Here is a 211,000-nt window from a genome sequence, read left to right as displayed (position 1 = left end):
TTTAACTAAAACTCTAAGCTATGACTCTAAGCTAAAACTCTAAATTCTGAAATGTAACTAAACTAAACTTCAACTCTAACTGAAACGCTAAGCTAAGACTCTAAGGTAAAACTCTAAACTCTTAACTAAAACTAAACTAAACTAGATATCTAACAAAAACTCTAAGCTAAGATTCTCAGCTAAAACTATAAACTCTTAACTATTTTCAACTCTAGCTAAAACTCTAAGCTAAGACTCTAAGCTAAAACTCTAAAATCTGACCCAAAACTAAACTAAACTTCAACTCTAACTAAAACTCTAAGCTAAGACTCAAAGCTAAAACTCCAAACTCTTAACTATATCTAAACTAAACTTCATCTCTAACTAAATTCTAAGCTAGGACTCTAGGCTAAAACTCTCAACTCTTAACTATAACCAAACTAAACTTCAACTCTAACTAAAACTCTAAGCTAAGACTCTGAGCTAAAACTCTAAACTCTTAACTATAACTAAACTTCAACTCTAACTAAAACTCTAAGCTAAGACTCTAAGGTTCAACTTTAAACTCTTAAGTATAGCTAAGCTAAACTAGAACCCTAACTTAAGCTCTTAGCCAAGACTTTAGGCTAAAACTCTAAACTCTTAACTAAACTAAACTAGAACTCTAACTAAAACTCTAAGCTAAGACTCTAGGCTAAAACTCCAATCTCTTAACTATAACTTAACTAAACTTCAACTCTAACTATAACTCTAAACTAAGACTCTAAGCTAAAACTATAAACTCTTTACTAAAACTAAACTAAACTAAAACTCTAAAAAAAACTCTAAGATAAGATTATAGTCTAAAACTATAAACTCTTAACTATAACTAAAATAAACTTCAACTCTAACTAAAGCTCTAAGCTAAGACTCTAAGCTAAAACTCTAAACTCTTAACTAAAACTTAACTAAACTACAACTCTTACTAAAACTCTAAGCTAAGACTCTAAGCTAAAACTCTAAACTCTTAACTAAAACTAAACTAAACTAGAACTTCAACAACAACTCTAAGTTAAGACTCACAGCTAAAAACTCTAAACTCTTAACTAAAACTAAACTAGAACTCTAACAGATTTATGACTCTAAGCTAAAACTCTAAATTCTGAACTGTAACTAAACTAAACTTCAACTCTAACTGAAACGCTAAGCTAAGACTCTAAGGTAAAACTCTAAACTCTTAACTAAAACTAAACTAAACTAGATATCTAACAAAAACTCTAAGCTAAGATTCTCAGCTAAAACTATAAACTCTTAACTATTTTCAACTCTAGCTAAAACTCTAAGCTAAGACTCTAAGCTAAAACTCTAAAATCTGACCCAAAACTAAACTAAACTTCAACTCTAACTAAAACTCTAAGCTAAGACTCAAAGCTAAAACTCCAAACTCTTAACTATAGCTAAACTAAACTTCATCTCTAACTAAATTCTAAGCTAGGACTCTAGGCTAAAACTCTCAACTCTTAACTATAACCAAACTAAACTTCAACTCTAACTAAAACTCTAAGCTAAGACTCTGAGATAAAACTCTAAACTCTTAACTATAACTAAAGTTCAACTCTAACTAAAACTCTAAGCTAAGACTCTAAGCTTAAACTCTAAACTCTTAACTAAAACTAAACTAAACGAGAACTCTAACAAAAGCTCTAAGCTATGACTCTAGGCTAAAACTCTAAACTCTTAACTAAAGTAAACTAGAACTGTAACAAAAACTCTAAGCTAAGAGTATAGGCTATAACTCCAAACTCTTAAATATTGCTAATCTAATCTTGAAATTTAACGAAAAATATTAACTAAGACTCCAAGCTAAAACTCTAAACTCTTTATTATCACTAAAGTAAACTGAAACTCTAAAAAAAACTCTAAGCTAAGATTCTAGGCTAAAACTCTAAACTCTTAACTATAACTAAAATAAACTTCAACTCTAACTGAAGCTCTAAGCTAAGATTCTAGGCTAAAACTCTAAACTCTTAACTAAAACTTAACTAAACTACAACTTTACTAAAACTCTAAGCTATGACTCTAAGCTAAAACTCTAAATTCTTAACTAGAACTAAACTAGCTTCAACTCTAACTAAAACTCTAAGCTAAGACTCTAAGGTAAAACTCTAAACTAAACCTAAACTAAACTAGAACTCTAACAAAAACTCTTAGCTAAGACTCTAAGCTAAAAACTCTAAACTCTTAACTAAAACTAAACTAAACTAGAACTCTAACAAAAACTCTAAGCTAAGACTCTAAGCTAAAACTCTAAACTCTTAACTAAAACTAAAGTAAACTTCAACTTTAACTAAAACTCTAAGCTAAGACTCTAAGGTAAAACTTCAAACTCTTAACTATAACTAAACTAAACTAGAACTCTAACAAAAACTCTAAGCTAAGACTCTAAGCTAAAACTCTAAACTCTTAACTAAAACTAAACTAAACTAGAACTTCAACAAAAACTCTAAACTATGACTCTAAGCTAAGACTCTAGGCTAAAACTCTAAAATCTTAACTAAAACTAAACTAAACTAGAACTTCAACAAAAACTCTAAGCTAAGACTCTAAGCTAAAACTCCAAGCTAAAACTCTAAACTCTTAACTAAAACTAAACTAAACTTCAACTCTAACTAAAACTCTAAGCTAAGACTCTACGCTAAAACTCTAAACTCTTAACTAAAACTAAACTAAACTAGAACTTCAACAACGACTCTAAGTTAAGACTCTAAGCTAAAAACTCTAAACTCTTAACTGAAACTAAACTAAACTAGAACTCTAACAAAAACTCTAAGCTAAACCTCTAAACTCTTAACTAAAACTAAAGTAAACTTCAACTCTAACAAAAACTCTAAGCTAAGACTCTAAGGTAAACCTCCAAACCCTTAACTATAACTAAACTAAACTAGAACTCTGACTAAAACTTTAAGATAAGACTCTAAGGTAAAACTCTAAACTGTTAACTAAAACTAAAGTAAACTAGAACTTCTGCAAAAACTCTAAGCTAAGACTCTAAGCTAAAATTCCAAATTTTTAACTATAGCTAAAGTAAACTTCAATTCTAACTATAACTCTAAGCTAACACTCTGAGCTAAAACTCTGAACTCTTCACAAAAACTAAACTAAACTAAAACTCTAACAAAAACTCTAAGCCAAGACTCTAAGCTAAAACTCTAAACTCTTAACTATAACTAAACTAAACTTCAACTCTAACTAAGACTCTAAGCCTAAGACTCTAGGCTAAAACTCTAAACTCTTAACTAAAACTAAACTAAACTAGAACTCTAACAAAAACTTTAAACTAAGACTCTAAGGTAAAACTTTAAACTCTTAACTACAACTAAACTAAACTTCAACTCTAAATATAATTAAGCTAAGACTCTAGGCTAAAACTCTATTCCAATGGGTTAAAGAAAAAACCGGAAAATGTTGGATAATTTCTAGTTTAAAAAACTCAGTCAGAAAAAAACTTTAAAAAAAATCAAAAAAGGGAGGGAGGAAGGGGAGGGGCTCGGGGAGCCTTTGGGGGCTCAGGGGGTCTTTGGAGGGCCTGGGGGTCTTTGGGGGCTCAGGGAGCCTTTGGGGTCCTGGGGGTCATTTGGGGCTCGGGGGCCTTTGGGGGCCTGGGGGGCATTAGGGGGCTCGGGGGCCTTTGGGGGCCCGGGAGGCCCTTTGGTGTTGGAATAGGGGGGGGCCTTTTGGGTTGGGGTAGGGGACCTTACAACACTGTTCAAATGGAGCTTGTGTATTATAACAACCACAGAGTTTCACTTCAAATCATCTTCTAAATCATCTTCTAAAATCATCTTCTAAAATCTCTCAAACGTTTTCGCACAAATAATCAACTAAAGTTTCTCAAACGATTTCGCCCAAATAATCCCCTGAACGTAATTTCTGCGTGTTCCTCTGTTTCGGCATCACTGAGCTGTCACATTTGAAATTCCTAGGAAACCCTTTCCCGCGTAAAATATATTCAATCTGTGTTCATCTCGAAGGTGTTCCCAGCTACACTATTATAGATTTGATAGAATATCAATTTCTCTCTGACCTAAAGATCAGAGTAGCCATATTTAAAAATAAAATATCAATTTATCTCTGTCACTAAAAATCAGAGAAGCCATATTTAAAAATAGAATTTCTATATCTTTAGAGTCACATACAATTCCTAGGAACAAGTGATGTCATTTCTAATTCCGATGGCTTCGATGGAATATTAAAGAATTTATCACTAAGTCTAAAGAGCAGAGAAGCCATATTTAAAAATAGAATTTCTATCTCTTTAGAGTCTCGCATAATTCCTAGGAAACAAGTGATGTCATTTCTAATTCCGTTAGTGGATCAATAATTCCCATTAGATACAATAAATAAATTCTCCTTTCATAGATAAATAATTCCCCTTAGAACCAACAAATAAATTACCCTTTCTTGGATCGATAATTCGCCTTAGAAACAACAAATTAATTCCCCTTTCTTGAATCAATAATTCCCCTCGATTATGCTAATAAATTTCTCTGAAATCTGTCCCCTTTCGTAGATCAATAACATTGTCTATGTAGATAGGCTACCGTTAGACTCAATTGTAGATGGAAGCAGTGGTGTGGGACGGGAACTCACAATAGCTTCCTATTTACAGTTGATTCCTCAGGAAAATAAAAATTAAAAGTGAGTGACTCAAATTTTACTGCAGCAATCACTATGTTTTGCTTACCACCACTATGTTACCTTACAAAAATAACTATACTAAAAAGTGATAAAGCATCGAATAGTTTCAAAAAATTCTAAACAAAAACAAGAAAAAACTCCTTAAACATAAGCTCCATTCGTTAGTACTGTAAATTATAAATCATTATTACCTGTGACCATTATACTCCTAATATCCGCTTCGTCCAATTCAGAGATTGCCTCATATGTGCTTTCTTTCGTCTGATTCTGCGTAATAACTAATCCATATAATTCAAGATTAAGCTCAAGGTCTTCCCGTTTTATATTTTGGTTTACATCATCAGGTGTAAGGTCTTCTTTGAGCTCACCACCTGCTAGGGCTAAAACTCGGTATCCTTGATTCGTGTAAAATTTTAGTGTATCATTGAACGACCTGGGAACAAAAAAAAAAAAAAAAAAAAAAAAAATCAGACGAACTAAAAAAAAACCTGTTTAGGCAAATCATTTATTTAGCCTTCAAGTCCAAAAGCAATAGTGGTGTACAATATACCATTTGTCCTTATGTATGACTGCAGTCCATAAGAACCGTTATTATAGAATATTAATCCAATAAAACAAACGGTCCATGACCATGTCTAGAAAAAAAAATCCGAAAAAATAGTCCATGCTTGGATAAATAAGCTTTCTCCATTTATGAAGGGAACCAAAATAAGAAAAGGATAATTTGGTTGAATACAAAAATAATTTTATTTTCACAAGTATTACAAGAAACAAAAACATACCAAAAAAAAATTATTTTTCAAAGTTTCAAAATATTGATAAAGAATAAAATTTTTCAGCTTAAAGTGGCTCTTACACCAAAATAAAATACGTCAAACTAAGTCTGACGCATAATATTTTTTTGGCTGAAAAAAGAAGAAAGAAAAGGTTTTTAGCTTGATAACTTGCAATATGAGATAGGAAAGGAAAAGAAGAAAAGGAAAAAACAATGATAACTTACTGAAAAACGAATCACAAAGCTCGTAAATTTTTTCAGGTGCTCCTTTTACAATTACGGATAGATTTTTGGCTCCTTTTCTTTTAAAAACTACAGATGTTCTTTGAAGAAACGATTCAAAAGGAAACTGCTTCAGTATAGCAATTCTTTCCGTCGCTTCTGACGGAGGTGCGACAATTATAAGTGGTTTAAACCCATAAGTTGACTCATCCGAGGATACTGATGGCAGTAGCTCCTAACATAGTAAAACAGAAATTGGGTAAATTGTAAGACAGAAGTGATCAAATATAGTTATGTGTAGTATATACAGAAAATATAACAGAGTATAATATAGTATAACAGAAGTAATATAGAATACTTCAAAACAAAGGCTGGATAGTTATCCATATTTTTCCCGGAGATCAGATTTACACAGAGTGGAATAGAGGACATTTATTTAATGTTTTGTTAGTTTCGGGAAGCTTAAAATTGTAACGAGTTTAGAAAAGCGTCCATAGATCAGACTAATAGACCTAATTCTATCTGTTCAATGATGCTGCCATCTATTATATTACCGCCTAACGTTTATGTGCTGAGTAACTATACGGATAAGTAGAACAAATTCGTAGAACACAATGCATTCAGACAAAACGCAAAAAGTTTCCATCTAAGGTTTATACATTGAATAATTAAACGGTTGAATCAAATACCGTGTCAACCACGCTGGCATCAGCCAAAAATCATACGCAAAATTTATAAACGCAAAACAACAAAACTGTTAAGTCAATTGATGTGAAAACGTATTTCCATCAGTCAAGCTGTGAGGGGTTTTTTCATCCTCAAATTCATAATTTCCTGACCTTTCAACAACATTGAACAAAATGGCTATCTCAAACTTTTGATTGAATGTGTTCGAGAAAATGGTGGGCATGAGAGGGAAGTTTGTTGCCCTCCAGTCACTTTGGACTATTCACAGAGGGCACTAGCCCTTTCAATATTCAATCAAATGATTCCTTTTTTGAAGTATCTACAACAAAAAACTTTTTAAAAAAACTTTATATACCCCCAAGGCATAACTTACAACCCTTGCCCTGAGTAGGGAGGCCCTATCGACTCCGATCAGTACATAAGTTATGCATATTTTTATGGTTTTTCTCACTGAGGATGTTTTTTCATGGTTGTTCTCACTTTCATGGATGTCAACAACAACAATTCATAGAGCAAAGGCGGAGGGCAAGACTTCTTGGGGACATGGCCACCTATCGAAGGCTCAATGGATTGCGGAACAGACTTATTCACCGAAACCGAACTCAGTTTGTTGCAAGGAAAGCCGATGAAATGGAACTAGCAGCAAAAAAGAAAGACATGGGTAGCCTGTTCAAGCACCTCCGCAATCTCACAGAAAATAAAACACCAGCATTAGGACCCGTCCTATCCAGGGATGGGACACTTCTCTCTGATGAGGCTTCTTGTCTCGAGCGGTGGAAGGACCACTTCTGCTCACTCCTGAACAACACTAGCCCGTCTATGCCTCCTACTGATAGTCCTTGCCAACCTGGCAGTCCAAGATCCGAAACAGATACTCCTCCAAACGAGCCTTTCAGCCCATCAGAAATTGGAAATGCAGTAAAAAGGCTCAAGAACAATAAAGCTGCCGGTATCTGTGGCCTGAGTGCGGAGCTGCTAATATATGCAGGTCCTGTTATGCTCCTGTTTCTCCACACCCTGTTCTCTACAATCTGGCAAACCAAGATAATTCCCGAAGATTTGCGGAAGGGTGTAATTATCCCTTTTTGGAAGAGGACAGGTTCTAGAAGCGACTGCTTGAACTACCGTGGAATAACCCTACTGTCTGTCCCGGGAAAACTTTTCTCAATGGTCCTGCTAGATCGATGTCGAAACATCATTCGTAAAATCCGGCGACCGGAGCAAGCTGGTTTCACTTCTGACCGTTCAACCATTGAGCAGATTTTTACGACCTGACAAATCATAGAAAAAGTCACGGAGCTCTGACACTAAGCTTTTTTTTACCTTCGTCGACTTCCACGCTGCGTTTGACTCAGTGGACCAAGAAGTTCTTTGGCGGATTCTAGAATCGACAGGTCTCCCTGTGAAATACTACAGACTATTCAAAGCTCTATACTATGGGACGGAGAGCTGTGTTCAAGTGAACGGCCGCCGCAGCCCGTTCTTCCAAATCACGACAGGAGTGCGCCAAGGATGTGCAGTGGCCCCAGAGCTCTTCAATGTCATCATAGACTGCGTTATGACAAGGACTACTTCACGTCTCAGCTTGGGACTCAAGTTTGGAGATCGTGTCATTACAGATGCTGATTTTACCGATGACTTGGCCATTCTGACGGACTCCATGAAGCAGTTGCTGGAAGCGCTTTGAATCTTACGAGAAGAGACTGCAAAAGTAGGACTGCAGATAAACTGGACTAAAACGAAAATTATGGCCATTGACCCATCCTCTCCTGCTGCCAATCCTTCAGTTAGCCTGGATAGCACCACTAGCATCGAAGTTGTCCAAAGGTTCACCTACCTGGGCTCCATAATTTCTTCAGATGGCTCGCTTCTTTCTGAACTACAAGCGAGAATATCCAAATTGTCTTCCGCCATGGGCAGAATGAACCGTCACCTCTGGCGAAAACCAAACATCAGTCGCACAACGAAGCTGCGGATTTTCAACGCCCTCGTCGGCTCTGTGATGCTCTATGGAGCTGAGACGTGGCAAGCTTCAGCCGCAACCCTCAAGGCAATTGATGTCTCTCAGTCGAAGAGCCTGAGGAGGATCGAAGGTCTACGATGGTTCGACTTTGTCAGCAATGAGAAGCTGCTGCAGCTCACCAAGCAGTCTCGGTTTTCGACCCAAGCAGCCGAGCGAACACTACGATGGTTCGGACCCCTACTTCGAATGCCTCAACACATACCTGCGAAAACAATTCATGACTTCGACCCTGTCAAAGCCGGTTGGAAGCGACCTCGCGGCCGACCGAAGAAACGATGGTCTGACAGCCTGTCCGAGTTCCTGGCGATGGCAAATATCAGGTTGAGCGATGTGCGAACGCTTGCCATGGACCGAAGTGGATGGAGGAGGCAGACGTCACTCTCTACACCGAGCAGCGCCTGGCAGGAGACATAAGTCAAAGTAAGTCAAATTTGGAATACTATGATAACAAGGGGACATCATCAGGTAAGGAAATTTCAATATTGAAATATTCTTATCCGAGAGTTGAAAATAAAGACAGGACAAGATAACTGATTTACACAATTACTCCAGGGGACCAGATAAATTTGAAAGAAGAAACGAAAATGGTAAATCATCTAAGGGCTTGCTAACTCCTATTAAGAGATACATATTATTTTTTTATTGGTGCGGTTCTCGACTGTGTTCGGTATAATACACAAATACCATTTGAATAGTGTTATAAGGTCCCCTACCCCAACCTCAAAAACCCCCCGGGGCCCCAAAGGCACCCCGGACCCCAAAGGCCCTCTGGGCTCCCAAAGTGCCACCCAGGCCCCAAAGAGCCTCCTCCCCTCCCTCAACCCCCCACCCCCACCCCTCTTCCCCTCCCCCTTCTCCCCTTCCTCCCCCTCCCTTTTCCCTCGTGTACTCCCTCTCCCCTCCTCCCCCTCCCCTCTTCCCCTCCTCCCCCTCCACTCCCTTCCCCTCCCCCATTTTTTTTAATACTTTTTTTTTATTTTTTTTAACATAGTATTTTTTCAACTTTTTTTACATCTCGTCATGGTTTACCTTCTCACTGTTACATTCTCTTGATGTTTCAGAGTTCATTTTGGATTTCTTTCGTTGAAATGTAAGAGTTGGAATATTTCAGTAGTGTTTGGCTGTGGTTTACCTTGTCACTGTTACATTCTCTTGATGTTTCAAAGTTCATTTTGGAGTTTTTTTTTTTGAAATGTAAGAGTTGGAATATTTCCGTAGTGTTTTGTCGTAGTTTACCTTGTCACTGTTACTTTCTCTTGATTTTTCAAAGTTCATTTTAGATATTTTTTGTCCTTGAAATGTAAGAGTTGGGATATTTCAGTAGTGTTTTCTCGTAGTTTGCCGTGTCACTGTTACATTCTGAAGATGTTTCAAAGCTCATTTTGGATGTTTTTCGTTGAAATGTAAGAGTTGGAATATTTCAGTAGTGTTTTCTCTTTGTTTACCTTGTCACTGTTACATTCTCTTGATGTTTCAAAGTTCTTTTTGGATTTTTTCATTGAAATGCAAGAGTTGGATTAGTAGAGTTTTGTCGTGGTTTACCATATCACTGTTACATTCTCTTAATTATTCAAAGTTCATTTTGGACTTTTTTCGTTGAAATGTAAGAGTTAGAATATTTCAGTAGTGTTTTGTCTTGGTTTACCATATCACTGTTACATTCTCTTGATGTTTCAAAGTTCATTTTTGACATTTTTTGGTGAAATGTAAGAGTTGGAATATTTCAGTAGGGTTTCGTCGGGGTTTACCTTGTCACTTTTACATTCTATTGATGTTTCTAAGTTCATTTTGGATTTATTTTTTCTTTGAAATGTAAGAGTTGGAATATTTCACTAGTGTTTTGTCGTGTTTTACCTTGTCACTATTATATTCTCTTGATGTTTCAAAGCTCATTTTGGATTTTTTCGTTGAAATGTACGAGTTGGAATATTTCAGTACTAATACTGAAATAATCCAACTCTTGCATTTACGATAAAAATCAAAAATGAACTTTGAAACATGAAGAGAATGTACCAGTGACAAGGTAAACCACGATAAAAAAAACTACTGAAATATTACAACTCTTGCATTTCAACATAAAAAAAAATCCAAAATGAACTTTGAAACGTCAAGAGAATGTAAGAGTGACATGGTAAACCACGACAAAACTCTAGTAATCCAACTCTTGCATTTCAACGCAAAAGATCCTAAATGAACTTTGAAACATCAATAGAATGTAACAGTGACATGGTAAACCACGAGAAAACACTACTGAAAAAATTCAAACTCTTACATTTCAACAAAAAAAAATCCAAATGAACTTTGAAACGTCAAGAGAATGTGACAGTGACATGGTAAACCACGAGAAAACACTACTGAAATAATCCAACTCTTGCATTTCAACGAAAAAGATCCTAAATGAACTTTGAAACATCAATAGAATGTATCAGTGACATGGTAAACCACGAGAAAACACTACTGAAATATTCCAACTCTTGCATTTCAACTAAAAAGATCCTAAATGAACTTTGAAACATCAATAGAATGTAACAGTGACATGGTAAACCACGAGAAAACACTACTGAAATAATCCAACCCTTTTATTTCAACAAAAAAAAATCCAAAATGAACTTTGAAACGTCAAGAGAATGTGACAGTGACATGGTAAACCACGACAAAATACTACTGAAATAATCAAACTCTTACATTTCAAGGAAAAAAAATATCTAAAATGAACTTTGGAACATCAAGAGAATGTACCAGTGACAAGGTAAACCCCGACAAAACAATACTGAAATATTCCAACTCTTGCATATCAACGAAAAAAAAATCCAAAATTAACTTTGAAACATCAAGGGAATGTAACAGTGACATGGTAAACCACGACAAAACACTATTGAAAAAATCCAACTCTTGCAATTCAACAAATAAATCAAAAATGAACTTTGAAACATCAAGAGAATGTAACAGTGACATGGTAAACCACGAGAAAACACTAATGAAATAATCCAACTCTTGCATTTCATCGAAAAAGATCCAAAATGAACTTTGAAACATCAAGAGAATGTGACAGTGACATGGTAAACCACGACGAAACACTACTGAAATAATCCAACTCTTACATTTCAACGAAAAAATCCAAAATGAACTTTGAAAAACTTCAAGAGAATGTAACAGTGACAAGGTCAACCACGAGAAAACACTACTGAAATAATCCAACTCTTGCATTTCAACGAAAAAGATCCTAAATGAACTTTGAAACATCTTCAGAATGTAACAGTGACAAGGTAAACAACGAGAAAATACTACTTAAATATTCCAACTCTTACTTTTCAAGGAAAAAAAATATCTAAAATGAACTTTGGAACATCAAGAGAATGTACCAGTGACAAGGTAAACCCCGACAAAACACTACTGAAATATTCCAACTCTTACATTTCAACAAAAAAAAAATCCAAAATGAACTTTGAAACATCAAGATAATTTACCAGTGATAAGGTAAACCACGACAAAAAAACTACTGAAATATTCCAACTCTTACATTTCAACAAAAAAAAATCCAAAATGAACTTTGAAACGTCAAGAGAATGTGACAGTGACATGGTAAACCACGAGAAAACACTACTGAAAAAATTCAAACTCTTACATTTCAACAAAAAAAAATCCAAATGAACTTTGAAACTTCAAGAGAATGTGACAGTGACATGGTAAACCACGAGAAAACACTACTGAAATAATCCAACTCTTGCATTTCAACTAAAAAGATCCTAAATGAACTTTGAAACATCAATAGAATGTATCAGTGACATGGTAAACCACGAGAAAACACTACTGAAATATTCCAACTCTTGCATTTCAACGAAAAAGATCCTAAATGAACTTTGAAACATCAATAGAATGTAACAGTGACATGGTAAACCACGAGAAAACACTACTGAAATAATCCAACCCTTTTATTTCAACAAAAAAAAATCCAAAATGAACTTTGAAACGTCAAGAGAATGTGACAGTGACATGGTAAACCACGACAAAATACTACTGAAATAATCAAACTCTTACATTTCAAGGAAAAAAATATCTAAAATGAACTTTGGAACATCAAGAGAATGTACCAGTGACAAGGTAAACCCCGACAAAACAATACTGAAATATTCCAACTCTTGCATTTCAACGAAAAAATCCAAAATTAACTTTGAAACATCAAGAGAATGTAACAGTGACATGGTAAACCACGACAAAACACTACTGAAATAATCCAACTCTTACATTTCAACGAAAAAATACAAAATGAACTTTGAAACATCAAGAGAATGTAACAGTGACAAGGTAAACCACGAGAAAACACTACTGAAATAATCCAACTCTTGCATTTCATCGAAAAAGATCCAAAATGAACTTTGAAACATCAAGAGAATGTGACAGTGACATGGTAAACCGCGACGAAACACTACTGAAATAATCCAACTCTTACATTTCAACGAAAAAATCCAAAATGAACTTTGAAACATCAAGAGAATGTAACAGTGACAAGGTCAACCACGAGAAAACACTACTGAAATAATCCAACTCTTGCATTTCAACGAAAAAGATCCTAAATGAACTTTGAAACATCTTCAGAATGTAACAGTGACAAGGTAAACAACGAGAAAATACTACTTAAATATTCCAACTCTTACATTTCAAGGAAAAAAATATCTAAAATGAACTTTGGAACATCAAGAGAATGTACCAGTGACAAGGTAAACCCCGACAAAACACTACTGAAATATTCCAACTCTTACATTTCAACAAAAAAAAATTCAAAATGAACTTTGAAACATCAAGATAATTTACCAGTGATAAGGTAAACCACGACAAAAAAACTACTGAAATATTCCAACTCTTACATTTCAACAAAAAAAAATCCAAAATGAACTTTGAAACGTCAAGAGAATGTGACAGTGACATGGTAAACCACGAGAAAACACTACTGAAAAAATTCAAACTCTTACATTTCAACAAAAAAAAATCCAAATGAACTTTGAAACGTCAAGAGAATGTGACAGTGACATGGTAAACCACGAGAAAATACTACTGAAATAATCCAACTCTTGCATTTCAACTAAAAAGAACCTAAATGAACTTTGAAACATCAAGAGAATGTATCAGTGACATGGTAAACCACGAGAAAACACTACTGAAATATTCCAACTCTTGCATTTCAACGAAAAAGATCCTAAATGAACTTTGAAACATCAATAGAATGTAACAGTGACATGGTAAACCACGAGAAAACACTACTGAAATAATCCAACCCTTTTATTTCAACAAAAAAAAATCCAAAATGAACTTTGAAACGTCAAGAGAATGTGACAGTGACATGGTAAACCACGACAAAATACTACTGAAATAATCAAACTCTTACATTTCAAGGAAAAAAAATATCTAAAATGAACTTTGGAACATCAAGAGAATGTACCAGTGACAAGGTAAACCCCGACAAAACAATACTGAAATTTTCCAACTCTTGCATTTCAACGAAAAAATCCAAAATCAACTTTGAAACGCCAAGAAAGTGTGGCAGTGACAAGGTAAACCAGGACGAACCCCTATTGAAATAATCCAACTCTTACATTTCAATGAGAAAAATCCAAAATGAACTTTGAAACATCAAGAGAATGTTACAGTGACAAGGTAAACCACGAAGAAACACTACTGAAATATTCCAACTCTTTCATTTCATCGAAAAAGATCCAAAATGAACTTTGAAACATCAAGAGAATGTGACAGTGACATGGTAAACCACGACGAAACACTACTGAAATAATCCAACTCTTACATTTCAACGAAAAAATCCAAATAGAACTTTGAAACTTCAAGAGAATGTAACAGTGACAAGGTAAACCACGAGAAAACACTACTGAAATAATCCAACTCTTGCATTTCAACGAAAAAGATCCTAAATGAACTTTGAAACATCTTCAGAATGTAACAGTGACAAGGTAAACAACGAGAAAATACTACTTAAATATTCCAACTCTTACATTTCAAGGAAAAAAAATATCTAAAATGAACTTTGGAACATCAAGAGAATGTACCAGTGACAAGGTAAACCCCGACAAAACACTACTGAAATATTCCAACTCTTAAATTTCAACAAAAAAAAAATCCAAAATGAACTTTGAAACATCAAGATAATTTACCAGTGATAAGGTAAACCACGACAAAAAAACTACTGAAATATTCCAACTCTTACATTTCAACAAAAAAAAAATCCAAACTGAACTTTGAAACATCAAGCGAATGTAGCAGTGAAATGGTAAACCACGACAAAACACTACTGAAATATTCCAACTCTTGCATTTCAATGAAAGAAATCCAAAATGAACTGAAACATCAAGAGAATGTAATAGTGACTAGGTAAACCATAACGAGATGTAAAAAAAAGTTGAAAAAAATACTATGTTAAAAAAAATTCAAAAGAAGTATTAAAAAAATGGGGGAGGGGAAGGGAGGGGAGGGGAGGGGAGGGGGAGGGGGAGGGGAGGGAGGGGGAGAGGGAGGATGGGAGGGGAGGGAGGGAGAAAGGGTAGGAGGGAGGAGGGGAGGGGATGATGCTCTTTGGGCCTGGGGGGCCCGGGGGGCCTTTGGGGTTGGGATAGGTGACCTTATTACACTATTCAAATGGTAGTTGTGTATTATACCGAAGACAGTCGAGAACCGCCCCAATAAAAAATAATATGTATCTCTTAATAGGAGTTAGCATTCCCCTAAGATGGTTTACCATTTTCGTTTCTACTTTCAAATTGATCTTGTCTCATGGAGAAATTGTGTCAATCAGTTATCAGGTGCCTTTGGGGCCCCGGGGGCCTTTGGGGTTGGGATAGGGGACCTTATAACACTATTCAAACGGTAGTTGTATATAATACCGAACACAGTCGAGAACCGCCCCAATAAAAAATAATATGTATCTCTTAATAGGAGTTAGCATTCCCTCAAATGGTTTACCATTTTCGTTTCTACTTTCAATTTTATCTTGTCTCATGGATAAATTTTGTCAATCAGTTATCTTTTCCTGTCTGTATTTTCAACTCTCGGATAAGAATATTCCGACGTTCACATTTCCTTGTCTGATGATGTCACCTTCTTATCATAGTATTCCAACCGGATGTTGACATCCAAGAAACATCCAGCAATTGTTGTTGACATCCATGAAAGTGAGAAAAACCATGAAAAAAAACCTCAGTGAGAAAAACCATGAAAACATGCATAAATTATGTACTGATCGGAGTCAATAGGACCTCCCTACTGCCCGGAGGGTTATGGGGGGGGTTTAATCTGCAAAGACATAGATTCGAGGACTTTAAACTACGTTGAAAAAAAGGGTTATTTAAAATTTTAATTTGATGCTTTTGGGGAAATGGTGAGCGTGAGAGGGGGGTTAGTTATCCTTCAATCACTATCGACTATTAAAAAGGACACTAACAATTTCAATATCCATACGAATGAGCCGTTTTTGAAGTTTGTACAACAACACTTTCCATAAAAACCTTATATGACCCCAGGACATAACTTACAACTCTTAACCTGAGGGCTGTGGGTGGCTTTCCATCCTCAAGACCTAATATCCAGAACTTTCAAATACGTTGAAAAAAATGGCTATCTCAAAATTTTGATAGGACAAATTTGAAAAAAGGGTGGGCATGAGAGGAGGGTTAGTTGCCCTCCAATCACTTTCTGATATAAAAAGGCACTAGCTCTTTCAATTTCTAATCGAATGAGCCTTTTTTGAAGTTTCTACAATAACGGTTTCTCTAAAAATCCAAATATACCCCCAGGGCATAACTCACAGCCCTTACCCTGAAGGCTTGAGGGGTGGGTGGCGTTTGTCATCTTCAAAGACCTGTTTTCAAGAACTTTCAATACGTTGATAAAAATGGATATCTCAAAATTGTTATTGGATGTACCAATCACTTCCTGATATAAAAAAGACACTAGCTCTTTCAATTTCCAGTCAAGTGAGCCCCTTTTAATGTTTCTACAACAACGGCTTTTGCAACAACCTAATATGCCCCCAGGGCATAACTTACAACCCTTACCCTGAAGACTGGGGGGGTGTTGGGGTTGTCATCCTCAAAGACCTAATTTCCAGAGCTTTTACTTATTTTGAAAAAAGTAGTTATTTAAAATTCTGATTGGACGTGTTTGGGGAAATGGTGGGCGGGAGAGGGGGGTTAGTTGGGGGGTCATCTGCAAAGACATAGATTCAAGGACTTTAAACTGCGTTGAAAAATATGACTATCTAAATATTTCGATTCTATGTGTTTGGGGAAATAGTGTGCGTGAGAGGAGGGTTAGTTACCCTTCAATCACTATCGACTATTAAGAAGGGCACTAGTCATTTCAATATCCAAGCGAATGAGCCCTTTTTGATGTTTCTACAACAACCCTTTCTATAAAAACCTTATATGACCCTAGGCCATAACTTACAACCCCTACCCTGAGGGTTGTGGGTGGGTCGTAATCCTCAAAGACCTAATTGCCAGAACTTTCAACTACGTTGAAAAAAAATGGCTATCTCAAAATTTTGATTTTAAGTATTTGTGAAAACGGTGGGCGTAAAAGGAGTGTTAGTTGCCCTCCAATCACTTTCTGATATAAAAAAGGCACTAGCTCTTTCAATTTCTAATCGAATGGAACCTTTTTGAAGTTTCTAGAACAATAATTTCTATAAAATTCCTAATGTACCCCAGGGCATAACTCACAGCCCTTACCCTGAAGGCCTGGGGGGTGGGTGGCGTTTGTCATCTTCAAAGATCTATTTTCAAGAACTTTCAATACGCTGAGAAAAATGGATATTCAAAATTTTGATTAGATGTATTTGAGAAAATGATGGAGGTGAGAAGAGGATTAGTTGCCCTCCAATCACTTCCTGATATAAAAAAGGCACTAGCTCTTTCAATTTCCAGTCAAATGATCCCCTTTTATAGTTTCTACAACAACGGTTTCTGCAAAAATCTAAGATGCCCCCAGGGTATAACTTGCAACCCTTACCCTGAGGACTGGGGGGGTTGTTATCCTCAAAGGCCTAATTTTCAGAGCTTTTAACTACGTTGCAAAAAATGGCTATTTCAAATTCTGACTGGACGTGTTTGGGGAAATGGTGGGCGTGAGAGGGGGGTTAGTTGCCCTTCCATTGCTTTGGAATTTTAAAAGGGCACTAGCCCTATTAATTTCAAATTGAATGAGCTCTTTTTGAAGTTTCTACGGAAACGCTAACTATAAAAACTTTATATGCCCCGGAGCATATGTTACAACCCTTGCCCTGAGGGGTGCGGGTGGTTTGTCGTCCTCAAAGACAAAACTTCCAGAACTTTCAACTACTTTGAACAAAAAGGCTATCTCAAAATTTTGATAGGATTTATTTGGGGGAATGGTGGGCGTGAGGGGGGTTAGTTGCCCTTTAATCACTTTCGACTATTAAAAAGGGCACTAGTCCCTTCAATTTCCAATCGATGAGCCCTTTTTGAAGTTTCTACAACAACGCTTTCTATAAAAACCTTATATGCCCCCAAGGCATGACTTACATTCCTTGTCTTGAGGGCTGTGGGGGGGGGGTGGTTGTCATCCTCAAAGACATAATTTACAGAATTTTCAACTGCGTTGAAAAAAATGGCTATCTTAAAATTTTTATTGGATGTGTTTGGGGAAATGGTTTGCCAGAGAGAGGGGCTAGTTACCCTCCAATTACTTTCTACTATTAACAAGAGCATTAGCCCTTTCAATTTCCAAACTAAAGAGCCCTTTCTGAAGTTCATAGGACAACCCTTTATATAAAAACCTTATTTTTATTATTATTATTAATATTATCATTATTATTATTATTATTATTATTATTTTATTACCCATTATTAAACATACAAAATGTTGTAAATGGAGTACAAGAAAAGAAACAAAAGTTACATCAAATAACAACAAAATATCCGAAGAAAACTCAACAACAGAAAAAGAAGATTAAGAACATTCCTACGACAAACAAAAAAGACAAATTGAAGTTATTGCAACATATAAGGAAGAGAGGCTTGGTTCAAACGCCTTTGCAAATGGAACACGGTGACTCAGTACAGCAATAAACGGGTCGGCTATACAGTACTTCAAAGATATATTTGAATTCCTCATCCAAACTGGAAGACGAAGCAGATACTTGCCATATCTGTAGAAAATAGACCGAATATTGTGGCGATCAGACAAAGTAAATATTTTCCAAAACAGAGATAGGGCTATGACATGTGCCAAAACAAAAGCGTTATACACTCTTGCAAGTAGAGAACGGTTAAAGTAGCACTTCATATAAACGAGAATTCCAAAAGCTCTGCGCGTCTAGACAGCAAGCAGCAAAACAAGGCAATGGTGAGTTTCTTTAAGACCGCTACAAATTGGAAGGCCGAGGTACATAATCTTAGACGAAGACTTAATCGTATAAATACCGAAAATAACATCAACTGGTACACTATCTTTAACGTGGCTATTAAATACGAGAACTTCACTCTTCTGGGGATTGAAAGAAAGACCTATATTACCATACTCCTTACTCAAAACACGGAAAGTCTCTTAGATGCCTATAAGTGTTCTACTCGCGTTCAAAATGTCGTCGGCATAATCGATCAGCGAAACATTGAGACCTCTAAAGATACATGTAGACTGAACCGGTTCTTGCGATGAAATAATACTACTATTGAAAAGCGGTGGTGAAGTAAGTGCTCCTTGGCGTATTCCCTTCTGTACGGGTATAAGACTAGAAGATAGGGTTAAAGCATTAACACAAGGTACATTTACACGCGCTTTTAAATTACTATACATATTCCTCAGTGCGCGTATAATAGACTTATCCACGCCACATTTCCGGGCCGACAACAATATCTGAGGGTACACATCGGAGTCAAACGCGCGGTCGACATCATGACCGGCAAAATACAAAGTCTCATTTGAATCATCGGCGTCAATCAACAAATTAGCAATCAAATAATGCGCGTGTTCTCTACTCATTCTCTTCTTGAAACCAAATTGGTTATCCGGCGTGTTACATATATCCCTAAGCCTATTTACAACAAGCAATTCAAATAACTTGCACAGTATAGGTGCGACAGTTATCGGGCGGTAAGAAGAACACTGTCCCCCGTCTTTTCCCTTCTTTAATACAAGAATAATTACCCCCGTGCAGAATAGGTCTGGAACAACCCCAGCATTAAAAATCATTTGGTACAGGAGACAAAGGTGCTCGACAAGGTTCTGACTTCCCGCTTGCAGATGCAATCCGCACAGGTTATCTACCCCCCTCGACAACTTCTTCTTCCGTTTCAAGAGTGCCTCACTGACTGACGAATTAGAAACAACAAAACCAACTTCCCGTTCACATTCCGCAAGACTCACATAGAGCTCAATAGAAAATTTATTTTCCAGATCAGTATTAGGTGATGAGAACTCATGCGTAAAATATTTAACCCACTCACTCTCACTGGGTAGAACATCAACTGATTCTTTACGTTTCTTCTTTTTAGGAATTTCCACGTGCGATCGGGTTCTTGCTTTATATATTTACTATCACATTCAATAATCTTAGCACAATGTATAGCGAGAGTTTTTGCAAATCTTCGCATAGCATACAAACGAATAGAATTCACTATTCCATGCCTTGATTAGCCGTTATCTATCGACACGCGTAACTAGAATATCTCGTTCACACACGCATCTATAATATCCAAATTTTCGGACCAGTTGGGTGATTCCAAGCCAATATAAACACGACAAATCGGTACTGCAGCCATATCCGCACACTGCAAGGCATGAACTATTTCGCTACAGTATATATTGATCAGTACTTGTTTATCACTTGCTGCAACTGAAGAAGATTTATGAAGTAGATTGTAAGGGACGCGAATTCTTGCTAAAATATCGTCACATACCTTCTGGTATAAAGGGGTATTAATTTTATCCCACATAACTTTCTGATGCCATTTTCTTCCACTGGGTAGATCAGGGTTGTAGTCCGAAGATGTACTAGGTGGGAAAACATAACTAACTGATAAGTGGTCAGATGCGCTGATAGACGTATCCACATGTGACTGGCAAAGGGGGACTGGTTGATGAGAACAAATTATAAAATCAAGAGATGAAGTTGCCCCAGAGTTATGCACATACGTGAAATCGAGATCATTTTCTATTATATTTAGACCAGCGCATGTAGTCGAGAGTACTTGGGATCTAGGGCTTTCCGGATTCAACAAATCACAATTCATATCTCCGGCAACAATGTACGACAAATCTTGGGTGCGACAATTTGCAATAGCGTTTGCTAATTTCCGACAAGCTCAAACGAACTTGGAATCTGATTTAGATGATTTGTTGTCCATAGGCATATAAACTGAGAAGATTATTGTCCGTTCAATCTTAATCGCAATAAAATTATCGGATACTTGGATAACTGTCATGCGTAAGGACTTTGAAGCAAGGATTGCGATACCACCTGAGGGCCTGCCTCTCCCACTCGATTTCGCACCAACAGCAAAAAGATCGATTGAATCACCGATATTTAAAAGTTCAGTCCCTTCTTTAATCTGGAAATGTTCCTGGAGACATACAATGTTATGATTACGAATTAGGTTTTCGAGGATAGGCAGTTTGTTGATTATATTTCCGTTAATGTTCCAAGTAATCAGTCTTAATTCGCGATTCATTTCTTAACTGCAAGTAACTTTTGCGCTTCCGGACAGCTGAAACTGTAACAAGGGTGCTTGTCCGAACCACAGAGTGCACATTTGATCGGTTTGCTGCAAGGGTTGTCCTTAGTGCTACTGTGGTTATCCCCACATCTATTATCCCCACATCTAAATATGTCCATATATCTCCAGGGCGTAACTTACAACCCTTACCCTGAGGACTGTCAGGGGGGGGATTGGAATCATGAAAGACCTAATTTCCAGAACTTTCCACTATGATGAACAAAATAATAATAATAATAACATATTGAAAACCCGTCGTATACAATAAATGTACAATGACAGAGTATACAAAAATTCGAAAAGATGAAAGAAAAAGAAAACATACTAAAAGGTAGCAAAAAAAGCAACAAATTATCAAATATTATACAAGACAGTACTAAAAAAGAAAACAAAAAGATAACATCGTCAAGGATTACAGCAGAAATAAAACAACAACTTCTTCAAAAATAGCAGCAAGGACAACAACTTCTGAAAGGAAAAAAAAAGGGAAACAAGAGGGAAAATTAAACAAGCAAACTTGCCCACTCCTGCTTTAGAATTGCTGGTTTTGTTTTTTTGCCGGCTAATAAGTGTCTCAACAGCTAGATTTGGGTCCGCTAGATTATATCTTCGAGTCAGAAAACTATTTTTTGCCCAAGGTGGCAATTTTAGTAGGTACTTGGCGAAACGAAAAAATAAAGAGTAGATTTTAGACTTTTCACGGTTTGCCAATAATTTCCAGAAAGGGGTCACATATAATATATGTGGCAGAGCGGTAGCGTTGTAAATACTTGCCAGTAATGGACGGTTAAATCTCACAGTGGATTTAACGATCAAAGCATAGGAGCTGGAAATTCGCCGTTCAAGATGTGAGATCAGGAGGGAGCGGGTATGCTGTAATAAGGTACCTATTGACAACCCTAGATATACTATTTTATCAACTGGTTTTACTGAGCAATCACCTAGAGTGACATTAGTAGGAGGGTCATTCTTCCAATTGTAAAGCAAGACTTCCGACTTTTGGGAGTTAAATCTCAGACCGACTTTCTCGTAATTGGACTGCAGACATGAGAAAATTTCTGAAAGGCGGTTAAGCGTCCGGCTGAGATTCAGCGTGTCATCAGCATAGCATACTAGGGAGATGTCAATGGAACTGAGAATGCATGATGAAGGACAGCTGTTTTAAGGCTCAATAATGTAGTTGTTGAAGAAATTGGGGGATAAAACTGCCCCCTGACGGGCACCTTTACGGACTGGTATCAAAGCTGACTGTGCGGCTGGCGGAAGGCCTTTATCGGGAGGGAGCTTGAGTCGCACGCGAAGACGAGAGTAAAGATCACGGAAAGCCCGAATGATATTCGAGTTCACTCCTCTTTTAGCTGAGTTTAGCAACATAAGCGTATGAATCAATGAATAAAACACTCCCTGCAGGTCTAAGACACCGATCGCCAGGCTTTCTCCTGATTTGTTGGCATCCAGGAGTGCATATGCAACGACATGGAGCGCTTCAGCACAACCAATACCGCGTTGGAAACTGAATTGTCTTGGTGGACTGAAACACAGTTTCTCAAACACATCTACGGATAAAAGTTCAAATAACTTACGAATAAAAGTAGCAATCGTGATTGGACGGAAAGAGGAGCATTGCATGGTATTTTTTCCTTTTGTAGGAACTGGCGTAAGATGTCCAATTGAGAAAGTGGTTGGGACAATACCCTGAATGAGGATAATTTGCATCAGGAGAGTTAAGTGACTAATGAGAGCGGAACCACCACTTTTTAGATGAAGTGCGCTGATCTCATCAATCACGAAAGATTGTTTAGGTTTTAGGCGAGAGATGGCCTTGCATACAGCTCCCCCTGTTACAACATAATCACCCTGAGGACAACTATCGAAGATGTCGTCCAACTCAGCTTCATATCTTTCGTTGAGGGCTGGGTCAGGAGGCAAAAATTATGACCCATAGTAAGCGTACCATTCAGAATCTGGGATAGCAGATGCGGACAAAGACTCATCGCTTTTAGAGGACAGAAAACGCCAAAGGAGAGAAGGATTAAATTTGGCCCTTGTAGATTCGATATCAATCATCTTTTTTCTGTGAGCTTGTAGCTCCTTCGCGAATTTTCTTTTTGTGAGCAGGTGGATTGAATTGACTACCCCCGAACGGGGTCGTCCACAAGAAATCCAAAGTTGAAGCCAAAATTTAGACTTAGAATGGGTATCCACTAAATCTGGATTTTCATACCAGCCAGGAAGGGTAGGATGACGGGGCTTACTTAGAGGGACGGCAGCTTTTTCAGCACAGCGAAGGGTATGGCCAATTTCTGCGCAATAAATATCGACTGCTAGTTGTGTTTCCTCCTTTGAAAGAGAAGTTAATCTAGAGAGAAGATGGAAAGGGACACGGATCCTACTAAGGACTCTGGTGGCTTCTTCTTGAAATAAAACAGGGTTGTTTTTACGCCCATCACGGCGAGACCTAGGAGGTGTTTTCGAAGTTGTTTGCACGTAAAAGACCTAGATAAGAGCGGTTCATCCAAATCGCAATTGAAGTCACCAATTAATATGCATTGAAAACTTAAAGATCTAATACGGTTAATACACTGACCGAGTTTATAACTAGAAAAAGTAAAGGCACGCTCCAAACGCTCATCATGGTAATTTTTAGGCAAATATGCATAAATAAAAACACAGCCCTCAACACGAATCGCTAGAAAATTATCTTTGACTTCCAAATACACTAGATCTTAGAGTCGAACGAACGAAAGTGGCAATACCACCGGAGGGTCGCCCTTTTCCACTTAGCTGCTTCGCTGAAACTGAATAAACCGATTCTGAACTATTAAAACTAAGAATACTTTTACTGCGTCTTGTGACGAAATGTTCTTGTAAGCCGACAACTTTATTTTGCTCAAATACAACTTCTAAGATAGGAATTTTATTCGCGAACGAGCCATTTTTGCTCCACGATAAACATTTAACTGCAGAAGCTTCAGATGTCATTTCTTTTGTAGATTACTGTTTGAAGGACATTTTACACTGTAACACGTGTGACTGCCGATTTTGCATTCAACGCAGAATGTCGGCTGTCTACATGGTTCATCTCGCGTAAAAACGATGTTCATTTGAGGCACATCTAGAGCATAAGGGTTCAGCCATACACTGGGAAGCGAGGAGACAGATTTTGTGACAGTTATAGCATCCTCTTGGCAAGAACTTAAACGGATCAGCAGGTAGACGCTCGTAGCCGATAATCACCGAAACACTCAGAAATTGTTGGAGCTCACTGATAGTGTCAAAATACACTTTGAAAGAACGGGATTTTCCGCATTGTTCAGTCTTCGTACTATTAGGGATTAGACTTTTTAGTCCTTCACAGTTTATATCCTCAGGGACATTTCGAAGCACAGCTATGTGCAGGGGCAGGGGTTCTCATACAGAAATTTTGAGATCGGGCTTGGAAGATTTCGCTTTCTCAACGATTTTCGTTGCTGCAGCTTTCGACCTGACCACAAGCTTCCATTCGTTTGCAGATTTGCGAAGTCACTAATGCCATTTGCATTTTCACAGAAACTGTCTATGAAAGCTTTCCGGTCATTTGGGTCATTGAGTTCTTTGGGGGGATTTTTCTAGACAACACAATAGGAAGGATCTTTGGGCTTGGATATTTCAGGTGCGCTACAACTGCTTGTAAAAATATTGACGGCTGGAGCGGACTGGGTAGCTAAGAAACTATCAAGCTTCCGTACGAGTTCATTTACTTTGGCAGTAACTGATGCATTTACTGCATCTCCGATAACTGGAACCGAGCAGGGGTTAAAGATGACAAATTTTGGCATGCTGACACTATTTTTCGCAGCTGCTACTAGAAGTTTGCACATTTCAATGATATTGTCTTCATCTTTGGAGTAGGTGAGAAGATAACTCGTAATATTCAACTCAGTATAAAAGATTCGCTTTGCATTTATAACATCTTCGTGCGCATAGACAGCGACACTAGCTTTTATGATACAGTCCAATTTTATTCCGTCTGTAAGTGCTCTTATAACACAATTCAGTAACGGGTTCAAAATGATTTTTTCACTTTCAGCCATCGTAGGTCCAAGCGTAATCAAAACTCAATGTAAAGTCGCAAAAACAAAAACTTACCCGCAAGGGGGCTTTTTTAAGACCCCCCACTTTCCAATAAAAGCCTTCTAATTATCCAAATGAAATAATCCAATCCAAATGAAATAGTAAAAATAGTTCAATCACACAGCCTGACAGTCAATATAACCAAAAAACGTTTTTTTTCAACAGATAATCCTCTCAGAAAGTAAGAGGTGTTAACTGCATGAATGCTTGACCTTGACTGTGCTGACCTTGACTGTTCTGAAATGACCTTGACTGTGATGAAATGGCTATCTCAAAATTTTGATTGGATGTGTTTGCTGAAATAGTGGGCGTGAGAGGGGGGCTAGTTGCCCTCCAATCACTTTCGACTATTAAAAAGGGCCCTAGCTTTTTCAATTGCTAATCGAATGAGCCCTTTTTGAAGTTTTTACGGCAACGCTATCTATAAAAACCTAATTTTCCGCCAGGGCATAACTTACACCCCTTGCCTTGAAGGGTATGGGAGGTTTGTTATCCTTAAAGACATCATTTCCAGCACTTTCAACTACGTTAACAAAATTGTTATCTCAAAGTTTTGATTGGATATGTTTGGGGAAATGGTGGGCGTGACAGGAGGGTTAGTTGCCCTCCAATCGCTTTCAACTATTAAAAAAGGCACTAGCCCCTTCAATTTCCAATCAAATGAGCCCTTTTTGAAGTTTCTACAACAGCGCTTTCTATAAAAACCCTATTTGCCCCCAGGGCATAAGTTACAGCCCTTGCCTTGAGGGCTGTGGGGAGAGGGGGGTTGTCATCCTCAAAGACATAATATAATACAGAATTTTCCACTAAGTTGAAAAAAATGGCTATCTCAAAATTTTGATTGGATGTGTTTTGGGAAATGGTTTGCCTGAGAGGGGGGCTAGTTACCCTTCAATTACTTTCTACTATTAACAAGAGCATTAGCCCTTTCATTTTCCAAACGAAAGAACCCTTTTTGAAGTTCCTAGGACAACCCTTTATATAAAAACCTTATAGGCCTCCAGGGCGTAATTTACAACTCTTACCTTGAGGACTGTGAGAGGAGGGGGGTAATCTTGAAAGACCTAATTTCCAGAATTTTCAACTACGATTAACAAAATGGTTATCTGAAAATTTTGATTGGATGTGTATGGTGAAATGGCGGGCTTGAGAGGGGGGCTAGTTGTCCTCCAAACCCTTTCGACTATTTAAAAGGGCCCTAGCTCTTTCAATTTCCAATCGAATGAGCCCTTTTTGAAGTTTTTACGACAACGCTATCTATAAAAACCTAATTTGCCTTCAGGGCAAAACTTATACCCCTTGCTTTGAGGGATATGGGAGTTTTGTCATCCTCAAAGACATAATTTCCAGAACTTTCAACTACGTTAACAAAATGGCTATCTCAAAGTTTTAATTGGATGTGTTTGGGGAAATCGTGGGCCTGAGAGGGAGGTTAGTTGCCCTTAAATTACTTTCGACTGTTAAAAAGGGCACTAGCCCTTTCAATTTCCAATCGAGTGAGTCTTTTTTTAAGTTTTTACGACAACGCTTTCTATAAGAACCTTATATCCCCAGGGCATAATTTACAACCCTTACCTTGAGGGCTGTGGGGGGAGTGTCCTCCTCAAAGACATAATTTCCAGAACTTTCAACTACGTTGAACAAAATGGCTATCTGAAAATTTTGATTTGATGTGTTTAGGTAATTGGTGGGCCTGGAAGGGGTGTTAGTCGCCTTCTTATTACTTTTGGCTATTAAAAAGGGCACTAGCCATTCCAATTTCCAATCGAATGAACCCTTTTTGAAGTTTCTACGACAACTCCTTCGCTACGAAGTGCCCTTGTCTAAAAGAAACCAAAAGAATAATAATACACGGGTGAATAATACTATATTTATATCAGAGCAAAACTTAGAAGGGGCTGAACCCCCACCCAAAAAATGGATTCCTTTCTAAATTAGCTTGAAAATCTGAAGAAAACCAGGTTTGGGATTAAAGCCATTTTTATATTGTTCTATCAATAGAACCAATATATTCGGTGCTTGGGAAATTTAGATGCTTTTTTATATGATAGTTTATGTGCTTTTTTATTACCCATAAATATGTTTAGCCAAACCATGGTCTTGAAAAGCAGGCACGCTCTAAGGGGGATATTTAGCCCCCCCCCCCCAATGTCCGTACGTTTCTTGAATTTTTCAGCTTTCACACAATACATTTTTCACTATTGTTAAGAAACTAGAATAAAAGAGACTGAATAAGGGATGGGCTATAAAACCTCGTGTAGAGTGAACCGCATAACTGTTTTCGGATAATCAAAGCTGAACAATTTTAGATTTTGGGTCTTGTTTTCGGTTTCTGAACCCAAATTTCAGATATACGACAAACCTTTATAACCGTTCTGCTTTTCACTTGTACACAAGGATTACCTCTGACGTTTTTTTTTTTTTTTGTTTAATTTCTATTCTAATATAGGCTATAACTTTATCTAAGATAGAAAACATTCTTCACATTTATTTTTAAAACAGCATAACTGCACACAAAATAAGAGATGGGGTATATTTCATCCCCACCCCATCTAAAAAGCTCATTGCGTCAGAAAACTCTGGCTTTTAACTTGGATCATTCGAACCTATATTTGAAGTATATTTCCATTTTGTGTATACTTTTAAAATTTTAGTATGTGTTTAAGCTTTTTGTTATTATACCTCCCATGTAAAGCCATGCTCCCAAGAACTGGACCCTGTTGAAAAGATTTCCTTGACAACATTTGGGGTTTTAGGAACCAGCAAATGGGGCCGTAGATCTTTGTGTTTAGTGTCATATGAGATTGGTATAAAATTTTTAATAAAAAGACAATTTATTTTCAACTGGCAGTAAGAAGCAACATTAAAACTTAAAACGAACAGAAATTACTACGTATATAGAGAATGCCCCCTCCTCAACACCTCGCTCTTTACGCTAAAGTTTTTTATTACTATTAAATAAGCCTCTTATTTTTCAAATTAAACGACCCTTGTGTTTCAGGAGTCTTTCTTAGAGAATTGGGACAAAATTCAAATCTGTTCATAATTGTAAGGTTAATAACAATTAATAACTAATGAAGAATTTCAGGCTATCTATCTTTTCCATTTTTGAGTCTATTTACCTATGAGCAAACTTATTATTACATATATATTATTTATCTTTCCTTATTATTTCTGTTATTTATTCATCATTTATTATTATTATTATTTATCTATAAGCAAGTCTATGAGCAAACTTAATCTCTTCTGCTAGACTATTTATTCTAGCAATATCAAGCTAAAATTCTTTCCTTCATAAAATTCTAGACAAGCTACTTTTCGCTATCTTGGAAGTTGGTTAGGCTTAGAAAATAAAACTTTCAGTAATGAATCCAGAGCTAAAACTAGAGTTTGGAAAGGTATTACCAAGCTACTATGCTAACCCTCTTCTCATATGTATGTCTTAGAAATTTGCCTACTTGACAGGTCTACCTATTGGAATTAAGACAAAACAGTATTATGTATTAATTTTCAGTTTCTTTTTTTCTGGTTCTAATTCTGAAAATACAGTACATGTTATTGGAGTAAAATTTTAAGTCATACCGACGATTTTTTTTCTGAATTTAGGAAATGTATTTCCAGATCTTTGCAACTTCTTAATTTGGGACTGCGCAAAGTTGTGAGGCTGAAAGTACTAATTTTGTACTTCATTTAAGCATAAGATCTATTTTGCAAGATTTAAATTTTATAAATAATGATTTTTTAAAGTTCATCAAAGGTTAGTGTCCTCAAGAGGGAGAAGGAGAGGAGATAGGCACTTCAAAAACCTTGCCGGGACATAATTTAGTCTATAGATATATTCGTGGAAGTTTCATTTTCCTATCCTAGCTACTTTCTAAGATAGCAAAAAGTAGCTTGTCTGGGATTTTACCCTTCTCTTCATCTTCTTTTAATCTACAGTGGAAGGGGTAAACGGATTCGTTAAGTATCCAGTATCCGAGCTTAAAATGTTAAAGTGGGTATGAAGTCTGATTGTTTGGATTGGTTAAGTGTAAATTTTTACAACTATTTTTATCTTATGAAATGAAGAAACATCGGGAATTCAGTTTTGCGGCGAAATATGCAGTTGTGCGTTGGTTGGTAGCTTCGGGCGCCAAATTTAAAAAAGGAAACGTGGGTGAAATATCAGCAAAAAAAAATCTAAAAATATATAGCAACAAACAGCTTCAGAAGTCGTAGCTTTCCTTTGAAGGTGCAGCTGTTTATGGGAATTATTAGATTTTGATTGAATTCTTATAGGAAAAAATCTTGCTAGGTTTAACTGATTATTTTCAACTACTTTTTTTTTCTTATTCAACATGGCAACACCGACAAAAATATAACACTGTTCTAAACCGTTCATAATCTTGAAACAACCGAACGAAAAATATTAGAAAATTGTGATTTCCAGGTTTGAACAGACCTTATGTAAGTCCTTAGAATCTTAAATTGGTTGAAATGTACCTTATATAAAGACATGCCTTTGTAATAAGGACATATCCTTCTAAAATGATTATCCGGTTCAATTCTGCTTAATGATTTGAGTTGATGGATTATTTGTTTTATTATTTTTAGGATTTAAGTGACAATTGAAGTAAAAACTCCTTACCCATTTGGAAGCTTCAAAAAGAGTAATATCTGCAGCATTGCCTTGAAGGACACCATGGTTTTTCACCACGCAATGACATACTGCCATTGCAGTAATGATATCAGAGTTTCTATCCATTTTGTTCAAATCAGAAATGGGAGAGCAGCTGCATCCATCAACAACTGGTAAAACGCCAGAAATGACTATTTCACTTTCGGTCAGGGTACCAGTCTATAAATTCAACATTTTTTTCTCATTAATATAGAAGAAATAAAATATTTATCTGAAAACATAATAGGAATGAAATAAAGTAGATAATTTTGGAGACCACATTGCCTTTCGATGACGATAAATAAAAGTTCAAATAGGGATAAAATCCTTCAAATAGATAGTGATGATGATAACAGTGATAGAAATTCACATAAATACAAGTAAAACTACCATTTTTACTACTGATGATGGTCACTGCTTATGTGACCGAAATATCTGGTATTTTTGTGAATTTCTATCACTGTTATCATCATCAATGTCTATTAAAAGGATTTTATCCCTATTTGAACTTTTATTTATTGGAATTAAATTAAAATATTGGTACATCAACAACACAGCATTGAGGAACCCCATTATTCGTGATCATGTTAGTGACTCAGATGAACTAGCATCTACACTCAGATGCTGTAGATGAAGTTTCAAGAGAAGGACAATTTGGTTTTGGGAAGGGGAGAGAAAGCTTTGACCAAATTGTCACTCTTACATTAATAATGAATAAGTATCTGGATCACCAGATCCCTTTAGTTTTGATTAGCTTAAAGATAATTTTTTCTCATTAATATAGAAGGAATAAAATATGTATATAAAAATATAATAGTTATGAAATGAAAAACTGATACATTAACAGCACGGCATTGAAGAGCCCTATTATTTCCTTATTAATAGATATGAATCTGGATCAAAATATGAATCTGGAAATAAAATAGAAACAAAGTAAAAAAGAGGTACATCCACAACACGGCACTGAGGAACTCCATTGGTCGTGATCGTGCAATGATCATGGTAAGACTCGAATGAGCTTCACTTACAGCTGCAGAAACAAATAGACAGGGTCTCAGGTTGAAAGTATTTTTGTTAGGGGATTTTAATGCCTGGCTGGTAGAAATAGGGATAAATGGTATGCTAGCCGAGATAAATTTGGTGTAGGGAAAGAAAATAGTAATGATTATAGAAAAGTCCATTTAAAATATATAAGAACATATATTGATTAATAGAAATTACATCAAATATTGTATTAAATAAAATAAATTAGTTTATATATAACTAAATATATTAAGTACTTAATTAAATATTGGATTAAACTAGATTAGATTAAAATTGAACAGTTATGAAAATAAAAAAATAAAGATTGCCACCAAGGTTCTTAGAAGAAACCTTAATGGACATTCCATTGAAATTTCTTAATCCCAAAATAATAGGAGATTTTTTGGGCATTTGTCTTCTTCCTTTAAAAATTGTAGTTTTTTTGCAAGGCATCTCGTTCCAAAACTCCTCAAAATTCAAATGAAACTGAAACGTGGGTAAAACTTTGGCTAAAAGTATATGGTACCAAATCTTTCCTACTAACTATCATAGGCAGCGTAATAGCGCTGCCTAAGTAGAGAACCATGTTGGCATGGTTTAAAATATATCATTTTTGTTTCTTTTTTTTTTCTTTTAGACCTGGGCACTTCGTATCGACAGAGTTGTCATAAAAACATAAAAAAGGGCTCATTCGATTGGAAATTCAAAGGACTAGCACCCTTTTTAATAGTTGAAAGTGATTAGAGGGGAAATAACCCCCCTCTCAGGCCCACTTTTCCCCAAAAACATCCAATGAAAATTTTGAACTAGCCATTTTGTTCAACGTAATTGAAATTTTTGGAAATTAGGTCTTTGAGGATGAAAACACCCCCCCCCCACAGCCCCACGGCAAGGATTGTAAGCTATGTCCTGCTGGCATATAAGATTTTTATAGAAAGAATTGATATAGAAACTTAAAAAAGGGCTCATTTGATTAAAAATTGAAATCTCTAGTGCTCTTTTTAACAATTGAAAGTGATTGGAGGGCAATTAACCCCCTTCTCCAGCCCACCATTTACCCAAATCCATCCAATCAAAATTTTGAGATAGCCATTTTGTTCAACATAGTTGACAGTTTTGGAAATTAGGTCTTTAAGGATTATAATATCCTCACAGCAAGGGTTGTAAGTTATACCTTGAGGGCATATAAGGTTTATATTGAAATGGTTGTCGTAGAAACTTCAAAAAGGGCTCATTCAATTGGAAATTGAAAGGGCTAGTGCCGTTTTTAACATTTGAAAGTGATTTTAGGGCAACTAACCCCCTTCTCAAGCCCACCATTTCCCAAAACAAATCCGATCAAAATTTTCAGATAGCCATTTTGTACAACATAGTTGAAAGTCTTGGAAATTAGGTCTTTAAGGATCACATCAATCTCAGAGCCCTCAGGGCAAAGATTGCAAGTTATGCCCTGGGAGAATATAAGGTTCTTAAAGAAACCGTTGTCGTAGAAACTTCAAAAAGGGCTCATTTGATTGGAAACTGAAAGGGCTAGTGCCCTTTTTAAAGGACAAAAGTGATTGAAGGGCAATTTTCCCCTTTCTCACGCCCACCATTTCCCCAAACACATCCAATCAAAATTTTGAGATAACTATTTTGTTCAACGTAGTTGAAAGTTCTGTAAATTATGTCTTTGAGCATAACAAACTCCCCACACCCCTCAGGGTAAGGGTTGTAAGTTACCCCCTGGGGGCATATAAGGTTTTTATAGAATGAGTTTTCGTAAAAACGTCAAAAAGGGCTTATTCAATTGGAAATAGAAAGGGCTAGTGTCCTTTTCAATAGTCGAAAGGGATTGGAGGGCAACAAACCCCTCTCTCACGCTCATTGTTTCCCCAAACACATCCCATAAAAATTTTGATATAGCCATTTTTTTCAACGTGGTTAAAAATTATGGAAATTAGGTCTTTGAGCATAACAAACTCCCCACGACCCTCAGAGTAAGGATTGTAAATTATGCCCTGCGGGCATATAAGGTTTTTTATAGAAAGGATTGTCGTAGAAACTTCCAAAAGGGCTTAATCAATTGGAAATTGAAAGGGCTAGTTCTCTTTTTTAATAGTAGAAAGTGATTGGAGGGCAACTGCCCCCCCCACGCCTCTCACGCCCACCATTTCCCCGGACACATCCAATCAAAATTTTGAGACAGCCATTTTGTTCAACGTAGTTGAAAGTTCTGGAAACTATGTCTTTGAGGATGCTACCCCCTCCCCCCATGCAGCCCTCAGGGCAAGGGTTGTAAGTTATACCCTAGGGACATACACGGTTTTTATAGAAAGTGTTGTTGTAGAAACTTCAAAAAGGGCTCATTCGATTGAAAATTGAAAGAACTAGTTCCCTTGTTAATAGTCAAAAGTGATTGGAGGGAAACTAACCCCCCTCTCACACCCACTATTTCCCCAAACACATATAATAAAAATTTTATGATGGCTATTTTGTTCTACGTTGCTGAAAGTTCTGAAAATTGTGTCTTTGACGATGACAAAACCCCCAAACCCCCAGGCAAGGGTTATAAGTTTTGCAGTCGGGGCATATGAGGTACTTATAGATAATGATGTCGTAGAAAATTGAAAAGGGCTCATTCGGCTGGAAATTGAAAGGGCTATTGCCCTTTTTAATAGTCGAAACTGATTGAACGGCAACAAACCCCACTCTCGCGCCCACAATTTCCCCAAACACATCCAACCAAAATTTTGAGATAGCCATTTTGTTCAACGTAGTTGAAAGTTCTAGAAATTATATCTTTGAGGATGATAACCACCCCCCCCCAACAGCCCTCAGGGCAAGGGTTTTAAGTTATGCCCTGGGGGCATATACGGTTTTATAGATAGTGTTGTCGTAGAAACTGCAAAAAGGGCTCATTCAATTGAAAATTGAGTGGCTAGTAGCCTTTTTAATAGTCGAAAGTGATCGATGGGCAACTATTCCTTCCCCCTCCCTTACGCCTACCATTTCCCCAAAACACATCTTATCAAAATTTTTAGGTAGCCATTTTGTTCAACAACTTCCAACAAGTTGAAAGTTCTGGAAATTAAGTCTTTGAGTATGACAACCACCCCCCCCCCCCACACTCAGGAAAAGGGTCATAAGTTTTGCCCTTGGGGCATATAATGTTTTTATAGAAAGTTTTGTCCTAGAGGCTTCAAGAAGGGGTCATTCGATTGGAAATTGAGAACACTGGTGCCTTTTTTATTAGTAGAAAGTGATCAGAAAGCAATTTATGGAAATTATGTCTTTGAGGATAACAAAACCCCCCAGCCCTCAGGGTAAGGGCTGTAAGTTATGCCCTGGGGACATACAAGGTTTTATAGAAGGCGTGGTCATATAAACTTCGGATGGGGATCATTGGATTGGTAATCAGACGCTCTAGTGCTTTTTTAAGAGTTAAAGTTATCGAAGGGCAGCTCCCCCCCCCCCCTCCCACACACACAAACATGTCGTATTGCCCCGAAATGCATCTAATAGAAATTTTGAGATAGCCATTATATCCAAAATAGCCTAAATACCATATAACAAGGTCTTTGGAGTTGAAACAAACCCCAGAAATTAGGGGCAAGGGTTGTAAGCTATGCCTAGGGGGTATTTAAGGTTTTTATGGAAGGGATGGTTGTTTAACTTCAGAAGAGGCTCAGTGTTTCTCCCTGAAAAAGATTATGTCTATATAAAACGAACAGAAATTAATTAAAAAAAACTTTTTTAACCAAAAAGTTTTGAAAAAAAGTAAGGAACTGCAGTAAGCCAGAATGAGTCAATATAAGATAAACTCATCTACCACGCGTGAATCTACAACAAATCAGTACAAGCAAATAAATGAAATCCAAAGCAAACAGAAATTAAAATAAATAAGAGAATCAAACTCAAAACGAGCAGAAATTAATATGAGTAGGGTTCTAAACCCCAAGCTTTCTATAAGCCAGAATATAATATGTACTTTACTGAAAAAAATTTTTTCAAATGTTTTCACTTTTATAACTTTAAGAAATCAAAAATCAATTAAGATTTTAAGGAATGAATATCAGCATATGTATATTAAACTGACAATGCACACTTTTTTCAGTAAAATTCATTTAATTTTCTTCAGTAAAGTAATCAACAGACTGTTATTATAAATAATTAGTTTTTATTTTATTTTCACGGTTCAAGGTGGCAAAACTGATTTAAAAAAAACGTGAAATTGCCCTATAAAGTTCATAACCTTGAAATAATCAAAATCATAGAAAACCGCGGTTCTTATGCACGAATAGACATGGGTCTATTCAGATATTAAACAAAAAAACGAGTTTTTCAACTGAAAGTAAAGAGCAACATTAAAACTTAAACGATCAAAATCATTACGTATATGAGGGGGGGAGGTCAATCCCTCGTCAATACCTCGCTTTTTACGCTAAAGTTCAAATTTTCTCTCAATTCTTTAAGAATGTCTCCTGAATCACAAAGACTGTTTAATTAGAATAAATAGCTCTTTTAAATTACTAAAAAAATTTATCGTAAAGAGCGAGGTATTGACGTGTTGGCGATCACCTCATATACGCAATAATTTCTGCTCGTTTTTAGTTTTAATGTTGCTTCTTACTTTCAGTTAAAAAAACTAGTTTTTTTTTGTTTAACTTCCGATCGTTTTTTAAATAATGATCGGAAATCAGACTCTCCCTACATGGAAAATGACCTTCCCCCCTTAAAATTCCTCCATAGAAAGATCCTCCTACGGAACACCCCACCTGATACCCCCCATTAGAAAAACCCCCCAGAGAACGTCTGTATACTTCCCAATAACCACTACTATATGTAAACAATGGGCAAAGTTCATAACTTGCAGCCCTTTCCCTGGGGACTGTGAGGGGTTAAGTCATCCTCAGGGACATACTTAATAGGTTCTTCGACTAGGCTGAACAAAATGGCTGTCTCAGAATTTCGATCGGCTGACTTTGGGGGAAAATGAGCTTGGGAGGGCCGCTAGCTACCTTCCAATATTTTTGATCATTTAAAAAGGGCACTAGTAATTTTAATTTCCGATCGAATAAGCCCTCTTCAGATCTTCTACGATTACTGTTTCGATATGATTGCCCCTGGGAAAAAAAGAATAAATAAACGCGCATCCGTGATCTTTCTTCTGGCAAAAATGCAAAATTCCATATTTTTGTATATAGATTCTTGAAACCTCTAAGGTAGGGTTCTCTGGTATGCTGAAACTGACGGGGCGATTTTTATTAAGACCACTTGATTTTTCAGAGTGTGTTTCCCCCCTTTTCAAAAATTGGGCAAGTTTTCTCAGGCTCGAGACTTTTGATGGGTACCATTAAATTTGATGAACTTTATAGCTTGAATAAACATCGAAATTTGATTCTGCTGATGTATCTATTTTTATCAAGACACTGTTTCTTAGAGTTTCGGTTACTATTAAGATGTGTCGTTCCATACTTACAGTTCGTTACCACGAACTCTTTAATGAGTCTAAAGGGCAAGAGTTATTTTTCGTTGATATTCTTGGCACTTGAATGATTCTTTAGCTACATTGGTTACCCAGTTTGTAGCGAATATTTACATTATCCGATGTATAAAGCTATATATCTTCTCATTATAAAGTGCTGGTATATAACTAAATAATAACTTTGGTTCTTATACTCCAGGATGCTCAAGTATCAAACAGTTCGTGGTAACAAATTGTAAGTAAGGAGCGATGCAGCTCAATATTGACCAAAACTCTAAGAAATAGAGTCTTGATAAAAATAGATACTGCAAAAGAATCAAATTTTGACCTTTATTCAAAATATAAAATTCATCAAGTTTAATGTTACCTATCAAAAGTTACGAGCCTGAGCTAATTTACCGAATTTTTGAAAAAGGTGTGGAAAAACACCCCCGAAACATCAGGTGATCATAATGAAAATCATACTATCAGGTTTAGCATATCAGAGAACCATATTGTAGAAGTTTTGAGCTCGAATACAAAAAAAATGTGGAATTTTGCATTTTTTGCCAGAAGAAAGATAACGGACGCCTTTGTTTTTTGTTTTCCCAGGGGTGATTGTATCGAACCGTTAATCCTACTAGATCGGGAGATGGCTTATTTGATCAGAAATCAAAATTTGTGGCGTCCTATTTAAATTACCAAAAATATTGGAGGGCCGCTAACCCCTCTCCCACGCCCCTTTTTTCCCCAAAGTCATCTGATCAAAATTGTGACATAACTATTTTGTTCAACTTAGTCGACAGATCTAATAACTATGTCTTTGAGGATGACTCAGCCTCCCAGAGCCTCCGGGGGAGTGGTGCAAGCTATAAACTTTGCCCATTGTTTGCATATAGTTTTCGCAAATTATACATATATTTTTTCCAGAGGGGGGAGTTTTCCGGTGGGAAGAGTTATATGGGAGGATGTTGCCACGGAGGAGCTTTTCGTGGGGTAAGGGAATGTTCCATGGAGAGGAAGCCGAATTTCCCGACATAATTTAAAAACTATCAAAAATTAAATATAAAACAAGTTTTCAACTGAAAGTAAGGAGCAACGTTAAAAATTAAAACGAACAGAAATTATTACTTGTATGAGGGGGGTTGCCTCTTCCTCAATATCTCGCTCTTTGCGCTAAAGTTTTTTAGACTTTTAAAAAATATTATTACCCCAATTAAACGGCTTTGTATTTCAGGAGTCATTCTTAAATAATTGCGACAAAAGTCAAATTTTAGCGAAAGAGCGAGGCATTGAGGAGAGGGTAACTCCCTCATATACGTAATGATTTCTTTTTTTTAATGTTGCTCCTTACTCCAAAGTTGAAAAAATACTTTTTTATTTGATATGAATATAGAAGGAGTACTAGCACTGGTTAAGCGAACTAGTACCAAATTTTTGACGAAGGGAACTGCACCTGTCATATTCCGTAAACTGACGATTATGCGGACTGTCATCTCTTCTATTTTTTGGCTGTATTTACTTATGATTTTAAGCAACACTTATTCAAACCAACAAAAAAAATAAGTCAATGATTGCTGGAGAGCCAGCGACAGGGTAGTCAGCCCCAACGACCCTCGTTGAATCTGTTGCACCCTAGACTTAATTCAGTCACGGAAAGTATAGCTATATTTTTAAATTTTCTAAAAACTCTCATTCTCGTGCCGCAGGAACCTATGTTTGAGGGCCCCGAAATTTTGCGGTAAGGAGAAGAGGAAAAGGTAAACAATAAAAAGGAAGTGAATTAAATCAATTATAAGTTACCTTATCAAAACAAACCACATTGACTCCTCCACACATCGATATAAACTTTGAATTTAAGCAATAAATGTCATTTTTCTTCAGCCTTTTCTGAGCAAAAGCCATGGATGCTGTTAAAGCCGCTGGAAGAATGGGCGGTATTACAAACGTTATGCTGTCTAAACTATTTAGGACTATATCAGCGACTGAGCCCTGCAAAAAAATAAAATAAACAATCAGCTTTGATATTTTAGTTGAAATTCCAGGTTTGAATTTTAGACATAAACACCGTCCAATCGGAACAAACTTGATAATAATAATTCTAGATGAGAGTTACGACTGTTCGATTTGTTTTTCTTTTTTAGGGAAAGGACTATCTGTCTTGGCTTTTCTCTGTCTTCAATTACCCAGCGTCTTGATGCAACCTATGCAACTTATTGCAAAATACTTGATAACTTCAATTCAACCGTTTGCAAGTCAAACAGTTTTTCATTACACAAGCGACAATCTTGTGTTTTGATTTTCCAAGTTTCTATGTTTTATTGAAGGAGTCATCGCTTTCCGAGAGTGATAACTTATTAGTTAGAAAGCAGGGACTATTTTTACGGGGAAGAGATATTTGAAAATATTACAAAAAAAGTAATTGTTATAAATATAGAATAATTTAGAAGAAAAATTGAAAAAATAGAGCTTTTTTATTGAAAGGGACCTGTCTTCTTCTGTCACCGTCTGCTTACATGTCTGCCACTCGAGAATGGGCTTGGAAAGTAATTTATTTTAATTTTGATCCTGGCAACTAAGGCTATTCTTAAGAATGATTTGGAAAGTGCTGATACAAATAAAAATCAAATTGAACAAACAGAACAATTATAATATTTATAATAAAATGCGGCACATAAATTGGACCAAAGTTACGGGTTCGTCTTATTAATATAAGTGAAGCTTAACTAATTTGCATAATAAAAACTTACAAATTATTCGATAGAAGACATTCAATTCACAACATTTAGTTATAAAGTACATATCAAAATAACAAAACACAAATGTCGCGTCCAAAACTACTTTTGTTTTTTATATAGGCCTAATCCTAGGCAGCGCAATAGCGCTGCCTAAGTAAAGAATGATGTTGGGACAATGTATTATTTTTTTTTGTCTTAGATCAGGGCCCTTCGCATCGAAGGAGTTATCGTAGAGACTTCGAAAAGGGCTCATTCGACGGAAAATGGAAAGAGCTAGTGCCCTTTTTAATGGTCAAAAGGGATTGGAGCGCAACTAACCCCTTTCAAAGCCCACCATTTCTCCAAACAAATCTAATCGAAATTTTGAGATAGTCAATTTTTTCAACGTAGTTGAGGGATCAGGAAATTATATCTTTCGGGATGATCTTTCAGGATTTTTTATAGAAAGTGCTGTCGTAGAAACTTCTAAAAGTGCTCATTCGATTAGAAATTGAGAGGGATAGTGGTCTTTTTAATAGTCAAAAGTGATGGGAGGGCAGATACCACCCGCACCCATTATTTTCCCAAACGCTTCTGATCAAAATTTTGAGGTAGCCATTTTGTTTAACGTAGTTGAAAGGCCCGGAAACTATGTATTTGAGGATGACAACCCTACAGTCCCCAGGGTAAGGGTTGTAAGCTATGCCTTGGGGGCATATAAGGTTTCTGTAGAAAGCATGGTCATATAAACTTCGGATGGGGGCTCATTGGATTGGTAACCAGAAGATCTAGTGCCCTTTTTAAGAGTTAAAGTCATTGAATGGCAGCTACCCCTCCCCCCTCACACATACGCACGTCTTATTGTCCGAAATACATCAAATACACATTTTGAGATATACATTTTATTCAAAATAGCAAATATATCGCATGAAAAGGCTTTTGGGGTTGAAACAAACCCCCCGAGCCTGGGGGTAAGGGTTTTAAACTATGTCACGGGGGCATTTAAGGTTTTTTATAGAAGGGATGGTTGTATAAGCTTTAGAGAAGGCTCATTTGGTTGAAAACTGGAAAATTCTAGTTCCTTTTAAAGAGTCAGAATGACGGAGAGCAGCTAGCCCTCCCCCCCCCCGACTACCCCTCTTTTCATCAAACGAATCTGATTGAAATTGTAAGATAGAGATTTTTCTCAAAATAGTCCGAAGAACATACAACAATTCCTCAAGGGTTGGCACAGCCCCCCAGTGACCTGGGAACAGGGTTTTAAGTCATGCCCTGGGGGCATATAAGCTTTTTAGGGAATGGGTTGCCATATAAACTTCAGATGGGGATCATTTGATTTGAAATTGAAAGTTATAATGCAGTTATGCCCTGGGAGCATGTAATGTTCTTAAAGCAAGGGTGGTCGAATATACTTCGGAGGGGACTCATTGGATTGGTGATTATAATTTCTAGTGCCCTTTTTAAGAGTCAAAGTGAGCAGAGGGCAGCTATCCCCCATCCCAAGACATACGTGGTATTGTCCCGAAATGCATTCAATAAAAATTTTGATATATCCATTTATTTAAAATAGTCCAAATCTTCTATGACAAGGCTTTTGGGGTAAAAAAAAGCCCAGAGGGGTAAAAAGCAGCTAACCCTCTCCCCTCGACTACCCCTTTTTTCACCAAACGAATCTGATTGAAATTCTGAGATATACACTGTACTCAAAATAGTCCAAAGAACATATAACAATGCCTCTAGGGCTTACACAACCCCCATTGCCCTGGGGACAGCGTTGTAAGTCACGCCTGGGGGCATATAAGGTTTTTATGGAATGGTTGGTCGTATAAGCTTCAGATCGGTTTCATTTGATTCAAAATTGGAAGTTATACTGTCCTTCTTAAGAGTCCAAAGGGATTTTAAAGCAGCCAGCCCCCCCCCCCCCGCTCATCATTTCCCCAAAGAAATCAAATCAAAATTTGGAAATAATAATTTTGTTCATTGCGGTTGAAGAGTCAGAAAATTATGGCTTTGAGGAGGACACCCCGCCCCCACATCTCTCAGGCCATGGGTTGTAAGCTATGCCCTGGGGGCATATAAGGTTTTTATAGAAAGGGAGGCCGTATATATACTTCGGAGGGAACTCATTGAATTGGTAATCAGAATTTCTAGTGCCCTTTTTAAGAGTCAAAGTGATCAGAGGGTAGCTAACCTCCCCCCCCCCCTCCCACACATCTTGTTTTCCAGGAATAAATCCAATAAAAATTTTTAGACTGTCTTTTTGTTCAAAATAGTCCAAAGATCATATAACAAGGCTTTTGGTATTGATACAAACCAACAAAGCCTGGGGGCGAGGGTTTTAAGTTACACCGTGGGGGCATTTAGGGTTTTTGTGGAAAGCATGGTTGTTTAACTTCAGAAGAGGCTCATTTGGTTGAATAGTGGAAGCTCTAGTTCCTTTTTTAGAGTCAAAAGTGATGGATGCCAGTTAGCCCTCCTCCCCCCCCCCGAAAAACCCTCTTTTTATCAGACTCATCCGATTGAAAATATGAGATAGCGATTACGTTCAAAATAGTCCAAAGAGCATATAATAATGCCCCTAGGGTTGACGCAATCCCATGGCACCCTGGAAATAGTTTTGTAAGTTATGCCATGAGGGCATATAAGATTTCTATGGAATGAGTGGTCGTATAAACTTAAGATTTCGCTTGTTTCATTGAAATTGGAAGTTATTGGAAGTGCCTTTTTGATTAGTCAAAGTGATTTGAGAGCAACCAAACCCCTTCCCCCTCCACGCTCATAATTTCCCTTAACATCTCCAATTGAAACTTGGATATAGTAACTTTGGTCACCGTAGTTGAAGGGTCCGGAAATTATGTATTTGAGGAAGACACCCCACCTACAGCTCTCAGGGCAAGGGTTGTAAGTTATGTCCTGGGGACATATAAGGTTCTTATAGAAAGTGTTGTCGTATTTGCTTTGGAAGGGACTTGTCGGATTGGTAATAAGAAGTTCTACTGCCCTTTTTAAGAGTCAAAGGGATTAGAACGTAACTACCCCCCACCCACACATACACACATTCAAACACACTCTTCATGTTTTCCCGAGATCCATCCAGTAAGTTCAAAGATCATTTAACAAGCCTTTCGGGGTTGATACAAACATCCAGAGTCTGAGGGAGAGGGTTGTAAGTTATGCCCCTGGTGCATTTAAGGTTATTATGGAAGGGATGGTTGTATGAACTTTAGAGGTGGCTCATTTGGTTGAAATTGCAAGTGTTCTGTTTAAAATAGTCCACAGAACATAAAGCAATGCTTCCAGGGTTTAAGCAACCCCTCAGAGCCCCAGGGCAAGGGCTTTATGTTATAGAATGGTTTTATAGAATGGTTTTTAAGGTTTTTATAGAATGGGGGTTTCTTTTGTTTTGGATTGGAAGTTATAATGCCCTTTTTAAGAGTCAAAGTGATTGGTGACCAGTCACCCCCCCCCACTCCCATCATTTCCCAAAATAAACACCCGAACAAACTTTTGAGACATCAATTTATTTCAGCATTGTTGAATGGTTCGGAGATGTCAACTCCCCCCCCCCCGGCCTCAGGGCAAGGGCAGTAAATTTTGAAATTTGTTCATTGTTTACATATGGTATATGTTATTAGGAAAAGGTGTGCATGTCTGACTTCTACTTTCCCAAAATACGAAGGGCATTAAGATGAGTCTTTTAGGGAATGTTAAGGGGAGTAGTGAACTATATCAAAACATGTTATATGTATATGGGTTGTTAATGGGTTGTAACTCAGAAATGTCTGAGTATATTAATTTGCAAGTTACAGGGAATGATATGCGAGATTATCAATTGACCTAAAAGTCAATATTTGCCCGCCACAACAACTACCACTATTGCTGCTTCTACTGCTACCACAAGTACTATTACTACTATCACTTCTATCACTGAAACTGCTACTTCTGTAGCAAGTACTACTAAGACTGAGGATATTGAAAAAAAAAATCTAAGCAAACGTTGAGGGAAAGTTGAACTAAATCAAAACATATTATGTGCATACAGATTGCTGATACGGGCGTATCAGCAATATTTTTGGAACGGCTTATCATATGAAGAGGAAACTTCAGGGGCATCATGAGTGGAATGTTCAGTAGACCAAAATGCAAAATGTACCTGCTGCTACTGTTATTAATACTCCTCCTACTACTGTTACTACTGATAATTATACAGTATTACTGCTGCTACTGTTCCTACTACTACCACTACTACTATGATACTAGTACAATTAAGGCTACACATTTGAAGGCGAAAATTTGACAGAGTATTGAGGGGAATTTGAACTAAATCAAAACACACTATGCTTATGCAGATTATCATAAGGGTGTATCTCAAGAATTGACTTGGATATTGAGTTGAAACTTTCATAGAATACTTAAAGGGAAAGATCAATTGACCAAAGGTAATATATACATGTCACCACTAACACTAATACCACCGTTACTTTAATAATTCTACTACTGCTACTAAACTACCCCAACTACTGCTTCAATTGCAACAATTTGTAAGGCTTAGAGTATTAAGGTGAAAAGTGCGTCAAAAGTGTTTCAAAAGTGCACATCAATAATATTGTTGGAACGGCTTAACGTGTCAAGGTGACACGTTACCTTAATGACAATGCATATTCATTTGTTGTTGTTTTTTTTTTCAGTAAGGTTCAAATTATATTCTGGCCTTGGGAAGGAATAGGGGTTTTGAGCCCTACTTATGTTAATTTCTGCTCGTTTTGAATTTGACTTTGTTATTTATTGTAATTTGTGTTCGTTTTGGGTTTATTTATTTATTGATGCTAATTTGTGGTAGTTTTACGCTTGGTAGATTATTTGATTCTTCTTTGGCTCATTTTTGGTTTAATGGAGTTCTTTACTTTTCTTTGAAAACATATTTTGTGGAATTTTTTTTTTTTTAATTAATGCCCTTAATCCAAAAGTATTCGCTTTATTTTTAACCAAATTTATTTCTCAGGAATAATGTAGCTTTCACCAGCAAATGATAAAATGAAAAAAGAAATTTTCTCACCCCATTTTTTATCCAGACATAGGTGCTGTAAACAAATCCTGCAATCCCTAAAATAAGAAAAATCCCTACGCATCGTAGAAAGTCCGTGTAAAAATGTATATTAACAGGCTTCGGAAAAAGTATTGACCGTATCAATTCTCCTTTGACAGACTGAAACCCTAAAAAAGAAAACAGAAGAAAATTATTCACTGATATAGAGAAGGATTTCTTCCCCTTTTCAGAATTAATTGATAAAAGGACCTTCCAAAATAATTTTTACTAAAAACCAAAATAAGCAAAAATGATTAAATAGTAATTCAAATTTAAAACGGACAGACATTGTTATTAATGGATAAACTAAAATAAAAAAAAAATAAAATGAGTAATTATTTCAAACTTAAGATGAACAGAATTAGCCACAAACAAGAATTGGTTGAACACCCCCCCCCTAAAATATCCCAATGGCAGTGTCATTACACTTTACAGAAAATGACTAGTATTTCGATCCGTGTAATTGTATTTGTCATAACATCAACAACAAAACAACAAATTAAAATCACAGTGCTAATCAAGTTTTAATAATATGAGGTACGAGAAATACAATTGGGGGCACCAAGTCCCGCTTCAACCCCACTAAAAGTCTCGAGGTTTATTTTTGCTTGACTGGAAACAATATCTAGGTCAATCAGTATGTGTTTTTTAAACAATAGGAAAAGTCGGAAAAACAAGATAAGAATAAGAAAGTTACAGAGTAAAGCCTCCATATACATCCTTATTCAGTATATACTAGCCCTCTCACTCCATAGCCCTCCCACGAAAAAAATCAATTTGAAACTCTCAACTCACTCCCCTAGATCGTTCACAAGATATTGCAGATATGTTATTTTGATAAACTGGATACACATACTTTTATCTCCAACCTTCCCCTAGGCGATAATTTACGGCCCTCTTAACCCCTCCACATTCTCTAAAAGTTTCAAAATGATCACCCTAGCCGTGTCAAGGCATTGCAAGAATGGATATGAGAAAATGAATTTCTTGGGAGGGGCTGAAGGGTGAAGCTTTAAAGAGGTTGGAGGGATGAGGAGCATGTGCAACTGTATTGGCTGCAGTGAGTGTTAATAGTAGTAGTAATAAAACTAAAAAATACATACCTGTTCTAATAACAACTGCCTTGACGCTACTATCATCAGTATTTCTTCCTTGGAGAAATTCGGTGCCTCCAAGGAGTATATGCCGACCATGGTATTTTTGATCAAACAAATGATGTTCCTTGGGTATTGGCACCTGAAAAAGGATATTCATGAGCCTCATAATTTCTAAGAACTATTGAAAACAGAGATTCTCGCGATAAAAAAAAAACCTTTTGCTGGGTTCACAATAAAAAGCTGAATGGAAGCAACTAAAGATTTAAAGAACTAGCTACGTACTATGCTTTCAAACAGTAAAAACCTTATACAGGCTTGAGCATTGAAGCATCTAATACTAATCGCTCTCCTGAGGGTATTTAAGACTATGAAGCAGGGAAATGTCGGTTTAGTAGGTCCTTGGACACAGTTAAACTTGTAAATAGTTAAACAGAAAGTAACTACCAAGTTAAGGCGGTGCAATTTAATTTACACAGTAGGAGAGTAGGTAATTGAACTGAGATTTGCGGCTACTTACCCTAGAAGTGTATTAGCTACAGATTCAAATAAAAAGCTTGTAAAATTGTTTGACGAACTATAATAGCCCAAGAGAAAGTGTTGACTTAGTAAAGATCTATGTTTATCGTTTCTTTTACCCATTTTAGTTAAACCCATCAGACAGAGTAAATAACTGCAGAAAATGGGTATGGGGGGGGGGTATTATTGAGATCGCTTCGAAGTTTCCGTGTCTATTTTAAGGGTAGAAACTAATCGGGGGATAGCAAACCATTTTTCTCATGTTTACATCCTACAGTGCCAGAGTTTCGAGATAATCATTGCCGTCAAAATGTTGAAATATGTCGCCAAAAATGTGTTCCCAGGGCTACATGATCCGGACACATCAAAAGACGAGGTACCCAAGTTGATTAATTGTCCCCTTTAAAATAGACTCTTCGTAAATAAAATTTACTAGAAAGAGGGACACGTTATACACTGTTCGATGCTGGATAGTGCAAAGATTCTGATTCTCGTACCCTGGTGTGTGAGCCCCCCCCCCCAAGGCTCATGAATATATACAAGCTACACCTCTTTCGGTGCTTCCTTGTTCATAGATCATCAGAAGAAGATTGCAAGCAAAACCCCAATAAGTAGACTACGTACGTATTTCAAACTTGATGTTTGATTCCCATCAAAGTTGGTATTTTGGGGTTTTGAAGTCATCACTAGTTACCAAAACGGTCACTTTTTTTGCAATTTCAGCCACACACTTACCTAGAGTCTTCTAAAAAATGTCAAAACTATGCAAACAGATCATTTTGAAGCAAACACTTCATAATAATTTCTGTAGAACTGTCAACATGCTATACTCAGTAGGAATAAAAATTGTAAAAAGACTTTTTTAGTTACTTTAATAGTCTTAAGTGAAAACAGGGTCGGTGCTAAATTTGTCACGTGGCGTATTCTTGTGTCTGAATGGATAAAGATAAGATAGGATAAGGTAAGATTTATTGTAAAAAGCCGGCGGGCCATAGCAACATAGAATACACTCTACAAACAAAACTCAGGAACAAAATACAACTTTAGGTAATATAAATAAAACAAGAAAAAGAAGAAAGAACAACAAAAAGACAAAAAAAGAAACGCATCAAGGTTCATCATTTTAACCAACTAACACCAATAATAATGAAATTCAAATCCTAAAAACCGTAACAAGCTATCCCCTCAAACATGCCTCCCTATGTTTAATCCCTAAACGAATTGTTTCGGTGCTAGATGTGTCTGAATTAATGAATCAAAGGAACCTTCAGTCTGAGCCCTTTTTGGTCTATTTAATTGGAGTTTTAAGCCAAGGTTATGCGACAAAAGCCACTCAATCTCTCCCTCCACTTGGGATGATTATACAATTTACACCTCTTTTAATTCGTGTTTGTTTAGGGAACATTTAGGGAACGTCGCACTTGCTGATTGACTTATGCTAAAAGCAGTATTTAAGGATTTCTCAGGTATTTCAAATATAAATATGAAGCTCATACTGTGATTCAAGAGTCATAAAACCCAAATCTGTGAAGTCCATATTTCAAAATTGCTTTTTATTTTCACCGAAGTTGGTTGGTATCACAAAAGACGGTATAGGTGGTACTTTACCTCAGAGGGTAAGGCTTGGGTTACATGATCCATCCATTCTAAGGGACAGGGCCACCACATTATTCGAATGCCATTTAAAACATTGGCTTTAAAGAAAGGCTTAGGAGAAAATATGGAAATTTTACCTTTTGTTGAAATCAGACCCATGCAGAGAACTCCAATCAATATTGAATACCTGGAGACCCAAAGTACAACCATCAGGTCCATGTTATTTACCTTTCAACGCAAGCTCATTGCGATTTTATTTAGAGAATGGTACTAACTGATTAAACGCTAACCATTAAGAACAATTTATGACTATTCTAAATAAAACATACTGAGAACATACAACACAAATGGTGAATCCTAACAGCCCTCGTATTTAAAGGTTTTTGAGCCTAAATTTGAGTAGCCTACATTATTTATATAAATTATAACCTAAGATATGGCTTTATTTCCACTAAAGTCGGTACTTTCTGAGTTACAATCTAAGGATTGGTATTTTATGAAGATTTCGAAGGTCGATAATTGCACATCTGATGCCAAAAGAGCAAATGAAAATTTGTTTTTAATACCACTGCTATTACCAAGAACAACTCACCACAACACCAAAGTGCCTGAGGCCAACTCAGCTATGCACGCTCCTCCTCCATCCTAATTTATTTAAAGCCTCTTTCTTTACACCAACCCAGGAAGTTCGCATTTCCCTTAAATATTTCTTTATGACATCCTCCCACCCCAACTGCGGACGACATGCATGCCTTTTAGCCATAGTCAGTTGGCCAAAAAGTACAATCTTCTGCAATCTCTCATCCTTCATCTGTAGAACGTGCCCTAGCCAGCTCATCCTTTCCCTGATTATAGCCCCATGAAGCATGATTTAACCAATTTTTTCTTACAGCCTACTGCTTGAAATACGGTCAGTCAACCCGGTACCCAAAACAATCCGTATGTAATTTTTCTGGAAAATAGCTAGAAAATCTTTTTTTTCAATACTGCACTAATTTTAACCAATATTTTCTTCCTTTTAAATCTGTTCCTTTCAAAGACATGATAACTACTACTAATGCAGCCACTGAATGGCAGTAACAATACTACAATAAATACATACAAATATTAGGTGATCAAGAACTAAACAAAAAACATAATTTTCCCAAAAAAGGTAGAGTAAATTAAAACTTTAGACTGTAAAACTTAACTTGGTATATCAAAATTAAGACCAAAAAATGAAAAAATAATGAGACTTAAAACGAACAGAAATGACAATGAACAGAGACTTCTAATCCATATAGCATCCTTATTCAATAGAATCTACGCATATCTATAATGTTTGTGTATCTTCAAAACTAAAGCTCTGTTACTATGAGCTAGGTTCGTTCTTTACTACAAAAAGGGATAAAAAAGATGCCGTCGAGGCAGAATATCGTACTTCAGGCCACTTTTCTTGTTTTTAAAGCCAACATGTTTTCTTTTTTGTTCAAGCCAAGAGACTGCAAGTTTCCTATATTGGAATTTCGGACAAGGCGATTCTTATAGCGTACTTTGTGTTTCGATCTGAAACTATTTTGAGGAGTTATTGGTTATTGTATCTCTCAGTATGGGACGTGATCGTCTCTTACTAGGTTGCTAGTTACTGCTGCAACCCGGATATCTCATTAGTGCAGGGAGGCCTTATGTTCGTGTAAATTTGGTAACTCAATTTCAGTAGAAGTTGGAGTCCCCTTTGATCCAACAGATCAGAAGTAAACCGACTATTTCAAAGCAGCTTAATAATGAAAATACCTTCTCTTTTTATATACAGTCGTCAATCTTGAACAGACATTTCTCTGTTTAAGCTTCGAACGACATTTGAACCCATAATAAATATTGGAAGACCCAATCTAGAACAGTTTTGTATAAAACAGAGAAGAATGTCCTAAGTGTTACGGCATTTCAACCTTTAGAATCAAGGCCTCGAAATACTGGAAAAAAACTACTTCTCAACAAAGAGGTTGATGATCGGCTAAAGGGAGGGGGAAAGGTCGCTATGCGAATCAAGCACTAAATTGAATAAAATGTACGGATCAAAGAAAAATCGAGGTAGTTCTGCCTCGGAAGCTAGGAACTGAGTAAGTGAAGTTCTCTTGAACTAGGCTAAAAGGCTACCACTAGTCTGTCTAAATTTTCTTTGAATATAATATTTGGCTTGGGGGGCATTCATCCCTCTATTACTTTCAACGATCAAAAGGGTATTAGCTCTCTAAACTTCCAATTGAATGAGCCCTTATTGAAGTTTTTACGAAACACTTTCTATAAAAACTTCTCTGCCAACATAGCATAACTTACAACCTTCGCCCTGAGGGCTGTGGGGAGAGGTTGTCATTCTCAAAGACATAGCTTCTTGACCTTTCAACGACGTTGAACAAAATGGATATCTCAAAATTTTGATTTGATGTGTTTGGGGAAAGGTTGGGCATTGGAGGAGGGTTAGTTGCCTTCCAATCACTTTCGACTATTAGAAAGGGCACTAGCCGTTCCAATTTCCAATCGAGTGAGATCTTTTTGAAGCTTCTACGACAACGCTATCTATATAAACCTTACATGCCCCCAGGGCATAACTTACAAACCTGGCCCAGAGGGCTCTGGGGGGGTCGTTCAAAAAAAATAATACACTACGAACATAGTTCTTTACTTAGGCAGCGCTATTGCGCCTTTTTAGTAGCGCTATTTTTTGGGGGCGAATAATAATAATACACATCGAACATCGTTCTTTACTTAGGTAGCGCTATTGCTCTGCATATGAAAAATGGCTGGTGAAAAACAAATCTAGCTGATTTGAAAGCGGTGACTCTTGTGTACGTTGGCCTTAAAAGTGATAAATCAAATATGGCACAATACCCTAGACAGTTTACCGATGAAAATACTGCTGCTAAAGCTAAGGCTACTGCTATTAATTAATATTTCAGTTACTATGAGCTATATTTCTTAGTATTGGACGTGATCGTCTCTTATTAGGTTGTTAGCTACCGCTGTAATCTGGATTACTTCGTTTGCTAGCTACAGCCTGCTGCAACCTGGATTAAAAACAGGAAAAATCTATGATTTTTTCTTAGTTGGAAAACTAAGAGACGATCCTCAGTATGGCACCATACAACTTTTCAAACGGTGGTAATATTATCTTAGCTTTTAGTTACTATTTGCCGTCGTTTGTTGTTCACCATGTTTCAGCTATATCCGATGGAACTGACATTGTCCCCATTTATAATAAACTATATCGATCCATTATGTATTTTTTACATGATCTTGTCGAAAGATAAGCGTGTATAAATATTACATTCACTTATTATGTTATATATGGTTATAACCTACGGTTATGACGTTAATCATCAAGCTTGTACATGAAAATGCCTTTTTTTGTAAAAATTGATTCTATTTTAAAAAACATTCATTTTTTAATAAAAGAATGCACTAGATGTAGCAATTTCCTTTAAAATGAACCATTAAGCAGCTCTCTATAATGTTCCAGTTCCCTGCTAGCTGAGGGGAAAAAGAAGAAAAAGGATGCCTATTATGCGAATATGGTAGTTAAAGCAAATTTTTTTGTTTTTCAAGTCTACATATTTTCTTTGTTGTTCAAGCCAAGATACTGTAAGTTTCTGATATAGGAGGTTCGGACAAGGCGGTTCTAATAGTGGATTTTGTGTTTCAATCTGACATCATTTTTTGGAATTATGGGCTATTATACTTCTTAGTATGGGATGTAATCATCTCTTACTAGGTTGCTAGCTACAGCTGCAACCCGAATCAATGTACCTTCAAATGTACACAACGAACAAAAATTACCACAAAAAGTGCAGCAGCGCTGGCTCTCATGCCCCCCCCCCCAAAACAAAACAGATTATAATTTGCATTTCACTGAAAACGAAACAAAAAAAATGTTTCGGGCAGTACTATTTTTTCCATGATAAACAGATACTGCTAAAACCGTTCAAACAGTCAAACCGTTCAACCAACTCATCTTGTGGCAATCCATTTAGCTTTGCTATCCTAAATTGGTATAGATGTCTATTAACATTCTCTTCTGCTTATATCCACTAATTCTCACATATGATTATTTTGGTAGCTTAAGAAAATTTACAAAAAGATTAACTCCAAACTTAACAGCAAACCCCAAGAGGGATAAAGAGACATTTGAGATTTAATGACAATAATACGTAAACTATAGCTAACCAAGTTTTCTGGATAAATATGTTTGCGAAATAAAGGTATAACAAGTAATTGAGCTTTATTATTTTAAAGAAAGAACCCTCGTCAGTGTTTTCCTCTGTTATTCCATAGCTCACAGATGTACTTCGTAAAAATTCGATTCCTATTTTTCCGAGGAAAAGCTGTGTTTTATAATAGCTAAATAGACAAAAAAAAGGTCAGAATAGCAATTCAACTGGAAAATCCTAAAACTTTATCTATTTGAAATTTTTAAATACAAAGAGTAGGCTAATCAGTTCTTGTTTTATTGCAACATATATTTTTGTACCCCACTGTCTTGTGCAGAACTAGAAGAAAATGCTCAGGATCGTTTATTTAAGTACTTGAACCACCAAAGCCCAGAACCAGCAGAGATGAAGTCGTGGAGATAGACTCCGAAAAACGATCATTTACCCACCCGGGATGGATAGTTTTGTCCGACACCATGCATAATTTTTATTCTTTTTTTTCATCTACCAGCCCTGTTACCAGGTTATATATATATATATATATATATATATATATATATATATATATATATATATATATATATATATATATATATATATATATATATATATATATATATATATATATATATTTAAAGTAAATACTTAGATTATATAAAAATTTATTACAGACCTTAGCAACAGGAATGCTTTCCCCAGTCAACAAAGATTCATTTACGGAGCAGGTCCCTGTCAGTAATGCAAGGTCACACGGAATTGTTTTGTTTTCCTCCGTCAAAACAATTACATCACCAGGCACTAATGCATCGATTGGTACTGTAAGCACTGTAAATAAATTGGACTTTTGAATAAAAGAATTTTTAAGCTCTACTCGTAAGGTCTCTATACTCTTTTCAAATAGTTCGTGGCAACGAACTGTAAGTAAGGAGTGACTTGGCTTAATGGTAACCGAAACTCTAAAAAATCAAATTTTGATATCAATAGATATGCCAATACAATTGGACTATTATGCTGATTCGAAATATATAAGAATCATTGAGTTTAATCCTAGTCATCAAAGGTTACAAGCCTGAGAAAATTTATCTGGTTTTCAAAAAAGGAGAAACACACTTCAAAGTCAAGACCCTTAATGAAAACCACACCAGCAGATGCAGCATATCAGAGAACCCTGTTGTAGAGGCTTCAAGCTCCTATCTGCAAAAATGTAGAATTTCATATTTTTTGCAGAAGAAAGACCATGGATAGGTTCTTTTTTTTCCAGGGGTGATCGTATTAAATCAAGGTTCCCAGAATACCGGGATATTTATTCGGGCGGAAATGGAAAGCTCTAGTGCCCTGTTTAAGTGACCAAAAGGATTGATGGACAATTAGCCCTCCTTCCCGCGCCCCTTTCTCCCAAAGTCGCCCGTTAAAAATTTTGAGATAGCCACTTTGTTCAGCACAGACAAAAGGTCCATATACTAAGTCTTTGGAGATAACAAAACCCCTCACAGCCCCTCGGAATTTAAATTACACAATTTGCCCATGGTTTACGCATAGTATTTGTTATTGAGAAGTGTACAAATATTTTTCTGGGCAGCGAGATTTTGTGCTTGAGGTGGGTTTCCATGGAGAGGGAAATTTCCGAGGTGAGCTTTCCAGGGGAAATTTGTAATGGGGGGGGGGGTGGATTTACAAAATTTCTATGCAAAATTCTTTGTATTATCTTACTTTTTCTCTGCCAACTAAATTCTGCAACAAAAATTCCACGGAAGGGGGGATATCCGGAGTGATCGAAAAAACGGAAGCAGGTTGTCCGTGGTTGGGGTGGGAGGATGTCATAAGGAAAGATTTAAGGGAAGTGGGGACTTCCTGAGAGGGTGTAAAGAGGGAAGCTTTAAAAATATTGGGACGGAGGAGGACTGTGCGTAGCTGTGTTGGCCTCAGGCAGCTTGATACTGCGGTGAGTTGTTAGTAGTAGTAGTAGATTCTCGTAAGGGGAGGAAATTTTTCATGAAGGTTGAGCCCGGTTTACCGGCAAAAAAAAGTTTTTTCAACCGAAAGGAAGGAGCAATATTAAAACTCAAAACGAACAGAAATTATTCCGTACATGAAGGGGTTGCCCCCTTTCATATACAGTATAAATGACTGTATCTCCCTTGGTTTACTCTACAGTCTGTCATGCTCAGTTTATGTTTTTAGGCTCTTCTCCGGCTCACTTCCATCTCCTTCTCGCAATCTTTTTAGGTTTACTTCTGAACAACATGATCAAAACACCCGACCCGATCTGTTTTTGACATATCGTCCAGCCTTAAGTTGAGACGAACAAAAACTGTGTGCTCGGATTTTTCTCCGGATGTGACTTGTGCCATAGAGGGGAACATGGTTCCGCTGGAGCTGAGATGCAAGAGCTGACTTGGGTCCTTCAAAACTAATTTAGAGAAGTATTTAGTGAAAGGTCAAACAAATAGAAGTAATTGGATTAAAAATTGTTTAGTATTTCTATTATTTTTATTGTTTTATAGGAGAGGTGATTGTGCTTCCAGGTAGGTAGGGAGAAACCCGGTGGTTAAGGTAATAATCAGTAATTGTGGAGGAGGCATGTGGCTGTATTGAGGAGTGAAGTGAGAGCCGTTCTGCGCGATCGTAAAGAATCTTTATGTTTATGGATCTCAGCGTTGACTGTGTCACAAAACAGCGTCTTTTAAGTTATTTTATTTCGTTTTATTTTTAAAATAAACCCTATTGAACTTGAACTAACTTCCTCGATACCTTGTTCTTTACGCTAAAGTTTGACTGTTTGTTCTAATTTTTTAATTTCGACTCCTGAAATACAAGGACCGTTTAATTAGAATAGAATGCTTTTTAAAATTGCTCAAAGTTCAGCGTGAAGAGCAAGGTATTGAGGAGGGGACATCCCCTTCACTTAAGGAATAATTTCTGTTCGTTTTAAGTTAATGTTGCTCCTTACTTTCAGTTGAAAAACTTGTAGTTTTTTTTGTTAAATCTACCTAGGGACAGAGGTATGCAATTGTTCGCACCGAACAATTGTATAAAATGAGAAAAACATTACTAAGGCGAACATTTCAACTCTTTTACCCTTATTAAGAAGGATAAGAAATACAAGCCTCAATTTTCTGCGATTTTTCGACATTTTGTGGGGCGGGGCACGTTTTATACCAAGCTGGCTAAAAAGGTCTAAAATCTCAAATTGACAGGATTAGGTTGATTATTAGAGTGCACATATTTTGAGAATGGAGCCTGGGAAACCTGAGAATAATGCATTAAAGTGTGTATCATTCAAAAACTGACGTTGCTTTGGGTTGCATTGGCTTTAGTTAGTTCCAGGCTGCGATAAGGTCGGTATTTTCGTTGCTATATTGATAGCTGTAGAAGTAGCGTCATCTTCTTAAAATTTTTCAGCTGAAAATTTTGCCATATATAATTTTGAAATATTTGGAAATTTCATATTGACAAGAACACTTATGTAATTTCATTTTTTGGATTTTAACTTCACTCTTTATTTTGACGGGGGAAATATCCTTAAGGAGTATCCAAGAGCCTCATAGTTGCTTTTTATCAAACGTGCTCACTAGTAAAGGCGTATGTACTCCAAAAAAATCAAGGAAAACTTTGAAAATTAAGATGATTGGCCCTTCAGTATCTCTTGCCCATTAGCTTTTTGATTTAAATTTATGTACGATGTGTCAAAAACTAAACAATATTGTAAGATTAAAAAACTATGAATAATATCGAGATTTATTCGAGATTAAAATTCGAGATTTTAAAGGGGAGCCATTAAATAATTAAAAACCATTAAATAATTGTTTTAATTGGACTCCTTTTGTTCATTGTTCATCCAATTGTTCATTGGACTCCAGTGGGATAACTATTCAAAATACTTCGGGGGGTGGGTGGATATTACCGACTGGCTGGTCCTATTTGCCGATTGATTTTGATGACATCGCTATTATTTTTTTTTCTTTTTACCGACTAAGACTGAATCTCTTTCATTGGTTTGCCGATTCAATTTTTTTTTATGGGCTGATCGACTGACTACTTTGTATGTATGGCGCCCCCCTCCCCTGTACGTGATGCCCCCTTCAGGCTTATAACACCCCGGCATGATCATTTGACGGGATAACTGTTTCTGGACATAGTTGGACCTGGCAAACCCCGTAATTTTTGCTTTTTTCCCCTGGACCTATACTTAATAGCTTCCTTGTTTTACCCCCTCCATCCAATATATTCCAAGGTAAGTACCTGATAAAAGCCTACTGATGTTTATAAAATGTTTACATTTAAAAATGTCATATTTGTTGGAACAATACGCTCCCGTGAAAGTTGCGAATGCCGGAGCGTTTCTGTTCCTATGAAGTTTTAATGTCACTGTTTATTAAGAATAAAAAAAAAATAATAATAATTAAATGCTCATTAGGGTATAATGGTGGAACACTTTTAAGGCATTCTAAAACAGGCGCAGAAAATATGTCAGAAGTAGAATAACGGTAGTTCAGTATATCTAAGTTAATAGCTTTCATATATTCATTCCCAATGGGTGTATGAATGAAAGAATATTTTGTTTGATGAAGCCCTGTAAACACGTGTGCTTAGCTGAACATCAATATCCAGCCGCCCTTGATATGGACCGATCAGCGCTAAATACAACAGAGGAAGCCAATTCTGATTGGTTGAAAATGATTATACATAGACATTGACATCCAGCTAAGCATGCATGTAAATTAGACTTAGGTGAGTGTGAGACAATGAAGGGCTTAAGAAATAGTCTTTTTTAGGCAGTATGAGGAACGGTGATTGTTGGAGGTGCTAAAGAATGAATATTAAGATGGCGCATTAGAGGATCCCAAAGGGTAAGCATGCAGTACGCTGCAAATTGAAGTGCATTATAGACAAATCTCTATGAAAGTTTTTTCACATTGTCAAGATATTTTTCTTATTTTTGCCTTGACATCAGAAAATATGACTTTTTTCTTAGGATGCAGAAAATAAGCTACAAACTATTAAATACTAATTATACTCTTGTTAAAGAGTAAACTGAACTTAAGATTGTTGGGGGCCTAAAAGGCAGCAGCCCCCCTCTTTTAAATATATAATTTTTGACCATTTTGGTGTTAAGATTTTGAAAACTCGTTTACTTTTTGGATTTAGTTTCTGCCAATTATTAATATCATATTCAGTGTTTTTCCGAATACGAAGGGGACTTCCCCCTTCTCTATCCTAACTTAAATTTTTCTCAATATTGCTTCAGAACAAATCTTTTTTTCTAATTTTTCCAGAATAATTTATCACTAGAATAATTTAATTGGGATTGAATAACCCTTCTCATGATGAAGGTGGGTTGCACTCTTTACACTAAAGTTTGACTTTTTGTCCCAATCCTTTATGAACGACTGCTCCAACGCAAAAGCCGTTGAATCTGTTGTGAGCTATTCTTAAAGCATTATAAAACTTCAGCACAATTAGCAAGGGGTTGAGGACGTAACAGACCTCCTCTTACTCTAAACCCCTTTGCCTTCCCAAGGCCAGAACATAATTTGCACTTTACTGAAAAAATTTTTAATGTTTTTACTTTTACAACTTTAATAAATAAAATAATATTAACGTTTTGATTAATAAATATCAGTATATGTATATTAAAATGACAATACGCATTCATTTTATTTTTTCAGTAAAGTGCAAGTTATATTCTGGCCTTGGGATGGCATTGGGGTTCTAAACCCTACTCATGTTAATTTCTGCTCGTTTTGAGTTTGAATCGGTTACTTATTGTAATTTCCTTTCGTTTTGGGTTTCATTTATTTATCGATGCTGATTTGTGGTAGTTTCACGCTTGGTAGATTATTGGATTTTATTTTTGCTCATTGTTGTTTTAATGGAGTTCTTTACTTCTCTTTGAAAAACTTATTTTGTTGAAAAAGTTTTTTACATTGATTTCTGTTCGTTTTATATTGACATAGTCTTTTCAGGGAAAAAAAATAGTTTATTAATTCCTTTTGTTAAGACTTTATAGTTTGGCCTACTATTTGTATGCTGGGGAAAATTTTTTAGCGATTTTTAACAACATACACCCTCTTAAAAATTTGGACACAAATAGTAGTTTTTAATGTAGTTTCATACCTAGAAAACTTGATACTATTCGCAAAAAAATCTCTTTACATTCTGTGATAGCTTGGATACACTTACGTTATTTTGATTTGATTAAAATTTAAGAGCAGAAGTAGCATCAAAAGTTTGAACATAATACCCTCAATCGTTCTTTGGAAACTGCTAAGATGCCTCACTGGAAATTAGTATTAACACAGTGCATTTTGATTTAATCTTAAGGTAGCATTTAGTTTTTAAACATAATGGGCAAATGGAAGGGTGGGCGTGGGATTAGCTGCCGTCTAATCACTTTCAACTATTTAAAAGGGCACTAGCCCTTTCTATTTTAAATCAAATAAGGCCTTTTCGAAGTTGCTACGAAAACTCCTTCGATACGAAGTGCATTGGTCTAAACAAAAAATAAATAATACATTGTACCCACATCGCTCTTTACTATAAAAATGTTAAGCTATCCAGTCACTTTCGACTATTAAAAAGGTCACTAGCCGTTTCAATTTCCATTCGAATGAGCTATTTTTGAGTTTCTACGTCAACGCTTTCTATAAACACCTTATATGCACCCAGGGCATAAATTACAACCCTTGCCCAGAGTGCTGTAAGGAGGTTGTCATCCTCAGGGACGTAATTTCCGGAACTTTCAACTACGTTGAACAAAATGGCTATCTCAAGATTTTGATTGGATGTTTTTGGGGAAATGGTGGGTGTTAGAGGGGCGTTAGTTAATCTCCAATCGCTTTCAGATATTAAAAAAGACACTATCCCTTTCAATTTCCAATCGAATGAGCCCTTTTGAAGTTTCTACGACAACGCTTTCTATAAAAACTTTATGTGCAACCAGGGCATAACTTACAACCCTTGCCCTGAGGGTTGTGAGGATAGTTGTCATCCTCAAAGACCTAATTTCCAGAACGTTCAACTACGTTGAGCAAAATGGCTATAAAAAAAATTTTTGATTAGATGTTTTTGGGGAAATGGTGGGCGTCAGAGGGGCGTCAGTTTCTCTCCAATCGCTTTCAACTATTAAAAAAGACACTATCCCTTTCAATTTCCAATCGAATCAGCCCTTTTGAAGTTTCTACGACAACGCTTTCTATAAAAGCCTTATATACCCCCAGGGCATAACTTACAACCCTTGCCATGAGGGCTGTGAAGGGGGTTGTCATTCTCAAAGAACTATTTTCCAGAACTTTCAATTACGTTGAACAAAATATCTCTCTCAAAATTTTTATTAGAAGTGTTTGGGAAAATTGTGAGTTTGAGAGGGGGGCTGATTTCCCAGCGATCATTTTCGAATAATAAAAAGGGCACTAGCCTTTTCAATTTTCAACTGAATGAACCCTTTTTGAAGTTTCTACGACAGCGCTTTTTATAAAAACCTTACATGCCTCCAGGGCAAATTTACAACCCTTGCCCTGAGGACTTTGGGCGGAGTGTCATCCTTAAAGACATAATTTCTGGACCTTTCAACTGTGTTGAACAAAATGGCTATCTCAAAATTTTGATTGGACATGTTTGGGGATATGGTGGGCGTGAGAGGGGGGTTTCTTGCCCTTCAATCACTTTAGACTATTAAAAAGGGCATGAGTCCTTTCAATTTCCAATCGAATAAGCCCATTTTGAAGATTCTACGACAACGCTTTCTATAAGAAAAACTTGTATGCCACCAGGGTATAACTTCCAGCCCTTGTCCTGAGGGTTGTGTGGGAGTTTCTTCCTCAAAAACATAATATCTGGACTTCGAACACAACTTCGAATAAAATGGCTTTCTCAAAATTTTGATTGGACCTTCGGGGAAATGGTGGGTGTGAGAGGGGTGTTAGTTATCCTCCAATCACTTTCGACTATTAAAAAGTTCAAGTCCTTCAAATTTCCAATCGAATGAACACTTTTGAAGTTTCTACAACATCACTGTCTACTAAAACCTTATATGTCCCCAGGGCACAACTTACAACCCTTGACCTGAGGGCTCTGAGGAGGTTATCCTCAAAGACCTAATTTCTAAAACTTTTAACTACATTAAACAAAATGGCTATCTAAAAATTTTGATTTTATGTGTTTGGGTAAAAGATCGGCGAGAGAGGGGGGTTAGTTGCCCTCCAATCAATTTTGACTGTTCAAAAGGGCACTAGCTCTTTGATTTTCCAGTCGAGTGAGCCCTTTTTCAATTTTACCTATGACAGAGCTTTCAATAAAAACCTTATATGCCTCCAGGGCATAACTTACATCCCTTACCCTGGGAGCTATGTGGGAGTTTCATCCTCAAAGATATAATTTCCAGACGTTTCAACTACTTTGAACAAAATGGCTATGTCAAAATTTTTATAGACGGTGTCTGGATAAATGGTGGGTGTGGAAGGGATGTTAGTTGCCTTCCAATCCCTTTCGACTATTAAAAAAAGCACTAGCCATTTCAATTTCCAATCAAATGAGCCCTTTTTCAGGTTTCTACAACACTTTGTATAAAACCCTTATATGCCCCCAGGCCATAGCTTACAACCCTTACCCTGAGGGCTGTGGGGAGGTTGTCACGCTCAAAAACCTAATTTCCTGAACATTCAACTACGTTGAAACAAAATGGCTAAATCTCAAAATTTTGTTGGGATGTGTTAGGGGGAAAAGGTGGGCTTGAGATGGGGTAAGTTGCCCTCCAATTACTTTTCACTATTAAAAAGGGCACTAGCCCTTTGAATTTGCAATTGAATCAGCCCTTTTTGAAGTTTTTACGACAAAACTTTCTAAAAAAAACACTTATATGCCCCCAGGGCATAACTTATAACCCTGGCCCTGAGGGCTGTGGGTTGCGTGTCTTCCTCAAAAACATAATTTCTATCCGAAAATCATCAAGGCTGAAAAAAATGGCTATCTCAAAATTTTGATTGGATGTCTTTAGGGAAATAGTGGGCTTGGAAGGGGTTTTAGTTGCCTTCCGATCACTTTCGACTATTAAAAAGGGCACTAGGTCTCTGAATTTCTAATCGAATGATCCCTTTTTGAAGTTTCTACGACAAAGATTTCTATAAAAACCTTATAGGCCCTCAGGGCATAGCTTACAACCCTTGCCCTGAGTTTGAAAAATGTTTGGTGGAATGATGGACGTGAGAGGGTGGTTAGTTGCCCTCCAATGACTTTCAACTATTAAAAAGGACACCAGCCCTTTGAATTCCCAATCGAATGAGCTCTTTTTCAAGTTTTTACGACAACGCTTTCTATAAAAACCTTATATCCGTCCAGGGCACAACTTACAACCCTTGCCCTGAAGACTGTGGTGGAGTGTCCAGCTCAAAGATATAATTTCTGGACTTTTTAACTGCGTAGAACAAAATGGCTATCTCAAAATTTTGACTGGATGTGTTTGGGGAAATGGTGAGCGTGCAAGGGGTGTTATTGCCTTCAAATTACTTTCGACTATTAAAGAGGGCACTAGTCATTCCGATTTCCAATCGAATGAGCCCTTTTCAAAGTTTCTACGACAACTCATTCTATACGAAGTGCCCTGGTATGGAAAAAGAAAATACATTGTGCCAACATCGTTCTTTACTTAGGCAGCGCGATTGCGCTGCCTATGATTGAATTTGTAGCTAAACTGTTAAGATAGAAACGTGAAAATTTATGGTCTGTTTTTAGCTCTTAACTAAATTTTTAATTCCATCTTTATCTTAATTTTTATTTAATTTTAAACTAGCTAAAATTAAAAACATAAAAAAAAATTACGCCAAAAAAGCATAATGATATTTACCTTTCTTATCTCGAAGAACTTTGGCAGTTCCGGTAACAGCGACTTGCCGTCGTAGATATTTACATTGCTGTAAAAAAAAAAAAATATGAGTAGTTTATTCATCTTAATAAAAGATAGTTAGAGCAGATGATCTCATTATTAGACAATTCAAGATCAAATGTAGTTTTTCCTCTTTTTCTCTCTCTCTCTCTGTTTTTTGTTTCAATTCAAGTAATTTTTGTAATTTTCAAACCAATTATTATTTTTTGTTTATATTCTAAACAGAGGATTACTTTAGCTAAAGACTTTTTTTTACAAGGGTTCTATGTCAATAGGGTGTCTGCTGAAGTCGCTTGGTCGAAATATTAGGTTTTGTAAAAATGAAATCACATTCATGACTCTTGTTGCAGTAAATTTAATAAGACGAGCAAAGTATCTTTTGTGTAAAAACTCTCTAGTTTTATTGGTGGGGGTGGGATATCTTTGGACCAATAAAGAAAAAGAACCTAGGAAAAATACGGATCCATAGTACATGCATCCACAGCAATGTGCATAGTAAGCGTTATAATATAAACAGGATAGGTTTCTCAGATTATCAATACCTATATGTGTCTACAACTTATATTAGCTGTATTCTTAAGTATAGATGTCCCGCTTGAGGTCTCCAGATTCAAAATTCTGTTTATTTGTCAGCGGAAATAGAAGGGAATTGATACATAAAAAAAAAGAAGAAATAACACAATATTTTAGAATTACTACTCTATAGAACAAAAAATAAATCTTAAAGTACCTAGGAGAAGAACAATGAAATCTAAAGGTTAAAATTTGTCAAGTGGAAACTTGAACAGCCGCAAATATAATAAGAAAATTAGAAAACTTGGGAACTGTCTTTTTCATAGGAAAGACCTCCATGTTCAATATTGTAGTTTTTAATAATAGCGGGTGCTAAATCCAAAAAAAGAAAATGCAGGTGAAAAATCAGAAAAAAAAGCAAAAAGGATATGACACTAAACTGATTAAGAAAGTGTAGTTTTCCTTTGAAGCTGTAGTTGTTTCCGGGAATTAACGGATTGTTAGTGTTGGAATTCCTATAGACGAAAACTGTTGTGAAATCCAACTAAACGGTTTTGCTTATTTAATTTCACATTTTATTGTGACAACACTGACGAAAATGTGATATTACCGTAAAGGCTTCATAATTTTGAAACAACTAAAAGATAAATCTAAGAAAATAGTGATTTTCAGGTATGAATAGACACAAGATAGGTACAAGGAGAAAAAAAAACTTTTATATTAATGTTCTTGGTATTTTAAGAACTAGGATATGAAACGGTATTTAAACACTTTTCAAGCGTAATCTTTAATTGCCTAACCTTTTGATTGCCTTGGATTTCTTCTAGAGGCATAGAAAATTATCCTTAGCTTGAATCTTTCTTTGTTTTTTGTTTGGTGGATTGTAAATTTTGCCGAGAATTTGATGATTTAAATTAACGATAAATCGAAAAAATTAAACTGAACTAAAATATTTTGTATATTGACTAAACTAGGTGTGATAATCGTAAATCCAGGTGATCGTACAAAGTCTTGGGAGATCTCGTTCAACATTCGTATACTGACTGATGAAGATAAAAACAGTCGTAATATTTTTAGGTCAGATGACACAATTATATGAGTTTACCTGAGATAATGAATATCCCATCCGAAACTGAATTTCAAATAAAAAGTGTTACCCTGGGACAGAAAAAAATTGAAGTCTCCGTAAACCAACATAGCAACATATCAAAATGTTAGGATATCGATCTAAATCTGAATGCTGGAAGATATTATGAAAATTATGAAAAAAAAAACTTGAAAGATATCGAGTAGGTGATGTTATTAAGTCGGTTGATTTTGCTAAGGTGTTAATTCTCATTTTCTTCATTTTTTATTGCTTTATTTCTCTTGCGTTTCCTCATAACAAGAAACTTAGAAATACTTAGAAGCATGCTTTTCCACGTCTATCTGACAAAACTAAATATTCTTATCTAAGATAAGAAATAGCCTATCTACTACTGAATTTCGAATAGAAGTTGTTATCATCAAATAAAATAAGCACAAGTTTTTTTTAAAGATAGTAAAGAGTGGGACTAGCAGTTAAAACAAGAAAATCTCAACGAGCAAAAGATCCTCTACGATTCCAATACTTCGATCGGTATATTGCTGCATACTATTAATACAAATATGATCTTATACAATCTATGCAATCAGATTTTAAAAGAATTCGGAATATATTGCGTTACTTCAATACTGAAACAAAATAAAAATCCTGCTCAATACGATATTCCTAATATATCACAGTTTGAAATTGAATAACAATTGATATGTATAGAAAATAGTGGTGGGAAACAAGGTCTTAAAAACAAAGGGAACAATATTTTAAAATGTAATTATTTTTTTCAAGCTGAACTAATTCTAAGAAATCAGATCCAAGACCATTTTATTCACAGAATTTGTCGTAATTATGAACGAATTTCAACTAAATGACCTTTGTACTTAAAAAAAGAAAGACAAAAAACACGGGACTAGCACTTATTAAAGACTAACGCATAATGACGCACGAAATAAGAGAAATACCTCATAACTTATTTTAAAATGATTTTATAGTTTACATTGTCTGGCCTTTCATATTTGCAGCACCATCATTGTTAAAGGGGACAGAATTCCTAACAAAATTAGTATCTACATTATATATTAGTAATAACATCAAAGAAATAAAGCGTTATTTGAAAAGATCTACACTTACTAGTCAAGAATTATTGCCAGTTTTAGATAGTTCTAACTTTAAAACCATTCAGATATGTATATATGTTTACCCTGGATTAAGAAACTAGTAACTGCACAAAAAGGTATTTTGCTACACAATTTGATCTACATGTAAAAACACGCCTAGAAGACAATGAGGGTTCCTGTGGCAACCATGTTAATAAGTTGCGGTATTTTTATTCCTGAACTCATATAATAAAACAGATGATTTTTATAAACTTGGTAAGGGTGTATTCAATCGTAAATTGCCAAATTTAAAACCTTTTTTTGTAACCAAACTGGTCAGAGGGTACCACATATTTTTTCAGTTCACTCTTCACCGCTCTATCCCCATGTCGCAGCAGATCAAAATACTACGGTAGGCATTTTAATAAGAATGATGATTTGGTAAATAAAAATTTTACAACTATTACTTTGGAAGTACAATAAAATTTTGTAGAAAATATTCTAAAATATTAATGCTAAAATATTAAAACTAAAATATTAATGGTGCCTGAGGTGGGATAATGATAAAGATTTTTGGTGAGTGATTACTTCCAGAACTTTTTTAGAGAGCATGGTATATTTAACCAAGGAAAGTGAAAATTCTGCTAATTGAATTGCCAGATAGAAAACGGATGGGGGATGGGGGAGAAGCTTGTTAGAAAGTGCTTCAAACGAGGTAAAAATGGGCGCAGTTAAGGTACCTATAGGGGAAGAAGGGGACAACTGACCTACTAAGAAAGAGAATTTATAATAGTTTGTCAAAATTTCCCTTTGCTCTAATTCTTAATGAGTTCTCTTTGCTGATATATAAAATGCAGAAACTTTTGAGACAAATGGAATGGTCTTTCTGGAGTAATTTTTGGTTCTAAGTGGTTGTGACTCTTCCGCATTATGTTTAAATTTTCTATGCTTTTCTTTTATTGTAAGCACTCAATACTATGAGTTAATCTTACCAAAAGATCATATGAAATAGTATATTAGTAAATTGGAATCGGAACAAACAAAAAGATATTTGGCCAGCTAGCGTCGATTTTCATAACTAAATTAGTATAATAGCGAATTGCGTAAATGTCCCTGAAAAATAAAATAAGTAGAGTGAATTACAGGCAATTAGGGGTATTTTACTAATATGCAATTCATATTGAATCAGAAATGCAATTTTGCTGATTAAAATAAATTCTGTGGAAAAAACGGACTTGATGTCACTGTTGCTAGATATTAACTCAAGATCTGAGCTTTGAGTTTGTTTATTCTCAAATGTTATTTAAAAATACTTTCAGGGAGGTAAATTCATATTGTATCAATTTTAGAACTTTACGTTTATCAATCTTTAGTGACACAAGTCGATTTAGCTGATGAAATGTTTCTATAGGTAAACATTTATAAATAGTTCTGAAAACCGCTACCACAGAGCTTTTTTTTTGGTTCATTGAGTCATGGTCACTTTCATCTTGTTAGATCTTACCTTTCTTGTTTCCCAGACAGTTACGCCAATGGAGATGACGGACATTGTAGCCACAACAGCAGAATAGTAATAATATGCCTGTATAATCCAAAGAACAATGGCATATATTTGGAATATATAGAATGGATTGATGGCCTGAAATAAAATAGTCAATTTATTTTAAAAACATCAAAACAAAACAAAAGATTAGATTTCAAGCTGAAGGGCAAAGTGGTCTACGAGTAGTTTGGTATCAAAGGCAGCGCAATGGCGCTGCCTAAGTAAAGAGTGGAATGGGCACAGCGTCTTTTTTTCTACCAAGGCACTTCATATGAAAGGAGTTGTCGTAATCATTTCGGAAGGGATTCATTATATTATAAATTGAAAGTTCTAAAGCTCATTTTATGAGTAAAAAGTGGTTGGAGAGCGACCAGAACCCTCCCACGCACCTTTTCCCCCAAAGACATTCGATCACAATTTTGAGATAGCAATCTTGTTCAGCATAGTTGAAAGGTCAAACAACTATGCCTCTGGGATGAAAACCTCCACAGTTCTTGGGGCAAGGGCTGTAAGGTATAAAATTAACCCATTGTTTACATATAGTTTTTGTTATCGGGAAAGGAGAGCATGTTTGATCTTAGTGTCCAAAAAGCTCAAGGGCACCCAGACGAAGCTTTCAGGTATTTTGGAGGGGAGTGTTGAACTAAATCAAAACACACTATGTTCATGCGGATTGTCAAAAGGGCGTGTCTCAGGAATTACTTAGTTTATTAAGTTGGATGTTTGGGGAATGATGAGGGGGATTATCAACTGACCGAAAGGATACACTACTTCACTCTAACAGTGCACGCAAACACCACTACTATACTACTACTACTATTGCTACTTATACTGTTGCTGCTACTAATACTACTATCACCATTACTGCTACTACTGCTACTGCAACTACTACTTTTGTTGCGACTATTACTAAGGCTTAGGATATTAAAGTAACATTTGAAAAATGTTTAGAGTGAAGCTTAACTAAATTGAAACCACACTATGTTCATACTGGTTGTCAACAGGGTGCATCAGCAGTATCTTAGGAACGGCTTAGTGTTTTAAGTTGAAACTTCCAGGGTATGATGACGGGGATGTGAAACTGACCAAAAGGCAATTTCCATGTAATGTTACTGCTTTAATACAACTACTACTACTGTTACTACTACTACTACCACTGACACAGCACTACTACTACTACTACTACTACTACTACTGCTACAACTACTACACCTATTGCTACTATTATGACTCCTATCACGAACAAGGCTAAGGATGTACAGGTGAAAATTTCAGGGAATGCTAAGGGGAAAGTTGGACTAAATCAAAACATAATCTGTGCATGAAGGTTGTGAAAAGGGCGTATCTCAGGGACGACTTAGTGTATTAGCTTGGAATATTCAGGGAATGATGATGGGGATGATCAATTAACCAAGATAAGGCAATATATGTACGATACTGTTACTACTACTACAACCACTACTACTATAATAACTACAACCACTATTTCTATTGTGACTACTACCAAGGCTAAGAGTATTAAGGTGAAAATTGCAGAAATGTTGAGGACACATTTAAACTAAATTAAAACATATTATTTGAATACAGGCCTTGTCAAAAGAGCGTAACGGAAGCTTCTTAGGAACGGTTTAATGTATTAAGTTAAAATTTCCAGGGCATGATGAGAGGGATGTCCAACTAATTAAAAGGCAATGCATGCAAACTACTACTGCTGCTACTGCTATTCCCACTACTCCTGCTACTACTGCTACTACTGTTGTTACTACTACTGGTATTACTACTATTACTACTACTACTAATACTCTTACTACTACCACTGTGACTACTACTACCAACTAAGGCTATAGAAATGAAGGTGAAAATTTCTGGGAATGCTGGGAGGGAGCTTGAACTGAATACAAAAATACTGTGTGAATGCAGGTCGCCAAAAGGGTGTATCAGCAATATATTAGGAACAGCTTGCATTATGAAGTTGAAACTTACAAAGATTGTGGTGGGAGACGTTGAACTAACTAAAAGGCAATAGTTGCATCCTTCTATTGTTGCAACTACTACTACTACTATTACGACTACTAGGCTCGACTACTACTACTACTACTACTACTACTACTACTACTACTACTACTACTACTACTACTACTACTACTGCTGACTACTACTACTACTACAACCACTACTGTCAATACAAATACTACTGCTAATACTACTGCTACTACTACTAAAGCCTAAAGCTAAGGTTATTAAGGTGAAAATCTCAAGAAATGTTGAGAGGATGTTGAACTAAATCATACACACTATGCTCATGCAGGTTGTCAAAAAGACGTATCAGCAATGTCCTAAGAACTGTTTAAGTTGAAATTTTCAGTTTGAGTTGAGGTGGATGTTGAAAAAAATAAAGTAGCATACTGCTACTCTCACTGCAACTATTCCTACAATATTACTTCTACTAAATTCAAGGGTACTAAGGTGAAGCTTTCAGCGAATATTTAGGGAAAAAATTAACTAAATCAAGACTCACTATGAGCAGGTACATTTTCAAAGAGTGTACCAGCCATATTGTATGAACGACTTAGATTATTAATTTGAAACTTTCAGGGTATGTCAAGGCCGATTTTTAATTAACCAAACGGCACTATGTGCATACTACTACTAATACTACTACAATTACAGCAACTAGCGAGCCTAATGGTATTAAAGTGAAACTTTCAGGGAATGTTTAGGGGGGATCAAATAAATCAAAACACACTATATTCATGTTGGATGTCAAAAGGTTATATAAAAAATACCTTACGAATGGCTTGGAGCATTAAGATAAAACTTTTAGGGCATGTTGAAGGGAATGTTAAACTAACCAAAAGGCATTATGTGCTTGTTAGCACCACTGCTAATATTACTACTGCTACAACTTAAAATTTCCAGTTACAATTTCCAGGGTACGATGAGAGGGATGTCCAACTAATTAAAAGGCAATGTATGTGAACTACTACTGCTGCTACTGCTATTCCTGCTACTACAGCTACTACTATTGTTACTACTACTGCTAATAATACTACTACTACTACTACTACTACTACTGCTACTACTACTAATACTCTTACTACTACCACTGTGACTACTACTACCACTAAGGCTAAGGAAATGAAGGTGAAAATTTCTGGGAATGCTGGGAGGGAGCTTGAACTGAATAAAAAAACATTGTGTGAATGCATATTGCCAAAAGGGCGTATCAGCAATATGTTAGAAACAGCTTGCATTATGAAGTTAAAACTTACAAAGCTTGTGGTGGGAGACATTGAATTAAGGAAAAGGCAATAGTTGCATCCTTCTACTGCTGTTACTACTACTATTACGACTACTACTACTACTACTACTACTACTACTACTACTACTACTACTACTACTGCTACTACTACTACTGATACTACTACAACCGCTACTGCCAATACAAATACTACTACTAATACTTACTGCTACTGCTACTAAAGCCTAAAGCTAATGTTATTAAGGTGAAAATCTCAAGAAATGTAGAGAGGATGTTGAACTAAATCATAGACACTATGGTCATGCAGGATGTCCAAAAGACGCATCAGCAATGTCGTAAGAACTGTATACGTTGAAATTTTGAGTTTAAGTTGAGGGGGATGTTGAAAAAAAAGTAGCATACTGCTACTCATGCTGCTACTATTCCGACAATGTTACTTCTACTAAAGTCAAGGGTACTAAGGTGAAGCTTTCAGCGAATATTTAGAGGGAAAATTAACTAAATCAAGACTCGCTATGAGCAGGTACATTTTCAAAGAGTGCACCAGAGTAGTAACCTAGGTGCTGATTTGACGAGCACATTGACAAGCACATGAATATACACTACAGTTTCCCATGCACATTGTAAAAAGCGAGCAAACCTATAAAGTGGTCAAACGCGTTTTGAAAGTATAATCGACATTCTATATGACAATCAGACTGGTTTTTTGCTATTGATATCAATTTCACAAGAATATGCACTACAGTTTCACGTGCACATTTTAAAAAGCTGGCAAACCTTTAAAGTGGTCAAACACGTTTTGAGAGTATGGTTGTGATTGTGTAAGACAACCAGACTGGTTTTTGAGGCAACACCCATTTTTTAGGGCCAATCAGAGAGACAGCGGAGGTTACTCCATATACGATAACTTGATTGGTGATTGGATTCAAATAAAAGAAGTGATTTTCATTGCAATTCATAATATTAAGAGAATTGATTTCAGAGAGAATAGTTTATTTGAGAGGATATTAGTCGAGAAAATGAGTGGTGTATTTAAACTATTGGAGATTGATGGTGGGGCCGGTAGCAACAAAGATATACGAGTACCGAACGTGGCTGTGGAAATAACAGGAGATGGTAGAATATGCCTTGAATGGGACGATACGTATGCTAGATACGTGATATCATTAAGCAAATTTAAGCTGGAGGAGCAATTATGTTTTGCTGCGAAACTGAATATTGTGCATATAAATAGACTTCAGGCAGCATTAAATGCGCTAGTGAAACATATTGATGAGAACAAAATGCACCAGTGAATATTATTGTTGTAATTATGCTCAATAAAATTGTTTCTAAATCGAAGCTATTTTTCTTTCTATAGTTGACTAGCACATACTTTCTAGAGTAAGAGCAGTTCTGGTTAGTTTGAATTAGGTTTTGATAATTTTAGAACTCTAAAAAATGAATGCATTTTAGAAAGGTTGAATAATTGAGAATCTAGTACTTCTTGAAAAACGCTTGATTCTAGATGATGATTTTCTAGAGCTGTCTATTCAAAGGAAGATATTTTCTCAGGGAATGCTTGTCGGTATAATGAAAACTGATTCTCCGTCATTAGACTACTGCATGAAGCTTTTACATTGTGGTCTAAATGCATTTACTCAATTTATTGATGTATTAATCACGACACGGCAAAATGATATTGTGGATATGCTTTTAAACACTAGTTTAGAAATTTAGGACTTTTTTCTTGAGATAGATGGTGCTCTAGGATGATTTACTCCTCTCTCTCTCTCTCTCTCTCTCTCTCTCTCTTTCTCTCTCTCTCTCTATCCCACTCAATATGTTGTTGTTGCTGGCACAGTTTCATTGTGTCAGTGAGAGTATCAACACATGAGAAAATATTCCATACATGCCCAATATGTGTGTAAACACTGGGCAGCTGGTCATCATGTGAGAATTGCACAATGATTGATGAGTATGAGGTAAAGTGTAGATTATGCAACCCGTGTAAATTGCATAGAGGATATGCTGTGGAAATTAAAGGTTGTAATTCCTGTCTTGAAGAGGTGTGTGACTCTCATCCTAGAGGGCACCTATGCTCCAATTGCCACTATGATAAATGTAATCAATGGGAGAATACATATCCTGGTATGATTGGAAAGATTCCTAAGCGTGATTTTAGTTTATTGCTACGAGATTGGTATCCTCGTGGTTTTAGATTGTTCTGGGAGGAGGAGCCGGGTAAGCGATTCAACTGTTGGAACAACAAAAGAATATGGTTTCTACGTCATCGTTGTGAAGATAATGGGTGTTATGATTATAAGCTCACTGATTTTTATTTGGCTGTGACGATATATGATTCGCCACTTGAGGACACTGTTTGTGACATTGCTTCAAATAAACAAATTGAAACATATGAATTCTACAGAATGAATGAGAATAGTATCATTGACTATACAAAGAGATATGGCAAGAGTGAAGTTACACTCTACTGTAGGAAATGTGACGCTGACATTGCAGTTCATCAGGATCAGTATGCTGTGAATTCGGATAATCTACCTGCATTAGTTGTTATCGACAAATACCTATACCAAGTAGAAGATGAAATCTAAAGAGTAGAAAAGTCGTTTTTATCATGTATATACATTTTTTTCATTTATTAATAAACAATTTCACATACATTTTAAGAACATTTTATTCGTAGGGCACTAAAATCAATATTAAACACGCTTGGAAGTATATTTTCCACTAGAAAGTCGTTCAATCGAGGTACGTCAACGTAGATGTCGAGAAACTGCTTGTAGGTATAGTCACGACATCTGAACATGAAAAAGAGTAGTGCATGAAATCCACATGTCTTAGTCGTTAAATCCTGTACTCTTCGTTGACTTTAAATAATAGTTTTCCCACTGCTCTCAATAAAGTTGCTGATGTATGAAGTGTAGAATTTATACGATAGGCCAAGAGGATCAAAAAATTCAATATTTTTCGCTGTTTGAAAGATGCATAGCCCATGGCCTGTCTTCAAAGTCGATGGACTGCTATTAACAATGATTAGGGTATTGTTAACACTTGGAATTTTTTCAGTGAAGTCTCAAGGTATACACTAGACTTGTATTAAGACATGTATGGATCTATACTAAATACCTTGATTATTTGGTTTGCGTTCATGGCGATAGGTCTAGTACAACACTGGCGTTGGGTGTGATTTCCAAATAGGTTTCAAATTGACTCAATGATATTAGCGTGATACACTCAGTCAAAGCATCGGCAAATGTACACTCTAAACGTAAATTCTCTGTTCGTACTATGTTGAAGTACTGGGTCCCTGACATGTCCAAAACAATAACCCCTCGATTGTTTGAAAATATTTAATCGGTTATTCTCTTTTCGAATACTGGGGAGTCATGATCTAGAGATTGTGTGGTCGACTCCTAGAGAGTTCTATAGGATTTTTTGTCAAATGATAGAGTGTACAGTGGAATACCATTCACTTTGCACACAAGGCTAAATAGACCAAAAAAATTAAAATCGTGGGGGGATTCAGTCCAGGATCCAACGGCACTGCCATTCTTCACAAAGGCCAAAGCCAATTTTGATGGGATTTCTCCATTAATAAATGATGAATTGGTATAGCTATGAGACCCGGTGGCAACGTGACGTTGATTGGTGATCGTATGGGGGACAAGAAGTTTAATGTTGTTGCCATTGGTTCTTAGCTTTTCCACTGCCAATGCAACAGAGCTTATAACCTGTTGTTTTCGGACGTGGAGAATTGCCGAGGCGATAATGACATTGCATCGGATGCTGCAGAAACCGTTTTTCTCAAAATTAAATTCGATGGGGCCCGTTGCAACTTTATGTTAATCTTGACATTGGGGGGTAACCATTCGGACATATTGAATATCTCATGATTTAATATTCCAACCAGATGATACTCCTGGCTCACTGCAGTACTCAACTCGCCGTCAGTATCAACACCTGATCGATATTCATAGCCCAATGATTGTTCTCTCAACTCCTTGTATGCCTTTGGTGTCATCATCATAAATTGTGTATAATTTGCTTGGTTAGGATTACCACTGTTAGTTCTCAAAGATGTTTCACTAACAAATACCTTAATTTATTTGAACTGATTGTGTAAAGTATAGATTTCGTAAAAGAAGTAGTTGACAGCACTTAGATCTTTTTTTGCTGGACTTGTCTTCACCGTACTATTTAAATCAATAAATGTCGATGAAAAATCAATGAAATAGTCTTCATTGGAAAATATTTAAAAGTGTATATTTTCCGAGAGGGGTTGTTGGGGGTGAAATTGTTCCTCGTATCCATACTTGACACTGACATCAACATTTTCAGCATTGAATAGATTCAATAAGGAACTGATTGATGGATGTGATTCCTTGTGGGGGAGATAAGTCATCTTAAGAGAAGAAATCCTTCTTTGATCTAACAGTCTTTTTCTTTTTCTTCTTCTTATTGGTATTCCTTTTTTTATTCCTCAAAGTTCTTGTTGATGTCCTTCGCTTGCCGCCTGGGTGGAGACTGATGAGTGAATGACGCGCACGCATCCTTTTCAATCCCTTTCCATTTTGCTGAGATTTTTATTGCTCACCAACGGCTCTTGCTGAAGATCTAATATTTTCCTTAACACTCTCGTTGAAATTCTTGCCCGACCCCCAGTCCTGTAGTGTTGAGGCAGCAAAATGTGATGCAGCAGGTACAAGATATTTTCTGGCAAAGGGTAGTGCAGAACGAAACAGTTTATCAAACCAGTTACCAAGACCATAGTCAGACATTGTAGTACGCCCCTTGTAGTAGTCCAATCCATTGCCAATTTTATGTGGAGTTAGAGCACCAGCATAGCGCTTGAAATCGGGACAGATCAATGGAATTCTTCTATTATTCATTTTAGGTGATTGAGTTGGTCTCGCCGAAAATGGGTCAAAAATGACATCTAATCACTGCTAAGTCTTTTGTTATTGCTAGAGGATCACCCAATTCACTTCTTAGTGTTAACTGACAGAGTTCCAAACACGAAGTGCTTACAGGAACATACTGAAGATGCTTTATATTATAGTAATGAACAAGTTCATGAGTTGTTTTTCGTTCAAGAACACGTAGGAGTGGGACATTTGAATTACCAACTCTCGATGTCTCCACAAAGGATGCATGGAGAAATATGCAAGAGTCCGAGGCGAAACCAGGTGGATAATCAGCAAAAATAACTTGATCCATCCCGTAAATGGTGCCAGAATTTTTCCCATTGATCATATTCTGTGTAAAGCCAAGAACGTCTCTCATATTATCATTGAGAATAATTATTTCAGTGTCAACAGGTGAGGTAATGTAAATGCTATCGTTTTCCAGTGAATAATTAAAATGTAATGTACCATTCCTACGATATGAGATTTTTCTATTGATTGTATGACACAAATCTGTCATATTATCGTATTCAATATATTTCAATTTAACATGTGGATGTTCGCTAGATTTAAGTGCTTCAACCCATTCATAGTCGACAAAGAGTGAACAATCGAATGGTATAACTTTTATATCATACACACGATCCTTTCTCAGGATGTGATAGGTATTTTTGAGAATACAATCGACAAGAGCCACTTCATACGCACCGTCAAATTTGATGGCGGGTGAGGTCTTATTCAAGTCGTTGTAGAGAGGATTAGAAAATTTGGACATAAATGTTACATAGAAATCATTGGGCATTGTCAATATCTTTAACACCGATCCAAGAATCAAAATCAAAGTTATATCCTTACTACCCAAGACGTAACTGTTTCCTACCCCTGTGAGTACGAGTCTTTAATATCTTTTCAATTTGATAGATTTCACTATTATTTTTAACTTTTTGTAGTTCAGAGTCATAAGAAAGGCCGAGAATCTCTTCATCTTTGGTATCGCGCAAACGATAAGTTATGGGTTTAGTGTCTAGGATTTTTGCCACTTTATAAAGATTTGTGGACCACAAGTAATTACTCTTTTCAAAAACATTAGTTGTTCTATTAATTCGAACAGTATAACCAACATAAAATTTTTCTTCTTGACAATCGTTTCATTGGAATATTTTTTAAGAAAGATGTCAATTGTATCATGATCAGAATGATGAACTTCCGTTGGGGTTGAGTTGGACAATGATCGATGAGGTTGTTGATTATAAATCAACATGATTTTATCTAAATCATGAATAAAAGGAGATGTATTTTTCAATGTACAATATCTTGAAATTAAAAGTCGAATAGTTCTTATCACTCATTCGGCCAATGCAGCTTTTATAGGACTATGACTATGATAGAGCAGTGTGCTATATTTCACTAGTACTTTTGCAACATGGGGATTAACAAATTCACTACCGCGATCCGTTTGAATTTTTCTATACGAATCCTGTTCGAGAATACTTTCTATAGCCTGAGCAACTTCAACGCCTCTCATTGACCGCAATGGAATTGCATATGCATAACGATTATAAACACTGATTGCAAGTAGAATGTACTGGTACGGTGTATTGTGACGTCTTTGAATCTCATCTAGAGTTAGGAGATCTACTTGCATTATATGCCATGGGCAAAAGGCTTTAGTTTTTCGATGATGATTAGCACGAAGTCTATGATTTCTATGCAGAGTGTAACTTGGCTCATTTTGTAGATAGTCTTGTACACTTTTAGTGTGAACACCAGTGACTTTGGAAAGAGTGGTGGGGGAACTTAAACTCTTCGCTTCACCAATATTCTCATAAACACCTTTCAGAATTTGAACCATTTTGAACGTAAACACATAGTGTAACGTCCGCTACCCTTTTGTATACTAGTTGTGGTTGGTGAAGGGGGTGATGGTGAATTGATGGTGACATTTTCACTATTGTACAGCTATTAAGAATGTGCTCCTCCTACCCACCATTGTCAAGTTTCATAAAGGTTTGGTAGTATTTTCCAAGATTGGTTTAAAATCTTCTTCTTCCTCTTCATATTTCTGTTTTAATGGTGTTGTTGTTGTTATCGGTGGTGCATGTTCATTTAATTTTTTTAGAATTTGTCTATTGCTAATAAGGCTTTTGGGGAAGTTTAATGTATTTAGAAAGTTATATAGATGAGCGTCAAATGATAATAGTCCTTTACGATTTGTAACCATATCATATATTAAATCAAGTAGATTATAGCTCTTGCCCTGAATTATAATCCCTTTCCCATTGCTATCAACTAGAATATTATCTTGACCACTTTTCATGAGATAAGTTAGGAGTCGTTTACTTTTTTCAACATATTAGTTGGGCCTTATATTTACAAATTTCGATACAATTTTATACAATTCCTCCATATTTAAATTTTTTCCAGCAGCAGCAGCAGAATCCTGTGAAAATTATTCTTTTTTGTGATCAATATTTCTAGTCATTACACGATATGGTATAGGCTTGTCTAATCAGTGAAGTGCCTCTTGAAGTAAAAGCAGTTTTTTATCATCCTCAATATTCTCGTTGTCAATGAATTTACTCAGATTCTTCTCAAAGTGTTCTACGGGTGAAAGAGCGATTTCAATTGGAGTCAATTTATAGGGTTTTGCCATTCTCTCTAGAGAAAACTGTTTACAAGTCCTGCAATTCTTGGCAGTAAAAGTATGAAAAAGCTACCGCCCGCCTGAAGAAGACGTTTCCTTTTAAAATTCTTTCTTTTCTTTTTAGAGGCCAATGTACGTACAATGGATCGATGTTGCTTTGCCTGTTGCTTAACTACTTCTGGCAATTGAATATTACCCTCGATCAAATTTAAACAAAATTCAAATATTAGATTAATGAAATCATTGTCAATACCATGTTTGAGTATGGCTTTCCTAAGCGAGGCTTTTGAAGTGCTTAGAACTGAAAATAAATGTCTATTTTCATGTAGTTTCTTTAGTGTCATAATAACAAATAATAGCCTTTTTTACTGTCCACGCGGAGATATACTGTAATTTCATTGTCAAAAATATCTGTGACTACACGCAGATCCTCGGGTGTATTTTGATTAAGATCCAATAGGATATAGCCGTAGGGTTTATTAGTTGCCTGATTGTATGCTGAGAGCAGAAATGTTGGGGCACCGGGGTATTTTTGTTTATTGAGAGTTATTAGTGATCTAGAATCACAAACAACTCTGTAGATGACATAGTTTGTACAGTTCAATGAAAATGTTCACATACATTTGCTCTGATGAAAGATGTTGCGTAGAACCAGATTAATAGAAATATTTTCCTGATGAGAGCGAACACTGAACAATTGTAACATTTCCTTGGACCTTTGTTCTATAGATTCAGCCAGATCGTCAATAATCAGCCAAGAGTTTGGTTCAATAATGTTGAAAACATCAAGTCCCTGTATGAATTGTATCTGCATCAACCCCGTCGTGCGAATTGCTTTTATTTTATCATATGACCCCTGCCAAATACTTTAACAGTAGTAGATTTTGTTCGGCTTTTCCACAAACATTTTATCGCAATTTTTTAATATTTTAGTTAAGAGTATTGTTTTGCCTGACATTTAAGGCCCACACAGAAACGATCTGAATGATGTTTTAAATTGATACATGTTCCCTTCAACAGTTCACCTAGACAACTAACTATAGACTATACTTGTCTAATGACTAAATAATTTCCCTATTACTACTACTCCGTTCAAGAATAATGAGAAGAAGAAGAAGAATCATATTTTCTTTTATTATACGCATAAAAGCAACACTTTAAAAATACTACATTGAACATGAAAGTAAATTAAACAAGAAAAAATACTTTTTTAAATTTATTTATAATAAAAAATACAACATTTACATAAGCACTCGAAAAAAAACACTAATAAATACACTTTTTTTTTAATTTATTTATAAAAAATTAAACATTTATTAGAATATGGACACACACTTAAAATAATAATATCTCATACTTTTATTTACAACATTTTATATTTGGAATGGGGTCCCCCCGGGGAGCGGACGCTGCGGCGGCCGCGGGGCCCACTGTGGCGGGCCGGGAAGCGCTGCGGGGACCGCTGTGGCGGGCCGGAGGGGGCATTAAGTAGTGGAAATTGCTCTGCCTTGCACACACATTGAAAATTGTTTGTGATATAAAAAAAAAAGAATTAAAAACACCCATCACCCAAAAAAAAACCTCCCACTCAATTTGTACTTTTTTTTAATGAATTTAAGTTAATTTTTTGTAGACCAACAGGTGTTCTTTACTCTACACATTAAAATTAGTCTGTAATTAAATTTTTATTGTATGTTAGTGCCTTCACACCATCCTCAAGTACATGCAATTTGCCTGATATGGCTGACATGGTGTTTTTCTCAACTCTAGCTGTGTAGTTTTTAAATTGTAAAGAGCAAATCACGATAACTTCGGCTCTTCGGGACTGTACTACGTTCCACGCAGTTTCTAAAGACACTCATAACAAAATTATTTTTTTACATAATATGTAGGTACTCTCTTCCAAACTTGCCTTATAACCTTGTTGTGAGTTTCCACACAGTATACCTTCTTTCTAGAAAACACACCGCTGCATATTAGATCGCTTCTCGTTTAAAATTTTAGAATTAACAATTGATTTGAAGCCTGGCGTTTCACTAGCTCTGGGTAGCGGGATTCATCCCAATTAGTGTAGCCCATTCGTGATCTAATGTACTCGCCATTTTCCAAATCATTCAATAGATTTTCAGTTTTGACTTTTAACAGGAGTGAATCAGTGTCCCCGTAATACACTTGAACTTGTCCCTCAATCGGCCACTGTACCTTGCATACATTATAATAAAATGACAACATGAGTTTTTTAGATATTTCAGTTATTGCACTCACGCCTGCAATATTTTTATTTAAAACAATGTTTCTTTTCTTGTGATGTAGGAGCACCCTATTAGAGTCTATGATTGTGAACGATGTGAAGTTTGGATCCGCAATGGTTCGAGCATAATCTTTGGGATTGGTTACAATGTCACAGCGACTTCAGTTTCGTACGCTTTCGCACATTTCACCCAAGGCTGAGTTTAAATTAAGTATATACACTTCTTTTTCAACCTTCGTTTTCACTTGTGAACGTTTACTGACAAAGGTGTCAATAAACGTTTTCATGTAAGGCTTTTGATCAAATTGTAGGGCTCTATGAATCTTTTTGACCTTGAAACCGTTGGACACCATCCATTTCAATAGCATGTGATGAACAACGATATTCTGCTTCTGGTTGAGGTCTGCAATTAGTTTTTGTTTGGAAGGTACCCAGTGCATACTCCCATCCTCTACTAAAGATAAATTGTAGGGGCTCAGAGAGTCCTTACCCACCGGTCTATTTATGCACGGAAAAACAAAGGCTCACAATGTCCAGAAGAGTGAGTACGTCACTGGCCAAATATAGTTTACAATAATCCCACCCATTTTTACATCCGCCCTTTGCCCAAACCCTTTCAGAATATTCGTAGTCACTAGTGGTGCTCTCACTCTCAGTAAGAGAATTGTAAAAAGCTTCAATGGGCGGTAATGACACTTCATCTAGCCTCGAGCCAGAGTTGTAATAATCATATGGATATATACCCTTACACGTTAATAAATCATACATTTCATCATCGGGGCCGCGCTGTTTGAGGAGGGGGAAGCTATAGAAATTGTCACTTTTCTGTACCTGAATCAATTGACTTAAGGATATGAGGAAGAAGCTGAAAGAGTGTAAAAAACGGATTTTAGTCAGGTACATGTTATCCTTGTTAATTGTTTTCCCCCTGAATTCTAGCACCAGTAGCTTCTCTGATGATTTGGGTATTATATTATATGAAAACGAAACATTTATCCATGCGCTATCTACAACTCCACCCTTGGCAATGCGGGCCAACGCCGGTAGAACAAACTTTAAGTCATAATTGGAATTGTGTATAAAAACAGCTATGAAATATTGCTGTCTAATGTTTAAATTGCACGACTGATGTGCTATCCCCTGAAGTTACCCCTTCCCGATGTAATTTCCTGCCACAAATGATCATGGTCGATCACCTTCCTCCTCTCCCCATTCCCAACACCATCATCAAATTCCCCCTTTCAAACCCAACATATTTTACGATTTTTAATGGCCGATCTGTCATCTGGTGATAGGAGCATAGGATAGTTTGTGTAACGAAGGCACGAAATTGCACCGTTCGCTGTTTTGATTAGACTAACCAATGCCGAGCGCATGAAGTCTTCCCCGTCACCCAACATCTCCCCTATATCCAGCCATTGCTGAGTATAATTAGAGTTTCTGTCCGTATTAGCGTAAAAGACCCCTAGGACTTTATTCATTTTAAGGCATTTAAATTTTCATGAATCGTTCATTTCTCTAAGTCTAGTCTTGCAGTCTCAAACAATCTTATTGCTCTGCGAAGGCAAGTTTAGGAAATTCTTAAAACGTAAGATTGACCTTTCTTCTCTTATCGATTCCACAGCCTGGTATCCATGACGTTTACAGTGTTTCATGTGATGCTTATACTTTAAATAAGAGCGAAATCTTGAGAGGCATGTTGGACAGTAATAACGTACCTCATGTTTTTTACCCTCCCTCAAAACCCTACTAATATCGGTAATTGGATTAAAATGTCCAATTGAATCAGGCTCTGTGGGTGGCGTGTATAGAAGCCACACCCAATGTTCCACTCATTCAATTGAAGGAGCCCTCACTGGAAATAATACGCCCTTCTTATCGGAACGATGACCCTCCTCAAATTCGGTTTCATACTGCAACACGGTGACACCAATCTTTAAATGGGCATTAGCCCGCTCGAAAATATCTATTCCTTTTAGTGTCACGGGAAATTGACCATTTAAACAATTAAAATCTACTATGGGGAACTTTGAACTCTCCCTACCATTAAATGCCAATTCATCCAACTTTTTCTTAGATGCATTATCGCGCAGAGGTCTGTATGCGGCAATTAAAAATGCATACTTGAAACACTGTAGCCTCGTATCGAAAAAGATTCGTTGTATCCCCTGACATCCCTCTAAATCAGAATGATATTTTAAAACTATAGCCCTCTCCCCACCACCTCTTAAAATAAAATCTTTTTTAAATCTACAAAAATTAAGGTTTAAACTTTCAATAAATAAAACCACCGACCCACTACCCCCCTCGTTATAATTTTCCCATTTACTTTGAATGCTATTAACCCAATCTATAAAAACCTCCCAATAATTTGATAAATGTGGGCGAACTGCCAACATCTCTTTGTGCAAGTATTTCGAATGTAGTTTGCTTGCATTTTCATTTAAAAAAAAATATTTTTAGTGCTATTGATGCTTTTAAACTGACCCCTACCCCCACACCCCCATCTGTTGTTCAAGAATGGCTCAAATCTTATTAGTATATAAATGTGTAATGGCCAGGGGATCTGTTATTATTGGAAGTTGGGGTACTTGTGATGTTGCTGTATCGTTATTACTACTACTACTAGTTGTATCATTAACCAGAATGGTGGGGGTGACATAGAATTGTCAATAGCACCACCCCTAGTCTGTTCAGTTGCATAAGATGGACGTGACATGAAATCCACTAAGTCTGTTAGTATGTATTCTAGGGTGTTTGGGGATAGCTGATAAAGCCAGCCTGTATTGTCCTGTGACGGAATTTCTTTATGAGGACCCTATTCATATGCACTAGTACTACTAAAAACGCTTTAATGCATTTATGTATGACCAGTGATTTACTCTGGGTCTTCCCCCATACCATTGTCCATAGATAAATTGTCTTGGCTAACCATGTCCTCAAAACAATCATTTCGAAAAATACGTATGCACTCCATAGTATCAAGAACTAGTGCATGCTCATCTCTAAACTCCATTGGTGATGCTGAGGATTGGTTCAGGTCCACCAAAAATGGATGTTTCATCACCTGATGAAGATGGCGCTGCTAATTCATTAATCTATAGAAAAAAGGTTTATTTTCTATGTGAAATAACCATTATTTTATAAAGTTAAAAAAACCATGTTCATTTTTCACTCCATCCTCAAAACTTAATTCCTCCTAGCAGTATTTTAACTAAGTACTTGCCCCCACCCCCTCCCCAGAAAGCTCAGAAAGACGCAGTACCCTATTTATGCTGAAGCATTTCTAGTCGTATGTTTACCCCGATATTAAATAAGTACCATTTTTCACACCTCCCTCAAAAATTGATTCCCCCCCTCCTAGCATTAATTTAGTAAACACTTTCCTCCATCCCCTCCCCCAGAAAGTTCAGAAAGAAGCAAAAAAGTGCTTTCTTTGACAATAAAAAAAATTACATTATATTCACCTATCTCTGAGGGGAGCAGAGAAATTTAAAACAATGGTTAGGGCGGGGGTTAATATTTTAATATCTCTGACACACACACACTCTTAGAGTGTTGAAAAAAATATGGCGAAAAGAAAAGACAAAAAAAAGTTGGAAAGAAATAGGTAGATATTTCTATAATCAGGTAGAAGGTAGAGGTAAAATGCTCACATTTCGAAATTCAGACAGCAGTTGAGTGCCGGACGGTCCTGGCAAAGCATGATGGGGGATAGATGGGACGGTGACATCCGTTTCTTGAGTAGACGGGGCTGATGCATTATGAGAAGCCATCCACTCCCTTTTCATTTTTCTGCCAGGTTGCATAGAGGTTTGCGCAGAGTTGACACTGGCGTGAGAGGCTCCTGGCATTAAAAGTTGTGTGGTCATTGGCTGGTCCAGAGCATGTGCAATGGAACCAGCATATCTTATGATGGAAGGCCTTGCAGCTTGCATCGATGTGGCATCGTTCCATCTTGCTCTCTTTTCAGGGGGAGAGTAATTGTAAGAATCCTCCTCCTTAAAAAAAGAAGAAAAATTTAGATTGAAATAATGACACCTCTTTTACAGATAAATTGCCCTCTAAAGTTGATTCTGATGTTTGTAACGCTCTATGTCTTAGCGCTTTAGAAATATTTAAAAAGATCTTCTAAAATATAATTTTGGAAAATTTTGAGTTTGGGGGAAGGGGAATTCCAAAAACATCTTCCCTTGACATAAATTGTTCTCTAAAGTCGATTCTGATGTTTGTAGCGCTCTATGTCTTAGCGCTTTACAGATATTTAAAAAAGCTTCTGAGCTAGAATATTGGAAAATTTAGAAATTTTTGAGTTTGGGGGGAAGGGGGATTTCATAAACCTCTTCCCATAATATAAATTGTCCTCTAAAGTCGATTCTGATATTTGTAACGCTCTATCTATTAGTGCTATAGAAATATTTAAAAAAGCTTCTAAAGTAAAATTTTGGAAAATTTTGAGTTTGGGGGGAAGGAGGATTTCAAAAACATCTTCCCATAATGTAATTTGTCCTCTAAAGTCAATTCTGATGTTTGTAACGCTCTATGTCTTAGCGCTTTAAAATATTTAAAAAAGCTTCTAAAGTAAAATTTTGGGAAATTTTGAGTTTGGGGGGAGGGGGAATTCAAAAACATCTCCCCAGAAAATAAATTATCCTCTAAAGTTGATTCTGATATTTGTAGCGCTCTATCTATTAGTGCTTTAGAAATATTTAAAAAAGCTTCTAAAGTAAAATTTTGGAAAATTTTTAGTTTGGAGGGAAGGGGGATTTCAAAAACATCTTTCCATAATATAATTTGTCCTCTGAAGTCGATTCTGATATTTGTAGCACTCTATCAATTAGTGCTTTAGAAATATTTAAAAAAGCTTCTAAAGTATAATTTTGGAAAATTTTGAGTTTGGGGGGAAGGGGATTTCAAAAACATCTTCCCATAATATAATTTGTCCTCTGAAGTCGATTCTGATATTTGTAGCGCTCTATGTCTTTTTTATGCACAGTTTCAACTAGCTATGACTAAGTTTGTTAAAGGCGAGCTAAAATCCAAAATTAATACAAAATTTAAATTTCTTCAAAAGAAAATATTTTGAATAAGATTTGGCTGTATATCAATTCTGTGTTTAGTATAGTATTCTCAATTCAACTATTTTAATATCAACTTGTTAGTGTACTATAATGATAGGCCCTAGTTTAAATTGAAAACATTGTTCGAACATCACTTGTACTTTGCATTTCAAAAGATTTACTCTCGTTTGATTGGACCAAAAAAGAATCTCTTTTTCAAAGTGTCTTGAATTACACAAACACATGTGTCATTAATCTATGCGATAACACAACAGTCTGCATCTAAAACCGTCCCCTTTTCTGTAACAGGATTATAAACACATATGGTTTTATTTAAGACGATAAAGATAGCACATTTTAAAAGCATAAACGGGAAAATGACATTTTTTGAACGAAAGAACTATTTCTAATGAATTAATTGAACTTTCAAACAGAGAGGAGTGTGGGGGGGGGCGAGATGTGATTTACATAATGGAAAAAAAAGCGTATTTTACATTTTCTATTGGCTTGAATCATTATATTGTAGAGTTTTTATTGTTGGGGGGAGGGCTATGCCCCCTGAAATTTAAATTTACTGGAGAGATGAGTATGTAAAATTATTCTATTCGGAAATAAATTAAGAAACTTTACTAAACTGTACTCACGTTATAAATCAAAGTACCCATAGCTTCAAAGTCAATAATATTTAATGTATTATCCTTTGTATGTTAAAACATTATGGAAATTTAATCGTAATGCATGGCCATTACATACAAAATCTCAAGGAAGAATGAAAATCACTCTTTTTTATTTGAATCCAATCACCAATCAAGTTATCGTATATGGAGTAACCTCCGCTGTCACTGATTGGCCCTAAAAAACGGATGTTGCCTCAAAAACCAGTCTGGTTGGTTTATACAATCTCAACCATACTCTCATAACATGGTTGAACACATTATAGGTTTGCCAGCTTTTTAAAATGTGCACGTGAAACTGTTGTGCATATTCTTGTGAAATTGATATCAATAGCAAAAACCAGTCTGATTGTCTCATACAATCTCGACTATACTCTCAAAACGTGTTTGACCTCTTTATAGGTTTGCACGCTTTTTAAAATGTGCACGTGAAACTGTAGTGTATATTCTTGTGCTCGTCAATGTGCTCGTCAAATCAGCACCTAGGATACTACTTACCAGCCATATTGTATGAATAGCTTAGACTAGTGTCGAGGCGGATTTTTAACTAACCAAACGGCACTATGTGCATACTACTACTAATACTACTACAATTACTGCAACTAGCGAACCTAATGGTATTAAAGTGAAACTTTCAGGGAATGCTTAGGAGGGGGGGTCAACTAAATCAAAACACATTATATTCATGTTGGATGTCAAAAGGTCATATAAAAAATACCTTACGAATGGCTTAGAGTATTATGTTAAAACTTTCAGGGCATGTTGAAGGGAATGTTAAACTAACCAAAAGGCACTATGCGCTTGTTAGCACTACTGCTAATATTACTACTGCTACAACTGCTACTTCTATTGAGGCAAAGGGTATTTAGGTGAAGCTTTCGGGGAATATTTATTGGATGTTGAACTTGATTAAAATACACTGCGTGTAATCAGGTTGCCAAAAGAATGTATGAGCAATTTCTCACGAGCTCTCAGGGTGTGTCGAGAGGGATGTTGAAGTAGCCAAAACGAACGAAATCTCTGCATACTGCTGCTACTACTTTTCCCGCTACTTTTTTCAATGCTACTACTGCTACTTCCTTTTGCTATTACAATTACTACTATTATCATAAATATTATTACTGAGACTAAAGGTAGGAGGGTGAAACTCCCAGAGAGTGTTTAGAGGGATAATACACTAAACCAAAACACACTCTGTGTACACAAGGTGTTAAAACGGTGCATAAAAAACGCCGTTTTTGGTTTTAGACCAGGGGCCTTTGTATCGAAGGAGTTGCTGTAGAAACTCCAAAAAGCGCTCATTCGATTGGAAATTGGACTGGCTTGTGCCCATTTTAATGGTCAAAAATGATTGGAAGGCAACTAACACCCCTTCCACGCACACCATTTCCCTAAACACATCCAATCAAAATTTTGAGATAGCAATTTTGTTCAGCGTAGTTTATTTCCACATAGAAATTATGTTTTTAAGAAGGACATCTCCCCACAGCCCTCAGGGCAAGGGTTGTAAGCTATACCCTGGAGGTATATAAGATTTTTAAAGATAGTGTTGTGGTAGAAACCTTAAAAAAGACTCATTTGATTGGAAATTCAAAGGGCTAGTGCCCTTTTTAATAGTCGAAAGTGATTGGAGGGTAACTAACCCTCCTCTCACGCCCACCTTTCTACAAACACATCCAATCAAAATTTTGAGATAGCCAAATTGCTCACGTAGTTAAAAGTTTTGGAAACTAGGTGCTTGAGGATGACCCCCTCCTCTTCATAGCCCTCAGGGCAAGGTGAGTTATGCCCCGGGGGCATATAAGGTTTTTTTGAGAAAGTGTTTTCGTAGAAAATTCAAAAAGGGCTCATTCGATTTGAAATTGACAGGGCTAGTGGCCTATTTAATAGTTTAAAGTGATTGGAGGGGAACTAACCCCCCTCTCACACCCACCATTCCCCAAAACACATCCAATCAGAATGTTGAGATAACCATTTTATTCAACGTAGTTCAAAGGTCCGGAAATTATGTCTTTGAGGATTAAAGTCCCCCTACAACCATCGGGGCAGCGTTTGTAAGTCGTGCCCTGGGGGCATATAAGATTATTATAGAAAGCGTTGTCGTAAAGTTTCAAAAAGGCCTCACTCGATTGGAAATTGAAATGGCTATTGCCTTTTTTAACCGTTGAAAGTAATTGGAGGGCAGCTAACCCCCCTCTCACGTCCACCATTTCCCCAAACACATCCAATCAAAATTCTGAGATATTCTGAGATATTTTGTTCAACGTAGTTAAAATTTCTGGAAATTAGGTCTTTTAGTATAATAACACCCTCAGAGCCCTCAGGGCAAGGGTTGTAATTTTCACTCTGGGGGCATATAAGGTTGTTACTGAAAGTGTTGTCGTAGAAACTTCAAGAAAAGTTTGTTTGATTGGAAATTGAAAGGGCTAAGGTCCTTTTTAATATTCAAAAGTCACTGGTAAGCAACTAACCCCCATCTCACGCCCACCGTTTCCCCAAACACGTCCAATTAAAGTTTTGAGATAGGCATTTTTTTTTCGACGTAGTTGAAAATTCTGGAATTTGTGATTCTGAGGATGACAAACCCCCCAAACCCCTCAGGGTAAGCGTTGTAAGTTATACATTGGGGGCATATGAGGTTCTTATAGAAAGTATTTTCCTAGATACTTTCCAAAAGGGCTCCTTCGATAGGAAATTGAAAGGGCTAGTGCCCTTTTTAATAGTCGAAAGTGATTGGAGGGAAACTAACCCCCCTCTCACGCCCTCCATTTCCCCAAATACATCCAATCGAAGTTTTGAGATAGTCATTTTGTTCAACGTAGTTTAATGTTCTGGAAATTAGTTTCTTAAGGATGACAACCGCCCCCTCCCCCACAGCCTTCAAGGCAATAGTTTTAAGTTAGACCCTGGGGGCATATAAGATTTATTATAGAAAATGTTGTCATAGAAACTTCAGAAAAGGCTACTTCAATTGGAAATTGAAAGGGCTATTGCCCTTTTTAATAGGCTAGTCGAAACTGATTGGAGGGCAACTGACTCTCCTCTTACGCCTGCAATTTTCCCAAACATATCCAATCAAAATTTCGACATAGCCATTTTTTTTTCAACGTAGTTGAAAGTACTAGATATTATGTCTTTGAGGATGATAACCCCCCTCCTACACCCCTCGGTACGAGAGGTGTAAGTTATGCCCTGGGGACATATAAGGTTTTTATAGACAGCGTTGTCACAGAAACTTCGAAAACTTGAAAACTTCGAAGGGCTAGTGCCCTTTTTAACACTCAAAAGTGATTCGAAGAAAACTAACACCCTCCGACGCCCGCCATTTCTCCAAGAACATCCAATAAAAATTTTCAGATAGCCATTTTGTTCAAAGTAGTTGAAAAGACCAGTCTCTCTCCCCGCAACCCTAGCGCAAGGGTCGTAAGTTATGCCCTTGGGGCATATAAGGTTTTACAGAAAGAGTTGTCGTAGCCCTTCCTGAAGCCCTTGCTGATTCCAGGTGGGAATTAAAGGTCAAGCTAAGCTTGTATACCTCCATGGCAGTGATGGTGGTTACAGGCAATGAGGCTCGATCTTCCGTCCCTGGGCAGCAGAGGAAATCCGTCAGCGCACCTCAAGGTGGTGGAAGGGTGTAAACACCACTGAGCTCCACGCCGAGCGATTTGGTGGCCAACGCGCTCCGGGTGACCCGCAAGACTGGGGACCTTGCGGTCAACTCTATTCCCAAGAAACATCGATGGATCTGAGACCTAGAAGAAAAGTTGTAACGGCTACGGCGTCCCCGGCAAGCGACGCGGCCCCTGTATTGGCGCGGGTGTCGAGAAGTAAACAAGCCAACCATACTACGGCGTTCCCTGCAGGCGACGCGACTTCGAATATGGCGGCGAAGTCGAAAAATCCTTTCCATGCCATAAATTTAGGAAAACCCACTACAGTCATTAAACAGGCAAAATCTAGAATAAATGTGGGATGCTGCAATGTAAGATCCGTCAAACAAGAAGCCACGCAAGTTTTTCTTGTCCATGAGATGGAGAAGTACAACATAGACATACTTTGAATATCCGAGACCAGAATTTCAGGTTCTGGCTCCATAGTTATTACAGCTCCTGAAACGCTACATCAATTCAATTTTTTCTACTCCGGAGGAGAGGATAATTCGGGACTCCACAGAGTTGGTTTCATCATGAACCAAAGAACCAGAAATGCTCTCCTAGAATGGGAACCAGTCTCCTGTAGACTTGCCAGAAACAGACTAAAAGGAAACCCCGCAAATGTGTCGATAATTTCTACCTATGCCCCCACCCGTGACGCTGCTGATATGACCAAGGATGATTTTTACGGCGAGCTACAGCAGCTGTCTTCTTCTGTTGCCGCACGTGATTACTTGATTGTTGCTGGAGACTTCAACGCAAGAGTTGGTCCCTCTGACCAAACCACAAGACAAGTCCTGGGAAAATTTTGACAAGGTCACAGATGCGAGAATGGGCAAAGGTTGTTAAACTACGCCTTGATGAACCACCTTGTTGTCACAAATACCATATTTCAGCACAAACCTAGCCACCTTTTAACTTGGCATTCAAATGACGGTGTCACTAAGGCTCAAATAAACTTCATTCTCGTACGCCAGCGCTGGAGAAGCTCCGTACAGGACTCTCGCTCTTACAACGGCGCGGACACAGGCTCGCAGTCTGGGTCTGACCACAGGCTTGTTGCTGCAAAACTTTTGCTACGTCTTGCAACTCGGAGGAAAAACAAACCCAAGGCCGGATTCGACATCGGTAAGCTCCAAGACAAAGAAGTTCGGCAGGCCCTCAATTTGGAACTGACTTACCGATTTGACGCCCTCAGTTCTGATGAAAACCCAACCCCCGAGAAGAGATGGGAGACCTTTAAAACAGTGATGACAGAAACTGCTGATGACATCCTAGGCCGAGCAAAAATCAAACGACAGCACTGGATTACCGCTAAGACCCTGTCAATAGTCGGTGAGCGAAGACAAAAGATGAGCGGCCCTAAAGAAGAAAAAAAAGAGCTGCGCAGACAGGTAAAACGCTCTGTTCGTCTGGACCGCCGCCAAATGTGGGAAGATGCTACCGTGTCGTTAGAGATAGCAGCACGCTCACATGATACCCGCAAGCTTTACCAGATCCTGAAAGAGTCCGTTGGTAAGAAAGCTGATGTCTCAGAAATAGTCAAAGACAGATCAGGAAAAATCATCAGTTGTCAGAAGGAGCGCTTAGCAAGATGGAAGGATCACTTTCAGATCCTCCTAAACCCATCCCCGTCATCCGCTCCTGATTTTTTCCCACCTGGCGTTTCTAAAGAACCCTACGACGTCGATCTGGATACACCGACCAGAGCCGAAATACTAAAAGCGATCAAGACCCTGAAGAACCACAAAGCCCCAGGTGAAGACGGCCTCCCCGGAAGTGTACAAACAATGCCCTGAGGTCACTGCTGAACAGCTCCATGGCATTCTCGAAGAAGTGTGGAGGACCAATTCTTTCCCAAAAGATTGGAAGACATCAGTCATTCTCCCCTTCTATAAGAAAGGAGATAAAACCGAATGCAAAAATTATCGCGGAATAAGTCTTAGAGACATTGCGGTCAAAATATTCGGGATTATACTCTTGAACCGCTTCAAAGGGGCAAGGGAGGAAAGAACCCGAGAAAATCAAGCCGGCTTTCGGCCAGGTAGAGGCTGTACTGATAATATCTTCGTTTTTTACCTCATTATCCAGCAGTTTGAAAGGTACAATCTACCCCTGATCTTGATGTTCCTAGATTTCATTGCCGCCTTCGACTCTGTCACTCGCCAGAAACTTTGGAAGATCCTAGAGAATGACGGAATGCCACTGAAGTTTGTTGAACTGATGAAGGCATACTATGACGCGTCAGTGAGCCGAGTTCGAGTCTATGGTGAAGAAACTGAAGAATTCCTGGTTGAGTTCGGAGTAAAACAAGGGTGTATCCTCTCTCCGACTCTGTTCAATTATTGCGTCGATTGGGTGCTTGAAAATGCACTGTCGTCCTATCCAGGAGTTCAGATCGGACAGAATCTTTCACTGACTGACCTCGATTATGCGGATGATGTTGGCCTCCTGTCAGAACCCGTAGAAGCTCAAAACATGCTTGACAACGTGGTGGCCTGGGCAGACCTGATCGGCTTAAAAGTCAGCACAGAGAAAACGAAATTCATGGCTATTAACCACGACACAGGACCATTCACACTAACTGTCAATCAAGTTCAGCTGGAAAAAGTCAACTGTTTCACATACTTAGGCTCCTAAATATGTATTGACGGATCCTCCGACGCTGATATCAAACAGAGAATACAGAAAGCGCAGACAGTCTTTGCCTCCCTTTGGAAACCCTTATGGAATCGCCGCGAAGTCAGTGTCCGAACAAAAGTTCGAATCTACATGGCGCTAGTCCGCACCGTTCTCCTTTACGGATGCGAAACATGGTCGGTAAAACTACAGCATGAGAATACGCTGAAGGTGTTTGAGCATACCTGTCTGCGAAGAATTCTCAGAATACAACTGCGTGACCGTATCTCCAGCGCGGATCTACGTCGAATGTGCAATATTCAGAGAGATGTTGCGCTCACTATTAAAAAACGCCGTTTGAAATGGTTGGGCCATGTTTTACGGAAGCCGCCAGAATACTTGCCTCGCCAAATACTTCTAGTCGAGCCTATTAGCTCCTGGAAGAGACGCCAAGGAGGACAGAGGAAAAACTGGTGGAACCTGGCCAAATCAGACTTTGAACCTATCGGGGAATTCAGAAAATTCGGACACAGATGGTCAACTCAGTGGCTTACTTTTGCAGAGCAGCTGGCAGAAGATCGCTCAACATGGTCCAAGAAGGTCTCCAAGATCATCGATGCCGGGCGAGGTGGAAACGCCTGATTCCCGCCACAAGTACAAGTACAAAGTAAGTTGTCGTAGAAACTTCAAAAAGGGTTCATTCGATTGGAAATTGAAAGCGCTAGTGCCTTATTTAATAGTCAAAAGTGATTGGAGGGCAACTAATGCCCCTCTCACGCCCACCATTTTTCCAATCACATCCGATCAAAATTTTTAGATAGACATTTTTTTCAACGTAGTTGAAAGTGCTGGAAATTAGGTCTTTGCCAGCGTCGTTGTAGAAATTTCGAAAAGGACGCATTCAATTGGGAACTGAAAGCGCTAGTGTCCTTATTGATAGTCAAAAGTGATTGGAGGAAGAATGCACCCCCGCCCATACCCATGATTTCCCCAAACGTTTCCGATCAATATTTTGATATAGCAATTTTTTCAACGTAGTTGAAGGGTCCGAGTATTATATTTTTAAATATGACAATCTTTCACAGCCCTCAGGGCTGAGGTTGTAAGTTATGCCTTGGGGGCACATAATATCATATAGAAAGTGTTGTCGTAAGCACTTTAAATAGGGATCTTTCGATTGGGAATTGAGAGGTCTATTGCCCTTTTTCACAGTCGAAAGCAATCAGAGAGAGAATCGCCCCCCCCCCCATCAATTCTCCAAAAATTTCCGATCAACATTTTGATATGGTCATTTTGTTCAAGGTAGTTGAAAGGTCTGGAAGTTATGTGTTTGAAGATGACAACCCTCCCCCCATAGACCCTATGACGAGGGTCTTGTTATGGCCTTGGGGCATACAACATTTTTATAGGAATTTTAGTCGTAAAAGCTTCATAAAGGGCTCATTCGATTATAATATAATTTAATATAATTTGTACTTTACTGAAAAAATCTTTTAAATGTTTTCATTTTTATAACTTTAAGAAATCAAAAATTAATTAAGATTTTAAGGAATAAATATCAGCATATGTATATTAAACTGATAATGCACATTTTTTTCAGTAAAGTCATTTGAATTTTTTTTCAGTAAAGTACAAATTATATTCTGGCTTTTAGAAACCATAGGGCTTAAAACCCTACTCACATTAATTTCCGCTCGTTTTGAATTTGACTTGTTTTAATTTCTGTTTGTTTTGGGTTTCATTTATTTATTGATACTGATTTGTGGTAGTTGTATGCTTGGTAAATTATTTGATTCTATTTTTATTCATTTTTGGTTTATTGAGTTCTTTACTTTCTTTGAAAAACTTATTTTGTGCAAAAAGGTTTTTTTGATTATTTACAGTAAATACCGGGGTAAATATAAAAACGAGCAAAAGCTGAGAGAAGTAGGGATGATGCCCCTCATACCTTCTAAACACTGAGAATATAATTTGCACTTTACTAAAAACAAATTATATTTTAAACGTCCTCTCCTTTTTAACTTTAATAAACCCAACATAATTTTGACTTTCAGGAGTAAATATCTGTATAGGCTGTATATTAAACTGTCAATCCCCATTCATTTTTTTTTTTTTTTTTTTTTTTTTTTTTTTTTTTTTTAAGCTTGGTTATGATGGTGATTTTTTTTCTGTTTTTTCATGATTACGAGAAATAGAAACACACAGATTTAAATAAGATTTATTTTCTGTAAAGTGCAAATTATGCCCCGTTCTCTAGAAGGTACAGGTCTTAGAAGGTGCGTCAGCCTTACTCCTCTTGATCTCTACTCGTTTTGAGTTTGACTCGGTTATTTATTACTATTTCAGTTCCTCTTGGATTTCTTTTATTTATTGACGGTGTTTTATCGTATTTTTACCCATTCCTCTCTGACAAACGCTTTTGGATGTGAAGCCAAAAATTTGGCTTCACATAATATAATGGTTTTATAAAATGGTTCACATAAAACGGTTTTGCTTCAGAGCAAAACCAAGCTCTATTTTTTGTTTCCCGAATTGTAAAGAATAAATTGTGAATTTCGTTTTGTTATCAGTGGTCTTTTTTGTGTTTATATTTATTTTTAATTTTTCATCTTCTTGGTTAATTTTAGGTCTTTAACGTCCATCATTTTTTTTCTCGTTGTTTTGATATAAGTTCTTCTTCTTCATTTGTGCTTTGTTGATTCTACAGGCCACATATTCTGAGTAAATTTCAGAAATAATTCCCCAGATCTTAGACCCATTTTCTTTGTTCTTTTGATTAACTTTTCTATATCAAACAGCTCATTTTAATGAACTTTAGGTATAGAACAACATATGTCTGTACATTAACTAATATTCGACAAAATCAAATTTTTATGACAATAAATATAGGAAAAATCTTTATTTTGGCGGTGATCGCAAATGCGTGAAATTTATCCTATAGGCCAAATGGACATTTGTGTAATTTAAAAAGAAAAAGGGAAAAACTCCCTAAAAGGGTGAGATCTTGATAGATATTGCAGCACCATTTTCAGTATGTCAAAGAGCTTTTGGATGTTTCAAGGTCCTTAGTGCAAAAACACAAAATTTTATATATTTCATCAGGAAATGCGATAACAGGTTTGTGTTTATTTGTTGATGTTGTTTTTTTCCAGTGGTAATTTATCAAAGCGGCGGTTATGGAACATCCGCACGGGCGGTCATTGGAACGGGAATTACAAGTTAATGTGCCATTTAAATTTTAAAAAAAAGGATGAGCCCCAGAAAAGTGCCGATCTCTGCATTTTTTGCCTTCCAAAAAATTTCGGCCAGAATAGAGCTAAATGCTATCGAAGAATTTATTGTTGACGCCAGTTGCTTTATGATTATTTTCAAAATGTAAGCATAAACATTTTAGATTTTATCGCAGTAAATTGCCTGTTTCCGCCAATTTGTGCTGCAAAACATAAATTTGTGCGAATATAGGGCCAACATTACAGGAGTAATAATTGTGAGATAGCCAATCTTGAATCAGCTTAAAACTACCGAAAAACTATATAAATATACTGTCAATGTCAAAGACCATCCTGCCTTATGGTCCTTATGGTCTCATCTGCCATCCTCCTTTAGCATTCACACAGCCCTAACAAAATAAAAGGCTATTATATAGAATTTATGTACAGCATCGCATTACAAAACACCAGCTATCGCTGGATATTGGAAGGTCATTGGGTCTTGTGGGAAAGGACCCTGAAAATTACCCAAATCCTGTGCCTGAACCCTGAATAGAGAACTTTTAGGACCCAATTATCCAACTTGTTGTGAGAGTTTGTTTCAGTCAATGTGGGAAGGGTATTCAACCTCTAGTATCCCAGCATTCCGAGTAATATATTTTGGACTTAGCACGTAATATTATTTCTGTAGCGTGAAGGGCTTCCCCACTTTTGCAAAAGTATTTTTAATATGAAATAAATATTACGTTTACTGGATTCTGTTAAACGGCTACGGAGTCTTTTCAGAGGCAACGCTATAGCGTTGCCTATAGCAAAGGCCATACGGCTCCAATGTTTTATTATTATTTATTGTTATGTTTTTGCCAGAGGCACTTCATATGGAAGAGGTCATCGTAGAAACTTCAAAGGGGGCTCATTCGATTGGGAATCGAGAGTTCTAGTGCCCTTTTTAAGGGTAAAAAGTGATTGGAAGGCAACTAACCCCCTTTCAACGCCCACCAATTCCCCAAACACATACAATCGAAATTTTGAGATAGCCATTTGGTTCAGTGTAATTGATTTTCAGATAGAAATTATACTTTTGAGGAGGATACTCCCCCACAGCCATCAGGGCAACGGTTGTGAGTATGCCCTGGGGGTATATAAGGTTTTTATAGAAAGTGTTGTCGTAGAAACTTCAGAAATGACTCATTCGATTGGAAATTTAAAAGGCTAACGCCCTTTTTAATAATCGAAAATAACTGGAAAGCAACTGAAACACCTTACACGCCCACCATTTTCCCAAATATATCCAATCAAAATTTTATAGCCATTTTGTTCAACATAGTTGAAAGTTCTGGAAATTATAGCTTTGAGCAGGACACTCCCCCCACAGTCTTCAGGGCAAGGGTTGTAGGTATGCACTGGGGCATATATTGTTCTTATGGAAGGAATGCTTGTATAAACTTCAGAGAGGGCTTATTTGATTGTAAATTGAAAGTTCTAGTTCACTGCTTAAGCGTCACAAGATATCGGAGAGTAACCAGCCCCCCCAAACCCTTTTTCCCAAATGCATCCGATAAAAATTTTGAGATAGCTATTTTGTTAAAAATAGTTCAAAGATCATATAACAAAAACTCCGGTGTAGACAAAACCCCCCCGTGCCCGGGGGCAGGCATTTTAAGTTATGCCCTTGGGGCTTATATGGTTCTTATGGAAGGGATGTTCGTATTAACTTCAAAGGGGGCTCATTTCATTGGAAAATAAAAGTTCCAGTTAAATTTTTAAGAGTCAAAAGAGATTGGAGGGCACCTAACCCCCCCCCCCCCCTCCACGCCCTTTTTCCTTAAAGCCATCTGATAAGAACTTTGAGATAGCCATTTTATTAAAAAATAGTTCAAAGACCATATAACCAAAACTCTGGGGAAGATGCAGCCCCCCAGGGTCCGAGGGCAGGCGTTTTAAGTTATGCCCTGGGGGAATATATGGTTCTTATTGAAGGGATGCTCGTAAAAACTTCAGAGGATTCATTTGATTGGAAATTGAAAGTTTTAGTTCAGTTTTTCAGAGTCAAAAGAGATTGGAGGGCAACTAGCGCCCCCCACGCCCCTTTGTCCCCAAATGCATCTAACAAAAATTTTGAGATAGCCATTAAGTTAAAAATTACTCAAAAGTCAGATAACAAAAACTCAGGTGTCGACACAGCCCCCCATGACCCGGGGGCAGGCGTTGTAAGTTATATCCTGTGGCATATATGGTTCTTATGAAAGGGATGCTCGTATAAACTTCAGAAAGGGCTCATTTGATTGATTATTGAAAGTTCTAGTTCACTTTTCAAAAGTCAAGAGTGATCTAAGGGAAGCCAATCTCCTCCCCCCCTTCCCCCAAATGCACCAGATAGAAATTTTGAAATAGACATTTTGTTAGAAATAGTTCAAAGTTCAGATTAAAAAAATACCGGTGTCGACACAGCCCCACAAAGCCCGGGGGCAGGCTTTGTAAGTTATACCCTAGGGGTATAGGGTTATTGTGGAGTAGATGCTCGTATAAACTTCATAGAGGGCTCATTTGATTGGAGAAGGAAACTTATAGTTCACTTTTCTAGAGTCAAAAGGGATCGGAGGGCAGCTAGTCCCTTCCAGGTCCTTTTTCACCCAAATGCATCAAACAAAATTTTGAGATGGCTGTTTTGATAATAATAGTTCAAGGGTCAGATAACAAAATTTCCTGTCTCGACACATCCCTCCAGGGCCCTGGGACAGGTGTTGTAAGTTATTCCCTGGGGGGTATATACGGTTCTTATCGAAGGGATGCTCATATAAACTTCAGAAAGGGCTCATTTGTTTGGAAAGTGAAAGTTCTAGTTCGCTTTTTAAGAGTCAAAAGAGATCAGAGCTATTTTGTTAAAAATAGTTCAAAGATCATATAACAAAAATACCGGTGTTGACAAAACCCCCCAGGGCCAGAGATCAGGCGTTTTAAAATATTCCCTTGAGGCATATATGGGTCTTATGGAAGGGATGCTCGTATTAACTTCAAAGAGGCCTCATTTTATTGGAAATTGAAAGTTCTAGTTTCCTTTTTAAGAGTAAGAATAGATTGGAGGGCACCTAGCCCCCCCCCTCCACGCCCTTTTTTGCTCAAACCATCCGATAAGAACATTGAGATAGCCATTTTCTTGAAAAATAGTTCAAAGACCATACAACGAAAACTCAGGGGAAGACAAAGCCCCCCAGGGTCCGAGGGCAGGCGTTGTAAGTTATGCGCTGGGGGAATATATTGTTCTTATTGAAGGGAATCTCGTAAAAATTTCAGAGGGTTCATTTGATTGGAAAGTGAAAGTTCTAGTTCAGTTTTTTAGAGTCAAAAGAGAATGGAGAGCAACTAGCCCCCCCCCCACGCCCCTTTGTCCCCAAATGCATCCAATAAAAATTTTAGTCATTAAGAGATAGTCATTAAGTTTAAAATTGCTCAAAGGTCAGATAACAAAAACTCAAGTGTCGTCCCAACCCCCCAGGGCCCGGGGGCAGACGATGTAAGTTATGCCCAGGGGCATATATGGTTCTTATGAAAGGGATGCTCGTATAAACTTCAAAGAGGGCTCATTTTATTGATAATTGAAAGTTCTAGTTCACCTTTTACAAGTCAAAAGTGACCGAAGGGAGGCCAGTCTCGTCCACCCCCTCTTCCCCCAAATGCATCGGATAAAAATTTTGAGATAGACATTTTGTTTGAAATAGTTCAAACTTCAGATTTAAAAAAACACCGGTGTCGACACCGCTCCACAGAGCCCGGGGGCACGCCTTGTAAGTTATGCCCTGGTGGTATATGGTTGTAATGGAAGGGATGCTCGTATAAACTTCATAGAGGGCTCATTTGATTGGAAAATGAAAATTGTAGTTCACTTTTCAAGAGTCAAAAGGGATCGGAGGGCAGCTAGTCCCTTCCATGTCCTTTTTACCCAAATGCATCAAATAAAAATTTTGAGATGGCCATTTTGTTAATAATAGTTCAAGGGTCGGATAACAAAATTTCCTGTCTCGACACATCCCTCCAGGGCTCGGGGACAGGTGTTGTAAGTTATGTCCTGGGGGTATTTACGGTTGTTATCAAAGGGATACTCGTATAGACTTCAGAAAGGGCTCCTTTGTTTGGAAAGTGAAAGTTCTAGTTCCGTTTTTAAGAGTCAAAAGAGATTGGAGGGCAACTACCCTCCCCCGTCCACGCAATATTCCCCAAATGCATCAAATAAAAATTTTGAGATTGCCCTTTTGTTAAAAATAGTTAAAAGGTTAGATAATAAAACTCTGGTGTCGACGAAACACTCCAGGGCCCGGGGACAGGCGTTGTAAGTTATGCCCTGGGGGGCATTTATGGCTCTTATGGAAAGGATGGTCGTATAAACTTCAAAGAGTGCTCATTTGTTTGGAAAGCGTAAGTTTTAGAACACTTTTTAAGAGAAAAAAAAGAGATCGGAGGGCAACCAGCCTCCCTCCCCCCTCCACGCACTTTTCCCCCCATGAATCCAATAAAAAATTTAATGCATAAATAAAATAAAATCAAATAATAGTTCAAACATCAGATATTAAAGCTTCTGGGTTGAAACAACCCCCCAGGGCCCGGGGACAGGCGTTGTCAGTTATGCCCCGGGGAATATATTGTTCTTCTAGAAGGGATGATCGTATAAACTTTAGAGAGGGTTCATTTGATTTAAAATTGAAAGTTCTAGTTCACTTTTATAGAGTCAATAGAGATAGAAGGGCTATTAGCCCCCCCCCCCTCCAAGCCTTTTTTTCTATTTTTCTATCCACTCATTGTTGTGTCAATCGCTGTCCAGAAGTTATGCAAGCTGTCCATTGTTTATATATGAGGTTTTTATCAAAGAGGTAATCGTATAGACTTTGAAAAAGCTTCATTCGATTTAAATCGAAAGTTTTAGCTCCGTTTTTTTTTAAGTCAAGAATAATCGGACAGTAAGCAGCCCCCCCCCCCCCCGCCCTCATGCCATTAGAACTAAAAACTTTTTGCAATCAAAAACGAACAAAAATTAATTAAAATAACTTTCCGAAAAATAAGTTTTTCAAAGAAAAGTAAAGGCCATTTTAAACTTAAGCTCAGCAGATACAAATACCTGTTAAAATTCAAATTCAAAACGACCAGAAATTACTATTAAAGAATATATGTAACCCAAAATGAACAATCAGAAATCAGAAATTAAATAAACAGTCTTAGCAAAAAAATACAACAAGTAAAAATATAAATGAATAAATAGATCTTAAAGTGATTAATGATTACATTCAATATGAAAATCAAGCTTAAAACGAAAAAAATATTTTGCTATTGAAGTATAAATGAAACTTAAAACGAACAGAAATTAAATAAACAATCAATGCGAACAAACATACAATAGCTAAAACGAAACAATAATAAAAAAAGAGAAAAACGAGGATTATACAAGCCAGTGAAACATATGAACTAAAATGCAAATATTTCGGTCAAGACCTCCGCTTGACCGTCCTCAGTGCAGGATAATAACATCAAAATTACTAATAAAACTCCATGGATACTATAAAAAGAATTTCAAACCTTGAAACGAAACGCAACTAAAATATTTGCATTTTAGTTCATATGTTTCACTGGCTTGTATAATCCTCGTTTTTCTCTTTTTTTATTATTGTTTCGTTTTGTCATGATTAGCCAGTGTGGTCTTAGAAATTATTTATACAATAGCTATTAATATAAATGAATAAATCAATCTTAAAACATGTGAAATCTAAAATCGAAAATGCAAATCAAGCTTGAATCGAACAAAAATAACTACAAACAAGAGTTTGGGTATCGCCTCCTCTCACTGCAGAAGTCTAAAACCTACTGCGTCATTGCCACTTTACTGAAAACGGATTATATTACAAATATTTTCTTTTGTACTTAATATTGAAAATAAATATTAAAATTACAGTAAAATTTTGAACTGATGAGCTTTCAGCAATTTATATCCTTATGCATCAAATATTCAGTTCAATTTATTAGTTCTTTCCAAGATTGTTCAAGATAAATATAGTTCCACTACAAAAAAAAAATTTGGATACTGCCCCCTTCTTTAACTGTAAAAACATAAAGCTTGCTGTGTCATTGGCGCTTAACTGAAAACGAAATATATTGAAAATTTATTCTTTTCCAGTTCTTACAGCATTGAAAATGAAAATAAAAATTACAGTCGAAACAAAATCTTGAACTGATGGATCTTTCAACAATTAATATCATTATATACCTAATATTCAATTTGATTTTGTTTATACTTTCCAAGACTTTTCAAGACTCATATTGTTTTCAGTAAACCGCCAATGACGCAGTTAATTAATTACACAATGACGCAGTTAATTAGTGCCAATCACACAATTAATTAATTATTCTGTAAATGAAAGGGCTGTCCCCTCCTCAACGCCTGGCTCTTTACGCTAAAGTTTGACTCTTTCTCACAACTCTATTTTTTAAAACAATAAGAAACTTTAGCGCAAAGAACTAGGCGTTGAAAAACTTGTTTTTTTTTTATTTAATTTTATCAATGCCTCAAGAACGGAAGGTTTTATATATTTGCGTTTGCTCTAAAAATAAAAATTTTATATATAAGTCCTCTGAATGGCATTCGATAAATATTACATCTGTCCGAATGATTAACTGGCTGTATTTTTTTGCACTCAGAAATGCTTTAACTCACTTAGTAGTGAAACTTTAGCGTAAAGAGCAAGGAGTAAAAAAAGTGGCAAGACTTCTCGTATACAGTATAATTTCGGCTCTTTTTGGGCTGTAATACCACCTTCTATTTTTATTTTATAAAACTTTTTCTTTCGCTTAGTTTTTAACTTTAGAAATCTCGTGAGAATTTAGCAGTTCTAAAGACTAATTTGTTTAATTTTACTTTTAAATTGAGCCTAGGTTGAAACAACTACCTCTGTTAGGACCAAAGTAGAAATCGGTGTTAACTGCACTTTAATCTCGTTGGTTCCGTAAAGATCTCTTCTCTTTGAAACCTCTTCGGAATTTAATCCAACCTCACTCCAAAGTGAAAAGCATGATTTGCCTTCATCATACGGCCTGAAAATCAAAAGGAAATTAACTAGAACACTGTTTTCCGAATGAGAGTATAACACCCACTTGGTTTCGTTTTTATTTTTAAATTTTTGAAAAGAGATGATAATTGAAACGTGGATCTTACGTTTAAATCTGGCTAGTTAATAAGATAAAGGATTGTTTCAAGACGGCAATTTATAATAAGAGTTTCAGGGGGGGGGGATATTACACCTTTTGTCTATGAGTTTTCCCTCCCTCTGCCCTTTCATGCCCGTAGGCTTTGTAATGTTTTTAGGTTTAGGTTCGATATTTTATCTTTTATGGGAACAAAATAACAGGAAAAAATAAAGCTGATAACAGGCATTAAGCTGGAACTTTAGTGTCTGCGTAAAAAGCTCAATTGAGGAACATCAGCAATATCTTCAGAATGTAAGTGGATTATTAAAAAGTGAAATTGAAACGTTTGATCCAAATTTTAAGACAACCACTTTGTTCAAGGTATTTGGAAGATTCAACTAATATGTCTCTCGGAATTACAGGACCCCAAAACCCCAAGGAGAAGGGTCGTAAATTATGCAAGTTGTTCAGTGCTTAAGCATAAATTTTATAGTGGATAAGCTGGAAATGTTGGATCCTAGGTACCGGATTAGCTCAAAACTTTCAGAGATCATTCATTTTGAACGTTTTCCGATTGAAGAAATTGTGTATCTTTCAAAACGATGCTGTAATTGCCAGAAATTTGGTCACATTTCAGCGGTGTGTTCCGCTCCCCAGATTTGTCCACGCTGCGGTGGCTAAGGCCATGCGTCGAATGCTAGTACCACCTGCACGGTACTAAATAAATTGGCTGTGCAGCATGTAAATCGAAAAAACATACATGTTAGCCATTTCAAAATCCCTGAGATGAAAAAGCAAATCAGAAAGCCGAAATCCTCCGATGAATGAACAGAGTGGGAATATAAGAGTTGTGTCTTGGGAAAACGTAAAGAAGACGGACTGTACAGTAATAACCGACGGACGAGAAAGAATGAATCGATGGGCAGAACACTTCCGAGACCTCCTAAATCGACCCAACCAGCTCCTCTCATTTCCTATACCACCGGACAGTGGACCTAAACCCTCCCAACCGCAAAACTAGTACCCCACCGACTTCTCCCAACCTACGTTTGAAGAAGTAATGAAAGCGTTAAAATCGCTCAAGAGCCATGAAGCGCCAGGAGAAGATGGACTACCACCAGAGCTATAAAAAGCAAACTCATCCTTGTTCAGCACACTCACGGACCTCCTCAAGAAGATCTGGAAGAGCGAGTACGTCCCCCAAGATTGCAGGGAGCAATCTTGCAGTCAAGAGTGACTGCAAGAACTATCAAGGCATCTCGCTCATGGACATTGCCGGGAAGATTTTCACCATCCTCGTCATAAACAGATTAAGAGCGGAAAGAAAGCGAAAAACTAGGAAAAATCAAGTTGGCTTCCGCCCAGGAATGGGATGCGTGGTCCATATATTCTCACTCTTGATCCTCCTGCACCCAAGCTCTATGCACAGCCGAGGAACCACTGCTATCTTTATGAATTTTATAGCGACATTCGACTTGGTGCTTCACCCGCTACTATGGGAAATCATGCTGAAAGACGGAGTCCTACTGAAGCTGGTGAGCCTGATGAAAGCATACTATGAAAACACGCGTAGCAACATCCGCGTGTACGAGGAGCTCACTAGGCTCTTCGAAATTGCCTACAGCGTGCGACAAGGTTGCCCAGCTTACCCGATCCTCTTCAACTACATAATTGATTGGGTCTTCAAAAACTCCATAAGTTCAGAAGACGGAATCGAGCTGACTAGTGATTAGAAGCTAGGGGACCTAGAATACGCAGACGATGGTGCAATCCTCGCTGAGTCAAACGCCCAAGCCATGGACATGTTGCAGAGAGGGGCAAATAGCGCTAGCCTGACAGGCCTGGCCATCAGTGTCCCCAAAACCAAGCATCTTTTTCCAGATGGAAATTCGTCAGTCTCCATAGACGGATAACAGCTTGAACAGGTAGAAGAATTCAGATACCTCGGGTCACTGATTGATATCAATGGTGGGGCCTCGTGTGAGATCAAGGCCAGAATAAGAAAGGTATGGAGAACCTTTGGCCAACTACGTAAGCCATTATGGTAAAGATCAGCCTGATCTCAGAAGAGAGATCAGCCTGAAGACCAAACTTTGAGTCTACGTGACGTTTATTCGCTCTATCCTGCTGCATGGATGTGAAACCTGGCTGCTAAAGGCAGAAGAAGAACACTCACTCGACATCTTGGACAGGAAGTGCCTAAGAGCCATTTGCAACCTCAAACTTAGCCAAAGGATAGGCAACAAGCAACTAATGCAAATGTGCAATCAGAAGCATTTATTATTCTCTATTATCAAGAGCAGAAGGGTCAGATGGTTTGGGCCCATTATGCGATACCCAAGTGAGTACCTGACCCGTCAGTCCCTTGAATTTTAGCCCCACCTCCACTGGAAAAAGTGGAAAGGTGGCCAAACTAAATCTTGGCATGCCACAATGAAGAAAGACCTCGAGCCTTTGGGAGGTTCCAGGAAATACGGACGCAATTGGGATAAATCATGGTTGGAAATTATCCGCCCCCAAACAGAAGACCGAGGTAAGTGGCAGAATATGGTCCATCATATCCTCGGTGCCGAGTTGTTCTGAACACCCTATGCCTCACAACAAGTACAATTAATGAAAGTGTGTCTCACATAACCCTGCAATTGAAGAGCTATGTTGCCGTACCGATATTCTGTGCATCGGAGAACATCTGCTGACGAGTGACAAACCTCAGCCTACTCAAGTTTTCAGACAATCTTACATTTTGGTTTGAACCGAGCCAACTCTCATCAACACAGGAGGCCCTCTTGTAGACTAAAGATCGTATGTAGTTATGCCGTTTATTTTGAGAGTCTGCATGTAGTCGAAAATCTTATTGCCATGTGAGTTAGGAATCTTGTGATCGTTAATGTCGACCTTCCTACAAACTACACCCACAAAGAATAAATTTGGCTACAACCAGAAAGGCTCAGATGGTTTGATCCCATTACACGGCACCCAAGTGAGTACCTGACCCGTCAGTCCCTTGAATGTAAGCCCCAGCCCACTGGAAAAAGTGGAAAGGTGGCCAAACTAAATCTTGGCATGCCACAATGAAGAAAATCTCGAGCATTAGGTAGGTTTCAGGAAATACGAACACAATTGGGATACATCATGGTTGGAAATCATCCGCCCACAAACAGAAGACCGAAGTCAGTGGCAGAATATGGTCCATCGTATCCTCTGTGCCGAGTTGGGCTGAACACCCTATGCCTCACCACAACTACAAGTAATGAAAGTGTGTCTCGCAGAACCCTGTAATTGAAGAGCTATGTTGGCGTACCGATATTTGGTGCATCCAAGAACATCTGCTGACGAGTGATATGCCTCAGCCTACACAAGTTTTCAGACAATCTTACATTTATTTTGTACCAGCCAACTCTCGTCAACACAAGAGGCCCTCTGGTGGACTAGCGATCGTATGTAGTTCTGCCGTTGATTTAGAGAGTCTGCATTTAGTCAAAAATCTTATTGCTATATGGGTTAGGAATCTTGTGACCGTTAATATCTACCTTCCTACAAACTACAACCACAAATAATCAGATAACCGATTTTCGAAAGCATTGTGAGCTCATCGAAAGTGCTTCATTACTACTTTGTTGTCCAAACTGGAATGCATTTTAGTGGGTGGAATAAAGCTGTGATCTAGTCAAGGACTCGTCTCCTTGGACCCAACTGATTCTATGTACAATTGAAATTTGGTATCGTGTGCTTCCAAAAGACAAAGATTTCACGTTTGTACACACTTGTGGTTCAGTCTCAAATATAGACCATATCTCATTAACACCTAACGTGAGTGACACAGTGAGTGTGCTAATAGGAAGTCACTCCACCAACCACATACCAATTGAAGTATGTGTCAATGTGTGTATCTTGAAGGCCAATTGTGCTTCACAGCGGTATGAAATAAAATACTGGTCAAAGGCAGACTTACCGCTTCATTTGACAGTGTCGTACATGACACTTCAGAAGATCAGCGTGCCATTTAGTCTACAAGCAAAGGTGCAAATGCATATCCAAGAAGCCAATATACAGGTTAGTGCCTTATGTGCTAAAATCACCACGTACTACTAGGATCAAGGATCAAGAAGCGTATAAACATGGACTAAATCTGAGTATTGTCAGAGTACTATATTATATGTGGAATAGCCTTAAAGTCGCAAATAAAAATACCATCAAATCCGGTCGAATTCACTATTGTACTGGTCCATAAAGGGGTCAGGCAAGGATCAGTTCGTCTTCGAATCTGTGTACAACAATAGTGTTTTGCCGGCGCAAACCCATGTAGCTACGTCTTGTGTTTCAAAAGGGATTGATATTTGGTGCTGGCGTATGCTGACGACCTGTTTATTTTGAACAGGCCAGCTGATCGACTATCGAAGAATTCTGGATGTGCTGAATAGGGAATACAATAACTTAGGTTTGTCGATTCATATTTCAAAATCTGCCGTCCTCATTATTAATGCAGATTACTGCGAAGAAGAAACTCCCTTGGGGGATTCAGTTGTAAAACTATCTAAGAGTATTACTTACCCTGGCTTACCAATCAGTCTTGGCCTTCACTCCACCGGAGCCCTGCTTGTACGCCACGTAGAAATGAAAATCCGGATTGTGTACGTATCAGTTATTAGAAGCAGACATCAGTTTGGCCGTAAATATCTTGCGTCGCTGTATAATGTCATTGCCATTCCACATGTACTGCATATAGCACCTTTTTGGAAATACCTGTCGTCCGCTCAGTGTACAAAAGTAAGAGTTCTGTTTTTTCGATTCTCGAAGTTCCTTCTGGGACTTTCACAATTGATAAGGAGCTTTTATATCATGCGTCATTATGGTGTATCCGATCGAACAGTCTGTGTTAACCGTGTTGCCGAGAATTTTCTGATAATCACTAATGGAAGAGCAAACCCGTGGCTAGCCATTCTGTGGCAGTTGTTTTGCTAATGTATAAGTACGTTTGGTGATGTTTCGCTGTGTGACTTTTCTTTTCTTTTTCCGTTGTCCGATTCTGCTCTAATTCCGTGTAAATTTTTTAGCAATAAAATTACTAACTTACTTACTATTAGTAAAACTTTCATTTGCTAAAAAAATAAATAAAAAGAATAAAAATTGAATAGTCACTTTTTTTTAAAGTTTTTCAAAAAAAGTAAAGAAGTGTATTATACCAAAGACGAGCAGAAACAAAGTCATATGATATTTCATTATTCTGACGAACAGAAATCACAATCAACGAGTAAGTGAGACTAAAAATGAACAGGAATTATAATAAATAGCTAATAGATTTTGAATAGCCTTATTAATAAGACATATAGCATAATATGACACAAGAGATAAAATAACAGACATATAAAATGATACAGCATAATAAATAAAATAACATACACATAACAGAAAAAAACAAACATATAACATAACATAACATAGCAAATAAAATAACAGACACTATATAACATAACATTGAAATAACAGAAAAATTAATAGACATACAATCTAATATAACAGATAAAATAGCAGACACATAACATAGCATAGCATGACAGATAAAATAACAGACACATAACATAACATGACAGATGAAATAACAGAAACATAATATAACATGGTATAAAAGGTGGCAGACATATAACAGAACATAACATAACAGATAAAATAACAGACATATAACATAACATAGCATTATAGATAGAATTACAGAAACATAACATGACAGACAAAATAATAGACCTATAACGTAGCATAACCATAACAGATAAAACAACAGATTTTTTTATAAGCCAAGTTATTGGTTTCAGCATCTGTAAAATTAATAGCTAATAATATGCTATAAAACTGTAAATACACACTAGCAAATTGTTTGAAAGGAAGAACAAATAAACTATAAAACAAACACAAGAGGTCTTGTTATTTCTGTTTATAGAACGGAGAATTGAAAGTTATGGTGCAAACTCTGATCGTCCAAATGCTATTAAGGCGGCTTCCTTGTGGACTTGTCCACAAAGAAACCATGAACTGTCCCTTTTAAACCGTTCACTGCCCTGAGGTGCCAGATTTGCTTGGATTTCCCCAAGTCTTGCCCAATTATAAAAAAAGAGTTCAAACCATACAGATGTACCCTAAAATGCTTTGTTTCTATACCATAAAAGTTCATCTTAAAGTACTGTATGTCTCTACTGTTCAAAAAAATCCTACATTCTTTTGTGTTTTCAGTAAAGCGCTAGTTTTTGAAAATCCCACATAACATAACATGACAGATGAAATAACAGAAACATAATATAACATGGTATAAAAGGTGGCAGACATATAACAGAACATAACATAACAGATAAAATAACAGACATATAACATAACATAGCATTATAGATAGAATTACAGAAACATAACATAACATGACAGACAAAATAATAGACCTATAACGTAGCATAACCATAACAGATAAAACAACAGATTTTTTTATAAGCCAAGTTATTGGTTTCAGCATCTGTAAAATTAATAGCTAATAATATGCTATAAAACTGTAAATACACACTAGCAAATTGTTTGAAAGGAAGAACAAATAAACTATAAAACAAACACAAGAGGTCTTGTTATTTCTGTTTATAGAACGGAGAATTGAAAGTTATGGTGCAAACTCTGATCGTCCAAATGCTATTAAGGCGGCTTCCTTGTGGACTTGTCCACAAAGAAACCATGAACTGTCCCTTTTAAACCGTTCACTGCCCTGAGGTGCCAGATTTGCTTGGATTTCCCCAAGTCTTGCCCAATTATAAAAAAGAGTTCAAACCATACAGATGTATCCTAAAATGCTTTGTTTCTATACCATAAAAGTTCATCTTAAAGTACTGTATGTCTCTACTGTTCAAAAAAATCCTACATTCTTTTGTGTTTTCAGTACAGCGCTAGTTTTTGAAAATCCCACATAACATAACATGACAGATGAAATAACAGAAACATAATATAACATGGTATAAAAGGTGGCAGACATATAACAGAACATAACATAACATAGACCTATAACGTAGCATAACCATAACAGATAAAACAACAGATTTTTTTATAAGCCAAGTTATTGGTTTCAGCATCTGTAAAATTAATAGCTAATAATATGCTATAAAACTGTAAATACACACTAGCAAATTGTTTGAAAGGAAGAACAAATAAACTATAAAACAAACACAAGAGGTCTTGTTATTTCTGTTTATAGAACGGAGAACTGAAAGTTATGGTGCAAACTCTGATTGTCCAAATGCTATCAAGGCGGCTTCCTTGTGGACTTGTCCACAAAGAAACCATGAACTGTCCCTTTTAAACCGTTCACTGCCCTGAGGTGCCAGATTTGCTTGGATTTCCCCAAGTCTTGCCCAATTATAAAAAAAGAGTTCAAACCATACAGATGTACCCTAAAATGCTTTGTTTCTATACCATAAAAGTTCATCTTAAAGTACTGTATGTCTCTACTGTTCAAAAAAATCCTACATTCTTTTGTGTTTTCAGTAAAGCGCTAGTTTTTGAAAATCCCATAGACATTGGGAACCCATAGACATAGATCACGAGAATTGCAATAAATCAACTTACCTCATCTTAAAAAAGCGAAGCTCTTGATCACTCCACAAATATTTAACTTCCTTATTATAGAAATACTTCTGTCCTTCTTCTTGTACAACAGCTTCTTCAAACATTTGCCCATATTCATCCTTTAAAAATACTAAAGATCTATAGCTACTTGACTTTAGAAGTAAAAATTAATTCTGGTAAAAAAAAAAAAAAAAAATTCACTAATTATCGCCTGGAAATAGTTCTTGAAACCAAAAATGATGCCAAAGATTAAACTGAATCGATATAAACAGTTTGTGGTAACGAACTGTAAGTAAGGAGTGTATTGGGCCGATAAGAACCGAAACTCTAAAAAAAGGAATTTTGATAACAGTTGATACATTAAAAGAATTGGCTTTTATGCTGATTCTAAATCTATACAATTCATTAAGTGTAAAGTTACCAATCAAAGTTACAATCAAAGAATAGGATTATTTTTTCCTTGACGAATGATAATGGAAGTGTGTTTGTTTGTTTGTTGTTTTTTTTTGTTTTTTTGTTTTTTTTCACCGGAATGATAGTATCGAACTGATAGTCTAAGAAGATCAAAATACAACCCAAAAAAATTGCGCCTTTAAAAGTATTAAAAACTATACATAGATCTTCCAAGTTGCAGAGGTTGTTAGTTAAGAATCAATCTCTCCTCTTTCTTCATTTAGACTAAGCCAAAACAAGGGTAAGCCATGAATAAAGTCAAAAACTTCGCAGAATTACCATCCACATGAACTATAATACCCCTTTCCGTCACCCAAAATTATGTCATAAAAATATTACTAATAAGTTATTCAGCAGATAATTTCAGAGACCACACTGCCTTTCCATGACGATAAAATAAAAGTTCAAAATAGGGATAAAATCCTTTATAATAGACAGTGTATAGAAATTCACAAAAATACCAGATATTTTGGTCACATATACAGTGACCGTCATCAGTAGTAAAACTAAGCAAAAACAATTTAAAACAAAAGCTTGTATACGAAATCAAATATTACTACATATTGTTTAATTCCCTAATTCTTTTTAAAGCAAAGGCGGAAGCTATTCTCTTTGACCTTCTTGGATTCGGTTCATTAGCCTTCAATGATATAACATTTGGACAAAGGTCAACTACATTGGGTGAATTGAACTTTACTCTGTCAGATTTTAATCAATTATCATAGATAGAGTTCAGCCCAAATTCACCTGTATCCCGATTCAAAGCAATATTCTTGAATAAGATTTTATTCATTTCAAGAGTTTCACAAAAATTTTGCTTTAAACCCCGATCCCTAGAAATCAAATCAAACGTTAACCTTAAGTGAAAAATTTTACACCCCATGATACAAGAAAAGGCGGTCCCTACTACGTCATATTTCTAATTGTTACTCTCGCTCTTTTGAGACAGAAAAAATCATTTATAAAACACAAAGAAGCAAAAAGTTGTTGCTACCTTCCCTAAACAGCAAAACAGGTCCCAGGGGGTGGTAGAGAATAGAAAATCTTCAAAAATAAAAAGAACACTTGGCCCCCAACACAACTAATACCATGACACTAAACAAAAAACATGAAAAAAAACATCAATATTTTAGTTTTCCTACGGGAACATCATATAATCACAACCCACACAATAAATAAATCAATCAATCAAAACTCAAATTCTACAAAAAATCAGTTCCTTAATGGTTTTCCTAAGTATATGGGGGTCTTCAATAATCTTACTATTACTTGTTAAACTATTCCATATCCGTAAACCTCTAAAAAAAAGTTAGAAAAACATGAACTGTAAGAAATGCCTCTAGGTACACGGAAATCACCACTACCCCTTGTATTGTGATAGTGAACAGTAGTAATCTCAAAATCAAACTTTAGTAACCTTAGTAACCTCAAAATCCAAATTGTATGTTAGTCTTAGTATTTTTATTGTTAGAGAAATATTTTCCGTGATTTCTTCGTACTTTATAACGTTATTGAATTTTTTTCCGGAATAAGTTCAATTTTGTTAATAAAAGTTTATGTTTGTTTGCTTGTTTTTTTGTCGTTGTTTTTTTTTATAAATTTTCTCTGATGAGACTTGCTGAAGCATAGTTGGTCTTCCTTTAATTTAACTTTAATTTATTTTTTTTTCCAGAATAACAAAATTCTATTACCAAATTAGAAAAAAACATAACTTAGTTGGAAAATACCAAATCTGTAGCCCAAATTTGACACACCTTAATCGAATGCAATACACAATACTTCATATGATACCAATGCCAAACAACTGCATATTTTATATATTTAAGTTTTTTGTATTTCCAATTTTCAACAATTAATTAACTAATTTTTCAATTTTTGGGGGGAAACGAATGTGATCATTTTAATTAAACAACATTATAAGCATCCGAAATTACAAATTTGTGGCCTATAAATCTTCTTTATAATGTTTAAAGATTAAGACCCTTACAGATCCCGTTTTCTGTTGAAAATACTTTTCGGCCAGCTTCTTCTTATTTGTGCCACGTGCTGACACGCTCATCCCCCTACTACAGACTTAGTAGTTAACTCTAAGAAGAAGAATAAATTAGTGCCAGTACCCTGTAGAACTAACCAGTTTAACAATTCATTTAGGTCGTTCTTTACCAGTGCCTTTAATAAAATGCCTGGGGGCTAGAATTGTAAATATGACACCATTTGATTTGGGATTTTTTTTTTTTTTTTTTTTTTTTTTTTTTTTTTTTTTAATCAAAGACTGTGAAAGCTGTAAAGAAATAAAGAACTTATTTCTAGATTGTCATGCTTACTCTTTATAAATAAAAGCTCGTGAGATTTTTTTTGCATTGGAGGGGACTCCCTCTCGCGTGTTTGCATATATGCTACGATTGATGTCGTTCTATGTTTCAATTGTTCTTTACTAGGTTACAGCTATTGTTGCTACCAGGCAAAATATACTACAAGTTTCAATATCATGCCGCAAGTATAATAAAAAACAAGTTTTTTAGGTGTTGAGAAAACTTAAAAGTATAAAGAAAAATAAACAGAACCTTTGGCAAAACTGCAACTGTGAAAAACTCAGTTTAAAAAATTCAACCAATAGAAAATTCAGTTTGCACAAATTTTCTTCCCGAAAAAATATTAACATAGTATCGGTACGCTAAACCATGACCAGCCAAGCAAAACTGTTTAAGTTCTATTGTAGGAGAGAAATCAAAACAGTAAAAAAAAGAATGCATACCATTTTATCCTCCATTGAGTGTTCTTTCCAAATGTAACATTCACTACCGTTGCAGTGGGGCCAGATATAGCCCTAGCCTGTATATAAAATGTCACCTCTTCATAATAATTTTGAAACTTTAAATTTTTTGAAACAAAGATTATTTCTGTGAAAGCACAGAACTTAATATAATAATATGACTGTAACTATGACTGTAATATGACTGTAAATTATCCGGATTTTGGAAAGTGACGCTTACCTTAAGGAGGACCCTAGATGCTTGTGATATGTTGCAGCTGTCACACGTCAGTTTTAGCTTAATCTTTTTCTTCCAAGTGAGAATAAAACTCAATCCTCCAAAAGTTAGAATTGTCGCAATAATGGTCAAGATTCTTTTGAGCTTGTTGACTTGAAATCCATCGATATCCTAAAAAGATTAATTTCTTGATTGTTTTTATGAGAGTTTAAATGGTAATTACTGTTTTTCTCTGAGTGGGGCTAAGAAAAAAAGTTTATTAAGGAAGTAAGACAAAGCTTAATCTTTACCTACACCAGATTCTGTCTATAAGCGAACACTGGACAGAATGCTGTGTTCATTCCTGCCTATATAGATAAAGTTTTAATGATGGAGCTATCGCGTCAAAGCAATCTTCTGGTCTCTTCAAGAATTAACTAAAAAAAAACAAGTTTTTTTTTAACTGAAAGTAAGGAGCGACGTTACAACTTAAAACCGACATAAAGTGTCCCGCACATCGGAGGTAATTTATCCTCCTTCACTTCTTGCACTGCAAGCTAAAGTTTTTTATTGTTTTAAAACAAGAAAGTTGTGAGAAAGTCAAACTTTAGCGTAAAGAGCAAGGTGTTGAGGAGGGGACAGCCCCTTTCATATACGGAATAATTTCTGTTTGTTTTAAGTTTTAATGTCGCTCCTTGCTTTCAGTTAAAAAAACTTGTATTTTGTATTTAATTTTTTAATCTTTATGAATTAATACAGGTTTTGATTTTGGTTCACTTTAAATGATTGATTAAAACAAAATTTTCATAGTGATTTACTTTTATTTGGTTAAGTGGCTTCCTCTAAACTTGTTTCATTTTTTTTACGAACGTTTTTATTAGTAATAAATATACATAACTTACGAATTAACTTACGTAACGAACTTCTATATTCATATATTTTTAATACGTATTTTAGGGGGTTCGCCCCCTAGTCCATACCTTGCTCTTTAAGCGAAATTTCGAATTTTGTTCCAATTCTTTAAAAATGACCGCTTAATCACAAAGGCAGTTAATTAGAATAAATAGCTCTTATTAAAGTACTAAAAAATCTTTGGCTTAAAGAGTGAGGTATTGACTAGGGGGTGAACCCAATCATATATGTAATACGTTCTGTTCGTTTAAAGTTTTGATGTTGCTGCTGTTGCAGTTGAAAAACTTGCTTTTTTATATTTAATTTCTGATCTTTTTTTAAATAATGCTGGGAAGTCCGGCGTCCCCTTCATAGCAATGTCCCTTCCCCCATGAAAACTTCCTCCATGGAAAGATCCTCCCACACAACCCCGACCCCCCCCCCCACTACCAAGAAAAATCTCCCCTGAAAACGTCTGTACTGTATACTTCCCAATAACCAATACTATATGTTAACATTGGGTAAAGTTCATAACTTTCAGACCTCCTCCCAGGAACTTCGGGGGATTAAGTCATCCTAAGAGACATACTTATAATATTTTCGAACATTGTGAACAAAATGGCTATCTCAAAATTTTGATCAGGTGACTTTGGGGGAAAAATGAGCGTGGGAGGGGGCCTAGTTGCCCTCTATTTTTTTGGTCACTTAAAAAGGGCACTAGAACTTTTAATTTCCACTCCAATGAGCCCTCCCACGATATTCTAGGACCACTGGGTCGATACGATCACCCCTGGGAAAAAAATAAAAAAATACACACGCACCCGTGATCTTTCTTCCGGCAAAAAATGCAAAATTCCACATTTTTGTCGATAGGAGCTTGAAACCTCTACAGTAGGGTTCTCTGATACGTGGAATATGATGGAGTGATTTTAATTCAGGTTCTATAACTTTTAGGGGGCCTTTCCCCCTTTTTTCGAAAATCAGCCAAATTTTTTCAGGCGCGTAACTTTCGATGGGTAGGATTAAACTTGATGCAACTTATATTTAAGAAATCAGCATTAAACTTTGATTCTTTTGATGTATCTATTTGTATCAAAATACCGTTTTCTAGAGTTTCGATTACCATTGAGCCGGGTCCCAATAACCAATACTAGATGTTAACATTGGGTAAAGTTCATAACTTTCAGCCCTCCCCCTGGGGGCTTCGAGGGATTAAGTCATCCTAAAAGACATAATTATAATATTTTCGACCATGCTGAACAAAATGGCTATCTCAAAATTTTGATCGGGTGACTTTGGAAAAAAAATGAGCGTGGAAGGGGGCCTAGTTGCCCTCCATTTTTGGTCTGTTAAAAAGGGCACTAGAACTTTTAATTTCCGTTACAATGAGCCCTCCCACGATATTCTAGGACCACTGGGTCGATACGATCACCCCGGGGGAAAAGAAAAAAAAACAAAAAAAAAACAATTAAACACGCATCCGTGATCTTTCTTCTGGCAAAAAATGGAAAATTCCACATCTTTGTAGATATGAGCTTGAAACCTCTACGGTAGGGCTCTACGATATGCTGAATATAATGGTGTGATTTTCATTAAGGTCCTATAACTTCTAGGGGGTCTTTCCCCCTTTTTTGAAACTCAGCCAAATTTTCTCAGGTGCCTAACTTTTGATAGGTAAGATTAAACTTGATGAAACTTATATATTTGAAATCAAAATTAAAATGTGATTCTTTTGATGTAGTCTATTGGTATCAAAATTCCGTTTTTTAGAGTTTCGGTTACCATTGAGCCGTGTCGCTCCTTACTTACGGTTCGTTACCACGAACTGCTTGAAAATTCAGCAGATATACCCAACCAAGGAATAAACTAAGTAAACGATTAGGAGTGTAAGAGAGACTGCAAATATGTCCGGTGACATACCAGAACACCCTGATTGCGTAGGCTTATGCTTGAATTAAGATGAAACTTCCACAAAGCCAGAAATCGAAGCCAGAAAGCCAAAATGATAAAAATTTAATTGGCGGTAAACACCTTGACAAACTACTGTAAGATACTTAAAACAGTGTGAACAAATATATATTGAAACTTCTTTTTTTCCTGATTAAATGAAAAAAAGTTTTTTTCAGCTCAAAGTAAGAAGCAACACTAAAACTTAAATTGAACAGAGCATATTCCGTATACGAGGGGATTCCCCTAGCCCCTCTTGTGCTAAAGTTTGAATTTGTGTCCCAATTTTCTAAGATTGACGGCTCAAAGGCAAGGGAAATTCGGTTAAAGCAGCTTTTTCAAAGCACTTTAAAACTATAGCGTAAAAATTAGGGGAGGAGGTTGATCAAGGGGGAGCCCCCTCATATACGGTAAAATATCAGTTAATTTTAAGCATAATCCTTACTTTTAGTTGAAAAAACTTTTTTTTTTCATTTAATCTATGATCAGTTTTCAAATCATGTCCAGGCCTAACCAAAATGTGATGTTGGTTACAACCCCCCAAAAAAACTCGGCTCCTTGCTGTTAGATTGCATATGTTAATGCTTGTAAAATTGATTAGTAGCGTCCTATATCAGAAGCGTAAAAAATTTGTAACTTCTCTGACACCTTTTTTCTTATAGGTAGAAATATATGTGACCAAAGCGATCAAGCGCATTTGAAAAAAGAAATTAATGGCAGAAGATTAACTACGGTGAAGACTTTGGAATGAATAAAGACACTGCTTCACAAAGAAACGATGGCCTAACCAAGATGTCATGTGGGCTACCACCCCAAAAAGATCTTCACTCCTTGCTGTTAGATTGCATATGTTGATAGTTGCAAAAATTGATTTGTAACATCCTATATCAGTAGCGTAAAATATTTGCAACTTCTCTGGCACCTAATTTCTTATGCGTAGAAATACATGTGACTAAAGCAATCAAATGCATTTGAAAAAAATAGTAGGGCAGAAGATTAACTACAGCAGATTTTGAAATGAATAAAAACATCGCTTCACAAAGAAATTACGATACTGGTAGACAAAAGTTCGATGGATCTTAAAAAAGATCGATGATTTTCCCATTACTTTAATTTACATTCTCTCACCTCAAATCTGAGTAATTTCGAATACCAAATTGCCTGTCAATGACGATAAACTATTGTTCAAAATGGGACAAATCCTTTTATTAGACAGTGAAAAAACAATAAGGAAATACTGGACATTTCGGTCACATAAGCAGTGACCGCCATTATGACGGTCACTGTATGTGTTATCGAAATATCCAGTTTTTTTTATTGTTTTTTCACTGTATAATAAAAGGATTTGTCATTTCTTGAAAGATTATTTATCTCCTCAAATATGGTGATTGTGAATGATTTATTTGTGTTTTTTTTTCACGTTACACATTGAAGATATTAAAAAAAAACGGTTTCTAATGAATGCTTGAATATCACTAGTGCTTTAACATTCGTTTTATGTATATTTTGACCTGAGAACAATGATTTGTTCGGGTCGGTTTTAAAATTATGAAGTTTCAAGGGCAGCCCCACATTTTCGTCAATGTTGCCACGTTGAACCATAAAGCTAAATAAGTAAATAATCAATTAAATTTGACAATGAACTCATCAAATTTTAAATATTCACAATCGATTAGCTTCCTATAGAAAACTACACCTTAAAAGGAAAGCTACACCTTCTTAAATTTTTTAGCTCATTTTTTTTGTTTTTCTATATTCTTTTGTTAAATTTATCGCTTGTTACTTCCAAAAACTGCATAAATGCCTATGGAATTTTTCTTCCAGTAAAGATTGAATTCCCATTTTTATTTCAAAAGAAACTGTACCTTCAAAGGAAAGCTACAACTTCTTAGATTTTTTATCTCACTTTTTATTTATTTTTATATATTTTTTTGTTAAATTTTGCGCTTGCTACTTCCAAAAACTGGATAACTGCATATGGAAATTTTTTTTCAGTAAAGATTAAATTTCCCATTTGTCCTTCAAAGGAAATTGTATCTTCAAAGGAAAGCTACAACTTCTTATATTTTTTAGCTCATTTCTTATTAATTTTTCTACATTCTTTTTTTAAATTTTTTCCTAGTTAAGGTTAAATTCAAGATTTTTCCGTCAGAGGAGACTGTACCTTCAAAGGAAAGCTACAACTTCTTAGATTGTGTAGCTCAGTTCTTCTTTGTTTTTCAACCACGTTTTTTTTGTTTTTTTTTGTTTTTTTGTCAAATTTGGCGCTTACAACTTTCAAAATCATTTTTTTGTTAAATTTGGCGGTTACTACTTCCAAAACTGCACAACTGTATATGGACATTTTATTCAATAAAAGATTGAATTCGCGATCTTTCCTTCAAAGGAAACTGCACCTTCAAAGGAAAGCTACAATCTCTTAGACTTTATAGCTCATTTGTTCTTATTTTTCAACCGCTTATTTTGTTAAATATGGCGCTTACTACTTTTAACAACATTTTTTGTTAAATTTGGCACTTACTACCTACAAAAACTGCATAAATGCACATGGAAGTTTTTTTTCCATAAAAGATTGAATTTAGATTTTTCTTTCAAAAGAAACTGTACCTTCAAAGGAAAGCTACAACTTCTTAGATTTTTTAGCTCAACAAAGTTTTGCTTTGTTGCTTTATTTTTCAACAAAGTTTTGTTGTTAATTTTGGCGATTACTACTTTCACAAACTACATAACTGCATATGGAAGTTTTTTTTTATAAAAAAAATGAATTCCAGGTTTTTCCTAGTTTTAATATGGTTGTGTAATATATATGGTTGATATATATGGTTGTGGTTGTATATGGGTGTGTTTGGGGTATGGAGATACATATGATTGTGTAAGTTTCCACTTAACCAATTCAAACGGGTTTCAATTTCACTGTCCTTGGTACTTAAGCTCAACTTCGATTTAATTTCTCCACTACCTTCCAAAAAATATCAATGTCTACTATGAAGAAAAAGTCAGGAAACTAGATTACTGATGATAAAAAAATTTACCGCCGCATTTTTGATGTTTCAAAAATGTTTTTTTGCAAATAACCGTGTTTTCATAAACGACAAAATAAATGAGATATAATTTCGAGTATCCAGTATCTAGCTTCCCTTTTATTTTTTTTCTTCGAAAAAGTTAAAACGTAAACTAAGGGGTTCCCTGATTTGCTGAATCTGAAATCGTTAATTTCATCAAAATCACTTGCCTTTTTAGATATGTTTTTGGCCTTTTCTGAAATTAGGCAAATTTTCTTGGGCTCTTAGATTTGACGGGTAATTATGAACTCAATGAATCTCATATATTTGAAATTTAGCCTGAAATAAATTTTGAAATAATCAACATATGTGCAACCACTGCTCCAAGAAGAATAGGACTAATTCAAACATATTGACTCTAATCGAATTAATTATTCAGCAGAGCAGCATGTTTAACTTCGTTTATTTACGACATATCTACAATAATAAAAACACAAAAATAAACATCCACCTACCTTGGTGGGCTTTAGGGCCCGAAGAACAGGGTAAGATCAAAGAAAAATAAAATAAATATACAGAACAATAAAAAAGAACCTGGTCTTGATTATCAGCACTTAATCAACTGAAACTAAGGGACACGGGACTTCACATTTCCACCCAAAAAAAAACAACAAATAAAAACAAGAATTAAAGAAAGAAAGGAAAGGAAAGGACATCATCCTCGTGCATACAATAAAAAATAGAATGTATAATACTGGACTTTTGCAAGCAACTCAAAATAAAAACAAACTAGTTTCAAAAAATTAATTACTATGAAAATATAAAGGAAAACGAAAGAGACATAATAAAAAAAATATGCAAAAATTTTGCTGTAACTTGAATCAGATTTTGCTTCTATAAGAATCGCGCAAGCACTTTCAGTCTCTATTTTTAGAGAAACAAAATGGCCCTGCATTTCCCCATATACCCATGCTCTGCAATCGCAGCTTTTTGCAGAAAGGTAAGTACGTTGTCTTAGCTTATCACGAAAGGAAGGCTCTCAACCCGAAATTAGTGTGATTAGAGGACTAATGTAAGACGGTGGTCCTCCAATAACGTCCCGCTGCCATTTTTTAGCCACTAATTTAGACAGGTCGCACTTTGTTGAACCATTCAAAGGCATTTAATATATGTGTTAGGGGAACCAAATTTGGGATCGTACCCACACCAGCAATACCCTTCCGCCCCACCAACAACTTTTTGTAGTGCAGTAGGCATGTTGACCTTTTATGAATTGAAATCATGTACACAATTTTAATCTGGGCTAATGGAGGCAAAAGGCTGGTAAGCTCGTCACTGGAACCTGTAAGACACCGTCCTTCCCCGCTTCCAATACCAATATCTAGTAGAACGGTTGGCATGTTGCACCTTGCTTGAATCGGAACCATGCTAGACTTTTCAGTCTGTGAGGCAAGAGAACCGCAGTGAGCCATTAGTCACTCCAACATACCTCTCCCATTTCCAACTATTAGTAGAGAGTAGGCAGATTTCACCTGTTTTAAGTTGGAAAAGTACAATATTTGTTTTATCTATGATATATGAGCCATAAATTAGTTCGACCGCTTCAACATTTCCTCCTTCTGGTCTGTTTTTTAGCAGAGCATTGGGCGTCTCGTACCAGGTATGAAGCAGACTCATAAACTTATCTTCAATTCTTATATATGGAGGCACAAAGCATGTCCTTGCCCCCTCTAAAAAGACCTCCTGTCACCACCGAATTTTCAAATACAGAGTATGCCGTTTTTTTTCCACTGGTCAATTTCAAATTTATGGGAGAATGTTTTCAGAGATTTACTCCCCTCTCTTACCTCTGCGCCTGAGTGTTCGGATAAACTTGTAACTACTGGCGAGCCATTTGGGCTAAGGGGATAGTGGGATGGAATTTTAAGGACTTGCACTATTTCTTAACCCCAACTACCATCCCCAATATAAAAAAAATAAACAATCAACCGAAATTCGGTAGACTTTTATCTACAGCCAAATACACATCAATTCAGAAATTCTATACCATGGACCCTTACATCTCAGGCGCTAGCAGGCTTAGAAGTTTCATTTGCTCGGAGCTCTCTTCTATAAAAGAGAGTAAGTAAGAAAGTAAGAGTAACTTGTAAGCAAGAATAGTGAAGCATCTTTATCTGCAGAGGCGAAGGGTTACACACTTGTTTTATAGTTCCACCGTTTATTTTGTCTCAAAAACTTGTAAGTTTTGGAGACAAAACCTGTACAATTGTCTTTTTAAAAATGGCTAAGTAATAATTATAAAGCTACACATTGAAGTAGTTTAACAGTTATTAGCAAAATTTTTATCTGGCAAACAAGGCATAGACTCAGGTTGGTCTTGCCATCAAAAAAGCTAGAATAAAAACACTTTTTTAAGACCAAGTAGCATAGCCTTAGCTTATAAATACTTTATTTTTAGAAATAGCAACACAGTTTGGGTAAGGTTTGGCGTGCTGGGCAAAACAATGAAACATCAACTTGTGTATTTCACATGGTGTATTTCAGAAGTAACACAATTGATAGGGTGCTACGAATAAGAAATAACAACTATGAAAGACACAGAAACAAATACAGACACAAATAAAAATAGTGTTTTTGCTCAAAATACCGAAAACAAAACAAAGGAATAAAAAAGGAATCGGGTGAAATCATAAGTTTACCCAAGGGTAAGGGCTGTAAATTATGCATATGACCAATATAATTTATAGATACATTATAATACCTGAAAGATGCTTAAGCCGTAGCTTCTCTGTGAAGTTTCTCAATAAATATATACACCAAAAATTAGCCCTTAATAGAGAAAACAGAGGAGGATGTTGAATTAAATCAAAAGACACCCTGTCTTTGCAAATTGTGAAATGGCCGCATTTATAATATCTCCTGAGTTGCACAAGGAATTAAGTTGAGACCTAAAGGGAATATTTAACTAAATCATTAGCCATTATGTGTATCCATTTTATGAAAAGGCTGTATCTGCAATATCTCTTGAGAAACAATTTCAATAACATTTATTACATCAAAGAATTTTGTTTTTACGCTGATTCCAAATATATAAATTTTCATTAAGTTTAATGCTACCCATCAGAAGCAAAAAACCTTAAATAATACGCCTGATTTTACAAAAAAGAGGATAAATGCCCCCAAAAGTCAAGCCATCTTAACGTAAACCACACCATCAGATTTAGCATATCAGATAATCTTACTGTAGAGGCTTCTAGCTCCTATCTAAAAAAATGTAGAATTATATTGTTGTGGTTTTTTTGTGAGAAAAAAGATCATGGATGCATGTTTGTTGGGTGTTTTTGGTTTTTTTTTTTTTTTTTTTAAGGTACAAACAATATTTTGTTTTTATGCCAATCCGATAAGCTTAAAATCTCCAAGTGATCCATCTCTATTATTAGCAAAAGAGTACGTGCATAACTTTAGAAAAAGGGAAAAAAGGGAAATTATGCCCCAGACATAATTTATGCTATAAAATTTTAAATGTCTTAGAAATCTAGGTCAGAGACTTCAAGGCGTTTTCTATAGTAATAGGAAATTTCGTGCTATTCCTGAGAAGGCTTTTTTATTTGCGTCAGTTGTGTCATCATACCAGGTAAGATCTAGTTCAACCGCATTTATAAAGTTCTAGTGCTGCTTTCAAGTAACAGAAGAAGATCAAAATAATAGCTCCTGCTATTGTGTGCTGCAAAACAAAATTAATGGGTATTTTGATGATTTAAAAGCTATTGAAAGGGTATTTCCTTATCCACCACCACCCGCAGCTAATCTGTTATAGCTACACCCACCAAAAAAGCTTACCGACACAAAAAACTACAACACTATTAGATCTTGTTTTACACTAACTAGGTACCTAAGACTACTAACTTTTTACGATTTAAAAAGACAACAAACTCTCTTTCAGCATTAGTTTGTTTTTGCCAATAAATTTATAGGTCAATAAGAGGGCCGAAGTTAAAGAATAGTAAGTTTTTTAGAAGAAAAAGGCATTTTTACTGCGTTCTTACAACCAGTCTACGATTCGGATGAACACTCCATGGGGGAGGGAGGGTTCAAACCCAGTTATTCCTCCCCCTATCTTTTTCATCTGGGATACGCCCGTGGTCAGCAGTCGTTCGTTAGCGTATGGTTTGCCTTTATTCAATTAAGCTAATGCTTACCATCTCGTCGGGCTCCCCATAATTAACTTTTTCCTGAATCTGATCATTCGGTGCAAAATTCCCACTTTTTCCCATAGCTTTGTTAGTTACTTTCGATACAGTAACTGAAGAACTTAGATTCATAATTGATTAGGATTTTCTACATTATCTTATCTTTTTGCAAATGTGTACATAGCATTGGATAAACCAAGACTACAGATAAATATAATCTTTTCTATTGCCGCATTTTCTTATGGTGATAAACAGAAATTTAAATATACTCCGTACATTAATGAAGTAGGCGACACTAAAAGTGATCAGAGGGCAACCAACCCCCTCTCTTACCCCTTTTTATACCACCCACCCTGTAACTTCCAGAAACATTTGATAAAAAAAAAATTATATACACGTTTTGTTCAAAATTTTCACAAGATCATGTAAATATGCCTTTGGTGATCCCCGCAGGACCTCGGGCAAAAGCCGCAAATGATATCAATTAGCAATTGTTTAAACACATGTTTTTATAGTAGAAACGGAGGTTTTGTGCAAAATTTTGGAAACGGCTGAGGATATTGAGTTGAAACTTTCAGGAAATCTTGAGGGGGGGGGGTGCTAAGCTGAATCAAAAAATACTATGCACATCCATGATGTAACAAAAGTGGATCTGCAAATCTGAAGAACGGCTAAGGATATTAAGAGTAAACTGTTAGGGGATCATAAGGGGGATCTTAAACAAAATCAAAAGACAGTATGTGCATCCAGGTTGTCAAAAGGGCGTACCTGCAAATATCAGGAACAGTTTAGATATTAAGCTGAAACTGTCAAGGAATATTGAGGAGTGCCTAACTAAATCAAAAGACAATATGTGCATCTAGGCTGTCAAAAGAGAATAACTACAACTGTTCCTTTTTAGGAACAACTAAGTGCATTACTTACTTACTCATGTACAGGGTTTATTCAAAAAACCAAAAAAAAAAAAACAATACAACAAAACACTTGACCCTCCTTAAACTTTCGCATGCTTGGAGTAACGCCTTAAACATATGAATACAATTTAAAAATAGGAGAAAGTAAAAATAAAAAAAATTCGTTTTTCACTTTCAAAGCTCCTGTTCGTGAAAACCCTTCCAAACAACAATTAGTTCTACCTACCACCACACCCAAAAACCCCTGCTTCCAACAAAAATATAAACTTTTCGATTTTTGGGAGGGGGAACTTGAGGGGAAATGAAATTCTATTTAGCTATACTTCCAAAATCATACAACCAGAAACAAATTGTGTTAAGATCTCAGCGGAAATCACACAAATTCGTCGACTTTTAAAAGATTATTTAAAAAAAAACTTTTTCCGCAAAATAAGTTTTTCAAATACAAATAAAGAACTCCATTAAACCAAAAATGAACAAAAATAGAATCGAACAATCTACCAGGCATAGAACTGCCACAAAGCATTATAGATAAATAAATTAAACACAAAACTCAGAAATCAAAATATATAACAGAGTCAAACTCAAAACGAGCAGAAATTAATATGAGTAGGGTTCTAAACCCCTATGCTTTCTAAAAGCCAGAATATAATTTGTACTTTACTTAAAAAATTCAAATGAATTTACTAAAAAAAAATGTGCATTGTCAGTTTAATATACATGTATATATGCTGATATTTATTCCTTAAAGCTTAATTAATTTTTGATTTCTCAAAGTTATAAAAGCGAAAACATTTAAAATATTTTTTTCAGTAAATTACAATTTATATTCTGGCTTATAGAAAGCATGGGGTTTAGAACCCTATTCATATTAATTTCTGCTCGTTTTGAGTTTCATTCTGCTATTTCACTTATTTATTGATACTGATTTGTGGTAGTTGTATTCTTGATAGATTATTCGATTCTATTTTTGTTCATTTTTGGTTTAATGGGGTTCTTTACTTTTTTCTGAAAAGCTTATTTTGTGAAAAAGTTTTTTCATATAATTTCAGTTCGTTTTATATTGACATAGACATTTTCAGAGAGAAAGACTGAGCCTCTTCGGACATTAAACAACCATCCCTTCCATAAAAACCTCTTATACCCCCTGAGTATGAATTAAAGCCTATGTCCCTAATCTCTAGGGTTTGTTTCCACTATAAACCCTTCGATGTGAGATGTTTTGATTACTCTGAATGGAATGGCTATCTAAAAATGTCTATTAGATGCATTTCGGGACAAGACGACATGTGTGGAGGGAAGGAGGGTACCTGCTCTCAGATCACTTTGACTCTTTAACAAAACACTAGAGCGTCTGATTACCAATTCAATTAACCCCCTCCGAAGTTTATATGGCCACGCATTCTATAAAACCTTATATGTCCCCAGGGCATTGCTTACAATCCTTGCCCTGAGAGCTGGGGGGAATTTTTCCCCCAAAAACATAATTTCCAGACCTTTCTGTTACGCTGAACAAAATGGCAATCTCTTTCGACTAACAAAAAAGGCACTAATACTCTCAATTTCCAATCGAATGAGTCCTTTTTGAAGCTTCTGCAACAAAACTTTCTACAAAAAATCCTGTATGCCTCAAGGGCATAACTTAGGATCCTTGTCCTGAGGGCTATGGGGAGAGGGTTGTCATCCTCAAAGACATAATTTCCAGACCTTTCAACTATGTTGAAACATATGGCCATATAAAAATGTTGATCGGAATTTTTTGGGAAAATGATGGGCATAGGGTGGGGGTGATTCTCCCTCCGATTACTTTCGACAATTAAAAAGGACAATAGCCCTCTCAATTTCCAATCCAATTACCCCTTTTTGAAATTTTTATGGCGACGCTTTCTATAAAAGCATCATATGCCCCAAGGGCACAACTTACAATCTTAGCCCTGAGGGCTATGGGTGGGGGGGGGTGTCATATTCAAAAACATAATTTCCGGACCCTTCAACTACGTTCAACAAAATGGCTATGTCAAAGTTTCAAAGTCTATATCAAAGAAGTGCTTGCAGAAATGATGGGCGTGGGGGGCATTCAACCTCCAATCGCTTTTGACTATTAATAAGGGCACTAGCCATCTCAATTCCCAATTGAGTGAGCCCTTTTTGAAATTTGCACGATAACGCATTCTATAAAAAGCTTATATGCCCCCTGGGCATAACTTTCAATATTAGCCCTGAGGGCTGGGGGGGGGTCATACTCAAAAGCATAATTTCCGGACCTTTAACTACGTTCAACAAAATGGTTTTATTAAAATTTTGATCGGAAGTGTTTGGGGAAATGATGGGCATGAGGGGGGGGGCATTCGCCCTTCAATCGCTTTTTACTATTTATAAGGGCACTAGCCCTCTCAATTGCCAATTGAATGATCCCGTTTTGAAGATTCTACGACAAAGCTTTCAGTAAAAGCCTTATATGCCCCCAGGGCATAACTTACAAACTTTGCCCTGGGGGCTGTGGGGGGTTTGTCATCCTCAAAGACATAATTTCTGGAACTTTCAACTACGTTGAACAAAATGGTTATCTCAAAATTTTGATTGAATTTGTTGGGGGAAATGGTGGGTGTGAGAGGGGGTTAGTTTTCTTCCAAATGCTTTCGACTATTAAAAAGAGCACTAGCCCATTCAATTTCCAATCGAAATGGCCCTTTTTGAAGTTTATACGACAACACTTTAAATAAAAACCTATTTGCCCCAAGGGTATAACTAACAACCCGTGCCCTGGGGGTTCTCGGGGGGGGGTTCATCCTCAAAGACTTAATTTGCAGAACTTTAAACTACGTTGAACAAAATGATTATTTCAAAATTTTGATTGGATGTGTTTGCGGAAATGGTTAGCGTGAGAGGGGGGCTTGTTGCCCTTCAATCACTTTCGACTTTTAAACAGAGCACTAGCTCGTTCAATTTCCAATCGAATGAACCCTTTTTTAAGTTTATACAACACCGCTTTCTGTTAAACCTTATATGCCCCCAGGGCATAATTGACAACCCTTACCCTTGGGACTGTGTGGGTGTTGTCATCCTTAAAGACCCAATTTCTTTAACTCTCAACTACGTTGAAAAAAATGGCTATCTCTAAATTTTGATTGGATGTGTTTATGAAAATGGTGGGCGCGAGAGGGGTTTAGTTGCCCTCCAATCACTTTCTACTATTAAAAAGGGTACTAGCTCTTTCAACTTTCAATCAAATGAGCCCTTTTTGAAGTTTCTACCACAACACTTTCTATAAAAACCTTATATGTCCCCAGGGTATAACTTACAACCCTTGCCCTGACGGCTCTGAGGGGGTTATCATCCTCGAAGACCTAATTTCCAAAACTTTCAGCTGAGTTCACCAAAATGAATATCTCAAAATATTAATTGTATGTGTTTGGGGAAATGGTGGGCGTGAGAGGGGGGTTAATTGCCCTCCAATCACTTTCAACTATTATAAAAGGAAAAAGCCAATTTCCAACTGAATGAGCCCTTTTTGAAGTTTTTACGACCACACTTTCTATAAAAATCTTATCTGCCCCAAGGGCATAATCCTCGCCCTGAGGGCTGTGGGGGGTTTGTCATCCTCAATGACCTGATTTTCAGAACTTTCAACTACATTGAACAAAATGGCTATCTCAAAATTTTGATTGGATGTGTTTGCGGAAATGGTGGGCGTGAGGGGGGGGGGGGTTGTTGCCCTTCAAGCACTTTCGACTTTTAAATACAGCACTAGATCTCTCAATTTATAATCGAATGAACCCTTTTTTAAGCTTCTACAACACCGCTTTCTATAGGAACCTTATATGCCCCCAGGGCATAAATGATAACCCTTACCCTGAGGACTGTGTGGGGGTTGCCATCCTTAAAGACCTAATTTATTTCATTCTCAACTACTTTGAAAAACGGCTATCTCAAAATTTTGATTGGATGTTTTTAGGAAAATGGTGGGTGTGAGAGGGGGGTTAGTTGCCCTCCAATCACTTTCCACTATTGAAAAGGGCACTAGCTCCTTCAATTTCCAATTGAATGAGCCCTTTTTGAAGTTTCTACGACAACACTTTCTATAAAAACCTTATATGCCCCCAGGACATAACTTACAACCCTTGCCCTGGGGGCTCTGAGGGGGTTATCATCCTCAAAGACCTAATTTCCAAGACTTTCAACTGCGTTGAGCAAAATGAATATATCAAAATATTAATTGTATGTGTTTGGGGAAATGGTGGACGTGAGAGGGGGGTTAGCTGCCCTCCCGCTACTTTTAACTATTGATAAGGGCACTAGCCATTTCATTCTTCAATTGAATGAGCCCTTTTTGAAGTTTTTACGACAACACTGTCTGTAAAAACCTTATATGCCCCAAGGGCATAACTTACAACCCTTGCTGTGAGGGCCGTGCAGGGTTTGTCATCCCAAATAATCTGATTTCCAGAACTTTCAACTACGTTTAACCAAAGGGCTATCCCAAAATTTTAATTGGATGTGTTTTGGGAAATGGTGGGCATGAGAGAGGATTTAGTTGCCGTCCGATCCCTTTCGACTATTAAAAATAGCACTAGCCCTTTGAATTTCTAAATGAATTAGCCCTTTTTGAAGTTTCTATGACAACACTTTCAATAAAAACCGTATATGTCCCCAGGCCATTTCAATTTTCAATTGAATGAGACCTTTTTGAAGTTTTTACGACAACACTGTCTGTAAAAACCTTATATGCCCCAAGGGCATAACTTACAACCCTCACTGTGAGGGCTGTGCAGGGTTTGTCATCCCAAATGATCTGATTTCAGAACTTTCAACTACGTTTAACCAAAGGGCTATCCCAAAATTTTGATTGGATGTGTTTTGGGAAATGGTGGGCATGAGAGAGGATTTAGTTGCCATCCGATCCCTTTCGACTATTAAAATAACACTAGCCCTTTGAATTTCTAAATGAATGAGCTCTTTTTGAAGTTTCTATGACAACACTTCCAATAAAAACCGTATATGTCCCCAGGGCATAAATTACAACCCTTGCCCTGAGGAATGTGGGGGGAGTGTCCTCCTCAAATACATGATTTCTAGATCTTTCAACTACTTTGAACAAAATGGCTATCTCAAAAGTTTGATTGGATGTGTTTGGGGAAATGGTGGGCGTGGAACGGGTGCTAGTTGCCTTCCAGTCACTTTCGACTAGTAAAAAGGACACAAGTCACACCAGTTTCCAATCGAATGATCTCTTTTCAAAGGTTCTACGAATACTCCTTCTATACGAAGTGTCCAGGTCTAAGACCAACCAAAAAATAATAAATAATACATTGCGCCAACGTCGTTCTTTACTTAGGCCGGGCTTTTGCACTGCCTATGATTCGGACAAATTATTCAAACATTTGGCCCAATATGACGTACTGAAAATAAAGATCTAGTTATAGAGGTATCCATACATTATTAGCATATCGTGTAGGATAATTGTGTAGTTCATCAATTGCAGCGCAATAGCGCTGCCTCAGTAAAGAACGATGTTAACATAATGTATTTTGTTTTGTCTTAGACCCGGGCATTTCGTATCGAAGGAGCTGTCGTAGAAAACTTCAAAAAGGATTCATTCGATTGGAAATTGAAACGGCTAGTACCCTTTTTAACAGTCGAAAGTGATTGGAGAGCAACTAACCCGCCTCCCACGCCCACCCGCTCCCAAACACATCAAATCAAAATATTAAGATAGGCATTTTGTTCAATGTCGTTTAAAGGTCCGGATATTATGTCTTTGGGGGATAACAACCCCCCACAGCTCTCCGGGCGAAGGTTACATATTATGCCCTAGGGTTATATAAGGTTTTCCTAGAAAGCGTTGTCGTAGAAACTTCAAAAAGGGCTCATTCGAATGAAACTGAGAGGGCTAGTGCCCCTTTTGATAGTTGAAAGTAGTCGGAGGTCAATTGCCTCCCCCCCCCCTCACCCTTCATTTCTCCAAATACTTCCGATAAAAATTTTGATTCTGCCATTTTGTTCAACGTACTTGAAAAGTCTGGAAATTATGTCTTTGAATATGCCAACCCCCCACAGCCCTCAGGACAAGGGTTGTAAGTTATACCCTTGGGGTATATAAGGTTTTTACAGAGAGTGTTGTCGTAGAAACTTCAAAAAGAGCTCATTAGATTTGAAATTGAGAGGACTAGTGTCTATTTTAATTAGTCGAAAGTGATCGGAGGGAACATGCCCCCCCCCCTCCCACCACGCCCATCATTTCCTAAGACACTTCAAATTAAAATTTTGAGATAGTCATTTTGTTCAACGTAGTATTAAATTCCAGAAATTATGTCTTTGAAGATGACAAATCGCCCCCCTCAGTCCTCAAGGCAATGGTTGTAAGTTACACGCCCTGGGCCATACAAGGTTTTTATATAAAGCGTGGCCATATAAACGTCGGAGGCAGCTCATTGGATTGGTAATCAGAAGCTCTAGGGCCCTTTTTAAAAGTCAAAGTTATCAGAGGGCAGCTACCCCCCCTCCCCAGACACACACACGTAGTATTTTCCCGAAATGCATCTAATAGAAATTTTGAGATAGTCATTTTATTCAAAATAGTCTAAATGCCATATAACATGGCTTTTGGGATTGAAACAAACCCCCAGAGCCTGGGGGGCAAGGAATGTAAGTTATGCCCCAGGGACATTTAAGGTTTTTATGGAATGGATGGCTGTATAAACTTTAGAGGAGGCTCATTTGGTTGAAAATTGGAAGTTCTAATCCTCTTTTAAGAGTCAAAAGTGATGGAGGGCAGCTAGCACCCCCCCCCCCGACTAATCACCTTCACCAAAATAATCTGATTAAAGTTGTGAGATAGTTATTTTGCTCAAAATAGTCCAAAAAAAACATAACAATACCTCTAGGGTTGACAAAACCCCCCGGTGCCCTAAGGTTAAGGTTGTAAGTCACGCCCTGGTGGCATATAAAGTTTTTATGGAATGGGTGGTCGTAAGAACTTCAAATGGGGCACACTTGATTTAAAATTGGAAGTTATGGTACCCTTTTTAAGGGTCAAAAATGATTTGAGAGCAACCAGCCCCCACCCACACTCATTTTCCCAAAGACGTCCGATTAATATTTGGAGATAGCAAATTTGTTCATTTTAGTCAAATGGTCCGGAAATTTTGTTTTTGAGGAAGACAATCGCACCCCCACACCTCTTAGGGCAAGAGTTGTAAGTTATGACCCGGGGGCATACAGGGCTAATATAGAATAGTGATGGTCGTATATAGTTCGGAGGGGATTCATTGGAATTGTAATATGAATTTCTAGTACTCTTTTTAAGAGTCAAAATCATCTGAGGGTAGCTATTTCCCCCCCCCTTAACACGTCGATTTTTCCAGAAATACATCGAATGAAAAATTTGAGACTGTAATTTTATTCAAAATAAGCCACAGGTCATACAACAAGACTTTTGGGGTTAGTACAAACACTAGAGCCTGGGGGCGAGGGTTGTAAGTTATGCCGCGTGGCATTTGAGATTTTTATGAAAAGGATGGTTCTTTAACTTTAGAATAGGCTCATTTGGTTGAAACTTGGAACTTCTACTGGAAAACTGGAACGAAATTGATGGAAGGCAGTTAGCCCCCCCCCCCCCGACAACCCCTCTTTTCACTGAACTCATCTGATTGAAATTATGAGATACAAATTTTGTTAAAAATAGTCCAAAGAACATATAATAATGCCTTGAGGGTTGACACTACCCCCCCAGCGCCCTGGGGATAGGGTTGTAAGCTATACCATGAGGGCATATAGAATTTTTTGGAATGAGCGGTCATTTAAACTTCAGATGGGAATCATTGGATTTGAAATTGGAAGTTATAGTGTCCTTATTAAGAGTAAAAGTGATTTAAGAGCAACCTGCCCCCCCTTCCACGCTCATCATTTCCCTTAACACCTCCTATCAAAATTTGTAGATAACAATTTTATTCATCGTAGTTGAAGGGTCCAAAAATTATTCCTGTGAGGAAGACCCACCCCCCTAAAGCTCTCAGGGCAAGGGTTGTAAAGTTATGCCCTGGGGGCCTATAAAGCTTTTATAGAAAGGGTGGTCATGTATGATTTGGAGGGGACTCGTTGGATTAGTAATCAGAAGTTCTAGTGCCCTTTTTAAGAGTCAAAGGGATCAGAGCGTAGCTAACCTCTCCCTGACCCCCCCCCCCCACACACACACACACACACATACACACAAATACGTCTTTAGTTTCCCGAGATGCATCCAATAGATATTTTGAGACAGATATGTTATTCAAAATAGTCCAAAGATCACATAACACGGCCTTTGAGCTTAATACAAACCACCAGAGCCTAAGGGTGAAGGTTGCAAGTTATGCCCCTGAGGCACTTGAGGTTCTTATAGAAAGGACCCTCACAACTACCCCTCTTTTCACCAAATGTATATAATTGAAATTGTGCGACGACAATTTTGTTTAAAATAGTCCAAAGAACGTATAACAATGCCTCCAAGATTTGAACATCCCCCCAGAGCCCTGGGCCAAAGGCCTTAAGTTACGCCCTGGGGGTATATAAGGTTCTTATGAAATGGGTGGTTATATTAAATTCATATGGATTTCATTTGATTTTAAAATGGAAGTTCTTGTATCCTTTTTAAGATTCAGAGTGATTTGATAGAAACCCCCCCCATGCCCATAATTTTCCATAACAAACACCCAAACATAGTTTTGAGACTTCAATTTTTTCAGCGTGGTTGAAAAGCTCAGTAAATATGTGGTTGGGGATGTCAATCCCCCTATCCCCGAGGCCTCGGAACAAGGGCTGCAAGTTATGCAATTTGTTCATTGTTTACATATAGTATATGTTATTGAGAAGAGGTATGCATGTTTGACTTCTACTTTACCAGAATTCGAAGGGCATTAAGATGAGTCTTTCAGGGAATGTTGAGGGGAGTTTTGAAATACATCATAAGATGTTATGTGTGTATGGATTTTCGGGTGTACAACAGGAATGACTGAGTATTAATTTAGAACTTTCAGAAAATGATAACGCTACTACTACTACAACCGCTGCTGCTTCAACTGCTACCACAAGTACTATTATTACTACCACTTCTATCACTAAAACTAATACTCCTGTAGCGATTACTACTGAGGCTGAGAATATTGAAAACAATATCTGAGAAAACATTGAGGGGAAATTTGAACTAAATCAGAAAATACTATGTGTAGACAGATTGCTGATACGGGCGTATCAGCAATATTTTTGGAACGGCCCATCATACCGATTTACATAACGATTTTAGGAAAACCTTAATTAAGCCGCTTTATAAGAAAGGTGATAAAACTGAGTGTGGTAATTATCGAGGCATTAGTCTGGTCTCTGTAGGTAGCAAATTACTTAGTAATATGATACTTTTCAGACTGAGTGATGCCGTAGACAAAGTTTTAAGAGAAGAACAGTGCGGTTTTTGAAAAGGTAGAGGACGTGTCGACCAAATTTTCACACTTAGGTGAATAATTGAGAAGTGCCTGAGGTGCCAAACACCTTTGGTCCTCAGTTTTATAAATTATGAACAAGCGTTTGATTCTGTTTATAAAAGAGCTTTAGTAAAGGTTTTATCCTTGTATGGTATACCAGACAAATACATTAAAGTGATTAGTGCTATGTATGAGAATAACACTGCTTCGGTTAAGGTAAGAAATGAGGACATGAGCTGGTTTTGTATTAGATTAGGAGTTAAGCCGGCTTGTGTTCTATCCCCCTTTATATGGATTATTTTGATGTACTTTGTCTTAAGGAGCACAGGAAAGGCAATGGGAGACCACGGAATCAAATGGGGAGAAAAAAGTCTCCTAAACTAAGATTATGCTAATTATTTAAGCATCCAAGATGAAAGTGTGAGAAAATGGATAAACTTTTAGAGGTTTTGCGATTTGTGAGTTCAGGGTGCTAGAATAGGTTTGAAAATTTATGTTAAGAAGACTAAGTCACTAAGGCTAGGAATAAGTGAAGATGAAAAGGTAAAGCTGGGTAACAAAAATATTGATCAGGTGGGCAGCTTCGTTTACCTTGGTAGTATTATTAGTAAAGATGGTGGGAGCAGTGAAGATGTTAAAAGTAGAATAGCCAAGGCTCAGAGTGTTTTTTCAAAGTTAAAAAAAAAATTGGAAGAATAGGAAGATGAGTCTGCAGACCAAGATTAGAATAATAGAAGCTGCGATGACGACAGTGGTCAAATATGGCTCTGAAGCATGGGCGCTCCGAAAAGCGGATGAAAATTTGCTAGATGTTTTCCAGAGAAATTGCTTACGGATTTTTCTGGGTATCGGCTGACTGGCCATATTTAAAACAATAGGCTGTACGAAAAATGTGGTTCAATACTGCACTCTAGGGCTATAATGAAAGAAAGGTTGAGGTGGCTAGGGCACGTTGTGTGGATAAAGGATGACAGATTACTGAAGATTGTCCTTTTCGGACAACCGTCTAGGGCTAAACAGAAAGCAGGTCGTCCTCGTGTAGGGTGGGAGGACGTCATAAAGTAAGATTTAAAGGATATGGGAACTTCCTGGGAGGGTGTAAAAAGGGACGCTTTGAATAGATTGGATGGAGCTTGCATAGCTGTGTTGACCTCAGGCGGCTTGGTGCTGTGATGAGTTGTTAGTAGTAGTAGTAGCTTATCATACCAGAAGTAAACTTCAGGTGCATCATGTGTGGGATGTTCAGTTGACTAAAAGGCAAAATGTAACTGTTACTACTGTTATTAATACTGCTGCTACCTACTAATGTTACTACTAATAATTATACAATATTACTGCTACTACTGTTTCTATTACTACCACTACTACTATGATACTAGTACTATCACGGTTACACGTATGAAGGTTAAAGTTTTACGCAATATTGAGAGAGAATCTAAATAGAATTAAAACAAGCTGTGTGCATGCAGATTGCCAAGAGGGTATATCTCAAGAATATACCTGGGTACTACGTTGAAACTCTCGGAGAAAACTTAAAGGGGAAGATCAATTGACAAAAAGGTAATATATTCTTTTCACTATTAACACTAATACCACTGCTACATTTCTTTATGCTGCTACTGCTACTAAACTACTCCAACTACTACTTCGGTTGCAACAACTTGTAAATTTTAGAGTATCAAGGTGAAAAGGGCGTCAAAAGGGTGTCAAAAGCGCACATCACCAATATTTTTAGAACAGCTTAACGTCACAAGATAAAACTTCCGGGGCATCATGAAAGCGATGTTCAACTGACAAAAAGGCAATATGGACATGCTACAGCCGCTAATACTGCTACTACTACTGCTAACCCTTTCATTCCGTAGGTAACCATATGGTAACCGTTCCTACCACGTACCTAGTTTCTTTTGTAGTTCAGATACCACTATCGAATTTAATACCGTCAGATTGCAGAAATTCGGCCCTCCGTGTTGCGTTATTTTTTATTCTCCTAGATGGCTCCGTAAGTCGTCAGCTGATCAGGGAAAACAGTAGATTTTTGCCTAAAAAGTAAAAATTAGCTGATTTTGACAGTGACAATGAAAATGATGCAGGTGAGTTTTTCTAGTTTTTATTATCTTGTTTTGTTCCTTAAGGTCTTTACTTTTAGCCTCTATTTATACGAATCTTATTTAGTTTTATCTTCACCCCCCCCCCTTTCTGTGTTTCTTTTTACGGTTATCGTATGGTAGCTTTAGGTTTTGAGATGGGTAGTTTTTGAAGATACTTCTTATATGCTATTTTGTTTTTACTTGTTGATTGTGCTGTATATTCTTTCTTTTGCTTCACTTTTTTTATTCGTGAAGCACTTCATTCTGATTGTTCTAATTTGGCAAAGCAGAAGCACCCATGCACCATTGGTCTGATCACAATTTTCTCTTCCAGAGACAACGAGCCTCTCTTATTACGGTGAAAACTCCAAAACCAAGAAAAGAGGAAGAAAATATTTTCAAGGAGAGGCGCAAACGTGTAAGAGAGAAGCTCATCCCAGAGCGAGCTGCAGAGATGGCTCTGCTACCAGACAGCGAATCTGAGATGGAAATCATGTCTGATGATGATGATGGGTCTAATCCATTATGGAATCCAACCCCTGGTGCCAGTTTCATATATACCACCCTACAGCCTGTTCAGCCGGTTGACGATCCTACAGAAGACTTATTTCGAAATTTTAGAAGACTATTTCGAAATTTTTACGAGTGTAGATGACCAATTTGATGCGGGAGAAACCACATCATTCCCCACTACTGAAGCTCAACCGTCTCCCATCCACTCGAAGAGCTCGTCACCGATTTCTTCTCCAACTGTCCCCACCGCATCAATGAAAAACCAAGATGACACAAAAGAATACAAGTGGCTAAGAAAAAAGATTGAGCCCCATGATATCACATGGAAAGCTTCCCTCCCAAAAGCAACCGAAATTCACTTACCCATTGATTTATTCAGAACTTTTATCACAGATAGCATCGTTGCTGGATCAGTTGACCAAACCAATCTGCACGCAACGAGGAAAACAAACGGTAGGATTACTCTAAAGCTGACCCAGCATGAGATGAATCGGTTCCTTGGAGTACAGATGCTGATGATTATTATAAAGCTACCAGCTATGAGAATGTACTGGGAGCGCACTTTCTGATACACTCCAATCGCAGAGGCTATGAGCCGTGACAGATTTTTCATAATTCGGCAGTTTTTTCATATCAATGACGATAGCTTAGCAGTGCCATCTGATCAAACTGGTCATGATAAGCTGCACAAAATCAGACCAATGTATGACAAGCTCAGAGAAAATCTAAAAAGCATACCACCAGAGGAGAGACAAAGTGTAGACGAACAAATGATTCCCTTCAAGGGTCGGCTAAGTTTCAAACAGTACTTGAAAGACGAGCTTTATTCATGGGGCGTCAAAGGGTTTACGCGAGTGGGCGTGAGAGGAATTGTCTATGACCTAGAAATCTATACAGGAAAAGGCTCAGTTCTGGTTAGTCCTTTGGGGCTGGGTGCTGACGTTGTCCTTAGACTGATAGACAATGTGCCACAGGGAATGAATTTCAAGCTGTACTTCGACAATTTTTACACATCTATTGACCTTACTCATGCTTTACACACCAATCACGCGATTGAATCATGTGGGACGATAAGGAGTAATGGAATGAAAGGTGCAATTTCGGAAAGTGATGCATCATTGAAAAATAAAGGGCGTGGAAGCTATGATTATAGAATTGAGAGGCACACAGAAGTCTCCATTGTGAAGTAATTTGACAATAAACCAGTGCATATGGCCTCATCGTCCTGTGCCGTAGCTCCAGTCGACCAGTGTCAAAGGTGGGATGGCCGTACTCGTAGCCATGTCGTGGTAGATCGCCCATGTCTTGTCCGTGAGTACAACAAGTCAATGGGGGGCGTAGACTTGTCTGATATGCTTCTAGAGCTCTACCGCACTGACATACTGTCTAAGAAATGGTACATGCGGATAGTGTATTATTTCCTTGACCTAGCCTTGAATAATGCTTGGCTTCTACATAGGCGAGAGTGCGAAGACCTGGGTAAGAAGCATATGTCCTTGATGTACTTCAAGATGGATATTTGCAGATCCTCTATAGTGTCAGGAGTTGTCAATAGTCCTCGTGCTGTTCGACCCTCTGTCAGTGCTCCTACAAAGCAAAAAACAAAACTACAGAAGCAGGCATGCCGTCAGAATCGGTGCAATATGACACTGCTGGCCTTCTACCCGACACAGTCGTAAAGGGACGTTGCCGGTGCGAAAAATGTGCAAGGAGTGCAAATAGCCGAATTCTCTGCGTTAAATGTAAGGTTCGGTTGCGTCTGAATGGAGACACAAACTGTTTCATGAACTTCCATATTAAGTGAAATGAATCTTTTCTATCCTAAGGTGACCATATGGTAACCATTTCTATTTCAGTTTGTGAATGAAACAAATAATTGAAGTTGAAATTAAGTTAAAACGAAGCTTACGTTGATTATTATTGCAAGGTTTCACAATTTTTCAAGCACTCCTTCAATGTTCAGGTCTTAAAGGGCTAATAAAACACTAACACTGTAACTACTTTCATTAGTTACTACTTTTACTACTTTTACCGTGACAATAGTACTATTAAGGCTAAGTCTATCAATGGAAAATTTGAGAGAATATTGATGGAAAATTCGAACTAACAAAAAAGACTATGTGCATTTAGATTGTCAAAATAGCGTATCTTAAGAATTGGTTCGTTTATTAAGTTGGAACTTTCTAAGAATCCTTAAAGGGGATGATCAATTGAAAAAAAGGCAATATGTGCACACTACTACTAATACTACTGCTACTGCAATAAACTTAATGTTTTTATTTGTTTAATTATAATTTAAATGTTTTCACTTTTATAACTTCAGTGAATCAAATATTATTAATATTTTGAATAATAAATATGAGTATATGTATATTAAACTGACAATACACGTTCATTTTGTATTTTTTTCAGTAAAGGGCGAATTATGTTCTGGCCTTGGGAAGGCATAGGAGTTTCGAACCCTACTCATGTTAATTTCTGCTTGTTTTGAGTTCGACTCGATTATTTATTGTAATTTCTGTTAGTTTTGGGTTTTATTCATTTATCGATGCTGACTTGTAGTAATTGTATGCTTGGTAGATTACTTGATTTTATTTTTGCTCATTTTTGGTTTAATGGAGTTTTTTACTTTTCTTTGAAAAACTTATTTTGTGGAAAAGGTGTTTTTTAATTAATCACCAGAAATAAATAAATATAGTAAACACTTAAGAAGTAGTTTGGAATAATACTTATGCATGAATAATGCATGATAAAAATTGTCTAGAACTTAAACAGGGATAATATTTAACTACACTTGTTTAGATCTAACTGATGTTTCTTAACTACTTCCACATTCGCAATGCCATGTTCTGTATAACACAGTCTTATGTAAAAATTCAACAGCTGAATCTCTCCGAATATTGTTTTACAATTTAGTCTCACTGCCATTATTGAAAATACGTCAAGTTTACTTGTAAAATTTTTTATCGACAACTTAGATGACCTATTATGGGATAAATTAGAGAATACTTTACTGTTACCAAAATCAAGCTCAATAACTCAGAACTCAAATGATATTTCTTCCTAACATAGAGTCAAAATTCAATGCAACATTATAAGAAACATCCTTCCAAAGCTGAGAAGTCAGAATGTTCAATATTGTCTTCATCATCACAAGTTAAATCAGACAAATTTCACCGAGTATTTCAAAAAATTACCTGGTAACTTCAGCTGCATCAATCTTTTTATTTTTTACTATATTTGTTAGTCTCTCACATGTCTCTGTCCATCTAAAAAAAGAAGAAAGTTTACTCAACCTATGATATCTTCTTTCTTTCTCTTTGTCTCTCTCCTTTTCTCTCTCTCTCTCTCTCTCTCTCTCTCTCTCTCTCTCTCTCTCTCTCTCTCTCTCTCTCTCTCTCTCTCTCTCTCTCTCTCTCTCTCTCTCTCTCTCTCTCTCTCTCTTACCTCATTCATACAGTTTTGCCATCTAAAAAGGGAATAAAGCTTACTCAATGGTTTACATTTCTTAACGTTTTAAATTTTCATAATGTTCCATATTCTTCGCTCCACAATTGTCTATTTTCGTATTTTTACAACAACCCTAAATGTATTATTTTGTACATATTAAGTCCTGCAGCGTTCTAAAATTTTTCTTTGTAGAATAATAAAATAAGATATTAAATGAAAAAAATAGAGTAGTTGCTATCTTTTTTTATTTTCATTTACTAGCTTAGATATTGCTTACATTTTTATTCTTTTTGTACATCTGTACTTTGATTAAACAGTGGCTAGCCACGTGCCTCACTTTTGACCAATCAATAATGTTCATAAATGATAAAATAGTATAAATGTTTTATTCATAGATAGTGATTCGTCCCTTAAAATTATGTTTCTTTTCAATTTTTTCCTGTCTAGAGTAGTATTGCTGTTTACTTTTCTTCGAAAAAATTCTTTTTAAATCAATAGAACAAAAATAATATTTATTCAGCTCTAAGACAGTTACCTCAAGGATAAAATGATGGACCGTTAAACATCGCAAAATACATGACGTTAAATATTTAAAAAATAAATTAAGATTGAGCGTTGGATGTTTTTAATACGTAGTTCAGTGTTTTGATCAATTATTAGAAAAGGTTATTGCCAATTATTGCCAGTTGTATCTAGGAAAAAATTAGATATTAATCAGACTTAGTTCGCTTTAACAAGTAAATAGCATCAAATAGTCTCTACTGGTAATTGGATTATGCTGTTTGATATTATTACCATGGTATTCTGTGAAACATTAAAGGACAGTGGATTTTTTTTTACGATGAATACAACACTGAATTTTTTCGGACCCTGAATTAAGGTAGTTGGCTATACTTAATTTGACTGCAGTCAGGTTAACTTTAGTTCTGGCATGATCCAAACATCAAAAGTTTGCTTGTTTGACAATATGGCAACTGTCAGATTGTTGGACAAATTTTGAAAAAAAATAATTAAATTGATTCGTTTTATATATCTCTTCGTTACATTTTTTTAAACTTACCAAATACATAAGTAAAATTCTAAACATCCATACTTGACCATACACTGACTCTTCTAAGTGACAGAAATTACAAAAATTCTACTTGAGTTTAAGGGAAGAACAATCAGAGTATCAGTGACTACTTACGGCAAAACGCTTGTAGTTTCCTACAGTTTAAACATAGACAAAAGAAATATGATATAGATATCTAAAAGAAAATTTTTGGTCACCATAAATTTGGTGCTTGTTTGTCTGTGTTCATTTTCATTTAAGAATATCATGATGGATTTTACCTGTCAAAATCAGGTGACATTCTAAACAACTGATTTTTACGAAGGAAGATAAAGACGATTATAAATGTTAGATAATTATCGATTTCCTAGTGATAACTTAATAGTTTTAATCCTGTAGTTGTTTTATAAATATGATTGATCATTTAATAAACAGAGAAAAACTGTCTTCCATGTTCCAACGTACATCACAATTTTCATAAATAGGTTCAAGGCATGCCTAATACTTGACCCCTTCTTTTAACATTGCCGGATTTGCCAATTGGACAGCTGCATTGAATCAAAAAGCACAACTTACGTCCTGCCATCTATGAAGTGGGTTCAGTGCTAAGTGTTTTCTTAGCACGATATTTGAATTTAAAGTTAGGCAAGGTTCGAAATGGAAAAAATGTCAGAGAATAAATTGAAGTACATTGAATCGAGTGTTAAGTTTGTAACTGACAAATTTCAGTCTAAAATAGAGTAAGTATGGTAGAACTAGCATAATCTAATATGTTTTTTGTGTGTTTGAAACTGTAATATGGTAGGGTAGGCCTAAAACATAAACTTCTTGGAAACTAATTTCCAATTTGATGTAGGCTAGATAGTCTTAGATAAGATTAGGCTTGTTTGGATTAAATGACAACAATCTCTGAAAATTTTCTTTTACCAACTATTCAGGTAGATAAGAGATAAACTTACTACCTGTATGGGCCTAGTTAGAATTGCATCCTGAATCCAAATTTAACATGCATTTGAATTGGAGACAAACTTTGCCCCTATCCTTATATAGGTAAAATTCTACTTTAGTTACTTTTGGCTATCTTGGAAAGGTGTTGGGTTAGGAAAATGAAACTTTCAGGGATGGATGTACATGCTAAGGTATGTCCCAGGAAGGTACTTTGAAGTACTTACCTTCACTCCTCCCCCCTCTATATAATGGTAAATTACTGCACATTACTAGCCTAGTTGTTTTAACTCATATTTCCTCCTATATTACTATCATAATTATAAATCACTGCTTACCTTACACAACTTCAGCTTTTAACCTTGTTCATTAAAATATATTCCAAAATCCTAATTAATTCCTTAACCATTTAATTTCCTATCCTTGCTGACTATTGTTATGGTATAATAAAACCAGGTTTGTTGTGATGTCACAACTTTGCTTATCAGAAACCCTTACCCTTGAGGGTAGCAGGCACATGCCAAACACCTCTTTGTTGATAAGACCATTTAAACTGTATTAATTAGGGAAAGGATTTGACAAGAGAGACCAGTAAAAATGACCTAATCGTTTTTAGAGGACAAATTATGTCATGGGAAGATGTTTTTGAAATCCCTCTTCCACCCAAACTCAAAATTTTCTAAAATTCTACTTTAGAAGCTTTTAAAGTATTTCTAAAGTACTAAAATATAGAGTGCTAAAAACATCAGAATCTACTTCAGAGGACAAGTTATTTCATAGGAAGAGTTTTTAAAATCCCACTTCCCCCCAAACTCAAAATTTTCCAAAATTCTACTTTAGAAGATTTTAAAATATTTCTAAAGCACTAATAGATAGAGTGCTAAAAAAAACAGAATCGACTTCAGAGGACGCGTTATATCAAGGGAAGAGGTTATTGAAATCCCCCTTCCCCCCAAACTCAAAATTGTCCAAAATTCTACTTTAGAAGCTTTTAAAATATTTCTAAAGCACTAATAGATAGAGTGCTACAAAAACCAGAATCGACTTGGAATCATTGAAAATAAGTAAGAACTGAAACTGAAAGTAAGGAGCAACGTTAAAACTTAAAATGAACAATAATTATTCTGTATATGAAAGAGGCTGTCCCCTCCTCAACCCCTAGCTCTTTACACTAAAGTAACATAACGAGCAAGGCGTGAAGGAGGGGACACGCCTTGCTCTTTATGTTACTTTAGCGTAAAGAGCTAGTGGTTGAGGAGGGGACAGCCCCTTTCATATACGGAATAATTGAAAGTAAGTAAGAACTGAAACTGAAAGTAAGGAGCAACGTTAAAACTTAAAATGAACAATAATTATTCCATATATGATAGGGGCTGTCCCCTCCTCAACCACTAGCTCTTTACGCTAAAGTAATGTAAAGAGCAAGGCGTGAAGGAGGGGACAGTCCCTTTCATATACGGTATAATTGCTGTTTGTTTTAAGTTTTAATGTCGCTCCTTACTTTCAGTTAAAAAAAAACTTGTTTTTACTACTTAATCTCATAAAGACAATATTTTTGTCAACACATGAAGAACCATGTATATTGAAATTTTATATGCCAGGTTTATATGCAAAGTAACACAAGAGACGAAAATTAACGAACAAGAGAGTAGTGAAGAATTATGGTATACAAAGTAATATTTGGCAGGGATAGTCATTAGTGATAAATCCAAATACTTAAACCTAAACCTTAAATACTTAAACCTCACGAGAAAAGAAAAGCTTTGACTTTGTGGTTGATGCAATAAAGAATTGCCGCAAAATTAATTCAAAGTCAACCAAACACTGCTGCCTCTTCCAGCGGCACGCCAGCAATGTTGTGACACTTCAGTGGCGGTCAACCGAGCCTCTTGTTGGCAGCGTTTGGTTGATGCACCGGCATGGTGCTGGGGTCTAGGTAAGACACAGAGCACTACCAACATCAGAATCAACTTAAGAGGACAAGTTATGTCATGGGAAGATGTTATTTAAAAAATTTCTAAAGTAGAATTTTGGAAAATTTTGAGTTTGGGGGGAAGGGGGATTTTAAGAACCTCTTCCCGTGATATACTGTGTCCTCTGAAGTCGATTCTGATGTTTTTAGCACTCTATCTATTAGTGCTTTAGAAATATTTAAAAAGCTTCTGAAGTAAAATTTTGAGTTTGGGGGGAAGGGGGATTTTAAAAATCTCTTCCCGTGATATAACGTGTCCTCTGAAGTCGATTCTGAAATTTGTAGCTCTATCTATTAGTGCTTTAGAAATATTTAAAAAAGCTTCTAAAGTAAAATTTTTGAGTATGGGAGGAAGGGGGATTTTAAAAACCTCTTCCCGTTATATAATGTGTCCTCTGAAGTCGATTCTGATGTTTTGAGCACTCTATCTATTACTGCTTTAGAAATATTTAAAAAGCTTCTAAAGTAGAATTTTGAGTTTGGGGGGAAGGAGGATTTCAAAAAACTCTTCCCATAACATAATTCATCCTCTGAAGTCGATTCTGATATTTGTAGCATTCTATGTCTTAGCGCTTTAGAAATATTTAAAAAAGCTTCTGAAGTAGAATTTTGGAAAATTTTGAGTTTGGGGGGAAGGGGGATTTAAAAAACATCTTCCCATAACATAATTTGTCCTCTAAAGTCTATTCTGATATTTGTAGCTCTCTCTCTCTTGGTGATTTAGAATTATTTAAAAAGCTTCTTAAGTAGAATTTTGGACAATTTTGAGTTTGGGGGGAAGGGGGATTTCAAAAATATCTTCCCATAACATAATTTGTCCTCTGAAGTCGATTCTAATATTTGTAGCGCTCTATCTATTAGTGCTTTAGAAATATTTAAAAAGGTTCTAAAGTAGAATTTTAGAAAATTTTTAGTTTGGGGGGGGGAGGGGGATTTTAAAAACCTCTTCCCGTGATGTAACGTGTCCTCTGAAGTCGATTCTGATATTTTTGGCACGCTATCTATTAGTGCTTTTGAAATATATTAAAAAGCTTCTAAAATAAAATTTTGAGTCAGGGGGGAAGGGGGATTTTAAAAACCTCTTTCTGTGATATAGTGTCCTCTGAAGTCGATTCTGAAATTTGTAGCGCTCTATCTATTAGTGCTTTAGAAATACTTGAAAAGCTTCTAAAGTAAAATTTTGGAAATTTTTGAGTTTGGGGGGAAGGGGGATTCCAAAAACATCTTCCCATAACATAATTTGTCCTCTGAAGTCGATTCTGATATTTGTAGTGCTCTATCTATTAATGCTTTAGAAATATTTAAAAAGCTTCTAAAGTAGAATTTTGGAAAATTTTGAGTTTGGGGGGAAGGGGGTTTTAAAAACCTCTTCCCGTGATATAACGTGTCCTCTGAAGTCGATTCTAATGTTTCTAGCACTCTATCTATTAGTGCTTTAGAAATATTTTAAAAGCTTCTAAAGTAGAATTTTGGAAAATTTTGAGTTTCGGGGGAAGGGGAATTTTAAAAACCTCTTCCCGTTACATAACGTCTCCTCTGAAGTCGATTCTGATGTTTTTAGCACTCTATCTTTTAGTACTTTAAAAATACTTTAAAAGCTTCTAAAGTAGAATTTTAGAAAATTTTGAGTTTGGGTGGAAGAGGGATTTCAAAAACATCTTCTCATGACATAATTTGTCCTCTAAAAACGATTAGGTTATTTTTACTGGTCTCTCTTGTCAAATCCTTTCCCTAATTAATACAGTTTAAATGGTCTTATCAACACAGAGGTGTTTGGCATGTGCCTGCTACCCTCAAGGGTAAGGGTTTCTGATAAGCAAAGTTGTGACATCACAACAAACCTGGTTTTATTATGCCATAACAATAGTCAGCAAGGATAGGAAATTAAATGGTTTAGGATTTAAATAGGATTTTGGAATATATTTTAATGAACAAGGTTAAAAGCTGAAGTTGCGTAAGGTAAGCAGTGATTTAAAATTATGATAGTAATATAGGATGAAATATGAGTTAAAACAACTAGTAATGTGCAGTAATTTACCATTATATAGAGGGGGGAGGAGTGGAGGTAAGTACTTCAAAGTACCTTCCTGGGACATACCTTAGCATGTACATCCATCCCTGAAAGTTTCATTTTCCTAACTCAACCCCTTTCCAAGATAGCCAACAGCAACTAAAGTAGAATTTTACCCCAAATTTAACATGAATTTGTGTCAGAAATGACCTTTACCCATACCCCAATGTATACCAATTTGGGATATATATTTGCAGATATGGGGGCAGTGGTAAAGTTCAAACCTGCCTCTATAGTTAGCATTATATGTTGAACCCAAATTTAACATTCATTTGTGACAGAAATGAACTTTACCCCCCCCCCCTCCTAATGTTTAAATATATGTTGTAAATTTGTATTCAATAGTTAATACTCAGTATTAAAAATTGATACAAATAATTCATTAAAAAGTTCTGCAATATTTAGCTAACTTCATCTCCATATGACAATCTTAGGACATCTATTGATCTTTTTCAGCAGATATGTAATTTCAAAACTTCTTTGGGTTTATTTTTACTGCTAGTAGCAAGCTTTGACTCAAAATGTGCATTCATGGTTTATTTTAACCCCTAGGAACTTCTTATAGTTGTCTCCTTTGTTGTTATTGGAGGTATTTTTCCAATAACAGTTCTTTCTTTTTGCATATTTGGTATCCTATAGAATATTGTTGTTAGCTTTAGAATTATTTTAACTGAAGTGTGTTTCTTTTACAGCTCAAGTAACCAACTTATAAACTTTTTTCATTGATCATAGATGTCCACCAGATGTAATGGTTTCCAATCACCCATTAGGTTCCATCATTCCAATTGCATTTTGTAATCAGTAAATTATCATTTTTGCTCTTGTTTATTATCTTTTGAAGGGCTAAAATTATTTTTATTACATAGCAGTTACTTTTTCTTGGAGGAGACAGATACCCAATCCTTGGAGTTATATTGACATTTCTAATGTCTGATTCTTCTTTAACTTACTTTATTTTGATTTAAATGTGTCTGAAGCCCTCTAGTATGGATTATCTTAATTAATTACTTTAATTTGCACTTTGGAGTGAAATTAAGGTCCATACTGGATCTGTTGTGCTCTGGGTCAATGATGGCAAAATTTCGTCACTGTGTTAGGCCCAGTGACATGCCATAAGAGAGGTCTGCTGGAGAGATGCAATTAGACAATTATTATGATGAAGTTGGCATCAGTCAGTAGTTGAGTGGGACAGATAGTCCTACTCATATTTCCATGGCTTGTCATTCCATTCCTTGTCCAGTCTGGACTTGAAGGATGCTGCAGTGAGAGCAGTCACTGTTTCAGCTTGAAGGCTATTCCAATCATTGACAACATGCTCAGAGAAGAAGTGTTGCTGCATTCATGTACTGACAGAATGTTTTGACAGCTTTTGTGAGTGTCCTCTTGTATGGTGCTGACTTGAATGTTTGGTAAAAAGGGGGTTATTTAGTTGTGCATTATACTTGCAGGTCAGCATCATATCACCATGGTGGTGTCTGATGACAAGTGCTGGCAGCTGTGCATGCTCCAGTCTCTTGTTGTATGGGAGATCTTGTAGGCCAGCTATGCACTTTGTGGCATGCCTCTGAACTCCCTTGATTAGGTTAGTATCATTCTTTTAGGAAGGGGAGGTGAGACATGTCCCATAATCCAAAACAGGCCTATCTATAGCCTTAGGATTATTGTGCATTTGAGGAGACCAAGGCTTTAACTTGCTCTTTAGACTGCTTGTTGCCAGTGGCCATGGAACTTTTGTTCATCTATCAACACTCCTAGATCTCTTTCTTCAGGACTTGTCTTTAGTACTAAGTCAGCCAGTGAATTGGAATTGGACATGTTGCACTGGTGATGGGGATTGTTGCTTCCAAAGTGAAGGACACTGCATTTTGATGTGTTTAATTCAATTAGCCAATCCTGTGCCCATGTTTGGATTTTATGAAGGTCACACTGCAGACTTTGTTGATTTGCAGGCCCAAACAGCTTGGAGTCATTGGCATAGAGAGTGATGTTGTTTTCTGTTCTGTTCACCATATCATTGATATATATGAGGAATAGAGTAGGGCCTAAAACAGTACTTTGGGGGACTCCACTTACAACATCACATGATTTGGAGAAAAACTTGTTGCCATTAGCTGTGAAGAGTCAAACCTCCTGAGTCCAACCAGTCAGAAAGTCCATGACCCACCAAACTTTAGCATTTTGGCAAGTCTTTAAGTCCCACCCAAGACTGAGGGCTTTCCTAATCCTCGGACTTTAAGATGCACAATTCTTCTTTGGTAAGCACAAACTTGCTTGGTTCTATGCACTTCAAGAATAGAACATCAAGTTCAACTGTATATTCCTTAAGAACTTTTGCAACAAAGAAGTACTCTTTTTAGCTGAAGAAAATCCAACTAAAACAAAGTCACCAACTTTTGTTGGCTTGTTTCCCACATCTTCCTTATCTTCTCCTAGCTTAAGATTGTCCTAACTCTCATCATCAAGCTCCCTTTCAACACTATCAGACTCACTTTCACTAGCAAGAAACAATAGCTTGTATGCTTCTTGCAATAAAGCTTTCTTTAAACTCTTCTCCTCCTGGGTTTTCTGTTCTTTTTCCTCTTTTCTGCAGCTTTCAGTTCCTCGTTCTGGTGGATTCTTTCCTTCACATTTTGGTAGTCTTTTTTTCACTGTTTCTCTGATTTGTTTTCTTGGAGAAACTTTCAGAAATGGAGCCACATCAACTAGTTCAGAGAAGTTTTTTACAGCTTGTCCTTGTAAAGGGGATCTTGAGAAAGATTGAAGCAGAAGAAGCAATGGGTGATGGAGGTTCCATGGCATGATGTTTCAAAGTTGATGGTCAATCACAGACGTATGAACTGAGGAACTCGTGATTTTTGAAAATCTTGGGATTGAAAGGGAAAATGCCGGTGCAGCAAAAACCGCTGATTATGTTTTCTGGGGTCACTGCTTTGGGATACGCTTTTCCAGAAAGCTCAGAGATGTTATACATTGAGATATTCTTGCATTAATGCTCTGTCATAGAAGTCACAGATTCCCTGTTGTAGAAAACCTCCAAAGAAAACATCATGTGTTGCAGCTGATGCATTGTATGAGGAGGAATGGTGAGCATGACAACTCAATTTTCTTTGGCTAAGTCAAGCAATTCACTACTGTAATGACTAATGTGATTGTCAAGTATTAGAAGCACAGCCTTACTTGGTCTTGCATGATTGATAAAATGGTTCATAACTGCACACAGTAATATTCTACATAAACACACATAGTAATATTCTGACCTCTTTCTGCTAACATTACCTTGCCTACCTGTTTCTGTCCTTCTGCTGCAAAAATTTTCCCTGGCTTTTGGACTGTTGATAGTCTAGTTTTATCTATATTTCAAATATTTTGTGCAGTAAATTTGTGGTACTAGTACACATCACAAAGATTTTTAAGAAGTCTCCCAAGTGTCACACAATTAAAAGCAGTTGCATGGTCAAGACTGGTTGCTTCAGGCACTCTTATAGTAATATGTGTGTCTTGCCATAAAACTGCAGTACCTGTCTTCACCTGTAGCATTTTGATTGTCAGTGATTTACTTGTCCATGAATTTGGGATGGTGATTCCTTTTGCAAGAGAGTACCTGCAACCAAGCTGATGAACTTAAAGTGGTGTTAAACCATAATGCATATGGCACACAACTTGCAAGTATTTAGCAAGAACATTTTCTTGTTCTTCTGTAAAGATCTGCCTTGTAGAATAAAGTGGTGAGAAAAATGAGAGAGTTAGAAGTTCAATATGCACATCCTATTTCTCAGCCTTGGTGACGTATCCCCTCAGAGTTGTTTGTAGTATTACATATTTTTTGCAGCCTTTTTTTTGTTCTGTTTCTTTACAAAAGCTTTGATTACAGCAGCTCGGGCCAGCTGTTTTATTTTTAATTTAAGTTTATTTTTAGTTTCCTCACAAAGCTATTTTTTCTGGGCCAAGCAAGGTTTGATCCAACCATACAGAATCTTCCAGGCTAAAGTATATGGGATTGTTGCTTCTTCATCAAGTGTATCTGACAAAATATGAAGCAAATATCAATGAAGTATGCTGCAAAAATTTAGCTTTCCAGGTTCGCCAGGCCCAGATTCGCCAGTCCTAGAGTGCGAATCAGGGCTGGTTATTTGTGGCAAATATGGCCCTCTTGGAGAAAAATCAGCACATTCCAATTGTTATCATAGATGGCGGTAAATGTCTATCATTAATAGTTTATTAAGTCTCAGACGTTTTTATCGACACTAAAAGTTTTTTCTTACCTTTATATTAGAGACCAACTTTTTCATTTTTCTTTTTTTACAAAAAAATTTAGTTTCCAAGCCCTAAAAATCAACTTACCAAACAAAACCTGGAAAACGGGGTTCACTACTAGATGGCAACTTAAATGCTAATCTATGGAATTTTTTCCTTGATGGCTCCCTAGTTAAATGCAAATGACGAACCTGGACTGTAGCTAACCTGAGCTGGTCTCCCCTATATATGGGTATCCCTCTTTCCATATGAGGTCAGGGAAGTTAAAATCATCAGCTATAAGTAGGTTCCCTGTTCAATTCCTAGTTGCTTTATGCAGCATTGTTGCTATTGTATGCTCGGTTTCTTGGCAATCTGAGGCAGATGGGCTTCTATAAATACAGCCTACTCTGGTTATTACTCCACTGCCGTCATCACAGAGGTTGAACCATACAGATTCAACAAATTGTGAGTTACCTGGGAGACATAATGAATGTATACTATAACATGTCTTGAATAGTGCTAACATACCACGCCTGCATTCTGAAGACTGTAGGTTAGACACAACACCATACCCTGGAATCTTAACATGGTAATCTTCAAACCTGTTGCTACTAGACTTGGGACAAACCTCAGTCAATAGAACCAGATCATAATTTTTAGAATAAATCACGGATTTCAGAGGTCAGAATAGTATTATTCTGACCTCTTTCTGCTGACATTACCTTGCCTACCTGTTTCTGTCCTTCTGCTGCAAAAATTTTCCCTGGCTTGTGGACTGTTGATAGTCCAGTTTTGTCTATATTTCAAATATTTTGTGCAGTAAATATGTGGTAATAGTACACATCACAAAGACTTTTAAAAAGTATCCCAACTGTCACACAATTAAAAGCAGTTGCATGGTCGAGACTGGTTGCTTCAGGTGCTCTTATAGAAATATGTGCATGTCTTGCCATAAAGCCGCGGTACCTATCTTCACCTGCAGCATTTTGATTGTCAGTGATTTGCTTGTCCATGAGTTTGGAATGGTAATTCCTTTTGCAAGAGAATACCTCCAACCAAGCTGACGAACTTCAAGTGGTGTTAAACCATAATGCATATGGCACACAACTTGCAAGTATTTAGCAAGAGCATTTTCTTGTTCCTCTGTGAAGATCCGCCTTGTAGCATAGAGTGGTGAGAAAAAATGAGAGAGTTAGAAGTTCAATATGCACATCCTGTTTCTCAGCCTTGGTGACGTATCCCCTCAGAGTTGTTTGTAGTATTCTATTTTTCTTACAGCCTTTTTCTTGTTCTGTTTCTTTACAAAAGCTTTGATTACAGCAGCTCTGACCAGCTGTTTTATTTTTAATTTAAGTTTATTTTTAGTTTCCTCACCAAGCTATTTTTCTGGTCCAAGCAAAGTTTGATCCAACCATACAGAATTTTCCAGGCTAAAGTATATGGGATTGTTGCTTCTTCATCAAGTGTATCTGACAAAATATGAAGCAAATATCAATGAAGTATGTTGCAAAAATTTAGCTTTCCAGGTTCGCCAGTCCTAGAGTAGCAAATCAGGGCTGGTTATTTGTGGCGAACGTGGCCCTCTTGGAGAAAAATTAGCACATTCCAATTGTTATCATAAAAGGCGGTAAATGTCTATCATTAATTGTCTATTAAGTCTCAGACGTTTCTATTGACATTAAAAGTTTTTTCTTACCTTTACATTAGAGACCAATTTTTTTTTACAAAAAAATTTAGTTTCCAAGCCCTAAAAATCAACTTACCAAACAAAACCTGGAAAACGGGGTTCAACTCAAAGTTGGATACATTCAAAGTTTTGCTACTAGATGGCAACTTAAATGCTAATCTATGGAATTTTTTCCTTGATGGCTCCCTAGTTAAATGCAAATGACGAACCTGGACTGTAGCTAACCTGAGCTGGTCTCCCCTATATATGGGTATCCCTCTTTCCATATGAGGTCAGGGAAGTTAAAATCACCAGCTATAAGTAGGTTCCATGTGCAATTCCTAGTTGCTTTATGCAGCATTGTTGCTATTGTCCACTTGGTTTTTTGGCAATCTGAGGCAGATGGGCTTCTATAAATACAGCCTACTCTGGTTATTACTCCACTGCCATCATCACAGAGGTTGAACCATACAGATTCAACAAATTGTGAGTTACCTGGGAGACATAATGAATGTATGCTATAACATGTCTTGAATAGCGCTAACATACCACGCCTGGATTCTGAAGACTGTAGGTTAGACACAACACCATACCCTGAAATCTTAACATGGGAATCTTCAAGCCTGTTGCTACTAGACTTGGGACAAATCTCGGTCAATAGGACCAGATTTTAGAAAAAATCACGGATTTCAGCACATTCAATTTGTTAGGAAGTTGGTCAATGTTAGTAATTAGAGCAGAAAAATCTGGACTTACTTGTTTTTGGTGTTACCTACTCTGGTTGTTGGTCTGGTTGCTTACTCTGGTTGTTGGTCTGGTTGCTTACTCTGGTTGTTGGTTCTGCTTAAAGTGGTTGCTGACGCTTTTGAGTTAGCATTGTAGTAGCTTCCAGAGCTTGTTTTGCTTTCCAGTGAGTTGTCACTAGTCATGGATGAGAGTCTTTCTGTAGAAATAGCACTAACATGTTTGGTAACACACATATTTACATTATTTACACAGTTCACAGCTTGGAGTTCTGCATCAGCATCAGGTTCGGAGGAGGGTCTTCTCCTCTGCTTTCTGGTTTTTCTGACGTAATGTGGAAATTGCGGATTGCGAGGTTTTATTCACTGCCAGCTGTTCAATCCTTAGGCTCTGCAACAAGTGCTTTTTATCTCTCTCAATCCTGTTTTGATCGATCATGGCGGAACTGTACTGCTCCTTTCCTTGAGAAAGACTTTCAAGATCTGTTTTTTATCTGAAAGGATGACACAGTAAACAAAAGGGGTGGTGCTATATTCCAGGTTAGATTGCTAGCCTGTACATTCTGCTTTAGGCAATGGATGTTGGTTATGGGACCGCAATTGATTCTGTACTTGGTTGATAAAAACTGCTTGAGAACGCTAATGTCATCAATGGAAGCGTCAATACCGTATGCAACGATGTTGTTTTTCCGTGACTCTTGGTCTTTTTCAGCATGGATGATCTGTCCTACTTCGGATTCCAACAACTGCTGAAAGTTAGCACTAAGTGTTTGGACTTGTGCTTGCACAGTTTGCTTCGTTTCATTTGCGTTACATTTCAAAGATAGGGCTACTTCCACACTACTCACTTTGTCTTTTATAGAACCTAGCTCAGCTCTAAGTGCACTCTCAGTTTGTGCAATGGTATTGGAGAGACTACTCTGAAGGTTTCCTATTGCTTGCGTGATCACTGAAGTAATATCTTGGATAGTAGCTGCGGGTTGGGGGGAGGGGATAATGGATTTAGGGGTGGTCTCATTTGATTTACACCAAGCACAGTCCCATTTGAAACCGTTTTTCTCCTGCATTTTCACAAGAAGTTCATACTCTGCATCAGATATTTTCAGGCAGTCACAACACATCCATTTTCAACATCCATCACAAAGTAATGCTTTAGAATCTTCTTTTAGGTCTAAAGTACATAACAGGCATCTGTCCACTTTTTTCTGGGGGCTCTCTCTGGGACGTTTTGGTTTTGGCGGCATTTCGGGCATGAAATGTTCCGGGATTTTTTAAAGGAAAAATCGGGATTTTATTTTTGAGCTGGTGGCAACCCTGACAGTAGCCAAACAGGTTTTTTTTAAAAAAAACAGGCTATCTCAAGGGTAATTTCTGAGCTTAATATCTCTGGATAAAATAATGTTCAAGAAATTCCAGTCACTTTCTTCAGGTAGAGGATTTTCTTCTGATTAATTTGGTAGTCAAAGGTTTGGAATTATCTCACTGAGTCCAGTTTAATTTTGATAGTTTGTTCACTGGTATTTCATTTCACTGTGAATGAATTGCATCACCATCATCAACTAATAGAAGAAAATTTTTTCAGTTATCTTAATTTAGATTGATTTAAGGATATTCAGCTCTCATATGGTTCTAATGATGTGTTAAGATGTTAAATACTATGGAATATCCATTAGTAGAGTCTGACACCTGTTAAAATTTGATGCCAATTAACAATTCAAACACAACTCCATATGGAGGGTAGAGGGGTATATACTAGGACATGATACATAATGGTCAAAGCTGTCTTTCTGCTTCCAGAAATTTGTAGAGGCCACCTAGCATAATCAGTTTAATGTTCAACCATCCAGTACAACTATTTTGGTGTGTTACTGTTTTTGTTTTCGAGTAAACCTACCTCAAAGTTTGGGAAATACTGCCCAAAAAACATTTTGCCTTTAGATTTTTTGTGTCTATTTTCTTATGGCTCAGTAGAATTTAGGGCTTGTTCTACCAAACAAAAATCAAATCATCTTGTCATGTTCTGTAGCCATCTTGTGACAAAATATTTTGAAAAAAACTACCCTCAATGTTTTAGATGGGTTTCATCTGGTATATAGGGGGGCAGGAGAAAATGTTATACACTGGGGCATGTACCAGATGAACTCCATCTACAAAATCAAAGGTAAATTTTTTCTCTAAAGTTAATTTTCTTCAAAAGGGTTTAAGTGCATCCAGATTATCAAAACAGCATAGATACAGTGTCTCAAAAACGTCATAATAGTATGTTAAGTTTCTACTTTCAAGGAAACTTCAGAGGGAAGTAAAACTAAATTAAAAAGTGATATTTATATCCAAATAGTCAAAAGGGTATATGTGCATTATCCCAGGAGAAAAAGAGAGGTATGTTGGAACTTTCAGAGCATATTATTGAAAGTGTTGAACTAAATCAAAAGACACTATGTTTATTCAAGTTTATTATAAGGGCATATTTATAACATCTTAAGAATGGATAAAGGTATTAATTAGAAACTTTCAGAGCTTGTTGAGGGGGATATATAGCTAAATATGGATGTTAAAATGGCCTATCTGCAATATATATATAGCATGACTAAGGGCTTTAAGGTGAAACTTTCAATGGATGTTGCAGTGTGGGTTGAACGAACTCAAAATGCCCACTATGCATGCAAGTTGTTAAAACAACATATCAGCAATGCCTGTGACTGCTTTTGGCTGTTTGTGTCTGTGACTACTGGCTAGAGGCAGGTCCAGGGTGCCCAAGGCCCCCCCTCTTTCCCCAAATTTCTCTTTTGCTTTCATTCTGTTCTTTTTTTTTTTGCTCCTTTATTTTCAAATAAACTTATCAGCTGGGTCAATTATTGATACCCTTATCACATTGCCCCCCCCCCAAGATTTTGCTCTAGATCTACTGCTGCTAACTGTAGCTGGAAATACTTGCAACTCCTACTAATAACAACTTGCAATAGCAACTACTTGTAACTCCAATTGCATGTACATGTGACTTTGATTGAACCAACTACTTGTGTCTGCAGCTACTTGCAACCATTTACAAATGTGATTGCCACCACAAGTACTGTCGAATGGTACTTTGGTCCTGTGAAGCAACATTGGTCCAAAATCATGAAAAAGATTTATAAGTCCATATTTTTACCGAGGCTTATGACAAGTTGTTTATTTGTTTTTTTTTGTTGTTTTTTTTTGCATGTGTGATTGTTGTAAAGAATATCTGACCCAGCTGACATTATAAAGTTAGATTGTTTGTTTAAAAGAAAATGGAAAATTGCAATATTTAAATTTTTATACCACCAACCAAGTGTCCTCCATAGTTCCACTTTATAAGCCAGTTGATTTTTTTTTTTTCAAATCAGCTGTTTGCCATGGACCTTAGCCACAAGCACTGAGAAAATTTTGGAAAACAACCAAGATCTAGGTCTCTGATGGTCAAGAGCCTAAAAACTGTCACTTTTTACAAAAAGAAATTCTCACAAAATGTGGAATCAAATATCCAGAGGGAGTAATCAATGCTCCAAAAATGTTGATTTCACTCATGATGTGCTAAAGAAAAAGGACAAAAATAAGATAATTATTTGTGATAACTTGTCATCACATATTACTGTGTCTGCTTTCAAAATGTGCAAAAAGCACAACATTTGTTTTGTCTCACTGCCAGCCAACTTGAACCACTTAACACAGCCGCTTGATGTTACTTACTTTTGTCCAATGAATAGTCAAACAGTTCATGGTAACCAACTGCAAGTAAGGAGTGACCTGGCTCAATAGTTACCAAAACTCTAAAAAACAGAATTTTGATACCAGTAGATACATCAAAAGAATTGGATTTTTATGCTGATTTCAAATATTTAAGTTTCATCAAGTTTAGTCATACCCATCAAATGTTACGAGCCTGAAAAAATTTGCCTTATCTTTGAAAAAAGGGGGAAATAAAAGTAATAGATCTCCTTATAAAAGTGATAGAATCTTAATGAAAATCAAAGCATCATATTCAGCGTATCAGAGAACGCTACTGTAGAGGTTTCAAGCCCCTATCTGCAACAATGTGGAATTTTGCATTTTTTGCCAGAAGAAAGATCACGGATGCATGTTTAATTGGGTTTTTTTCCAAGGGTGATTGTATTGACCAGTTGGTCCTAGAATATCGTAGGAGGGCTCATTCGAACGGAAATTAAAAGTTCTAGTGCCCTTTTTAAGTGACCAAAAAGATTGGAGGCCTACTAAGCCCCCTCCCATGCTCATTTTTTTCTCAAAGTCATCAGATCAACATTTTGAGATGGCCATTTTGTTCAGCATAGTTGAAAACCTAATAAATATGTATTTGAGGATGACTTAATCCCCCACAGTCCCCGGGGGAAGAGCTGGAAGTTATAAACTTTGCCCATTGTTTACATATAGTAATTTTTATTTGGAAGTATGCTGACGTTTTCAAGAGGGATTTTTTTCTGGTGGGAAGGGGGGTCGGAGGAGGCTACGTGGGAAGATCTTTTCATGGAGGATATTGCTATGGGGGAAGGGACATTTATATGAGGGGGCGCCAGATTTCTCAGCATTATTTAAAAAAACGATCATAAATTAAATTAAAAAAAACAAGTTTTTTCAACTGAAAGTAAGGAGCAACATTAAAATTTAAAACGAACAGAAATAATTACGTATATTAGGGAGTTCTCCCCCTAGTCAATACCTCGCTCTTTATTCTAAATTTTTTTAGTTCTTTTAAAAAAGCGTTCTATTCTAATTAAACGGCCTTTGGGATTCAGGAGTCATTCTTAAAGAATTGGAACAAAGTTCGAACTTTAGCGTAAAGAGCGAGTTATTGACTAGGGGGAGAACTCCTTATTTACGTAATAAAAATATACGAATATAGAAGTTCGTTACGTAAGTTATTTCGTAAGTTACGTCATATCAAAATTTCGAGAAAGCCATATAGCCAAAAAAAGCAAAATTAATATGTAAATTTCATTTTAGTTATTCATGTACGGTGAGCCAAAATCAAAGCTGCATTAATGCAAAAACCTTCAGAAATTAAATAAAAAAACCATTTTTTTAACTGATAAAATAAAAGTTCAAATAGGGATAAAAATCCTTTGTAATAGACATTGTATAGAAATCATAGTATATATAATATAGCAGTATGATTTTTCCCTATCTCACCCATTATAAAAACCCGGACTGAGGTGCGAGTGCTCCAGAGAATGTATAAACCGGTATAAACATAAGCGGCATCAGATCTTTTCGCGGGTAGACACGTCAGATCTCTCTTGGACGAGAAACGTGGCTTCAATGGTGAAACACTAATTTTGAAGAAACTAATTTTAAATTAATTCATTCCAATATATGCATGAAAATCGGTAATTAGTAGTGCAATATTGTTATTAGATGGTTTTAGAAATTAAAAATAGGTTTCGAAGTCTCAAGTTGGTTTCAATGGTATTTTTAGAAAGTTTCTGCCAAAAAAAGGGTTCGAGGGTAATTGGACCGCTTATGGCCGATAAAATGAGAGGAGCTGTTTGTACGCGCCGATATATATATATATATATATATATATATATATATATATATATATATATATATATATATATATATATATATATATATATATATATATATATATATATATATATATATATATATATATATATATATATATATATATATATATATATATATATATATATATATATATATATACTACGAAAACTTTACGAAAAAGAAAGTTTTTTTTTTTTAAGAAAAGTAAAGGCCATATTAAACTTAAGATCAGAAGGAATAGAAGCCTACAATAACTCAAACTCCAAACGACCAGAAATCGCTATTAAAGAATAAAAAAGGAAAGGAGAATAATTGGTATGGCGGTAACACTGCATATAAATTTATATAAATGTATATATAGTGGGCTGTAATAATGCAGGTAAATATAACATTGGTTTAAGAATGGAAAGAAAGACAAAGAATGAATTTACAACGATAATCAAGTTAAAAATAAGTTTTATTTGAACAATGCCATAAAGCGATGACATTTGATTATGATATTTGGTGCTTCACAAAGTGCAAAAATTCACAAACTCACAAAGTGCAAAGATTTTCAAACAGAGCTGTTTATTGTTTAAAGTTCAGGAAAGGTCTGCCCATTTCATACGAAAACGTTGATTGAAAACGAAACTAGTCTTATCTAGAAAATAAATATCATAGAAAATAAATATCACGACGTGAAAAAAAAATGATAAACCATCCAGTGGTGGATCCAGAGGGGGGAGGGGGCGAGGGGTGCCCCCCCCCTCTGGGGGGGCACCCCCCCCCCCAGAGAGGTTTGCATTAATTAAACTTGCTCCTAACGTAAGTTTATCGGATCAACCTATTTTGTGCCCTCCCAAAAAAAAATCCTGGATCCGCCCCTGAAACCATCACACCTATTCCACCAGTTATTGGAAGAACAAAAAATCCTTCTTTTCACAACTTTCCTCACGCCCCCGCCCCCTTGGTTATAAAATACTGCATCGGCCAAACAGTTTAGTACACCGTATATAAAGAAAATATTAAGTTATAATTTGTATATAAATTAAGTTATACCTGTGAGATGGGATACTTGCAAACCACTTGACCGGCTCACCAAGTTTTTTTCTGCTTTCGCAATTACGAATAATGCACTTTGTAACCATTTCTCATTGATTGACGCAAACAAACTATCCCGCTAATGCAGAAATAAGTGGGAGGAGCTTTTTGTTCGGATCGAGAATGAAGAGCCAGAAATCATCTGCGGTAAACTTACTGCCTAATTATATAAATTGTGATAGAAATTCACAAAAAAATACCAGATATTTTGGTCACATATACAGTGACCATCATCAGTAGTAAAACAGTAGTTTTAACTGAAAGTAAGGAGCGATATTAAAACTTAAAACGAACAGAAATTGTTCTGTATATTAAAGGGGCTGTCCCCTCCTCAACACCTTGCTCTTTACGCTAAAGTTTGTTTTATTGTTCTAAAAAATAGACTTATCAGCAAGAGTCAAACTTTAGCGTAAAGAGCAATGCGTTAAGGAGGGGACAGCCCCTTTCATATACGAAATAATTTCTGTTTGTTTTAAGTTTTAATATCGCTCCTTACTTTCAGTTAAAAAAAAAATTGTTTTTTTTTATGTAATATGGTGAAAGATACTGCTTAGGTTCAAATCAGATAAAGGCTCCAGATGCACAGGCCTTCTTAAAGGTGATTTCCTGAGGTTGTTGATGGAACTTTTGGGTGATCTTGATGAAGGTACTGGAGTAGCAAATGTGATATTGGGATTTCGAAGAGCTGGAATTGTCCCATTGTCCCATTTAACCCTCCAAGAAGTACTAAACCAGTGCCTATTAAACAATCTTTGTCATAACCAAAGTCTCATGTGTTTTTTTTTTCATTCTTTGTAGTCAAAATAAATTTTAAAATACAAATTTTGGACCAAAGTTACTTAACCAGCACTAGAAATATCAAATTATGCTGAAAAGACAAGAGGTCCAAAGTTACCCCTCATCCTTGGGTAAGATTGGTCCAAACATTCAATTAAAAAAAAAAATAGAAAAATGAATAAAAAAAAATTATTTTATAGCGGAAACCTTTTCCAAAGAGATATTCCTACAGAACTCCAAAGACTTCACCTTTTTATCAATCCCGCATACTGATTACGGACTAAAGTGTATGAAAAGTGGTCCAAAATAACCCCATTTTATGTTTCTTGGAACTCTGTCTGTGGCTACAGGCAATTATGTTTCTTGTCACTGCAACTATGGCTACTTGTGGCTATTGGCTTGTGGCTATTACTGCTTTTGCTACAGGAACAAGTTAGTATTAATTTTGATTGTACATTTGTAATTTTATGATTTTACTTCATTGATGAAGTACTGAAAGAAGATTAAAAGTATTTTTCTTTCAAATTGACTCAATTAAGAATGTCTTACTTGCCAAGAGGTAAGTAGTAGGATTGGTCTCAAGCAGTTGTCAAGAAAATGCTCAACATACTACTCACATAAATACTACAATAACTGCTTTTGGAAATGGCCTTAATATCCAAAGAACATAAGAAAAACACAAAGCAAACTACACTGGTGAAAGGAAGTACAGTTGTAACATGTATTCACAACAGTTGTGACCATGTATTCACAACAGTTGTGACCATGTATTCACAACTAGCATAGAAGGTCAGCTGCACAAATACCTCATAGGTCAGCTGCACAAAACCTATTAATAATAATAATTTAATTTCAACCCTTCATACAAATACAGTGTAAATGCTCAAAGGAGTTGTAAAAAACAAAAGACAAAAGAACAAAAAAATCACACGAAACTACAAAAAATATTAAACTGCAATCACTATGGAAGAGAGAAAAACAAACCAAATAAAAATCACAGATTCTACTGGACAAGCCTAGCTAATGGAAAGTTGTGGACTGTTCCGTTTCGACTTTTGAAACGGGTAGACAACTCATCCATTTTCTTACTTATCTCAAAAATATCTGTGATCTGTGAAACTGTGATAAAAAATATGGTATCTCTGTGAAACATGAGAGTTTCTGAACCATATTTATTGGGAATTCCCAATAAATATCTTCTAAAGTAAGGCTAGTAGGTAGTTTTGTATTGAATTAGGAGTTGAATGTGCTTGTGCTTTTATCCCTGATTATATGGATTAGTACGGATCTTGTCCTAAGGAAGACAGTAAACAAAATACTTTAAATGCTGGATGCACTTGATCCCTTTCGAATTCAATTGTGTCCATACTCAACATTTGTGTTTGTGGTCAAGTTCAAATAATAGACATACATTTGAAGGTAAAAACTTTCGCTAATAGCACTAATTAGCGTTTAGCCTGTGAACGTTCCCGCTTATTGCTCCAATAATGTAATTTTTTTTAGTATTCAATTGTTTCGAAAATGTTTCCCATTCCTGAATGAGGCTGAAGCCAAAGTGTTCCACGAAAACCTATTAAAAACCGTGGCAAAATCTATAGAAGCTGAAATGGAAGCCACGTTGTTAGGAGACTCTGAGGAGGCTATTGAATATCGAGAACGATTCAATGTTTTTGATACAATGGTGTGTACAACAAATGGCTCTCAAGCTTGGTAAGTAGGCACAACACTTTCTATCTTACCAGCTCTTTTTTATTTTGTTAGGGGGAATGTGAACAACCAAGTATTAGAATTTATTTGGGGGAATATATTCAGAGGTGGTTTGTGGGGGGGGAGAGGACACCTACCCTGGGTGTAGAAAAATGAGGGGAGTGAAATTTCAAGTAAATAATCTAACATTTATAATCAGTTTGTGATTTTTGAAATTTTAATAAAGGAGAGAGCATATTTGGCAGTAAGCATAAGCAAATTGAATGTGAAATTTTCTTTTTTCCTATATCTTTTTCCATATAAAGTAAGACAATTTATATTTAAATAAATACAAAATTTTATGAATAAATGGAAATTTTGTTAAATTTGGCCTGAAAATATTTGGAGGACAGGCTGGGGGAAAAGGTGCATAATAAGGTAGTAGTAATGAATAGTAACAAATAGTAATGAAGATTTTGCCCCGGGTGTAAGAGAGGCTGGAATCACCACTGAATATATTGGACTGCAGTCAAAGTTGCAACAGAAGTGATTATTGTTCTTGAAAAGAACATATTTTGAAGAATATAATGGTGCATATCTTTTCTATCTTGCCAGTTTCTACCCTGGGATGCTCTGCTTCGTAAACTGGAACCAGGGTTGAATTCTAGCTGCTGCAACGTTATTTGATAAGCTTGTTACCTGTCTTTCAAACAATTCATGCTAACGAGCTATAAATAAGGAGCAACTCGTCCTAATAGAACCAAAACATCCCAGAAATGAATCTTGATAACAATCAACACATCAAAAGAATTGGCTTCTATGCTGATTCCAATATATAAAATTCATTGAATTTAATGTCATCCATCAAAAGCTACAATTCTGGGGAAATTTGCCTGATTTTCGAAAAAGTGGGAAAACATACCCAAAAAGTCAATCGATCTTAATGAAAATCTCACTATCAGATTCAGCATATAAGAGAACCCTGTTGTAGAGGTTTCAAGCTTCTCTGTGCAAAGATGTGGAGTTTTGCATTTTTTTGGCAGAAGAAAGATCAAGGATGTGTTTTTTTTTTCAGGGGTGACATATTGAATAAAAGGTCTTAAAAGATTATGAAAGGACTCATTCAGAACGAAATTAAAAGTTCTACTGCCCTTTTCAGTCACCAAAGAGATTGGAGGGCAACTAGCCCCCTCCCTGACCCATGTAAAAAGCGCTTTCCTTATAAAAAAAAATGAGCAATTTTCATCAGTTAAGAATACCTCTTACTTAGCTTCGACCCGCCTCAAAAGAAAATGCTTTTATGTGTCTTTATAAGAGCTTTATTAGAGCTTTATGTAAAATTGGTAATAATGTGTCTTGAACATGGCCATATCCATGGTTTTTCTTTTGGTGGGGGGGGGGGTGCACAACAAATTTAAAAAAACATCAACATTTGTTTATATATGTTTTTATTACGTTTTTACAAGTCGGAAAACATTTTGAGGGCGGAGAGGGTTCAAACCTCCTCCCCCCATAGACATGACCTTGATCTTGAACATTTAAAAGTTTTCACCCGAGAGCCCAGAATCATGAGTTGTTTTCTTCTGATTTTTGGTAAGTGTTAATTTTACAAAAATATATATATTTTTTTTTAAATAACATGACATCAAACGAGATATGTTTATGCACAAGTTGGCTGTCTTCTGCCAAAACTTGGTATCTACACAATCGAGTTAAGGATGGACTGTCTAATGATAGTTCTAGGCTGCTGTCAAAATTGTTCTATCTGCTAAACTTTCTGAGGTACGGCCTAGTATCTGCAGGTGTAAAAACAAATTTCCCCAATTTTCCATAGCCAAAACCTAGTATGAATATACAAAAATCATAAAACCTAGTACCTATCGCCAATAATAAACGTAATGGCAAATACTGAAAGAAAACAATCTTTGGAATCGTCTATATTGCTACTACTACTTTTAATATATTATTGCAGTACCAGGCCGCCTGAGGCCAACTTTTTTGTTAAAGGGATCATTATGTAGCGGATGGTCATATAGAGACAAAGAATGGCCCATATAAAAGTTAGTGTCACATTGAATACCGAGTGGTATCGAAGCTGAGATGTACTCAGAGGACCCAGTGCCCCCCCCCCCAATATACTTGTTTTCTCTGGATTTCTTGCTATTTCTCATTCAATTATCAAAAAAATGTTTTTTCTACCTTTTAACCCCGCCCCCCTCCGTGAGAAAGATCCTGCGCACGTGCCTACATCGAAGTGCCACTTGTCAGTCCCTTTCTGAAATTGAGTGCTATAGAATAGTAACTAGCCCCTCATAAAAGTTGACAAAATAGATATAAACTCGATTGTTGTTGCAGCAGTATATGCAGTGCAACTTTCTTCAGAGCAAACCATAGTGACGGAAATTTAAAGAAGCAGAAAAAGGAGCAAAATTCCTACTGAATACTGAATTAGAGTTGGTAACTTTTGAAAAGGTTCAACTGAAAAATTATTTGTAATAATGAAAGGAAATAGTTTTTAATTTCACTAGAGCCTTGGTTGAGGTGATGGGCCTTAATGGCCTCAGCATTGATTGTGGGAATTTCTGATTCTTAATTTTTTTTTTTTTTTTCGGGCAAAAGTATTGATAAAAAAGATAGGGACAAAATCTTTTTGTTATCCATTGGGACAATCTGGGATGGGGGGGGGGGGCTAATCAAAATGCCAAAACTAGCAGGGTATTGTCAAATAATTAACCGTGCCAAAAATCTTGCTATAGTAAGGTAAAAATCGTTCTTGCTGGCAAGGATTTTTCTTCTATCTTTCCTTCTAGTTTGCTGATGAAAATGATTCAGTATCGAAGCTGCTGTATGTCAGTGAATATTAAAGCGATTATGTCTCTTAATGCTTAAGAACACTGACGATATCGCTAGGTTCGGTTTATTTGTAAATGAGTTTTGGTAACTAGAACCATGCTGCAAAGGTGGTAGAGAGGGCTGGTAAGCAGAAGGATACTGCAATGTGGGACAGAAGGGGCTGGTAAACAGTAGCATGCTGCGAAGTGGGGCAGAGGGGGCTGGTAAGCAGAAGTATACTGCAAGTTGGGACAGAGGGAACTGGTTAACCGAATCATGCTGCAAGGTGGTATAGAGGGGGCTGGTAAGCAGAAGGATGCTGCAAGGTGGGACAGAGGGAGGATGGTAAAAAAAGAATGCTGCAAGGCGGGACGGGTCTGGTAAGCAAAAGCATACTGCAAGGTGGGACAGAGGGGGCTGGTAAACAGAAGCATGCTGCAAGGTCGGATAGAGAGGGCTGGTAAGCAGAAGGATGCTGCAAGGTGGAACAAAGAGGGCTGGTAAGCGGAAGTTTGATGCAAGGTGGGACAGAGGGTGCAGGTAAATAGAAGTATGCTGCAGGGTGGGACAGAGGGGGCTGGTAAGCACAGCTGCAGATTTAGGATTTTTTAGGGAGGGGGGCAAAATTGGTTGATCCGATAAATTTGCGTTACGAGCAAGTTTAGTTAACGCAATCTTGTGTTAATTAAGTAAATTACACTACTTTGGACTACGTTAGGGGGAGGGGTGCCCCCTGGATCCGCCACTGGGTAAGCAAAAGAATGCTGCAAGGTGGGACAGAGCAGGCTGATAAACAGAAGCATGCTGCAAGGTGGGCGAGAGGGGGCTGGTAAGCAGAAGGATATTGCAAGGTGGGACAGAGTGGGCTGGTAAGCAGAAGGATGCTGCAAGGTGGAACAAAGAGTGCTGGTAAGCAGAAGTATGATGTAAGGTGGGACAGGTAAATAGAAGTTTACTGGAAGGTGGGACAGAGGGGGCTGATAAGTACAGCTGTGGATCTAGGATTTCTTTAGGGGGGGGCGCAAAATAGGTTTGGCCGATAAATTTGCGTTACGAGCAAGTTTAATTAACGCAATCTTGCGTTAATTAAGTAAATTACACTACTTTAGGGGGAGAGGCGCCCTCCTGGATCCGCAACTGGGGAAGCAGAAGCATGCTGCAATGTGGTACAGAGTGGGCTGATAAACAGAAGCATGCTGCAAGGTGGGACGGAGGGGGCGTCGGAATTGTTTTTGGGCGAAGGTTTTGGTGTTTCGAAAAAGAATGTAGCCAATGTTCTATGATCTCTATTGGGACAAACTTCAGGGAGGGGTGCATAGTCATCCAAAGTACAATGTACGCTTTCATTTTTAAGGGAATAAAATTTTCTGCTGTCACCCTCCTCTCCCTACATCCAGGCAGGATTGTAAGCAATTCCTGTTATTATAAACTATATTACCTGTAGGCAAATCCTTCTGCTGTTTTTTTTGTGCCAATTTTAAACCAACGTTTTCCATGACAAGTTTTTCAAAGAAAAGTAAAAACTGATACTAAAGCTTAAAACTATAAAAAATTAAGTTATATAATAAGTGAAACTTGAACGAACAGAAGTTACTATGAAGAAATAATTGTAGCCATAAAAGAACAAAATTAAAAATACTGCTATTACCACTAACAACTTACTGCAGCACCAAGCTGCCTGAGGCCAACATAACTGTGCACGCTCCTCTTTCATCATAATCTATCCAGAGTCTTCCTCTTTACATCCTCCCAACAAGTTTCAATTTCCCTTAAATCTTTTCTTTCAACACTCTCCCACCCCATTCAGGGACGACCTGCTTTTTGGTTAGCCCTAGATGGTTGGCCAACAAGGACGATGTTTGGCAATCTGTCGTCTTTTTCCGCAGAACGTCTCCTAGCCATCTTAACCTCTCTCTTATTATAGCCCTAGAAAGTGAGATTGAATACCGGGAAAGTAGTTAATAAATTAATAATTAAACGGATAGTTTAGTCAAACTTAAAAATAAGGTATTACCATGAATGAATGAATGGAACCTAAAACGGACAGGAATCAAAATAAATAATCAGATCAAATTTAAAAGAACAGAAATTATCGTAAATAATATAGGCCTAACCCTCATAGTGCTAATACTGTAGGATTCCATCTTGATTTCATTGACAGCTTTTTTCTCATCTTTATTGGGTCCTTTTGATTCATTTTGTCTTTATTCTAAATCGGTAATGAATGATTGTCTCATCCTTTAGGATTTATCTTTCATCTTTCAGGATACTCTTAAAACCGAATTAAGACGGATATATTAGTTTCTTGCGTAAAGAAAATACAAGATTCAAACAATTTTTCAAGACAAGAGCTTCGCCACAAGAGGCATATAAGGAACATGGTGCACTTGAAATTACTAACCCGTAATCCCTGTCTTTTTTTTTTTTTTTTTTTTTTTTTTTTTTTTTTTTTAGAGAGAGAGAGAGATAGAATAAATTCATTTATTTCCGTCTCGTCAAACAATAAAAAAATGCAAATAGACGGAGTGCAAAATAGAGAAGAAGACAAACTGAAAAAACTACATTACTGTTTATCAAAACAATTAATAAAGGTCACCTATTAAACACAGAAGAATTGTGATACATATAACTGTAAAGATTACTGTATGAGAGGGGGATGCCATGAATAAAAACTGATTTGGTGGCTATGTTTCAAAATAAGTTTTGACAGAGCTATTGCTGGGTTTGCTAATTTTACATTTGCGGGCTGAATTTCGGGCCTTAGGGGGCAAATGAAGCATTTGTTTTGCAATTTTGAAATATAGTGAACAAATTTTATGTTTATCTGTTTGTGTGTAAATCTTCCAAAATGGTACCGTGTATTGGAAATGTGATTGTGCTGTTGAATTGTACCGTTTAGCAAGGATTATTTGGTTGAAACGTTTTTTTTATTTCGGACAACTGGCGCATAAGACGCACTACATTTTTTTTCAATGTGGGAAATCAGCAGCAAAGGGATTCGCTTTAGAGTTGACCCATTCGAAAAAACAAATTAAACAAGTTGTTCAGCTGGCCTTACTGAACAACTTCCCAGCTGGACTGACGGAGTTGAACCTGAGTTATTCCAGTTAAATAGAAGAACCTAAAATTTTCCCAACCCAGTTAAGGGTATTTGCTCAAGTATGCTGAAGTTTTCCTCGATACGCTATATCATCCTGCTAAGGTTAACGACATCATCCGCATAACAGACAAGTGTCATGTTTCTGATAATGGCAACCGGAAGGCACCCGTCATCAAGGAAGACTAAAGAACACGCTCCGTAGAACGTACGAACGTGACAGAAGTCCTCCAGACGAGTCTCAAATCAGAGTTGGGGGACATCTACGCTGTGGCCCACTTGAAGAAAGATTGGAAGCTACTCACTGACGCCCTGTGTGCCTTTGAAGACACTGGAGAAACTAAGGTCTAAGGTGAAGTTACGTTTGTTGATGCATCAATGCATGAGGATAGGCATTTAGATTGAGTGTCTAAGACGCCGTTGTTAAAAAGAGTAGGGAAAGTGATAGCATCTTGACGCGAACTTTTATAAACAGAAGCAAAGCTATCCGGATCATTCGGTGATCTACTGGGACAAGTGAGTTTGTTTCGTGGAGCACGTGTTAGATTAGGTGAATTGGTAAACGGTAACCGAACTGGAGTTGTAACTTTAATGCGTCCTTTAAGCCGCGAATATAAGTTTTTCAAGATGCGAATAACAGGGATGAACGCCTCTTTTTGCCGTGTGGAAGAACATGGATCCGTGTACCAATGAGTCAAATGCACGCCTAACATTGTGTGCTGCTAGAACGAGACTTTCTCCGGCCAGTTCAGCTCCCATTAGGACATGAGGTACAACAGTAAGGGCATTAGCACATATTATTTTATTCTGAAAACCAAACTGGTATGGAGGAACTCTACATTTCCTCTTTAATTCATCAAAAAAAGCAGCTCAAACAGTTTACAGAATGTAATTGAGATTGTCATAGGCCTAAAGGCCAAACACTGAATGTTATATTTGCCTTATTTGGACATAGGAGTGAGATCACCAAGGCAAAAAGACGACGATATTGTAAAAGTATCAAAGAATAGTCTGCAAGGCCTGCTCTTGACATGAACAGAGGGGTTCCATGGATAATATATAATGCGCTAATATTGTCTATACTAAACGAAGCTTTCGGTTTCAGCTTGGAGACTGTAGTTATTATGACTTGCATTATAACAATGTATGAGACTCAGGGGAAACAGGTAGAAAATCATTTAGTTCAGATTCTAATTTAGTCTCTAAAATTGGATCTGTTGCAGCAAATTCCTTCGAAAAATGTGTTCCCACTCAGATAGGGGGATATTGGAAGGCTTGGGAGTATTCGAAGATGTGGTGTTTGGGGGAGCAAGGGATTTCCAAGGAGAATTGGGCGAAGCAGAAACTCCAAGCGAGTATGAATCAACAATGCCTGTACAGTGACGATATAGTCCTCTTGGGAAAAACGTTTTTTTATGTTACTCGATCCTGTTTTGTATGCTCTTCCTAAGTATATTAATCAGTTCAATCGCAAATGCACCCCGTCCTCCCCTGATGGTCCCATATATAGCCCTAGTAATTTGTTTTTCTATTACTCCAGTGTAATCATGCGTTATCGCTCCTATATTGAACTTGGTATCTTCTCAGTGAGGAATTTATCTCTGTGTGTGTGATAAAAATTGAAGAAATAAAATTGAATTATAGGGACAATGTGTGAGATTATTCATAAAAATCATGAAATTTTTGTTGGGGAGGAAGTGAGGCACTGGCCCAGCAGTCTTCCTTGCGTGAATTTAGTGCGTAATAGGAATTAGTGCGTAAAATACCAAAATATTCTGATTTGAATAAATGATTAAAAAAGCAGATATATTATAAAGAAAATCACAAAGGGGGAGTTCATTTTCGAGTGAATTGATTATTATGTTTAGAAAGAACAAAGGGATTTTAAAAAAGGGATTGATCAGTGTGTTTACGCTGTCTCTATGTCACTTATGGAATCTTGTATATATTAGTCGAGATGAGGAAATCCGTAAGTGTAAAAAACAGAGAAATTACTGTCTGCTTCTAAAATTCGGTGACCCACAAACTTTTCGTTCTCTTTATTTGAAACCTCACAAGAAAAGAGCTAGTGAGATTTGTTGTTCTTTTTACTGGCTGAAATGTGTCGTTCACCGTATTGCCAGGCCTGATTATCAGATGATTTTATTAACGCAGGAACGAATTCAAAAGGATGTGTTTATTTGTTTCTCCAGAAATAAAGAATAATGCGGTTGTTTTGCGAACATTTGTTAAAGAGATAAACCAATAGAATTCATTTAAATATAATTTTAAACACAGATATTTAAAAATAGCTAAAAATAATTAATAAAATTAATCAGTCACAAATAATTAATAATTATTTATTAGTTAACTATTAATTAATTAATAGGAATAAAGAAAAAAGTTAAAAATCAAATTTTTTACACGAAAGTATAGGACAGTAATCTGTTTTTCTTTGTTTGTTCTTTTTGTTTTGTTTTTTTCTGTATGAAATATCAAAGGGTTACAAAAAGCAGTATAAAACGACACACAGTTCGATCAATTTCCATCAGGAGAGATGCGGCAAAGTGCAGTACGAAATACAAGATCGACTTGACGCAAACTACAGTTTTCATAAGTGGTGCTGTTAACGTTAAAATTTTCACTCGTGATAGGTCATGTCTATTTTATTGTTTTGGGCGGCCCAGTATGAACCCGAAAGAAAAAATAGCCCCCCAAGTCAAGTTTTATTTCATAAGGGAAATTGTGATCCCCCCCAAAAATTTTGGCTAGTAACGACACTGATCAGCAGATATATATACCTGAGTTTTTGTCATTGTTTTTCACTGTCTAATAAAAGGATTTATCCCTATTTGAACCGTTATTTGTAAATGTTTATAATTAACTGTGTCAATGTTCACTGGTGATAAGTGAAGCTCATCTTATTTTTTTTTTATTTTTTTAGGCGACCCACAGGGAACCCGAGAGAAGATTCAGCACCGCAAAGGTACAAAGAGGCTGATCAGACTTTTACTAGTATGAAAACGCAACAAGCAGAGCTATTCAACGAGTTGGCAAATTTGAAGTCACAACAGGACAGGAATATATCTGAAATTGAAAACAATGAAAAAGAAATACAAGAGCTGGGGAAGAAATATCGAAAAATTATTTCCTTGATAAACAGTCTTGACAATTAGGATTGTATTTCTAGTGTTACACGTAATTTTAACCACAGTCTGAATTTTGTATGTGCGACACATGTTGTCGGAACCATTTTTTATTATTAATTTATCTTCTGACCATAATTTTGAGTCGACTGGAAAAAAATGGGATAAAGTAGAAAATACTCTAAGCTAAACCAAGATCCTAGAAAGCTTTTCAAGGCTCAGTCAATTTAGTACCAAACGAGAACGTGTTCTGTTGGTTCAGAAATAATATTTGAGTAAGTTTCTGTTTTGATATCTAATAAATGTGTTAAAAATTTGTTTTTATATAATTTTGGCTATAGAATTTGCATGCTCCTGCTATTATAAATTAAAGATTCGGTGTCATTTGGTTGAACGATAAGAGATCAACACACAACTCGAGAACGCATTGCTACAACTAAAAAATAGTTATAATAAAATAGGAATTAAAATATTTTTAGCTTGTACTACGTCTTCTATATATTATTTGATAAAAAAAATATCGTATATATCATTTCAATTACCAACGACACTAAAAATGAAATCTAATTGTTTGAATTGGTTGGGTGGAAACTTACACGACTATATGCATCTTGAAAAATCAGGAATTCAATTTTTAATGAAATAACCTGATTTTTCAACCACGTTTCTAAGTTTTAAATTTGACACTCACTACGACCAGGAACTCAAAAACTCAAATTTAAAAATTAGAAACGTGGGTGAAAAATCAGCGAAAACTAAGCTAAATCCAAATGGTTTAAAAAGGTCTAGATTTTTTTGAAACTGTAGTTGTCATTGGGGCGTTAGAATTTTTACTGACGGAAAACTTCAGATTTAGCTGAATAGTTTCGCGCATTTATTTTCATGTTTCAACGTGGCAACACTGTCGAAAAGGTGATACTGCCCTGGAAACAAGCAAAAGAAAAAAGTTTGGGCCTTGTGGTTAAAAAGTGTTTCTGTTTTGATGCTATAAAGAAAAAAGGCAGAACAAACGAAACAAAAAAACATGTTCGAATTGAAAACAATATTTTTCCTCGAAAGTAATCTTGTAATCTTAAACGAGCGAATCTAGTTACTTTTTTCGAAGAAACACTAGGGCTGAAACTTTTGTACGAAGGGGAAAATGAAGGGGTTGTAAAAAAGAATATTTTAAGCCGCAATTGCTCAATTTTTTCAAAATTATGCAATTTTTATAGAATAATCGCTGAAGATCAGTTGTTCGTAGGGATTGAACTAAGAAATAGTATGGATATGGATAGAGGAATATTTCAGTCAGGCCCACACTCATTTTTTTTAAAGGGGAAGGGAGACAATTTGACTGAAAGTAAGAAAAAGGCCTGTCTTATGGCTGACATTTTGTGGCTATTGGAAATAATTGAGCATTGGGTGGGGGGGGATTGAAGCATCATCCTGGTGTCTATGTGCCGTACAAAACAGCGTTTTTATCTCCCAGATAAAGCTATTTATCTGAGTTGTCTTACTTCACAGAAAACATGCACTTTTTTATACGTGAAAATTTTTAAGTATTTTGTGAAAATTTTATACCAACAAAAAGTTCGGTAAACAATAAGAAATTTGACTAAGGAGTGGGGGATTAATCAATTTTTTGGAGGGGTGGGGGTCAAATTAAGCTCAAACAAAAAAAGTTATATTATTAAAATCTTAAGGTAATCAGGAATATCTGAACCTTTGCGCGAGGAGGGTTCAAGCCCCTAAATTCGCCAACTTTTGAAAATGTGTGTTTTTTTATACAAGCCTTTTGCGAAAATTTTGTTCTGACTAAGATTTCAGTAAACAATAAGAATTTTGAATTGAGAATGTGGAGGCTTAAGACCCAAATTTGGGTTTTTGAGAATTAATTTTACATGGATTTTGCCTACTGTTAGGTGAATTTTTTACATTAAAGCATTAAAATTATCAACAATTTTAAGGATAGGCAAGAAGAAAATATTTAATTATTCAGTATTCCTGTTGTTGAATAGACAAAGAATAAATATAATTCCCGACAATTCTTAAAAAATTTCTACTTACTTTTTTCAATATTTTGCCCTTTTTAAAAATAATTCAAATTTTCGTATGCTCATAAATTTTCATGGGTGATTTTAAACTTCACAAGTTTCATGCTTTTGAAGTCAACGTAAAAAAACAAGTTCTTCTGATGCCTACATTTATATCAAATTTTTGTCTTTAGAGTCGAGGTTAATATTGACTGAGGCCACTCTTCACTTTCTGTTCATTCCCAATGGGCGAGGATGGTGTGTCATTGCCCCCCCCTCCCATTGACGCCACTGACTGTGACATATATATTTAAGAAAAAATCAGCTTTATATGTATCAAGTTCAAACTTAATCATCAAAGGTTTACTAAAGGGATTACCACACGCAATTGTATAAATATAGTCCATGCAATAGCGTTGACTAAGTAAATAGTGACGTGTCTCCAATGAGAATTTTTTTTCCTGGCGATTTCATATAGGAAAGGTAGACGTGGAAGGTTGGGAGGGGCTCATTTGTTTGGAGTTGTAAGTTATATTGCCGTTTTAAGCGTGAAAAGTGATTACGACCCAGCCCGTTTCCTCCTGAGCCCTTTATTGTCTGCAACCTTCTATGGCATGGTAAAAAAAAAAAAAAAAAAAATACAATAACCATTTCACTCAAAATCATTGGAAGGTCTGACACTCGTCTCAAAGGGAGAGCAAAAATATTTAATTTGCATATTCTTCTCGCATACGTTTCTACTTGAAAAGGTGGGAATATCCCACCCACCCATGGAAAGAGTGGGGCAACAAAGTAGCAATACTACTTGGCAGTTTTCAAATTTGTCGGCAGATTTTGTCGGAAAATACCATTTTTAAATATAAAAATATTTTTTGCTCAAAGGAAAGCTGTCAAAACACAAGTTGAGCTGCTAAACTGTCGGCAGCTTTTAGAATTCTGCTACCGGTAGCTTCGGAACTCCGTCCATACCTGGCTGCACCTTGCTAAAATTAGAATCTTGAGAAATTTACATATATATGATTTGATGTAAGAATCGGGCCCGCATACCCCAAACTTCGAATGCCTCATATTCCTCCGATAACCCCGGTATTCTACGGATGGCATCGGGTAGTGAATTAGTCCTTTCAGATGTGGATTGTTCATCCTCTAAAATTCTTTACATAATTATTCAAAAAATCTCTCAGCAAAAAATTTTTCTTTAGTTCTTTCTTTGTTTGCACAATTTTCTTAACTGAAGCTTGTTGGGAGATGTCATGAAAATGCAACGCTCCAATTCCGGTTTTGGTAAAACCTATACCGGGGCACCATCTTTAATGCTGAAGATGGGTATAAGGTGCTTCGGCTATGTTCTCCACCCATGGAATGCAATGGCCTTTGGAATCCATCGGCTTTTGTTAGGCTAACCATCCGGTAACTCGTCTTTTACCTGGTTACGATTAATCCAAATAAGCCTTCAATCAAACTGAACTCTCGTAGACAACATTTGGCACGCCCTCTGACATGTTTACGGTAGCCCACTACAACGTACAAGGTCTCACAGCTAAATTTGACCAGTTCCTATATTTGGTGAATCCCGTTAAATAATGTTGTATGTGCGTTTTTTAGACCAATCTCAGCCACGAGACGCAAAACAGTGAGGTTGTCTTAAAGGGGTACACGCTCATCAGGTGACGACCGGGTGCGTACAACACGGCGGAAGATACGGTGGAAGAGGTTTCTGACTTTATGTACAGAGCCATGTGCCATGTTTATGCATAAATCTCCCAAACTCCGCGAATGACGGAAGCTCTGGGAGTTAGGATGACCCTTTTAAATCTCAATCACGAGACATAACAGCGTGGTTGCCTTAAAGGGGTACAAGCTCCTCAGGCAAAGACCGGGTGCGTACCAACGGCGGAAGATACCGTGGAAGAGGTTTCTGACTTTAAGTACAGAGCCATGTGCCATGATCATGCACAACTCTCCCAAACTCCACCAATGACGAAAGCTATGGTAATTAGGATGACCCTTCCAAACAAGTCCGTAATCTTTGGGACTATATACAACCCTCCGACCTGCCAGATTACTAGCTACCTTGGAATCTCACTCAATTACATTTGGGACAACTACGCTAAGTCTGGCATCATTCTCCATGAATAATTCAACGTCCATCATACTTTAGGGCCTTGTAAAAAAAAAAATACTAATAAGGAGAGTTCAGACCTTTATGACCCATGGCATTCGTATGGACTTGAACAACTTGTTGAGTTCGATACCCACTATGACTGAAATGGATCATCTCGTCTTCACCTCTTCCGTTTGAGCACCCGGAGTCCTTAAAGTTGGCATTCATGCTGTCACATGCTGTGACCATGTTGCCCTCATTGTGTGTGAAAATCTTCGTATTTCTTCCCCAATTCTGCCCGATTGACTAATCAATCTTGCGATACAAAAGAAGAGACTGAAAGTGGTTAAGAAACGGATATGATTCTCAGCAATGCCGACCCTTTCTCCTCGACAGCCTGAGAAAGCTGCAGGTAATTAGCAGCAGGCCATAGTTGACTCTATCACAATCTATACTCCATAGAAGTGGATCCAGGTGTCCAACAAGGAGATACCTTGGTTCAAATACCACTACAAAAGGCTATCTGAACAAAGCAAAAGGCACACAAATGTTTGCTATTCTCAAAGAGCAAAACGGACAGACTTGATTTTATCAAAACATGTAAAGACAAAGTTGGCCCGATTTGGTATTTACGGCTTCAGTACGGGGAGAAATTTGCTACCAAGCTTCAACATACTTTTGCAAAGACTTGGTGGAGAATTGTCAAACAGGCTTTATCTTCGTCTAATGGAACTTCAATTCCTTCCTTTAAAATCCACAACGGAACTGTGGATTTCTGAACTGTGGATTGTTCTTTACACAGGTAAAAAACGAAACTTTTACTGAGGTTTTTGTTAAGTTCCCGAATCTGGACGACAGCGATAAAGAATGTAGTAACCGACACTGTTCTTTATCATGTGAACTATTCCGCTCCATAAGTCCTTCACCTTTTGCAGTCTCTCGATGTGACCAAGTTCACGCGTTCTAGCAGCATACTGAACGTTGTCTTGAAGCTTTTGAACAAGTATAGCATTATGGTCCACTAATAAACCTTGACGTGTATTCTGTCCACGGACGTCTGAAAGTGATTGTGGACTTACTTTCTGATTGTTCACTGCGGGTTGTTCTTGATGGGTTTACCTCTGCTAATATCCAATAAAGGCATGCGTACCCCAGGGTAGTATCTTGGGACATACACTTTTTTTAATCTATATAAATGACATGGGAAGTAACCTTGCAAGCCTTTGTATCACTTTGCCGACTACACCACGAAACACGTAGCCGTTTCAAAATGTGAACGACTGTGAATTTCAAGATGAATCTTTTGAAAATTTAAATACAGTCCGATGCATTGATGGTCAATTTCATTGCATCGAAAAGAAAGAAGCTGCTGATCACCCCACTGAAAGTGCTACGCATACACCCTAACTTCATGCTCACGAGTGTCTCTTGGGAATCCACTTCTCCAATGATCTTTCTTGGAAAACTCACCTCGATCAGGTGAGAACTTCATGTGCAACAAAGCTCGGGATCAATGTTACTGAGACAGTGATTTACCCCCCCCCCCCCCCGCCGCTTGATCATGGTACTTTACAAGTTTTGTATCAGACCCACCGCTAAGTTGGCAGTTGGCAGTTTTATCATTAACATTCAAAGTTTAAAGAGTTGCAGGTTGCATAGGTCTCTTGTATGCCAAATGATTGAGGAGAAATGGGTGAACATGGTATCACCCATCTCTGCTTACTATATTAATTGATTATTAGAAATCTGTATACATAAGCCTACCTACTTAAGCATTAGGTGTAGAGTATAGAATAGAATAGATTTTCAGCATAACCAGCAGACTTTCAAAATCGAACCTTGTACTACAAATCTCGTGACCATTCTCCCTGGGATTTATCTTTAATTTCTCTGTTTATTGATCAACAGGTGGCATGGCTTGTGGTTGTCTCCTCTGATTGGCCATTTTGATAAGTAACAATATGCCATCCACTGACAGTAAATAGTGTTTTATTAGCATTGTCATCAGCATTTGCTTTGTTGCTTTCAGACGTTGCAGCTCACACATAATAAAAAATCACTAGTTTCATGATAAAATCACCATTTTTTTTTTTTGTAAAATCGCCAAAAACTCCAAATGCAAAAAAAACATAAAATTTGGTGATGGATCACCAACATTGACAACCATGGGTGGCAGTCATTGGATTTGACCAAGCCGAAGGAGCTGTTAATGTAATAGAGTTACGATAAAAAAGGAGTAGACATTGAACAAATTTGGCATCGCTACCTCTAGGCGAAATGGATCAAAATCATCCTTAAAGTGCGGAGGAGTGGGCAAAAAGCTAAAAGTTCATGTTGAGATCATACATAGACAAAGATGTCTACTTTGGGGCTATTGATGCTAGGCGTTCTCCGGAAAATCCCCCCCCCCTCAGAAAATCCCCGCCTGGGAAACTTGCTCCTTTGGAAAATTTCTCCTGGATAATTCCCACCCGCTTTATATCCACCTGGATAATTTCGGATGTTCATTAGAAAGGAAATTTAAAGTTCTACTCACCTGTTTAAGTCAGAGGCAATGCAGAATAGGCAATGCGTTGCTTATAGTAAATAGCCATAAGGCTTCAGTGTATTATTATTTGTTTATTTAGTTATTTTTTCCCAGAGGCACTTCATTTGGAAGGCTTGATCATGTAAACTTTTGAGGGAGCCCGTTCGATTGCAAATTAAAAGTTCTGGTGCCCCTTTAAGGGTCAAAAGTGATTGGAGGGCAAATACCCCCCCCCCCATCTTTTTTCTCAAGACGCATCGGATCAAAATTTTAAGATGACCATTTTATTCAATATAGTTCAAAATTCAAATAACCATGCCTCCGGGGTTGACAACCCTCCTTCCGGCCCCCTGGGCAAGGGTATTAAAATAATGCAACTTGTCTATTGTTAAGATATAAGGTTTTTATGGAAGGGTTGGTCGTAGAAAATTTGGACTGGACTCCTTCAGTCGGAAATTGAAAGTTCCAGTGCCCTTTTTAAGATTCAAAAGTGGTCGGAGGGTAAACACTTTCTCCCCCCGCCCTTTTCCTCCTAAATGCATCCGATCAAAATTTTGAGATAGCCATTTTATTCAAAATAGTTCAAGGGTCAAATATTTATACCTCCACGGTTGACACTAAGAATGAAAGATTTTTTAAAAGAAAGATGGCTTAGAACCATGATTCCCAATGTAAGGTGCATGCCCCACAGGTGAGACAAAGCAATATTTTGGAGGGCCGTAGGCAGGACGTGCACCCTTCAGCCGACCATACTTTATGGCCTCAATTTTGATACAAACCTTTTTCATGTAAGTGATGTCACATTCAAATGCATTTAAAGAGCAAAAAAGATACATGATAGCATTACAATGACGTCATACATTGTATAAAATATGTTGTATTCAATCAATATTTTTCATTAGTGTAAAATATGCCTAGAGACCCCCCCCCCCCCTCCCAAAAAGAATATAAAGTTGTTGTCCTTTTAGTGGCACCAATTTACCAAAATGTGGGGGGGGAGGTTAGGATTTTTTCCACTTTTTAATGAAGATACGATCAACAGAACAAGATTGAGCAAACATACTTAAAACAGAGGGGTAGCCGTGACGTCGCTCTTTGGATAAATCGTCAACTAATCTATCCAAATCCAATGTCTCCTCTTTTTCAACGGTCAGGATCATGAAATTACTGAGTTCATCATTTCCCCTTGTCGATCACAGATAATCCTTCACACGCCCTAATGCCGAGACAAATCATCCATTACTGGCAATGGTCATAGGTAAAGTAGCAACTAGCTTCATCAGTTTCAGCACTGCATAATAGGCAATTGGGAGGTCAGATGAAATTTTGATAGCTTGGAGTAGATCCATTTTAAAAGTATCCCATTTTTGAAGATACAACTTGGCGAGAGAAAGCTGTGATTCTAAGGCATAGTCATCAATATGAAGAATCACTTGATAATGACACATTACCCTTTCAACTTTTGAAAATTTAAGAAAATATGAACTTGAATGATAGAAGGTTGATAAAGTGTTGAGCCGAGGCATATTTGGTCCATCGTGTTTGTGAAACATTCAACCGCAAAGTAGGGATTTACCGGAGTCTGTTTAAACTAGCTGACTTATCTTGAGTTTACTGGTTTTTGAATTTGAAAGAGTCTTTTCGAAAAGTGGAAATGGCTTGACTTCTCTTGTTCCGAGGCCTGGTTTTGGATTTTGGAGACTTTGATTCCTGGATATCTTGTAAAGTCAAGAATTCGGTTATGTTTTTGCTGAAGTTTTATTTGCTATCATTTCTCCGCTTTGGATTGTGTTATATGTCCCAGAAATCAGTGTAAGTGTCTTATAAATCAGCCAACTTTCTGTTTGAAGTTGTTTTGACAATCAATTTACAATGGCTAACTGTTTTCCCATAATATGCAAAGTTGACAAAAAAGAGGCTGATTTAATTTTTTATAGTTGTCATTTCGCTTCACATTCTGCCTCACCATCGGAAATATCAGAGACTGTGCCTAGCACAGCAAAAATACAATCAGATTTGGCCTTCATCTTGGACATAAAGCGACATGCGGAAAACCAGCGAGTTTGGACGGTCCTCTGAAATTCCAAGACTTTTTTGCCCACTAATGCACTGGGATTCCACAAATAGTTCATGTCAAGTGTTGCTGTAGGATATAAATACGCTAACGTCTTTGCACCACAGAGAAAATTCTGAAAGCTCGCTGATTTTTTTTCAGGCAATCAGTCAATAAAAAGTGTAATTTTTGTGTGTGGCAGTGTAAAAACTGCACGAGGCACCTTCTGCCTGTGCTTTTCATGAACTCGGTTAGATTCCCCGCTCATGAAAAGTACGCTCTCATAACATTAGTCAACATATAACATCAAGTCTACAAAAACATGTCTATAATTTTACAAATCGATGTGGATAAGGATTCGGCGTCTTGTCAACAAGAATAGCGCAGTAATTAGCTGATTTTACTTCTGAAATAATGTTTTGCCGCAAAGCGTTTCCTATCAGTGTAACTGCATCGTTTTGGTATTGATGATTGCAATAGTGACAAAATCGGCGTTGTAACTTGGGCTTCAACTTTTCGTCCCCTTTAGATATTTCCTCCATCAGCCATCGAAAATACCCCGGTTTGTGGATTTTTCTGATTCGTCACAACCCCTTGGAGGAAGACCCAGGCAACCAAGAAAGCAAATAACTATTCTCCTGAACCTATTCCATTGAACCTCTTGAGATCTGGACCGACTTAAGCCATTTGCTACACATCTCGAAGCATCAGTACTAATTATCTTAAGTTCCACCCGCGCTGAAACACTCCTGTGTCATTTACTACCATCATGTTGCTTCAATAGACCAGAGCTGTCTTTACACTTACAAATTCTGTCTCGATGAAAGCATTTTTCCAGCAGTTTCCCCCAGCCCTTAGAGCCCCACTAGATAAATGGCAGCAAGCAAAACAAAACAAAGCACGAAATCCAAGTTTTATGAGTATTCTATCCATTAGTAAGTCTGGAAGTGATGCATCGTAGGGATACCTAAATGCTGAAAAATGCTTTTTTTTCTGCATATTTAACGGTGGTAGTGGTTCAGACCCATGTACTCTCCCCCCTCGGATGCCGGCATCTATGGAACCAGCAAGCAGTATTTTTCTTTATTTTTAACGTAAAGCTGACTGTCAATACCGAATAAGAAACGCTATTTATTTTACATGACGTCATCGCAAATGAATTTTCTGAATTGATGGATAAAAGGAAGAATGATGTTGAATGATGTCATCATATCTATATACAACACGTCATAAATGACGTCACCTCTTGCATATAAATAACCCTTTCCTGTGATTTTCTTATTATTTAATCACTATCAAGTTAATGCAAACTATAATGTCAACTAAAGTTCTTTGCAAAGTTGAAAATTTTGAGAAGGGAAACAAAGCATGGTGTCGTACAGGAGAGAAGAGAGACGTAGTGAAGAAGATGAATATATTTAGATCTACTAGAATGTATAAACTGGGACCTGACACTACAAAAGTGTACTGGAAAAATGACAATTCAGGTCAGATGTACAAAAAGGTCTCGGTTTTTTCAAAAATCGAAAAGATGGCAGGTAACAAACATATTGATTCGTTCGAAAAATTAGACAAAGAGATTGTCACAATTTCCAAAATGCTATCCATGTTATATAGATCCCCTGAAGTGAAGAAAAGATTCAGATTGCGGAAGCAAATGATGGATTCTATACGACAGACAAACTCACTTCTGGAAAAATTGAAAGGTTACCAAAGCCGAACTGAAAAAATTGATTTAGATGGAATCTTATCGAGTTTCTATTTTCAAGTGGCGAAACTGAGTTCAACCATAGACAACTGGGAAAAAGAAGTGGAGAAGATGCAACAAATAGAATGTATAGCAAAGAAAAAGTTGTTTCAATCCGAGCAAACGGTAATTGATTCTAAAAATTTAGATAATATCCCAAAACTGATTGTTGGAAGTGATAAGATATTCCAGAATGAAGTTGGCAATGATGTATGCCTCCATGATCTTGACATAAAACTTGGTGAAGGCCAAGTTGGAGAAGTATCCCTCATGGAGCTAAATGGTATGAAAGTGGCCGTCAAAACTGTCCGACCTAGCCTAACGGGAAGCGACAAAAAAGATAGTTTAGAAATGCTCAAGCATGAAGCATCTATTATGAAGATGTTAAAAGACGACCATGTCTTAAAGTTTTATGGACTTTTTCGTAATAAAGATGAATGGAGCCTTATTATAGAATACGCTGAGAAAGGGACATTACAATCTCGTTTGGCGTTCCCAATGACAGAGGAAGAGAAGCTAAAAATTTTGGCCGATATAGTTGAAGGCATGCAGTACTTACACCAAACTCTAATACTTCACCGAGACTTAAAATCTGACAACGTCTATTTTAAGAAAGATGGAACGACTGTTATTGGTGACTACGGCCTTGCAATTAGGTTAGGATCCCCACAAGAAGTTTTTCATCATGGGGCATGTGGTCATTTTTTAAGGTCGGCTCCTGAAGTTACCAAGAGTGAGCCTTATGGTATAAAAGCAGATGTATATTCATTTGGTATACTACTAGCAGAAATTATTTCTGAAGAATCTGCAGAATATTTTGAATATACAGAAGATTTTTGTCTGGATTTCGAGCATTTTAACACAAATTTTGTCAAAAGGATTAGTGATTCCATTGAAATACTTTTACAATTGGTGAAAAGCTGTACATCACTTGACCCTTTCGCAAGGCCAACTTTCTTAGATATTCGAAGAAGGCTAATGGAAATTGATAGCGGCGAAGCACTGAAAGTACACTCTGTTCCGATATGAATTAAAGGCTCCTTGGTTACAACCTCTGAAAAAATAACCAAAGATAATACAGATATTGTAAATGACGAGTAGTACAAAATTTGCGCTTATATTAACCCTCTCTTCATGTTATCTCTGAACATGATTGTCAAATCAATCATGTTTCTCTGGTAAAACCCGGCCAACAGTTTAGTTCAAGCTGACACGTACATTTTTTTTATAAACTTCGATCCATATTACAGACCAATCGTAGAAAGAGAAGAACTCGAAATATTTTATTGCAAATAATATAGTGCTGTCTGAAAAATATTTCAGCCTAAGTGCAAATCCCTAGATACTCTCAGTTCAGAGTCAACTCTAATTCATTTTGAGTTTCCTGTCAAGACGGGCGAATCGCAAGCTAAAGTATCATCCCCAAGGATCTTCTAGAATACGGCTCCAGTACCTTATAATGGAATAATAAATGGCATTACAAAGCTAACAAATATTAAAAAGAAAATTTTAATTTTTATATAAGGATAAAAAGCTGTAGTCTGGCTTTATTAGTTTCTCTTGACAGTTTTACATATTTCGATTCCCAATATTTTGTTTCAACACTTTATCCTTCTTTAATCTCGGGCTCTCCAGATAAAAAGAGGAAAGCTCAGTTTTTAATTGAAAACTAGAAAAAATGATTCGTGGTTCTCGTTTCAAAGATATTTTGAATCAGTAGCAAGAATTTTTCTTCAAAAGCCAAAATTTCCGAGGGATGAAGCTTAAAAGGAAGCAAACTGAGAAATCAAGCGCAAAAAATACTTTGATTTTTGCAGGATTAACAAATACCTATCAAACATCAAGAATTCGGTCTTACTCTCATTGAGTCGAAGACTGATGGGTTTTGACTCACTATCTAAAACCCAAAAAAATATTATTCTCTCCGTAATACTGATCCATTTATCTTTAAAATGGAAGAAGTCAACTGATCTTGCACATATTTTTCCTGGCAAATATTAACACTTCTAATAAGACACTCTAATAGCAATAATTGGGGATCCCCATCACCTCTCTCCTCACTGAGGCTGAGAAGAGCCCAGATTCCCAAAGCAAACGAAACTTACATCAATCTCTACTCCCCATCAAGTTTGGTTAGAACCTGAAGACTGATTCAAAAAAGGTCATGTTGAAAAGATATTAGGCTTAACCTCCCTTCTCCACCACACACTAAAGAATTGGTCTGAACTTCAAGACGGGGTGAATAGCACGCCACTTCTTATTACACGTCGAGAGATTCCCCTCCCTTCTGTCCTAATATTAAAGAAGCCTAACTAAGACAGTGACTCTTGCTTCCCACCAATTGTGTTGAGATCGACATCCAATTCTTGTAATAATCCTAATTACAATAATGTAGGGACCCTCTCAGGTCGCATAGGTTATATAATGCAAAAGATAACAAAAGAGACACGGCACTAGACTTTAAACTCCCTACCTGTGGGACTGGTCACCGTTTATTTGCTCTTAGCAATGACATGTGGGGCGGACAGCCATCTGTGCGTTCACTTTCTGTTCACCTTCCCCGTATTTATCTAGATACCCATTTGGAACTGGGGTGACTCCGGCTAAACCACTGTATATAAATTTATATACAGTGGGCTAAACTTACAGAGTCACGTAACTAATCCTTCTTCCAACCAAATAATTAGTGTTACTACTACTCAAACCCCCGTCCTGAACGGTTGAGGATTGAAAGGAGTGCACTAATAACTCAGCTGTAATGGCTTTTATATAGTGAGCAATCTCCTAATTTCAGAACCACTACACTTGCCATTACTTCTGATAAAGTCTGATTGAAATTCGACAATTTCATTTCTTAGATGACATTATGACATGCCACCTACCTGTCAAGGATAAAATCATTACAAGCCACTCAAACATTTAACTAGCGACTGTTCGGTCTTGTTACACTTTTCTAACTAGGTTTTGTTTTACGTACCGAGATGGAAGTACTTCACATAGACACCAGTACTTCATAAACGGAAATAAGAAATTATGTTGACTCCAAGTTTTACTAGTTTATGTTTATACAATATTAAATTTCTTTGTGAAATTTGAAACAAATGTGCCATTTTTGATTAATTATTTTGTATGGGTTATAAAAACCATAAATGACGGAAGCGGGAGAATTATGTAATATTTCTGGGAGAACTGTACAAAACCTGAGGATTGTTGAAAGTGTGTGGATACAGACCGGAATGTTATAACTCTTTTGTTGCCCATGGTCTTTTTAAGGGCTATTCTGTTGACCCAACCTTAGCTGCAAAATATCTCTCTCAGAATCTTGCGCCCTGAACGGATGCTCATTGAACTGATGCTAATTAACTACACGCTCTTGACCAACCATATCTAGCACTCGTACCTTGCTGATTTCGAAGACCCGGGATAGAGAGGGGTACACTAGGATAGTTACAATTAGGTTAAGATTCTGCTGACTCTCGAACGAGGAAAGTCTAGGTTATCTCTTGATTATATATATTTACATATTTATTGCTCAAGGAATACAATAAGAATATGTGACTTATATGATTTACAGACAGACAAACGTACTAATAAATAAACCTACAGTCGAAGCAATTTGGCCCGTCCCAAAAGTACAGGGTAATATTGAACTTACAAAGAGCAGCTCAAGGCCAGGTTTGCCAACTGGACATATTTTATGTCCAAAGCACATATTTCTATGGTGACCGGCGTTTCCCCCCCCCGGAGATTACCCCCCAGAAAATACCCCCTGGAAAATACTCCCCCCCCCCGCGGAAAATACCCGGAAAATACCCCCCGTGGGAAATAAGGCTTTCCAAATTTGAGAATTTTATTTCAGTTTTATTTTTTACTTTCCGTAGGGGGAAGGGATTTTGGTACTTGTGTATTATGCACCTCTCACTCAAGTTTACGCTGTGTAAAACTCGAGAACAAACCGGTTTCTTCGTTAGTTTTTTTCAGCTTAGCGTGAGACAAGACCAAAAGAAGTGACAGAATATATGGGAAATATATAATTTGGGCTATATATTTGCACATAAGGGGGGGGGGAGGGTAAAGTATTTGGACAGTTTGAAGTCAGAAAGCATTTCCTTCTAGGTATGGCCACTAAAAATTACAGAAGAATAGCGAGGTATCTGGAAATTTTGTTTAACTAAAAAAAAATTATAAAAAAACATCCCAGTATAAAGTAAATGTAATGTTTCATTTAAGTGTTTTTTCCAAGTGTTTTTTTTTTGTTTTTTTTTTTTTTAATGACGGTTTTTCCAAGTATTAGGTTAAATTATTAGGTTAATGTATTGTTTCATTTAAGTGTTCTATGATGATCGCTGATCAAAGTTTATGTTATGTGCGCCTTTAATTTTTGTTATTTTTCTATGTTCATGGCTGTTTATTAGGCTTTAAAATACACTTCTCTATCTGTATATTTATTTTGCATAATACTTGTACCAAACAAATTTTGCATGCAGATCTGCTATACTTTACCCCCCCCCCCCTAATATGCAAATTTATTGCCCAAATTTATTTCTAAAGTAACGAAGTAACTAATGTAAAAACTGGTATGTTCTCGAATTTTACACAGCGTAAACTTGAGTGAGTGGCGCATAATACACAAGTACCAAAATTCTTCCCCCCCCCCTACGGAAAAAAACTCAAACAAAATTCTCAAATTTAGAAAGCCTTATTTTCGACGGGGGGGGGTATTTTACGCGGGGGGTATTTTCCGGTGGGGTATTAATCGGGGGTGGGGTATTTTCCGGGGTGGTAAACGCCTAGAACCTATTTCTATATGCCGGGACATAATGACATAATAGGGCAAATAAGGGAGACATTTTAGATATTTTGGACATAAAATGGACATATTTTGCAGATTTATGACACAAAACAAAATATTTCCCTACTGGGTATATTTTTTTTTATAAAAAACGTCCCTTTTCACCAAAGTAGTGCTGAAACTACTTATCTAGTACTAAATCTGCTAAACTACTATTTATTCTACTAGATTTTTACATTTTAGATGGTATTTACTGGAGTTGCTTGCTCTTTCCCGAAGACAACTATCTGCAAAAACTCTTGAAATTCTTTACAAGTTCGTATTCTATCATCTATAAACGATTTTATTTCCCCTTGGCCTTACGCTAATACAGTTAAGATCAAAAACAAGGAGGCACCTTTTTTGTTAACACTCGCTTCTGTCTTCCAATACTCAGGTAAAAGCATGTATTCATTCATCAAGTATTACCAACCGAAACTGAAATGTTGACAAAATAATTAGATTCTTTATGGTCTGGAATCCAAACGAAAGTCAAGCACCCTGGGTGAACTTCGTCAGTTTGAAAATTTCCAAACAGTTTGTGGCAACAAACAGTAAGTAAGGAGTTACGTGGCTAAATAGTAACCGAAACTCTATAAAACGGAATTTTGATATCAATAGATATGTCAATGGAATTGGGCTAGTTTGCTGATTCCAAATGTATATTATTCATTAAGTTTAATGCTACCCATCAAAGGCTATGAGCCTGAGAAAATTTACCTAATTTTCGGAAAAGGGGGAAACACACCTTAAAAGTCAAAGAATCTTAATGAAAATAACACCATCAGATTCAACATATCCCTACTGTAGAGGTTTCAAGCTCCTATCTGTAAAAATGTGGAATTTTTGTAGTTTTTGCCAGCAGAAAGATCACGGATGCATGTTTATTTGTTTGTTTTTGTTATTCCCAGGGGTGATCAGATCGAACCAGTTAATCTAGAATATCGGAAGAGGTCTCAGTCAAACGGGTGTTAAAAGATCTAGTGCCCTTGTTAAGTGGACATAGAAATTGGAGGGTAACTAACCCCCTCTCACGCTCTTTTTCCAAAAAGTTGTCTGATCAAAATTCTAAGATAGCCATTTTACTCAGTAGTATTGCAACGTACAATAAATATGTCTTTGGAGATGACATGACTCTCCAGAACCACCGGAGAAAAGGCCACAAGCTACAAAATTTGTCCATCCTTTACATATAGTATTTTTTATAGGGAAGTATACTGACATTTTCAAGGGGGTGGAGATCTTCCGGGAATAGATTCTCTACGGGGAGAATTTCCAATTAGTATGGAGGTTTTCGGGGGTGAACTTTTCAGGGCAAATCTTACACGGAGGGAATATCCCAGAGTTCATATACAAAACTCATTTGATTTGTCTTAATTTCTTGTCAGCGATCCCATTTTACATGTGGAGAGTATTTGGGGGAATTGGGGGAAAGTCTGGAGGAAATTTTCAGCAGAGTTGAAATTCTATATAAGGGATTTTGAGTGGGGAAATTCTCACGGGAAAAATTCTCCATGGGGGGATTATCACCATGAGAAACTCTCCATGGGAAATTTTCTGCGGGAGAAACTTTCCATTGGGGGAATTTCTGGAAAATATTTCCCGCACATAGGGGATTCCCCCCTGACCTTAAAAGGATCGGAAATTAAAAGAAAATAAGGCTTTCTTCAAACAGAAGTATGCTAAAGTGTATTTTTCAGGCAGAATTGTAAGAAATCTTCCGAGGGAACTCGCAGCGAGGACGGAATTGTATTGTCCAAGGGAAATTTCTCAGTGGAAGAATTTTAAGTAAAGAAACTTTCTATGGAGGAGTTTTCCGTGGGGGAATTTCCCACGGAGGGGCTGATCTCTTGGGATTATCTGAAAAACGATCAGAAATTAAATATATTTACTAAATTAAATTGAAATTAAATTGAGTTTTTTAAATTAAATTGAAATATGAAAAAATTTAAATTAAATTTTAAAAAAAGTATTTTTATCAGCCGATAGTAAGAAAAATTGGGGTGCTGTCTTAAAGGTGTCGCTAAACAATTATTGTTAAAATTCAACGGCTCTTGGGTTTGAGCGGTCTTTCTTTAAGAATTATGACAAAAAGTCAAATTTTAGCGTAAAGAGAGAAGGCCGACGAAGGGGAAGTACTTCTCTTCCGCATATATGGATTAATGTCTCTTATTTTTAAATTTAAAACTTGTTTTTAAGTGTATTTTTCATTTCAATGTTTGTTGATGATGGCTGATGCAAGTTCAATATATTTGTGCTTTTTATGATGATTGCTGATGTAAGTTTATTATATTTGTGTTCTGTTTGTGTTCATGGCCGTATTTTTGGCTGTAATACACTTACCTATCTATCTATCATAGGCAGCGTAATAGCGCGGCCTAAGTAAAGAACGATGTTGGCACAATGTATTTTTTTTTTCCATACCAGGGCACTTCGTATCGAAGGAGTTGTCATAGAAGTTTCGAAAAGGGCTCATTCGATTGAAAATTGGAACGGCTAGTGCCCTTTTTAATAGTCGAAAGTGATTGGAAGGCAACTAACACCACTTCCACGACCAACATTTCCCCAAACACATCCAATCAAAATTTTTATATAGCCATTTTGTTCAACGTAGTTGAAACTTCTTGAAATTATATGTTTGAGCAGGACACTCCCCCCAATTTTCAGGGCAAGGGTTATAAGATATACCCTGAGGGCATATAAGGTTTTTATTGAAAGGGTTGTCTTAAGAAGTTGTAATATGGCTCGTTCAATTTGAAATTCAAAGGGCTAGTGCACTTTTTAATAGTAGGAAGTGATTGGAGGGCAACTAATCCCCCTCTCACGCCCATCATTTCCCCAAACACGTACAATCAAAATTTTGAGATAGCCATTTTGTTCAACGCAGTTGAAAGTTCTGGAAATTAGCTCTTTGAGGATGATAACCCCCCAAGAGCCCTCAGGGTAAGGGTTATAAGTTATGCCCTGGGGGGGCATATAAGGTTTTTATAGAAAGTGCTTTCGTAGACACTTCAAAAAGGGCTCATTCAATTGGGTATTCAAAGGGCTAGTGGCCTTTTTAATAGTCGGAACTAACCTCCCTCTACACCCCAACATTTTCCCAAACACATCCAATCAAAGTGTTGAGATAGACATTGTGTTCAACGTAGTTGAAAGGTCCGGAAATTATGTCTTTGAGGATGGAACTCCCCCTACAGCCCTCAGGGAAAGGTTTGTAAGTTATGTCCTGGGGGTATATAAGGTTTTTATAGAAAGCGTTGCCGTAAAACTTCAAAAAGAGCTCACTCGAATGGAAATTGATAGGGCTAGAGCCCTTTTTAATAGTTAAAAGTAATTGGAGGGCAACTAACCCCCGTCTCACGCCCACCATTTTCCCAAACACATGCAGTCAGAATTCTGAGCTATTCATTTTTTTCAACGTAGATGAAAGTTCTGGAAATTAGGTTATTGAGGATGACAACCCTCCCCCCCCCCCACATCTTTCAAGGCAATGGTTGTAAGGTATGCCCAGGGGGTACATAAGTTGTTGTGTTGTTTATAGAAAATGTTGTCGTAGAAACTTCAAAAAAGGCTCATTCAATTGAAAATTGAAAGGGCTACTTCCCTTTTTAATACGCTAGTCGAAACTAATTTGAGGGCAACTGACCCCCCCCCCCCTTACGCCTACCATTTCCCCAGACACATCCAATCAAAATTTTGAGATAGCCATTTTTTTCAACGTAGTTGAAAGTTCTGGAAATTATATCTTTGAGGATGATAAACTCCCCACACCCCTCGGGGGAAGGATTTTAAATTATGCCCTGGGGTCATATACGGTTTTTATAGAGAGTGTTGTCATAGAAACTTCGAAAACTTCAAAACTTTGAAGGGCTAGTGCCCTGTTTAATAGTCAAAAGTGATTGGAGGATAACTAAGACCCTTCCCACGCCCACCCTTTCCCCCAAAAAATCCAATAGAAAATTGGAGATAACACTTTTGTTCAACGTAGTTGAAAAGTCCTGAGATTATGTCTTTGAGGATGAAACTCCCCCCAGAGTCCTCAGTGCAGGGCTTTTAAGTTATGCTCTGGGGCATATAAGGTCTTATAGAAAGCGTTGTCGTATTAACTTCAAAAAGGGCTCATTCGATTAGAAATTGAAAGTACTAGTGCCCTATTTAATAGTCAAAAGTGATTGGAGGGCAACTAACGCCCCTCTCACACCTACTATCTCCTCAGACACATCCAATCAAAATTTTGAGATAGACATTTTGTTCAACGTAGTTGAACGTTCTGGAAATTATGTCTTTGCCAGTGTTGTCGTAGAAACTTCAAAAAGGACTCATTCAATTGGAAATTGAGAGGGTAAGTCCCCCTATTTATAGTCAAAAGTGACCGGAGGGTGAATGCCCCTCCCCCCACACCCATTATTTCCCCAAACATTTCCGATCAACATTTTTATACAGCGATTTTGTTGAACATAGTTGAAGGGTCTTGAAATTATATTTTGAATATGACAAGCCCCCCCCATAACCCTCATGGCTAAGGTTTTAAGTTATGCCCTGGGGGCATATAATATCATATAGAAAGTGTTGTCGTAAAAACTTCAAAAAGGGCTCTTTTGATTGGAAATGGAGAGGGCTAATGCCCTTTTTAATATTTGGTAATCAGAGGAAGAATGGCCCCCCCCCCACGCCCATCATTTCCCCAAACATATCTGATAAACATTTTGATATGGCCATTTTGTTCAACTTAGTTGAAAGGTCTGGAAATTATGTCTTTGACGACGACAACCTTCCCCCATAGCCCTCAGGAGAAGGGTCGTATGTTATGCCCTTGGGGCATATAACGTTTTTATAGAAAGTTTTGTCTTATAAGCTTCAAAAAGGGCTCATTTGATTGGAAATTGAGAGGACTAGTGCCTTTTTTATTAGTCAAAAGTGATTAGAGGGCAAATATCGCTCTCAACGCCTATCATTTCCCCAAACACTTCTAATCAAAATTTTGATGTAGCCATTTTGTTAAGCCTATCAGAAAAGACTGGAAAATACGTCGTTGATGATAACAAATCCCCCCAGCCCTCAGGGCAAGGGTTTTAAGTTATGTCCTGGGGACATATAGGGTTTTTATAGAAAGTGTGGTCATATAAACTTCAAATGAGGCTCATTGGATTGGTAATCAGACAATCTAGTGCTAGCTAGTGCTAAACTTCTTAGCAAAAAGTCGGCTATAACCAACCATGAAGAAGTTGACTCCACTGGAGAGAGAGGACCCAAAGAAAAGGCTAATAAAATTCTTTCTTTTATCTTTGATTCATCTGTGAAAGTTATTTTGTATTTTCTTTCATTTGTCTTACAATAGATCAATATACTAAACAAAGAGTTTCAAGCTGAGGGAGCACGGATTCATAGGCTTTTGGAAACATTGTGACAGACGCTCCTCAAGTGCTATGTAAAAAATAAAGAAATAGGGCGGGTACAAGATCCATTTAAAGTTGGGTTGAGCCCAGCTCATTTTCTTGCACTTGATTGTATAAAGTTGGGACCAAATGCACTGTGCCTCATGAGAAGCCTGCAAAACGTTGGCCTATTGAGTGCTTAGCAGGTTCACAACAACCAGATGAGCTGTCTGAATTTTTTTTTGGAGATGCACTCACAAATGAGCAAACAGATTGACAACAATGACCTAACGTTGGAAAATCTCAAATGCTTAAGTCCAAATGTTGCCTTATCTGGACACTCTTTGCTCCTGGACAATGTTGCCTGGACACTCTTGCTCCTCTTCTTCAACGGTTTCCGAATTTGCTGGTTGACACTGAGGCACAACTTGATAAAATGCAAATGTAAATGCAATAAACGCGCAATTTTGTGTGCTGTTTTGAAGGCTGATAAATCCGTTTTTTTTCTGCTTCCATTTTTTTTTTCGCTGTGCTAGGGTACGGTACTTGACTTGACTACAGTGAAGTCAGCTATAGTTCACGACTAGTTACTTGGACCTCTTATCTTCCTTTCAAAACGCTTGGATAAAATGGTGACAAAACTTTAACTAAACATTGGATGCAGTCAACTATAGTTCAGTTAAAGATCTAAGGAATCAAAATAAACACCTGTAAATTCCATGCAGAGCATTAGCTTTCCAACTAAAAAAAGAATGATAATCCTTAATTAACTTATTATTTAGGGCTGATTTACTAACTTTATTTTAAATACAATTGAAAAATTTAAAAATAATATGTTTATCGATCGAAGAATAACTGGTAATTATATGTAAATGGCGTAAGAATGGTCAGAACAGTGAAAGGGGCTGCGAGCGCGGCGGCAGCCGCGCGCGCGCAAATTTTTTGACTTGCACACGCTTTTAACAACTTGCACTCTTTTTTGGCCTTGATTTGCACACTTTTTTGAAGTCGATAGTTGGCAACCATGAGAAATACTGGCTCACTTAACTCTCTATGAATATAGGTATTCTATGCTCGTTACACCAAGAGCTAGACAACAAAACCGATCATATGCAGCGCAATAGCGCTGCCTAAGTAAAGAACGATGTTGGCACAATGTATTATTATTTTTTGTTTTTGTTTTCTTTTTCCATACCAGGGCACTTCGTATCGAAGGAGTTGTCGTAGAAACTTCAAAAAGGGCTCATTCGATTGGAAATTGAATTGGCTTGTGCCCTTTTTAATAGTCGAAAGTGATTGGAGGGCAACAACCCCCCCCCACCCTACGCCCATCATTCCCCCAAACACATCCAATCAAAATTTTAAGATAGCCATTTTGTTTAGCGTAGTTGATTTCAAGATAGAAAATATGTTTTTGAGGAGGTCACTCCCCCACAACCCTCAGGGCAAAGGTTTTAAGTTATGTCCTGCGGGCATATAAGAACGATATTGGCACAATGTTTTATTTTATTCTTTTTTTCTTTAGAGCAGGGCACTTCGTATCGAAGAAGTTGTCGTAGAAACTTCGAAAAGGGCTCATTCAATTGGAAATTGGAGTGGCTTGTGCCCTTTTTGATAGTCGAAAATGATTGGAAGGCAACTAACACCCCTTCCACGCCCACCATTTCCCGAAACACATTCAATCAAGATTTTTAGATAGCCATTTTGTTCAGCGTAGTTGATTTCAAGATAGAAAATATGTTTTTGAGGAAGTCACTCCCAAACAACCCTCAGAGCAAGGGTTTTAAGTTATGCCCTGGGGGCATATAAGGTTTTTATAGAAGGCGTTGTCGTAGAAACTTCAAAAAAGGCTCATTCGATTCGAAATCCAGAGGGCTAGTGCTCTTTTTAATAGTCAATAAGTGATTGGAGGGCAACTAACTCCCCTCTCACGCCCACCTTTTCCCCAAACACATCCAATCAAAATTTTGAGATAGCCATTTTATTCAACGTAATTTTAAGTTCTGGAAATTAGGTCTTTGAGGGTGACAACCCCCCAAAGCCCTCAGGGAAAGGATTGTAAGTTATGCCACGGGGGCATATAAGGTTTTTATAGAAAGCGTTGTCGTAGAAACTTTAAAAATGGCCCATTCAATTGGAAATTGAAATGGCTAGTGCCCTTTTTAATAGTCGAAAGTAATTGGACGGCAACTAACACCCCTTCCAAGCCCACCATTTCCCCAAACACATCAAATCAAAATTTTGAGTTAGCCATTTTATTCAACGTAGTTTTTAGTTCTCGAAATTAGGTTTTTGAGGATGACAACCCCCCACAGCCCTCAGGGCAAGGGTTATAAGTTATGCCCTGGGGGCATATAAGGTTTTTATAGAACACATTGTCGTAGAAACTTCAAAAAAGGCTCATTCGATTGGAAATTGAAATAGCTAGTGCCCTTTTCAATAGTGGAAAGTGATTGTAAGGCAACTAACACCCCTTCCACGCTCACCATTTCCCCAAACACATCCAATCAAAATTTTGAGATAGCCATTTTGTTCCACGCAGTTTAAATCAGTAAATTATACCTTTGAGCAGGACACTCCCCCAACAGTCTTCAGGGCAAGGGTTATAAGTTATGCCCTGGGGGCATATAAGGTTCTTAAAGAAGGCGTTGTCGTAGAAACTTCAAAAAAGGCTCATTCGATTGGAAATTCAAATTGCTAGTGCCCTTTAGTCAAGTGCCCTTTAGTGCTACTAATAGTCGAAAGTGATTTGAGGGCAACTAACCCCCTCTCACGCCCACCTTTTCCCCAAACAAATCCAACAAAATTTTTAGGTAGCCGTTTTATTCGACGTAGTTGAAAGTTTTGGAAATTAGGTCTTTAAGGATGATTATCCTTCCTCCACATCCCTCAGAGCAAGGGTTGTAAGTTATGCCCTGGGGGCATATAAGGTTTTTATTGAAAGTGTTTTCGTATAAACTTCAAAAGGGCTCATTCAATTGAAAATTGAAAGGGCTAGCACCTTTTTTAATAGTTGAAAGATAAGATAAGATAACGTGTATTTCAAGCAAAAATGTGGCCATGTACATAAATAACATACAAGATTAACAATTACAGCACTCCTCACAATAATAAAGAAAAAATAAAATAAAAACTACTCTCTTCTTAGTGCCACTTCTTAGTTGCTCTTTAGTGCCACTAATAGTCGAAAGTGATTTGAGGGCAACTAACCCCCCTCTCACGCCCACCTTTTCCCCAAACAAATCCAACAAAACTTTTAGGTAGCCGTTTTATTCAACTTAGTTGAAAGTTTTGGAAATTAGGTCTTTAAGGATGACAACCCTTCCCCCACGGCCCTCAGGGCAAGGGTATTAAGTTATGCCCTGGGAGCATACAAGGTTTTTATTGAAAGTGTTTTCGTAGAAACTCCAAAAGGGCTCATTCAATTGAAAATTGAAAGGGCTAGCGCCTTTTCTAATAGTTGAAAGTGATTGGAGAGCGTCTAACGCCCCTTTCACTCCCACCATTTTCCCAAATACATCCAATCAAAATTTTGAGATATCCATTTTGTTCATTGTAGTTGAAACTTCTGGAAATTAGGTCTTTTAGGATGATAACCCCCTCAGAGCCCTCAGTGCAAGGGTTGTAAGTTATGCCCTGGGGGCATATAAGGCTTATATAGAAAGTTTTTATAGAAATTTCAAAAGGTGCTCATTTGATTGGAAATTGAAATTGCCCTTTTTAATAGTCGAAAGATAGTGGAGAGTAATTAACCCCCCTGTCACGCCCACCATTTCCCCAAACACGTTCAATCAAAGTTTAGAGACAGCCATTTCGCTCAACGTAGTTGAAAATTCTGGAAATTAGGTATTTAAGGATGACAAACCCCCCAGAGCCCCCAGGGCAAAGGTTGTTGGTTATGCCCTGGGGACATATGAGGTTTTTATAGATAGAGTTGTCCTAAAACTTCAAAAGGGGCTCATTCAATTGGAAATTGAAAGGGCTACTGCCCTTTTTAATAGTCGAAAGTAATTGGATGGTAACTAACCCTCCTATCACGCCCACTATTCCTCCAAACCCATCAAATCAAAATTTTCAGATAGCCATTTTGTTCAACGTAGTAAAAAGTTCTTGCAATTAGGTCGTTGAGATGGACAACCACCCTAAGAGCCCTCAGGATAAAGGGTTGCAATTTATGCCCTGGGGGCATATAAGGTGTTAATAGAAAGCATTGTCGTTTCAAAAAGGGCTCATTCGATAGGAAATCGGAAGGCCTAGTGCCCTTTTTAATAGTCGAAAGTGATTGGAAGGCTTGACCTTTTTATAGCAAAGATCGATGTGGGTATAATGTATTATTTTTTGTTGTTGTTGTTGTTTAGACCAGGGCAGTTCGTATCGAAGGAGTTATCGTAGAAACTTCGAAAAGGGCTCATTCGATTGAAAATAGAAAGGGCTGATGCCCTTTTTAATCGTCGAAAGTGATTGGAGGGTAACTAATCCCCCTCCCACGCCCACCCTCTCATTTGCGCATTATGTTTAAAAACTAAATGTTCCCTTAAGATTAAACCAAAATGCACTGGGTTAATGCTAATTCCGAATAAGGCATCCCAGCAGTATCCCAAGAATGACTGAGGGTATTATGTTCAAACTTTCGGGGCTACTTTTGCTCTTAAAATTTAACCAAATCAAAATAGCGTAAGTGTATCCAAGCTATCAGAGAAAGTAAACAGAATTTTTTGCGAATGGTATCAAGTTTTTCATTTCAGGTCAACTAGAGGAGGTATGAAACTAAAGTAAACACTACTATTATTGTCCAGATTTTTAAAAGGGGGTATTTTGTTAAAAATTGCTGAAAATTTTTCTCTAGCATACAAATAGCAGGCCAAACTAGAAAGTCTTAAAAAAACGAAAAGATTTAAAGTATTATTTTCATTTTCCCTGAAAAGACTGTGTCAATATAAAACGAACAGAAATTAATTGAAAAACCTTTTCCCACAAAATAAGTTTTTCAAAGAAAAGTAAAGAACTCCATTAAACAAAAATGAGCAAAAATAAAATCAAATAATCTACCAAGCGTGAAACTAGCACAAATCAGCATCGATAAATAAATGAAACCCAAACTGAACAGGAATTACAATAAATAACCGAGTCAAACTCAAAACGAGCAGAAATTAACATAAGTTGGGCTCAAAACCCCTATGTCTTCCCAAGGCCAGAACAGAATTTGCACTTTACTGAAAAAAATATAAATGTTTATACTTTTATAACTTTAATAAATCAAATAATATTAACATTTTGATTACTAAATATCAGTATATGTATATTAAACTGACAATGCAAATTCATTTGTATTTTTTTTAGTAAAGTACAAACTTCGTACTTTCTTTACTTTTCTTTGAAAAACTTATTTTGTGGAAAAAGTTTTTTTTTAATTAATTACATCAGAGAGTACAAAAAACAAATACTCGGCAAAAAGAGTGCATATCCGTTGCGTGGTGTGAAAGAGTGCAATTAGAAAAAGAGTGCATTTCACACGAAAACTGTCCAAGATGGCAACCCTGAGTGGGAGTGAAACAAAACCTATTTTTCAAAACGCTATAAGAATGGAACATTTTAATGATGCTTATTTTCTTAAAGGTAATAAACTAGTACTATGATACGCCCTGTGACAAGCCTGGCAAGCTGAAACCTGAAATCAGAGTTACCATCTTTTCTACCCACGTCAGCTTTTCAAAAATTGTGGAATCTTGTGGATTAAATAAATTGAATTGAATTAAACTGAAAGTCGGTTCTAACCTTTAAGTTTAAAGCAAGATCATTGTGAGTTTGAAAAAATTCCAGTCTACGCATTATTTTTTTAAAATATATATATATAAACAAGTAATTTAAACATGCCTCCTACAATTAAAATGTTCTTTTATAAAATATATTTCATTTTGCTAGATTAGAAATTTTAGCACATAAAAAGACTTGTAACATCTAAACGCATATTTTCGTAATATAATATCAGAAACAAGAAGTATTTTGAAATTACCATAAAATCCTAATTCCCTTGATATTTATATTGTACAAAAAAAACTCTTTTTTGTTTGGGTTTCAGTTTCAAATAGCTGAAGTAAATTAAATTCGTCGTAGCAAAATTGTGTGATTCTTCGTGGGTTTGCGCTTTTGTCTTCTTCTTTTTATAGCAATTGCTCCGTTTACAACAGTTTAGCAAAAATGAAATCTTGCGTTCAAAAGTATTTGAGGTTAGTTCGATCAAAGATAAAGTTAATTGCTTATAAGTTATTAGTATAATTGAAAGATTGAAAAGTAAAAAAAGGAAATGTATGAAAATGAAAAGATTTCAAGATATGCGAGGCCAATTCTACTTAATACCTTAGACACAGGATTACTTGGGTCTTTTAAAAACTTGTTTTATCAAATCTAATTCTCACAATCCACTGCTCTGATTCTGGAAATCATGATTAAGTTTATTCTTTATGCAAATTGTGCTGCTGCACAGCCTGATCAATTTGAAAATTTTACTTTCAACCTAAGCCTCTAAAACAAATTCTATTTTTGCTTTGGCTAGTTGTGAAATTAAATGGAGAAATATATTTCTATTTGGCTACTGTTAGAACCCTTTACACAGGGCGCTTTTTCAAACAGTTCCTTACCAGGATCCAGGAACTGCTTGACACAGAAAATTCTTTTCTGCAAAAATTGGGGACCTATCATGCCTCAGCACCTATGTTAAAGGCTATATCCAAAAAACTAATAGTTCCTTTAAATGTGTACTTTTTGCCCTCAGTACCTTAGGAAAACTTTTCATACAACGGCAAATGGAATCGAATAAAAAAGTGTTTTCCCCATCACCTCTAGAATGGAAGAGCCTATTGATGAGCTTGTAGTAAACGGCTTAAATCCCTCAAACTATTATGTTTTTTCCTAGGGATACTTCATATGGAAGGGATGGTCGTATAAGTTTCGGAAGGGACTCATTCGATTGGCAATCGGAAGTTCTGGTGCTCTTTTAAAGAGTCAAAAGTGATCAGTTTGTAACCTGCCCCCAGAAGACAATTTTCGCTCTAGGGAGTAAGGCCCCACTATTAGGGCTTGGACGCTTGTTTACCTGTCATTCCACGCAAATTAACAGTCCTGTGTCAATTCTAAGTTCTTGGTCAACCTGCCTGAGACAACCTGCCTGAGACGTTCCGCTATACAAAAAAGGAGATAAAGCCATTTGCGGAAACTATAAAGGTATCTCCCTGATCGACCATGCCAAGAAGATCTTCTGCGTCATTCTTTTGAATCGATTCAAAGACGCACGTGACAAGTTAACCCGCCCTGAAAAAGCAGGCTTCAGACCAGGCAGAGGCTGTCCAGAACAGATATTGACGATTCGCCTCATCCTTCAGCAGTACAGCAGGTTTCATCTACCCCTTCTCATCACCTTTCTTGACTTTGCAGCTGCCTTCGACTCTCTCATCAGAGAGGACCTATGGAAAATTATGGCTGAAGACGGTGCGCCACAGGATATCATTGAGATACTCCGAAGTGCGTATAAGGACACTGAGACTTGCGTCCGTGTTTCTGGCAATGACACCCCTAAGTTTCGAGTGGAGTTTGGGGTAAACCAGGGATGCCCCCTTTCGCCTATATTATTCAACTACACGATAGACTGGATCATGTATAATGCAATGAGAAACCACAGCGGAATAGCCTTCGGACAAATAGCTGGTTTCCTCCAGCCCCTGACAGATCTGGACTTCGCAGACGACGTTGCTGAGCTAGAAACTACCGACGACAGCTTACAAGTCATGATCGACGATACCTATGAGGTCTCAAAGCGCATCGGACTGGCCATCAGCGGCGTAAAGACTAAAGTATTGGCTCTCAACCAACCTGCTCCTTGCCAAGTTACCCTCGACGGTGAGCCAATAGAAAGCGTTGAGGAATTCAAGTATCTTGGCTCTATCATAACACCAGATGGCGGAGCTGAAAGGGATATCTCTGCCTACATAGCAAAAGCCTGGGGAGTGTTTACTAGTCTGAAAAAAGCATTATGGACCAGACGAGAGATCTCAACCAAAACAAAAGTCAGAATCTATGGTGCAACTGTTCGAGCAGTACTACTGTATGCTTAAGAGACATGGCCGATCAAGACTGAAGATGCGAGAACTTTGGATGTGTTCGACCACCGCTGCCTTCGTTACATCCTCCGCATTAAGAGATGGGACAGAATTTCCAATAATGAAGTAAGGTGCCGCTATGGCCAATCAGAAGAGCTATCGCTTATCATTAAAAGACGTCGCCTGAAGCTCCTCGGCCACACATTGCGCCGTCCCGAAGGCAGGATATGTCGGGACGTCCTTGTCTACGAACCAGCCCCCTCCTGGAAACGTAAACCAGGAGGACAAAAGAAGAACCTGTGACAAAAATTCAAGGAGGACCTGGAACCGTGGGGAGGATTCAGGAGATACGGTCGGAGATGGGACAAATACTGGCTGAAGATCGCCGGAGAAGCTGCAGCCGACAGGTCCAAGTGGTCGTCGGAAGTCATTCCAAGATCCTTTGGTGCCGGGCAGGACAGTTCATCGTCTGGTTCCCCCCGAAAGTAAAAGTAAAGTAAGTAAGTATGTCAATTTTATATTCTTGGTAAGCCTGCCTGAAACTCTAGGGGGGCGTGCCTTTCCAAAATCTAACACACAAGTATATGTCCAATAAGAGAGTCATACTTACTCCCGCCGTTTATCCATGCCATTTAACCAAACACTTGGAAAATTGTAGGTTTCACCATTCGTCTGCGAGTTCAGGGGACTAGTTAGGTCATGTGTCAATCCTATGACAAGGTATTCCACCTTTAGACTACAAGCGGCCAAGCCTATTAGGCTTAGGTTCACTTGTTCGCCTGTGAGTCCAAGCAAATTCAGTTTCAGATTTTTCATACAAGTCCAGTGGACATTTTCTGTCACGCGTCAACCCAAAATCAATCCAATCTTTCATCCCTTTGTTCTATGACTATCTACCTTAGTTTTGCCCTAGGAATGACAGACTACCTATCAACAAATGAAATGACATCATTTTTATACAGTCATAAAAAGGGCTTATGCCACATTTGCCTCTCACTCACTCGGACTATCTGTATTGGCTTTTTCTACAATTAATTAAAAAAACCTTTTTCCATAAAATATTTTTTTTGTTTTAAAGGAAAGAACTCCATTAAACCAAAAATGAACCAAAATAGAACCAAATAATCTACCAAGCATACAACTACCATAAATCAGTATCAATAAATAAGTGAAACCCAAAACAAACAGATATTAAAATAAATAACAGAGTCAAACTCAAAACGAGCAGAAATTAATAGGAGTAGGGTTCTAAACCCCATGCTTTCTAAAGGTCAGAATATAATTTGTACTTTACTGAAAAGAAATCAAATTGAATTTACTGAAAAAGAATGTGCAATGTCAGTCTAATACACATATGCTGATATTTATTCTTTAAAATCTTAATTAATTTTTGATTTTTTAAAGTTATAAAAGTGAAAACATTTAAAAGAATTAAAGGAATACACTTTCTATAAAAACCATATATGTCCCCAGGGTATAAATGACAACCCTTGCCCTGAGGGCTGGGGGAATTTCTTATCCTCAAAAACATAATTTACAGACCTTTCTGATACGCGGAATCATATGGCTATCTCAAAATTTTGATTGTAAGTGTTTGGGGAAATGATGGGAATGAAGCGGGGGGGGGTATTTGAATCCTGATCACTTTCGAACAATTAAAAAGGCACTAGTCTTCTCAATTTCCAATCGAATGAGCCCTTTTTGAAGCTTCTACGACAAAAATTTCTATAAAAACCTTATATGCTCCTAAGCATTCCTTTGGACCCTTGTCTTGAAGGCTATGGGGGAGGGTTGTTATCCTCAAAGACATAATTTGCAGACCTTTCAACTACGTTGAACAAAATGGCCATATCACAATGTCGATCGGAAATGTTTGGGGAGATAATGGGCAAGGGGCGGGGGTGATTCTCCCTCTGATTACTTTATACTATTAAAAAGGACAATAGACCTCTGAATTTCAAATCCAATGACCCCTTTTTGAAGTTTTTACGTCAACGTTTTCTATAAACAATTATATGCCCCCCGGGCATAACTTACGATCTTAGCCCTGAGGGCTGTGGGAGGGTTGTCATACTCAGAAACGTAATTTCCAGATCCTTCAATTACGTTCAACAAAATGGCTATATCAAAATGTTGATCGGAAGTGTTTGGAGAAATGATGGGCTTTGGGGGGCATTTGCCCTCTGATCGCTTTTGACTATTAATAAGGGCACTAATCATCTCAATTCCCAATTGAATGAGCCCTCTTTGAAGTTTCTATGACAACGTATTCTATAAAAAAAACCTTATATGCCCCCAGGAAATAACTTTAAACCTTATCCCTGAGGGCTGTGGGGGGGGGGTTCATACTGAGAAACATAATTTCCGGACCCTTCAACTATGTTCAACAAAATGACCATATCAAAATGTTGATCGGAAGTGTTTGGGGAAATGATAGGCATGGGGGGGGGGGTAGGATTCGCCCTCCAATCGCTTTTGACTATTAACAATTACACTAACCCTATCAATTCCCAATTGAATGAGCTCTTTTTGAAGTTTCTACAGCAATGCTTTCTTTTGAAACCTTATATGCCCCCAGGGCATAACTTAAAACCTTTGCCCTGGGGGCTGTGGGGGTTTTGTCATTCTCAAAGACATAATTTCTGGGCCTTTGAACTACGTTAAACAAAATTGCTATCTGAAAATTTTGATTGGATGTGTTTGCAGAAATGGTGGGCGTGAGAGGGGAGTTTGTTGCCCTTCAATCACTTTCGACTATCAAAAAGAGCACTAGCTTTCTCAATTTCCAATCGAATGAGCACTTTTTTTAAGTTTCTACATTACCGCTTTCTGCTGACAAAGTTTAAAATGCAAACCCTGAAAAAAAGAAGAGAGAAACTCTGCATAGATTTCGGAAGAATATCTCTGATCCATCCAATCCACAAAACCCTTTTCTCCCCTCAATCCACTACAAAATGACTCCCGCGCAGGGTTGAAGTGCCTGTCGAGAAACTTCATCCGGTACGCTCGGCCCATCAGCGGTTACTGAAAAGTTTTATGCCTAGCTTTGTAAATATGTACAGCGAAAACCAGGAGGATTAATTAGTGTCTTTTTTTTGTTAAATATTCAATTTTTATTGTGACTATAGTGTGACTATGTTTGTATAATGTGACTAATGCTTTTTAATGAGACTATGCCAAAGAAATTTTGCAGTGTCATGAAGATTTTGGTGAAAATAAAAGTTTATCTATCTATCTATCTAAAAAACTTACATGTCCCCAGGGCATAATTTACAACCCTTACCCTGAGGGCTCTGGGGGGTGTCATCCTTAAACACTTAATTTCTTTAATTTTCAACTACCTTGAAAAAAATGTTTGGGGAAATGGTGGGCGTGAGAGGGGGGAAGTTAGTTGTCCTCTAATCACTTTCTACTATTAAAAAGGGCACTAACCCTTTCAATTTCCAATCGAATAAGCCCTTTTTGAAGTTTCTACGACAATGCTTTCTGTAAAAACCTTATATGCCCCAAGGGTGTAACTTACAACCGTTGCCTTGAGGGGTGTGGGAGGGAGGGTTATCATCCTCAAAGACTTAATCTCCAGAACTTTCAACTGCGTTGAACAAACTAGTTATCCCAAAATGTTGATTGGATTGGTTTGGTTAAATGGTGGGCGTGAGAAGGGGGTTAGTTGCCCTCCAATCACTTTCGACTATTAAAAAGGGCACTAGCCATTTCAATATCCAATCAAATGAGCCCTTTTGGAAGTTTCTATGACAACGCTTTCTATAAAAACCTTATATGCCCCCAGGGAAGAACTTATAGCCCTTGCCCTGAGGGCTCTGAGGGGGTTATCATCCTTAAAGACCTATTATCCAAAACTTTCAACTACATTCAACAAAATGGTTGTCTGAAAATTATTATTGGATGTGTTGTGAATTATTATTGGCTATCTCCAAATTTCTATTGGATGTGTTTTGCGAAATAGTGGTCCTGAGAGAAGGGCTAGTTGCCCCCCAATCACTTTCGACTTTTAAAAAGGGCACTAACCTTTTCAATTTCCAATTGAATGAACTTTTTGAAGTTTCTTCGACAACGCTTTGAATAAAACCTTATATGCCTCCAGGGCATAAATAACAACCCTTTCCCTCAGGACTGTGGGGGAGTGGCCTCCTCAAAGACATAATTTCTAGATCTTTCAACTACGTTGAACAAAATGCCTATCTCGAAATTTTTATTGGATGTGTTTAGGGAAATGGTGGGCGTGGAAGGGTTGTTAGTTGCCTTCCAATCACTTTCGACTATTAATAAGGGCACAAGCCACTCCAATTTCCAATCGAATAAGCCCTTTTTGAAGTTTCTACGACAACTCCTTCGAGACGAAGTGCCCTGATCTAAACCACAAAATAAATAATACATTGTGCCAACATCGTTCTTTACTTAGGCAGCGCTATTGCGCTGCCTATGATTAGCCCATTGCTTAATGCTCTCAACTACTACACACGAGGCTGCAAAGGGTGGGTAGCCTCGTACCCTCTTGACACCCTAGAGCAGAGGCTTCATGTCCCTATATACACACAATTTTTCAATTTTCCTTTTTCTTTTAGAAGGACGGTCACAGATATATCTTTATTGTTCTAGAGCCCTAGAACATAAGAGCGGGGTAATGACCGCGCTGGAAGATCGTTTACATCCGATGATGCGCGCCCTGCATGGTGGAGGTGGGCCACATTTGGTACGAAGAAATTCGGTATGGTGAAGGTGTGCCCTCTGTGGCGTTGCAAGTGGTGCTCCAGGATATACACCAGGCGGCAAAGGATGGGCAAAACCTTGTGCACTCTCGACACCCTAGAGAAGAGGTTACAAGTTCCAATTTTCATACAATTTGTAGGGTTTTTTTTCTTAGAAAAATGGTCACAGATACATCTTTATTGTACTAGAGGCCTAGAACATAAGAGTGGGGGACGATCACACTCAAAGATCGTGTACATAAGGCGGTACGCGCCATGCGTGGTGAAAGCGGGCCACGTATAGCATGAATAAATTTGGTGTGGTGTAAATTTGCCTTCTGTGGCATAGCAAATGATGCTCCAGGATACACACCAGGTGGCAAAGGGAGGATAAGCTTGTATGCTCTAGATTATAGGTTCCATGGTCCTATATGCTTACATTTTTTTTTTTTTTTTTTTAGAAATGTGGTCACACATGCATTTTTATTATTCTAGATCTCTAGATCATAAGAGCAAGGGGATGGCCGCTCTTAAAGATCATGTACGTTAAGTGACACGCGCCATGCATGGTGGAAGTAGGTCATACAGGGTAAGGAGAGGTATGGCGTGGTGGAAGTTTAGGGGGCAAACACTTTCAGAAATTGCGTAAACAAGATGATACGTACCAAGCTTCATTGAAAAGTACCAAGCATGGTGGGAAACTGTGCCAAGCGAGGCCGAAGCTGTGGAAAGTGTAGCGTAACTGTACGGCACACTTGGTATTCTGAGATGTACACCTGGTGGCAGAAAGCTGGTGTCCCCTCGTCCAAGAGTTAACTTATTGATGTACACTGTTTGAAAATACCTCATAGATGGTAGAATAACTGTTTGAAAAGCTCATAGACGGTGGAATAACAAAATATAGACGCATTTTTTGCAGAAAGTAGCTATGTTCTCTTTTCAGCAATAAATGGCCTAATTACGGTACTATTCTAAAATTAGTTCTATAAGTCAAAGCTAAAAAACTAACTATTTCAAAAACTATTCTAACTAAAAAAACAGTAGAAGGGGGGGTACCAGTCGTGACAGGGCTCCTTATATGGGCATAGCTTCCCTAGGGAGAACACGTGGTTAATGGGGTCAATGACCTAAATTTCCAAGGTCGATGTTGTTGTTGTTGTTTTGGCCATGTGCATAGAGTCATTAGGGAGAACACGTGGTTAATTAAAAGCGATTGGGAATTTGGAACACCTGTGCTGTCAGTCATTAATCAAATTGTTTCCGGGCAAAGTTTAATAATGTCTGACAGGTACTGTCAATCATTAATCAAATTGTTTCAAGGCGAAGTTTAATAATGTCTGACAGGTTATGTCAAGATTGATTGATATGTCACGAAATGGGAATTAATTTGTTGTTTCTAAGGGGAATTATTGATTCACGAAAAGGGAATTAATTTGATGTTTCTAAGGGGAAGGTGGGGAAGAGATATATTGATTGCGTAATCGAAGGGAGAGAATTTCCGAGAAATTGATTACATAATCGGTAGAACCCTATAAGGAGCTCGTGACGGGAATCCATTTATGGGCATAGAATGACGTAACCAACTAGGACAAATGGATTTCTGAGAAATTGATTACATAATCGGTAGAACCCTATCAATAGCTCATGATTGGAATACATTTATGGGCATAGCTTGACTTAATCAACTAAGACAAATGGATTTCTGAGAAATTGATTACATAATCGGTAGAACCCAATCAGAAGGTCATGACGGGAATCCATATATGGGCATAGAATGACGTAATCAACTAAGAAAATTGGATTTCTGAGAATCTGATTACATAATCGGTAGAACCCTATAAGGAGCACGTGACGGGAATCCAGTTATGGGCATAGAATGACGTAATCAACTAGGACAAAGGGATTTCTGAGAATTTGATTACATAATCGGTAGAACCATATCAGAATATCATGACGTGAATTCATTTATGGGCATAGAATGACGTAATCGACTAAGACAAATGGATTTCCGAGAAATTGACTACAAAATCGGTAGAACCCTATCAGGAGGTCCTGACGGGAATCCATTTATGGGCATAGAATTACGTAATCGACTAAGACAAGCAAGTTACTTTCTTAATGTTCCTCCTAAACCCATTTTGCAACTTGAAGTACTTATCTTTTTCACCCACAACTATACTTTACAGCTTTTTGGATACCTCAACACCAAGAAATACTTTTCAAAGACCATTTAAGAGCAAGTTAATTTCCTAAAGTCCCTCCTAAACCCATTTTCCAACTTGAATTACTTATCTTTGTCTCCCACAACTATACTGTATAGCTTTTTGGATACCTCAACACCAAGAAATACTTTTCAAAGACCATTTCAGAGCAAGTTACTTTTGGAATGTAACTCCTAAACCAATTTTGCAACTTGAAGTACTTATATTTTTCACACACCACTATACTTTACAGCATTTTGGATACCTCAACCCCAAGAAATACTTTTCAAAGACCATTTCAGAGCAAGTTACTTTCTTAATGTCCCTCCTAAACCCATTTTCCAACTTGAAGTACTCATCTTTTTCACCCACAACTAGACTTTACAGCTTTTTGGATGCCTCAACACCAAGAAATACTTTTCAAAGACCATTTCAGAGCAAGTTACTTTCTTAATGTCCCTCCTAAACCAATTTTCCAACTTGAAGTACTTATCTTTTCACCCACAACTATACTTTACAGCTTCTTGGCTACCTCAACACCAAGAAATACTTTTCAAAGACCATTTCAGAGCAAGTTACTTTCTTAAAGTCCCTCCTAAACCCATTTTGCAACTTGAAGTACTTTTCTTTTTCACCCACAACTATACTTTAAAGCTTTTTGGATACCTCAACACCAAGAAATACTTTTCAAAGACCATTTCAGAGCAAGTTACTTTCTTAATGTCTTTCCTAAACCCATTTTCCAACTTGAAGTACATATCTTTTTCACCCACAACTGTGGTTTACAGCTTTTGGATACCTCAACACCAAGAAATACTTTTCAAAGACCATTTCAGAGCAAGTTACTTTCTTAATATTCGTTCTAAAACCATCTTCCCACTATACGTTGCTATATATTTCACCCTCTCCAATACCTTACAGCTTTTTGGATAACTCAACTCCAAGACATACTTTTCAAAGGCCATTTCTGAGCAAGTTACTTTCTTAATATCCCCTCAAAACCAATTTTCCATCTCGAAGTACTTATCCTTTTCACTCAAAACTATACTTTACAGCATTTAAGATACCTCAAAACCAAAAAATACTTTTCAAAAGACATTTTAGAGCAACTTACTTTCTTAATGATCCTTCTAAACCCATTTTCCAACTTGAAGTACTTATCTTTTTCACCCACAACTATACTTTACAGCTTTTTGGATACCTGAACACCAAGAAATACTTTTCAAAGACCATTTCAGAGCAAGTTACTTTCTTAATATCCCTCCTAAACCCATTTTGCAACTTGAAGTACTTATCTTTTTCACCCACAACTATACTTTACAGCTTTTTGGATACCTCAACACCAAGAAATACTTTTCAAAGACCATTTCAGAGCAAGTTACATTCTCAATGTCCCTCCTAAGCCTATTTTCCAACTTGAAGTACTTTACAGCTTTTTGGATACCTCAACACCAAGAAATGCTTTTTAAAAGACATTTCAGAGCAGGTTTTTTTCTTTAGGTCCCTCCAACACCTGATGTACGACTTGTAGTACTTATCTTTTTCACCCATCACTATACTATACATCTTTTTTGTTGCCTAAACACACAGAAATACAGTACAAAGTCAATGTTAGATAAAGATCCTGTCTTCATTGCACTCCTAAACACATTATCCAACTTGAATTACTTATATTTTTCACCCACGACTATACTTTAAAGTTTTTTTGTTACCTCAACACCAAGAAATACTATTCAAAGACAATTTCAGATTAAGTTACTTTCTTAATGACCCTCCTAAGCCTATTTTATATCTTGAATTACTTATCTTTTTTACCAACATCTAAACTTTACATCTTTTTTGATATCTAAGCAGCCATAAGTAATTTTCAAAAGACCATTTAAGAGCCATCTCCTTTCTTAATGTCCCTCCTATACCAATATTCCAACTTGATGTACTTATTTTTTTCACAAACAACTATACTTTACAGCTTTTTGGATACCTCAACAACAAGATATACTTTTCAAAAGACAATTTAAGTGAAATTTAATTTCTTAATATTACTCCTAAACCCCTTTTTCAGCTTAACATACTAATGTTTTTGACCCGAATCGATACTGTAAAGCTTTTTTTGAACATAAATGAATATTATTAATTTTAAAAATACATTTCATAGAAAGTTCGTTTCTTAAGGTCTTTGCTAAACACATTTTAAAACTTGAAGTGCTTAACTACTCTACCCAAAACTATAAGTTAAAGCTTTTTGGATTACTCTACAAAAATAAATAATTTAAAAAGACCAATTCAGATCAATATAATTCCTTAATGTACCTCATCAGCCCATTTTCCAACTTGTTGTAATTATCAGTATAACCCACCACTATACTTTACAATTTTTTTGGTACCTCAACACCATGAAATACTTTTAAAATACCATTTCAGAGCAAGCTACTTTTTTAATGTCCCTCCTAATCCCATTTTCCAACTTGAAGTACTTATCTTTTTAACCCACCACAATACTTTACAGAGATATGGATAGCTAAAAAGCAATAAATACTTTACAATGACCCTTTCAGAGCAGTTTCCTTTCTTGATGTCCCTCCTAAGCCCATTTTCCAAATTGAACTACTTATCTTTTTTACCCAGAACTATACTTTACAGCTTTTTGCTTTTTGGATACCTCAAAGCAATGAAACACTTTTCAAAGAACATTTTAGAGCAATTTCATTTCTTAATGTCCCTCATAAACCCTTTTTCCAACTTGAAGGACTGATCTTTTTCACACACAACTATACTTTACAATTTTTTTGGTACATCAACAACAAGACATACTTTTCAAATAACATTTCAGAGCAAGCTACTATATTATTGACCCTCCAAAACCCATTTTCAAACTTGAAGTAATTATCTATTACACCCACAGTTATACTTCACATCTTTTAGGATACATCTACGCAAAGAAATTCTATTCAATGACCATTTTAGAGCTCGTTCCTTTCTTAATTCGCCTCCTACACCCATTTTACAACTTGAAATACTTATATATTTTATCCACAGTTATGCTTCAATGAGTTTTGGATGCCTAAACACAAGGAGATACTTTTCAAAGACCATTTTAGAGCACGTTACTTTTTTTATGTGCCTCCTAAACCCATTTTCCAACTTGAAATACATATCTTTTTCACCCACAACTATACTTTACAGCTTTTTGGATACCTCAACACCAAGAAATACTTTTCAAAAGACATTTCAGAGCAAGTTACTTTCTTAATGTCCTTCCTAAACACATTTTCCAACTTGAAGTACTTATCTTTGTCACCGACAACTATACTTTACAGAATTTACGAAACTTCTTCATCATGACATACTTTTCATAGAATCTTTAAGAAAAATTTGCAAACTTGATTTCTCTCCTAAGCCCATTTTCCAACTTAAAGTAATTATATTGTTAACCCACAATTCTACATTACAGCCTTTTGGATACCTTCACACAACGAACTACTTTTCAAAGACCTTTTCAGATCAGCTTACTTTCTTAATGTCCCTCCGAAACTCATTTTCCAACTTGAAGTACTTATCTTTTTCACCCACAACCATACTTTACAGCTTTTCGGGTACCTCAACACCAAGAAATACTTTTAAAAGACCATTTCAGATCAAGTTACATTCTTAACGTCCCTCCTAAACCCATTTTCCAACTTGAAGTACTTATCTTTTTCACCCACAACTATACTTTACAGCTTTTTGGATACCTCAACACCAAGAAATACTTTTCAAAGACCATTTCAGAGCAAGTTACGTTCTTAATGTCCCTCCTAAACCCATTTTCCAACTTGAAGTACTTATCTTTTTCACCCACAACTATACTTTACAGCTTTTTGGATACCTCAACACCAAGAAATACTTTTCAAAGACCATTTCAGAGCAAGTTACTTTCTTAATGTCCCTCCTAAACCCATTTTCCAACTTGAAGTACTTTTCTTTTTCACCCACAACTATACTTTACAGCTTTTTGGATACCTCAACTCCAAGAAATACTTTTCAAAGACCATTTCAGAGCAAGTTACTTTCTTAATGTCCCTCCTAAACCCATTTTCCAACTTTAAGTACGTATCTTTTTCACCCACAACTATACTTTACAGTTTTTTGGATACCTCAACACCAAGAAATACTTTTCAAAGTCAATTTCAGAGCACTTTACCTCCTAAATGTCCCACCTAAGCCAATTTTACAGCCTGAATTACTTATCTTTTTCAACCACAATTATACCTTACAGCTTTTTGGATAACTCAACACCAAGAAATACTTTTCAGACCATTTCAGAGCAAGTTACTCTCTTAATATCCCTCCTAAACCCATTTTCCGACTTGAAGTACTTATCTTTTCACCCACAAGTCTACCTTACAGCTTTTTGGATACCTCAACAACAAGAAATACTTTTCAAAAGACCATTTCAGAGCAAGTTACTTTCTTAATGTCCCTCCTAAACCCATTTTTCAACTTGAAGTACTTATCTTTATCAACCAAAACTATACCTTGCATATTTTTGGATACCTAAAAGCCAGTAAATTATATTCAAAGACGATTTCCAATCAAGTTATTTTCTTAATTTCCTTTTTAAACCCATGTTCCACCTTGACGTACGTCTGTTTATCACCAACAATTATACTTTACAGCTATTTGTATACCTCAACACAAAGAAATACTTTTCAACGACCATTCCGTATAATTTTCGCGACATTAGAACCCAGCTACACCCATATTTCCGATTTATGTGCATATCACTATCAACCAAAACTCTCCATGCCGTCTTGATGGACACCACGACACCAAGAAATACTTTTCTAAGACCAAAAAAGTACTCATTCAATACATAATGATCATCCTCAACCCATTTTCCAACTTGAAGTACTTATCTTTTTCACCCACAACCATAATTTACAGCTTTTTGGATACCTCAACACCAAGAAATACTTTTCAAAGACCATTTCAGAGCAAGTTACTTTCTTAATGTCGCTCGTAATCCCATTTTCCAACTTGAAGTACTTATCTTTTTCACCCACAACTATACTTTACAGCTTTTTGGATACCTCAACACCAAGAAATACTTTTCAAAGACCATTTCAGAGCAAGTTACTTTCTAAATGTCTCTCCTAATCCCATTTTCCAACTTGAAGTACTTATCTTTTTCAGCCACAACCATACTTTACAGCTTTATGGATACCTCAACACCAAGCAATATTTTTCAAAGACCATTTCAGAGCAAGTTACTTTCTTAATGTCCCTCCTAAACCCATTTTCCAACTTGAAGTACTTATCTTTTTCACCCACAACCATACTTTACAGCTTTTTGGATAGCTCTACACCAAGAAATACTTGTCAAAGACCATTTCAGAGCAAGTTACTTTCTTAACGTCCCTCCTAAACACATTTTCCAACTTGAAGTACTTATCTTTTTCACCCACAACTATACTTTACAGCTTTTTGGATACCTCAACACCAAGAAATACTTTTCAAAGACCATTTCAGAGCAAGTTACTTTCTTAGTGTCCCTCCTAAACCCATTTTCCAACTTGAAGTGCTTATCTTTTTCACACACAACTATACTTTACAGCTTTTTGGATACCTCAACACCAAGAAATACTTTTCAAAGACCATTTCAGAGCAAGTTACTTTCCTAATGTCCCTCCTAAACACATTTCCAACTTGAACTACTTATCTTTTTAACCCACAACTATACTTTACAGCTTTTTGGATACCTCAACACCAAGAAATACTTTTCAAAGACCATTTCAGAGCAAGTTACTTTCTTAATGTCCCTCCTAAACCCATTTTCCAACTTGAAGTACTTATCATTTTCACCCACAACCATACTTTACAGCTTTTTGGATACCTCAACACCAAGAAATACTTTTCAAAGACCATTTCAGAGCAAGTTACTTTGTTAATGTCCCTCCTAAACCCATTTTCCAACTTGAAGTACTTATC

General features: G+C 36.8%; 3 protein-coding genes across 4 annotated transcripts; 2 read left to right on the top strand and 1 right to left on the bottom strand.

The window, feature by feature from the left end:
• Positions 1–4,830: 4,830 nt before the first annotated feature.
• LOC148948326 (polyamine-transporting ATPase 13A3-like) lies at positions 4,831–122,283 on the bottom strand. The gene is made up of 13 exons (XM_089094889.1): positions 122,144–122,283; positions 112,129–112,296; positions 108,683–108,801; positions 100,855–100,999; positions 65,608–65,742; positions 61,377–61,443; positions 52,209–52,360; positions 45,246–45,378; positions 44,113–44,270; positions 38,143–38,331; positions 29,841–30,050; positions 5,657–5,888; positions 4,831–5,096 (listed from the first exon to the last, which is right to left on the bottom strand). The coding sequence occupies exons 1-13, from the start codon at positions 122,264–122,266 to the stop codon at positions 4,831–4,833; spliced, it is 2,097 nt and encodes a 698-aa protein (XP_088951015.1). The 5' UTR covers positions 122,267–122,283.
• Positions 122,284–140,225: 17,942 nt separating this feature from the next.
• LOC148948325 (uncharacterized) lies at positions 140,226–169,694 on the top strand. Of its 2 annotated transcripts, none has more exons than XM_089093884.1 (3): positions 140,226–140,347; positions 160,142–160,348; positions 169,177–169,694. In XM_089093884.1, exons 1-3 carry the CDS (start codon positions 140,265–140,267, stop codon positions 169,406–169,408), a joined length of 522 nt encoding a protein of 173 aa, XP_088950010.1. In that variant the 5' UTR covers positions 140,226–140,264; the 3' UTR covers positions 169,409–169,694. The 2 variants fall into 2 exon arrangements, with proteins under 2 accessions (XP_088950010.1, XP_088950011.1); XM_089093885.1 differs by lacking the exon at positions 140,226–140,347 and adding an exon at positions 152,901–153,100.
• A 9,698-nt stretch (positions 169,695–179,392) lies between these two features.
• On the top strand, positions 179,393–180,853 carry LOC148948324 (putative serine/threonine-protein kinase DDB_G0280461). Its single transcript, XM_089094888.1, has one exon. It carries the CDS (start codon positions 179,393–179,395, stop codon positions 180,851–180,853), a length of 1,461 nt encoding a protein of 486 aa, XP_088951014.1.
• The last annotated feature ends 30,147 nt before the right edge of the window (positions 180,854–211,000 follow it).

This window comes from Artemia sp. Qi Xiang Cuo, chromosome 9 (assembly GCF_049724085.1).
Source record: "Artemia sp. Qi Xiang Cuo chromosome 9, ASM4972408v1, whole genome shotgun sequence".
Classification (NCBI taxonomy): domain Eukaryota; kingdom Metazoa; phylum Arthropoda; class Branchiopoda; order Anostraca; family Artemiidae; genus Artemia; species Artemia sp. Qi Xiang Cuo.
This window is presented reverse-complemented; position numbering and strand designations above follow the sequence as displayed.

What these genes read in the sequence shown, in the direction of transcription:
- LOC148948325 (XM_089093884.1), top strand. Translation starts at nt 140,265, where the DNA reads ATGGAAAAAATGTCAGAGAATAAATTGAAGTACATTGAATCGAGTGTT. An exon ending in AAATTTCAGTCTAAAATAGA is followed by an intron (nt 140,348 to 160,141) that starts GTAAGTATGGTA and finishes AATTTTTTTTAG; the next exon opens with TATTCAATTGTTTCGAAAAT. An exon ending in ACAAATGGCTCTCAAGCTTG is followed by an intron (nt 160,349 to 169,176) that starts GTAAGTAGGCAC and finishes TTATTTTTTTAG; the next exon opens with GCGACCCACAGGGAACCCGA.
- LOC148948326 (XM_089094889.1), bottom strand. Translation starts at nt 122,266, where the DNA reads ATGAATCTAAGTTCTTCAGTTACTGTATCGAAAGTAACTAACAAAGCT. An exon ending in CTTCGCTTTTTTAAGATGAG is followed by an intron (nt 101,000 to 108,682) that starts GTAAGTTGATTT and finishes TTTGATTTTCAG; the next exon opens with GCCGTATGATGAAGGCAAAT. An exon ending in AAAGCATTCCTGTTGCTAAG is followed by an intron (nt 45,379 to 52,208) that starts GTCTGTAATAAA and finishes ATCCTTTTTCAG; the next exon opens with GTGCCAATACCCAAGGAACA.
- LOC148948324 (XM_089094888.1), top strand. Translation starts at nt 179,393, where the DNA reads ATGTCAACTAAAGTTCTTTGCAAAGTTGAAAATTTTGAGAAGGGAAAC.